At 36.7% G+C, this 259764-nt stretch overlaps 7 protein-coding genes and 1 long non-coding RNA gene across 16 annotated transcripts in view; 3 read left to right on the forward strand and 5 right to left on the reverse strand.

Annotated features, from left to right (window-relative positions):
* The window catches only part of LOC127860184 (uncharacterized), a 6558-nt gene extending 1001 nt beyond the window's left edge, over nucleotides 1–5557 (reverse strand). The window contains exons 1-3 of the mRNA XM_052398074.1: nucleotides 5063–5557; nucleotides 1602–2171; nucleotides 758–930 (exon numbers count right to left, since the gene is read on the reverse strand). Coding sequence (XP_052254034.1) covers nucleotides 758–930; nucleotides 1602–2171; nucleotides 5063–5312 — 993 coding nt within the window. The 5' untranslated portion in view covers nucleotides 5313–5557. The remainder of the gene's footprint in view (nucleotides 1–757; nucleotides 931–1601; nucleotides 2172–5062) is intronic.
* Nucleotides 5558–23530: 17973 nt separating this feature from the next.
* LOC127860327 (uncharacterized) lies at nucleotides 23531–60682 on the reverse strand. 3 transcript variants are annotated; one of them, XR_008039702.1, is made up of 10 exons: nucleotides 60548–60682; nucleotides 58608–59222; nucleotides 58220–58320; nucleotides 57564–57738; nucleotides 57148–57230; nucleotides 55966–56814; nucleotides 50541–52153; nucleotides 39040–39544; nucleotides 38704–38827; nucleotides 23531–27490 (listed from the first exon to the last, which is right to left on the reverse strand). XR_008039702.1 is itself a non-coding variant. In XM_052398335.1 (6 exons), the coding sequence occupies exons 1-6, from the start codon at nucleotides 60595–60597 to the stop codon at nucleotides 56444–56446; spliced, it is 1395 nt and encodes a 464-aa protein (XP_052254295.1). In that variant the 5' UTR covers nucleotides 60598–60682; the 3' UTR covers nucleotides 54917–56443. The 3 variants fall into 3 exon arrangements, 1 of the variants encoding a protein (XP_052254295.1); XR_008039701.1 differs by lacking the exon at nucleotides 39040–39544; XM_052398335.1 differs by lacking the exons at nucleotides 23531–27490; nucleotides 38704–38827; nucleotides 39040–39544; nucleotides 50541–52153 and having other exon boundaries at nucleotides 54917–56814.
* Nucleotides 60683–67212: 6530 nt separating this feature from the next.
* Nucleotides 67213–103175, forward strand: LOC127859416 (uridine phosphorylase 2-like). Its single transcript, XM_052396781.1, has 8 exons — nucleotides 67213–67570; nucleotides 83271–83388; nucleotides 88727–88888; nucleotides 89209–89323; nucleotides 90776–90846; nucleotides 99780–99918; nucleotides 101203–101349; nucleotides 101886–103175. Exons 1-8 carry the CDS (start codon nucleotides 67491–67493, stop codon nucleotides 102023–102025), a joined length of 972 nt encoding a protein of 323 aa, XP_052252741.1. The 5' UTR covers nucleotides 67213–67490; the 3' UTR covers nucleotides 102026–103175.
* Nucleotides 102830–103712, reverse strand: LOC127859417 (uncharacterized). 6 transcript variants are annotated; one of them, XR_008039372.1, is made up of 4 exons: nucleotides 103487–103712; nucleotides 103199–103326; nucleotides 103103–103166; nucleotides 102830–103038 (listed from the first exon to the last, which is right to left on the reverse strand). It is a non-coding gene; the product is annotated as an uncharacterized LOC127859417 (long non-coding RNA). The 6 variants fall into 6 exon arrangements; XR_008039368.1 differs by adding an exon at nucleotides 103423–103454 and having other exon boundaries at nucleotides 103103–103326; XR_008039371.1 differs by adding an exon at nucleotides 103423–103454 and having other exon boundaries at nucleotides 103103–103390.
* A 7359-nt stretch (nucleotides 103713–111071) lies between these two features.
* Nucleotides 111072–142344, reverse strand: LOC127860195 (speckle-type POZ protein-like). The gene is made up of 9 exons (XM_052398116.1): nucleotides 142102–142344; nucleotides 136248–136467; nucleotides 129971–130092; nucleotides 129236–129387; nucleotides 124741–124868; nucleotides 117619–117796; nucleotides 117082–117260; nucleotides 114565–114707; nucleotides 111072–113305 (listed from the first exon to the last, which is right to left on the reverse strand). Exons 2-9 carry the CDS (start codon nucleotides 136317–136319, stop codon nucleotides 113161–113163), a joined length of 1119 nt encoding a protein of 372 aa, XP_052254076.1. The 5' UTR covers nucleotides 136320–136467; nucleotides 142102–142344; the 3' UTR covers nucleotides 111072–113160.
* Nucleotides 142345–197118: 54774 nt separating this feature from the next.
* LOC127860194 (uncharacterized) lies at nucleotides 197119–198567 on the forward strand. The gene is made up of 3 exons (XM_052398115.1): nucleotides 197119–197225; nucleotides 197445–197862; nucleotides 198251–198567. Exons 2-3 carry the CDS (start codon nucleotides 197482–197484, stop codon nucleotides 198299–198301), a joined length of 432 nt encoding a protein of 143 aa, XP_052254075.1. The 5' UTR covers nucleotides 197119–197225; nucleotides 197445–197481; the 3' UTR covers nucleotides 198302–198567.
* A 934-nt stretch (nucleotides 198568–199501) lies between these two features.
* LOC127859699 (uncharacterized protein SPEM3-like) lies at nucleotides 199502–200513 on the reverse strand. The gene is made up of 3 exons (XM_052397206.1): nucleotides 200503–200513; nucleotides 199947–200231; nucleotides 199502–199769 (listed from the first exon to the last, which is right to left on the reverse strand). Exons 1-3 carry the CDS (start codon nucleotides 200511–200513, stop codon nucleotides 199502–199504), a joined length of 564 nt encoding a protein of 187 aa, XP_052253166.1.
* Nucleotides 200514–203121: 2608 nt separating this feature from the next.
* LOC127860511 (serine/arginine-rich splicing factor 1-like) lies at nucleotides 203122–204570 on the forward strand. 2 transcript variants are annotated; one of them, XM_052398620.1, is made up of 3 exons: nucleotides 203122–203283; nucleotides 203682–203929; nucleotides 204275–204570. In XM_052398620.1, exons 1-3 carry the CDS (start codon nucleotides 203221–203223, stop codon nucleotides 204294–204296), a joined length of 333 nt encoding a protein of 110 aa, XP_052254580.1. In that variant the 5' UTR covers nucleotides 203122–203220; the 3' UTR covers nucleotides 204297–204570. The 2 variants fall into 2 exon arrangements, with proteins under 2 accessions (XP_052254580.1, XP_052254581.1); XM_052398621.1 differs by lacking the exon at nucleotides 203122–203283 and having other exon boundaries at nucleotides 203330–203929.
* Nucleotides 204571–259764: the final 55194 nt, after the last annotated feature.

The raw sequence follows: 259764 nt of genomic DNA on the forward strand, positions 1-259764 counted from the left end.
GCAAGTGAAAAAAAAAAAAAAAAACACCTTTGCGCTATCTTGCCCCCTGTCATGAGTTATTTCAGTTTTAATCATGTCGTTTCACCGTTTCGAAAAGCATCGAGACGCTTAAGAAGATAGAATAAAATGTATTTGACGTAACATCCATGTTTTCTGCTTGCTTACAAAGTTAGAGTCAAGTTTGACCACGTTACAGCCATGTTCTCTACTTGCTAACCAAGTTAGAGTCAAGTTTGATCACGTGACAGCCATGTTTTCTGCTTGCCTACATAGTTAGCGTCAAGAACACCATACACTCTATCAAAGTTCGTGCGGATTTGCAAACTATAATAACTGAAGATTTTACCACAATATTGTGCTCTTTGTTAAAATAAAGATTTGCAGTTTCATAAAGAAATTCTCAAAAAATTCCAGACTGTTACCGTATGTTACGTGCACAAATATTCATGGAGCCTACGGATATATGTGATCATAAACGAATAGAGGGTGTGCACAAAAATTCCTATAGCGTACAGTAATTACGGATCATAAACGTGCATACGTATAGACGGTAAAGCTCTTTACTGTCAATTACTATAGCGGCCTTTTGTGGTCTGTAAGCGTTCCAATCGATAATTGAAAGCTCAATGTATTGTATCATGGAAAAAACGCGTTCTTGCTTTCATTGCGGCAGGCACGGAGTTGGTTTCGTCGGGCCGCAATAAATTGCGTCAAAAACGCAGAAACGCGCTCTACAATCTGTGATTAACTAGTCTACCTGTTCACCCCAGGCCCAGTCTGCTCCCCGCACGACCCTGGTCCCGATATCAATGTGCTTGGCAAGATCGCTCCCGTATACCGCCTTTATTCGGAAACCGTTGGGGACAATCGTGGTGCCGAATATAGGGGGCGGCGTCTGCGAAACTCCGGACTGGGAACCTGGCTGCTGCCCTAAAAACAAAACTGTATTATTACATTGAGAATGTGACCTTTTCAACATGTTCATCGCTGTGGATAATTATATTTTAAATAATAAAAAAAACTCGACATATTTTCATTTTGTATTTGTACGCTTCTATATTTGGATGAAATTGACATCGAATTTAGGCTCTGAATTTACATTCAGAATTCAGTTTCTTGTTTTTTCTTAAAATATATAACAGTTGTTATAGAACATGTAAAGAATTTACGCGTACACATGAATTTTAGCAGGTACTGGAGATGCGTGGTTGAGTTGGTTGAATCACCCGACCGATACGAGGTAACCGCACAATGCCTTTATTTAGATTTTTACAGTTTTTACATGGATACTTAGAGCGCCGAACAAAATGAGTTATATGTGCATCTGAATTTGATATTAAACAATGTATTGCATTTTGATTTTCATTGGTATGTCGGTATGTATTTTAACGCGATTAATGAAACAAAGCTTTTCTTACAAATCAGTGTAAATTAACCAGTCAAGCACATACAAAAGTTTCAAAAATTTATAAGAATTTTTTATGCGTTATGTTCGTTGCATTAATTAGGAATTTATTAATTTGATTTTACATTCAGTACGTATAACCATTAAAGTCGTAAGAAATATATTAAACTAGATTGTACTATATTACCCTACTGACCTGTACAGCACGTGTCTGTCTTGGTTTTCAGCTCGTCAATCACTCTGAATAGGCCATCGAGTTTGTTCACTTCAACATCCAATCTTACCATATTCGCCACTGCCTTGTCAATCCTCGAACTCAGTTTGTTTTGTTCAGAGATCACCGACTGGGAAAGATTATTCATTTGATCGAGCACGAGGACACTCACTTCGTTCCGACTTACGGCGTGCGAGTCGAATTTCGATATTCCATTCACGTGCGTTTTCAGGTCCCTATAACCTTTTTTCATAACAGTTACGGTTTGTTCAAAGGACTTTTGTAGCGCATTGACTCTGTCGCCGCATTTCGCTTCAATGTCTGCGTTTAACTGGAGAAGCAGTTCGGCTTTTAAGTTGTTGATTAGTTCGCGTCTTTTTTCTTCGTCTTCCTTCTCACCGACCAGTTTGTCGACTTTTCTTTTGTTTTCGGACGATTCCACTTGAATATTGGTGATTGTAGCAGATAATCTGTCAAGTCGGCTTGTATGCGTATTTAACTTGGTTTTCAGGTCTGTGATCTCTTTTTGACTAACACCTGCCTTTCTCTGTCCTGTCGATAAAAATAATTATCTTTAAGTATTAAGACACTTTATAATTGCATAATGACCTAACTACGAAGTTGATTTTTTTTTATGTTTTCTGATAATAACCTTACTATGATTTAAAATGTATTGCTTAACTCTGTACAATGCTAAGACCTTACCATGAACTGGAACTATTTCAATACTCCGTACTCTGATAATGACCTAACTATGAACTTGATTTTTTTAAATACTACGTTCTCTTATAATAACAAAACATTGCACTTGAATTATAACTTTACTTTTTACTCTGATAATGACCTAATAATAAACGTGAAGTATATCTGTACTCTGAAGACCTAACCATGTACTTGAAATATATCTTAACTCTTAAGACCTAACCATGTACTTGAAGTATATCTGTACTCTGAAGACCTAACAATGTACTTGAAGTATATATTTAATCTTAAGACCTAACCATGTACTTGAAGTGTATCCGTACTCTGAAGACCTAACCATGCACTTGAAGTATATTTGTACTCTGAAGATCTAACCATGTACTTGAAGTATATCTGTACTCTAAAGACCGAACCATGAACTTAAAGTATATCTGTACTCTAAACTCCGAACCATGCACTTGAAGTATATCTGTACTCTGAAGACCTACACATGTACTTGAAATATATCTGCACTTTAAACACCGAACCATGTACTTGAAGTATATAAATGTACTCTGAAGACATAACCATGTATTTGAAGTATATCTGTACTCTGATGACCTAACCATGTACTTAAAGTATATCTGTACTCTGATGACCTAACCATGTACTTTGAGTATATCTGTGCTCTGAAGACATAACCATGTATTCGAAGTATATCTGTACTCTGATGACCTAACAAAGTACTTAGAGTATATCTGTACTCTGATGACCTAACCATGTATTTGAAGTATATCTGTACTCTGATGACGTAACCATGTACTTTGAGTATATCTGTGCTCTGAAGAAATAACCATGTATTTGAAGTATATCTGTACTCTGATGACCTAACAAAGTACTTAGAGTATATCTGTACTCTGAAGACCTAACCATGTACTTAAGAGTATATCTGTACTCTAAAGACCTAACCATGTACTTGAAGTATATCTGTACTCCGAAGACCTAACCATGTACTTAAAGTATATCAGTACTATGATGACCTAACAAAGTACTTACAGTATATCTGTACTATGATGACCTAACAAAGTACTTAGAGTATATCTGTACTCTTTAGACCTAACCATGTACTTGAAGTATATCTGTATCCTGAAGACCTAACCACGTACTTGAAGTATATCTGTACTCCGAAGACCTAACCATGTACTTAAAGTATATCAGTACTATGATGACCTAACAAAGTACTTACAGTATATCTGTACTATGATGACCTAACAAAGTACTTAGAGTATATCTGTACTCTTTAGACCTAACCATGTACTTGAAGTATATCTGTATCCTGAAGACCTAACCACGTACTTGAAGTATATCTGTACTCTGAAGACCTAACCATGTACTTGAAGTATATATGTACTCCGAAGACCTAACCATGTACTTGAAGTATATCTGGACTATGAAGACCTATCCAAGTAATTGAAGTATATCTGGACTATGGAGACCTAACCATGTACTTGAAGAAAATCTGTACTCCGAAGATCTAACCATGTACTTGAAATATATCTGTTCTATGAAAACCGAACCATGTACTTGAAGTATAGCTGTACACTGAAGACCTAACCATGTACTTGAAGTATATCTGTACTCTGACGAGCTAACCATATACTTGACGAATATCTGTTCTATAAAGACCTAACAATGTACTTGAAGTACATATTTGCTCTGAAGACTTAACCACGTTCTTGAAATATATCTGTACTATGAAGACCTAACCATGTACTTGAAGTATATCCGTACTCTGAAGATCTAACAATATACTTGAAGTATATATGCACTCTAAAGACCTATCCATGTACTTGAAGTATATCTGTACTCAGAAACCTAACAATCTAGTTGAAGTTTATCTGTACTCTGAAGACGATCCAACTGTGCCCTAAATGTACTCGTATTAATTCTCCATGTACATCGTTATTTACACTCTTATCAAGCTTTGTTTTTCTTGTGTCGATCTGTGTTGCCGCTTATTGTAACAAAACAATGCCAACTTTTATATTTTTAATTAACGGATTCGATAACATGTTTAGACAATATGGTTATGTTTTTTAATACGGTTAGTCCACAACAAATCGATCAGATGTTCGTCGCATTTCCGCACCTTAAATTCGTTGAATGAAATAACACTTTGTGTTGTTTATTGCACTCGCGTGGCCAATTATGACCCGTATCGCATTTTATAAGCAGGTATATTGTTATTTCCTTTCATTTTGTAAAGCCTATATACTTAACGACATAGATTGTTTATTTTTCTTACAACATTTAACAGAACGAAACGGCATTTAATATGCTGAGCGCGTTTGGTAGAAATGTTCAACAAATAAGTACACAATAACTTTTTTATTTCGCGCCTTGTTTCTAGCGCGCGTTTCAGTTCATGGGCAAAATTCCGTCAAACATCTAATATCTAATATAGAGATTTTGACCATATAAACATGTCCTTGATATCAACCAAACTATATATCCGTCTTAAAAAAAAACTTTAAAAAAAAATCGCAATAATTTCAATATCCGTATAGAAACAATGCTATACTGTATTAATAATACATATGGTATTTAAAAAAATCTTTATTTCTGAATCATCGAGCTAAAATAAATAGATTTAAACCGTAAAATCTAGCTGTCTTTACTGTTTGCTAGAAATCAAGTTAGGGCTTTTGGCCATAATTGGTCTCTAATTTATCCTGCAATTCCATTACCGTATTTGTTCTTACCATAGTCGTAGTCGATCGATGGGTCGACAATAGAAGACCCAACACTGGCGTTGCTGACGATAAGCTGTTCGACGGTCATCTTCAGTTCCACGAACTGGAGCTTCAGGTCGCTGATATCGCGGTCGATGGAACTCTTGATGAGCGTAAGCCTTCTGTTCAGCTGTGCCACGTCATTCGCCTGTCCGGTCACGTGACGTGACGTCATCAGGGCGATGACTAAGCAGGAGACACTGAGGACGTATCCAACCATGACTCTTCTTTATCAAACAGTTTTGTTAAGTAAATCGCGGTCTCAGTTTAAATCACACTAGCAATCCGTCACTAAGTTACTTTCGAAACGATCGATCGGACACTTAATTTGTTTTTGCCTTTATATCATATATACGTCCAAATAACTAAACAATCCGTAGAAAATTATGCATATAGCTCTTGTTGTTATGCTTAACTATTCCAAACAAAAGTTTCGACGTATTCGCGTTATTATAATCAGGATGTTTTCAAGTGTAATAAATTGTCATAGTACACAATCATTGGTGAAAAACATCTCTTATTTCCTTGATATACTTAAAAATTGAAGTGCTCAGCTCACTTAATTAGCATAGGCCGTGCGCCATTAACAGAATGTGAAGCATGAGACTTTGTCCTGAAAACAAAACGACACACTTGAACGTTGGCGACGAAAATTGCATGGACCCGTTTGTAAACAAGTGGACATAATTGTGAGCTCGATAAGTTGGAATCCTTTTTAGATTTTGAGACTACTACTACTACTACTACTACTACTACTACTACTACTACTACTACTACTACTACTACTACTACAACAACAACAACAACTACTACTACTACTACTACTACTACTACTACTACTTCTACTTCTACTACTACTACTACTACTACTACTACTACTACTACTACTACTACTACTACCACTACTACTACTACTACTACTACTACTACTACTACTACTACTACTACTATTACTACTACTACTACTACTTCTACTACTACTACTACTACTACTACTACTACTACTACTACTACTACTACTACTACCGCTACTACCGCTACTACCGCTACTACTACTACTACTACTACTACTACTACTACTACTACTACTACTACTACTACTACTACTACTACTCCATTACCACTGCTATTACTACTACTACTACTACTTCTACTACTACTACTTCTACTACTACTACTACTTGTACTACTACCACTACTACTACTACTACTACTACTACTACTACTACTACTACTACTACTACTACTACTACTACTTCTACTACTATTACTACTACTACTATTAATACTACTACTACTACTACTACTACTACCTATACCTGATATCGGGTATGTTCGTTTACACGGGTCCTGATATTTGGTATGTTCGTTCACAAGTGCCCTGATATTGGGTATGTTCGTTCACGCGGTCCTGATATTAGGATGATCGTTCAAACGGGCCTTGATATTGGGTGTATTGCGAAACTCGCACAAAAGTTAGTTTGTGCGGAACATGCTTCATGCACTGCAAAATTAACGATGTGAATCACTGCCAAAACATTGTTTGTTCAAATCAAAACGTGAAAAATGAAACGTTTAAATGAGTCACACAATTCAGCAATTCCTGTGTATAACTATACTGTTTAGACATTTTTAGTGAACTGTAAACACCACGTATTTACGGTGGCACAGATGTGACATTATAATGCATTACTTTGTTATTAACTCGTTTCCACGACTTTGCAAATATTTCCTGGTACTTATCAAATTGGGGAAACGAGTTAATAAGTTTTGGGTACGATTTAATGATTTATAGTAACATCATAGCTTACTCGTGTAAACAACTTAGTAATTCGTTGGAACGATATAGCATAATCGTGGGCATGAGTTAGGTTACTCGTGGCAACGAGATAATTAACTGGTAGTTGCGATATAAACATCAGTATAAACTCATGTTGTTTAACGCAGGGTCCAAACGGCCAATCTCCACGCAGAGTTGTCGTTCCTTGCTCTCGCATACCACTCTGCGAAAGGCTCAGCCCTCCATTTTGTCTATAAAATAGATAAAACCGAACAAACGCATTCAACGTATATTTGTTTGGATATTTAAGATCGCATGCATTAAATTAAGAAATATGACTTTTAAATGTACGATAAATCGCGCAAAAACTTGCGAGTTTTAATGCAACTCTTTGGAACTAATTTATTGCCCATTTACGCAGATGGAATCATTCCACGCACTTCACAAATGTAAACAATTGAACAAATTTTTTTAAAGTGACGTTAGGAATTGCTTCGACGTGTGTATGTATGTTGGTTTCTAAACATAAAAAAAACATATAAATTTTATAATAATGAATTAATACTGATATAAGATATCATGGTATGAGATGGTTTTCTTTAATGCAGTGAATGCAATGTAACCGTCTTGCAAGAGATTGTTTAGTATTATGTAACCTCAATGATGAACGCTTGGAATGATCATGACATAAATGAGACGCTTACATAACAATAGTCCGTTCTGAGCCCAACACAAAGGTGAATGTAATGTAACCGTCATGCAAGAGATTGCCAAACGGCCTGTTACAAGTAAAACGAACACGATACCGAGGGATATAAAGCGACATATTCGCGCTTTCAAACTCCGTGCTATCTGATGGGGTAATCTTATCGTTGCTCATGTTTAACTCGTTCCTACGAGTACCTTAGTCCTTCCAAAAGGTAAGCGATGATGCATTCACGTACGACCTTAGTCGTTCCCATGACTTAATAAGTCTTTCTCACAACTTACTAACTAGTTTCAACCTGTTAGTTGTCTCGTTCAAACTACTTATGAAGGCGTGAGAACGAGCTACTCAGTCGAGACAACGAGTTACGATTGGTCATGCGTAGTAAAACCTGCTCTTTAACATCTGTGCCACCGTTAATATTCATATGTTGGGTAAGGCATCTTGCACAGCCAATGTTGTATATTACATAGACATTTGACAAACTCTTGACTTTATATTAAAATGGACTCGTATACAAGGATAGTGGAAAAATGGTAGATAAAAAGTCGCAAATGCATGTAAATAATATAATGCATTCGTAAAAACACAATTTCAAAATATTAACACGTACAGTAGTGGTTCGTACCTAATGCCCATGATCAACTCGCACTTCTCAAATATACTCACACACCATCGCGTATAATAAACTAGTTTTCGCACTAGAAGCCATTTTTGGTCGATTAAATCACGGATAACTACGTATACTGTTATCGTCTCATTTAACTTTTGCAAAATGTGCACAAACAAAAATAAATACTACATGCACATATTAGCACCATGGGTTTGGAAAATTCGCTTAGCCTTAAAGACAACTGTCCAAACTCCGGGTTACCTTTGAGTATATTTTCCATATCCTGCGTACTTTGAATTATACTGATATATCCTATAGTTGCATATTTAATCAGCAACATCGCTCGATGCTGATTTATCATATATTGTAATGAAGTTAAGTAGTAGCGTCGTTAAATGCAGATTTATCATGTAGTTGCGTATTTAACGTTTAATGCTGATTTATCATGTAGTTACGTATTTAAGTAACAGCGTCATTCAATGCTAATTAATCATGTACATGCGGATTTCAGTAGCAGCGTCGTTCAATGCTGATTTATCATGTACATGCGTATTTCAGTAGCAGCGTCGTTCAATGCTGATTTATCATGTACATGCGTATTTCAGTAGCAGCGTCTTTCAATTCTGATTTAACATGTTCATGCGTATTTCAGTAGCAGCGTCGTTCAATTCTGATTTAAAGGGACTTTTCACAGATTTTGGCATGCATTGAAGTTTGTCATTAAATGCTTTATATTAATAAATGTAAACATTGGATCTAAAAAGCTCCAGTAAAACAAAAAACAAAAATAAGATTAAAAAAGAAAAAGAGTAACCCCCAACTGGGCTCGAACCACTGACCCCTGGAGTAAAGTCTATCGCTTAAACCACTCGGCCATCCATGCTCATCCATGCTCATTCAATGAGTGATGAATTTTATACTTAATATAAGCAATCCTCGTAGTACCAAAAAATATACCGGCAACAATATAACTCTCCAAATTATTTAATCGTTTCGCGTTGCAACGCTTTATAATTTTCAAGTTTTTAAATCGTCAAAATATGCATATAATGGCTATTTTAGAGCATGGTAAATGTTCAGTATTATTGTTTCCTAACAAATATCAAAACTTCCATGAAAATTCGCGAATCTGACACATTTTGTTTATAATTTTGTCAATTTACAAAAACGTGAAAAGGCCCCTTTAATATGTACATGCGTATTTAAATAGCAGCGTCGTTTAATGCTCATGAAGTTGCGTATTTCAGTAGCAGCCTCGTTCAATGCTGGATAATCATGTAGATGCGTATTTAAGTGGCAGCGTCGTTCAATGCTGATTTATCATGTAGATGCGTATTTAAGTGGCAGCGTCGTTCAATGCTGATTTATCATGTATTTTCGTATTTAAGTAGCAGGGTTCAATGCTGATTTATCATGAAGTTGCCTACTTTAGTAGCAGCGTCGTTAAATACTGATTTATCATGTAGATGCGTATTTTAGAATCAGCGTCGTTCAATGCTGTTTTATCATGTATTTGCGTATTTAAGTAGCAGCTTCGTGTTACTCTGTACTGATTTATTATAAAGTGGTGTAATAAGTAGTAGCGTCACCATGAACTGATTTAGGGGTTTATTTAATCAAAATTTGTATTTGATGTTGGTTTAACACAGAGTAGAGAACTTCAGTAACAGAGTAGTTCAACGCATATAGCTTTATTAAACAGAGTCTTCTGGCCGCCAACCATCTACCTCCAGGCGTTTCTGAGCGATTTTCTCACCAGCTTTCCCCCACATATGCACCCAAGTCTCGGCGCCAGGTGTTTCTATGCGTCCTTCTTTTCATTTTCCCTTTGGGTGCAAGTGAGAAATTGCATTGTCGTGAGGATCTTCCTGAGGCATGTGTTGATGAAGACCTGAAATTTGTTTTACATATCGTATTGGCTTTTTTCAAACTGGTATTGAGTGGGAGACGGATCTTGTAGGAGATGCCTATCTCGCTGATCCCCAGATGTTCTTCAGCTGACTGAAGGCTGCTCGCGCTTACCGATGCGGGCTCTGACGTCTACATCAGTTCCTTCATCGTTACCGAGATATCTTAAGCGTTCCACCTCTTCCAGCGCCTCGCCTTGGATTGTGATGTGTTCCGTTGGATCATCTTGCTCTAGACCTCGTCCGCAACGATGTTGGTCTTCTCCTGCATCTGTTTTTCGGTGTGGTAGGTAATATTCAGATCGTTGTCAAAATCGAGGTCTTTAATTCTGTTTTTTCATTGCTGACTGACTTTCATATTACCGGTAACTATCACGTTTGTATAGTTCGTAGTTTATAAGGTCCTTTCATACCTGAGGCTGCGTTATGTGAGGACCCGGAGTGTATCCCAGCACTCCATCTCATTAAGTTTTAGTCCCACGAAAGTTGGAACTTATTTTGAATATAGCTGATATGTCCAGCTATATTTATATTTAACTGAAAGACATTGAATTTTGTTGTGGTCTCGTGCTCTGAGGAAAAGCCGGAGAACCCGGAGACAATCCCGCTTTTCCGATAAAGTGACCACCGACCAAACACACATGGGGTGGTGGTGATTGAACCCGGGTCGTTTACGTGAGAAGTGCGTTATAAACTCTGATTGGACGGGTTTTGCTTTTTGTCATGAGTTAAATTAATATAAAAAACGACAACATTACTCACTCCTGGTCTTTTCGGTCACCTTCGTCATCGTCGTACCATAAAAACGATCTGAATAAGAACCCTCACGTCAGTGCAATCAAAGCACTTTGAAAATCAAGAGTTAACAACGTTGGGCTCGTTCGCAGATTCGAACACCGAAAACGTGCTTTATTTGGCGCTTTTGTTGTTGTTGTGTGATGTTTCGGCTGCAAACGTCACGCGGCTATCAGTTGCTATTGCTAGGCGCATTATTGATTTGCAAATGAAATCGCCAAGATTAATCAATGCTGACATTGAACGTCAAGCATAAAATGATTAAAATATCGTGTAACGATGTATTTGTTTGAACACGCGTACGAAACAAGTCGTATATTTATGTTGACTGTCGATATTGGTATATGCTGCAAAACATGCCTGGCAAAATATATACACAGAGAATGAGAAAAGAAAGAGGAAACGGAAGGAAATAGCAGCGGAGATTAGATATGTGTAATACAGCGGCTAATAGGGCGACAGAAAATTTGAATGAAAGAATAAATTAGTAGGAAGGACGGTAGATGCATCTTAAACAGCTACAGAGAGATTAAAGAGGAAGAATAGTGTGTGTCAAATAGACATTGTGAGGGGAGGCGAGCGAGTTAGAAATAAGAATGGAGACAGAAATCGGAGAATTGTAGAGGAAGTGAACGGAAGTGAGAGATTGTGTAGACTACGAATAGGGATTAAGAACGGGAGGGTGAAAGATAGTATGAAAAACAGAATAGAATATTTGGAAATACTAAGGCGTCTGGGTGATGAAGAGCGAGAAGAATGATAGAGAGAAGAGGGATAGAGAAAAGGCGATAGTAACGGGGTACCACGACGCACCCGATCGTACTGGGCTCAACGAGCCCGGGTCACCCCGTCCAGTGTCGGACAGGGTGCACGAAAACATGTATGCTATGCAGAACAGACTGCGACGTTTGTAAGTGCTTTTTGCATATGTTTATACAAAAAATGTATACTGATTTAGTATAACCGTGTTGAGTGTGGGTAGAATACGATAATGTTACTAAAAATCAATTTCTTTATTAAGTCTTCTGTTTGTGTAACAGTGCAAAACTGCAAAGAATATATTTCTTTTGTTAAATTTATGTGTTACTGTAATTCATAATGTAAGATTAATACGTACTCGACTATGATCAGAAATAAAAGTGTTTTCACAAATAACATAAAGCACGCTTCCTTTACTATTAATACTCCTTTTTGTGCAATATTGTTCACTAACACATGTAACAATGGCTGGACGGTAACAATGAAAGGTGTGAACCAGACGATTCTTGATTACTCCCAACATTATACTGACCAAACGGTCTAAACTTCAACTTGACATTTTGTGTAATATGCAACATAATATCATTTAAAGTATACATACAAAATGAACTATGTAGACATATTTAGGTTTGCAGATATATCCTAAAACTTTCGCGGTAAATCTCACTAGCAAATTAATCGTTAGATATAATGTTATAAACCTGGATGTTATTTAAATGTATATCTTGATGCCAATCTATTGCAATATGAAATGAAACACTGAAGAAATTTTCCCAATTTAAGGATATGAATTAAATTTATCTTAAGATGTTTCTGGAATACCACCCCAGAAACTGAACATTACTAATAAAAATTGAACACTTACTGAGACGCGTTTAATCGGTTCTTTGATTCCCGTTCGAAGCAGTCACTGCAGGCATCTTTTCTTAATAGTACTATGTATAAGACTAAGTGAAGACTAGTTTTACATATCTGATTGTGGAAATTATATTTTATTATGCATATCTACGTATTAAACTATTCTCTTTATGTCAAGTATTTATTTTACAATAATTTACTAAACTAAACCGTCAAAATGTGTAACCAAGCAGTATTTTGTGTATGCAAAACGGTTCTAACGTTAGGCCGCCGTATCTCAATTTAAAAAGTTCTGTCAGAAAGTTGATAATGAACAAAGCAGTAATGACATGTAAATGATAACTAAAATTAAATACCGATTTAATTGTCAATGTAACCGCGCCTTCTGTTGTGTTTGGTTGTGCTGTTGTTGTTTTTTTTACATTAACATCTCTAATAAACAAAAGATTTATATTCAGCCGAATACTCGAGTATTTGTACACGTGTTTCCCGTGCTCGAAAATAGAAATCGATCCCGCCGTTCGGCTTGACTACCCTACTAATAATGAACTAAAATATGTTGTAAGTTTGGTATTTGCTGGGTCTATTTTGCACTGTCAAGTTAAAGAGAAATCATTCTCGGAAACGCTCAAATATAAACCCCACATCTGCATTTAGTTTTGCTGCAACAAGTAGCATGCATGGACATCACCACTATGTTAAAGAATATATACCATATCAAAAGCTCTCAAAGATGTTATTTTGGTTTAAAGATAGTTAAAACATTTTGTTTTAGCGATATTTTTTGTATAATACGACATATCCCCGCTGAGTAATTTGTATTGCTCCTGTGAAATAAAATGTGTTCTCAATCTTTAAACATGCATAGTAAACGTCCTTAAAATAGTCAATATCTACTGCACAATATAATAAGGCAACATATAGGAGAAATACAAAACTGTACAGTTTGATGTCAACGTTTTATTTAAAGCCGTTTATAGATCTTTAGATGTGTGCATGATGGGCCAATGTCTAGATCTATAATAAAATAGTACAAACTGATTTTTTTTTTAAACGAGCCGACTAATAAATGTACAGGAACGGGAAATCTGACTCGTTCATACGAGAAAGTAAGTAATTGGAACGACTTAGTAAGGCTCGATTGGTCATGTTCGGCTCGGGGACTACTTAAATGTACACCGGGTACTCATGGGTATACTTAAATGTATCCTGAGATCGGTAAATATACTGAAACGTACCCTGGAATTCTAACGCTTAATTGGTAGCTAATATTTTCAAATTAATTATGTCCATATTTATGTCAATCTTCTGTGAAATTGCCTCTATATCTTCGAAACTCCTACACAAAAAGCATTTTAGGCAGGTATTGTTCAAAGTGATTTTGTTCGTATTCCATAGCGCGTTTACGACTTCTTTTTTTTTTGGCAGGAATAAAACTCGGGTACAGTATAATTACCTCGATAATTAATAATTGTATTCGTACAGGAATTTCCCCGATTTGTTAAAACAAGCGTATGTTCTACCAATATATAAAGAATCAGACAGAGAGGACTGTAATAACTATCGTCCGATTTCAATTTTGCCAACCATATCCAAAATATTCGAGAGACAAAAAATGAATTGAAAAATTTCTTTCGAATAACAAATGTGTTGAATAAACATCAGTCAGGCTACAGAGAAAATAGTTTTTGCCAAACAGCACTGATTCGACTTATTGATGAGTGGCTCAAAGATGTAGATAACGGTAATTGTATTGGTTCTGTTTTTATTGACATGAAAAAAGCTTTTGATTTAGTAGATCATGAAATTATGTTATACAAACTAAAACTTCATCACTTTTCGGATGGTACCATGTCCCTTTTTCATTCTTATCTTAGTCAAAGACAACAATGCGTTAAACTAGGAACTAGTTTTTCTACCCCTCTTACTATTAAGAGTGGTGTCCCTCAAGGTTCTATTTTGGGCCTTCTCTTGTTTTTAATTTATATAAATGATATTGGGTTATTACTAAACCAATCAGACATAAACTTGTATGCTGATGACTCGACACTACATGCTACAGTGGCCAATCCTTCAGAAATTCAAACTTACTTACAAAATGATATTTATTCCATACAAAAATGGTGCACCCTCAATAACATGATGATAAACCCTAGTAAATCAAAATGCATGCTTATTGGATCAAAACATAAAATAAGAATATCAACCTTGATCTAAAATAGATAATAATGCTATTGAAAATGTCACTAGCCATAACATTTTAGGACTTTATATTGACAAACATCTGCAATGGAAAATACACATTGATAAAACATGCTCTAAAATAAGCAGTAAAATAACTCCACTAAAAAAGATATCAAATTATCTCACTTTTGATATGAAGAAATTATTTCATAATTCATATATTCTAACATGTTTCGATTACTGTTGTACGATCTGGGGCAACGCTAATAAAACCAATTTTAAAAAAGTGAATATTTTACAAAAACGCGCAGCGAAAGTCATTCTACAAAAGCCAAATAGAACACCATCCAAAGAATTGTTTTTACAGCTTAATTGGCTGTCGTTAAATAATAGATGTAAATAGCACACGGCAATCTTGATATATACATGTGTCAACAAACAGACTCCAGGATATTTAACTAGTTGTATAACTTTTTCTCACAATCAAAAATATAACTTAAGATCTGCCACCCATAGAGATATTGTTAATACCAAAGCAAAAACAGGTTAAAAGAAACGAGCTTTTTCATACCATAGCATGGATATTTGGAACAGTATACCGATTGGAATAAGAATGGCATGCTCTATCTCTGCTTTTAAAAGGCAATATAAAGCACATTTATTTTCGAATCAATTATATGTCATATGTTGTGTTTTTTTTTCTTTCTAGTTAATGATATTTCATGTGTGTCTGTCTAAAAGGCAAAAAGTGTGTTATGTATTGGTGTAAGAAAATATTGTTTAAATGTTTTACTTTTATAGACCTATTTGTGTATGTAAGTGTAAGAAGGCCACATTGTAAAAAAGTATTGATTCATCTGCATAATATGTATAATGCGTCATTGTCTTTATGTGTAACATTCTGTTAATAAAGCTTTTATTATTATTATTATTATAATCAATAATATGTCATGTGTGTCTATCTATGTGTGTTATGTATGGGTGTAAGAAAATATTGTTTGAATATTTTTACTTATAGACCTATTTGTGTATGTTAGTTTAAGAAGGCCACATTGTTAAAAAGTATTGATTCATTTGCATAATATGTATAATGTGTCATTGTCTTTATGTGTAACCTTCTGTAAATAAAGCTTTTATTATTCGAAGTACATCGAAATAGTTCCCGAGCCGACAATGACCAATCGAGCCTAAGAAACTCCGAGAAACGAGATTAGAATTTCGTAGTAACGATGTAATAAACTAATCAAACACATGTGAAAAGAATCATTTGATCGCAAGAATATTTCGTGCTAGAAAATATGTAATTTTATTGGTTGGTGAAGTCGTTTCCATAGCGTATTCTCCCCGAGTTAATCATGTCGATTCCAGGCTTTACTAAATCGTTCAAACGATATGTCGTTTCAACGAATTGCTCAGCCGTTTCAACGGCTTACTCGTTCCCGTGAGTTTCAACAAAACTTACTGCCTTGGTCTAACGAGTAATTGGTCTCGTTCTCACTAATTAAAGTATACATAAAAAACTAACTTGTTCAAACGAGTAAGTCACCTTTCCTGGAAACGAGACACTTAGATTGGTCATTTTCGGCTCGGGTACTACTCACATGTACCCCGGGTACTCTTAAGTATACTTACATGTACCCCGGGTACAGTAAATACAGTAAATATACTAAAATTTACCCGGGAAATTTAACGCTTAATCGGTCGTTGTCGGTTTTTTTTTAAAATTAATTATATTCATTTTTATGTTAATTTTCTGTAAAATGGCCTCCATGTTATCGAAACTCGTACTCAAAAAGCATGTTGATGAAGTTTTTTTTAAAGAGAAGTTTGTTAAAGATAATCGGTAGCGCGTTTTACGACATCGGATTTTGGGCGGAAATACAACTCGGCAACAGTCTAATATTGACCGGGTACGATAAAGTATATTTACCGTACCCGGGGTACATGTAAGTATACTTAAGAGTACCCGGGGTACATGTAAGTAGTACCCGAGCCGACAATGACCAATCGAGCAACTAATGTAGAGCGAGTTTTGCAAGTGCTATTAACTACGCTAGGCGGAGCGTCGTTGTATTGGGCAATCGATGTTGACCAATTGACATGACGCCTTATCAGTGATCGCTCCGCCCACTTAATCACGTGGCTCAGCGGGAAGAAAACCTAGACAAGCTAACACCAAAATGGCTTCTTTGCCTATAGACTGCATATAGATTTACGCGATATTCCGGATGATTTTATGGACTTGTATAACACCGTATTACACTTGTAAAGGGGTTGATGCCATTTAGTTATTCTGCAAATGCAAAAAATATACGATTAAAGAGAACATCAGCTATTTATAACGGGTAAATCGGTACATTAAACACGCTCTCAAACGATTGCGCGCTTACCGAAATCGAACCCGTTATTACGTGTAATAGTGGTATTTGCAATAAATTAACACTTCACCGGTATTTACCCGTGTTATTAACAAAATTATTACCGAAACATTCCCCCCTACCCGTGTATTTGACACGAAATAGCGCTTTATAACTGGGAATTCGGTGAAGTTTTACGCGCTTTCTGACACCGGGTGGGTACCTCAATCCCACATGTTATTGCGTATAAAAGTGATATTAATCATATTTAACATTGCTTATGGAACATTTATCAATCACTATAATTTAAAGCGCAAAAACAACACAGTAAGTTTGGACATTGTCTGATATAAACATTAGCGTTGTACGAAATGGAATACGGTCAGGCTATTATCAATTAATAAGGCTACCAATATCAGACGCTCGCGCAGGTACCGACTTCCCCGAAGTTAACGCATTTATTGGTTAACTAATATCAGTAATAATAACTCTTTTACAATAGCATTTATCGATACGTCTTTATTAAAATAATAACAAAATGGTTTTCACTTGTTTCCGACACACACAGAAACGCGATTTTTAACGGGGATTTCGTAAAGTTACACGAATTGGGTACCAAAATTATTTTACATGCACACGTGACATAATACATACTTAATAATGCTTAGTTATTGGTTATATGACATTTCAAGTTTGTGAAATAAATTAATGTTCTATAAAGGGGATCTCGGTAATTCTTGAAGCTTCCACTCGCTCTTGTCAAGACCGCATTGCCGCGTTGGAAATGGTATAAATTTAATTCATCTAACTTATCTTTCTGGATACCAAATGTCCGAGTTGCATTAACCCTTTTTACACCGTTTTTGCCATATTTCATTTCCGTTTTTAATCCGAACAAAATAAACGAAACTCGTTTAAAAATGAGATCTAGGCATTCGAGCTCCTAGTGTGAATTAAAAGCGTTTATTGGTGACACCACATGAGTGCAAATGTGTAGATACCGTTAATAAGATAATATATCACATGTCACCTTCAAATAACATGTATGATGTCAATTAAATGCATTACTATCAGAGTAATAAAACACAGCATGAATTAGGCTTCATGCTGGGTTTTATTTCTCTTTAAGTAATGCAGATGAACCTCGCTTCTGACCTAGTAACTGATAAAACTATTTAAAAAAAAGACTTTTAAAAGTGAAATATTATGTGATAATCAGATCGATAACATAAACTATTTAAATCTGCTAGTATATCCGATAAAAATATATGTTAATTGTCTTTGACAGTGTTGACGTTCAGTTGTTCGTGGTGACGACCGCATGTATTTATACATCTCTTACACTTCTCAAGATCTCTTTTCGGCTTTGGAAACGATATAAATTAAATGTCACCAACTAATATTTCAGGATATCGATTGTCCCAGTTACATAATCCCTATTGACACCGTTTAACCATTTTAAATCGTTTTTTTAAAGAGGAAAACAAAAGAAACTCGTTGGAATAAAAGTGAACCTAAACATGTAGCTTGTCTAGAAAATGGCGGACAGGTCGTTGCTAACGAGTGCGCCCGATTAATCGATCGCTGATTGGTGGATCAATTCTAGTGGGCGGAGCGATCATAGATAACGCGTCATGTCAATTAGAGCGCACGCTTTGCATGAGCGACAGCACTCGTAGGCCTGCACTACCTGCAGTAAAATTATGCAGACGCTAGGAGCGTCTCCTGTGCTACGTTAGGAACGATAACCAACGCATCTGCCTGTTTATTGTGCACCACTGGTACACTGCTGACACTCGTGTATGTAATCAATAGTGTTTAACAGCTTGTAAGACGACATTGGCCAGTCTAGAGTTTAACAGCTTGTGCGACGACATTGGCCAGTTTATCATTGAAATCTGTAGATATTGGTTGCTTTCAACGTAATACGTTGCTATGTCACATGACCGTCTTATCCCGCATATACCAATCAAATAAACTGTTTTCACGACCAATCAGCGTTCTCCTTTTAAACTATTATTGGAAAGAATGTGTAAGTAGCGGAATACGTAATGCGAAGTACCACGCAGCGAATATTTAAAAGTCGTCAATCCAGATTTTGCTGTTATTATGTTTTTGTTTGAAATACGAGGCGATGGTTCTTTTACAAAATGGTCCAGTTGTTCATTATAATGTGAATCTATTCAAATGAATTATTCGTCACTTGATTTTATTCAAATACCAGCTACATTGAAATCATCATCATCAATTATCTACAGTAAAGGGTTAAAATTTGAACAGCCGTTTAAACCCAAATCAAATAAACTAGTATACAAAAATAATTAGTATTTTATGAATGTTCTCATGGCAGTTTTCCTTCTTAATTCTGCACACACTGATTCATTTCCATAAATGTTGAAGCTTTGTTTCATAAAAAAATACTGAGCTTACCACGTGATTAATACAACTGGATTAATACTCAAACACCAAAAGGCATTCAATGTTACTTACCATAACCCTGTAAATGTGCCAAGATAATCATTATTTTTCAAATGTGTACGGCCGGCTAGCTTAGTTGGTCGAGAAATGGTCTACAAATCCAAAAATCACGGGTTCGATCCCCAGCCTGTGCAGTTTGTAAATAAACTAACCCAGGAAGACTTAGTCTGTTATGGCGAAAACCACCAACAACGAAAAAGAAGTACAATGTCTATTAATATTCTTTGTAGGTGCGGTTATGCCACTAATCACCAAATAAACAATTTGTTATTTCATTACATTTATAGACATGCTACATTTATTACATTTCTTTTACAGCCGGTTTTAGCACATGCATTTTACTGCAATTTTTTCTTTATTTATTCGGAACTATTTTCGAAACATTAAGCTCCGCCCATAATTATTGCAGAATAACCCACACTTGATTTCCATCTTTGTCTATAGAAAACAAGTCGCGCGTAGTGTTAGAATTGTAAATAACACTGTTGATAGTAACTTACTTGTAGATTTTTATTTATTTAAAAAGGAAATACTGAAAAAGTACTTAATATGATACATGTTACAATATTATCATAATAATTCCATAAACAAGAGGGCCATGATGGTCCTGTATCGCTCCACTGCTGAAAAAAGGCTGAAACAAATAGTCTCTGCATGTGCAAATACTTAAATATAGGCCCTATTTAAGCACATGTACACTTTTGTGACCCCCTGGGCTTGGTCAAATTTAACCCCATGCAGGGGAATAATTTGAGCAAACTGTGTAGAGGACTACTATATCTCACTACATGTACATACAAAATATGGTAGCCATAGGTCCTAGATATAAGGACAAGAATATTTTTAAAGTTTTCACAAAATAAGCAAGACATAAGCGTACATAATCTTCAATTTTGTGACCTGCGGGTCAGGCTCAAATTTGACCCAAAGGGCATAATTTGAACAAACTTGGTAGAGGACTATAAGATGTTACTGCATACCAAATTTGGTATCATTAGTCTGAATGGTTTTCAACAAGAAGATTTTTAAAGATTTCACAAAATAGGCGCTTTATAAGCGTTTATTCAATTTTGTGACCCCCCAGGGCAGAGTCAAAGTTGACTCCAGAGGCATTATTTGAACAAATTTGGTAGAGGTTTATTAGATGTCACTACATACCAAATTTGGTAGCCCTATGCCCAATGGTAATGGACACACAGAATTTTAAAGTTTTCACAAAATAGGCCCCATATTAGCGTATGTTCAGTTTTGTGACCCCCCGGGCAGGGTCAAATTTGACCCAAGGGGCATAATTTGAACAAACTTGGTAGAGAACTATTAGATGTCACTACATACCAAATTTGGTAGCCCTATGCCTTATGGTTAAGGACAATAATTTTTTTTAAGTTTTCACAAAATAGGCACTATATAAGCATATAATCGATTTTGTGGCCCCCAGGGCAGGATCGAATTTGACTCCTGGGCATAATTTGAACGAACTAAGTGGAGGACTATACAATATCACTACATACCAAATTGTGTAGCCCTAGGCCAAATGGCTATGGACAAGATTTTTTTTTAAGTTTTCACAAAATAGGCATTATTATAAGCATATGTTCAATTTTGTGACCCCCGGGGCAGGTTCAAATTTAACCCCAGGGATAAAATTTGAACAAATTTGGTAGAGGACTATAAGATGTCACTACATACCAAATTTGATAGCCCTAGGCTGGATGGTTATGGACAAGAAGATTTTGAAAGTTTTCACAAAATAGGCACTATATAAGCATATGTTTAATTTTGTGATCCCCCGGGGCAGGGTCAAATTTGACCCCATGGGCAAATTTTGAACAAACTTGGTAGAGAACTATAAGATGTCACTATATACCAAATTTGGTAGCCCTAGGCCCAATGTTTATGGACAAGAAGGTTTTTGAAAGTTTTCACAAAATAGGCTTTATATAAGCGTATGTTCAATTTTGTGACCCCCAGGGCAGGGTCAAATTTACCCCAGGGGCATAATTTGAACAAACTTGGTAGAGGACTATAAGATGTCACTACATACCAAATTTGCTAGCCCTAGACCCAATGGTTATGGACAAGTAGATTTTAAAGTTTTCACAAAATAAGCCCTTTTTAAGCATATATTCAATTTTGTGACCCCTGGGGCAGTTTCAAATTTGACCCCTGGGGCATAATTTGAACAAACTAAGAAGAGAACTAATACATGTCTCTACATACCAAATTTGGTAGCCCTATACCATACAGTTATGGACAAAAATAGGCCTTATATAAGCATATGTTCAATTTTGTGACCCTCGGGGCAGGATCAAACTTAACCCAGGGGCATAATTTGAAAAACTTGGTAGAGGACTATAAGGTGTCACTACATACCAAATTTGGTAGCCCTAGGCCCAATGGTTATGCACAAAAAGATTTGTACAGTTTTCACAAAATAGACCCTATATAAGCATATGTTCAATTTTGTGACCCCCGAGGCAGGGTCAAATTTGACCCCAGGGGCATAATTTGAAGAAATTGGTAGAGGACTATTAGATGTCTTTACATACCAAATTAATTAGCCCTAGGCCCAATGGTTATGGACGAGAAGATTTTGAAAGTTTTCACAAAATAGGCCTTATATAAGCATATGTTCAATTTTGTGACCCCCGGGGCAGGGTCAAATCTGACCTCAGGGGCATAATTTGAAGAAATTTGGTTAAGGACTATAAGTTGTCTCTACATACCAAATTTGATAGCCCTAGGCCCAATGGTTATGGACGAGAAGATTTTTTAAAGTTTTCACAAAATAGGCCTTATATAAGCATATGTTCAATTTCGTAACCCCCGGGGCAGGGTCAAATTTGACCCCAGGGGCATAATTTGAAGAAATTTGGTAGAGGACTTTTAGATGTCTCTACACACCAAATTTGATAGACCTTGGCCCAATGGTTATGGACGAGAAGATTTTGAAAGTTTTCACAAAATAGGCCTTATATAAGCATATGTTCAATTTTGTGACCCCCGGGGCAGGGTCAAATTTGACCCCAGGGGCATAATTTGTAGAAATTTGGTCGAGGACTATTAGTTGCCTCTACATACCAAATTTGATAGCCCTAGGCCCAATGGTTATGGATGAGAAAATTTTGAAAGTTTTCACAAAATATGCCTTAAATAAGCATATATTCAATTTTGTGACCCCCGGGGCAGGGTCAAATTTGACCCCAGGGACATAATTTGAAGAAATTTGGTAGATGACTATTAGATGTCTCTACATACCAAATTTTATAGACCTAGGCACAATGGTTATGGACGAGAAGATTTTGAAAGTTTTCACAAAATAGGCCTTTTATAAGCATATATTTAATTGTGTGACCCCCGGGGCAGGGTCAAATTTGACCCCAGGGGCATAATTTGAAGAAATTTGGTAGAAGACTATTAGATGTCTCTAAATACCAAATTTGATAGCCCTAGGCCCAATGGTTATGGACGAGAAGATTTTGAAAGTTTTCACAAAATAGGCCTAATATAAGAATATGTTTAATTTTGTGACCCCCAGGGCAGAGTCAAATTTAACCCCAGGGGCATAATTTGAAAAAAATTTGTAGAGGACTATTAGATGTCTCTACATACCAAATTTGATAGCCCTAGGCCAAATGGTTATGGACGAGAAGATTTTTAAAGTGTTCACAAAATAGGCCTTATATAAGCAAATTTTCAATTGTGTGACCCCCGGGGCGGGATCAAATTTGACCCCAGGGGCATAATTTGAACAAATTTGAAAGAGGTTCAACCTAGGAACATTCCTGAGAAATTTCATCAGAATTGGACCAGTACTTTAGGAGAAGAAGATGTTTAAAGAAAAAGTTAACACACGCACGGACGCACGACGGACACAGGACCATGACATAAGCCCCGCTGGCCTCTGGCCAGTGGAGCTAAAAATTGTCGGGACGAAAAAGCAGGACACCTAAAACGATCTATCATTCCACCTTTACTGTAGTCAGTATAGTACTAACAAAAACTTTTGATACTTTTATTCAAGACATAAAACATATGATATGAAGCATGAAATCTAAAACATAACAATAACAGTTTTATTAAATAAGACATTAGCAAACAACGAAGATAATATTCATCTTTTTAGAGTACAAAATCTGGAAAATTACGACAACAATACTCATTATATTACTTTCAATGGCAAACATTAACGCAGGGGAGGCTATCCAGTACACTGAAAGTACGGGTTACAGTAAACTGTCATGCATAGCACCTCGTTGTTTTTATTACAATAACACCCAATTATATAGACTGTTTGTTGCGATTTTGGTATATTGCACATTCGGATGATCCCGCTGTTTTGGAACTAAACATTGAATGTAAAAGACTCATTAATGACGTAGAGTTAATTATACAAAACAATTGTTTTGTAAACCGTTTCAAACAAAGACAAAAACAAACACATTTTCAACATTTATTTCATTATAATACAACTATCGATAGCAATAAGCGACCACTATCTTGAAGACCACCATGGTGTGAATGCCTGATAAAATCAATAATTAGCTGATAAATCGCTGATAAGGTGTCATAAACAACACTGGTACACACGAGAAGAAGAATCGGATTGTTAATTGGGGGCAATAAAGGGATTAGCGGTGATAAGTGTTAGCGAAACAGAGCTTGAATAGCGAATTTTATTGGGAACCTATAGACCTTACATCGTTTTTTACGAATGTCGGGACAAATCGTCTCATATCGGGACGCCGGGACAAAGGGCCCAAAAGCGGGACTGTCCCGCCGAGATCGGGCCGTCTGGCATGTATGTCATAATTGTGCACCACAAAAAAATACATTGAGATGTACATAGTAAATTACATGCAGGGTTAAGAAAATTAATAAAGCTATTTTTTTTATTATAGATTTTCATGTACTACCGGGCAAAGACCTATAGAATACATGTATTTTATAGGTCTTTTCTAGGTACCGGGTAAATAATTTCTAACAAAGTTTTAACACAGTTTTAAAAAAATCCATTTACAATTATATGTGAACAAAATCTAAAACAATATGCATAAAAGATATATTTTATTTATAGTTCATGTCAATTTTTTCTAAGATTTGTAAGAAACTTTCTGTTGATGCTTGGATTGACTAGTTTTATTTTTCATGCTGTTTTTGTATTAATTTTAATTATTAAAATGGTAGAAAAGAACAGACATTTTAAAAAGAAACAATTCCTTTAAAATTATAATTCTAACTTAAGTTGGTCTAAAGATATACACCATATTAAATAAGTAACAGGAAAAAAGACAAAAAATGCCTCAAAATGTTTAAATGTTCTCATTTTTAATTCCATCATTCCAATTGAAAATGGCATTCAATATTTTTAATCTCAACGATGATTACCGATTGAGGACAAAATTTAGAGGAATTTGCTAAAGCTTAATCTTTAAAATGTTGTAAATCACAAATGAAAATTCTCAAATACATGTATTCACAAATGTATTGAGATTATTTTTTTGCAAGGGCCTTTTTATAAAAATGTAATACATCCCAAAGAGTAACTCAATAACAACTGTCTCCAAATCTAAAAAGGCAGCTTTGGGCCTATATCCACAATCCCATGATGGACTTAAGAATAGACTTTGACCTACTTTCAGGCACTTAAGGTTTTGCCTAAATACAGACTGGTAAAAATCTAAATGAACAAGGGCTGTTTGTAAAACATGCATGCCCCCATATGGGCTGTCAGTTGTAGTGGCAGCCATTGTGTGAATAAGTTTTTTGTCACTGTGACCTTGACCTTTGACCTAGTGACCTGAAAATTAATAGGGGTCATCTGCCAGTCATGATCAATGTACCTATGAAGTTTCATGATCCTAGGCCTTATTATTTTTGAGTTATCATCAGAAAACCATTTTACTGTTTTGAGTCACTGTGACCCTGACCTTTGACATAGTGACCTGAAAATCAATAGGGGTCATTTGCCAGTCATGATCAATGTACCTATGAAGTTTCATGATCCTAGGCGTAAGCATTCTTGAGTTATCATCCGGAAACCATTTTAGATATTGCAAAACTTTAACCAAGGTTAAAGTTTTGGACAAACACAATTAATGAATCACTGTGACCTTGACCTTTGACCTAGTGACCTGAAAATCAATAGGGGTCATCTGCCAGTCATGATCACTGTACCTATGAAGTTTCATGATCCTAGGCCTAAGCATTTTTGAGTTATCATCCGGAAACCATTTTACTGTTTCAAGTCACTGTGACCTTTGATCTAGTGACCTGAAAATCAATAGGGGTCATCTGCCAGCAGGGTTGCCACCAACCTGATGAAACAAAATTTTCTGACTTTTCACTGACTTTTCCCTGACCAAATCTTGGTTTTCACTGACTAATTTCGCGACATATTTGGCCTCCTCCTCCTTATACAGCCGACCAAATCCATCCATTTAATGTTTATTTTGTTCTTTAACATAAAATATCTAACAAATAACAAAGCAGTACTACTTGTACACTAAACTTTGCATGATGGAAGGCCATATAGTAATTCCACAAAACCAACGATAAAAAGTTATGCATGTACAACCACCATATAATATGATTATGTCTCAAAACCTATGAACAAAACATATTTCTATAGGTAGATACATGTGATGTTAGTTATGACAATTCAGTAATAGCACAACACATATTACACAAAAAACTGTCCATATACAATATGATATATCCATTACATACTTTGATCATACTTAAACATCTAGACACATGACTCCTTAGAGCTTGTTTTCCCATGTTCCCTAGCGTAAAGGAACCACCACCACATATAAGACAGCGTGCTTTGTTTTCATTTCTAGAGTTTTTGCCAACCCATGATGAAAACTCAGGGTCTTTGAGCCAACAATCATTAAATAATGTATGTTTACTCATGCTGGTAATATGTCTAGCTATGTGTACATTATATTAAATCTGAAATTAGAAGAGAAAATCAATTTGTGATCTGTGATATATGGTAGGTTAATACATGAAAATCATAAACTGAAATAAATATGCGAAGTTAGTATAGCTCTTTCATGCTGTCATCTCTAATGATCCTGCTAAGCATAAAATAAAAAATAAATCAGCTCTGGGGGCAAGGGTTTCAAAGCCTTTCAGCCTTCAAGGATACAAAAAAATTAATCAAAGATAAAAAATAAAAATTTACATTTTTGAACACGCTTTACACATGTTAATGTTTTATGTACATAGAAATAGTAAAAAAAAATCAAATAAAAAATATACTGTTGAAACTACTAAAACAAATGATACGTGAAGACAGCCATAGCCACTAAATAACTTATGCATCGACCCAAAATTTTATTTTTCCCTGACTTTTCTAAAATTTCATTTTTCACTGACCATTTTTTTTAAATTCCCTGATTTTTCACTGACCTTGAAAAAAAAATCAATTTTCCCTGACTTTTCAAGTTAAGTGGCAACCCTGGCACGTCATGATCAATGTACCTATGAAGTTTCATGATCCTAGGCATAAACGGTCTTTAGTTATCATCCATCTTCGAAGGGGGGGCATAAAAATGATAATTAGGGGTCTTTAACAACTTGTAAGTTACAATACATGCAAACACTTCTAGAGAATTATAATTTTAATAGATGTATTAAATGTTAAACTAAGTCATATATCTGAACAGTAATTGGTAAATATTGGCCAAGATTTTAATATTTTTTGGAACACCACAATGTAAAGAATTATTCTAAGACTAAAGTCGTACAATCTGTCTATTTACATCCAGATTTTAAATGCTTAGGCCAGCAGAACTCCACCCTCCACAACTTCTCTTTACATCAGTCAGACGCGTGCTCTGCAGGGAGGTGTAGGAGCTGACGGGCCTGGGACAGTGGAGGGCAGGTATATCGGCCTCAACAAGTCTTTTATGCAGGTTTTGCAGCTGGCAAGCCTTGTCACATCTAAGGACCTGAAATCAGCAATGATCTTGGTAATATTTGTATAACAAGAAAACTGAAATGAAGTGTGTGGTATTTTATTTAGTGAAGCCCAAAATCAGGAATGCTTTCGGTAATATTTGGATTCTAAGTAACCTGAAAAAAGTGAGAATTTTTTAAAGACTTCATAAAGACTACGGTACTGATGAGCAGCAAACAGCATAAAACCTGAACAGACTGCGTGTTATATAGGCATTTTTCCTTTCCTTCTGATTGGGAAAGGGTGAGCTTAGTATAAGATTTTGAGGGTGGCGTGTGAAGCTATGTATTTGATATGAAAACCAACAAATGAAGTCTATATTTATAGGTGGTTTCTTATCCACTTTTGCAACAAATTATTACATTTGAATCCATTTGAGAGATAATAAATAGAAAATGCAACTTTTTGTAGGTTTAGAGCAATTACAATTCCCTCCCAAAAATCTACAAAATGAGACCCATTTTCCATTTGATAATCTCAGTCAATTTCAGTGAGTGATTTTGGGAACACCTCTCGTTGGGAAAATACATTAACCCTCTTGAAAGGTTCAACCATACTTTTAACTTTAAGATTCACAGTTATGAAATTGTTGTATTATGAAAACTAACCCAAGGAGGAGAAATCAGACACTTTATTTCAATGGTAGGCTCATACGTGTATTACCATTTAAAATCCCTTAAAAAAATAAAGATTATTGATACATAAAATCCACATAAACACATAAACTCAAAAGCCACAATCTTCAGCACACTGGGGTCAATCCTTCTGCAGAAGCTCTTCCAGGTGCTCGTTGAGCGGGAAAATGTGCTTCCAGGCAGCACTTGTCAGGATTCCATGAATCATTGAGGTATGGCAGGCCTTTTCCTGGCCATGTTGAGAAAAAATGCAATTTCAGGATTGGGTATTTTTACACGCCATATCCACTAATTTGGGAAAAACTAATTTCATTTTTTTTATAATTATTCAAATTAGAAAACCAAACCATATAAATAACACCAATATACTTTTTGTTAGATGTTTTTGAAATAAAATTGAGATACAATTGTTTAATGATTCTTTGTAAACAAAATTTTGGGAAATTTGGATTTTTTTTCAAATTGGAAAAGATTATACCATTTTGCATTTAGAATGGGTCCATTAAACGGACCTGTCGGTATGGCCGGAAAAGGCCTGTGAGGTTGCTCTCGTCTGAGAACATGTGCACTCTTGATAATTAGATAGCCTTATTTGAACTATGTGTAAGCTTATTTTAAAGGATTACTTTCAATTTATAAAAAATCACAAACATTACCAGCCAAAAAGTGCATTTGCTCTTTCATAAAAAATGGTTAAACTGCTTAACCTGTGATGTCAAAGTGTGATAATTGGAAAAGGCTGTAGATTAGTTGAACTATGATTGTCAATAGCAGAACGGCAAATCTGCAGGATCCCACAACATACCCGAAGGAGCGCTTAAGGCTGACATAGAGATCAGAGGGGAGTTACTATACCTGCTCTTCAGCAAGATATGAGAAGAAGAAATTACAACAGAGTGGAAAGAGGGATAACTCATCCATCTTCCCAAGGAAGGCGACCTCAGTTCCTGCTCCAACTACCAAGGAATCACACTGTTGTCCATCATAGGAAAGGTGTTTAATCACATCTTGCAGAACCGAATGAAAAATGCAGTAGACCCGCATCTCCGTGACCAACAAGCCGGCTTTCGAAAGGAGAGATGCATTGATTAGATGGCAACCCTGTGCATCATTCTGGAACAATCCCTGGATTGGAATTGCCCCTGTATGTCAACTTCATCAACTATGAAAAGGCGTTTAATAGATTTGACCAAGAGTCCATCTGGAGACCTATGAGATACTACGAAGTACCACGAAAGATCACCAACATCATCAGGAAGTCTAACAAAGGGATGACCTGCAGAATGGATGCAGGCTTGCAAAGGGTGTGGCTGATGTTCTAAAGTTTGAACAATTTTAAGTATTTAGTGGAAGCATTGAATATATTTACTACAAAAGATTGAATGACTATTAAGGTTTGAATTTAATAAAACATGATTTTAATCTTGTTTCTTTATTACAGTTTAAATTACTTTTTTACAGTACAATCAGAAGGTTGCATTTTAATAGAAATCAACACCCTATTTCATAAATACCTTCAAGTTCAGGATGTGGTTAGTGACACTTGAATGCTCAAGGAAGCGTGCTTACCTGGTAGAGATGTAGCTTATCTACAACGTATCCTGGTTTGTTTATTTCAACCTGTTTAAAACTTGTTTGGTTGTAAAGCCATTTAAAACAATTTATCGCAAAAGCAACAAATACAACTAAAACAGGAACAAAACAAGAGATGTGTTTGTCAGAAACACAATGTCCCCTACTATGCTGCTTTGAAGCCATAAATTTACCTTTGACCTTGAAGGATGGCCTTGACCTTTCATCACTCAAAATGTGCAGCTCCATGAGATACACATGCATGCCAAATATCAAGTTGCTATCTTCATTATTGCAAAAGTGTATATTAAATGAGCGATTTCGAACCATATATTTGACCTTTGACCTTGAAGGATGATCTTGACCTTGACCTTTCACCACTCAAAATGTGCAGCTCCATGAGATACACATGCATGCCAAATATGAAGTTGCTATCTTCAATATTGCAAAAGTTATAGAAAATGTTAAAGTTTGACGCAAACAAACAAAGCAACAGACAGGGCAAAAACAATACAGTTCAGCTCACGCAAAACAAACATATTCCGCGATCCGCGGAGTCAGACGCCATCTTGTGTTCGCGGAGTCGACTCGGAATCGACCATCTGGTCGCCGAGTAGCCGCGTCTGTCCGCCGAGGCACTCCGCATCTCGCCTCCGCGTCACGCCTCGGCATGATGCCGAGGAATTTGTTGATGATACCGAGTCACTCGGGGGACAATCTTATTAACTATAACTTACAATGTACATGTACCTCGGATAGAAATTGACTCCGAGTTTCGCATCATAATGTTTATTACATGGAGCGTTACTACGTTGCGAAACAATTCACTACATAATACATTGACAATTAGATTTTGCATCATTTGTCCAAATTATCTTTATTAATTGTTTCTTAACCCTTTCCCTGATAGATCATGCGAATTGTTCCGTCTCTATCCATTACCCGATAATCCCGTGTATTCCCAATGTCCATTTTCAAATGCAAATTCTTTTGAATATTGACGACAAAAGTGCTCAAGAAAACTCATTAACACAAACATCCAACAATTTTCTACAGTATCAATGAATTTTGGCATATGTTTCTATTTTAAGATTTGATGAAATAGGTGTTCAATCGGGACAAGGGTAACGTTAACAGTGATTCAAACATGCGTAAATAACTTAATGTGGTGTGCGCGCATCGTGTACAGTTCATGTCCTGTTACAAATTGTAGCCACAAATAAATACATGTATATGCCCATTATATTTTCGTGTCCAGTGTTTGTCTTGACAAAAAGCGCGCGAAAATAGGCGTGGGTGTATATACGTGTATTTATTTATACACAAAAACTGCGTAGCGCAGACAACATTGTAGTGAATTCCATTTGAGTATCGGGGAATCTCGCAAATGATTTTGACATTTTCCTGAATAAAATAAAAGTCAAAAACGCTGTATCATTTTCATATTTTAGTTCGTTCAATATTGCTACAATTATTGTACTGTATCTAATTGCACACAAAGTGCCGTGTAAAGTTCATATTCTTTTACAACGACCAATTAACGGCGTCATCTATAAGATTTTATGCAACATGTATAAGTCATTTTCTGGAAATTGGGAGAAAGAAAAAGCTATGTTTCGAAAATAAACTCACGTTTTTTTGTCCATTTAATTTGTCATAATTATTTATATTTTGTTTTGTCTGTGTATGTTTGTTTAGTTCTCATTTGTTTTAGCAAATCTTATGAAAATAAATATCGTAATGGTAAATGTTTAAAGCAAGTCTCGTTTCCGAGATCATATACGAGAATTACTTCGATATGTTTACTGACATTAACAATCATTGACAGACGACACGTGCTTATTTAAAGTTTGTGCTGTTATACACAGGATAATGGATTATCGGTGCTTGATTGAGCAATAAAACAAAGACGCAGTCGGCGGTTTTCAGAAGGTCTTTTGTACTGGCCAGCATAATAATTAACAGTGCACGTGCTTATCTAACATTTAGGGATAAAACACACGGGAGACTAGACACTTTGTGCTTGTTTGTGCCATCAAACGCAATCCCGGTGGCTATTTTCAGTAGCACACGTGTCCAGAAACTAACGAATCCGGGTAATAAAGCACTGAGATTATGATCTGAAAAGTGCATGGAGTCAGAAATGAAACATAATGCCGACAAATCAAAAGATTAACCGCCTAATGTTTCAGTATAAAATTCGATATTTTAAGGCGGGGTTCTCACTGCATTTATTATTATATTCGCATACGCTTGTATTACTTGTTATATCCTCGTATTATTTGCACAGATTTATTCTGTTACCATGGCTGATTACTTAAATCAGTTATTTGACAGTGATTCTAATGAGTTTGAGTTTTCTGGTTTCTCAGAGTTTGACTCTGATGTTGAAGTCGGTGATTTGTCCGATGATGACATTATTCCCGATGCTGAGGCTGCAGATGATAATTGGACAGATGACTTCAGTTCATTGAGGGTGCGTCTACACAAAATATATGACCTCAAAAAAATCATAACGTAAATCTATTGCAGATTTCAAAATGTCCAAACCATTTTTTTACATTAGTGACTGTTACCACAACATAATATCTATGCCCTAAATAAATTTCCATTATTAAAATTACAATGAAAATGCTCCACGCTTTCCAGGCGGATAACGTGATATTACACAAGTCATCATTATTTTCGCGCAATTTCTAAGAGAACAGCAGTTTTACAAGTGTACTTAATTGTCACAATACTGATACTGTTTTGCGTCACAATATTATATTGGTAGTCACATTTATGCCGCGTTTACTGTTTCTATATATTGCCCGATAATTCCGTTTATTACGACTGCCATTTTAAAAGAAAATTCTGTCAACATTGCTGAACAGTTTGTTAAGACAAACGTTTGCCATTTTCCATCAAACGAATTGTACATGCTTATGTTTTATTTAATGGCAGACTAATCGAGACGGCGATATTCTCGGCGAACAAGCGTATATCACCTGATGCAATGTGTAAATGTATATTCAGATGCAACATGTACATGGCCATTTCTGAAAATCGGGACGAAGTGAAAGTAATCATTTTTAAATGTAACGAACATATGTTTTTTTTGTAAACATTATTTATATTTGTTTTCTATGTGTATAGTTGTTTGGTTCTCATATCGTCGCTGTTCTTCGAAAACCGCGTAAGTCAATTTTTACAACTTTTCAATAGGCACAAACACCATTTTTTAAATATTTTTTGAAGTCGTAAAATAAAATAATTTAGATAGTCTATGTCAAAATGGGCATACTTTTAATTTATGAAAATATAAAGGCCTTTAGTTGTCATTTTAATTATAAAAATGGACTTACGCAGTTTTCTCCTTAATATTTGGTTCCTTTTTTAGAAATACGCTTTCTCCAATAAAATTGAAGTTATGATTGTTCAATGTTCAGTTGTTGAAAAGTTAACCCTTATATACGCGGTTTGTGAATTAATTTTAATAGACGTATCATCAACCATTAACTACAAGTTACGCTTAAATGATAGTGTTTAAGAACAAAATTAATTGCTCAATGCAATACCGATTAAACAAAACAGCAGTTTCACCAGCAACGAGTCATATATAAAAATAATATGGTGTGAAATATTGTAGTTTTCGTATGTGTGTTGGAGATATCTACTCTACATATTAAAAATAACTGTGGCTTTTATAAAATTTATTTGAACACTAAGTTATACACACACACACACACACGCAACCGCCACACAAACACACACGTACACACCAAACACAAACACACACACAAATGCGCACGCTCGCAACAACTACAACTTCGTGCATATTTCTTTGCATGAATATAATTATGACAAACACAATCATTTAAAAAAAACTGCTAGACTTCTAATAAAACAATATAACAGTATAGCACAAACACATTTTTCATCCATTTAAGTACAGAACTATGGATATCGGAAATACGTTGTTCTTACAATATTACTAAGCCACATTACGAAGTAACGTTACTACATGTAAGCTAATTAAATCTGCAACAATATGCTTTACTTTATGTCAGATGGTCAGTAAATTACACATGTTAACTTCAACATACACTATTGTCATATTCTTCATAATTTATGTATGCATACAATGCAAGTAAATGGCAATTACATTTATACTTTACAATGCGCTTATTTAGTACCATTTACTTCACTGAACACTGTGCTCAAGTTTATTATGCATGCAACAATGTGTCATAAAATGCATGGTAGTCCTTTGGGATGACCGTCTTCAACTGTTGTAAGTGATCGTACTTTGTACTCTTGATCTGTTACGGACTTTTTTACAAACTTGGAATTTCTTCATCGCCAGATGGTGCAATTGAATTTCAACGTCTTGGTAAGTCAGCAAAGTCTCCACCAAATACTAGTACACCTTATACTGAATGGCCCCATCAGGTGTGTATTTCAGACATCGTATATCGGTTACAAATGGATCACCAGCCTTGCTTCCCGGACGTATACTATTGTGGTACTTTCAAGACAGAAAGTCTTTAAAAAATGTGTGGTCAAGGTATTTGACTTCGTATGGGTGATGCGGACGCACACTTATCATCAGTTCGACATAGTTAGTGGGTGCATATATCGGTCGCTTATGAAGACGCCTTTCAATAGTACTATGCACTGAGTCCACTTCCATCTGAGTGTGCCCCTTTTCCAAAAACTTTTTTATTATATTGACTTTATTTTTTACCGAAAAATGAAGCAATGCATTCGAAAGAGTTGAGTTACGATTCTGATAGCCGCATCCATCACTGTATATAATTATTTCCTCCAGTCCAGGCTCGAGTATACTGTTAACTCCTTCCCCTTTGTGCCAAAAATAGCACTTAACGTTTCTGCTTCTCATTTCATATACAGTGAAGTTATGGCATGTAAGCTTGGATTTGTAATAAAGTGCACTCGCTTCTATTTTTGGACATAAGAGAACTGACTGAACATCCATAGTCAAAACTTTTACTTTTTCTGACTGTAAAGCTTTTTCTTTATCATTCTCCTTTTCGGCCCGAGCATCCGTCTTCTTTTGTATGTGCCGAGCGTAGTCTTCATCATTGACATTCTCTGTTTCATGCCCAACGCAAATGTCGCATTGGACCTTTTTTGGTTGAAATAACGCCAAATTCATTTTATTTAAAATTTTGCTGAATAATTTTCGCCCGACAGCTTTATTTTCTTTATCACGACATCGCTCAGTGTATTCTCGAAACAGGTCCGCAAATGTTGCAAATACAGGCTCTAAATATGTTTTGGAAGATGTAGATCGGCAGTAATGCGATTCCATTTTCGGAAGAGACTCCAAAAACTCTCTTGCTATTTTTGGTTCGTTGCTTTCTATTTTCGATCTATTTGTATTAGTAGGTCCTTGTTTGCTAGGTAGCCCATGTTAGTCGGTGTCTTTCAACCACTCATACACATTATGCTCACTGATTCCCAGTGTTGATAAAAACATATCCTTGCAAACTAGCACTTTTCCCTCGCCGTTGCCAAAAAAGTATGTATACGTAAAGTTTCTCCTACTACCATTTGTTTTACCCTTAACAGCCACCCTAACAACATGACTAAGGACATACATTTTCTTTTCTTTCCAATCCATTCTATGCCAGAAAGCATCAAATAGTTCTGTTCTCAGCTCGTCGCTCACAGCTAAGCATTGTCTAACCCTAGCACATCGTTTTCCACAGTTCCGACTTTCTTGTATTCTTTCGCTTTTCTCTACACAATACGACTTTTTTCCATTATTCATTTTTACTCCTTTGTAAGCCTGACCTTTCATCCGCAATGTTTTGTTCTCGTTCTTTTTCCAAGTATCAGGGTTACTCATGTCTTTCTTTGTTCGTTTTCTATATACGTCTATATTGTCAGATTGTACACATCCAGCAATAACCACTTCTTGTTCAGAAGCTTTGTTTCCTGTGTTTATATTATCCGTCTGCTGCTGGACAATACCATCATTTTCTGATACTATTTTGGCTTAACGCGATGTTTCACAATCGATGTGGCTTCCGTTCTCGGGTATTGCTACATGGTCTTTTTGAAAAGACTCGTGCATAGTGTGCACAACAACTTTGTGTTGACAATCATTGCCTTTATTTAGATTTGTAGTTGTTTCTGCTACTTTTTTGGTTGCAATCAATGTTGGATGATCAAGTTGTCTTTTGTCGTCACGTCTCTTTAATTTAACAGACGTTTTGCGATTCTTTGTTCTATTCTTCGATGTTTCACAATCGATGTGGCTTCCGTTCTCGGGTATTGATACATGGTCTTTTTGAAAAGACTCGTGCATTGTGTGCACAACAACTTGTTGTTGACAATCATTGCCTCTATTTAGATTTGTGTTTGTTTCTGCTATTATTTTGGTTGCAATCAATGTTTAATGATCAAGTTGCCTTTTGTCGTCATGTCTCTTTAATTTAGCAGACGTTTTGCGATACTTTTTTCTATTCTTCGATTTGGAATATTTCCGATTTTGCTTGTCATAACTCGAATCAGAATCTGACATTGACAGTCGCCGTTTACTGGACTTCGGTTGTTGCCAATCTGGATCGTTAACAGAGTAATCAGAGTTGTACCAATGTTAATTGTCTTCTGGTTCATGATCAATTGAATTGACGTTGATCCCATCTGTTTCATTTGTATCAATGTGCTCATCACAATATAGTTTTTTGTCCATATTAATGATCGATGGTCCTTGAATTTTAAAAATTTGGAAGTTGTTGTTTTTATCTTTGTTTTTTTCATGTTCATTTTTTTTAATGGCCATGTTGACTATAATCTTTCCTCTGGATAACATCTTGCAGCAGTTATCTCGTCGGACCAGGCTTAAAAACAGTATCCGTACTATGAGAGATAATTCTACAGTTATATGTTTGAGCCATCATTATACAAACGATTGTGATTAAACTTATTTTGATTTGGAATTAATTATTTTAATTACAGAAAACAAAAGTGACTCTTGTATTTTTTTTTATATAATTTGATGAATACATGTCTTCAAAATATTGTATGAAAATCATTATGCTGTCTATCTTTATCTGTATGATAATATATTTATGTTTTATTTTTTACCTAAAAAATATTATTAAATTTTTCTGCATAAGTTTACGTCTTCATAAATACATGTAGCAATAGTGTGCTAAAGCTTTTTAACAAGAAAACTGTTTTGTCAAACCTATGGAAAATGTTCAAAACTGAGTCGACTTTATTAATATTCGTTTCATTAATTTGTATTCATTTTGTTAAGGAAAAATACAGAACTTTAATTACTTTTTCTATCCACTCTCAATAGTATTATGAAAAATTCTAAAATATTTCAAACATCATGGAAATAATGACCAGCTAGTGTTATAGTCAGGAACGGATTCAGTATCAGAAAACCACAAACTTCCGAGCAAGATTAATCGTTCATAGACATTTAAAGTTACAGCTTTATAGCGGAGAAAGTATAAAATCATAAATAAGACTTCTCGTTAACTTATTGTGAAATAAAAACAAATACCTTTTTAATATTTTGCCTGATATACCAGACGTATAATCCAAAGCAACCTTCCTCGCTAGTCGGTCAACCGGAAATACGCAGTTTTTGCAGAAACAATTAGTGCACCAATGATTGTTCAGGATTTTCTCACGTGCTCATAATTATGCCTTCCGATTGGATATTATATCCAGTATTTTCGCATAAAATGACCCGTGAAACCGCCGTTCTTATAAAAACAAATAACAATTTGTGCCAAATTTGACTTACGCGGTTTTCGAAGAAAAGCGACGATATGTATTTTCGCAAATCTTATGATAATCAATATTTTGTTTTCGATGTTTAAAGCAAGTCTCGTTTCCGAGATCATGTTCGGGATTAAACTGTGTAAGGTTCATTGATATGGTAAAAATGACCTAAAAAATCATTATGTATGAAGTTCCGTATGCAGAGAAGCTGACGAAAGGTTTACACAATCACGCAGAAGTAAACATAGCAACGTATTATTTGTATCTGTTTCTAATAATCGTTTATTTAAAAATTATTTAACATTTGTTATAGTATAAAATCAATATGTGTGTATTTTTTTCTCGGTGAACTGCCGCGTGTAAAGACGCGGCGTGATGCCGCGAATCGATGCCGAGGCAGGAACAGACGCGGCGTAACTCAGCGAATTATCGCAGAGTGCCTCGGCATGATGCCGAGGGAATACTCGTTGTGGATGCGGAGTAACTTCGAAAACAAAAGAATGTGTCCGATTTTGTTGGTTTTGCGTGAGCTGTACTGCCTATGTCCGCCACTCTAGTGGTGGGGGACATAACAAGTTTCAGTTACGCATGGAAAATGTCAATAATTTAATCTGAGGTGAACATTCACGCACAGAACTGCAACATTTGCCTACAAACAGATAAGGAAAACTAAGGTGCCTTACACTTATAAAAGCATCTTCTTGAAAAATCTACCACATAATGTAATGTTTCTACAATATGCACTATTTAGCACCAATATACTAAATATTGTTTCCTACAAAACATACATTAACTACATTATTACCCAAATATTTCATACTGAGTGTACAATTAATGTGTTTAAACTCTAAATCAAATCTTAATGCTGTGTAACTTTTGAAAGAGAAAACACATAACAAGAGTATAAAGAAAAGTGTATCAAATTAAGTAGAAATACTTGAAACATGTTCAAGGTCTGGTCAATGGAATAATTATAATTATACATGCAAATAAATGATTTAGGATCCATGACAAATACACAGTGTATTGGTCTTTGTAAAATTTGTGAAAGTAACCAGTTTTTTAAACACTAAAAACATCAGGCTTTCAAGATACTTTACTCTACTATAGTTTATGGAGGACAAACAAATCCAAAGGAAATGAAATCAGTATAAATTTTAGAAACTCTGGTCCATTGCAATAATTATTGGCGATAAAAGGGCAGCAGCAGTTTACATCACTACCGGGAATAGCATAATTTTACCTTATGCCAAGGCTGTCTTGCAGCTCTGCTCTCCCCCTCTGCTTTTCCAAGGGCTTGAGACCTTGGCAGCATTAGGAGGCTTTACTTGATGGCCTGGATGGAAGATACTCAGGACACATGAAAACTGAAATAGATCAGGACTGGAGAAGAAAATATGTGCCTTTTGTTTTTTTTTGTTTTTATAAACAAGCATTTTATAGAATTGTAAAGCCTCATTACCAGATATCAAAATAGTGGCCATCTCTCAATCAACTGACATTTGTTATTTTTAAAATATTACAGTAATGGAAACCTAATGTTCTTCATGATCAATGAGCAAAAACAAAACATATTTACCAGGGCAAAAATGGCTCTTATAGTGATGACTGCATTATGTTGGAGACCTGTAGTCATAACTGCATTGCAACAATTCCTGGTGTGACTGCATAGTGATTGAGTCCTGTTGTGGTGACTGCATAGTGATGGAGTCCTATTGTGATCACTGCATAGTGATGGAGTCCTGTTGTGATGACTGCATAGTGATGGAGTCATGTTGTGATGACTGCATAGTGATGGAGTCCTGTTGTGATGACTACATGGTGATGGAGTCCTGTTGTGGTGACTGAATGGCGATGCAGTCCTATTGTGATGACTGCATGGTGATGGAGTCCTGTTGTGATGACTGCATAGTGATGGAGTCCTGTTGTGATGACTGCATGGTGATGGAGTCCTGTTGTGGTGACTGCATAGTGATGAAGTCATGTTGTGATGACTGAGAGGTGATGGAGTCCTGTTGTGATGACTGCATGGTGATGGAGTCATGTTGTGGTGACTGCATGTTGATGGAGTCCTGTTGTGATGACTGCATAGTGATGGAGTCCTATTGTGATCACTGCATAGTGATGGAGTCCTGTTGTGATGACTGCATAGTAATAGAGTTCTATTTTGATCACTGCATAGTGATGGAGTCCTGTTGTGATGACTACATAGTGATGGAGTCATGTTGTGGTGACTGCATGGTGATGGCATCCTGTTGTGATGACTGCATAGTGATGGAGTCCTGTTGTGATGACTGTATAGTGATGGAGTCCTGTTGTGATGACTGCATGGTGATGGAGTCCTGTTGTGGTGACTGCATAGTGATGAAGTCATGTTGTGATGACTGAGAGGTGATGGAGTCCTGTTGTGATGACTGCATGGTGATGGAGTCATGTTGTGGTGATTGCATGGTGATGGAGTCATGTTGTGGTGACTGCATGGTGATGGAGTCCTGTTGTGGTGACTGCATGGTGATGGAGTCCTGTTGTGAAGACTGCATGGTGATGGAGTCCTGTTGTGATGACTGCATAGTGATGGAGTCCTGTTGTTGTGACTGCATGGTGATGGAGTCCTGTTGTGGTGACTACATAGTGATGGAGTCCTGTTATGGTGACTGCATGGTGATTGAGTCCTGTTGTGGTTACTGCATGGTGATGGAGTCCAGTTGTGATAACTGCATGAAGATGGAGTCCTGTTGTGATCACTGCATAGTGATGGAGTCATGTTGTGATCACTGCATAGTGATGGAGTCATGTGGTGACTGCATGGTGATGGAGTCCTGTTATGGTGACTGAATGGTGATGAAGTCATGTTGTGATGACTGAATGGTGATGGGAGTCCTGTTGTGATGACTGCATATTGATGGAGTCCTGTTATGATGACTGCATGGTGATCCAGTCCTATTGTGATCACTGCATATTGATGGTCAGTCCTGTTGTGGTGAATGCATGGTGATTGAGTCCTATTGGGATCACTGCAGGGTGATGGAGCCCTGTTTTGATAACAGCATGGTGATGGAGTCCTGTTGTGGTGACTGCATGGCGATGGAGTCTAGTTGTGGTGACTGAATGGTGACGGAGTCCTGTTGTGATGACTGCATGGTGATGGAGTCCTGTTGTGATGACTGCATGGTGATGGGAGTCCTGTTGTGATGACTGCATGGTGATGGGAGTCCTTTTGTGATGACTGCATGGTGATTGAGTCCTATTGTGATGATTACATGGTGATGGAGTCCTGTTGTGATGACTGATTGGTGATGGAGTCCTGTTGTGATGACTGCATGGTGATGGAGTCCTGTTGTGGTGAATAAATGGTGATGGAGTCCAGTTGTGGTGACTGCATGGTGATGGAGTCCTGTTGTGGTGACTTCATGGTGATGGAGTCCTGTTGTGGTGACTGCATGGTGATGGAGTCCTGTTGTGATGACTGCATGGTGATGGAGTCCTGTTGTGGTGAATAAATGGTGATGGAGTCCAGTTGTGGTGACTGCATGGTGATGGAGTCCTGTTGTGGTGACTGCATGGTGATGGAGTCCTGTTGTGGTGACTGCATGGTGATGGAGTCCTGTTGTGATGACTGCTAAGTGATGAAGTCCTGTTGTGATGACTGCATGGTGATTGAGTCCTATTGTGATGACTGCATGGTGATGGAGTCATGTTGTGATGACTGCATGGTGATGGAGTCCTATTGTGATGACTGCATGGTGATGGAGTCCTTTTGTGATGACTGCATGGTGATTGAGTCCTATTGTGATGACTACATGGTGATTGCGTCCTATTGTGATGGCTGCATGGGGATGGAGTCCTTTTGTGATGACTGCATGGTGATGGAGTCCTATTGTGATGACTGCATGGTGATTGAGTCCTATTGTGATGACTGCATGGTGATGGAGTCCTATTGTGATGACTGCATGGTGATGGAGTCCTACTGTGATGCCTGCATAGTGATACAGTCATATTGTGATGACTGCATGATGATGAAGTCAAGTTGTGATGCTTTTATGCTGATTGAGTCCTGTTTTGATGACTACATGGTAATGGAGTCATAGTTGTGATGACTGCATTGGGATAGATTCCTTTTGTGATGACTTCATGGTGATGGAGTTATGTTGTGATTAATGCATGGTGATGGTGTCCTGATGTGATGACAGTAGGTTGATTGAGTTCTGTTGTGATGACTTTATGGTGATTGCATCCTGTTTTGATGACTGCATGGTAATGGAGTCCTGTTGTGATGACTGCATGGTTATAGATTCCTGTTGTGATGACTGCATGGTTATGGAGTCCTATTGTGAGGAGTGCTTGGTGATGAAGTCTTGTTGTGATGACAGCATGGTGATGGAGTCCTAATGTGATGAAAGTAGGGTGATAGTTCTGTTGTGATGATTTCATGATGTAGTGTTTTTCCCAGGTGGGCAGAGGCGCATGGCACATTACTTTCATTAAGGGCATTTTAATGCGCAGTTTAGGAAAAAAAAATAGCAAAAACGTTTCATGAATACCTGGTTTTGGGAGAAACATGTAATCAGAGGCAGTTGTGGGGAAAACATTTAAATATAAACAAGCACATTTAATGGTATTGATGTATTTAACTTTCTTTAATTAATATTAATATTTACCTTGCAATATCCATTTAAGTTCTATGATGTTTCAGTAAAATTGTACAGCAAGACAAACATAATAAAGCAATATATGCACATGGATCTGATTATACACAGATCCACTAACATATAAGTGAAACCATGTTCGTCTTCTCCGGTTTTCTAACGATAATCTTGTTAGATGTTTTAACTTTGCGAGTAAACTGAACGCTAACAATTTGCAAACACTCCTTTCCTTGAGGCTTTACATACATCCACCAAGTAGATTACTAATAAATATGTTGTTGGTATCAAAAACGTTGTATGCTTCGGTGATTATCACAGGCATTTCATTAATCCCTTCTAAATGTATGATTTCAATCGTAATTTTGATTGTTATTTGTCATTTTTGCAGAGAGTAACAATTTATTATCTGTATAGTCCGCCATCTTGTTAAAATGATGTAAGCGACAGTTGAGCATAGCAACGAAAAATCGTATAATATATTCGCATTTTGTTTAATTAGTAAATGTTACAGTAATTGTTTCAATAATTAATTATCTTACAGATAATAATGATAAAGATACAACTTGTTTGTGATTTTTTAAATTTAATTACGCGTAAAAATATATGTTTTGGTAATACTGAATTATGCATAAAATGCACAATTTTCACAAAGGGTCAAGGTTTGCATCAAAAGTCTCCGAAGTAACTGTCCACTATTTTATTGCGGAGAAGAACACATTACAGACCAATTAGTGTGCTTGGTATAACAAAGCCCCTGAAATTATCGATTGATATTAACACAGGGTTATTCACGCATGACTAATTCACAACCACACAAATCTTCGCTGCCTTGGGGCCATTCTCAGATACAGTCAGCTAAGATAAAGGGGCAATAAAGATGTTATCAATAAGGGCCCGTGGCAGCTTTTGCCTTTGAAAAGGGAAAAGTGGCGCTTAAGAAAGACGGCGTGGCGCAGCGCCTATCAAAAAGGGCAAGGGAAAAACACTAATGATGATTGCGTCCAGTTGAGATGACTGCATGATGATGGAGTCCTTTTGTGATGAATGAATGATGATACAAACATATTGTAATGACTGCATGGCGATGAATATTTATTGTGATTACTGCATGGAGATGAAGTCCTGTTGTAATGACAGCATAATTATGGAGTTCTGTTGTGATTACTGCATGGTAATGGAGTTCTTTTGTGCTTACAGTAGGCTGATGAAGTCCTATTCTGATGACTGCATGGTGATGGAGTCCTTTTATGAGGACTGCATGGTGATGGAGTCCTTTTATGATGACTGCATGGTGATGGTGTCCTGTTCTAATGGCTGCATTATGATGGAGTCCTATTGTGATGACTTCATGGTAATGGAGTCCTGTTGTGATGACTGCATGGTGATGGAGTCCAGTTGTTACGACTGAATGGTGATAGAGTCCCATTGTGATGACTGCATAGTGATGAAGTCCTATTGTGATTACTGCATGATGATAGAGTCCTGTTGTGATGACTGCATGGTGATGCAGTCCTATTGTGAAGACTGCATGAAGATGGAGTCCTAATCCAATGACTGTGTGGTGATAGCGTCCAGTTCTGTTGAATGCATGGTAATGGAACCTTTTATGATTACTGCATGGTGATGGAGTCCTATTGTGATTACTGCATGGTGATGGAGTCCTATTGTGATGACTGCACATTGATGGAGTCCTATTGTGATGACTGCATGGTGATGAAGTCCTATTGTTATGACTGCATGGTGATACAGTCCTATTGTGATGACTGCATGGTGATACAGTCCTATTGTGATGACTGCATGGTGATGAAGTCCTTTTGTGATGACTGCATGGTGATATAGTCCTATTGTGGTGACTGCATGGTGATGAAGTCCTATTTTTATGACTGCATGGTGATACAGTCATATTGTGATGACTGCATGGTGATGAAGTCCAGTTGTGATGACTGCATTGTGATTGAGAAATATTGTGACGCCTGCATGGTGATGTCTTGTTGTGATGACTGCATGGTGATAGAGTCCTATCGTGATGAATGCATGGTGATTAAGTCCTATTTTGATGATTGCCTGGTGATGGAGTCCATTTGTAATGACTGCAAGAAGATTGAGTCATATTCTGATGACTGCATGGTGATGAAGTCCTATTGTGATGATTGCATGACAATGGAGTTCTGTTGTGATGACTTCATGGTGATGGAGTCCAGTTGTGATGACTGCATGGTTATAGAGTCCTGTTGTGATGACTGCATTGTGATGGAGTTCCATTGTGATGACTGCAATAAATGAAGTAATGTTCTGATGACTGCATGGTGATAGCATCCAATTCTGTTGGCTGCTTGATAATGGAGACCTTTTGTGATAACTGCATGATGATGAAGTACTATTATCACGGCTGTATGGTGACTTATTGTTCTTATTGCATGGTTCTTTAGGATGACTGCATGGTGATAGAAACCTATTATGATGATTGCATAGTAATGGAAACCTGTTGTGATGACTGCATGGTGATGAAGTCCTGTTGTGATGACTGCATGGTGATGAAGTCCTGTCGTCAAAACTACATGTAAATGGAGTCCTGTGGTGATGCCTGCCTAGTGATGAAGTCATGTTGTGATGACAGAGAGGTGATGGAGTCCATTTGTGATGACTGCATGGTGATAGATTTTAGTTGTGATGACTACATGGTAATGGAATCCTGTTATGGTTACTGCATGGTGATGGAGTCCTGCTGTGATGACTGCATGGTGATGAAGTTCTGTTGTCATGACTAGATGTTGATGGAGTCCTGTTGTGATGACTGCATAGTGATGAAGTCATGTTGTTATGACTGAGAGGTGACGGAGTCCATTTGTGATCACTGCATGGTGATGGAGTCCTGTTATGATGACTGCATGGTGATATAGCCCCATTGTGATGACTGCATGGTGATGGAGTTCTGTTATGATGACTGCATGGTGATGGAGTCCTGTTGTTATGACTACAAGATGGATTTCTATTATGATGACTGCATGGTGATGGATACCTATTGTGATGACTACATGGTGATGAACTCCTATTGTGATGACTGATAGTGTTGTAGCCCTGTTGTGATAACTGCATGGTGATAAAGTCCTGTTATGATGACCGCATGGAAATGAAGTCCTGTTGCCATCACTGCATGGCGATGGAGTCCATTTATGATGACTGCATAGTAATGGAGTCCTGTTCTGATGACTACATGGTGATGGAGTCCAATTGTGATGACTACATGAAGATGAATTCATGTTTTGATGACTGCATGGTGATTGAGTCCTTTTGAGATGACTACATGTTTATGGAGTTCTATTGTGATGACTGCACATTGATGGGTTTCTATTGTGATGGCTGCTTGGTGATGGAGTCCTATTGTGATGACTACATTGTGATGGAGCCCTATTGTGATGACTGATGGTGATGAAGCCCTGTTGTGATGACTGCATGGTGATAAAGTCCTGTTATGATGACTGCATGGAAATATAGTCCTGTTGGGGTGACTGCATGGTGATGGAGTCCTATTTTTATTACTGTATTGTGTTGGAGCCCTGTTGTGATGACTGCATAGCGATGGAGTCCTGTTCTAAAAACTGCATGGTGATGAAGTCATATTGTGATGACTGCATGATAATGGAGTCCTGTTGTGACGACTGCATGGCAATGGAGTCCAGTTGTGATGACTGCATAGTGATGGAGTCCTGTTCTGTGATGGAGTCCTACTTTGATGACAACACGAAAATGAAGTCCAGCTCTGATGACTGCATGATGATGGAGTCCTATTGTGATGACTGCATGGTGATGAAGCCCTGTTATTATGACTGCATGGTGATGGAGTCTTACTGTGATGACTGAATGATAATGGAGTCCTGATCTGATTACTTCTTTGTGATAGCGTCCATTTCTGTTGACTGCATGGTCATTGAGACCTTTTGTGATAACTGCATGATGATGAAAATATATAGAAATGACTGTTTGTTATTTGAGTTCTATATAATAACTTTATGTTGAAGGTGTCCTGTTGTGATGACAGCATGTTGATGGTGACCTATTGTGATGACTGCATGGTGATGGAGTCCAATTGTGATGACTGCATGTTGATGGTGACCTATTGTAATGACTGCATGGTGCCTATTGTGATAACTTCATGGTGACGGAGTCCTATGAGGATAACTTCATGGCTATGGAGTCCTATTGTGATGACTGCATGTTGATGGGGTCCTATAATATAGTGATGAATGTATGGTGATTGAGTCCTATTTTTATGACTGCCTGTTTGATTGAATCCTATTGTGATGAGTGCATGAAGATGGAGTCCCGTTATGATGACTGCATGGTGATGGAATACAGTTGTGATGACTGCATGGTGATGAATTCCTTTTGTGATGATTGAATGGGGATGGAGTCCTATTGTGATTACAGCATAGTGATGGAGTCATATTGTGATGACGTCATGGTGATTGAGTCCTGTTGTGATAACTGCATGGTGATGGTGTCCTGTTGTGCTGACTTCATGATGATTAAGTCCTATTTTAATGGCTGTATGGTGATGGAGTTTTATTGAGCTGACTGCATGGTTATTGAGTCCTGTTATAATGACTGCATGGTGATGAAGTACTATTGTGATGACTGCAATAGATGGAGTGCTATTATGATGACTGCATGGTGAAGAAGTCCTGTTCTGATGCCTGCATAGTGATGAAGTCCTGTTGTCATGACTACATCTTGATGGAGTCCTGTTGTGATGACTGCATGGTGATAGCATCCAGTTTTGTTGACTGCATGGTAATTGAGACTTATTGTGATTATTACATGATGATGAATTCGTATCATCATGGCCGTATGTTGATGAAGTTCTATTGTGCTAACTGCATTGTGATGGAGTCCTTTTTTGATGACTGCATGCTGATCGAGTCCTTTTGTGATGTATGGTGATGCAGTCCTTTTGTAAAGACTGCAGGAAGATGGATTCCTGTTTATATAATCCTATTGTGATGACTGCATGGTTATAGAGTCCTGTTGTGATGACTGCATGGTGTTGGATTCCCATTGTGATGACTGCATGAAGATGAAGTCCTGTTCTGATGACTGCCAGGTGATAGCATCCAGTTGTAGTGACTGAATGGTATTCGATACCTTTTGTGATAACTGGATGACATTGAAGTCCTATTGTCATTGCTTAATGATGGTGGAGTTCTATTTTGATGACTTATGGTAATGAAGTCCATTTGAGATGACTGCATGGTGACGGAGACCTATTGTGATGACTACATGGTGATGGAGTCTTATTGTGATGACTGCATTGTGATAAAGTCCTGTTGTGATGACTGCTTGGTGATGGAGACCTATTGTGATAACTGCATGATGATGAAGTCCTAGTGTAATGGCTGCGTGGAGATCGAGTTACATTGTGATGACAGCATGATGATGGAGTCCTTTTGTGATGACTGCATGGTGATGGTAACCTATTGTGGTTACTGCATGGTAATGGAGTCCTATTGTGATGACTGCACATTGATGGAGTCCTATTGTGATGACTTCATGGTGATGGAGTCCTATTGTAATGACTGCATGTTGATACAGTTCTTTTGTCATGACTGTATGGTGATTAAGTCCAATTGTAATGAATGCATGGTGATTGAGACCTATTGTGATGACTGTATGGTGACGGAGTCCTGTTTTCATGACAATGTGGTGATTGAATCTTTTTGTGATGATGCATGGTGATGGAGTCTTATTTTGATTACTGCATGGTAATGGAGTCCAGTAATGACTGAAAAAAGATGGTCTCCTGTTCTGATGACTGCATTATGATGGAGTCCTATTGTGATGACTGCATGGTAATGGAGTCCAGTTGTAATGACTGCATGGTGATGACGTCCTGTTGTGATGATTGCATGGTGATGGGAGTCCTATTGTGATGACTACATGGTGATGAATTTTTGTTGTGTTGACTGTATTGTGATGGTGTTCTATTAATTTGTAATGACTGCATACTAATGGAGTCATACTGTGATGATTGCATGGTGATGGAGTCCAGTTGTGATGACTGCATGTTGATGGAGTCCAGTTGTGACAACTGATAGGTGATGAAGTCCTATTGTGATGAATGCATACTAATGGAGTCCTACTGTGATGACTGCATGGTAATGGAGACCTATTGTGATAACTAAATGATGACAAAGTCCTATTTTCATGTTACTATGGTGATGGAGTTCTATTGTGCTGATTGCATGGTGATGGAGACCTGTTGAGATGACTGTATGGGTATGAAGTCCTGTTGTGATTACTGCATGGTGATAAAGTCATGTTGTCATGACTACATGTTGATTGAGTCCTGTTGTTATGACTGTATAGTGATGACTGAAAGGTGATAGAGTCCATTTGTGATAACTGCATGGTGATGGAATTCTGTTGTGATGACTGCATGGTGATGGAATTACTGCATGGTGATGGAGTCCAGTTGTGATGACTGCATGTTTATGAAGTCCTGTTGTGATGACAACATGGTGATGGAGTCCTACGTAGATGACTGCATATTGATGTATTTTTATTGTGATGACTGCATGGTGATGGAGTCCTATTGCGATGACTGATGGTGATGAAGCCCTGTTGTGATGACTGCATGGTGATAAAGTCCTGTTATGATGGAGTCTTATTGTGATGACTGCATGGTTATTGAGTCCTATTTTGATGACTGCATAGTGATGAAGTCCTATTCTGATCAATGCATGGTGATAGCATACAGTTTTGTTGACTGCATGGTTGACTGCATGTTGATAAAGTCCTGTTGTGATGACTGCATGGTGACGAAGTCCTGTTCTGATGACCACATGGTGATGGAATCCTGTTTCAATTCCTACATATTGATGGAGTACTGTTGTGATGACTGCATTGTGATGAAGTCATGTTGCTATGAGTGCATGGTGATGTAGTCTGGTTGTGATGACTGCATAGTGATGGAGTCCTATTTTGATGTATGCATGGTGATGGAGTCATATTATGACTGCATAATGATGGAGTTCAATGGTGATGACTGCATGTTGACGGAGTTCTTTTGTATTGATTGCATGGTAATACAGTCCTGTTGTGATAACTGCATGGTGATGGAGTCTGATTATGATGACTGCATGGTGATGGAGTCTGATTGTGATAACTGCATGGTGATTGAGTACTGTTGTGTTGACTGCATTGTGCGAAGGAGACATATTGTGATGACTTCATGGTGATGGAGTCCTATTGTGATGACTGCATGGTGAGATGAAGACCTGTTTTCATGACTGCATGGTGATGGAGTCCTGTTTTTAGGACTGCATAATGATGGAATCCTGTTTTGATGACTGCATGGTGAGATGAAGACCTGTTGTGATGACTGCATGGTGATTGAGTCCTTTTGTCATGGCCGTATGGTGATAGAGTCCTGTTATTATGACTGCATGGTGATGGAGTCCAACAGTAATGACTTTATGGTGATGGAGTCCTGTTATGATGACTGCATGGTGATGGAGTCCTGTTGTGATGACTGCAATTGTGATGGAGTTTTATTGTCATGCCGGCATGATGATGGATACCTGTCATGATGACTGCATGGTGATTGAGTCCTATTGTGATGACTGCATGGTAATGGAGTCCTATTCATGGTGATTTAGTTAAGTTGTGATGGCTGCTTGTCGATTTGGTACTGTTGTGATGACATGGTGATGTAGTCATGTTGTGATGACTGCATGGTGATGGAGTCCTATCGGGAAGACTGCATGGTGATGGAGTACTATTTTGATGACTGCATAATGATGGAGTCCTATTGTCATGCGTGCATGGTGATGAAGACCTGTTATGATGACTGCATTGTGATTAGGTCCTTTTGTGATGACTGCATGGTAAAAAAGTCCTATTTTGATGACTGCTTGGTTAGAGACCTGATGTTGTGACTGCAAGGTGATTGAGTCCTATTGTGATGACTGCATGGCTTTGGAGTCCTAATGAGATGACTGCAAGTGTGATGGAGTCTTATTGGCATGCCTGCATGATGATGGAGACCTGTCATGATCACTGCAAGGTGAATGAGTCAGACCTATTGTGATGACTGCATGGTGAGATGGAGACCTATTGTGATGACTGCATGGTGAGATGGAGACCTATTGTGATGACTGCATGGTGAGATGGAGACTTGTTGTGATGACTGCATAGTGATAGAGTCCTTTTGTCATGGCTGTATGGTAATGGCCTCATGTTGTTATGACTGAATGGTGAAAGATTTCTGTTGTGATGACTGCATGGTCATAACAACATTGCGATAGATAGGGTTTCAACTGTTATCTTTTATAGGTTTACCTGTAGGCTTATAATGTCCAAATCACAAAAAATATATAAAAATACAGGCTAAGGAAAAATTATTCACATCTACAATCATGCAACAAGCATCACATACTTAACATAGTTCCATTGTGGATGTCATCTTAATTGCATCCTCTCTCCCCCCTCTGCTTTTCTAAGGGCTTGGGACCTTCAAGCTTGACTTAGTACTCGCTGCTACAGGAGCGGGCGTACTTGTCCAGCTTGGCAGCATTAGGAGGCTTTACTGGATGGCCTGGATGGAAGTTACTCAGCACACATGAAAACAATTAATAGATCTCAACTTTGGAAGAAAATGATTCCTTTCATTTTAATGTCATTTTTTTATAATAAGAAAAACATTTTATAGACTTGTAAAGCCTCATTGCCAAATATCAAAATAGTGGCCATCTCTCTTAGTCAATTTGACTGACATTCTTTATTTTAACAATATAATAGAGATAGCAACTGTGATCATCAGACTGTTCTTTGTGATTAACAATTAAAACAAAAACACATTTCATAAGCATACATAAAATAAAAACATGTGCATTTTTTGCCTTTTTACTTGTAATTCCCAAACAGGATACTGCTATTTTACATTATAAGTTTTCATTGAGTAACAACTTATCTAAAACCTTTAAAACCACTTTAAAGTTACATTCACTTATTCTAATTATTACCTTTTCTGAAGTAAGTGATGATACCAAAATGTCCGAAAACCAAACCAAATGAATAATTTGAACCAAATGAACAATAAATAATGCAAACTTACAATCAGCAACAGGGCCAAGCTAATAAAGTGTATTTTAAGTATTTGACACAGAGGGTGTGACCAGATTTGCACTGAATAACACAATTTGATCATAGCTTTAAGAGGACCCCTTTAAGATGGTACATGCCAAACATTACACTTATCAAGATTTTGTGTATCTAAAATAAAAATGGGACCCTGGGGAATGACAAGTTTTGAAACCAGCATGATTTGACCTTACTTTGTTGAGGACCACTTCCTGAATGCCAAATAACAATGCTATTGGCCTTGTGGTTTCAGAAAATATTATAAGTTTTTTTAGTACAAAAGTCTTTACATGAATAAACTAGAGATGTGTTTGTCAGAAACACAATTCCCCTTCTGCGCCACTTTGAAGCCATATATATGACCTTTGACCATGAAGGATGACCTTGACCTTGACCTTTCACAACTCAAAATGTGCAGCTCCATGAGATACACATGCATGCCAAATATCAAGTTGCTATCTTCAATATTGCAAAGTTATGGGCAATGTTAAATTTTCCAGACGGACAGACAGACTGACTGACGGACGGACGGACAGACAGTTCAAAAACTATATGCCATCCTTCGGGACATAAAAATGTGACTGCAAGTGCCTTTATAAAATCCTAAGCCTGGTCTGCATGTAAGATACCAGCATACAACATACAAAATATAAGAACAATATCATACAAATCAAGCTAGTGAGCGAAAACAGTTAATCTATTTTAAAACAAACAGTGACCTAGCATTATACCTTAGTGGTCCCAGGTGGAATCCCAAGTTATTGAGCAGAAACAGTACTATATTTGGGTTACAATGACCTTCTCCTTTATGTCACTGGCCCTTAATTAACTTCCATGCTAGGTCTGCATATGAATAATCTTCACACACCGTCATCCATTGTTTTTATTTTTAGTATCACTGACCTTGATCTAAACCAGACAAAACCTATAAACATTAATAAGACGGGAGGCGGAAAACTACAACGGGCGAGGCATGGTCAGGGTATATAACCCCAAAAAAAGGTTAGGGTAAGGGTTAGGCTTAGGGGTCGGGTTAGGGTTAGGGCTGGGTTAAGGCTAACCCAAACCCGAACCCGACCCATAACACTAACCCAAACCCTAACCCTAACCCTCTAACCCCCCCTTGCGCAAAACCATACCATGCCTCGCCCGTTGTAGTTTTCCGCCTCCCTAATAAGACAGGTCCACATGCAGACTTGTAATATCCTCAAGATTATTCATCAAGATTGTTCTATGCAAACGTATGTTATTGACTGGAAACCACCTCTTTGATGTTTTCTATTGTAAGTAACAGTGACCTTCACCCAACTAGCCTCAAAAGCTATCTCAATATCGATGGTCCCAATTTAAAATGTCGAACCTACAAAAACACAAGTTTTCAGGAGACGTATTTTTGTTAAACATTTCTTGCACAAAGTCAAATAAAGATTATTTTAAACATTTTTAAAAATGTCGCATGATGAACCATGTTCGTATGGAACTAATTTGACGTTAAGTTAATAAATCTGCTGTAAAATGTATCTTCGTCATTTAGACTTGCATTTATGTGATGTTTCGGCAAATTGGACAGCTTATTGTAAGAGATTTTGTTTCAATAGAATAAATTTGTCCATTTTTTCCGTAAGATATAGCAAAGCAATGCGTGTTTTTCTGTTTTACACGGTGGAACAGAGGTGACAACCGCAATTATTTATTTATAGTGTGGCCTCAACTTAGTAACTTGTGGGAACAATTTTTAAAATAACTTGTGGAAACAACTAAGTACGTTGTCCCCACAACTGTTTAAGTTGAGACCTCAGCTTAGTAACTTGTGGCCACAACTTCATAACTTGCTCCCAAAACTTCAACCTAGTAATTTGTTCATTTAACTTATTAAGTTATTCCTTCAACTAAATAACTTGTGGGAACAACTTATTTATTAAGTTGAGGCCTCAGCTCAGAAACTTGTGGCGACAACTTCATAACTTGTTCCCACAACTTATTAGTTGTTGTCTCAACTTAATAACTTGTGGGACCAACTAACTATGTTGAGGCCACTAATTTAAGTTTAACCAATAAGATCGGGCGTTTCATCTTTACCGTTTTATCACAATTAGTACCCCTTATTTTACTAGATGCTCGGGTTCGAGCACTATCCCTGTTAGCTATGGATCCCCCGTTCGAGCCCTATCTGAGCACTTGCCATGTAAGCCATGGATTTCAGATTTGAGCCCCTATCTGAGAGATCGCCAAGTTAGCGACTTGGTTCAGGGTTTGAACCCTGGTGTGAATACTAGGCACATAAGCGACGGATTCCGGTTGGGAATCCAGGTCTGATACCCCCCTTTTTAAACGATGGGTCTTTGGGTTTTAGCCCCAGTCTAAGGACTTTCCCTGTAAGCGACTTGGATCCCAGTCTGAGCATTCGCTCCCTACGTAACGGATCCTGGTTTGGATGCCCTGCTTGAGCACTCACCCTGTATGCTATGGGCCCCGGGCTCAAATCCCGGTTTAAGTACTTGCCATTTAAGCGAACGGACCCTGATCAAAGTCCTAGTCTTAGCGCCGGACCCGAAAAATGCGGGATTTATAGCTTACAGGGCTAGTGCTCAGACCGGCGCTAGAACCAGAACACCCATAGCTTGCGAGGCTAGCTCTCATTTCGGGACTCGAACGCGGGAAATGTTGCTTACGAAGCTTGTGCTCATTTTGGCAGCCGGTCGCTTAGAAGGCGAGTGCTCAGTATGGTATGTTAGCGACGGCTGTTTGGTTCAAGTCCCTGTGTGAACCTTTAGCTTTCGGTGCGAACGCTCAGACTGAGGGTCGCAACCGGGATCCTTCCCTTACTGGGCAAGTGGTAAGACACAGGCTTGAACCCGGGATCCATAGCTTTCAGGGCTAGTACTCAGACTGGGGCTCGAACCCGGGACCGGTCACTGTTGGTGCAAATTCTCACATCGGAATTCGAGCCGTTGCTTATAGGGTAAATCCTTAAACCGAGGATTGATCTAGAGACCCAAAGCTTTCAGGGCTAGTGCTCGTACTATGATTCGAAACCCGGGGCCGTCGATAACTCCTAATTAGATTTTCAGACCGTCGAAAACTTAGGCATCTTGCACTCGCCTCGTAAACGATGGTTCCCGGGATCGAGCTCCGGTCAGATGAATCGCCCTTTACAAGAAGGGTCCCGGGTTCAAATCCAAAAAACATGGGACTCGAAACCGGGATCCGACGCGTACGTTGCTAGTGCTCAGACCGGGGATGGAACCCTGAACCCAGTCGCAAACAAGGCAAGTGCTCAGACAGGGACTCAATCCCGGGATCCATAGCTTACAGGGATAGTGCTCAAATCGGCGCACAATATTACGCGTATACAGGTACTAAACGTGATAAAACGGTAAAGATGAAACGGCCTATCTGATTGCTTAAACTATGTTGTGGTCGAAGCTTAATAAGTTGTTCCCACAACACATTAAGTTGTGGTTATAACATAGTAACTTGCGGCCAGAAGTTATTAACTTGAAGGAACAACTTACTATGTTGAAACCTCAACTTAATAAGTTGTAGGAACAAGCTATTAGTTGCGGCCACAAGTTACTAAGTTAATACCTCAACATTTTATATTATTTTGATATCTTTTTGCGTTTATCAATGCTATAAAATGTACATCATTTAATTTTTTTATAAGCGAACGTTTACGTTTCGTCAATTTGCCTTAACATACATGGCTATATTGATACTTTAATATATTAATAAGCGCGCAAAATGCCGACGTAACAATTTTTTTCAGCTTCGTTATTTTGACTTCAAGCAATTGCGGTTCGTCATTACATCACGTGACTTTATGGAGCTGTTGCGATTGGTTAACTATTTTGTTGTTTTGGGGGTATATGTGCATTGATTTCACGCTTTGCACAGTATCAAAATCGCGAAATGCCAAAAATGTAGGTTCGTCATTTTAAATTGGGACCATCGATATATTACACCTCAGAGATATTGGTTCTTCTATATCTATATGACTGGTTTCAGTCTGTAAAATGCGATAAAGAAACTTAAGAGTATATGGACCGGTCACTATTTTTATGATATGGACCGTCTGGAGTTACACACCACTAAATGGGCACTGTGTTGAAGCGTTTATTGAACAGCATTGACACTATTTCAGCTTTTACAAGACGAAGAGTAAAAAAACAACTTAATTTAGATTAACGACACGCTTACCTCAGTGCCAACGTTTATCCAATGTTTATAACAATAAAGTCGAAACGCTTTACTTCCATTTTCTATTATTCCATACCTTTATTGGAACTTATTTTAAATCACACTATTTTATTGCATTCCTATCGGAAGTTTACATTATGTATGATAAACACCTACGGCTTCGGTCTATATACGGTTTGTGGCTGCCTCAGGCTGGTCACTATAATGCCATAGGGACCTCCGTGGGGTTAACTATTTCTTAAATAAGTCTCCATTGCAAGCTTGCTATATCCAAAGTTCATCAAGATTGGTCAATCCTAACTAAAGTTTTTGACCCAATACTATGTGTTTGATGCCAATACCCCCCCTTTCAGACTGCTTATTAAACCATCAAATAACCACAATTTTCAACTGTTTTGAAAACCTGGATACAAGTGTGAAAAACATGGGATATGGCTTGTTTTTACCCCAAATAAATGCTTCAACCTACTTCATTAATGATCAAAGTACAATATTACAAACATAATAATAAAACTCTGTACCTTGTAGATGTAGGGCAGATTTGTTTCTTCAAAAATCTATTGTTGCTCTGGTTATCATAATATAACATTGATTGGAACTCATTGAACATTTCCCACCAAGCACCATCCCTCTGAAGTTATATCAAATTTGCAGTTAAAGAGAAAAAGATGGGAAACAAAATATGGATACATTGATGTAACAGCATACAGAAATCACGGTATCCCAAATGCTAACCATGAACATGTTCTGCATGGTTGAACAAAGAAGAAAAATGAAACAAACAGTAAACTACTCTACAAAACAGTTTTAACTGGATAACTACACTACAAAACCTACCCTAAATCTTTTTTTGGTATTTTTGTGTTGTTTTTTTCGTACTTTTTTTGTCGAAGCGTTGCTTCATATATATTTTTGTACTTTTTTTGGTGAAGCATATGCTTCATTATTCTTTTTTTTTGTAAATAATAAAAACCATACTTATCCTCCACCCACACTTGTTTACTGGAACAAGTGTCTGAACCTTGGGTGGTTCTTGTTAATGTGAATCTTGGCTGAGGGAGCAGCCTCATTCTCATTTTCCTCCAGTGGCCGTTTCCTAGCAACTGAACACCTCACAAAGCATTGTGGGTAAGAGCTGGGGCCCCATCTGGTAGCCGGTGAAGGGCCAGGTATAATCCTTTGGAAAGGGGTGGTGGAGGCACCCACGGCTGACTGCAGTGCAGGCTGAGTAGGCATGACAACTGACATAGCAACCACACTAGACTGGAGGCAGGGCTTGGGAGCACACCAAGTGACTTGCTGCTTAGCAACCACACTGGACTGCATCAATGGATTAGATGCAGACCCAGGTTTTGTCAAAGGTCTCTGACCTGAAAAGTGCAATTTTCATATTCATAAAAAGAAAAAAATTACTTTGTGTTTCTAAAAAGGAAAAAATATGGCAGGCAAATATCAAATATTGAATAAAAGATAGACTAGTTTTTTCAAGTATTTTACAGTATAAGTTGTGAATATGCTCCTTTAAAAAGAAATCTAGCTTGCACACTAGTAGTGTTTTTTCTTTTTCTTTGCAACAGAATCTTAGGAACAGTCATTGTTAAAGAACTGATTATGAAAAAATTCACAAAGATTTCACATTATACAAGTTATTAGTTCAGTTTTGTATTAAACCTGTAATAGAATAATTTAATATGAATTCTTACCGGTGCTGGTTGGAGCCTTGGTGTTCAGGCTACTAGCCTCTCTCCCCCACTGGTCCATCTGCCTCTGCATTGCAGCACTCACACTTAAAGGGGAGTAAGCATTGGATTCACATCATTTAACATATGTAAGGGAAATAATCATGAATAATACAGCAGCAGGCACACTGAAAGGGGAGGCAATCATTTGATTCACACAACGTATACCAGGGTGGAAATTATGTTATATATACTAGAACTCACTTTGGAAGGGTAGGTAATTATTTGATTTAAAATCATAAACCCAAAATTATATTACAGATTCATTAAAATGGATGCTGTAATTCATCCGATCAAGCAAGACGCACATCGTATTGGAGTAAATGATTGTTCTGATGGTGGTAGCCTTCATAAAATAAGTAACCTTTAAGACCACTTACTAGCATCCCCACAGCTCTGGCAGTTCAGCTGGGACATGGTTCTCCAACTGTGCAAGTTTCACATGACCACTGAAACTTGGTTTGGGAGTGGCCACTGGAGTGGACAGTCTGTCAGCTGTAACCATGGAAACATGCTGGGGCTTCTTGATGAAGCTCAGAGTGACCTGTTCAAGACCTGGAAAAGTATGACAAATTATGAGGTTTTACCTGCAAAATATTTACTCTCTGGAAAAAAGTCAAACTGAAAAATGGGAATTAATAGTTCTCAATGTAAATAAAAACATCACAAGTTATAGTCCCCGAATAATCAGTGTCACATGCGAGTTCACAAAATTAGAACTAGTGAGCTGGCCCGGCATGAAAGGTAGTTATGGAGTGTTTCTCTACTTATCAAATAAATACTCAAGTTCAAGCTTGTAAAAATCTTCTGTGGATGACAAAATGTAAGTATTCAGTATCAAGTTAACCATGGGATTAGCAAGGACAATTAAGCGCAAAGTAAAGATAGTTCTAATAATTGAAGTGATGTATGTGAATGTATGCTAAGGTGGGACTTGAAAGGTAAACACTGCCAGAATTACTTTTGTAATTGTACAAATAAGGCTTTACACTATTACAGTCCAATTACATCATGAACAACTTATATTTACAGCTACCTTTGTCACTGTTTCCCCTGAGTTTTGGGGTCACAGGAACAAAGTCCTCAGGTTTCTCTGAAGCCCAGGACTCAAGTTGTCTTTCCATATCATCACTCAGACTAAGAAGGGAACAAAGGGAGACAGAGGATACAGAGAGTGAATACAAGAATGTTAAATGAATAGAAATATTAGTAGCAGATAATTAAATGTTCAGAGAAAAGACAAGGTACATCTGACAATGGTAGTTAATGTAGCTTTCAAAACAATCAAACATCATAACACAGTTTGAAGCCACAAAATGGATTCTGCAAATGCCAATTGTTTATTTAAAACAAGGCAAACAGTGCACAGAGTGAATATGTACTTTTACTGACTGATATTTCTCAACATAAAAACAGAAACTTACTAAGTTCCCCACAGCTCTGGTGTCTCTTTGGGCTCATGGCCCCCTGCCTCCACAGCTGGTTTAGCCACACTGCAGTCACTTTCATCATCTAGGGATGATTCACTGTACAGGACAGTGCTACTGCTTGAGGAAATCTCACTCAGTGATGTGTTACTCCCAGAGCCACAGCTGCTGGCTAGAGAAGATCCACTGACAGAGCTGGTTGCCAGGGAGGTATCACTTGCACTGCTGTACTCATCCAGCACAATGAAATCTCCCCTGAATCTCTTGGGAGGAGGAGACCGTTCCTTGGATCTTATGGCTTGGGATCTCTCTCTGTATATATGAGACTCACTCGACCTCTCAGATCTGTCTGCAAGCTGAAGGAGTGCCGGGTCTGCTGACCTGTATCTCTTTATTGGACTGGCTCTATCTGCAGTCCTACCACTGTAAGTTGTGGAATAACTAGGTCCTGGTCTTGGCTCAGACCTGACAAGCTGAAGATCAGCCTTGTACTGGTTAGAGCCGGACCTCAGACGGGGGTTGACCCACTTATAGGGGTTAGTTCTGTAGCTAGACGGAGCAGTCCAGTTTGAGACAGGTCTACGAACAGGCTGCCTTGGCCTGTACAAGTAACTGAAACAATTTTATACTAATTCAAATAGGTTAACAAAAACAAAAAACCCATGTATTTTTATAAAGACTGACAATAAACATATAAAAATGTACAACATTCACAGACAAATGTTTCTATATCAAATAAAATGCATTTTTCACAGACAAATGTTTCTATATCAAATAAAATGCATTTTGAAACTAACAAACGTATAACCCATTTGTTTATTCAGTTGGTCCCTCAACAACAACAGAATAATATTAATAATAATTTAAAATAGAAGTTTGTGGCGGTGCCTATTTGTTAAGAAGTGTAAACTGTTCATAAAGTTCTCAGTTGGGTGTTAAATATGTTTTAAACTTGAGGGGGACAACAACAGACAAAGGTGCTAATTAAGTTGCTAGTTAATTTAAGAGAAAGGGTTTTGAAAATCTCTACTGAGGCTGCCTAATGTACATTGTAAATTCCACCGAATGACTGTTCCCGGGTAAATTGAAAATTTATATGACTCTTTTGAGGTTTGTATGTGTTTACATTGATAATCGGACATTCATTATGTTTTACAATTTGTCAACCAGTTCCGGATAATAAGCAATTCTGATTAATTTGTATTTAATTTTCCATAATGCCCCAATAAAAACAAAATAATAAGTGCCTAAGGTGAAATTAGGGAAAGGAATAAATTAACAAATTTTTAGCAAGAAAGCTTTTGTATTATGCTTACAGGGGAGATACATGCAGCAAAAAGTTAACCGGAACTGATTGAATGAGTTATGTTTTGAAATGTGCATATGGATATAGAAGGTTTTATTATTTTCAAATAAACTTTTTGCTGATTGAAAACAAATGCCATGACAATGTTTTGAATTACTAATTCTAAGTTGAATGATTTTTAATAATTTTCCAAAGGGTGAACTTTAATTGGCTATTTTTGACAAAAAACTGAATATGCCGTCTGGCCTAACCTGTTAACATACAACATAAATGTTACCCTTTACCTTTACATCTTCTCACATTGACACTAAATCCCGAAAGAAATTATTGTGGTCAAAAGAATTAACGTTTTTTGCCGGATGATTCTAAACTGGTTGACTGACTATATTTTGTGCGCATATATGTAAAAATCTTTAAACTTTTTAAACGCTAGTATTGTAGTTTTGTTGTTGTCTTTCCTTTTGTACAGAATTTCGGGTCGTTATCGGCTTTGCATCTTACGATTAATTTTTTTAGAACATTAGGGGTGATTACCCCACCCACTTGTTAAACAATAAAAAGAGCTAAATTTCTTTAAAATTCGACGAAATAATTTCTAAAAAGCTATTAGTTTTGAAAAGGGTATACTCACGAAGCTTTGGACACATTTCCATAACTATTAAACACTTGTCTGTAATCCATTATTTTCGATAAATCTTAACGGTCGTTAAATGTACGCTTCACAATAGTTGCAGCTCGTTGCTACTGAAGCTGTTGCTATGTCACGTGATCATAATATGATGCCAACAAATCATTTTGAGTGTTACTTTTCGCGACCAATCAGAATGCACCTTACAATACCATTTAGGCGACGCTACAATGCGGCTCGTAATGGGCAACAACTAGTTTCCGGCGCGCGAATAGGTTTAATTAAAAAAAAAATGAAAAGACTTAACAACAGAGTAGTTATGTATACAAAGGACGCCGGTGTTTAAGTGAAGTTTTGTGTATATAACTGACAATGTGTGTCATGTTCGTTGTTATTTTTGTTCGCCCCTTCATATATTTTTTTTAATGAACATACATTTGACTCTACGGAATTCGTGCTTGATAATTCAAATATTTAAATGAAACTTGATAAACATAAAGCATAGTCACATATTCGGAAATGGGTAATAGGTGTGAGATGTTGTTACAATATGAAAGGTCAGGCAATAAAATGTGCTAAAAAGTCGGGTAACAAAATGTGGGATAAAAACATAATGTTTTCGGCAATGAATTATTCTTTTAACAAAATAAATATATTTTGGGAAAAAAGTATCGGGATTTTTTTCATATTTTACTCATGCAAAAATACTATGTATTATGAGACACTGACAAAATGATATTTGAACATCTAATTTCTCGAAGGTCACGTGAGTAAACAAAACAGTTGTGGAAGGTTTTCCGTTAATATCTGTTTTATTCCGACTTGTACGATCATGAAACATACAATACAAGGAAAGGACAAGCATCATAGAGCCGAATGAGCGTATGCATTTAACATAAATATAAAGTGGAAAGTAAAAACGCCAACAATTCAGTCAGTTGCAAATAACATCATTTAAATACTATCTAAAATTGTCTTACTTTAATTTTTATATTCTTGTTATTACTAAAACGATTACTGCCATAAGTATCTTTCCTGGACTGAACAATGAAATAAATAAAATCAACTTGATGGGAAATACTCGTGTTTAATTAAAGCAAAATCTAAGCAACTGATAAATTCGATCAACTTGATTATTAGATTTTGACTTATTCTAACGTAGTTTCCTTTGAAAATTTTTTAATCTATGCCGACGTGTTTATTGCATAAAGTTAATACATGGGTATGTATCAACCCATTTAAATTTGTCTGTTGAACCGTAAATCAACTAATATTAGCATACATTAACATAGAAGAACAAAATAATAATCATAATAATAACAAAATAATAATAATGATAATAATAATAATAATAAAAGCATGATCGAGAAAGGTATTTTAAGATGTATTTGTTTCGTAAGTTAAGCAGATTTACTTATCATGGACATGGACATTAGCATTTATTATAACTATGCGTTATATGCGCGTAATCAACTGCAATTTACAAACAAAAAATGAATTTGGATATTTATTAGAAATTCATCGTGTTACCATCACCCCACCCGCTTATACGTATGAATATATTTTTTTCAATATCTGATATAAAATAAATGACGATGTTGAAAATATTTCATAGATAGTGTACTTACGAAACTATTTTAACATCATTTTTGATAAATGTCTTTCCGTAACTCATTTTTGTGACGAAAATAATGCTCTGTTAAAATTGCTTTGCATACAGATTTGCAGTTTGTTGCTACTGAACACGTTGCTATGTCACATGACCGTCTTATCCCTCATCTACCAATCAAATAAACTGTTACTTTTTCACGACCAATCAGCGTTCTCCTCTCAAACTATTATTGAAAAGAAGTTGCGGCATACGTAATAAGTATTACCACGGCGCGAATATTTGAAAGTCATCAATCCAAATTTTGCTGTAATTATGTTTTTGTATAAAATACGAGGTGGTGGTTCTTGTATAAATGGTCCAGTTGTACATAAGAATGTGAATGTATTCAAATGAATTCTCCTTCAACAGATTTTATGCAAATACCAGCTACATTGAAATCATCATCCATTATCTACAGTACAGGGTTAAAATGTGAACAGCTGTTTAAAAACAGATCAAATAAACTTACATACACTAGTATACAAACATCATTAGTATTTTGTTAATGTTCTCATGGCAGTTTTCTTTCTGCATTCTTTCTTCATTTTGCACACACTGATTCACATTTTTCCCCTAAATGTTGAAGCTTTGTTTCACAAAAAATACTGAGCTAAACACCTGATACAAAACTTGAAATAAGCTTTAATTTTATGTTATTTATGCATTTGCTGGATCGTTAAAAATAGTCATCAACTGGATTAATACTCAAACACCAAAAGGCATTTAATTTTACTTACCATAAGTTGTATCAACGACCAACCAATTGTTATTTTTACTTTTCTTTTAATTAAGGTATTTCATTGTAATGAAAAATTGAACAAAAAATCCTTCCAGATCTGGAAAGGTTTTCTTGTGATGGCAGTGGTTATCGCTAGTAGCCGTGTGGAGTTTGCCTTGGATCAGTAAACACTCGCTGGTAAGGAACTTGAGTTGCAACGATTATGTTCTGGTAGTGTACAAGCAAATAAAGGGCAATAGTCCGGAAACTCTCGGTTGCTCCTTTTGGCCACTTAACATGGTCGCTACTTGTACGTTAAAACCCCAATGAAAACGTTAAATTATATTAATGATCATATAGACGTGACGAGTCAAATGGCGTGAGCTTATATCAGCTTTATAGGTGTTTGTGTTCTCTTCAAGTACTTGATCATCCATAGACCGGGAAATCTCTTAATTGGGACTTGGGGTTGTACAATTTGGTCGCTGTACGTTACAATATAAATACTTGCGCTGTACGCAAATTGGCTTAATGGTCTGTCACGTACACTAACTTTACAGGGACCTGTGTTAGTCTTTAGTCCAGGATCTCTCAGACAAATGGGCAATCACTATCAGTGTGGTGGTTGTTGTGTTCTCTACAAGAAACTGAGAAAAATCTTGATTTGAACTTTTGGCTGCTGAACTATGGGCGCAGGACATTGAACAAAATTATACAAGCGACAAAGTGAATGTTTGGCCACATACATTTGGATGTGTGACCTGTATCTAAATATTTAAAAGTGGTATTTTAGCAAAATATGGTGAATCGGCCGAATCAGTTGAACGTTTTTTTTTTAATTTAAAGAGGCATGCTTCAATAACGGTATATAACCTCAATCGGATACATTGGTAACTTCACTTACATACAAGCGTCACGCTTCCATACCAAGCTGATTTGCATTAATGTGTGTGGCGCTCTAGAAAGCGAAAGGTACATGAAAATCCACCTATCAAACAAAATATAAGACAACGTCTAAGTGCAGCGCCATTTAAAACACAATACAATCAAATTGACGTGCAATAAAAGTGGAATGAAAATAAAATAAAATGGTAAAGCCTGTTCAATACTATTACAAGGTTTATGATACAAAATACTACCATTATTGCGATTCGGAATAAGTGACGTGATTCGGAAATACCTGACGCGACCTGAGAGGCATATTACTACATAGGCTAACGTTTAGTGTTTAGTTATTGAATTTCTTTGAAAACTAGTATTGTGCGTTCTTAAAAAATCGGATTTTGTCAATTAATTGGTTAATATTTTTATAAATAGCGCATGGTAACGATTTTATAATACGTGTATTATTACCCATGCGTTTTTTACGCCTAAATACTCGAATAAAAAGCATAGACTTTATATCTATATATAAAGTACAACATTGGGAGTAATTTTCTTTATTTTATTTAGCAAAATATATTGTATGCAAGTTTTTATACATTTAAAAAAAATCTGATCCTGGTAAGCTAAATATTGCGACTTGCTTTCAAGATTTAATTTTGTGAAAACTCATAACAATAATATATTCCCTCAAGATATAAAGATAATTTTCCAAAACCACTTTAAATAGTGGTTAAATAACTAAACGCCAATCCACGGGCAACCCTGAATATTAAAATGACATTACAGTTTATTAAAATACTAACTAAACATTGACCATTGTGATGGAAGTCGGCCCAAAGAGCCTCGTTGGTTAATCTAGATCTAACCTTAAAGTTTTATTCATTTTTACTTCATCTTTTCATTTTTAACATGACTTACCAAGGTTTTTCGACATTTTACGTTAATGTTGCGACCTTTATCGTCAGTAGGCTTTCCAACATTTATTTTTCCTTGCGACATTTATCGTCAAGGTTGCGACAAATCTCGTAGCCTGCGACATATAACGGCGATGCGACATTTAGCGGCGCTACACGCACCGAAAGGCACATCTAATTTGGATGATTACAACAAGGAATGGTAGCACACCATATGTAAATTATTAGATTATTCAAACAAAGATCTATTTACAGGTAATTCTAAAGTGTATATCAAAATGAGTACGTTTTATTGTTATAATGATTTGCTAAAATATTAACGAAAACAATAGTTTAATCAAATAATCATCGAAAAATGGTAATTAATATTATTTGGGGTATTTTCAGACCTGCAACTTCCGCTCAAAAACTTAAGAGCTTTATTCCGCTTTCGTACACTGGTCTCCGTGGTTGCACTAACGACGATTGAACCTTCGAATACTCGATAGGTTTAGAAAGTCTTCGTTACGTCACGCAAACAGGAGAGGTATGTTGAACGCGAAATATTGTTCGTTAAATTATCAAAATCCAAAACACTCTTTATAGTGACTTTACATATCGAAAGCAGGGAAAAAAGCACCCCACATTTTCAAGACGGTGGTTGTGTGTTTAATTCAGTATCAACGCAACTTGCCGGGGATGAATCTCGTTAAACATAACTCAGAAATCGTTGCTAATTGAAAATGGGACTGAACAAAAAATCTCATATCACGTGCCTTTCACAATGTAAGAGCTCCGGCGTAATATGTCCCATATACGACTTGGACTTATCAGATGCGCCAAGTGTGAATCCTTCTCATCCATGAACATGTTCATAGCACTGTCAAAACTTCTGAAAATTCCCATCAAAGAAATGTTTTTCATGGTGAACGGTACTTAAGAATCTTACAATTGGCAGTTACGATGAAAAAAGCGGACCAAAGCTGATGATTCAATATGATTTGAAGTGCAAGTTCTTTGAATTGAAATACTCAGAAATTTCAACAAAGTAACCTTATTTAAGAAAAGTTTAAATCTTATCTGCAAGAAAAGGTCAATAAGCCCGCCGGGAAGGGCAACGTAAAATTTGAAAAGATGAAACAACACCTACCGCACGTGCAAAAGCGCCCCATGGTCACGAATGAATGATTTTATCATTATCTTGCACAGAATATAGTCAAATGAGCACATGTGCAATTTTAAATCAAAATCTTAACTCATTACTCAGCTATTCAAGTTTGAAAAGTGTTGCGGTAAAAAAGTCTCCATGTGTATGTTTGAATGATTCATGTTCAGTAATTTAAAGTCCACAATAAGTTAAAAATTATTTAATATGACATTCTTAAATTTTGACAAAGTAAAGGGACTGGGCTATGCGTGTTTATTAATAATAAAATAGCACGTTTACTATTTATTAAAACTTTATTTTCAAAGACATGTAAAATAATTTATAGATGTATGTATGATTAGTTAACATGTTGTATATAAGTTATAAATAATACTATTAATATATAATTTATTTGAAATAGTGTGACTATATATTAGCTTGTATATCGATGCACATTCGTGCACATGTCCTATTCTTGATTTAGTATCTATATTAAAGAATACAATTAATAAACATAATTCTTTTATACCTAATGATAAAATATGACATTTCTGCTGTGAAATAACAGCAGTGAAAATAAACAAACTGTTATTCTCACCGGGGAAGATAACAAATTATCTGAACTACTTTTTATATTTCAAGTTTATTTTAGTTTAAACCTATTTATTTTAGCTCGATTGCATCGAAAGCCTTAGGCTTATATAAACGCTCTCGAGTCCGTTTCCTGGGCCTAGAACCAGATTATTTTTAGATTATCATATTTAGATTATCATATTTTTTTATGCTCACGAGTGAATTAAAATCGGTATTCCACCGAATCCAACAAATTTTCTTTTTATTTTATGCTTTTTTAATCGTTTATTTACATTGTAAAAGAGTTTTACTGGAGAATTTCGCTGGAATTATGACGTCATTTTGTGTATTGAAATTAATGTATTGAGGCACGCCACGGGAGAAAGGGTAACTTTTCAGCGAAAGGGAACAGCTGTTAATTATTTTTTCGAAAAAGGGGCATAAAAGAAACAGAAAATTTGTTCATGTCAGTGTAAGATCGTTTGTTATTTCCCTCGTTATCATAGAAATTAATATTTTCACTCGTTGCGGCGCCACTCATGAACATATAGTTCCTATAATCACTTGTGAAATAACCAAAGACCTATAGAATACAGGTATTCTTTGCAAAGATCTAGGTCTTTGGTCTTTGAAATAACAAACGATCTTACACTGACAGAAACAAATATCCTCTATTTATGCAGGGACCTATACAAACAAACAAACAGGGACCTATACAAACAAATTTGTTTTGTTTTTTAGAATTGATTCCGGTAGATTCCCGTAGATCCTGTGTTTCCATTCGCGCTAAAATCACCCATCAATGGTTGTCTTTTTTTCGGCGAATAGCAGGCCTGAAGGGCGTTATCGACTGACTCGCCTGACTGGCTGACAGTTTGTTCACTGAAGTTAAGAAATCGAATCCTCCCGAAGTACTACTATTGGCCATTTAAAAGCGCGACGTTACATTCATACTCATTACTGTACATAGTCACATCCGTGTTGACACTTAAAATATTCGCAAAGGCAAATCGAAAGTATCTGGCTAGAAATTAAGTGTTGCCGAAGTCTGCATAAATTAACGTGTTAGTGCATTGAACATGTCGACATCTCAGACTAAATACCCCAAATTTCTGGATGCAGATTTTGAAAAAGATATCAGTGGGAGAATAACACCCAGGTAAGTGTTTATCAAATGTACTGTATACTACTATTCGCTATTAAAAATCATAATTTGACAAAAATCACCCCAAACAATCTCCCATCTATTCGCCCCCTTAACAGTTCGACCCTGAAGGATTCGATCCTGACGATTCGCTCTGATTTGCTTTTTTTAGGCATTTTAATTGAAATAAATATTGTTTTTCACAGCACTTCCAACTGTAATGAGTCTACCGAATTGCGTTCCTTTTAAGACGAAGGTGTTACCAATTAGAATTCATGCAGTAAGCGAAATTCGGATTCTAAAGTTATAGCCCAAATTCTTATACATATATATATAAAGTAAAATTTCTTACTAGGCCGACTATATAAATTATTTAATTCCCACTAGTCCGAATGGATGTTCACTACTAGTGACACTAGCCAAAACCCTTCGGGCTATTGCGAATTTCGCACACTGTTCATGTATGCAAAAGCTTCTAATTTTATCTATAAAAACATTCTTTATTAGTAATTTAGTTAAGCTTTACAAATGTGTATTACCGGTATTTATATTATAAAAATATATAAATTATTAACTATCATTAATGCTTGATTGGTGATAGTCGGCTTAGGTACTACTTACATGTACCCCGGGTATTCTTGAGTATATTTACATGTTCCCCGGGTACAGTTAATATACTTAAACATACCCGGTCGATATTAGACTGTACCCGAGTTATTCCTGCCCAAATTGCGATACAGTTAAACGATATTGTTTATCTTACACAATCTTCTCTTTTAAAAAACTGCATCAACATGCTTTTTGAGTATGAGTTTCGATAATATAGAGGCCATTTAACAAAAAATTGACATACATGTGAACATAATTAATTTAAAAAAAAATAGCCAACAACGACTGATTCAGCGTTTGGAAATGATGGAACTTTTGAAATTTTACTTGTACAAAAACATGGCCACCAGGGGGTGGGGCATGTTTCCTTATATGGTTATATATTGCTATTGTAAAACCTTGTTAACACTCTAGAGGTAACATTTATTTCCCATCTTCATGAAACTTAGTCAGAAAATTGGTCTCATTTATATCTTGGATGAGTTCCAAAATGGATCTGATTGGTTGAACAACATTGCCGCCATATGGGGTGTGGTATTTTTCCTTATATGGCTATTGTAAGAACTTGTTAACATTCTAAAACTCACATTTATTGTCCTATCTTGTTAACACTTGGTCAGAACATTTGTTTTAATGATATCTTGGATCAATTCGAAAAATAGTTCCGGTCGGTTAAAAAACATTGCCACCAGGGGTGGGGAATTTATCCTTATATGGCTATACATGTGTAGTAAAACCTTGTTAGCACTCTAAAAGTAACATTTATTGTTCACTCTTCCTGAAACTTGGTCAGAACATTTTGTTCTTGGGGCTGCACTTAGCAGGTCAGTTCCTTTGTATCTCAGGTGAGCGACTTTGGGCCTTACAGGCCCTCTCGTTTGTAATGTTGATGTTGAGAATAAAAAAATAATGCTGAATTGAAAAACAATTGTCCTTTGTTGACTATATATCATTAGATTAGTCTATGTCCAAACATGTTTTGTGGGGGACTCAGCGTTCGACATAAATGGGAGTCCGGGAGTCCGAGACTCTTTAAAATGAGACTGGGACTCATTGTTTTTGCGTCAGAGGAGTCCAACGGACTCCTTTGAAATCATCTTTGAAATTTAGAAAAATCAGTTGATTTCCTTATTTGTTTCGCAAGATCAGAATGTCCGAACTTTTGTGGATCCGAAAAATGTGCAACAAATCATTCTGCTTGAACACATGGACAAAAGCAAACGGACCTGAAATTATTTATTTTGGTTCCCTGTCACTGTCCGTGCATGTAGTAATAGGAGAACATGCAAACTATGAAACGATCGTGGCCGTTTTTTTCACAAATATTTTTGCTGTAGTAAACTAGCTTTGCCCCACAGTTTCTCATTACTATAAAAATCATCACAGTGAGTAACGGATTTTTTTTTTCACATTGTACATTTTATGGCCCCAAGGTACTGAAGATCTGTGAATCATTTGAGCGTGAATGACCCTTGTCACTATCAATCGATGATTTCAGTGGTTTAATTCAGTTTGTAGGCATTGTCATACCAACCACACTAATCGGTTCCTACCGTATACTCCTCCACGATAAAATCGTGGCAAGTTAAGAGACTGATGAAGGCAACAGGGTGTAATCCTCGTGGAAATTGTGCTTTGCATGCAAAATATTGTCCTAACATGTTTTCATGGTGTAAAATCCCAATGATGAAATAAAATTAGAATTACCGGTATATTACGTTTCCCAATTTCCACATTCTAAATATTATAAAGAATATATATAAAGCAATGAGAAATATATGGTTTTTAACTAATGTTACACCCTTACGATGTGATTTATTAACTATGACACAAACAAAACAGAAGGCTCCAAGAATGTTTTTTAAACCTAACGTCGAGGTTAAACAAGCAATTGTAATGCATAATAGAAAATAGTATATGTTGAAATCTTACAATAATTAAGTAAATGATCAACTTAAATATTACTGGAATGCGTCAAATATTTTGCAATGTGATATAACAAATATTGAACAACAGTCACTTACAACTTCGATCTTAAAAAACAAACATGCAATAAAAATTTAACATGTCATGGATTGACATGTGTTTTTAGCCGAAAATGATATAAAAAAGAGTTTTAATTGTTGGACTCCTTGAAATCTGTCGGGACTCCTAAATTTCAAAAGTTAGGAGTTCTTGGACTCCTTACTCAGATTAGTGTCCAACACTGCCGAATCAGTGTCATTGATACATTTCTACTTTTCTTAGAAAAGGCAACATAATGCAATTTAGATATTTATAGATTATGTTTAGTTTATAAGAATTTATACATAGACCTCAGGCTTTTTTTTCCTGTTTTTGTGAAGTGGCCTTGGCACCCCCCCCCCCCCATATTGTGAAAAAACCAGTCCCAAACTTTCTAAAATTGTGAAAAATTGAGTTGGGAACTTCTTGAAATTGTGAAAAATTGAGTCGCAAACTTCTTGATATTGTGAAAATTTTGAGTTGCAAATTTCCCGGCCATTCTAACAGAAGGAAAAAAAGCCCTGGACCTGCCAACATTGAAATATGTAAAGCTAATTTAATCTACCTATTATGTGTCATCTTTCAAAAATATAGAATTAACTACCTTGATCTAATCTATAATGTGTCACTCATGCATATTTCATGGAGTACAAGTAATGCATTTAAATGCACAGAGTAAAGAGTGGAGACTTGAAAACAGAATACGTACAGATATTAAGCTTGTTATCATCTTTATATGTTCTTCAGCTTTTTATGTGTTATAAATTAAAACTTGTTGTTGCCAATTGTATGTTGACTTTAAATAAGTGTTTGATATGTGTGCTTTTTTCTGTTTGTGTGACTTTGAGATAATACTAGTTTGGCTGAATTTTATGTTACATTTTTGTCAGAAAGCACTTAATTCTTTTCGAAAAATCACATTGCATTCAGCACAGTATATTATATTTTAAAACCTTTTGTGTACACATTTTTATACAAAAATAATGTAGGGTAATATGGAAATGTTTTTGATGACTATGAATTATTCTGTACACATTTCACACTTGGTTATAAACTGTTGTTGTTAATGTTGTGTTGATACAGGCAATTAGTCATTATTGACAGGTTGTTCACATGACCGTTGTTGTGTGACAGTGACCATGGTTGTGTGACTGTGGTTGTGTGACAGTGCCTGTGGGAACTTGGTTGTATGACTGTGCCTGTTTGACAGTCCTGTTCGAGTGCCTGTGTGACTGTGGATGTGTGACCGTGCCTGTGTGCCCATGGTTGTGTGACCGTGCCTGTGTGACTGTGCCTGTGTTACTATGGTTGTGTGACTATGGCTGTGTGACTGTGGTTGTGTGACCGTGCCTGAGTGACCATGGTTGTGTGACTGTGCTTGTGTGACCATGCCTGAGTGACCATGGTTGTGTGACCGTGGTTGTGTGACCATGCCTGTGTGGCTGTGGTTGTGTGAATGTGCCTGTGTGACCATGCCTGAGTGACCATGGTTGTGTGACCATGGTTGTGTGACAGTGCTTGTAAGTGAATGTGTGTGCTCTACCAACTGAGCAGTGAAGCTTCTATAGACCGGTCTTCTACCAACTGAGCTAATGAGGCTTCTGTAGAGTGTTGTTCGAAACATTTACTTATCTTTAACATTTTATCATAGGAATATACAATTTAAAAATATGTTGAGAACAGTATTTGAACCCATACCTGAAATTTCCTAAGCCTCTCAAGTTTACTGCACTTACCACTGTGCTGTAGAGGCTTCTGCAATTAGCTGCTCAAAACATTTATTTATCCTTACAAAACAATATAACAGTAAACAATCACATGGCTAATTTCTTAATTTATATCTTATTCAATATTATGGTAATTCCATAATCCCAATTTAATCCCCTTACAACCACCAATAACTGTGGTGCAGTGGATAGACTAGTGGTTAACAAAGCTGATAGGCATGAGTTCAAATGTAGATTGAATGAACTTAAACTTTTCATAATTTTTTAATGAAGTTTTTTTACAAATTTTCCGTTTTCATTTTAATAAGGGTGAGACCAGTGTTTGGTAGGTGGATCATTTCTTATTTGATATTCAATGCCTAATTACTCCTCCAGCCTCTGGTAGATATGTATAGTGATGTCCAAAAAGCGCTTCATACACACCTGATTGGTGTATACTGTTTGGGCTGTCCAGTTTGGATGCTGGATCTTACTTTCTACACCCATTATAAACGTGATACATTAATTACTATATTTGAGTGTTAAATACTATGTTTTGTGTTCATGAACCTCTTTTTAAATGATGTGTAAATTGTTTGTGTTTATTTATGCCAGAAAATAGTTTATGTTGCTAATATGACCGATTAAAATACCGCCTGGATTCGGGGCGGCAAAAATCTTGTTACCAGTTGCAACTCCCAGTGACACAGAGGGTCAATGGCTGTGAGTTGGATGATTGCAACTAGTACTACCTCTAGTCAATATAAACGGACTCCCAGAGCCTTTGATAATTTGTGCCATGATGGCTCTGGGAGTCCATAATTATGTACCCCTTCATAAAGACAACCGCAGTTCTGTGCAGCTGATCATTGCGCATTCCTAATCAGACGTCTTTGGTGAAAAATTAAGGAAAGCGATGAATAAACTTCAAAAACAAATTAAATTTACCTGAATGACACCTTGACGGAGGTTATCCTTTTCAAGCAACTAAAAAAACATGACAAAGTTTCAACACACTATTCCTGTTGACATTTTTATACTGAAATTTGGAACAGAGAAAATATTCAAAATTTTTTGTCGGTCAATGACTTCTTCTCATGAGAACTCCTATTTTAAAATCCTATTTTGAATAAATTTGGGCAATAAGTTCATGTTCAGTTTTTTGTTAAAAAATATTGTAAATTTGGAAAAAAATTCAGGGGTCTAGCTAGGCTCAAAATTTAGGGAGAAGTCACTTCTCCCTAAAGCCAAATAGGGAGAATTTTGGTAACATCTTTAGGAGAAATGGTACATTTGCGTCATAGATCTTAGTTGTACGTATATTTTGCAGCAACTTAAAGGATAAGTGGTTTCTGTTCAGCGTTCAATCAACTCTTCACTTGTTTTATACAATAAGACATGTTAAGCGTATAAATCCTACATCTTTCTTATTTCTCGTTGATTGTTGATAATGATGGTACTTTTATTTTTTTTCCTGAACATGTGTATCAAATAAACTTCAATTGTATCAAACCAGTAATATTTCGGAATCTTTTTACTTCCTTGTAAATTTTAAGCGATTCAACATTAAATCAAATTCATATTTTGTTACAGATATTTGTTTTAAATAAAAAATCATTTAAAATCTCATTTTACAGCAGCAAGTGAACAACTGAAAACTGTGTTTTGTGTTATCACACTTATTATTATTAATTGAGATTTTGAAATTATGAAATGACAGGTGTTTATGCATATTGAACATTCAACAATGTTGCATTTACATTAGCATGATATCTGCAGAATAATATCAATCCCCATAAAAGTGGGATTGCAACGCATTACGAGTTTATATGTTTCAGTAGTTTTATATTAACAGTTTTATACACATTATATTTAGAGCTTATGTAACATGTACAAGCTGTGCAGTGTTTGAATGTATAGAAACAGTGTAGACTTACAAGTATTCATATTTAGTTTTGTACTTACACTATAGGCATGCAGATAAAGTTTCAGTACTTCAATTAAAAATACAGAGATCTGTATACTACAACAAAATGCTAAAAATATGAGAAACATTTAAATAGTTTACCTGGTAAGACCAAAAATCGCCCGACCGTGTCTCTCGAATTGGCGCCGACACTCAACTTTTTATTGGGGTCGCAAAAAAAAAAAAAAAAAAAGAAAAAATTGTGTTCATTTTCGTTCATTTAAGATGTAATATCAAGCAAACTAAGCATACATATAAAAAATGTATTTCTTATTACAGTCCGCTCTCGTTATCTCGAAGTTGGCGGGAACAAGAAAAAATATCGAGATAACAAGAGTTCGAGATATCCGATTAGGCGTTTTCAAAGAAAAAAGGAGACGAAAATTTTCATTGTTTTTAACATCTTAATACCTGCTAAGTGGTCTAACTAAAACTGTCACCGTGTGGCCTAATACTATCTACCTGATATATACGCGTTTTTACGAAGCACGATTTATTTTGCCATTTAAATGCTTAAAATGACGTTTTACGTATTACAGAGATTGCATGAGTACATGTACATTTTGTAGTTTGAAATGCAAAGTTCAATCGACCGACAACTCAAAACATTCTTTCAAGTTAGCCATGATAATGGCTGTTGGAGTTCAATGATAGAACAACATTCTGCAAATTTGCGACGGTTTATATACGCAAAAATATAACTCAATGCAGTTTGGAATGTTGCTTGTAAAAACAATTAGTCGTTCGGCCTTTCAGCAGGCTGTGTATTAATTGCAGTTTATTGATGTTAAAGTGACAGGCCTTACTCAAGTGTTAATGGCTAACGACATTACACACGTGTGATCATTGATGCAATTAACGGATCAATTTCCTACCGCACAGTATCGGGAGCAGCCGGGCAAAGCGGGACAGTGAAGTATCAAAAAAAAAAGTTCTCACCTTTTGCCGACACTGGAACAGTTATTTGCACTTCGAGATAAACCACAGTAAATACATGTAAAATCGGGACTCGGGACCAAATTTTATATTGAGATGTCGAATTGTTCGACATAACGAAAATCGAGATATGCGATGTTTATTTATATAGATAAAGAAGGCAAAAAGTTGGGACATCGAGATTACTTCGGCATATCGAGAATATCGAGATATCCGATGTCGAGATAACGAGAGTGGACTGTAGTTGTAAGGGGGGGGGGGAATTGGGATTTTTTTTACAATTTCAGTTTTGGATCAGGTCCGGTTGCTTTCGGATCGGGTCCGTTTTACAGCCATTTTTACATATCAGGAAAACCCCTGCTAGACAATATACTATAAATAGTAAATAAAAAATGCCTCTTCCCTGTGATATGGATTTCTTATATGATCACAAATCAAGGTCAAAGGTCATACAAAGTCTTGAGCTAATTAAGGACTCTATATAATTATATATCAATTCCCTTGGTTCACGCCAGGTATGCGGATACTTTGATAACAGATGGCACTTCTATACCAGATAACAACAAAAGCCAGGCGCGAGAGTTGAGTTCTTCAGCTTTTTAGCTCACCTGAGCACAACATGCTCATGGTGAGCTTTTGTGATCGCCTTTTGTCTGTCGCCCGTTGTCCGTCATGTGACGTCAACATTTGCCTTGTTCACTCTCTAGAGGCCACATTTATTGTCCAATCTTTATGAAATTTGGTCAGAAGATTGATTTCAATGATATCTTGGATGAGTTCGAAAATGGTTATGTTTGCTTGAAAAACATGGCTGCCAAGGGGCGGGTCATTTTTCCTTATATGGCTATATATGGCTATAGCAAAATCTTGTTAACACTCTAGAGGCCACATTTATTGTCCGATCGTCATGAAACTTGGTCAGAAGAGTCATCCAAATATTATCTTGAAGGAGTTCGAAAATGATGTCGGTTGCTTGAAAAATATGGCCGCCAGGGGGCGGGGCATTTTTCCTTATATGGCTATAGTAAAACCTTGTTAACACTCTAGAGGCCACATTTATTTTCTGATCTTCATGAAACTTGCTCAGAAGATTTGTCCCAATGATATCTTGGATGAGTTAAAAAATGGCAACCTTTGCTTGAAAAACATGGCTGCCAAGGGGCGGGGTATTATTCCTTATATGGCTTTATATGGCTATAGTAAAATCTTGTTAACACTCTAGAGGCCACATTTATTGTCCAATCGTAATGAAACTTGCTCAGAAGATTCATCACAATAATATCTTGGAGGAGTTAAAAAAAAAATGATGTCAGTTGGTTGAAAAACATGGTCGCCAGGGGCGGGGCATTTTTCCTTATATGGCTATAGTAAAACCTTGTTAACACTCTAGAGGTCACATTTATTGTCCAATCTTGGTTAAATTTGGTCAGAAGATTTGTCTTATTTGGATATGACAGTTGAGTTCGAAAATGGTTCGGATCGGTAAAAAAGCATGGCCGCTGGGGGGGTCATTTTCCTTATATTTGTATAGTAATAACAGCTTTTTAACACTATATAGTTTATCATGTCAAGGGAAGTAACTGCAAATGAAAAATTATGTTGAATTGACAGAGTTGTCTCCCTTTTTAAAATATTTGTTTTAAGCACAAGAAGATTAAGTGGAATTAATTATAAATGATAGTTTCACATTCTGGAAGATAGCAAACTTTTGAATATGTTTTGTATTGTTTGATGATTCTGTACAATATGGCATTCTTTTGTCAAACAATTAAAGCGAGACTATACGATTTTTTTTATGTGTTAAATTGTAATATATTGATAAATACATGTTACAATAACACAAAATAGGCAAGATATTGAAGACGAATTTCATAAAATGCAGCAAAGACAAATTAGCGCCCCGAGCCGATGGTGACGAAGATATTTCCAGCGCCCTCACACTACTTTGGGGGAAGGGGTCCGCAGCCCTTAGGAGGGGGAATTTTTTTGGAAATGGGGGAATTTTTATAAAAAAACAACAACTGTGTTTTACTCTTATAAATATATATTTCTATATATGTGACTGTCTATAAACAGAAAGGTGGACTTTTACTCAATCTACATAACAGTAATCTAATTTAAATGTGGGTCAGAGGTAGGCTTTTTTTCTTACCACAACACTTAATTGAATATTTAACTCCTTGAGAATGTCATTATTTTCAGGTATCAGCAGTGTGAAATGCATGACGACATAGTACTAACTTTCAGATATAGTTCTTAACAAGATGTTTGATCCAGATTGTCTTTATCTGTAAATTACTGTACAAATAAATATTCTTTGAAAACTAAAGACTGCATTTTGAATAAAGCATTTATTGACTAGAATAAATGTAAATGAAACAAAACATTTACACAAATAACAGTTCTGAACGATTCAGACGCTTTCCGCAGTTGCGTAAATTTCGGACATTAAATTTGGATGTGGATTTTATAACAGAAAAAAGTTTTTTGTGATTTTTTTTTACATTTTCTGAGGGAGAAAAAATTTGTTTTGGGGGGAAAAAAATAAACTTTTCAGGTGGGGGACTACAGCCGAAATTCGGCGGCAGATTTGATAGATTGAGGGCCCTGATTTCGTACATATTTTCCTACAATAACCAAAGAATTCGTCTTTTTATTAGGATCGGAGTTAGTGTTCGTGTGTAGTATGAATGGACATCGCTGCAGGAATTTAAAAACAACCATTAAACTAAATTAAGATTCACATCGTATATGCATGATATACATTCTGGCGAATTTGACTGTACAGACATTTTCGATTTCAGAATTAAATATCTCACTTATTTCGCATTTTTCGACACATGTTCTTCTAACACTGTTTTATGTGAATTGGGAATAAGACATCAATTTGGGAATAAATTGTGTTTATTCAAAAGTGCATAATATGCAGTTTTATATGTTGTATTTATCTAGTTTTACAAATTATAATTAAAACATATACTTGCATATAGAATAGCATCATTTAAATTGATTTTACTTTAAAACTGGATTTTTTTATTAATTTAAAAAAAATTCCTCATGAAATAAAACTGTGTCCATGCCGCGCATAAACACGGTTTAAAAATACACTTTAAATGATAAAAATTCAATCACTGTTAATGAAAAAGTCATGGAAAATTTCTTATTAAGCTTAAATTATAGATAATATATTACACAAATTTATGTAGATCATGAAATGAATAGTTTTGTTTGAGAAAATCATAAAAATGATGTCCATTCCCAGTTTGATGTCTTTTTCCCAATTCACATAATACAGTGTTTTCTTAAGTTTTATTTTAAGTTATATTGAAATGTATGACCTTGTTAACACTCTAGAGGTCACATTTATTTTCTGATCATCATGAAACTTGGTCTGAAGATTTGTCCCAATGATATCTTGGATGAGTTCGAAAATGGTTTTTGTTGCTTTAAAAACATGACCACCAGGGGCGGGGAATTTTTCCTTATATGGCTATATATGGCTTTAGTAAAACCTTGTTAACACTCTAGAGGCCACATTTATTGTCCAATCTTCATGAAATTTGGTCAGAAGATTTGTCTCAATGATATCTTGGATGAGTTCAAAAATAATTATGTTTGCTTGAAAAACATGGCTTCCAATGGGGCGGGGCATTTTTCCTTATATGGCTATAGTAAAACCTTGTTAACACTCTAGTTTTATTTAATTCAGTTGCCCAATCGTCATGAAATTTGGTCAGAACATTTGTGTCTTGTGTAGTAAAGTTTGGTTTTATTATGTCAGTATTATGTGCCATTAACTGTTTTATTTAATTTTTCATAACACAGAATTTTTATAATTAACAACTGTTTTAGTCATTATTACTTATGGTAAGCCTATCAACTAAGAGAAAGCTGAAATGAAGACAACATGTACACAATTTTGCTGTATCTATCTCCATTGTTTAACCTGCTGAGACATATTTCCCAATCTATTTTTATGTCCCCCACTATAGTAGTGGGGGACATATTGTTTTTGCCCTGTCTGTTGGTCTGTTGGTTGGTCTGTTGGTTTGCGCCAACTTTAACATTTGCAATAACTTTTGCAATATTGAAGATAGCAACTTGATATTTGGCATGATATGTATCTAATTGAGCTGCACATTTTGAGTGGTGAAAGGTCAAGGTCAAGGTCATCCTTCAAGATCAAAGGTCAAATATATGGGTCAAAATCGCTCATTTAATGTACACTTTTGCAGTATTTCAATATTCAAGATAGAAACTTGATATTTGGCATGCATGTGTATCTCATGGAGCTGCACATTTTGAGCGGTGAAAGATCAAGGTCAAGGTCATCCTTCAAGGTCAGATGTCAAATATATGTGGCCAAAGTCGCTCATTTTATGAGTACTTTGCAATATTGAAGATAGCAACTTGATATTTGGCATGCATGTGTATCTCATGGAGCTGCACATTTTGAGTGGTGAAAGGTCAAGGTCAAGGTCATCCTTCAAGGTCAGAGGTCAAATATATGTGGCCCAAATCGCTAATTTTATTACTACTTTTGCAATATTGAAGATAGCAACTTGATATTTGGCATGCATGTGTATTTCATGGAGCTGCACATTTTGAGTGGTGAAAGGTCAAGGTCATCCTTCAAGGTCAAATATATGTGTCAAAATTGCTCATGTAATGTCACTTCTGCAATATTGAAGCTAGCAATGTTATATTTGAAATGCATGTGTATCTCATGGAGCTGCACATTTCGAGTGGTGAAGGGTCAAGGTCATCCTACAAGGTCAAAGGTCATATAGGGGGACATTGTGTTTCACAAACACATCTTGTTAGTTCTGCTTTAGAATTTGTTAGACCCCAGATATTTGCAGTGTGTAACTATTTACCATTCAGCTTACTGACCCTCTCACTGTGCTCACTCACTGTATGCCAGATGTAAATATCAGTGGTCAGTAATCAAAGCTGGTTGAACTGTTTGATATATTTTATTTCACAGTGGGAGTATTTAATGCATGTTTTTAACAATTAACAAAAAAATATGTAATTCAAATGGGAACTTCATATCAAAACAAGATTCCATAATGATTCACTCTATATAATCATATTAAAGATATGTTAGCAAATATCAAATGGATAGTCTATGGAAATAATAAGGAAATAATTTTAATTATAAGTTTATGGAGCTAAAAAAACAAATTCAGAATAATCTTCAAAATCAAGATTAACCTTTCTTATTTGCGGAGTTCATTTATCAAGATTAATCATTTTCAGGCTTAATGTATTAAAACGATGTCAGAAAAATGAAAATAAAACAGTAATGAATGATACACAATATTAATGAAATGAAATATAAAATTGATACATTTTCATATTTCTAAATTGTTTAGTGTAAAACAGCCTACTGTTGAATAAAATGTTTATAAAATGATTCAAGTAAACGGCAATAGCTTTTCTTAATTGAATTACAACCAGTCAGCAGTGTCAACCTGACCGGAAATAAGCGATTGTGGAATAAATATTTCCGCATTACATAAGTGCTCACAAAGTTACATAACTCGTAACCATCCTGTGACTAAGGGTATCACGTTTAAACGTTTAAACGATGGCGTTTCAGGTTTTGTTCAAAAACTTTTACAAAAACAGTAAACATTTAAACGACAGTCGATGTCAACAGAATCCAATTTTAGTTCATTACATTACGATGTTGCAAAACTCATTAAAAGCTGCTGAAAAAGACTCGTATTTGTATCACGTGCGCCAGATGGCCCTTATTCACAGTACCGTAGACCTAACAATACACCTGTAAGACCTAGACGTCTTGAATATTTAACCCGCATCGGCACGAAGTGCTCGGGAAAAGTTTCCCGCGATTTCTTGCATGATCATGCCCCTAATCGTCTTGAACATTCAACGTGCGTCGGCATGAAGTGCATGAGGAAAATTTCCCACCGTTTATTCATCGGCATTCATTTTTAATTTAATGAACAGATACTCGTTTTGATGTACATCTTGTTAAGTAAAACAATAAAAAAAATTAACACCGGTGTACTCTTATTGAAGAAATGTGGGTTAAATATTAATTCATCTTTGTTACAAAATATAACGGCATGTAAGTAGAAAACGCGTAACCCAATGGTTAGGCAACGACGAGAACAGTTGGTTTTAATATGACGTCATTTCACCGTTCCAGATACGCAAATAAACAAAGTTCATTTGTGATTCTGGGTCATGGACCGATCATCTCAAAGACAATGGCACTTCGATTCCAGATGACTCGACACTTTTTACCAGATATAACACACTCTATTTAGTGAATCAGAAATGCAGAATTCGCTGTGGAATACTGCTATTAAGCAGGAAATAAATAAAAATGTATGTACTGACGTAAATTAAAAACGAATTACCGAAACATGTTCTTATCCCTTTGGAATATGATAATAAAAGGGAAAGGTAAGTGTAAAGCTCAATATAAAGGGAGTTTTCCAATCTCTTTTAAATTTTGTGGCTACGCATTAGTGCGTAAGGTCTTCATGATGCGATATAATGAGCACCAATGACAAAGGATTTTATGAGGTGTATTGGCCGCTTTAAGTCCCCTTGCTTCCCTTATCTAGAGTCCTGCTATAAGTTCAATTGAACACAGTCGTGTTGAGCCACATGATCCGTTGTATTTTCATTTCTCTTAATCTCAATTTACCACTTAAAAACAAGTTTATTATTTAGACATTTATTCGGTCATCACTTGAAATATATTACTTCAGAAATAAGCATTTGAATCTTATTTAAAATTTGCACTTATTATATTAATGATATAAATTAATAGTAATAAGATTTTTGAAAACGATCAACGCCATTGGTTATATTTTACATGTTTATGTAATTACGTTATGCATAGATTCCCAATGTGTCTGGCTTGACAATGCAAATTGATTCGTACTTCAAAATGTTTGGTAAGAATAGCCATAATATACATAAATGCATTTCAGGTAGAAGATAAAACTCGGTTATCAGAGTGCCCAATTTATTGAAAGTCTCTGTTTTCCGAAGTGTCCTATATCAGGAATCAAAGTATCCGCAACTTCATGAATACCACCTATTAAAACATGCTCTTTCTTCGTTTATATTTCATTGAATACTATCAAAATTTCAGTATTTGAAGCACAGTGATTACTCTACATACTGGAAAATCAAAAAAAATCTTGCAATATTTCTAAGTAGTTTTATTTTGTTGAAATGTTTACTGTTCATCCAGTTTATGCTGTTTTCCGACCGAATTTTCTATTTTTTGGACAAAAATCTACCATTCTTCCGTGATGTTTTTCTTTGCAATAGAAAAGGATACACCATTTATAAACTCGACCATGCGCCTTGTCTAAAAAACTAATCTTTATGATATAACTTTTAAAAAACCTGATGAACTTACCTCTCCGGTGTGGCTTTTGTTGTTATCTGGTATCGAAGTGCCATCTGTTATCAAAGTATCCGCATACCCAGCGTGTGGTTGAAGATCAAAATAAATATTTAAGATCAAAGGATAAATGAGAGCAATCAGTTGAGATTTTTTTCCAATCTTTACTTAAACAGGTTTTTACTTACATATTTTTGTGATATGACACTCTTAGTGAAATAGAATTAGTAACTAAAATGATGAATACCTGCATGGTGTTGTGAAGTTATTGCATGTTTCTTATTTCTCTCTTTTCTAGGGATGGTCAAGTTGTACTCTGTTACTCCCCCTGCAGGGTTTTACATTCATGTCAAATTTAAGGGGTCCCTAGGACTCTAGTTTATAATTTCCTGTCAATAAAAATGGGGATCCTAATATAACTTAGTTTGATAGAATGCTCGTAGGTCACCTTGTTTTGACATTTTTGCAGACGAAAAAGGGAATATTTAAATGCGTGCCATTTGATTTACAAGCAGGGAATGTATGCTAAATATGCTGGCTGTGTCAAGTCAATTGGTTAAAAGTATTGTAATGGATTAATTATGGAAACAATAGCCAAGATTTAACACACACCTATAAAATAAAAGATTGCATTTATTTTTATAGTTAAATCTTGCTTGCCAGATAATAAGCTATCGTTACCTCAGTAAGCTTTTCTTTCATAGCGACATAAATAGCTCACATTTACGCAATGTAATCTCAATTCGTGACTTTGCACCTAGCAACAGTTGGTGCGTGATAACAGGATTGGTCGATAAATCAACAAGCGAGACAACTCGTACATCCTTCTAAAAAATTACGTACTGCAGTTGTCTTTCAGAGTTTCTTGTTGATATTACGAGAACCTATACATCAAAATGATTGTGTGTCCCATGGGACGCAAATTAACAAATATTATAGGCCCTGACTTGCATTTTATGCGTATTTGACGCGTCCCGTAAAACCCTGCCCTGTCTGCACTCTCTCTGGAAATGGTCCCATTATGCTGCATAACCTTCTCTGTTTGTTTGACTTTTTTAAGAGATGTCCCTTCACAGTTTGTTTCTCTTTTTCCAGGGATGGTCCCATAGTGCTCCGTAACCCGCACATAGACGACCTTGCAGAGGACGTGCTGTACCATCTGGACCTCAGTGACAAGAAGAATGATCTGCCCGCAATGTTCGGGGATGTCAAGGTGAGGTTTCCATGGTACCATGGTTCTAAAAAGGTCCATAAACATTGTTAGCTTAACAAGCTCAACTAAACTTGAAGTTCTCAAATCTTATAAACACACACACACACATTAGTTGCCACCTTTTTTACTTTATCTTGATGAAACACTGTAAGAATTTTTTTCTTGAAAATGTTTAATATGATTCTGGTTCATGGACAACCATGAACAAGATCATCTAGTCAAATCTTTGAAATCTTTCCACCCTAGCTGCCTCATTAAAGACTCAATCTTCATGAAACTTGGTAAGAATTTATTACAAAATCCAGGTTTTTCCCAGGAATTGTCCCTTACTGAGCGGCAAGGCAGGGCGGAAGGGGTTGGGCGAAAGGGGACGCCCACTTGTGCTTGTCAATTTAAAAATAAAATTCTACATGTTCTAAAATTAAAATCTGCTCTGCTTCAGATCTTTTACATAGCTACACTGATGTTGTCATGGTAACACTCACTAAGGCCTCTAACTCTGACCTGCAATTTAACAGAGTTATCAGTGCCCCAGATAAGCTGCATATCTGCGTCTTTCACCCTATTAAAATATTTAAAAACGCAAAGAAATCCAATACCTTACATATTGAAAACGCAACCAATTGGACTTTTACGCAAATTCTTTAGAATTGTTATCGTAACGCGGAGACACTTTCGTTCAGCAAGCACCTTGATGACAGAGCAGGAAAACAGTCAAAGTAATTCAAACGCTCTGCGGACTAGATTTCATAGTTAAATAAAGCGTCTGACCAAATAATTAACGACGACGTAACATGCATTTTCAATCTGACTTAATCTGTCGCTTATTGTGCATGTATTTGTAAAGTGTCTGTACTTACAGTTTCTATTATGATGCGTAATAAAAATGTCTAAGAGAGGTGGAAAGACGTCCGTGATTGTTGCGCCAAAATATATGTCAAACACAAACAGTTTAAAGGATTAAAGATGTTATGAAACATCAGTTTATTAAAGTTAATTATGATAGTTAACAGTTTTATTGAATCAATACAAGTGTGCAGCTTCAACAGAAGTATAGCAGCAATGTTTTTAAGGTATGCATTTTTATAACTCATTTCACCCTATTTCAAGAATGAAATCACCCTATTTTTTCAAAATCAATGGGTGAAAACCCTATTTCCCAAATAATTATCTGGGGCACTGGAGTTATGCCAGATATTTATATTTGTGTACAAGTGTACTTAGGTTATCCTAGGTTATCCGTGTAAGGTTTTGTGTACAGCAACTATCTTTAACTGACATGCAGAAATAGCATGGGGTTGCATTTCAGGACATTTGTTTGAAGGTCAAGTTCGCTAATGCTAAAAATAGATAATAATTTTGCGCTGAAAAACGTCAATTAGGTTGGCTATATTGTGCTGAAATTGTGTGTGTACGTTACTGTTGATCTTGTGGGGCAGGCATTTGGGGCCAATGGGCTCAAGGCTCTGCTACTGAAAGTAACAATAGTTTTCTGCTTATTTAGTTTAGATGGAGGTATTGTACTGTTAGTTTGTTAGTAAACATTCAGACCTAGCATGGGATTGCATTTGGGGCCAGTTTGATCAAGGTTATTGTTATTTAAAATAGAAAAACTATTTCCGCTCAATAACTTGAAATTGGAAAAAAGGTATGATGCTATAATTTTTAGCTGGACTTTTCGCAGAAAAATGAGTTACACTACTCGCCCCGGCGTCGGCGTTGGTTAAAGTTTTTTATAAAGTCAAATTACTTTAACACTATCAAAGATAATTAACTCAAACTTGGAATACTTCTTTATGGCAACAAGACAAGGTGCTTAACTCTGTCAGCATTATTATGCCCCCCTTCGAAAAAGTGGGGGTACAGTGAAAACTCGCTATTAAGACCACTTGTGGGACTTTTCAAAAGTGGTCTTAATAGCGAGGTGGTCTTAATTCTGAGTTTTCATGAATTTGATGGACATATAATTACAACAACGTAAATATTCACTGAACTTTTATCTGTTTGCATACAATATAACAGTCATCCGTTTATACATTGTATTTATACATTGTACAAAGATAGTATTTCAAGTTGTTCATTAAAGAAGTGTAAATACATGTATATGTACTTTTCATCAAGATCCTTGATGTTTACTTAACGAATGAGTCAATTGTCGTCTGCTTAGCATTTTGTCGAATAAAAGTCGAGATTTTCTTTTTAGAATAGCTTGAACCCGAGTCTTTCCAATGCCGAATAAATCGTCGTTGAGATTTCCCATCACTTGCGTCGATCAAATCAATCTTTTCTTTTAAACACAACTCTTTCCGTTTTCGCTTATCCATTTTGAATAACGATATGGTATAAAAGTCGGTTTTTATATCCATCACGAACAAAACCGTGTTACTCAAATATCCTAACTGTTAAATTATTCGCCGTAATAAATCTTTAAAGTGTGTACCAAACAACTAACAATTTACCCATCAAAGACTCAATAATAATAATAGCTAATTGTCAATCAAGGGTTAAAAATTATAACAAGTGCCGAAAATCTAACACCTGTGTCGCAAATCGATGCCAAAAACCGTTGTCGTTAATTGTGGTTAATTGGGTCAGAATGGCTTCGTACACAAGCCCGATAGTACCACAACATCAGATCAAGTAAGGTGTGAAAATTACTGGTCGTTTGGCGGGTGTCAATTAAGAACAATATCGATAATTGGTACTGATTAAAGTGGTCGTAATAGCGGATTAGCGGGTTGGTCGGATTAGTGAGTGTAACGACCATTGAAATATAGAAGGAACAAATCGGGACTGAAAAATGGTGGTCGACTTAGCGAGTTGGTCGGAATACCGAGGTGGTCGTAAAGAGAGTTTTCACTGTATATTGTTTTGCTCATGTCGGTCCGTATGTCCGTCCACAAGATGGTTTCCGGATGATAATTCAAGAACGCTTAGGCCTAGGATCATGAAACTTCATAGGTTCATTGATCATGACTCGCAGATGACCCCTATTGTTTTTGAGGTCACTAGGTCAAAGGTCAAGGTCACGGTGACACGAAATAGTAAAATGGTTTCCGGATGATAACTCAAGAACGCTTATGCCTAGGATCATGAGACTTAATAGGTAGATTGATCAGGACTTGCAGATGACCCCTATTGATTTTCAGGTCACTAGGTCAAAGGTCAAGGTCACGGTGACCCAAAATAGTAAAATGGTTTCCGGATGATAACTGAAGAACGCTTATGCCTAGGATCATGAAACCTGATAGGTAGACTGATAATGACTGGCAGATGACCCCTATTGATTTTCAGGTCACTAGGTCAAATGTCAAGGTGACACGAAATAGTAAAATATTTTCCGGATGGTAACTCAAGAATGCTTAAGGCTAGGATCATGAAACTTCATAGGTACATTGATCATGACTTGCAGATGACCCCTATTGATTTTCAGGTCACTAGGTCAAAGGTCAAGGTCACAGTGACAAAAAACATATTCACACAATGGCTGTCACTACAACGAAGAGCCCATATGGGGACATGCATGTTTTACAAACAGCCCTTGTTTTAAGAGTTATGCCCCTTTTTATACTTAGAAAATTGAAAACTGAGTTTAGTTTTGTGGCTAAGTCCACTTTATTCCTATAGTATCAAAGCAATTGCTTTCATACTTGCAACACTTACTAACTATCATAAGGGGACTGTGCAGGCAAAGTTATGTAACTCTGACTGGCATTTTGACAGAATTATGGCCCGTTTTATACTTAGAAAATTTGGTTAAGTTTTGTGTTTTGGTCCATTTTACTCCTAATGTATAATAGCTATTGCTTTCAGACTTGGAACATAAGTAACTATCATAAGGGGACTGTACAGGACAAGTTGCATAACTCTGGTTGTCATTTTGACGGAATAATGGCCCTTTTTTGACTAAGTAACTTTGAATATTTTGTTAAATTTTGTGTGTAGATGCACTCTACTTCTAAAGTATCAAGGCTATTGCTTTCTGACTTCAAATACTTTCTTACTATCATGAGGGTAATGTACCTGGAAAGTTGAATTTGACCTTGACCTTTGAATTACCTTGAATCTGAAGGTCAGATAAATAAATTTGCTTAAATTGGCATAACTTCTTTATTTAGAATCAGATTTGATTCATACTTTGACAAAACAACACTTACCTGACATACCACAATGGACTCCACCCGAACCATCCCCCATGCCCTATCCCAGAACCCCCCCCCCCCCAAAAAAAAAAAAAAAGAATTAAAAATATTTTGTTTCCCTTATATTTTTTTTTTGAAACATGGTAAAAAAACCAATTATTTATTTTTGTTATTTTATTTTTGAAAGACCGTCCCACCAAGCAATTGCTATCAAACTTGAAATATATATCTTATTAGTTTGTTTTATGTCTTTACAAATGTTCAATAGATTGTGGAAAATATACCTGAACTCAGAATCGTCCATAATGTACCACTTCTTTTAAACATAAGCAATCAATATTTTTCAATTATGGTCCTCTTCCAATTAGAATATGACTATTGACCGTATTGAATATGAACAATTTCCACATGATGGCTTACGTTATACTGTCAAGAACTCAAAAAGTCGGGTGCTCTGTCTTCTGACAGCTCTTGTTTGTGTAAAAGCAACATGCAGTTGCTTTAAACTTAATTAAATTCATTGAAATTAATTGGTAATTATTTGAAAATCTAGTTTCTTGGAATGGTCACAATTCTTGTTTTAATTTTTCCATTTTCAGCTTTGAGTTTATATATACTTTTTATCCTGTTTCCCATGTAATACAACCATTACATATTTTTTTATATTGCACATGTGTAATACAACATTTTTAAGCGTTTTCAATGGCTTAGTTTTCGTTTATTTATTGACCAATCGCATTTTGGTATTTTGCTGAAACTACTTTGCAACGTCAAATGTCGTCACAGAGGTAAACAACATTCGGGATTAATCATTATGTTTGGGTAAATATTTATTTAATTTAATCATTTAAAAGCACGTGATAACAAAGATCTGACACTCGTCATATCATACCATATTTTATTAAACTCGTCCAGAAAATTTGTTAGTAAGCTCGCCAAAGGCTCGCTTACTGACAAAATTCCTGAACTCGTTTAATAAAATATGGTATGATATATGACAACCTGTGCCAGATCCTATATATATCAACTACTACAGATATCTAACAACAATGATCTTCATTATCAGGTGACTGACAGAAAGTGTATATTGTTCTATCAAAAGTGAAGAATAGATAAGCACGCTCCCTTGGGACAGCTTGTTGTAATAATATATGGCAGTAACATACAAAACATTTGCCATTTTGTTGTACATGCAGTTCGTGTGTTTCGGTGGCTCTCCTAAACGAATGGAGAAGTTTGCCCACTTCATGGTGAAGGAGCTGAATATCAACATCCAGGCTGGCATGACCCTGTCTAACATCTCCCACGGCTCGGACAGATACGTCCTCTACAAAGTGGGACCGGTCTTGTCTGTCAGTGTATGTAGCAATTGTGTGGTAGCTGCTGTGTATGTAGCCCTTGTCTGGGATACCTTAGAATTTGAAAGCCATTCTACTGTTACATGCAGTTAAAAAACTATGCATAGTTTGAAGTTAGGCAAATATCAAATTAATTATTATAGCGTAAAATGATATGAAATTGAGCCTCTATATTTATAGCTCTGTAGTAAAGAGGGTTTCCCCTTGTGTTGTATTGATTCTTAAGGTTCTGTATATTAATTGTTATAATACATTTGATGACTTACTGGTGTACATACAGTTTACCTTAGAGTGAATAATGTATGCTCCTATAATTGCAGCACGGGATGGGTATACCCAGCATGTCGATAGTGTTCCATGAAGTGCTCAAACTGCTGTACCATGCATGCTGCAAAGATGTGAAGCTGTTTCGTTTAGGCACAAGTGGGGGTCTAGGTACGTACAGTGTAGTGATCTTGGCAGCAGTTGGAAGGATTGGATACATATGGTATAGTGTCATGGCATGAGTGTGGCCTGTTTGTATGTCCAGTGACATTTAGAAGAGACCTATGGACACAACTAGAGCTGATCTTTCAGTTAGTACTATTAAAAAGGTATTTTAATTGTGTTTAAAAACATGATTTAGTGATGATTCAGTGTTGAGTGCTGTTGATGATTGTTTCAGGTCTGGAGTGTTGAGTGCTGTTGATGATTGTTACAGGTCTGGAGTGTTGGGTGCTGTTGATGATTGTTACAGGTCTGGAAGTTGAGTGCTGTTGATGATTGTTACAGGTCTGGGGTGTTGAGTGCTGTTGATGATTGTTACAGGTCTGGGGTGTTGAGTGCTGTTGATGATTGTTACAGGTCTGCAGTGTTGAGTGCTATTGATGATTGTTACAGGTCTGGGGTGTTGAGTGCTGTTGATGATTGTTACAGGTCTGGAGTGTTGAGTGCTGTTGATGATTGTTACAGGTCTGCAGTGTTGAGTGCTGTTGATGATTGTTACAGGTCTGGAGTGTTGAGTGCTGTTGATGATTGTTACAGGTCTGGAGTGTTGAGTGCTGTTGATGATTGTTTCAGGTCTGGGGTGTTGAGTGCTGTTGATGATTGTTACAGGTCTGCAGTGTTGAGTGCTGTTGATGATTGTTACAGGTCTGGGGTGTTAAGTGCTGTTGATGATTGTTACAGGTCTGCAGTGTTGAGTGCTGTGGATGATTGTTACAGGTCTGGGGTTTTGAGTGCTGTTGATGATTGTTACAGGTCTGCAGTGTTGAGTGCTGTTGATGATTGTTTCAGGTCTGGAGTGTTGAGTGCTGTTGATGATTGTTACAGGTCTGGAGTGTTGAGTGCTGTTGATGATTGTTTCAGGTCTGGAGTGTTGAGTGCTGTTGATGATTGTTACAGGTCTGGGGTGTTGAGTGCTGTTGATGATTGTTACAGGTCTGGGGTGTTGAGTGCTGTTGATGATTGTTACAGGTCTGGAGTGTTGAGTGCTGTTGATGATTGTTACAGGTCTGGAGTGTTGAGTGCTGTTGATGATTGTTACAGGTCTGGAGTGTTGAGTGCTGTTGATGATTGTTTCAGGTCTGGAGTGTTGAGTGCTGTTGATGATTGTTACAGGTCTGGAGTGTTGAGTGCTGTTGATGATTGTTTCAGGTCTGGAGTGTTGAGTGCTGTTGATGATTGTTACAGGTCTGGAGTGTTGAGTGCTGTTGATGATTGTTACAGGTCTGGGGTGTTGAGTGCTGTTTATGATTGTGACAGGTCTGGAGTGTCGAGTGCTGTTGATGATTGTTACAGGTCTGGAGTGTTGAGTGCTGTTGATGATTGTTACAGGTCTGGAGTGTTGAGTGTTGTTGATGATTGTTACAGCACGGGGATGTTGAGTGCTGTTTATGATTGTTACAGGTCTGGAGCCGGGCACGGTGGTTATCACAGATGCTGCAGTGGATGGCTTACTGAGGCCATACATGGAAGTGGTCAGTTTACATTGTAGTACTTACAGCAACTAGTCATAGAGTAGTTTGGATAATTTAAAGTATATGCTGTTAGTATCCTGGCAATGACTCTAGGTAAACTGTCTCTCTGCTACTTGTTTAATTGCCACGCTGACTATGACATCATGCATTTAAAATATTTCTTTAAGGGACTTGTTTAAAGTGTTTATTATGGACAGATACCTTGACCTGACTGGTATCAAATCCAATTCCAAGCTGGGTCTGCATGTTAAAAAAGAGGCATTTTTGCATGAATGATGTCTTGTATATTTGTGAGAGGTTTAAGTTTTGTTCCTTAACTATTATTTACCTCTTTTAAATGCAGCATGCTATTGAAACAATCTAGTCTTTGCATGTGTGGAAAACGTAGACATGATTTGGGGGAAGAAGGGCAGGAAGAGGCTGGGCAGATTTCCTTATAAAGCTATAGTGAAATCTTCTTTGAACATTGTTATCTTGGCTAAGTTTGAAAACAGTTTTGTTCCATTGAAGCAAATGGCCATTGTTGGGTGGGGTAGTTTTCCTTACTTGTCTTCTGTGAAACCCTTTAAATAAAAAAAGGTCACAAAATGTGGGAAAGTTTGAAAATTATGTAAGTAGCTTAACAAATCGGGGCTCAGGTACTCAAGTGCAAGTTCAATATCACGATTCAATAAAATAGGTGATAAGTAAAGAAACCAGTTGTAAACACTTTCTCTTGGGCATAACTTTATCAAGCATGCATTTTCAAATAACTTTCAAAACTGATCATCATGATAACACAGCATAATGCACACAATAATCATGTCACTAGGTCATATGCATTTCCAAATCATCATGAAACTAGCGCAGATGTTATATCATGTAACTATGCCTTATTCTGTCCTCAGTCCATCTTACTGTGCTGTATCCTTTTGTCGTACTGTGCCAACTGCCAACTGTGCCATGTCTTTTTAGATCACCTGAGCACAACGTGCTTCATGAAATTTGGTCAGAAGATTGGTCTCAATGATATCTTGGATGAGTTCGAAAATGGTTATGTTTGCTTGAAAAACGTGGCTGCCAAGGGGCGGGGCATTTTTCCTTATATGGCTAAAGTAAAATCTTGTTAACACTTTAGAGGCCACATTTATTGTCTCATTTTCATGAAACTTGGTCAGAAGATTCATCCCAATAATATCTTGGACGAGTTCGAAAATGATGCCGGTTGGTTAGAAACATGGCCACCAGGGGGCGGGGCATTTTTCCTTATATGGCTATAGTAAAACCTTGTTACGCTCTAGAGGCCACATTTATTTTCAGATCTTCATGAAACTTGCTCAGAAGATTGGTCTCAATGATATCTTGAATGTGTTTGAAAATGGTAACGTTTGCTTGAAAAACATGGCTGCCAAGGGGCGGGGCATTTTTCCTTATATGGCTATAGTAAAATCTTGTTAACACTTTAGAGGCCACATTTATTGTCTGATCTTCATGAAACTTGGTCAGAAGATTCATCCCAATAATATCTTGGACGAGTTCGAAAGTGATGCCGGTTGGTTGAAAAACATGACCGACAGGGGGCGGGGCATTTTTCCTTATATGGCTATAGTAAAACCTTGTTAACACTCTAGAGGCCACATTTATTTTCAGATCTTCATGAAACTTGCTCAAAAGATTTGTCCCAATGATATCTTGGATGAGTTAAAAAATGGTAACCTTTGCTTGAAAAACATGGCTGGCGAGGGGTGGGGCATTTTTCCTTATATGGCTTTAGTAAAATCTTGTTAACACTCTAGTTTGCCCAATCTTCATGAAATTTGTAGTAAAGTTTGGTTTTAACTGTTTTAGCCATTAGCACTTATGATAAGCCTATCAACTAAGAGATAGCTGAAAGAAAGACAACATGTACATGATTTTGCAGTATTTATTTAGGGCTGTAACGAATACACTGGGTGACGAATATTATACGTATCACGAATACAGGGTGGCCAATATAAATATTTATTCACGAGTATGAATTTCAATGAACAGAAGTAATATTGACAAATGACACGACATTATGTAGTATGAAACAATAAGTATTTGTCAATTTGATTGAGTATCATTGCATACTGAAAATATGAAATATAACACTTTGAAATAACAAAACACTGACTAGAAATTCTTTAACTTTGGGCACAGGTTTTAAAACATGACTAGTACCAATAAAATCCTTGAGTAGAACAATTATGCAACTTGAGGCTCCATGTTTGTTGATAAGTTGCACAATCATTGTCGTAAAGATAAACAAAAAAGAAATTCCATCTGCTAATCCTTTGTGTGTATGTTTGAGCATCAAATCACTCATATTTACCTAAATAAACATTAAACAATCATCGAAAGATTTTTCAATTCAATGTTGTAAATATTCAACTGGTGCCTGCCATTTTTGTTGATAATCTCACTGTGTAAAATAGTGGATCGGGTAAACATGATGAAAAACGCTGGAATAAGGAGAACAACATTTAAATATAGGGGTTTAAGATGATTAAACTTTTAAACTAGTTGTTTGTATTTGTCAAATATTTGGTTCTGTAGGTGGCGAATAACGAATACGATTCGTCCACAGCCGTATTCGAGTAATTTGCATATTCGAATGTATCGTTACAGCCCTAGTATTTATCTCCCTTGTTTAACCTGGTTCAGTAATCTATTTTTAGTTCTGCTCTGGAATTTGAGAAGATATTGATCATTGATAAATGGACTGTTCTGAGGAAAAATATACTGCTCTGCCAGTGATCTCTTCTGAACTGTATAAACTAAGCTGTTTTGGCTGATTCAATCACATCTTGATGCTTTCTTGAAAAGGTAACAGCTCTTGAAAAAGGTTGGAATTTTGAAATAATTTAACTCTAAATTATTTTTAACACCAGCATCAAGAAATTTTGGCATTATTTTCTAAATTATTCTTATTATTTAGATTATTTTTATTTGGTATTTTCTAAATTAGAAAGACTCTATTTTATTTCAATAACTTTAGTAAATTCTTCTTATTATGCCCCCCTTTGAAGAAGAGGGGGTATATTGCTTTGCTCATGTCGGTCGGTCGGTCTGTCGGTCCGTCCACCAGGTGGTTTCCGGATGATAACTCAAGAACGCTTGGGCCTAGGATCATGAAACTTAATAGGAACATTGATCATGACTCGCAGATGACCCCTATTGATTTTGAGGTCACTAGGTCAAAGGTCAAGGTCACGGTGACCCGAAATAGTAAAATGGTTTTTGTATGATAACTCAAGAACGCATACGCGGCCAACAGGGCGAACTCTGAACAATATAACTGAAGCAACTGGTCTGTAATCCTAAATCTATAATTATCAGTCCAATGAAACATCATCCTTTGAGTAAAATAAAGTGGATCAGTAAAAATATTATCAGAATATGAGATTTTTTGTATATTTTGTATATTAAATATTGTGTTAATGTTTAATTTTGTTGATTAATATAAATATAAGCAGGACAGGGGAGGTAATACACTATTATATCTTTCTTATATACAGGGGAAACAAATGCAATAAGTTTAAATTTCATGTTAAATAATTAGAGGATATTTGTTCATGTCAGTGTGAGATCATTTGTTATTTTTTATGATCACATTTTATTATTACTTTGACAAAACAACATTTACCTGAATACCACAATGGATTCCACCCAAACACTACCCCACGCCCCTACCAGAATCCCTTCCCCCCCCCCCCTCAACCTCAACCCCCCCCCCCCCCCAATTTTTTTATGCCCCCATTTCGAAGAAAAAGGGGTATATAGTTTTCGCACTGTCAGTCGGTCGGTCAGTCAGTCTGTCGGTCGGTCACACTTTGTGTCCGCTCTCTAATTCAAATAGTTTTCATCTGATCTTTATCAAACTTGGTCAGAAGTTGTATCCAGACAATATCTAGGTCAAGTTCGAATATGGGTCATGCCGGGTCAAAAACTAGGTCACGGGGTCACTTAGTGCATTTCAAGGATTTAGCATGGTGTCCGCTCTCTAATTGAAGTAGTTTTCATCTGATCTTTACTAAACTTGGTCAGAAGTTGTATCAAGACAATATCTAGGTCAAGTTCGAATATGGGTCATGCCGGGTCAAAAACTAGGTCACTGGGTCACTTAGTGCATTTCAAGGATTTCGCATGGTGTCCGCTCTCTAATTGAAGTAGTTTTCATCTGATCTTTAATAAACTTGGTAAGAAGTTGTATTAAGACAATATCTAGGTCAAGTTTGAATATGGGTCATGCCGGGTCAAAAACTTGGTCACGGGGTTACTTAGTGCATTTCAAGGATTAAGCATGTTGTCCGCTCTCTAGTTTATGTGGCGTTCTGACATATTTTGATATTCTAAGACATATTTATGCCCCCGAAGGAGGGCATATAGTGATCGGACGGTCCGTTCGTCTGTCACTCCTCGTCCGTCACACTTTGCGTTTAGATTTCGAAAAATGCTCATAACTTCTATGTCGCTTCAGATAGCAATTTCATATTTGGCATGCATGTGTATATGGACAAGGCCTTTCCATACGCACACAAATTTTGACCCCTGTGACCTTGACCTTGAACTTAGGGTCCGCGTTTAGGTTCGAAATCTGCGTTTAGGATTTGAAAAAAGCTAATAACTTCTACCAAGCGTTTACACAGTTATACTTTTATGTAGTGACAAAGTTACAGTTGGGGGCATCCGTGTCATGTGGACACATTTCTTGTTTTTTTAAACATCATCTAATAAATTACCACACCCCACATTATACCCCCCCTCTCACCCCCACCCCTCTACCCCCCCACCCCCCAATTTTTTTTTAACATCTAATAAATTACCCCACCCCACATTATACCCCCTCTCACTCCCGCCTACACCCCCCTTACCCCCCCCCATTTATTTTAAACATCTAATAAATTACCACACCCCACATTATACCCCCCTCTCACTCCCCCATACCCCCCTACTCCCCCCAACACACCCCACCCCCCTCCCCCCACCCAATTTTTTTTTTAAAACATCAAATAAATTACCACATCCCACATTATACCCCCTCTCACCTCCATCCCCCTACCCCCGCACCCCCACCCCCCCCCCCAAAAAAAAAAAAAAAAAAAATTTTTTTTAAACATCTAATAAATTACCACACCCCACATTATACCCCCCTCTCACCCCCCACCCCCCCCCCCCCAAAAAAAAAAAAATTTTTTTTATACATCCCCCCCCCCCCCCCCCAAAAAAAAAAAAAAAAAAAATTTTTTTTTAAACATCTTATAAATTGCCACACCCCACATTATACCCCCCTCTCACCTCCCACCCCCTACCCCCCCCACCCCCATTTTTTTTTAAACATTTAATAAATTACCACACACACCACATTATACCACCCCCCTCTCAATACCCCCTACCCCCCCTATCCCCCTACCCCCCCTTATCCCCCTACCCCCCGCCCCGAAATTTTTTTTTTTTTTTGTTTAACATCTAATTTATTACCCCACCCCACATTATACCCCCCTCTCACCCCCCACCCCCCACCCCACCCCCCAAAAAAAAATTCTTTTTTTTAGACATCTTATAAATAACCTCACCCCACATTATATCCCCCTCTCATCCCCCACCCCCTACCCCCCATCCCCCCCCAAACAAAAAATAAAATAAAAAAATAATTTTTTAAACATCTTATAAATTACCACACCCCCACATTGTACCCACCCTCTCACCCCCCCACCCCCCCTACCCCCCCCTACCCCCCCCCCCAAAAAAAAATTTTTTTTTTTTTAAACATCTAATAAATTACCACACCCCACATTATACCCCCCTCTCACTCCCACCTACCCCCCCCAATTTTTTTTTTTTTTTAAACATCTAATAAATTACCCCACCCCACATTATACCCCCCTCTCACTCCTCCTTGATCATGACTGGCAGATGACCCCTATTGATTTTCAGGTCACTTGGTCAAAGGTCAAGGTCACAGTGACTCAAAATAGAACAATGGTTTCTGGATGATAACTTACATTAGCAGTCTTCACGATAGTTCATTTTATCCACTAGCCATTCGGGCTACTTGAATGGTGAAGACAAGTAGCCCGGCAGCAAAATTACTAGCCCAAAGTAAATTTGTTAAAATATACACCCTGCTAAAGGGTTTCATCTTTCAATAGAAGATAATCTATTAAAAAGTAAAATTGTATCCAGGGTATGTTAACTGTAAAGCCTATTGCAAAAACAATTGCAACACAATATAACAAGTCAAGGTAATTATGTCCTTTATTAATCATAAGTCTTTAACATGTGATAAACAACTTCTTCGTTCATCTCATCATCACTGCCATCCCAGAGATCCTCTTTGTCAGAAACCATATCCTGTAAAACAAGAAACCTGATAGTTATTTTCCAGAAGTTTACTTGACAAGTGAAGGCATAGATCATAAGATGGCATACTTTTATCATACATGTTGACTTTTTTCTTATGCTGTGTTTTTAAGCATAGCTTATTAAACTCTGTCTTACAGAAGTAGCTTCTCCTTCATCACTGATTTTTAACCACTTTTCTTGAAATTCACGTTTCCGTGATTTTTCAGTCATTTGTTGACTAACGATCAGTAGTGGGCAGTTTCTTGCCAGGCTTCGCTTTAGCTACGTATTTAAGCATTATGCAGACTTATGCGCGTAGGGACTTACAACTTTGGAAATAAACACACACACAAGGTTACAAAGTAAAACGATGTTTATTCCGGAAATGCAAGCCGCGGACGTCAATTGGTTTCCTTCAGCAGTTAACACATCAGCATGACGTATGCCAATAGTAAATAACCGGTTTAAATTGTTCACCACCTGGCCTGGTTTACGACTCGAAAATGACCGTTGAATGTATGGACCAATCGGAACGCATTTAAATCTCGTATTTTAGGCGAAGTTGAACTAAGTTCTGTCGGAAATCTTTGGAAAGTACTCACAAAATAATGACGTTTATCACACTAAAAAATGTAAACAATATTAATACACGGAATTTCTACTGGCCCGACGGGCGTACAATATGGCAATTTAAATAGGCCCGAGCTATAATTTACACGCCCAGGCCACCGGGCGTGCGCTTATTTTGCAGACTGCATTAGGTCAAAGGTCAAGGTCACAGTGACAAAAAACGTATTCACACAATGACTGCCACTACAACTGACAGCCCATATGGGGGGCATGCATGTTTTACAAACAGCCATTGTTTTTACTTTTGATTCACTGAAGTTTCCTAATCTCCATAAATATTGTTCTTTAGATTAAGTTAGACCTATTTTGTAAACTAGATTTTTGAAGCACTTTCTAGACTTACAGTAACTAATATTTATATCAGTTTTTTGACGGATTGTAAACTTCTTTTTACATTCATTAAGGTATTTGCTGTATGCTGTTCATTTTTGTAACGATACTAAGATTCCTTAGACTTGGCTTGGACCTGTTTTTAATTCTCTGTCATTGTTCTTCATTTTCCGAGTTCTTGGAATAAAAGTAAGTTATTTTTGTTAAAGCTGCTTTGGTTTTCACTTATAAATAAATTCTTCGAGTGTATTCAGGCGTCTCTGGCTGGATGCCTTTAGTTAATTGAATTACAACCAGTCAGTGCTGTCATCCTGACCGGAAATAAGCGTTCGTCAAATATATATTTCCGCATTACATAAGTGCTCACAAAGTTACATAGCTTGTAACCGTCCTGTGACCGGTTCATTTGCGTAAGCGAAGAAGACCGCACTACCACACCTGGATACGACAGTTGAGTTTGATTATGGTTTGGATCGGTAGAAAGACATGGCCGCCAGGGGGGTCGTCTTTTTTGCTTATATTTATATGATAAAAAAGCTTGTGAACACTCTAGAAGTCATATTTTTTGCCTAATCATCATGAAATTTTGTCAAAACATTAGTTATGTGGATGTCTCGGACGAGTTTGAAAATGGTCGTGATCAGTGAAAAAACATGGCCGCCAGGGAGTGGGGCAGTTTTCTTTATATGTATATAGTGAAAACATGTGAACAGTCTAGAAGACACATTTTTTGCCCAATCTTCATGAAATTTGGACATATCTTGGAAGAGTTAAAAAATGGTTCAGGTCTGTTAAAAAAACATGGCAGCCAAGGGGCCATTTGTTGTTCATTTTTCATGAAACTTGGTTAGAACATTTGTTCCATTGATATTTTGGGCTGCAAAGAGCAGGTCATTTCTTTTTATCTCAGGTGAGCGACTTTGGGCCTTTCAGGCCCTCTTGTTTGTTAGGTCATCTTACTGTGCCATATTCTTTTGATTGGTCATCTAACTGTGAAGTGTTCTTTTGTAAGGCCATCTTACTGCCCCATGTTCTTTTGTCAGGCTGTTTGACTGTGCCATGTTCTTTTTTAAGGCTGTCTTACTTTGCCATGTTCTTATTTATGGCTGTCTAACTGTGCAATGTTCTTTTGTTAGTCTGCTTACTGTTCCATATACTTTTGTAAGGCCCTCTAACTGTGCTCTGTTGTTTTGTTAGGCCTTCTTACTGTGTCATTGTTTCTTGTTAGGCAACTTATTGTGTCATGTACTTTTGTTTAGAAATATAATTGTGCCATGTTCTTTTATTAGGACATTTCACTGTGTGATGTTCTTTTGTTTAGCTGTCTTAATGTGCCATGTTTTTTTGTAAAGCCATGTTTCTGTGCTGCGTTCTTTCATTTGGCCGTTCAACTGTGTCATGTTCTTTTGTTTGGCCGTTGTACTGTGCCATGTTCTTTCATTTGGCTGTCTTACTGTGCCATGTTTTGTCAGTCCTTCTTTCTGTATGATGTTCTGTTGGTTTTCCATCTAACTGTTCTATGTTCTGTTTTCAGGCCATCTAACTGTGCAATTGTTCTGTTTCACCGTGCTAAGGTATTGTTGTCAGGTCATCAATCTGATTTTTACTGCAGCATGTTATTGTTGCAGGCGACCCTGGGTATGCTGCTGCAGCACCCTGCCTTTCTGGACCGGGACCTGTGTGAGGAGCTGCAGGCTATAGGCAGTGCAGACACTTCATACAATACTGTCATTGGCAAAACGATGTGTACATATGACTTCTACGAAGGTACATCTGTTAACAGTCTATTTTATTGCAATATTATTGGTTGTCATTCCATTTTAGCGTCTGTAGTCATGTTGGTTGTGTTGCTATTGGATTGCTATATTGATCTGTCAATTTTGTCGCTATGGCATAACCAAGCTACTGGTATGAAAGGGCATGCTAGATGACATGGCATAACCAAGCTACTGGTATGAAAGGGCATGCTAGATGACATGGCATAACCAAGCTACTGGTATGAAAGGGCATGCTAGATGACATGGCATAACCAAGCTACTGGTATGAAAGGGCATTCTAGATGACATGGCATAACCAAGCTACTGGTATGAAAGGGCATGCTAGATGACATGGCATAACCAAGCTACTGGTATGAAAGGGCATGCTAGATGACATGGCATAACCAAGCTACTGGTATGAAAGGGTATGCTAGATGACATGGCATAACCAAGCTATTGGTATGAAAGGACATGCTAGATGACCTGGCATAACCAAGCTACTGGTATGAAAGGGCATGCTAGATGACATGGCATAACCAAGCTACTGGTATGAAAGGGTATGCTAGATGACATGGCATAACCAAGCTACTGGTATGAAAGGGCATGCTAGATGGCATGGCATAACCAAGCTACTGGTATGAAAGGGCATGCTAGATGACATGGCATAACCAAGCTACTGGTATGAAAGGGCATGCTAGATGACAAGGCATGACCAAGCTACTGGTATGAAAGGGCATGCTAGATGACATGGCATAACCAAGCTACTGGTATGAAAGGGCATGCTAGATGACATGGCATAACCAAGCTACTGGTATGAAAGGGCATGCTAGATGACATGGCATAACCAAGCTACTGGTATGAAAGGGCATGCTAGATGACATGGCATAACCAAGCTACTGGTATGAAAGGGCATGCTAGATGACATGGCATAACCAAGCTACTGGTATGAAAGGGCATTCTAGATGACATGGCATAACCAAGCTACTGGTATGAAAGGGCATGCTAGATGACATGGCATAACCAAGCTACTGGTATGAAAGGGCATGCAGATGACATGGCATAACCAAGCTACTGGTATGAAAGGGTATGCTAGATGACATGGCATAACCAAGCTACTGGTATGAAAGGGCATGCTAGATGACGTGGCATAACCAAGCTACTGGTATGAAAGGGCATGCTAGATAACATGGCATAACCAAGCTACTGGTATGAAAGGCTATGCTAGATGACATGGCATAACCAAGCTACTGGTATGAAAGGGTATGCTAGATGACCATGTGTGTTGCTATGGCAGGTCAGGCACGCCTGGACGGAGCCTTCTGTGACTTCACTGTGGAGGACAAGTTGGCATTTCTGAAGCGCATCCATGACCGTGGTGTCCTCAACATTGAGATGGAGTCCCTCTGCTTCGCTGCCATGGCACACAGGGCTGCCGTGAAAAGTGAGTGGAAATAATTGTGTGTACTTGACATAATCAACACATTTTGATGCCCATAAGTTTTAATTAGTTGTTAATAAATATAGGATCTGGCATGAGTTGTCATATCATACCATATTTTATTAAACAAGTTCAGGAATTTTATTAGTAAGTGAGCCTTTGTTGAGCTTACTTACAAATTTCCTGGACGAGTTTAACAATATATGGTATGAAAGGACAACGAGTGTCAGATCTTTTTTATCACATGCTTTTAAATGAGCAAATAAAACAATTATTTACACAAACAAAATGATAAATCCTGAATGTTGTTTACATTTCGTGACGTCATTTGACGTTGCAACGTCATTTCAGCAAAATAACAAAATGCGATTGGTCAATCAAACAAAAACTCAGCCAATGAAAATGCTTAAAAAGTATATAACACATGTGTAAGATAAAAATATTTGTAATGGTTATATTTCATTGCATGTGATAAAAATGGTTTGTTATCATTATGAATGTGCAAGTGCCTGTCCCACAGATATCATGTCCATGTTCAGGTGCCATCATCTGCTGTACGATTGTGGACCGGCTGCAGAGTGACCAGATCTCGGCCTCCCACGAGATGCTCGAGGACTGGCAGGGTCGCTGTCAGCAGATTGTAGCCAAGTACATACGCAGGCACCTCAACATACAATAGATCATCGTAGCCAAGTACATACGCAGGCACCTCAACATACAATAGATCTACCCTGGCATCATCATAGCGTTTAATCAAAGAAGAACATAACTGCTGTCAGTTATAAACAAGCTTGCATTGTACTGAATGCAATTCAATATTCTGCAAGCCTTGCACACATTTTATTTATTAAGAATTTGATGTTTAATCTTTCTTTGAAAGGACATATCTTATCACATGTAAATTTTGCTTTTGTGATCATCCTTTGTTCATATTTATGTTATTTTTGGTTTCTCGTTCAAAGTGCATAGTCAACATTTACCTTTTAAAAACTCTTGAAGCCACATTTATTCCACAAATTTCTTGAAACTTGGTAAGACAGTTGTACAAATACTATCTTTTCAAAGTTTGAAACCAGGTCACATGGTGTCAAAATCAAGGTGACTGAAAAAACTTGTGAAATCTCCATTGATGTCATTTTTATCCATGGCTCATGAAACTTGTTCAGCATATTTGTTGTAATGATATCTTGCCAAAGTTAAAAATGGTACTGGTCCATTAAATTACATTACCGGCATAGGGGGACTGGTCAATTTTCCTTATATGGCTATAGTAAAGCCTTGTGAAAACCTTATATGGCTATGGTAAAGCCTTGTGAAAACTATAAGTCACTTTAATCCTCATGAAACTTGCTCCTTTCTTCTAATGATATATTGGCTTAGTTTGAAATGGTTGCAGTTCACACAGGTGGGCAGGGCAGTTTTCCTAATATGGCTATACAGAACCTTGTGACCACTTAAAAAGTCATTTGTTTTGGCCCCAGTCAGCATGAAACTTTATCAAAACATTTGTTCTGATGATATCTGAGAAAAGGGTTCCAGTTACAAAGATACTACATGTAGTATGTGTTTAGACACAGTTACTATATGTACTGCACAAAAGCTACTTAGAACTGAACAGTTCAGATACTTAGGTTTTAAGAGGAGCAACCTAGGGCGCTTGGCTGACTTGTTTGAGGTTCTAAGAGGAGCAACCTAGGGCCCTTGACTGACTTGTTTGGTGCAACCTAGGGCCCTTGACTGACTTGTTTGGTGCAACCTAGGGCCCTTGACTGACTTGTTTGGTGCAACCTAGGGCCCTTGGCTGACTTGTTTGGTGCAACCTAGGGCCCTTGACTGACTTGTTTGGTGCAACCTAGGGCCCTTGGCTGACTTGTTTGGTGCAACCTAGGGCCCTTGACTGACTTGTTTGGTGCAACCTAGGGCCCTTGGCTGACTTGTTTGGTGCAACCTAGGGCCCTTGACTGACTTGTTTGGTGCAACCTAGGGCCCTTGACTGACTTGTTTGGTGCAACCTAGGGCCCTTGGCTGACTTGTTTGGTGCAACCTAGGGCCCTTCACTGACTTGTTTGGTGCAACCTAGGGCCCTTGGCTGACTTGTTTGGTGCAACCTAGGGCCCTTCACTGACTTGTTTGGTGCAACCTAGGGCCCTTGGCTGACTTGTTTGGTGCAACCTAGGGCCCTTGACTGACTTGTTTGGTGCAACCTAGGGCCCTTGGCTGACTTGTTTGGTGCAACCTAGGGCCCTTGGCTGACTTGTTTGGTGCTTTTCTTAACTTGCTCAGAGAAACGTAATTATATAACACAATAAGCCTATTCAATTTTCTTCTCTGGAGCATATCCCAGTAACAATTTTCCGTAATAAAGTAAAACTAATTGGGAATCTTTATGTTTAAGAGGAATGTGCACTGAACGAGATGCTGTGCTAAAATGACATTGTTAATAGTTATTACATTCTTTCATGTTACATGTTAGTGTTGTTTTCTGTAAATGAACATTCTTTGTTGGTGTATGAAATTGGAATACTTTTTGCATTTCTTGTTAAGGCCATGTCTACACTCAATATCCTATGTCCAGGTCAATCATAAGAAAATCAACACATAATGTCCAGCATGGATCAAATCTATTATATCCTGGTGGAAACGACAATAATGTATAAACATCTCTTTAGGCTGATAGACAAAGGTCCCAAGTTACGGACAAATATGGGGACAATCCCTTAACCAGTTTGAGAGCATTAATTTGTCAAGCAAGTTTGGATTTAAAAACAAACTTGGCAGGAAACCTGGTTCCAAGGGAAAAGTAAAGGTCACAGTTCAATGTCAACACTTCTTTGTGAGCATTCATTTGTCAAAGTGTATTTAGTCCATCATTAGTTGTCCGTCATTTGTATAATCTGTCAATATTTTCACTGTGAACAACGTAGAGGCGTCTTTTATTGTCCAATCTTGATTAGGCTTGATTAGAACATTTGTCCCAAGTTCAAAACTGGGTCAAAAACTAGGTCCCTTGTTTGAACACATATAGAAATAGCTTATGAACACTATAATGGCCTCATTTAATGTCCAATATTCATGAAACTTGATCAGACCATTCGTCCCTATAATATCTCAGGCAATTAGGAAACTGGGTCATTAGGGTTCTAAAACTAGGTCACTTGGTCAAATTAAAGAAAAAGCTTGTAAACACTTGTGGCCATCCTTATTGCCCGATTTCCAAGAAACTTTGTGAACACATTTTGTCTTAATAATTTCAGATTAGTTGGAAATGGGTCATGTAGAGTCAAAACTATGTAGCTAGGTCACAGCTTCAGGCAAAGTCTTGTGAACACTCTAGAAATCACATGTGTTTGTGCAATCATCATGACACCTGCACTAAACATTTATTGCAATGATTCCTGCAAGTGAGATACATTCTTCGTTATTGAAAAACAAAGCCACCATGAGGAAGGACAGATTTCTTTATTCCGGTGAACCTATATCTAGGCAAAGTTTGAATCTGGTTAATGTATGTCCCAAAACTCGGTTACTTGGTTATATCTTATGAAAACATTGTTACCGTCCTGGAGGTTATATTTATGGCCCAATCAAAATACAATTTGGTCGGAATGTTTATCTTGACAATATCAAGGCCATCTTTGAATATGGGTCACGTGCGACGAAAATTTCATTTGAATGTAAAATATTGTTACAACTCTAGTCCTTAACAACCGGTGTTTTGTGATGATAGGGGATCATCCATCATCTTTTATTTGATGTTTAGATTTTGTATACAAATTTGAGAACAAATTGCATATTCTTACAGCCATAGGTCTGTGTTTTTATTGTAGTATAGCCGTATTATAGTGTCATACTTAGGAAAAAATTTCATGTTTGCCATTGTACTATATTTAAGTTTTTATTCAGTACATTTTATACTGCCATGTTTTATATGATCTGTTACTCAATGTATTATGTATTGAAATGTGCTATTGAATCATGTGTTGTTTCCTTATCATCAGTTATGTTTTACAATAGTTACTGTTTTGGCATTTTGTTGTTTATATATGTTAGTGTGTGTTTACCCTAAAAATAATAAGTTTTGTTTTGTTTAATAAAATTTATTTCAAAATATACATGTAGAAAAAATGTACAGGAATGAAGGACAAAATCCATCATTCAAGACGATTTATACACAGAATACAAGTTGCCAGTATCCATGAATTTAATAATCAAGCAACAATCAAGCGACCAAGATGTAAACGCAACAAGCAAGAAGAGGAATGCGAGCGATGGCACACATACACTTACGTTCTTGATTTAATCTAGCAAAATAATTTTCTCATATACAGCGACTAATAAGAAAATGATATGTTTTACAGTAAAACAAATTAAGGGTATTGTTATTGAACAAATATGTAAGCTCAAATTATGTATGTCACCATGTAAATATTACATATCTTTATACCGAAAAAGTGTCACTGCTATCTAATTTAAAGCTTTTAATTGTATTTTGTGAAAAAGAAATGCTTTTTACCCATAATCATTAATACTGCTTAGTGTTATAATAGTTTCTTGCGTCTTGAGTGTTTGTCTTAACATTTTACATTTTGCTTATTTGTATGTATAACTGCATAATAAATACATAGTTTATAACAATTTTGTTCTTGTCAGTATAACAAAGAAAAACAACTCAAACAATTGAAATAAAATGTTGGAGGAATATGTTCAGTAATATGTGTTGAATATTGTATTGAATTCATTCATATCTGCAGACAATTTGCTTATATGCTCAATAGTTTCATTCTTACTCTGGCAGTAAGTAGATGTTGAGTTGTTTTTCATTTTGAAAAGAATGTTATTTTTTCTCAATATTATGTAAATTATATTGTAATTAAACCATTGTGCTTAAACATCTAACTGTCCTCTCTCATTTTACATAACCCCCCCATTGTTTGTTATTATTTTTAGCTCACCTGAGCTTTTGTGATCACCTTTTGTCAGTGGTTTGTGGTAGGTCATCAACATGTTCCTAGTTAATACTCAAAGGGACTCATTTATTGTCAAATCTTCATGAACCTTGGTTAAAACATTTCCCAATTAATATCTTTGCAGAGTTCAAAACTGGGTCACTTGAGTTCAAAAAGTGGGTCACTAAGTAAAATTAAAGAAAACGCTCGCATTTATAGTCTAATCTGCATGAAACTTAGTCATAACATTTGTTCATATGATATCTCAGCTGAGTTTGAAAATTGCTCCGCTGTTAAAAAACATGGATGCCATGGGGCCCGAGCAGTTTTCAAAATATGGCTATAGGAAAACTATGTTTACACTATTGAAGTTTTATATAAAACTTTGTCAGTATGTTTGTTTTAATGACGTCCAGAGTGAGGAAATGGTTCTTGTTTGTTGAAAAACTTGGCCACCAGAGGGCAGGGCAGTTTTCTTTACATGGATATAGGCAAACCTTGGTAACACTGTACTAGAAACTTTAAGTCCAATCTTCATCAAATATGTTAAAAATATTTTTTTCTAATGATATCTAAGCCGAGTTCGGAAATGGTTCAAGTTCATCTCGTGTGAGATACACACTGCTTTTGTGGTCGCTTTGTGTCCGTCATGCATTGTGTGTTGTGCAGCAATAGCCTTATAAATATTCCAGAGGCCACATTTTTCCTCTCTTCAAGAAATCAAGGAAGATGATTTTTGCAAATGATATCTTTGACAAGTTTGACAATGGTTGCAGTTGATTGAAAAACATGGCTGTCGGCGGGCAGGCACTTCTCTTTATATGGCTATAGTAAAACCTTGTTTACACTCTTAAAGTTACATTTATAGTCCAATCTTCCTGAAACTTGGCCAGAACATGTGTTCTAATGATATATTTACCTAGTAACAAAAATAAGGGTCGCAGGCGAGTGCAGTAGGGCCCAAGGCCCTCTTGTTATGTTATATTCATTGACTTTTTATATTAAAACAGAAGGTGGTTTTAGTGTTTAAGTATTCATGGATATGTACTCTTTGATACTGGTACACTAGGCTGTTTTATGTACAAACTAGCATGCTGTTTTGCATAATAAAATAATTTAAACAAGGGCTGTTTGTAAAACATGCATGCCCCCCATATGGGCTGTCCATTGTAGTGGCAGCCATTGTGTGAATACGTTTTTTGTCACTGTGACCTTGACCTTTGACCTAGTGATCTGAAAATCAATAGGGGTCATCTGTGAGTCACGATCAATGCACCTATGAAGTGTCATGATCCTAGGCAAAAGCGTTTTTGAGTTATCATCCGAAAATCATTTTACTATTTCGGGTCACCGTGACCTTGACCTTGTGACCTCAAAATCAATAGGGGTCATCTGCGAGTCATGATAAATCTACCTGTGAAGTTTCATGATCCTAGGCATATGTGTTCTTGAGTCATCATCCGAAAACCATTTTACTATTTCGGGTCACCGTGACCTTGACCTTTGACCTAGTGACCTCAAAATCAATAGGGGTCATCTGCGAGTCATGATCAATCTACCCATGAAGTTTCATGATCCTAGGCGTATGCATTCTTGAGTTATCATCCGGAAACCATTTTACTATTTCGGGTCACCGTGACCTTGACCTTTGACCTACTGACCTCAAAATCAATAGGGGTCATCTGCGAGTCGTGATCAATCTACCCATGAAGTTTCATGATCCTAGGCGTATGCGTTCTTGAGTTATTCAAAAACCATTTAACTATTTCGGGTCACCTTGACCTTTGACCTAGTGACCTCAAAATCAATAGGGGTCATCTGCGAGTCATGATCAATGTACCTATGAAGTTTCATGATCCTAGGCCCAAGCGTTCTTGAGTTATCGTCTGACAACCACCTGGTGGACGGACCGACAGACTGACCGACAGACCGACCGACATGAGCAAAGCAATATACCCCCTCTTCTTCGAAGGGGGGCATAATAAAATAATCAAACTAAAACAAATGATTGATACAATCACTTAATCAAGTATCTATGTCGCCTTTAGACACACAAGCACAACAAAATGTTTGCCTTAGGTATGCAATTGAAATTAAGGTCATTAATATAAAACACTAAAATAAGCATATATTGTATGTTGTATATGGTCACTTACAAAAAAGATGTCAAACTCTGACTTAAACATTACTAGAGCACTACAATCTTGCCAAAATCTGTGATAAATTGGACGTTACAACGTCATTACAATGGTGAAGAACTACGATGTATTGGAAGCTATACCCAAAATTTGAAAGCTAGATGTTGTTTGGTAACATCTAAGATTTAACAAGATACAAAATGCTCATTTTTTTTTTTTTTGTACAACAATATACATGCATTCCATGTTAATTTCCCACCACAATATCCAAACAGTTACCAGTGAATGCCAGACTGGCTTCAGGAAGCTTCAGAAGAATGACATATTAATGAGAACTACGTCCTGCGTCCGAAGTGTGTGAAGCCAATCTCACGTTTGCTGGTAAATGTTCAAATATTGTAGCCAGAAATTCACATGAAATATATTGTGACACAAAAAAATAAAAACAAGCATTCTTATGCGTTATGATTATTTCTCAAAATATTGTACTAAATGTTAGTTGATTTTGAGTGTTAATGGGCTTTTAATTGTATCTAGTTACATTGAATTTGAATCCAAACACCTAGTTTTGTTAATCATTTGTAGAAATGTTCTGAGCTTCAAACATGAGAGCTACATGCTCATGTGAGCTAAGAGAGTGTAATTCTGCTAACCTGGTGCGTCATCTTACAAAATGACCCCAAACACATGTGAGCTAAGAGGGAGTGTAATTCTGCTAACCTGGTACGTCATCTTACAAAATGACACCAAACACGTGAGCTAAGAGAGTGTAATTCTGCTAACCTGGTACATGATCTTACAAAATGACCCCAAACACATGTGAGCTAAGAGGGAGTGTAATTCTGCTAACCTGGTGCGTCATCTTACAAAATGACACCAAACACGTGAGCTAAGAGAGTGTAATTCTGCTAACCTGGTACGTCATCTTACACAATGACCCAATAAACACGTGAGCTAAGAGAGTGTAATTCTGCTAACCTGGTGCATCATCTTACAAAATGACACCAAACACGTGAGCTAAGAGAGTGTAATTCTGCTAACCTGGTACATGATCTTACACAATGACCCCAAACACATGTGAGCTAAGAGGGAGAGTAATTCTGCTAACCTGGTACATGATCTTACACAATGACCCCAAACACATGTGAGCTAAGAGGGAGTGTAATTCTGTTAACCTGGTACGTGATCTTACACAATGACCCCATAAACATGTGAGCTAAGAGGGAGTGTAATTCTGCTAACCTGCTACGTGATCTTACACAATGACCCCAAACACATGTAGGCTAAGACAGAGCGTAATTCTGCTAACCTGGTACGGGATCTTGCACAATAACCCAATACACATGTGAGCTAAGAGGAAGTGTAATTCTGCTAACCTGGTACATAATCTTACACAATGACCCCAAATACATGTAAGCTAAGAGGGAGTGTAATTTTGCTAACCTGGTACATGATCTTACACAATGACCCCAAACACATGTGAGCTAAGACGGAGCATAATTCTGCTAACCTGGTATGTGATCTTACACAATGACCCCATACACATGTGTTCAGTTTCAATCGAATACTTGTAGAAGAGACGTTGCACGCAATCTTTAACCAGAGCCTTACACAGAAGCCATGACTTCAGCTGTACCACTATTTCTTGAAATCCACTCAACAGGAGTTGAAACACAAACCTTTGGGAATATATGAGTCGTATTGTGAGAAAACGGGGCTTAATGCATGTGCGTAAAGTGTCTTCTAAGATTAGCCTGTGCAGTCCGCACAGGCTAATCAGGAACCACACTTTCCGCTTTTACGACATTTTTAGTTTAAATGAAGTATCTTCTTAGCAAAAATCCAATTTAGGCGGAAAGTGTCATCCCTGATTAGCCTGTGCAGACTGCACAGGCTAATCTGGGATGACACTTAAGGCACATGCATTATGCCCAGTTTTCTCAGAACACTACTCATATATTCTATAGTGAAATATAGATGTAAAGATATACAATGGACCATAATGCCCGAACTGGTGGTAAGTAAATTCCGTCCTTTACCATGATGCGTTATGGCTATTCAACTGAGAAAATAGGAGCCAAATATACCCAGCATTTCAAATGGCTGAGTCAACACGTTTTGGGACGTATCAGGCAAGTGCAAGGCTTCCCACTGTGAGGGGCATACAAAATACAAACAAATGTTAATAATTTCATAAACACATGTAAAAGTTAGTAAAAAGTGTAATTGGCATTTTATATTTACATAATCTCTATTGTTATAAATTCCTTTTAAACCAAATGTTTGGAATTCTAAGTAGCACAAATGCTGACAATTCATCAAAAGGAAGTTGACATATATAAGATATTTTCACATTACCAACAATTGGGCTAAGCAGTACAGAAATCAAACAACACCCTCTAAATGATGTGCTTATTGTGACCCTAAATTGGAACATAAACATTTCTACTATTTATACAAGCCCTCAATCCATTCTTGTGAAGCTTGCAACCAAAGCCTTACACCTAGCCTCGATGCCTCCCATGAAAAATGACAATACCATATTATGAATACACTTTCCACACCAACCATTATACATTTTTAATGAAAAGGTTTTTCTGGGGAATAAATTTGGAGGCAGACGTAGAACTATAACTGCATATTTTGCTGTAAATTTTTAATGACTTCATCAAAATTAGAACAAAAAATATAATGACATTCTGATCTGTACATACTATATGGAAATGATGATATCAACATATATTTGATCAAAACATTGTATTGTATAACATATATAATACAATGTATGCAGAGTGTCAAGCTAATTGTAATAATTTATATTTTATGAAGAAAAGTTGTTTAAGACTGTTAATAACATTTACATATACAGTGTACTGCGCCTCAACTATAAAACACATTCAATCACTTATCAAAAACAAGACTGTAGAAATACTTTTATCACTTATTAACAAATTTGGAAATTTAGGATTGAAATATTGTTATCTATACATGTACTTAATGATAAAGAAAAAAATAATCCAAAGATTTGAATACAACAACAATTATGCTAAACAACAATAGGGCAGAAAGTTAACAAATGACTTAGTTTCCAGCCAACTGATACATGTATTGTCAATTGTGATGCCATATGAGACAAGACGTGCAATGTCCACTTAACAAAACTGTGATACAATTGGTACAGAGTTCATATCTAGAAACCAATAGATGCACAACAATAACTGTTTTAATGGCTTATAAATAACGTATAAAACATGAAATGGTTTCACAGAGTTTGCATTACAACAACAAATAACATCACTTAAACACTGAAGCTGTACATTGCAAGATAAATCTTTCAATGTAAAGGAAATAAAGATCAATCTACAGGGTCCTTTGAATACTGGCTGTCTATGTACCAACTACCAAATGCTACATTAAACACAGTGTGTGTGTGTGTATATATATATATATATATATATATATATATATATATATATACAAATATACACACAATGTGTTTAATCTTCGCCATTGATTGTTAGAGCTAACTAGTTGAAAATGAACAAGAAATATTTGTAACAATCGCCATTATTACAGCATCATTATCATATTACAAGTTTCATTTGAACAGTGAACTTTGAAAGAGGTAACTACAAAACTATTGCAGCAATAGCACATCTGAACTGGCAAACTACAAGACTGTATTGCAGCAATAACACATCTGAACTGGCATCATATGTGCCAGATCATGAAGACTACACCTGGGTCCAACTGCATCACCTTGCATATACAACAGGTATGCTCACTGATCTCACACTTGCTTCATAAGCACTTTTTATTATCTTTCAGTTTGCTAATATTGAAAGAACAACAAAATAAGTATGCAGTATGGAACATGAGTTGTGCACGAGTTTGTTAACATTGAAAGTCAGAATCAAGCCTCTTCTTTCAATGCTTCATGAAACTTAAGTCATGTCAGTTGAAAATTAATCCATACAGTTTGTAATGCAAGTCTGAAATCAAGATGTATAAAAGTTTACTAAATTATAAGTATTATATCAATCCACTCATTTATTAAATCTATCAAACATCATATTGTCTGAAACTGCACATAGGCTGCTTGAAAGTGCTGAGGCTGCGTTGACATCATCAAGAAGTCATCCCCCTGCCTGCCCCGCAGCCCCACCTGTCAGAACAGACCCACAAACAGGCCGTCTATCTGATGATCAATCAGCTTCTTAAAAAGGGGAGGGGCATAGTGTTCAAACCCTCAGACAACAGATCTCTGTAAGATACTGGTCAGTTCTTTCTTAAAGCTAACACTGGAAACGTAGAAGAGTTACAACATATTCAAGATGTCTTACAAAACAAACCATCAATAACACAACTAATGTACACAGTACTTGTTGGTCTAAATGAACAATAAGTCCACAGAAGTCAAAAGCTTTGGAAATTAATGTACAGTCTTAAAAAAACTCAATATTTCCTTTGGTTGTAAAATCCCTTACTGCACAAGCAGGAGACGGTCAGCTGTACACATGATTTCTAGTTATTGACTAAATGCATTATCAAGACAAGCAATCATCAAGTTGTTCACTGTTGCCTACCCCCTGCATACATCAGTCATCAATACATTAGTACAAACACAGCTGTTGAGTTGCTTGAAGGATGTGATGGGCTGTTGACAGGTTGAGCACACATGTGTGAGCCCCAGTATCAGATCTGCCTACTCCCTGCAGGTCACAGGCTCCCTAGGACTGCTTGATACGCTTTCTGGGCGGCCCCAGGGGCGGACTCTGCTGGGAGGCGAGGGCACGGAAGGCATCAGCTATCAGGTGGGGATGGGAGGTGATCAGAGTCTTCCAGCCCTGGGTCTCCATCACGTCTGTAGCATGGCTGAAACAGAGACACTCAATATACAACACAGGACAACTATCTACACATGAAGGTCATCCATACAGTTGTGAACCAGGAACATTCCAATATCAGAAACTTGTTTCTACAAATTTTACCTCATTATTTATGTGTATCTAAAACGCTAGCATCGTATAACAGCTGCATGTAGTTACACCAGCATACAAAGACAAGTTGTATTGTGCAGGCGCTGTCCTTACCTGTTGATGAAGTCTATAGCTTACCTGTTGATGAAGTCTATAGCTTACCTGTTGATGAAGTCTATAGCTTACCTGTTGATGAAGTCAAAGCGTGGGGCTTGTCCTTACCTGATGATGAATTCTATAGCGTGGGGCTGTCCTTACTTGTTGATAAAGTCTATAGCGTGGGGCTGTCCTTACCTGTTGATGAAGTCTATAGTGTGGGGCTGTCCTTACCTGATGATGAAGTCTATAGTGTGGGGCTGTCCTTACCTGTTGATAAAGTCTATAGCGTGGGTTTTCCTTACCTGTTGATGAAGTCTATAACGTGGGGCTGTCCTTACCTGTTGATAAAGTCTATAGCGTGGGGCTGTCCTTACCTGTTGATGAAGTCTATAGCGTGGGGCTGTCCTTCCCTGTTGATAAAGTCTATTACGTGGGGCTGTCCTTACCTGTTGATAAAGTCTATAGCGTGGGGCTGTCCGTACCTGTTGATGAAGTCTATAGCATGGGTTTTCCTTACCTGTTGATGAAGTCTTTAACGTGGGGCTGTCCTTACCTGTTGATGAAGTCTATAGCATGGGGCTGTCCTTACCTGTTGATGAAGTCTATAGCGTGGCGTTTTCCTTACCTGTTGATGAAGTCTATAGCGTGGCGTTTTCCTTACCTGTTGATGAAGTCTATAGCGTGGGGCTGTCCTTACCTGTTGATGAAGTCTATAGCGTGGGGCTGTCCTTACCTGTTGATGAAGTCTATAGCGTGGGGCTGTCCTTACCTGTTGATGAAGTCTATAGCGTGGGGCTGTCCTTACCTGTTGATGAAGTCTATAGCGTGGGGCTGTCCTTACCTGTTGATGAAGTCTATAGCGTGGGGCTGTCCTTACCTGTTGATGAAGTCTATAGCGTGGGGCTGTCCTTACCTGTTGATGAAGTCTATAGCGTGGGGCTGTCCTTACCTGTTGATGAAGTCTATAGCGTGGGGCTGTCCTTACCTGTTGATGAAGTCTATAGCGTGGGTTTTCCTTACCTGTTGATGAAGTCTATAAAGTGGGGCTGTCCTTACCTGTTGATGAAGTCTATAGCGTGGGTTTTCAGTTGGTCAGCACTGTGCAGGTCAGCCAACACCAAGATTTCACAGACATTGTCTATTGTAAGATTGGAACATAACGCTTCTTCACACATCACTTTCAATCTATCTAATGCATACTGAAAGAGAAAAACGTCGAATATTTAATAACAATTGATGTGTTTGTAAGAAACACAATGCCCCCTATTGGGCCGCTTTGAAATAAAAATTCAATATATCATTTGGCAGGTTTATAAATTATTTCCCTTTTAAAGCTTATTACTTCCCTTGGATTGTATTTTTTGATATTTGAGCTTGAAGGATAACCTTGACCTTTCACCACTCAAAATGTGCAGCTCCATGAGATACATATGCATGCCAAATATCAAGTTGTTATCTTCAATATTGCAAAAATTATGGCCAATGTTAAAGTTTTCGGACGGACTGACGGTTAAAATGCTATATGCAACCCTACTGGGAGCATAATAAAAACTGGTGCATTAAAAATGTTAAAAATTGTATTATTTCATTGTAACCAGTGATTAAGTTTACAATACAATAGCCGCTCTCATCTGATCACAGATTGCACCAACAATCAATCTAACTAGGGAAGACAATGTATACACAAGATTAAATAAGCAAGAATAATTATGTTTTAATACTTTACCTTGTAAAAGTAACACGGCCTTTCCTAATATATGCAAACTTTTATTAACTTGTGAAGTAAACAGGCATTATAAGAATTCAGGGATGGTTTTTAAATATGATTTTGATACATATTAGAAAATTTTCTTCATAAATAAAGTAATACGTTTTAAACAAGAGCCCAATATGTCACAAACAGTTGAAGGTCATGCTTTAAGTCATTTTGAACAATCTTTAAATGTAAAATTACAAAAAAATTGGCACCAAAAATAATCCCAAACAATTGAATACTTTCATCAAAACTCGAGCGACTGAGTAACTGAGTGGAAACCCTGATCAGACTGGCTTCAAAGTTCAATAACATGCTAGGATGCTTATAACTTATCAAAAGAGAACATTTTAGTGCAATACTTCCATCATCACCTCAGTGATTTAGCAAAACCATATTTCATTAGTAATAGTTACAGACGTGAGCCCACTGGCCCAAAATGCAATCACATGCTAGGTATCCATGTAAGCTACCTAAACACAAAATTTGAAGCAATCTTTCTATCAAAACTAAGTTGTTGAGCAGAAACCACTTTTCTATTTTTAGCAAACGTGACATTCAACAAAATCAAAAGCTAGGTTTCCAATACAAGTTTGCTATATCCTAGGTTTCATAAAGATTGGTCCATGCAAACTAAGGTAATCCAACGGAAAAAAAATTCTTTATGACCCCCCCCCCTCCCTGCCTACCAAAGGTGTTCCCAGATATTTAATATTTTTATATTTGTTAAGTCATAAAAAGAGCTATGTTCAAGGGCACATAATTCAGTATAGAGTAGATCACTGGGCATAAACAACAGCACCGCATAACGGGTGCCACGCTTGGCTGCGGGTACAGTTTTGAATAAATGAAAGCTTTTCAGAATTATTTTTAAGGTCAACGTGACCTTGACCTTTGACCTAGTGACCCAAAAATGGGTGTGGCGTGTAGAACTAATCAAGGTGCAGCTACATATACGAAGTTTCAAAGTTGTAGGCTGAAGCACTTTGATTTTAGAGCCAATGTTCAAAACCTTGACAAAATGTTAGGGTTTTAGCACAAAGCGGACGACACGACGACGACGAGCTGGCTATGACAATACCTCGGGTTTTCTCCGAAAACAGCCGAGCTAAAAAGAAGTCTTGCACATCTACACTTTATTGTGGTGACACATTTCCAGTTTCAATTAAATGGCTTTGGCAATTTAGAAGAAGTTTGCTCAATAAGCTTATAACATTTTCTGCATTAAAATGCCTAAGGGCACATAACTAAACATTGTGTGGAAAACTGAGCATGAAATATTCACGTCTACACTTTATGGTGATCCACCTAAAGATTAAGTTTAATAGCTTGAGACCAGAAGAAGAAGATCGATCCACAAACTTATGAAATTGTATGCATAACAAGAATGGAGTCCATAAGACACAAATGCTTCCATATAATACTTTAGTCTCAAACTTTACCAATGTAAAAACAAGCTCTTTGATGGCCAATTTCGACCTTTAACCTCTACGATCTCTGAAGAAATGAGATGGGTGATACACGCAATACTCTGCCTTGTCAAAGTGGTTACCTGTGGTAAGTTATCAAAAAATTTCATGATGAATGACAAAGTTGCAGTCCCAATATGGTGTTTTATGGCCAAATGTGACGTTTGAGGTAAGGATATGAGTGACAGGTTTCTATAATGGTTAACGTTATTTCAAAGTCTATAAATATAAGTTCTCACTAAGCCAAGAATGTTAATGCTGTTTTATAGCTGTTTTATAGCTCAATTTGACCTGTAACCTCTTATTGTCACCTTGACCTTTGAGACATAGAGGTGGGTGAAGCTATCGTACCTTGTCTGCAGCTGCCAATAAGTCATCTGCCATTTTCTCCAAGTAGGGAGCTTTCCCTGTATAGATAAAGCGTAGCATCTCCCGCATCACTTCATGGTCCACGTCAGCGATGTCCACACGGTTCTGTTTCTTTTCTTCCATCTCATGTGCAAACATTGCATTGAACACCATTGATCGAGCTGAAAATCAAACACTACATTGAAAACCATCGATCAAGATGGAAATAAATGAACATGATTAGTTTAACTTAAAACCTATTTATTTTAGCTGGATTGCATCGAAAGCCTGGGGCTTATATAAACGCTCATGAGTCCGTTTCCTGGGCCTAGAACCAGTACTTGGTGTCTTTGGGGGAGATCTAAAGAACGCTTCCACGATAGGGATCGAACCCGTGACCTCCCGGTTGCTAGGTGGACACCATATCGATTATACCATGGCGACCCATGAACAGAATTGAACACCATTAATTGAACGTCAAATATTGCACTTAACACCGATAATAAAACTCCTCAGGGACCTGTATGTAAAACTGTGTACCTGCTAGGACAGCTTTGTGTGCCTGGAACTCCCGGCCTCCCACACAGAGGGTCACATCAGAGAAGAGCGTGCGCTCATAGAGGCTGCCCATGTCGTCACTGAGTCTACACTCAGGCACCTTCACCGGGGTACAATTGGACTGGCCTGACACATTCACTGTGTCCCCTACCACGCTCACCTGCAGACAAAGACATACACACAGTAGACACATGGCCATTGAGAGAATGTTAATAAGACAAGAAACATGGCAATGCCACTGAAGGTTTTCAACGTGTAGGATATTAATTTAGGATTTATAATTTTGATTCAAAAGTAGGTCCCTGTGAAGGTCAAAATAAGGTTATGGTAATGTGTAAGTGTTGATAATGTTAACAGGAATCATTCATGCATGTGTTACTGCTTTGTTGGAACCATTATTAATGTTAAACAAAACATATAACTTTTGCTTAACCAAGAGTTATTAACTCTCTTATTTGTCCATGTCTAAAAGTAGGTAGATGGAAAGGTAACAAGGGCTGTTTGTAAAACATGCATGCCCCCAATATGGGCTGTCAGTTGTAGTGGCAGCCATTGTGTGAATACGTTTTTTTGTCACTGTGACCTTGAACTTTGACCTAGTGACCTGAAAATCAATAGGGGTCATCTGCCAGTCATGATCAATGTACCTATGAAGTTTCATGATCGTAGGCCTAATTATTCTTGAGTTATCATCAGGAAACCATTTTACTGTTTCGAGTCACAGTGACCTTGACCTTTGTCCTAGTGACCTGAAAATTAATTGCGGTCATCTGCCAGTCATGATCGATGTACCTATGAAGTTTCATGATCCTGGGCGTACGCATTCTTGAGTTATCATCCGGAAACCATTTTACTATTTTGAGTCACTGTGACCTTGACCTTTGATCTAGTCACCTCAAAATCAATAGGGGTCATCTGCCAGTCATGATCCATGTACCTATGAAGTTTCATGATCCTAGGCCTAAGCATTCTTGAGTCATCATCAAGACCATTTAACTATTTAGAGTCCCTGTGACCTTGACCTTTGACCTAGTGACCTGAAAATCAATAGGGGTCAACTGCCAGTCATGACCAATGTACCTATGAAGTTTCATGATCCTTGGCCTAAGTGTTCTTGAGTTATCATCCGGAAACCATCTGGTGAGAACAGACCTTCGAAGGGGGGCATAAAAATATGACAGGGATGTCATGGGAGAGATGAGATGCTCACAGATAATATCAAGGCATGTACCAAAGCTATGTACCAAGAATTTGGACCTTCTGAAACAGTTGAAAGTCGAATAGTAGATAAATGTCAAGATGAAAATGAGGTCTGCCAATTCTGGTGTGTTGTCTTGAGTGTGTTCAAAAAAAAATATTAGCATGTGTGCTATAATGAGGGCTTACTAGCAATTGGTATTGATTTTAAACAAAATACGGAAAAAACAACTATATCTCAACTATTAGTAGACTCAAAAAACAACTATATCTCAACTATTAGTAGACTCAAAAAACAACTATATCTCAACTATTAGTGGCTCAAAAAACAACTATATCTCAACTATTAGTAGACTCAAAAAACAACTATATCTCAACTATTAGTGGACTCACATATTCTTGCTAAACCTCAGAGTAGGGTCCACATCAATAGTTTAAAAGTTAAAGCAACAACTTTTGTATAACCAAGTTATAACAACATCTTATATTTGTATGTAAAATATTCCATTTAAGTTTTAAAATGTTAAGAAATAAAAATATTTTATGTCAAACTAAATAAGTATAAAAATTAACAATTGCTGTCTCCATAGGATGACATATGATCCCGATAAAGGCTTGGATAAAAGTTATAAGCATTTTCGAAACCTAAATGCAAAGTGTGACGGACAGACGGCCGGACAGTGCGATCACTATATGCCCTCTTTCAGGGGCATAAAAGTTGAAAATACCTATGTATTTATACACTATTTTTACAAGGTGACACATTGAGTAAAGAATTTGCGCTCTTAACATAGAACCTAAATTAAATACACTTAATACAGAAAAGGATAGTCATTTTGACAAAATGTGATCAAAAGATCAGTGGTCTAATTCTAATAATGCTAAACAAATATCAAAAATTGGAGACATAGAGTCCATTCCAGTACCAATCTATGAACGCGTTGATTGCAATAAACAAGCTGTCATACATGTACGGGAGCACACAGGCGTCTTGCATTATCAAGGGCTGCATCAAGACTTGTGTGCAGGTAAAATTACATATCTGAGAATGTGGAATTGCAATGTTATCGCATATTGTTCACAAATATTGCAAAATAACTGGCCTAGATGTGATTTATGTTGCACACAAAATGTGTCAGGGGAATCGTCAATAATGCATAAAAACAAAACACACGAATAGCAATATTCTCTAAGATTACCGAGTACGAATAAAATTTCAGTTTCAGATCTGCTTTGGTAAAATCAAATATGGTGCTTCCATCTTAGCCAATCGATAAAATAATGCAGTCGTGATAATTCTTCTTAGCATTCTAATTGTTTTCCAAGATGGCATTTTTTATACACAGAGATTGCAAATTTATATTAATCAAGGATATCTCCTCGCAAAAGGACAAACCTTAAAAACACAATTGGTTAATGATAGAAATTAGTTAGTCAAATGCTGTCTGATCCCATCTTTATAAACTTGGTGATGATTTAGTGGACAGAACATAAACAAGAAAAGCCTAAAGTCGCTCACCTGACATACAAAACAACTTACCTGTTTTGTGCAGCCCAAGAAATCATTAGAATAAATGTGGCCTCTAGAGAAGAGTGCTAACAAGGTTTTACTATAGCGGTATAAGGATTCTCCGCCCCCTGGCAGTTATGTTTTTCAACAGACCAGAACCATTTTCCAACTGATTCAGAACAAATATTTTGGACCAAGTTTCATGAAGGTTGGACAATATATGTGACTTTTAGAGTGATAACAAGTTTTTACTATAGCCATATTAGGAAAAATACCCTGCCCCCTGGTGGCCATGTTTTTAAACCAACAGGAACCATTTTCTAACTCCTCCCTGATATCATTCGGATAATTGTTCTCATCAAGTTTTTTGAAGATTATAGCCATATTATTAATATTATAGCCATATACACTGCAACTCCAATATATCGCGGTTGAAGGGGTCCAAAGATATATCCGGCGGGCGATATAAATTGTAAGGTTATGTATGCATGGATATGTATGCATTAGCATCGTTATGCAATCTCAAAACACGCTTTTTACGTACCTTATTCAATTATGTGTTATATCCATATGTTATTCATTGGTATAACACTAAACATTATTCCTTGTGAGTATTTTCAAATGCATATAATTAAATTGGTAATCCGAAAAACATTGCCGAGTTGTATTGTTCAAGGAAGCATGCACAAATTAGACCCATTCATTCTCATGAAAAGCATGGGTTTTAATAGTAGTGCATTTTGACAAACTGAAGGATCTTTACCTCTAAATTAAAAGCCAGTAGTTTACACTGTATCTAACGCACACCGATTGTTGAGATAGGTATTGACTTGTGACATTTACAGTTATAATTGTGTACACCTTCATGTGTGCACTGGCAGTTTAAGCAAATTCAATACAGAATGGTAACACCCGAAATGACCTGTGATGTGTGACAAAAGGGGCTATTGTTTATCGCAGTACACAGGTGTAAAAGTGATGTACAATGTAAGCAAACAATCTGGTCAAAACTGGATTATGAATGTTGGATTAAAGTTGGTGAAAAAAGGGAAAAATACAAGCTTAAAACAGATTTTAATTCATCAAATTCTCAGATTAAAACATTTAATTTGGGGATTATGCTCGTCAGATTTTTGGGAGCCATAGCCAATTCGCGATATATTGGACAACACCATATAACGGACCATGATATATTGGAGTTGCAGTGTATAAACATTAAAGTAAAAGACCGTAAATTTGTAGGAAGGCTTACTAGAGAGGCAGTGCCTTTCTTACAGAAGATGGTGATTTTGTAGGAAGGTATACTAGAGAGACAGTGTGTACCTCACAGAAGATGGTGAGTTTGTAGGAAGGTATACTAGAGAGGTAGTGCATACCTCACAGAAGATGGTGAGTTTGTAGGAAGGTTCACTAGAGAGGCAGTGCCTACCTCACAGGAGATGGTGAGTTTGTAGGAAGGTATACTAGAGAGGTAGTGCCTACCTCACAGAAGATGGTGAGTTTGTTGGAAAGTATACTAGAGAGACAGCGCCTACCTTACAGAAGATGGTGAGTTTGTAGGAAGGTTCACTAGAGAGACAGTGTGTACCTCACAGAAGATGGTGAGTTTGTAGGAAGGTATACTAGAGAGACAGTGTGTACCTCACAGAAGATGGTGAGTTTGTAGGAAGGTATACTAGAGAGGCAGTGCCTACCTCACAGAAGATGGTGAGTTTGTAGAAAGGTATACTAGAGAGGTAGTGCCTACCTCACAGAAGATGGTGAGTTTGTAGGAAGGTATACTAGAGAGGTAGTGCATACCTCACAGAAGATGGTGAGTTTGTAGGAAGGTTCACTAGAGAGACAGTGCCTACCTCACAGGAGATGGTGAGTTTGTAGGAAGGTATACTAGAGAGACAGTGCCTACCTCACAGAAGATGGTGAGTTTGTAGGAAGGTATACTAGAGAGGCAGTGCCTACCTCACAGAAGATGGTGAGTTTGTAGGAAGGTATACTAGAGAGACAGTGCCTACCTCACAGGAGATGGTGAGTTTGTAGGAAGGTATACTAGAGAGGTAGTGCCTACCTCACAGAAGATGGTGAGTTTGTAGGAAGGTATACTAGAGAGGCAGTGCCTACCTCACAGAAGATGGTGAGTTTGTAGGAAGGTATACTAGAGAGGTAGTGCATACCTCACAGAAGATGGTGAGTTTGTAGGAAGGTATACTAGAGAGGCAGTGCCTACCTCACAGAAGATGGTGAGTTTGTAGGAAGGTATACTAGAGAGGCAGTGCCTACCTCACAGAAGATGGTGAGTTTGTAGGAAGGTATACTAGAGAGGCAGTGCCTACCTCACAGAAGATGGTGAGTTTGTAGGAAGGTATACTAGAGAGGCAGTGCCTACCTCACAGAAGATGGTGAGTTTGTAGGAAGGTATACTAGAGAGACAGTGCCTACCTCACAGAAGATGGTGAGTTTGTAGGAAGGTATACTAGAGAGGCAGTGCCTACCTCACAGAAGATGGTGAGTTTGTAGGAAGGTATACTAGAGAGGTAGTGCATACCTCACAGAAGATGGTGAGTTTGTAGGAAGGTTCACTAGAGAGACAGTGCCTACCTCACAGGAGATGGTGAGTTTGTAGGAAGGTATACTAGAGAGGCAGTGCCTACCTCACAGAAGATGGTGAGTTTGTAGGAAGGTATACTAGAGAGGTAGTGCCTACCTCACAGAAGATGGTGAGTTTGTAGAAAGGTTCACTAGAGAGACAGTGCCTACCTCACAGAAGATGGTGAGTTTGTTGGAAAGTATACTAGAGAGACAGCGCCTACCTTACAGACGATGGTGAGTTTGTAGGAAGGTATACTAGAGAGGCAGTGCCTACCTCACAGAAGATGGTGAGTTTGTAGAAAGGTATACTAGAGAGGTAGTGCCTACCTCACAGAAGATGGTGAGTTTGTAGGAAGGTATACTAGAGAGACAGCGCCTACCTTACAGAAGATGGTGAGTTTGTAGAAAGGTATACTAGAGAGGTAGTGCCTACCTCACAGAAGATGGTGAGTTTGTAGGAAGGTATACTAGAATGGTAGTGCCTACCTCACAGAAGATGGTGAGTTTGTTGGAAAGTATACTAGAGAGACAGCGCCTACCTTACAGAAGATGGTGAGTTTGTAGAAAGGTATACTAGAGAGGCAGTGCTTACCTTACAGAAGATGATGAGTTTGTAGAAAGGTATACTAGAGAGACAGTGCCTACCTTACAGACGATGGTGAGTTTGTAGGAAGGTATACTAGAGAGACAATATCTACCTCACAGAAGATGGTGAGTTTGTTGGAAAGTATACTAGAGAGACAGCGCCTACCTTACAGAAGATGGTGAGTTTGTAGAAAGGTATACTAGAGAGGTAGTGCCTACCTCACAGAAGATGGTGAGTTTGTAGGAAGGTATACTAGAGAGGTAGTGCCTACCTCACAGAAGATGGTGAGTTTGTAGGAAGGTATACTAGAGAGACAGCGCCTACCTTACAGAAGATGGTGAGTTTGTAGAAAGGTATACTAGAGAGGTAGTGCCTACCTCACAGAAGATGGTGAGTTTGTAGGAAGGTATACTAGAGAGGTAGTGCCTACCTCACAGAAGATGGTGAGTTTGTTGGAAAGTATACTAGAGAGACAGCGCCTACCTTACAGAAGATGGTGAGTTTGTAGAAAGGTATACTAGAGAGGTAGTGCCTACCTCACAGAAGATGGTGAGTTTGTAGGAAGGTATACTAGAGAGGTAGTGCCTACCTCACAGAAGATGGTGAGTTTGTTGGAAAGTATACTAGAGAGACAGCGCCTACCTTACAGAAGATGGTGAGTTTGTAGGAAGGTATACTAGAGAGGTAGTGCATACCTCACAGAAGATGGTTAGTTTGTAGGAAGGTTCACTAGAGAGACAGTGCCTACCTCACAGGAGATGGTGAGTTTGTAGGAAGGTATACTAGAGAGGCAGTGCCTACCTCACAGAAGATGGTGAGTTTGTAGGAAGGTATACTAGAGAGGCAGTGCCTACCTCACAGAAGATGGTGAGTTTGTAGGAAGGTATACTAGAGAGGTAGTGCCTACCTCACAGAAGATGGTGAGTTTGTTGGAAAGTATACTAGAGAGACAGCGCCTACCTTACAGAAGATGGTGAGTTTGTAGAAAGGTATACTAGAGAGGCAGTGCTTACCTTACAGAAGATGATGAGTTTGTAGAAAGGTATACTAGAGAGACAGTGCCTACCTTACAGACGATGGTGAGTTTGTAGGAAGGTATACTAGAGAGACAATATCTACCTCACAGAAGATGGTGAGTTTGTAGGAAGGTATAATAGAGAGGTAGTGCCTACCTCACAGAAGATGGTGAGTTTGTAGGAAGGTATACTAGAGAGGCATTGCGTACCTCACAGAAGATGGTGAGTTTGTCATCGGGCAGCAAGCCATTCACCTCGTCCATGAGGAAATCTCTCCTGATGAACTTCTTGAAGCCCCAGTCCTTCCCTTGCACAAACCGATATGCTCGCTGAGACTCTGCAAACAAAACCAACACAGGGACTCCACAGTGAATGCACACCTGAAACCTGTGTGCAGTAAAATGAAACAGGCCTACACATTTGTGTTTAAGCAAGTTAAGGAAGGGTAAGAGGGTAAAAAATAGTTGTTTTATTTTTTAAATGCTGTTTGCCACATGATGTCTGTTTTTAAAGAAATTTTATAGAAGCGATACAACAGGTTCTAGAAAATACAGGCATTCTTAGGTTCATCCAAATAACCACTTACTTCAATGAAAAGACAAGAGTAAATAAAGTTAAGTAAATTTGCAAAAAAAAGTCACCAAATTGATCCAGCTTTCTGGTTTGCCTTTCATGGTGATCATAATCCTAGCTTCATTTAGTAATTACCAATTGCCATAAAATCAACCACATGCTCTCATGTAGTCAACGCTTGAGTAATATTTGGTATATTAAAGTATTAAAAATATCACATTAAATACTTTGGTGTAAATCCCTCTGCATTCCTATTGGCTCATCAGAATTCAAATTAAACTAGATCAATTTTATAAATGTGACAAACCCAAAGAAAATGGTACATGCATTGATTTTGTGAAGAATGAATAGACTTTTCAGAGGAAAATCATACATAGACTTTCAAAAGGGCTTTTATTCTTTGTCAATGTTATGGCAAACAGGTGGTACTAAAAAAGAGGGCATGAAGGGCCCAATGTCGCTCACCTGAGATACAAATGGAACTCTCCTTTTCTGTGCAGCCCAAGATATCATTAGAAACAATGTTTTGACCAAGTTTCATGAAGAGTGAACTATAAATGTAACTTTAAGAGTGCTAACAAGGTTTTAATATTGCCATACAAGGAAAAATGCCATGCCCTCTGGCGGCCATGTTTTTCAACCAACCAGAACCATTTTCGAACACAACTCGTCAAAGATATCATTGGGACAAATCTTCTGACAAAGTTTCATTAAGATTGGAGAATAAACGTGGCCTTTAGAGTGTTTACAAAGTTTTACTATAGTCATATATAGCCATATACGGAAAAATGGACTGGAACCATTTTTGAACTCGTCCAAGAAACCATTGGAGCACATCTTCTGACTACAACAATTTTCAAACTCATCCAATATATCATTAGAACAAATGTTGTGACTAAGTTTCATGAAAATTGGACTATAAATGTAACTTTTAGTGTGTTTTTACCAAAGCCACATAAGAAAAAATGCCATGCCCCTGCTGGCCATGTTTTTCAACAAACCGGAACCATTTTCAAATTCATCAAGGATATCATTTGGATAAATCTTCTGACCAAGTTTCATGAAGATCCGACAATAAATGTGGCCTCTATAGTATTACCAAAGTTTAACTATAGCCATATATGGAAAAATGCCATGCCCTTTCAAGGCCATGTTTTTTCAACAAACCGGAACCATTTTCGATCTTGTCCAATTTATCATTTGGACAAATCTTCTGATGAAGTTTCATTAAGATCGGAGAATAAATGTGGCCTTTAGAGTGTTTACATGGTTTTACCATGGCCATATACTGAAAAATGGCCTGCCCCCTGGTTGCCATGTTTTTTAAAGCAACTGGAACCATTTTTTAACACGTCCAAGATACCATTGGAACAAATCTTCTGACCACAACCATTTTTAAACTCGTCCAAGATATCATTAGAACAAATGCTGTGACTAAGTTTCATGAAGATTGGACTATAAATGCAACTTTTGGAGTGTTTTTACCAAAGCCACATAAGGACAAGAAACCGTCGAGACAGGTGATGCTCCCCAAAGGCTTTTTTTGTCACAATATTGCACTATATATTCAGATAAAAGGAAACGTCTTGAGGGGCATAACTTTGGACAAAATAATACGATGGATGGTTTAGCAACTTAAAAATTCCAAAGGGCCATAACTCTCTAAATAAATCATCTAACCAGAACCCACTAATAACATGCACTTCTCCTCAAGGTAGTTAAACTTCAAATAAAGCTTCATTGAAGTCCAGTCAGTAGTTGGGGAGAAATAGCCCGGACAAGAATTGCACTATATGTACAGTTTATAGAAATTTTCAAAGGGCCATAACTCTGTGAAAATCATCAGACCATAACCGGCTGATAATATGCACATCTCCTGTTGGTAGTGAAGCTTCCCATAAAGTTTCATTGAATTCTCGTGATAAGTTGCTGAGCAAAAGCTCGGACAAGAATTGCACTATATGTACAATGGGAAATTTCAAAGGGTCATAACTCTGTGAAAAATCAACTGACCATAACAGGCTGATAATATGCACATCTCCTGTTGGTATTGAAGCTTCCCATAAAGTTTCATTGAAGTCCGGTCATGAGTTGCTGAGAAATAGCCTGGACAAGAATTGCACTATATGTACAGTTAATGGAAAATTTCAAAGGGCCATAACTCTGTGAAAAATGATCATACCAGAACCAGGGGTGTGATTGAGGCAAAGTCAGAGGGGAGGAAACTTCTGTTGACTGATTTTGACTACGCGAATGGCGCGCATAATGAAATGACAAACATAAAAACAGACATTAAAATAAACAACTTTTTGAACTTCATAACAATATTTCTTTATAAAAACCTGTTAAACTTCACATTAATCATACTTAGGATGCAAAGTAAACAGTTAAGTAAGTATTTATTGTGATCAATAGCAGCAGTTTTTCAATGTATTGAATGACAGTTAATTGACTAAATATAAACAAACACACTTGAGTGTTCTTCTGGTGTTAATGATGTATTAACTGAGTTAAATTAATATATTTAATTTGTTTACCTTTCAATATCTTGCATTTCACATCTTCACTCAGTTAAAAGCTATTTCAGTAAACTGAACAGCGTGACAAACATAATAAAGCAGAATATGCATATGAATCCTATTATACACAGACCCACAGACATATACAAATCAAATCATGTTTGTCTATTTCCATGTTCGAACGATACTCTCTAAATTGTTTTACTTCGCGAGTAGACTACACTCCAATTTGCAAACACTGGTTTCCGTGACACAAATTCAGTGGGCGCATTTCTTAACAAAATATGTGTTGCTTGCATCTAAAACGTAGTCTTTTTTTTTACAATCACATTTCATTATTCCTATCAGACTAGGTGATGTCAGTCGTTTATTCGATTGCTATTTGTTATTTCAATGATCTTAATTTTCTCTTCACAACAGCGCCATTTGCAAACAAATCACAGAGCGCATTTTAAGAACACGTTTTTAATTGGAAGATTGGAAAACGACAGCCAATTATATGGCTCGTTTTAAAAATGCTTAGGCAGAATCTACCAGTGTAAAATGCGGAGAGATTTCGCGTGCCGCGGATATTTCGGGCCGCTTTTATTACGTCCGCGGAATTGGTGGTAGCCCCTCTCCCCCACATTTTTTAAAACGAATTTACGCAAATCTCAGAAGTGACATCCGGGACAACCCGATCCGCGGAAATCCGCGGATCCGCGGAAAAATCACACCCCTGAGAACTGGCTGATAATATGCACATCTCCTCTTGGTAGTGAAGCTTCCCATAAAGTTTAATTGAATTCCGGTCATTAGTTGCTGAGAAATAGCCCGGACAAAAATTGTACACGGACGGACACATGGACACAAAGACAGACAGACGAAGCGGCGACTATATGCTACCCCCAAAAATGTTTTGGGGGGATCATAAAAAATGCCCTGCCCCTGGCGGCCATGTTTTTCAACAAACCAGAACCATTTTAAGACTCGTCAATGATATGATTGGGATAAATCTTTTGACCAAGTTTCATGAATATCAGATAATAAATGTGGCCTCTAGTGTTACCAAGGTTTAACTATAGCCATATAAAGCCATATTAGGAAAAATGCCCAGCACACTGGTGGCCATCTGGACCATTTTCGAACTCGTCCAAGATATAATTGGGACAAATCTTCTGCAAAGTTTCATGATGATCTGACAATAAATGTTGCCTCTAGAGTGTTAACAAGGTTTTACTATAACCATATCAGGAAAAATGCCCCACTGCCTGTGGGCCATGTTTTTCAACCAACCAGAATCAGTTTCGAACTCATCAAAGATAACATTGACACAAATTTTCTGGCCAAATTTTATGAAGATTGGACAATAAATGTGGCCTCAAGAGTGTTAACAAGGCAAATGTTGACCCCCACAATGCACAACGCACAAAAGGCAATCACAAAGGCTCAGGTGAGCTAAAAATTTCATTTTAAATCAAACAATAATCTACTATTTAACTACAAATGATAAAAGATAATGCCCAGGAAAATTGCTGGGATTTTGCACACAAGTTATGTTTCTCAGTAAACATTTTATGGAGATTTCCAAACAAAACAAATATCTGATAAATGTGCCTCAAACTAAACTTACCCATTGCTTTTGTTTCTTCTCGCTTTGCGTTGAGTATGGAAAACTTAAACTTGGCTCTTACTTCACTTTTATTACATGAGACTAGCAGTAAGTACAGTGAGAGATAATCTTTACTTTCTTCATCGAGGCCCTTTGGGTTTACACGCAGACACCTGTCAAAGAAACAAGCAGTGGTGTTAATCTGAAGTTTTTAAAGACATTCTAAATACTCTTTATCAGTTATTCACACATTAACATTTCATTGCAATAAAAAATTCTCTTTTTAAATGCAAAATGTAAATAGTAAAAGAAATATATTTGGATACTAGTAAATGAAAGATGTTTGGGGTTGTTTTCAAGTTTCCGGTAATATGTAATATGGAAGGATGAACACTGTACTTCATTCTCAAAAATGAAACATTACAACGCCACAAAACCAGGTTTTCAAAATTAAAGTCTAGCAAGGTCGGGTCCCCTAACATGTGGGTATTAACAAAAAGTGTTGTAATGGCCTAGCAAATAGAATGTATAGGTTAAGATTTTATTTCATGATCCTGGCCTTATTATAATATTTTATTGATATTGATATTATATACCTTCTATCGCACAGTGACATTTCGATAAGGCCCTTTTATTGACAATTTTGTTAACATTAAGAACGAGACTTTTGTGATGACGTCACAGACTTGCACCCTGAGTATTTTTGTTGTTGTTGTTTGCTGCAACAAGACATTAAACCAGCATGCAAACTCTCACCATTTCAATTTGTCATTAGCCCCTGCTGAGAATGTGGAGCTCTTCAACACTTCCCCCATCTCCTCTCTACAGAAGCTAAAGTTGTTGATCGTCCAGATGTAAGAAAACTTTACTACTTTCACCTAAAATATATTCAAACAGACATTATCCTTACTTTTACCCAACACAAATATCAGTGAAACTGTCAGATGCTCCTAGATGATGTGCTTTGTCAATGTTTGTGTAAATTGTGTGGAAACAACTGTTTATTCAAGGGGAAATAACCTCCAGAAAAGTCCTGGACCAGAATGACATGGCAACATGCCTTAATCCACCCTTTAGTGAAACTGCAGTTATTTGCAGTTTTAAATGTTTTTTTAATTATAAATCTATCTATAGCTGATATTATAAAGAAAATAAGTTATGTTTACCAACCATTTGCTGTTATGTAACATAAAAATACATAACCCATGATTGAGGACACTGATTGATGGATATACTATTGACATTTAATAATTTAATGATTTTGATTTTACACAAAGGCATAAGAAGTGATATATTGATTATATTACCAAATATACACTATATACATTATACAAAGGAACGAATTAATACAATAATGTACATGATTTCTGGCACTTCATCAAAACATTTGGGAACAAGGGCAAAAACTATTAAAGAATTAAAGGTTTGGATCAAATGACATTTAAAAAACAAGAGCACCGCCTTGCGGGTGCAGACCGCTCATCTATTTTCTTTTTAAAGGTGAAGGGACTCTCATTTTCAATCACAAAGGAGGGAGGAGTGGAGTGAAGAGGGGTGTATAGTGTGGGGTTGTGGACATTTATTACATTATCTTCCAAAAAAGCGAAAAAAAAAAAAAAAAAAAAAAAAAATCGGGGGGGGGGGGGTATAGTGTGAGGGTGTGGTGATAATTTGTGAGATGATCTTAAAAAAAAAAAAAAAAAAAAAAAAAAAAAAAATCAAAAAAAAAATTTGGGGGGGGGGGTGGGGGGGTGGGGTGGGGGTATAGTGTGAGGGTGGTGGTGGTCATTTGTGAGATGATCTTATAAAAAAAAAAAAAAAAAAAAAAAAATTAGGGGGGGGGGGGGGGGGGGGGGAGGGGGGGGGAGGGGGGGGGAGGGCACGGGGGGATGGTTTGGGTGAAGTCTATTGTGGTATGTCAGGTAAGAGTAGTTTCATCAAAAGGTATCAATCAAATCTAATCATAAATAAAGAAGTTATGGCAATTTTAGCAAAATTTAATAATTTGACCTTGAGAGTCAAGGTCATTCAAAGGTCAAAGTAAAATTCAAGTTGCCAGGTACAGTAACCTCATGATAGCATGTAAGTATTTGAAGTTTGAAAGCAATAGCCTTGATACTTCGAGTGGATCGAAACACAAAATTTAACCATATATTAAAAGTTACTAAGTCAAAAAAGGGCCATAATTCCGTAACAATGACAACCAGAGTTATGCAACTTGTCCTTTTACTGTACCCTTATGATAGTTTGTGAGTGTTCCAAGTATGAAAGCAATATCTATGATACTTTAGGGGTAAAGTGACCAAAACATAAATCTTAACCAAATTTTCAATTTTCTAAGTATAAAGGGCCCATAATTCCGTCCAAATGCCAGTCAGAGTTACATAACTTTGCCTGCACCGTCCCCTTATGATAGTTCATAAATCTTGCAAGTATGAAAGCAATAGCTTTGATACTGTAGGAATAAAGTGGACCTAAACACAAAACTTAATCAAATTTTCAATTTTCTAAGTATAAAAAGGGCACATAATTCTGTCAAAATGCCAGTCAGAGTTACATTACTTTGCCTGCACAGTCCCCTTATGATAGTTAGTAAGTGTTGCAAGTATGAAAGCAATAGCTTTGATGCTTAAGGAATAAAATGGACCTAAACACAAAACTTAACCAAAATTGTCAATTTTCTAAGTATAAAAAGGGCACATAATTCTGTCAAAATGCATGCCAGAGTTATCTAACTTTGCCTGCCCAGTCCCCTCATGATAGTAAGTAAGTGTACCAAGTTTGAATGCAATAGCATTGATACTTACTGAGAAAAGTGGAACTAAACGCAAAACTTAACCAAAATTTGCAATTTTTTAAGTACAAAAAGGGCACATAATTCTGTCAAAATGCACGCCAGAGTTATCTAACTTTGCCTGCCTAGTCCCCTCATGATAGTAAGTAAGTGTACCAAGTTTGAATGCAATAGCATTGATACTTTCTGAGAAAAGTGGACCTAAACGCAAAACTTAACCGGACGCCGACGCCAACGCCAACGCCAACGCCAACGCCAACGCCGACGCCAAGGTGATGACAATAGCTCATAATTTTTTTCAAAAAATAGATGAGCTAAAAAAGGGCCTAAAAGGCCCAAAATCGCTCAGATAACAAGATATTATTGGGACAAATCTTCTGACCAAGTTTCATGAAGATTGGAAAATAAATGTGGCCTCTAAATTGTTAACAAGGTTTTACTATAGCCATATAAGGAAAAATGCCCCGCCCCCTGACAGCCATGTTTTTCAACCAACCGACATCATTTTTTAACTCATCCAAGATATTATCAGGATGAATCTTCTGACCAAGTTTCATGAAGATCGGACAGTAAATGTGGCCTCTAGAGTGTAAACAAGATTTTACTATAACCATATACCGTATTTTCCCTTGTATAGCGCGCTACCTTGTATAGCGCGCAGGCTGTTTTATTAATGCGAAAATGGAGACAAAAATATTAAAAGACAATAAAACCGCAAAATCGGACCTAAAATGGCCGCCATTTTACTATTGTGCAATCCAATAATCCGGGGTATTGGAAAGCTTAATTAAGCATTCAAAATAGGAAGATTCATTATGATTAGGAGCATGGGTTGCATAGCACTATACTTTTCTGACAATTTTGTAATTTTCTAGCAACAGATTAACACTCACTGTCCACGTGCATTTCATGCAAAACGTGAGAAAATAAGAATTCATGTACATCATGTCATTCTTCCTCGTGTAAAGCATGGGCTTTAAATTATTTATTTTTTCAAGCAAAGGTTGCCATTTTTGAACTCATCCAAGATATCATTCGGACAAACCTTCTGAGCAAGTTTCATGAAGATCGGAAAATAAATGTGACCTCTACAGTGTTAACAAGGTTTTACTATAGCCATATAAGGAAAATGCCTCGCCCCCTGGCGACCATGTTTTTCAACCAACTGGCATCATTTTCGAACTCATCCAAGATATTATTGGGATAAATCTTCTGACCAAGTTTTATGAAGATCAAACAATAAATGTGGCCTCTAGAGTGTTAACAAGATTTTACTAAAGCCATATATAACCATATTAGGAAAGATGCCCCGCCCCTTGGCAGCCATGTTTTTCAAGCAAACGTAATCATTTTCAAACTCATTCAAGATATCATTGAGACCAATCTTTTGACCAAACAGGGGTTGAAGAATTTTTCCAGAGCCACTCGCCCTACAGGGTGAGTAGGCCTGATAATCCACTCGCCCTTCACTTTAATCTACTCGCCCTGCATTTAAAAAATAGATATCTATATTTATAGTTATGATCAACCAGAACCTTTTAAACCTACTTAACATAGTGACACTAAACTTCAAACAAATTAACTACATTATCTGATGGATTATATTTGCTTTCCATACGTTTTATGCACCTCTTTCCTTTTCTCAATTCTTTCCGCTTCTCGTTTTGACAACCTTTCTAATTCTTTCTGTTCCCCGTCGCCACCACCTTGCAGATATTTTAAAATAGAACCCTTTTCCATTTTAATATTTCAGACAAACTTTTACTGAAAGACACGCTTGATTGACAGACGGTTACAATATGGTAAATTTTGCCTAAGGCTTCTGATCACGAAATTCGGAATTATTGTTTATTAACAATTATTTTTTCTGTTTATTTTTAATTAAATATAAGAAGTGGTATAATTAACCAGGGATGTATTATTGTTTTATTGATATTTACATTAAAATTCACGGGATGACCAATTTATTTAACAGTTTTATTCACTTTTAATCAATTAGCTAAGAGCACTGACAACGACGAAAAGAGCGCAGCCGATTTCGATAATTATTTTTACTGTGCCCGTGACGTCATTTTTCAGTGTCAAAACGATAGTGCAGTTTCTTTGTGTACTAAACGTATTTTTTGTTCGTTCGAAAAATTGTTCGCAATTTGTATCGATGTGGAAGGAGTTCTGGAACTGAATTTATATGTCTCAATTTGAAAAACAGCACTCACCCGGTCGGTCGAGTAATTAACAAATTTTACTCGCCAGACCGTCAACTTCACTCGCATATGCGAGCAGTCGAGTGGATTCTTCAACCCCTGCCAAATTTCATGAACATTGGACCATAAATGTGGCCCTTAGAGAGTTAACAAGTCAAATGTTGACGCCGAAAGACGGACAAAAGGTGATCACAAAAGCTCACCATGAGCACGTTGTGCTCAGGTGAGCTAAAAAGTATCTGTGAACAACTCTTTTAAAACTCATTGAAAGCTACAACATGGAATATAAAAGAACTTGTTCAACAATTACAGTTACTCCAAACTATATTCAAAATATTCTGATAACTAGAAATGGCGCGGCAGAGGCCGACGCGTATCCCCACGCCGAATGTTTGACCTAGGTGTGCCCCAGGGTTGGTAATGGGGCCATGCATAGCTGAGATTGACCGTATTGTCATAAGAGAAGTTCATCATCAATTAGAAGTGAATTGGTGTAGAAATGAAGAAGTTATAGTAAAAGGCAATTTTGGGTGGGTGTGACATATGTGGGCAGGGCGCCCCAGGGTTGGTAATTGTGCCATGCATAGTTGAGATTGACCCAATGTCATAAGAGAAGTTCAGTATCAATTTGAAGTGAATCGGTGTAGAAATGAAGAAATTATAGTAAAAGGCAATTTTGGGCGGGTGTGGTCTATGTGGGCGGGGCCCCAGGGTTGGTAATGGGGCCATGCATAGTTGAGATTGACCGTATTGTCATAAGAGAGGTTCAGTATCAATTTGAAGTGAATCGGTGTAGAAATGAAGAAATTATAGTAAAAGGCAATTTTGGGTGGGTGTGGTCTATGTGGGCGGGGCGCCTCAGGGTTGGTAATGGGGCCATGCATAGTTGAGATTGACTGTATTGTCATAAGAGAAGTTCAATATCAATTTGAAGTGAATCGGTGTAGAAATGAAGAAATTATAGTAAAGGCAATTTTGGGTGGGTGTGGTCTATGTGGGCGGGGCCCCAGGGTTGGTTATGGGGCCATGCATAGTTGAGATTGACCCTAATGTCATAAGAGAAGTTCAGTATCAATTTGAAGTGAATCCGTGTAGAAATGAAAAAATTATAGTAAATGGAATTTTTTGGTGGGTGTGGCCTATGTGGGCGGGCGCCCCAGGGTTGGGATTGGGGCCATGCATAGTTAAGATTGACCCTAATGTCATAACAAAAGTTCAGTATCAATTTGAAGTGAATCCGTGTAGAAATGAAAAAATTATAGTAAATGGAAATTTTTGGTGGGTGTGGCCTATGTGGGCGAGGCGCCCCAGGGTTGGGAATGGGGCCATGCATGGTTGAGATTGACCGTATTGTCATAAGAGAGGTCCAGTATCAATTTTAAGTGAATCGGTGTAGAAATAAAGAAGTAAATGTAAAATAACCTAAAAAAATGAGTGATAATTTCTGACGCGGCCCCACCCCAACCACTATAACTTTTGACCCAGGGGTCAGATCAAAATTCCAAATAGTGCAGGGTCGCACATATGCTCATAGCTACCATGTGTGTAAGTTTCAAGGTTCTAGTGCTTTTAGTGTAGGAGGAGATAGTGGCCAGGACGGACGGACAGACAGACGGACGGCGGAGATAACCACAATATCCCCACCTTTTTTTCAAAAAGCGTGGGGATAATAACCCAAGTTTAATTATTATAAAAATGAAACTTACAAATACTATGATGCCTATGTCAGCTCTGTTATACCTTATACTTTGGGCATTGGAAAATTGCGAATGTGTCAATCGTTGACCACATGTGCGTGCTGTGGTGTACCTGTGTATAGCACCAGTACCTGTGTATAGCACCAGTACCTGTGTATAGCACTAGTACCTGTGTATAGCACCATTACCTGTGTATAGCACCAGTACCTGTGTATAGCACTAGTACCTGTCTATAGCAATGTACCTGTGTATAGCACCAGTACCTGTGTATAGCACCAGTACCTGTGTATAGCACCAGTACCTGTGTATAGCACTAGTACCTGTGTATAGCAATGTACCTGTGTATAGCACCAGTTCTCCGCCACAGGACAGGACATGTCTGGCGGGGGAGGCGTGGACACCCGGGACATGGAGAGGCGTCCATGCTCGAGAGTCGTTGAGGACGACTCGCGCTCAGCCGCTTCTGACGACAGTTTGGCAGTTGAAGATGTGCACCTGTGGAAACTGCTTTATTCCCCTGCAGCCAATTCTTGTGCAGTGTTTTGAAAACGACAAAATCTGGAAAATATATTTGTGTAAGCTAATTTTAAATCTTTTCAACGCCATTTTTGTTTGATCTCATTTTGATACATACGCGACATCTGTTTACGTCATACATTTACTGATTGTATCCTATGCACAATTTACTACAGTTGTTGTTACTTAATTTGTGGAAAATAGCTGGTTCGAAGGTAAGATATGGTTGATTGATTTTCAATTGATGTATTTTTATGTTTTTTACATAAAGCAAAACTTTTGAACACTTTACGCCCAATTTTCTTTGCAAATAAGACCGTTGGAAAATAAATTGGTTTTGGCGACAAAATCTCACTATTTTCATTCATACAAAGCTTATGAAAAGGTGTTGCTGACAGGAACCCTTATTCAAATCACTGCCAGAGAGTATGACATACCAGAGGATGGTATATTCATCGCATACAGGAAAATATGAATATGAACAAAATATTAACAGAACAAAACGACAAAGTCCAAGAAATTGAGCAAAACTGAATAGCCTGAACCTTCCGGAACTATTAAAGCATTACATGTATAACCTGTCCCTGGTATTGATAAGTCTTCAGAGGATGAGACTGACGTAGACAATTGCTTTGTGTGTGCAACCAATTCATGCTCAGTGCTGTTCATCTTACACGTACATGTAGTTCTTAACAGGTGTTATTGTAGTGGGTACAATTTTCTTGGTGTGGTCATTGGGTACATTTTATATATTGTACCCCAAATAGAGTTTATAGGAGGGTGATGTGATTATGTGTCCTTACTGTATTGGTGAGTAGTAAAACAAGATACAAAATGTATCTAAGCAACTTGTTGAAAACTTGTTAATGATTGACAAGAATAAAATTCAAAACCTCATTTGATAACATTTATTTAACCTCCATATTGCTTTAAGAGTGATACAAATGTAAGTACAACAACCATGAGTTAATGTTCCTTGCATTCAGTCTCCACAGGAGTGATGTTTGCATTGAAAGCAGGTAACCAATCAGAGGCGTCATTTTAGGGCACTCTCAACAAAATGGCCGCCATTACAATAGCATAAGATCATTTTGTTTTTCAACAAATTTTGGTTGACAACACAATCGGCTCTAAAATCAGGCCCCCCAAAAAACTGATGTCCAGACTTCCTAAAACTAAACAGCCTTCAGTCAGACATTTGGTTATTCTTTCACACCATAGAAAATACTTGAAATTTTAAACAAAACTGAGAAAAACGAAAATAATTAGAAATACGGAAATATTGATTTATCATTTTATTTTTCTATCATAGATGGTCAAACATTGAGGCACGCATGCAGAAAAAGATTGCCTTGCATTTACAAATAATATTTTCTAAAGAAATATGGAAATATTGATTTATCATTTTATTTTTTTATCATAGATGGTCAATGTTTGAGGCATGCATGCAGAAAAAGATTGCCTTGCATTTACAAATAACAATAACAATAACAAAATTCTAAAGTATATAACATTTGTATATGTAACTTTCCTTGTCAGAGAAGAGTATAGTTTCCAAAAACATGTTAACCAGTGTTTCAATACCGTCCAAATAGATTTTTAATACACATAGAAACAAGGGCTGTTTGTAAAACATGCATGCCCCCATATGGGCTCTCCGATGTTGTGACAGCCATCGTGTGAATATGTTTTTTGTCACTGTGACCTTGACCTTTGACCTAGTGACCTGAAAATCAATAGGGGTCATCTGCCAGTCATGATCAATGTACCTATGAAGTTTCATGATCCTAGCAATAAGCGTTCTTGAGTTATCATCCAGAAACCATTTTACTATTTCGGGTCACCGTGACCTTGACCTTTGACCTAGTGACCTGAAAATCAATAGAGGTCATCTGCCAGTCATGATCAATGTACCTATGAAGTTTCATGATCCTAGCCATAAGCGTTCTTGAGTTATCATCTGGAAACCATTTTACTATTTCGGGTCACCGTGACCTTGACCTTTGACCTTGTGACCTGAAAATCAATAAGTCATCTGCAAGTCATGATCAATCTACCTATTAAGTTTCATGATCCTAGGAATAAGCGTTCTTCAGTTATCATCTGGAAACCATTTTACTATTTCGGGTCACTGTGAACTTGACCTTTGACCTAGTGACCTGAAAATCAATAGGGGTCATCTGCGAGTCATGATCAATGTACCTATGAAGTTTCATGATCTTAGGCATAATCGTTCTTGAGTTATCATCCGGAAACCATTTTACTATTTCGGGTCACCATGACCTTGACCTTTGACCTAGTGACCTGAAAATCAATAGGGGTCATCTGCGAGTCATGATCAATGTACCTATGAAGTTTCATGATCGTAGCCATTAATACACATAGAAACAAAGAAACATAGGCATAAGCGTTCTTGAGTTATCATCCGGAAAACCATTACTTACATGTAAATGTTCTGCAAGATGTTTGCCGAATATAAACTTCAAACTGTTGTTTTTGTTTAACTTTCACTTTTGTTTAAACTAAAAGTCGATCTAATGAAGGTCAAATGTACCAATCCCGGCTTGAAGCATGCACTTATTTACTCGTCGACAATATGCAGGGAACCAAATCATGTATTTCTAGAACATTTTTCACCAAACACGAACAGATTATTTCCTATTTTTTACAAGAAGACTTTGGACCAATCACAAGCAGGTTAACTGACCGGCGAATACACTGGTATTTCACAAAATCAGCAAAGTGCGTATTCCACCGTATTTCGCAGTCGTTCTATAAAAACATTTAATTTCTTGGGAAAACCCGAACATATTTATGTCGGACATTTTGGGCCAACGAGTAAAGAATTTCGAATGGCCCTTGACTGTTCAAGTCGACATGTTCGTAGGTCCGACAGAGTTTCGGGAAGTCTGGATGTCAAAATAAAATGTCTCAAGCTTGTCTATAAGTTCGAATTCAATCAACCTAAAACAGCGTAACAAACACAATACCAGTTACCATTGATATGTGCGTGTTGTTTGTGGAAAAATGCTCAAAACAAAAAGTTAATAAAAAAACATTATCAAGCCAAAAGTCGAAGTTTTAAATTGATGATTCGATCTATCTGACGGAGGTTCCGTAGAAAGTCGGTGTACATGTATTACCAATTTAAGTACCGCCCAGATTTCAGGCGGGAGACTTGACATGGAATATGACGTAACCAACTGCAACTCAATAGCTGGGAGTTGGATTATTGCAACTACATGAAAGTTAAAAGTTAAAGGAGTGAAACTCAAACCAATCTTGCCCAGAAGACTTAACTTTAAAAAAATATTTATTGTCTAATATGCAAACAGAACAAAGAGCATAACAAGTCATTTATAATGCAAATGAATTAATATTTAAGAAGCAAATATCAGGGTTGTCATTATTAACTGATTGCCGATCTAATTCATCGGTTAAAATCGCCAGAAAATCGGTTGTTTTTCCCGAATCTTTAACATTGAGATCGGAAGTTTTGATCACGCAAACCGACAATAATTGACGAGAATTAACCGTAGTATAGTAGAGCAACACCTGGTCATTCAGTCAGTCCTTTAACTCCGCCTAAGAGCTACTGTTTTCAATGAATTTCTCAGCGAGTGGCCAATATTGATTTTTCCAGCTGTCAATCAAATTCTTCTTGGTAAGCATGTCAACCAATCAGCACTCAGGCAGCCGAATACACACCCACCCCACGTAAAACTGTATCAAAAAGCTGTACATCTCACAGATTATTACTGACCGTATCTCAACGAATGAAGCACTGTAGAGCGTAATTAACTAGTTTTTTTAGTTAGAGAAAAGGTTTCCACATATTAAAAAATGCTCTTCGATTTTCTACCAAAATAAAAGATAATAGCGGCCTCTGCGCTACGAAGTTGTTATTCAGCATCTAAATATTAAAGTTCACGCTTTCCCCGAGGAAGAATGACGTGATGTTATACATGAAGTCTAATTTTGGCATGATTTTCATCTGTACATGAAAAACACGATAAATGTGTCTCTGTTGCTAGAATTTTCTTAATTTTCCGTGAATAATGAAATCTGAAAATGATTTCGGATAACACATTTAATTATACGCATTTGAAAATACTTCAATTGAATAATGCATTTTGTAATACAAATGGTCATAAAACATAATGTAATAAGTAGGTAAATAGCGTGCTTTGAGATTGCCAAACTATGCATACATATAGGTCTACCGGTACATGCATGATTCCATGAATGACCTGACAAGTTATTTCACGATCCGGAATGAAAAGTTCCCCATAAAATTTAAAGAAAGACGCATTTTTATTCTCAGAAATTGACTTTCACTTTCGCAAACTTTTCAGAAAGGAGGTACATGTAACAGTTTAGATTGAGTCGTTGATTTGTCGTAATTACTAAATATAAACGGTTCTCAATGCTCTCAAAGTCAAATTGAGTCGTGTGATTTATGCATGTTCAATGGGAATTCCCCAATCCCACAATTCAATTTGTATATGCACTTGCGTTAAATGGCGGACGACATTCATCGTCAATATTGGCGGTAATTTGGTTTTGAAAAAAGAAATCGTAATAATACTGGATTATCGGGTAATGGATAGAATTGGAACATGCAAAGCAGTGTTTTTTTATGGCAATTTCGGGGCCGATATTCGGCCCCATACCCCTCAAAAAAGAGTATATATTTTTTCCCATTTTGTAAAAAAAATCCCCTCCAGAAGTAAAAAAAAAGTTTTTTTTGTTTTTTTTTGTGAAAGAACTGTTTCATAATCATGACAAATATATCTCAAATTTATTTCATAAATAACTAACAATGTATTTAACTATAATTTATATGATTTTTAATTATTATAAAGTGTTATATTAAATTAGATTAGTTTTTTCCAAATCAGTGGACTTTTCACATGCATTGCATTTTTCTCCAAAAATGGCCAGGAAAAGGCCTGATGTATCTATTTTGTGTCAATATTTGTTGATAAAAACATTCCAATTTGGTCCATTTTATTGATAAAAAATGCTCAAATTCGCCATTTTATCGATTTAAAAAAACTCAATTCGACTCAAAAAGGCTAAGAAAACTAAGACTGTGCATGAAGGCTGAACTGTCTGAAACTAACGTTGAAAAAATCATTGATATATATTTCAGAAAAAGGACAGAGACATTCTGCTGTGAATATTATATTCATACAAACATGTGTATTCATATAATTAATATCATTACATATAAAAGAGTGAATTTTTAATTTTCCCCTTTTCCTAAAAAACAACGCATTTTTTCCACTTTGGACAGGCCCGCGGCCATTCCCCTATAAGTGAAAAAAAACACTGCAAAGATCTATCAATATAATATGTTTTTACTTAGTACAGTATACTAAATATGTGAAAATCTGAAAATTTTGTATTCTTTTTAAACCTCATTTTAACTTTTTATGCTCTGAGAATGGCAGTATTTTGTCCCTAAAATGTCTAGAATTCGTTTTGAATTTCGGTCGGGGGGCTTCGCCCCCTGGCCCCCCTACCAGGGTCTTGCCCTGGACCTACAAGGGAGCCGCCTAGGCCCCTTGTCCCCCGGCCGAATCGGTTACTACTCCAAAATAATCCTTTGTTTACAATCATAATGACAACCCTGAAATATATTTAATAATAGTTAGAGTATCATGAAAATACTTGCACTAAAGCGACCCAGAAGTCCAGATGTGGGTCATATCAACGCACTCAATAAATCTTCAGTCGGCCGTATAACTACCTGTTGTTGAATTAATGTTTTCCTCATTTATTTCATGTGATATTTATCATTCAACTATCGAAAGTTTAACTATTCATATAAAAAAAAACATGTATCACACAACTTTTTTCGATTGACCGACTTTTGCTAAAAGTATATATTGTTATTGTTTCCGCTACGCATGCGCACATGAATATATAAAAATACGATACCCTATGACTCTTTCCAAACGGCGTATTAACACTATATTTAAAATTTAAGGGGTCAGTGATTCGAGTACAGTTGAGGATGACTTAATTTTTTTTTAAATTTTATTCTTGTTTTCTTACTTGAGCTTTTTAGATCCAATGTTTACATTCATATTTTTGGTCTGCGAATTTAAGGCGAGACAGCTGCCTCGTCGTGCCTCATCGAGATTACGACGCAGCCATTGACCAGAATTCAATGTGTTGTAAACGTACTATCGTTCGTGTAAGTACTGACTTCAATAACTTTAATTCTCGTTTTTTTCGTCCTTAAGCCAAACAAGTAAGTACTATAAACTTTCTCGATAGTTTCTTTACCTACGTTCTTAAAGGGATCTTTTCACGGTTTGGTAAATTGACAAAACTGAAAAAAGTTGCTTCAGATTCGCAAATTTTCGTTTTAGTTATGATATTTGTGAGGAAACAGTATTACTGAAGATTTACCATAGTCCAATATAGCCATTATATGTATCTTTTGACGATTTGAAAACCTAAAAATTATAAAGCGTTACAACGCGAAACGATTGAATAATTTGGAGAGCTCTGTTGTTGTCGTTTAAATTTACGAAACTACAAAGATTGCTTATATAATGTATTACTCCGGGGGTCACTGGTTCGAGCCCTGGTGGTACCGGCTACTTTTTTTCCTTTTTTTAAATTTTATTCTTGATTTTTGACTGGAGCTTTTAAGATCCAATATTTACATTTATCAATATAAAGCATTTAATGACAGACTTCAAAACATGCCAAAATCTGTGAAAAGGTCCCTTTAATACCTTAAGAATATTCACAAACGAACGCGTAAAATGTTACTCAATGTTTAACCACCAGAAAATGTATTTTTAAGAAATAAATATCATGATATAAACAATCACGAGTGCTAATACTCGTAAATATACTACAGTGTAGAATAACTGCAGAGATATAGGGCACCGCTACTCACAAAGGCTGCATTTGCGTCGATTTCATTGGCGTCGCACTGAAGTGCGGCGACTTGTATGTAATACGTTTTTTTTTCGCTTATGGGAGGAGAAGTTATTTTACGGATAAATGTATATATTTTTGTTTTAAGAATATCTTGCATAGTGGTGATTTTTTTGTATAAATTAGTGTAAATAAGTTCTGCATTTGTGCCTATTACATTAACTACAACATTTAAAGTATAATCAAATTATTTTATTTGTGTTCTATGTTAACCTTTTGTTTTGATGTAGACATTTTAGTTTAAATAAATCTGCTGCTTTTTTGTCACCATTTTTTGTTTTTATTATGCCTATGAAATATATGTGTGAAAGGGTGGGGGGTTCGTAAACACATTAAAACTTTTACAGTGTTTTCATATCAATGAGCACTCAACCCCTATCGTAAATGAGCAACGTAAGAATAAGTTCAGAATCATCTCCCCTTGAAGTTGAGAAAATATGAAATTACGCTTACAAGATGAAGCAGATTTTTTAAAACCTACACAGTTCTGTTCCATTAATGAAAACTGCACACGGATGCCAGTAAAAAAGGAAACCAATGTAAATAAAATGAACAATGAAATATTTGGGGGTTACAACACAAAATCATAGATAATGGTTATTTGGGGGTTATAACACAACATCATAGATAATGGTTATTTGGGGGGGGGGGGGGTTATATCACAAAATCATAGATAATGGTTATACCAGTATCTTTTTCTATTTCGTTTAAATTAATCGGCAAATATAATAATATTTACAGTAGAAAAAAATGGTTCCATGTAATTTCATTGAGTGCCTTTAACACTGAAATTCCCGACGCCCTTTGATGCTTTGCATTAATAGTTATCTTGTATACCTACCTATATTTTCCACTGATGTGCTCCTTCGACAACTTATTGTAAGACACCTGTTATGCGTGTAATTCCATTTTTAATATCTTTTTGTTAATATGGCATTATCATGAATCAGAATTTTTTGTTTATAATTTGTGACTGTTCTACAATGCAATACATTTATTTGATAAATTTGTATGTACTGACTATAACTCCTCCTTCTCACATTTGGATTCTACTAAACAGCATAATAATTTTTGTTTTGAGGTTTTATAAGCGTACCTCGCTCTATGGAATAATGCATGTGTGTAAAGTGTCGTTCCTGAGTGTACCTCGCTCTGTGGAATAATGCATGTGTGTAAAGTGTCGTTCCTGAGTGTACCTCGCTCTATGGAATAATGCATGTGTGTAAAGTGTCGTTCCTGAGTGTACCTCGCTCTATGGAATAATGCATGTGTGTAAAGTGTCGTTCCTGATCGTACCTCGCTCTATGGAATAATGCATGCGTGTAAAGTGTCGTTCCTGATTTGCCTTTGGCGTACCTCGCTCTATGGAATAATGCATGTGTGTAAAGTGTCGTTCCTGATTTGCCTTTGGCGTACCTCGCTCTATGGAATAATGCATGTGTGTAAAGTGTCGTTCCTGATTTGTGTACCTCGCTCTATGGAATAATGCATATGTGTAAAGTGTCGTTCCTGAGTGTACCTCGCTCTATGGAATAATGCATGTGTGTAAAGTGTCGTTCCTGAGTGTACCTCGCTCTATGGAATAATGCATGTGTGTAAAGTGTCGTTCCTGAGTGTACCTCGCTCTATGGAATAATGCATGTGTGTAAAGTGTCGTTCCTGAGTGTACCTCGCTCTATGGAATAATGCATGTGTGTAAAGTGTCGTTCCTGATTTGCCTTTGCAGTGCAAGCAGGCTAATCTCGAACGACGCTTTTCGCTTTTATAGTAAGTCTCATTTTAAGGAAGTCTCTTCTCGGCGAAAACCCCGTAAATGTGTGTGCAATGCACACGTCGACGCCCCGGGGTGGTAACTTCCTATATACAGGTATATAGGCGTGTGCCGATTTTATGGGGTGTGTTTTTCGACTAAAATCATAGATATGGGTATGGTTTTGAGCATCTAAGGATAGATATGGGTATTGAAATCAGAAATTTGCTTGTATATAAATGCATATAGATTTGAAAGTATCAGTATCAAAATGTGTATGATAAACTTTATTCTTGTATATAAATGGGTATCAAAGAGTAAATTTCAGTAGCGGGAAAGATATACTAGCAAATTCAATAAGTATACTGTATTGATATGAAATAGATTAAAATTCTAGTATGAAATGTGTCCACTTTATCAAATTCTAGTATTTAAATGGGTTCAGTTTATCAAACTTTTTGTATTGAAATGGGTCCACTTTCTCAATGGTAGGCCTATCGTATACAAATGGGTATGCTTTAAAAAAAATCTTGTATCAAAATGGGTCTACTTTATCAGAGTTCCGGTATAAAAATGGGTCATATTTCGGAAGTCTCAGCGGGTAAACCCTACCCTAAAATTTGAGAAGTTACCCCCCCCCCCCCCCCCGGGCTTAACGCACATGCATAAAGCCCAGTTTCCCCAATGTGCGGTTCAGTCATCAAATCAAGCATAGACCAAGTCAACACCATTACAACAACGTATTGAGTAAACTAACCAAAATGTACACTTAATTTATTTTAAAACCATACATAAGCATAAACCTCGTATTGAAGTTCAAATGAATCAATAATCACGCCCAGCGTACTGCTGTCTTAATTTCGTGTGCGTCACGTGCAGAAAATGTGCACACACATGTTATAACAGAAAGAGATTTAAGAGAGGGAAAGCGGAGAAACAATGATAAGAGTTGGAAGGATTGAGAGTCAGTGAAAGATGGAGAAAGATATGGGCAAGGAGGGATTGACATAAGAAGAAACACGTGCGAGTTGATAGAAAAGAGAGAGTAAGAGGGGGAGAGGAAATGGGTGCGCCATTTGTAAGGTGCAGGGCAAAGCTCTGCTAGGGGCTCCAGGGGGCGATGCCCACCGTAAGCTTCACGATTTTAGTGATTTTGAAGGCTTTGACAACCACTTCTCGAGCATGTCACGCCTTATATATTTTCATCAACGTACCTTCTTATAATGCCCAAAAAGTGCATAGTTTATAGTTTTGGTGGTCCAGGGGGGGCGAAGCCCCCCGGAAGCTCCACGATTTTAGTGATTTTGAAGGCTTTGACAAGTTTAAATAGGTAATTTAGATCTAGTTAAGTGTAAAACATCAAATGAATTTACTTTACTTTGGAGATTTTAGGGGGGAGGGGGGGGGGGGGGGCGTACGCCACATCCGCGCTTCCTTAACTATAAATAACACGTTACAATCTATATTGTTCACTTACGCATGTAACAATAGCTGGACGGTAGTCCCATGAAAGGTGTGAACCAGACGATTGTTGAATATTCATAGCGTATATACCGAACCAGCGGTCTTAACGTCCAATTGATATTTTGTTAAATATGCAAAAATGTAATATGACGTAATACAAAGTGTACACCTTTATAAGAGTTAATGTTTGCGCATATTTTCTAAATTTTCTTTAGTTAATCGAACGAGTAAATCCATATGTTTTACAGGTCGCTGTGGCGAAGTGGATATGGTGTCCGCCCTGCGGATGTCATGGGTTTGATCCCCATTGTGGGAGCGTAGACACCAAGTACTGGTTATAGTCCCTGAAATGGACTCGAGAGTGTTTCAAATAAGCCTTAGGCTTTCGATGCAATCGAGCTGAAATAAAAAGGTTTAAACTAAGTCAATTAATCGTAACGAATAACGTTATTACGATCATACGGAATCCGGATAGTGCCACCTATAATCTCGCCCTTCTTTTATCAAGAGCGACACACGACACTTGAAGCGATGCACGATATTTTGAGCGACACACGATATTTTGCGCGATGCACAAAGCGACGCGCGAGAATGTACCACGAAATATCGCCCTTGTGTAGGTAGCCCAAAAGGCGATATATCGTGATAAATATCGCGTTTCGCTTCGTGTATCGCGCAAAATAGCGTGTGTCGCTTCGTGTATTGCGCAAAATATCGTGTCCCGCGTTCAAAGGGCGACACACGATATATTGTGAAACACGAAGCGATACACGATATTTTATTTTTTCAAATATCGTCCATATTATCCGAATCTTGTGTGTCGTGATCTAATTAATTTCAGAGCGCAACTCACGACACACGAAGCGTTACTCGATATTTTACGCGATACCCGAAGCGACTCGCGATATTTGTACTGTTCAAATATCGCTGTAATAATATCGCCTGTCGACTCTCGCGTTTTTTAAACGGTGTTACAGTAATTTTTAAACCATTTATTATCAATATGGCTGCGTCCATGCTTGATGTACATGCTTGATGAAGTAAAAATATCCCCCTTTTGTCTCCCCTGATTTTTTGAAAACGCGAGAGTCGACAGGGATTGCTTGAATCATAACTTTAGAATAATTCTTATAATAAAACGTACATAAAAAGAACAGAAGCTAAACACAAAGCAATCAAATAAAGGGATATTAAACCTTGGAAATCTTAGCAGCTTTATCTGTAAGCATCTAACATTCAAACCTTCAATTTAACATTTAGAGACTGGATTTGGAAAAAAACAACTTTGGGCCTATGGAAATATGATCGAATAATAATAAGAAAAGCCCAGACTTGGATAGTGAGAAGTGAAAGCATACCAGCACATTGAAAGCATGAGTTTGTAATTACCGGGTGGATACCAGAGCTTTAGCTTATGCTCACCAAGTGGAAAGCAGTCCAGTGAAGCATAAGTCAGTGCTTACCAGATGAATATCTGAGCATGAGTCATTAGCTAACAAGATGCTTGCCTATACTTACCAGTTGGACACCAGTCATGTGAAGCATGGACCTATGCTTACCAGGTGGATACAACTCCAGTGAAGCATGGGACTTTGCTTACCAGGTGGTTACAAGTCTAGTGTAGCATGAGCCTATGTTTATCAGGTAGAAACCAGTTCAGTGAAGATCGAGCCTATGTTTACCAGGTGGAAACCAGTCCAGTGAAGCATGAGCCTATGTTTACCAGGTGGATACCAGAGCATGAGCCATAAGCTTACAAGGTGGATTGCAGTCATGAGCAGCATGAGCATATGCCTACCCGGTGGATACCAGTCCAGTGAAGCATGTGACTATGCTTACGAGGTGGATACCATTCCGGTAAAGCAATTGACTATGCTTACGAGGTGGATACCGTTCCGGTGAAGCATGTGACTTTGCTTACCAGGTGTATACCAGTCCAATGAAGCATGAACCTATGCATACCAGGTGGATACCAGTCCAGTGAAGCATGGGCCTATGCATACCCGGCGGATACCAGTCCAGTGAAGCATGAGACTATGCATACCAGGTTGATACCAGTCCAGAAAAGCATCAGACTATGCTTACCAGGTGGATACCAGTCTAGTGAAGCATGGGCCTATGCATACCAGGTGGATACCAGTCCAGTGAAGCATGAGACTATGCATACCAGGTGGATACCAGTCTAGTGAAGCATGGGCCTATGCATATCAGGTGGATACCAGTCCAGTGAAGCATGAGACTATGCATACCAGGTGGATACCAGTCCAGTGAAGCATGGGCCTTTGCATACCAGGTGGATACCAGTCCAGTGAAGCATGAGACTATGCATACCAGGTGGATACCAGTCCAGTGAAGCATGGGCCTATGCATACCCGGTGGATACCAGTCTAGTGAAGCATGAGACTATGCATACCAGGTGGATACCAGTCCAGCGAAGCATGAGACTATGCATACCCGGTGGATACCAGTCCAGTGAAGCATGAGCCTATGCATACCCGGTGGATACCATTTAAGTGAAGCATTAGACTATGCATACCAGGTGGATAACAGTCCAGTTAAGCAGGAGCACATGCATACCAGGTGGATACCAGTCCAGTGAAGCATGAGACTTTGCATACCATGTGGATACCAGTCCAGTTAAGCATGGGCCTATGCATACCCGGTGGATACCAGTCCAGTGAAGCACGAGACTATGCATACCAGGTGGATACCAGTCCAGTGAAGCATGAACCTATGCATACCAGGTGGATACCAGTCCAGTGAAGCATGAGACTATGCATACCCGGTGGATACCAGTCCAGTGAAGCATGAGACTATGCATACCCGGTGGATACCAGTCCAGTGAAGCATGGGCCTATGCATACCAGGTGGATACCAGTCCAGTGAAGCATGAGACTATGCATACCCGGTGGATACCAGTCCAGTGAAGCATGAGACTATGCATACCAGGCGGATACCAGTCCAGTGAAGCATGAGACTATGCATACCAGGCGGATACCAATCCAGTGAATCATTAGACTATGCATACCAGGTGGATAACAGTCCAGTTAAGCAGGAGCACATGCATACCCGGTGGATACCAGTCCAGTGAAGCATAAGACTATGCATACCAGGTGGATACCAGTCCAGTGAAGCATGAAACTATGCTTACCAGGTGGATACATGTCCAGTGAAGCATGGGCCTATGCATACCCAGTGAATACCACTCGAGTGAAACATGAGACTATGCTTACCAGGCGGATACCAGTCCAGTGAAACATGAGACTATGTTTACCAGGTGGATACATGTCCTTTAAAGCATGGGACTATGCATACCCGGCGGATACCAGTCCAGTGAAGCAGAGACTATGCATACCCGGTGGATACTAGTCCAGTGAAGCATGAGCCTATGCATACCAGGTGGATACGAGTATTTAAGCATGGACCTATGCATACCAGGTGGATACGAGTCCAGTGAAGAATGAGCCTATGCATACCAGGTGGATACGAGTCCATTGAAGCATGGACCTATGCATACCAGGTGGATACGAGTCCAGTGAAGAATGAGCCTATGCATACAAGGTGGATACCAGTCCATTGAAGCATGGACCTATGCATACCAGGTGGATACTAGTCCAGTGAAGCATGAGCCTATGCATACCAGGTGGATACGAGTCCAGTGAAGCATGGACCTATGCATACCAGGTGGATACGAGTCCAGTGAAGAATGAGCCTATGCATACCAGGTGGATACCAGTCCATTGAAGCATGAGACTATGCATACCAGGTGGATACCAGTCCAGAGAAGCATGGGCCTATGCATACCCGGCGGATACCAGTCCAGTGAAGCATGAGACTATGCATACCAGGTGAATACGAGTCCAGTGAAGCATGAGACTATGCTTACCAGGTGGATACCAGTCCAGTAAAGCATGGGCCTATGCATACCCGGCGGATACCAGTCAAGTGAAGCATGTGCCTATGCATACCAGGTGGATACCAGTCCAGTGAAGCATGAGACTATGTTTACCAGGTGGATACATGTCCTTTAAAGGATGGGACTATGCATACCCGGCGGATACCAGTCCAGTGAAGCAGAGACTATGCATACCCGGTGGATACTAGTCCAGTGAAGCATGGACCTATGCATACCAGGTGGATACGAGTCCAGTGAAGAATGAGCCTATGCATACCAGGTGGATACCAGTCCAGTGAAGAATGAGACTATGCATACCAGGTGGATACCAGTCCAGAGAAGCATGGCCCTATGCATACCCGGCGGATACCAGTCCAGTGAAGCACGAGACTATGCATACCAGGTGAATACGAGTCCAGTGAAGCATGAGACTATGCTTACCAGGTGGATACCAGTCCAGTGAAGCATGGGCCTATGCATACCCGGCGGATACCAATGAAGTGAAGCATGTGCCTATGCATACCAGGTGGATACCAGTCCAGTGAAGCATGGGCCTATGCATACCCGGTGGATACCAGTCCAGTGAAGCATGAGACTATGCTTACCAGATGGATACATGTCCAGTGAAGCATGGGCCTATGCATACCCGGCGGATACGAGTCCAGTGAAGCATGGGCCTGTGCATACCCGGTGGATACCAGTCCAGTGAAGCATGAGACTATGCTTACCAGGTGGATACATGTCCAGTGAAGCTTGGGCCTATGCATACCCGGCGGATACCAGTCCAGTGAAGCATGAGACTATGCTTACCAGGTGGATACCAGTCAAGTGAAGCATGGGCCTATGCATACCCGGCGGATACCAATGAAGTGAAGCATGTGCCTATGCATACCAGGTGGATACCAGTCCAGTGAAGCATGGGCCTATGCATACCCGGTGGATACCAGTCCAGTGAAGCATGAGACTATGCATACCAGGTGGATACCAGTCCAGTGAAGCATGGGCCTATGCATACCCGGCGGATACCAGTCCAGTGAAGCATGGGCCTATGCATACCCGGCGGATACCAGTCCAGTGAAGCATGGGCCTATGCATACCCGGTGGATACCAGTCCAGTGAAGCATGAGTCTATGCTTACCAGGTGGATACATGTCCAGTGAAGCATGGGCCTATGCATACCCGGCGGATACCAGTCCAGTGAAGCATGAGACTATGCTTACCAGGCGGATACATGTCCAGTGAAGCATGGGCCTATGCATACCCGGCGGATACCAGTCCAGTGAAGCATGAGACTTTGCATACCAGGTGGATACGAGTCGAGTGAAGCATGAGACTATGCTAACCAGGCGGATACCAGTCCAGTGAAGCATTAGACTATGCATACCAGGTGGTTTCCAGTCCAGTGAAGCATGGGCCTATGCATACCAGGTGGATACCAGTCCAGTGAAGCATGAGACTATGCATACCCGGCGGATACCAGTCTAGTGAAACATGATACTATACATACCATGTGGATACCAGTCCAGTGAAGCATGGGACTATGCATACCAGGTGAATACCAGTCCAGTGAAGCATGAGACTATGCATACCCGGTGGATACCAGTCCAGTGAAGCATAAGACTATGCATACCCGGCGGATACCAGTCCAGTGAAGCATGGGACTATGCATACCCGGTGGATACCAGTCCAGTGAAGCATGAGACTATGCATACCAGGTGGATACCAGTCCAGTGAAGCATGAGACTATGCATACCCGGTGGATACCAGTCCAGTGAAGCATGAGACTATGCATACCCGGTGGATACCAGTCCAGTGAAGCATAAGACTATGCATACCAGGCGGATACCAGTCCAGTGAAGCATTAGACTATGCATACCCGGCGGAAACCAGTCCAGTGAAGCATGAGACTATGCTTACCAAGTGGATACTTGTCCAGTAAAGCATGAGCAATGCTTACCAAATGAAAACCAGTCCAGTGCAGAATGAGCCTGTGCTTACCAGGTGGATACCAGTCCAGTTTATTACGAGCCTATGCTAACCAGGTGGATACATGAAGCATTGGCATATGTTAGCCAGGTGAATACCAGTCAACTGAAGAATGAGCCAATTCTTACCATGTGGATAGCAGTCCAGTGAAACATGAGCCTATACTAACCAGGTGGATACTAGTCCAGTGAACCGAAGGTCTATGTTAGCCAGGTGGATACCAGTCCAGTGAAGAATGAGCCTTTGCTAACCAGGTGAATACCAGTCCAGTCAAATGATTTTTTCAAGGATTAACTGCGTTATAATGCAGACTGTCTTATGAGTTTTCATCGGTCGTGATAGAATTTATTATAATGTGTTAACAAATCCTTTCAATAACTTCTTTAAATAACGACAATCTTTTATGAACAACCAAAAACACTATTAAATATCAATAAGCATCAATTATCACTGTTATGAACGCCTATTTAAAGGTGTTCTTAAAATAAGGCAAATTTTATTGAAGATAGTTATGTGGCGAATTCTATTAATGACGATTCACTATGTCCTAACCGGATTCCATAGTTTAACCATCTCATAATCAATTAAGCTTGCTAAACGAACATTAATTAATCCAAACAGTGTTGAGCGAGGTTTTTTTTTAATTTCTCGAATACAATTTGTTTTTTTTACGTATATAAACATATTGGCAGAATGAAGTTTCATTTTCAATTATCAGCAATTCTGAGCTACAACATATTTAGTGATTAGGTAGATTATTGATTAAAATTCACGAGTGAAATTATTTTTAAAATTTCGATGATCACGGATTTATAAAAAATAATAAGCTTTTTTAAGTCGTCACATGTTAAAAAAAGACGACCTTTCACAGCGAAACAGTAACATTTATCGATACATTTCAATGTTATTTTCAATTGTTTGAAACATTGAAAACATCGTTTTCCAATAACTTATATGTGACTATTCACCACTGAAAAGTATTGAAAAGATAAAGTGTGTACGTGATGAAATGGAACAAATACTCTATGCTTGTAAAATGGACTTCAGCATGACTCATAATGACTCATTATGCTTATTTAATGCATTTTACAGGACTTACATAGCCCATGCAGTTATACAATATTGCTGCTGTATGTGTATCTAATAAAATATAACACAAACACGCTTGCACGCACGCAAATAACCTACATTAAATAGTGTTTGTCAATATTGTTTTTTTATTTGTTTGATATGATGGTTGGGAGAACTGATGTTCGTATTCATCGAAAACGATTTTAGTTAGATAACTTATTACAGGGAGATAACTACTCAGACAATTGCACATAATTCAAGCAGTGTTATCAGTCTTACATCTACTAACTCATCACACACAACGTTTAGTTAAAGTTCAGTTAAAAACGATTATAACAATTCCTTTGACTGAGATAAAAGAGTAAGTCGACGAAATTAGGATTACTATTTTCAAAAATAGTATACTCTTATGATAGGTATATTTGCATTAAATGGTATTTTAATGTAGAAGTTGTTTTTTTTATCCGAAGTAAAATCAGTTTTTAATAGAAGACTATAAAAACATAACAAGATATAAAGAAATGAACACGAAATACCGTTGTTGAACGTATATTTCATAACGTAAGTCTGGAGTTGTAAAATTCTCATTACTGTGCCATTGACAATGTATGCTGTGTATGTGTTTTATCAATTTATTAGTGTTACAAGACAAAGATATGCGTCAAACGAGGGTTTATGATCTGTTTTCATATAGATCTATGTTAAGTGGAAATGCCATCGACATGCCCATTTATTCTTTATTTTCTATTGACTGACAAACAGACGAACAAAGCAGTTCACAACATTTGTGCTACGATTTAGATAAATGAATACCAATTATTTGACGCATTTATATACATAATATTATGTTCATAAAGAGATCCGTATGTGAGTTTTACTGACACGGTATGTTCTTCCTGGACTTGTTTTTATGCCCCCGGATCGAATGATCGGGGGTATATTGTTTTTGGTCTGTCTGTCTGTCTGTCTGTCTGTCTGTCTGTCTGTCTGTCTGTCTGTCTGTCTGTCTGTCTGTCTGTCTGTCTGTCTGTCTGTCTGTCTGTCTGTCTGTCTGTTTGTTAGTCATTGTATGTGTCCGTCTGTCATTGTATGTGTGTGTCTGTCCCAAAACTTTAACATTGATCATAACTTTTGCAATATTGATGATAGCAACTTGATATTTGGCATGCATGTGTATCTCATGGAGCTGTACATTTTGAGTGGTGAAAGGTCAAGGTTAAGGCTATCCTTCAAGGTCAAAAGTCAAATATATGGCTTCAAAGCGGTGCAGTAGTGGGGAATTGTGTTTCACAAACACATCTCTTGTTTGTTTTAAAATTGCTCGATGGCAGGTAATTGATCAAAACTTATCTCTTTTCGCGAATAATTCAACATGTGACATCAGCTGCCCCGGTCTCAATTCTGTGATCACGCTATGCGCGATAAAATATCATTTTTCTCGCTATTAATTTTTAATGAAACCCAGCTGAAAAAGAGTTCTGCGGTATGAATCGAAGCTAACGAAGACAAATTATGTGAACAATTTCCCCTGATTACGACAATACGTGGGCTTCCAGATGCGATGATTTCACATTTCATAGCACGTTGTACAACGCAAGTGACAGTCATGAACAGGAAACTTTAATTTAGTGCATGGCTTTATTAAATCAGAATAACATTACAATTGTTAACAAATGTCAAACAATGAAGCTAGCAAGGCAGGGTGTGACAGCCAACAGGACCGAGAAGTTAAGGCTTACACACTTCACCTCCTGTACGTCGATAAACCAAATTGACTCTGCAGTTGGTAGGTAGACGGATATTTGTGTATTTTCGTCCATTGTCATTTGTATATTTATATAATTAGTGTACACATCTATGAAGTCATATCTGACACTATTATGTATTAAGTATTATGTATTAAGTGATCTGCAATAAAACCTCGTTTTGACGGTAGAAGAAAACTTGACTTTTAACAGTAAGACCCTTGAGTTCAATCATCATCAATTATAAATAATTTCTGTTCCGGAGAAGACGTGTTAGTTATAGAAGCCAGAGACGACGTAGATTATCTACGTCTCTGTAGAAGCAAACGCATAAACATTAACAATAGCATAATAATCTGTCTCTGTTATGGAAGATATAGCAAGTTGCCATTTTGTTTATGAGAATGCATATATAAACTGTATTGTGAAATACACACAAATTCGTTGTTATTATTTAATTTTGGACATCTATATTGTCAAATATTTAAGGAAATATTTAGATTTAAAACATAATAGATAGAGGATATTTGTTGGATTCGATGGAATATCGATTTAATTTTACGAGTGATCATATAAAAAAAATATTTTTTTATGATCACGAGTGAATTAAAATGGATATTCCATCGAATCCAACAAATTTTCTTTTTTTAAATATGCTTTTTTTCACCGTTTATTTACATTGTAAAACATGTTCACTGGATATGACGTCGTTTCTTTGAAAACATGACGCCATTTCACAGTAAAACACTGAAAAATATCGATATTTTTCACTGTTATTTTTTAATTCACTGATATTTCTCTATAAACCACCGGAAAGCGTTAATTAGATAATACGATTTATCTCAATGGTCGTTAATTATTCTATATCGTATACGTATGTATGTTAAAATAAATTATTTCTTTGCATGGTGTGCTAATTGATGAGTAAATAAAAAACTGTCTAAAATGATGTATTATATTGTTCAAACTAAAAACTAAAAATCCAAACTAAGCGAGAAATAAAAAAGCTATGCAACTGAACTTTTTTATTTTTAGGGTGTGTTATAAACAACGTTCAATCATTTTAAATAAAGATTTATTGTTTTCGTCCATTCACAAGTTGTTGAATAACACTGATATTCATTCATATACAAATTTATAGAATAACAGACGCATGTGTTTATTCTTTGCTTTTATTAAATTAAAATATTGAACATATTTGATATATAATATATAATATTACAACAATTTATTAAACTTGCTACTATAATGATGCTAACGTATTTTTTTTGCAAAATGTATGTTTCACAAAGATTTTGAAAATATTTTTTCTTAAAAAAACATGTTTTTTTTAAAGATCAATTAATATATACATCAAGATCAATTAATATAAAATAGTGTCAGTTATAACTCAACACACGTTGGCAATAAATAAGCAAATATACTCATTAAAGTCGGAGAAAATGGAACAAATATGAACCTTCCAGTCAGTTGCAGATTTCATTTTTTGTCAGCAGTTTTGTTCGTTTGCAGCAGTTGGTTTATTGACTTTGAGCGGGTGTAATTTTTTGCACCTGACAACACTCGCGACTGCAAAGCGATTGCCTGGGGGAGACGCGAAGGAAATGTCATATTAAAAAGCACCAGATTGGGTTCATTATTACACAAGGGCTTCATTTAATGCTTCATAGAAGAATCTATTCTCTTCAATGTTCCACTGCGAAATATGACATTAGTTCTAAAGCCATTAATATTTGTTATCCAGTTTGACATTTTTCAGTATGATCCGTCTTTATGATGGATGAGGCCATGTATAAGAAAATAAATTAAAACGCATAGGAATGCTGTCTCGTTTTACAGTTCTGTGATATCGTTGTTTGAGGATGTCTCTAAATATACATGACTTGTAGTGACTTATACTTATACTAGACAATTCCAAATAGTATAATTTTGCAAATAATTACGATAATGACTTTACAGATGTTTTTAATTCCAAGGTTTTGTTGAGTTATTCCTGCCTGATCTGTTTCGGTACCATGTACACAAGTTGTTTGTTAAACTGATGAGGTGATTTTAAACTGTCCATCATGTTCACATATTTAAACGTACGTTTGCCCAATTGAATTATTCTGGAAATGACGTTTTTTTTTCTGAATATAAAACATAGTAACGCAATTAAACTGATAAAATTGAACTATTTCGGGAAAGATTGAACTCGTTTACAAATGATATAATACACGTTATAAAGATAGGTAAGCAGTTTATGATAAATGCACATATATAAGATATGCTTAATAAATATATGCATCACATACACTTCGCAATTGTAGCATGGTTATGGCAAATTAATTTGTGCAAACGTGGGAACCGCTGCACACGATGCTGGTACTTAACATTTGTGTGGTGAAAGTAAAAAAATAATATATATTTTATGAAGAATACATCAGAGAATAGTTTTTTGCTCACACTTGTATTTTCCTTCTGTCGTTTTTTAGAAATTATAATTAAAACAACTTACAACTAGAGATCATAAATATGTTCTATATTCAACACGCTACATCTTATTTGTTATCATGAATGCATATACAACGCATTTATATATAAAATGTGCAAAATAAATATTACTTTATTAATATTTAAGTTGATAAGAATGAGGTGCGAAATCAAATGTCTATGCAAAAAATGGGGGGGGGGGAAAGATTAAGGGTTTACAACGTCAAATGTCCGATAATCCTTATTTATTCGATAATTTTTACAGCAACTTGAGTTTGGATGGCAATACGATATAAACAAGGAAAGTACGTATATTTAAAATGTCGTTTTAGAGTGCTAACATTTAAAGTCGGTCAATGCACCAGTAAATGCCAGAGTATTGCGTAACACTATGATCAGCTATAGCTGGCTAGAAATAACGTTGATTCTGTATTATCTATGATCCATATTTTGTGGCACACGGTAACTTGTATTCTTGGAATTAATATACTTTTCTTGAAAAGCAAGACAAAGTGAAATGTAATGAACTTTAACAGATAGGATGCGCTTTCAACGAGGAAAGTGGAAATAATTAACATGAAATACAGAATCTGATTTGTGATCACATTATCAATATTATGTTATTGTATAATCGAATAAAAAAATAATAAAAAACAATATTCTGCATCGAAAGCGAAACCTTATCAAAATAATTTGAACTTAATGAAAAGATGGATTGTTCGTACTAACATATAGCTGTCCCTGATCATTCATGCAGGCTCATAGCCACTTATATTATTAGTTAGGTCTTAGTCTGCTGCTTATTTACTGCAAGACCTACGTCTATGCTGAGTTTAATCAAGCAGTTTAACATTGTCATTTCATCGCATACATAATAAATACTATAATGATTGCTGAAAAATAATGCAGTGTCCATAACTAATGCTGATGAAGTCTATTAGGAGAAAAGAACGTGTTGAAGGGTTCTGGTTTAATATACACGGAGCTAGTGAATATGGGTATGTGCCTATTTACTACACAGTCTAATGTATTACATTTAATTAGACAACATATTATGTGATTCTTACTCAAAGGACGTAATTTTTATTTAAGTTAAAGAAATTGATTGTGATTTTACAATGTACTTAAGGATTAAACTGAACCATGTAAAATACGTCGTTTGCGTTCTTAGAACTCTTAAACTCAAATAGATAAACGTGGAGGGGCGGTGCCCAAAATATATAGAGAATAACAGGTTACTGTCCCATCGTTTTGTAATATATCAGGCGAGCCTTAGAATAATATAACGGCGAGGCTTGCCGAGCCTGATATATTACCAAACGATGGCACAGTAACCTGTTTTTCTGTTTATCATACCACGTTTTCCTAAAAATCTGCAAAACAATCCATTTCTTTATATTCAAATTGTACGGATCCCGGCTGATTTTGCTGATACGGCTTTTACACGTTGACATACATGTAGAAACGGCGTTCGAAAAGACAACACGAATAATCGCTTATTTTAAGGTTCATGTAGAGGCTTCAGTTTGAAAAATGTGGGACCCCTAGCATTGAACTCAAATTTGACTAAACGAAGGGTGCAACATTAAAAATATTTACATATTTGCTTAAAAGGGTGGTTTTCCTTTAAACTGCTACCAATTTTGTGCAGCAAAATCTCATACCATCGACAAAATCAATCAAAATACAAAGCGATTTTAACACAAAAATAGACATTATTTTAAAAAATCTGAATGATGTTTATTCAACGTATTTCGGCGGAAAATTATATAACAAGTTAATTATATCGACATTGATGAGGCAAGTTACGCTTAAAAAGTAAAACAAAAAATACATATCTAGAAATATCAAAACTCGAACCCATGTCATTTCATGACGATGGGGGCAGCCATTTTTAGATTAATAAAATTGAAAGAAACATGCTAAAAAATCACTCATCGCCTAATTCACATTCCAAATGGTTGACGATGACAAATGCATTGGATTGTTATCTTTCCGTTGATGTGTGCAAACTGCATGATCAGACCCCATAAACACTCCAAAAAATAACTTTGTAAGAAGCATTTCGCCAATGTTTACAATTGTTGTCGAATCAAATGTACTTGTATTATTGCGCACAAAATGGTACGCTTACAGACTGACAGAAAGATCGATACGAAACTTCGTTCAATTCATCACGGTACCGGTATACTATTTTATTGATAATATATAATAATAATTCGCTTCAACAACCTAGATGTAAAAATAATTCTTTCAAACGAAGTTTTTAATAACGAAAGTGAAAACAACGGCAGTCGGATGGATATTATGTGAGATGCACTTCGGCTCCAGAAAAAACAATACAAATAAACTAAAAAAAGACGTGTGTGTGAAAATTTTCAGCTGGAAAATAATTGAAATGGGGTAAGTGATTATATCTCTGTGTGATCATTTCTGTTATTAAGCGCGATCTCTTCCTAATTAATGTTAACAGTTTTTTTACTAGTCGCGGCCAACTGTCAAAATAATGATGTGATTTCTCAGGTATGTGTATACACATACCAGGTTTTCTTACTACTTCACGTGATTTCGACCGATTTGTAATGCACGTTTTTTCTACGTAGCACAGCGAGTGCCACGCTTTCAAAATGGGTAGAAGGAATCGATATACAAATGTATAAAAAAGATTCGGTTTGCCAAAAGGAACACATTATTCAAAACGGTACAAGGACAGTAGTTGTTCAGGAAGGAAGAAAGAAAAAACTATGATACTTAGCGGTGTATTTCTATGTAAAACTATGATTTCTAGAGTCGTCTGCACAAAACTCATAAAATCTTGTTATTGATGAGCAATATCTCCTTTTATCACAATGATTTCTACCCAGCCAAACCTCTTTCTTTATATTTATTTACAATTTTATATGTCGTCTGCAATTTCTTTCAATTTGAGATGGTTTAAAGTTTTCCATTTGGTTAAAGCAAAATTGTTAAGCCCTTGAAATAGAATGATGACTCATATTATCCACCATACCTGGATTTTAAAAAAGTAGTTCAGTTTAGTTATTTTTAGAAAATTGTTTAGGAAAATAATCCAAAAAATGCAGTTGAATAATAACTCATTTGTTGTTTTCTGACAATAATTTTCTGTGAAATGTTGCTAACTTGACCTTGTATATGTATATAGCTTTGTATTTATTCAACTTACGGTAGTGCATATCCTTCCTAACTTTAGATTGAGATTTTGTAAATCAGTGTACAAATGTATTGGGTTTAAACAAAAATATGAATAAAGCAAAAAATATTGAATGTCGAAATTGTGTTTATGTTATTCTATCCGTCTTTACCTTTAAAATGATATATAGTTTGACCATATTGTACCACATTGAATGAAGAAAAACCAAATCAAAGTTTTAATGAATTTTATCCCTCCCATGAACCTTAAACGTCGTATAGAGAGAAAAAAGTTGTTTGCACTACGAATGGGAAGAGTACAACCGCTTTAATTATAAACGTCTTGAATTGGAGATCAGGAATGGACTGCAGCGACAAATTTAATCGAACAACACATTTCACCGAATAGTTTGGAGACGCCATTTTGGAGATGTGTATTGTAATTGACATTTTGACGATGGTGTCAATAATGACATAAGTGTGTTAAATAGTTTGTTTAAATAGTTGAGGATTAGCATACATTTATCATTTGTCTTGACTTTCTATGCAACACTTGCGAGTGCAATTTAAGATTAATTGCCCCATTGATGACGTCATTTAACTTCTGCAGTGCGGGCTGTTGTGTTGTTTTTTTTAATAAACGTTTTTGTGATTTTTTACTTTAAACTAGAATAAAATATGTACGTTCTTGGTATCAAATTGTTTTTTTTAATGAACCTGATTCATGTAAATACAAATTGTTGACTTAATTGCCAATCCTACGTAGCTCCAAACATTGACTGATATAAGAACTTCCTGTTGACCATGATATAAAAAATATATCAGGCAACGTTATATCAGGCAGATATCAATGGGATGGTATGATAAATACACGTATCAGACTAACGCTCTCGAGATGTTATGTCTACCAACATAGATAGACGTATCAGGCTAATGCTCTCGAAATGTTATGTCTACCAACATAGATAGACGTATCAGACTAACGCTCTCTAGATGTTATGTCTACCAACATAGATAGACGTATCAGGCTAATGCTCTCGAAATGTTATGTCTACCAACATAGATAGACGTATCGGACTAACGCTCTCGAGATGTAATGTCTACCAACATAGATAGACGTATCAGACTAATGCTCTGGAGATGTAATGTCTACGAACATAGATAGACGTATCAGACTAACGCTCTGGAGATGTTATGTCTACCAACATAGATAGACGTATCAGACTAACGCTATCGAGATGTTATGTCTACCAACGTAGATAGACGTATCAGACTAACGCTCTCGAGATGTTATGTCTACCAACGTAGATAGACGTATCAGACTAATGCTCTCGAGATGTAATGTCTACCAACACAGATAGGCGTATCAGACTAACGCTCTCGAGATGTAATGTCTACCAACATAGATAGACGTATCAGACTAACGCTCTCGAGATGTTATGTCTACCAACATAGATAGACGTATCAGACTAACGCTATCGAGATGTAATGTCTACCAACATAGATAGACGTATCAGACTAACGCTCTCGAGATGTTATGTCTACCAACATAGATAGACGTATCAGACTAACGCTATCGAGATGTAATGTCTACCAACATAGATAGACGTATCAAACTAACGCTCTCGAAATGTAATGTCTACCAACATAGATAGACGTATACGACTAACGCTATCGAGATGTTATGTCTACCAACATAGGTAGACGTATCAGACTAACGCTATCGAGATGTTATGTCTACCAACAAAGGTAGACGTATCAGACTAACGCTCTCGAGATGTAATGTCTACCAACATAGATAGACGTATCAGACTAACGCTCTCGAAATGTAATGTCTACCAACATAGATAGACGTATCAGACTAACGCTCTCGAGATGTAATGTCTACCAACATATGTAGACGTATCAGACTAACGCTCTCGAAATGTAATGTCTACCAACGTAGATAGACGTATCAGACTAACGCTCTCGAGATGTAATGTCTACCAGCATAGATAGACGTATCAGACTAACGCTCTCGAGATGTTATGTCTACCAAAATAGATAGACGTATGAGACTAACGCTCTCGAGATGTAATGTATACCAACATAGATAGACGTATCAGACAAACGCTCTCGAGATGTTATGTCTACCAACATAGATAGACGTATCAGACTAACGCTCTCGAGATGTTATGTCTACCAACATAGATAGACGTATCAGACTAACGCTTTCGAGATGTTATGTCTACCAACGTAGATAGACGTATCAAACTAACGCTCTCGAGATGTAATGTCTACCAACATAGATAGACGTGTGAGACTAACGCTCTCGAGATGTTATGTCTACCAACATAGATAGACGTATCAGACTAACGCTTTCGAGATGTTTTGTCTACCAACATAGATAGACGGTTCAGACTAACGCTCTCGAGATGTAATGTCTACCAACATAGATAGACGTATCAGACTAACGCTCTCGAGATGTAATGTCTACCAACATAGATAGACGTATCAGACTAACGCTATCGAGATGTAATGTCTACCAACATAGATAGACGTATCAGACTAATGCTCTCGAGATGTTTTGTCTACCAACATAGATAGACGTATCAGACTAACGCTCTCGAGATGTTTTGTCTACCAACATAGATAGACGTATCAGACTAACGCTTTCGAGATGTTATGTCTACCAACGTAGATAGACGTATCAGACTTACACTCTCGAGATGTTATGTGTACCAACATAGATAGACGTATCAGACTAACGCTCTCGAGATGCAATGTCTACCAACATAGATAGACGTATCAGACTAACGCTCTCGAGATGCAATGTCTACCAACATAGATAGACGTATCAGACTAACGCTCTCGAGATGCAATGTCTACCAACATAGATAGACGTATCAGACTAACGCTCTCGAGATGTTATGTCTACCAACATAGATAGACGTATCAGACTAACGCTCTCGAGATGTTATGTCTACCAACATAGATAGACGTATCAGACTAACGCTCTTGAGATGTAATGTCTACCAACAAAGATAGACGTATCAGACTAACGCTCTCGAGATGTTATGTCTACCAACATAGATAGACGGTTCAGACTAACGCTCTCGAGATGTTATGTCTACCAACATAGATAGACGTATCAGACTAACGCTCTCGAGATGTTATGTCTACAAACATAGATAGACGTATCAGACTAACGCTCTCGAGATGTAATGTCTACCAACATAGATAGACGTATCAGACTAACGCTCTCGAGATGTTATGTCTACCAACATAGATAGACGTTTCAGACTTACGCTCTCGAGATGTTATGTCTACCAACATAGATAGACGTATCAGACTAACGCTCTCGAGATGTTATGTCTACCAACATAGATAGACGTATCAGACTAACGCTCTCGTGATGTTATGTCTACCAACATAGATAGGAGTATCAGACTAACGCTCTCGAGATGTAATGTCTACCAAAATAGATAGACGTATCAGACTAACGCTCTCGAGATGTAATGTCTACCAACACAGATTGACGTATCAGACAAACGCTCTCGAGATGTTATGTCTACCAACATAGATTGACGTATCAGACTAACTCTCTCGAGATGTTATGTCTACCAACATAGATAGACGTATCAGACTAACGCTACCGAGATGTCATGTCTACCAACATAGATAGACGTATGAGACTAACGCTCTCGAGATGTTTTGTCTACCAACATAGATAGAAGTATCAGACTAACGCTCTCGAGATGTAATGTCTACCAACATAGATAGACGTATCAGACTAATGCTCTCAAGATGCTATGTCTACCAACATAGATAGACGTATCAGACTAACGCTCTCGAGATGTTATGTCTACCAACATAGATAGACGTATCAAACTAACGCTCTCGAGATGTTATGTCTACCAACATAGATAGACGTATCAAACTAACGCTCTCGAGATGTTATGTCTACCAACATAGATAGACGTATCAGACTAATGCTCTCAAGATGCTATGTCTACCAACATAGATAGACGTATCAGACTAACGCTCTCGAGATGTTATGTCTACCAACATAGATAGACGTATCAGACTAACGCTCTCGTGATGTTATGTCTACCAACATAGATAGACGTATCAAACTAACGCTCTCGAGATGTAATGTCTACCAACATGGATAGACGTATCAGACTAACGCTATCGAGATGTAATGTCTACCAACATAGATAGACGTATCCGACTAACGCTCTCGAGATGTTATGTCTACCAACAAAGATAGACGTATGAGACAAACGCTCTCGAGATGTAATGTCTACCAACATAGATAGACGTATCAAACTAACGCTCTCGAGATGTAATGTCTACCAACATAGATAGACGTATCAGACTAATGCTCTCAAGATGCTATGTCTACCAACATAGATAGACGTATCAGACTAACGCTCTCGAGATGTTATGTCTACCAACATAGATAGACGTATCAAACTAACGCTCTCGAGATGTAATGTCTACCAACATGGATAGACGTATCAGACTAACGCTATCGAGATGTAATGTCTACCAACATAGATAGACGTATCCGACTAACGCTCTCGAGATGTTATGTCTACCAACATAGATAGACGTATGAAACTAACGCTCTCGAGATGTTATGTCTACCAACATAGATAGACGTATCAGACTAACGCTATCGAGATGTAATGTCTACCAACATAGATAGACGTATCAGACTAACGCTCTCGAGCTGTTATGTCTACCAACATAGATAGACGTATCAGACTAACGCTCTCGAGATGTTATGTCTACCAACATAGATAGACGTATCAGACTAACGCTCTCGAGATGAAATGTCTACCAACATAGATAGACGTATGAGACTAACGCTCTCGAGATGTAATGTATACCAACATAGATAGACGTATCAGACTAACGCTCTCGAGATGTTATGTCTACCAACATAAATAGACGTATCAGACTAACGCTCTCGAGATGAAATGTCTACCAACATAGATAGACGTATGAGACTAACGCTCTCGAGATGTAATGTATACCAACATAGATAGACGTATCAGACTAACGCTCTCGAGATGTTATGTCTACCAACATAGATAGACGTATCAGACTAACGCTCTCGAGATGAAATGTCTACCAACATAGATAGACGTATGAGACTAACGCTCTCGAGATGTAATGTATACCAACATAGATAGACGTATCAGACTAACGCTCTCGAGATGTTATGTCTACCAACATAGATAGACGTATCAGACTAACGCTCTCGAGATGTAATGTCTACCAACATAGATAGACGTATCAGACTAACGCTCTCGTGATGTAATGTCTACCAACATATATAGACGTATCAAACTAACGCTTTCGAGATGTTATGTCTACCAACATATTAGACGTATCAGACTAACGCTCTCGAGATGAAATGTCTACCAACATCGTTAGACGTAACAGACTAATGCTCTCGAGATGTTGATAGACGTATCAGACTAACGCTCTCGTGATGTAATGTCTACCAACATAGATAGACGTATCAGACTTACGCTCTCGAAATGTTATGTCTACCAACATAGATATACGTATCAGACTAACGCTCTCGTGATGTAATGTCTACCAACATAGATAGACGTATCAGACTAACGCTCTCGTGATGTAATGTCTACCAACATAGATAGACGTATCAGACTAACGCTCTCGAGATGTAATATCTACCAACATAGATAGACGTATCAGACTAACGCTCTCGAGATGTAATGTGCACCAACATAGATAGACGTATCAGACTAATGCTCTCGAGATGTTATGTCTACCAACATAGATAGACGTATCAGACTAACGCCCTCGAGATGTAATGTCTACCAACATAGATAGACGTATCAGACTAACGCTCTCGAGCTGTTATGTCTACCAACATAGATAGACGTATCAGACTAACGCTCTCGAGATGTTATGTCTACCAACATAGATAGACGTATCAGACTAACGCTCTCGAGATGTAATGTCTACCAACATAGATAGACGTATCAGACTAACGCTCTCGAGATGTTATGTCTACCAACATAGATTGACGTATCGGACTAACGCTCTCGAGATGTAATGTGCACCAACATAGATAGACGTATCAAACTAACGCTCTCGAGATGTTATGTCTACCAACATAGATAGACGTATCAGACTAACGCTCTCGAGATGTTATGTCTACCAACATAGATCGACATATGAGACTAACGCTCTCGAGATGTTATGTCTACCAACATAGATAGACGTATCAGACTTACGCTCTCGAGATGTTATGTCTACCAACATAGATAGACGTATCAGACTAACGCTCTTGAGATGTAATGTCTACCAACATTGATAGACGTATCAGACTAACGCTATCGAGATGTAATGTCTACCAACATAGATAGACGTATGAGACTAACGCTATCGAGATGTAATGTCTACCAACATAGATAGACGTATCCGAAAAACGCCCTCGAGATGTCATGTCTACCAACATAGATTGACGTATCAGACTAACGCTCTCGAGATGTTATGTCTACCAACATAGATAGACGTATCAGACTAACGCTCTCGAGATGTAATGTCTACCAACGTAGATAGACGTATCAGACTAACGCTCTCGAGATGTTATTTCTACCAACGTAGATAGACGTATGAGACTAACGCTCTCGAGATGTTATGTCTACCAACATAGAACGACGTATGAGACTAACGCTCTCGAGATGTTATGTCTAGCAACATAGATAGACGTATCAGACTAACGCTCTCGAGATGTTATGTCTACCAACATAGATAGACGTATCAGACTAACGCTCTCGAGATGTAATGTCTACCAACATAGATAAACGTACCAGACTAACGCTCTCGAGATGTTATGTCTACCAACATAGATAGACGTATCAGACTAACGCTCTCGAGATGTTATGTCTACCAACATAGATAGACGTATGGACTAACGCTCTCGAGATGCTGTGTCTACCAACATAGATTGACGTATCAGACTTTCGCTCTCGAGACGTTATATCTACCAACGTAGATAGACGTATTAGACTAACGCTCTCGAGATGTTATCACTACCAACATAGATAGACGTATCAGACTAACGCTCTCGAGATGTTATGTCTACTAACATAAATAGACGTATCAGACTTACGCTCTCGAGATGTTATGTCAACCAACGTAGATAGACGTATTAGACTAACGCTCTCGTGATGTTATGTCTACCAACATAGATAGACGTTTCAGACTAACGCTCTCGAGATGTAATGTCTACCAACATAGATAGACGTATCAGACTAACGCTCTCGAGATGTTATATCTACCAACATAGGTAGACGTATCAGACTAACGCTCTCGAGATGTAATGACTACCAACATAGATAGACGTATCAGACTAACGCTCTCGAGATGTAATGTCTACCAACGTAGACAGACGTATCAGACTAACGCTCTCGAGATGTTATGTCTACCAACATAGATAGACGTGTGAGACTAACGCTCTCGAGATGTTATGTCTACCAACATAGATAGACCTATCAGACTAACGCTCTCGAAATGTTATGTCTACCAACATAGATAGACGTAAAAGACTAACGCTCTCGAGATGTAATGTCTACCAACATAGATAGACGTATCAGACTAACGCTCTCGAGATGTAATGTGTACCAACATAGATAGACGTATCAGACTAACGCTCTCGAAATGTAATGTCTACCAACATAGATAGACGTATCAGACTAACGCTCTCGAGATGTAATGTCTATCAACATAGATAGACGTATCAGACTAACGCTCTCGAGATGTTATGTCTACCAACATAGATAGACGTATCAGACAAACGCTATCGAGATGTAATGTCTACCAACATAGATTGACGTATCAGACTAACGCTCTCGAGATGTAATGTCTACCAACGTAGATAGACGTATCAGACTAATGCTCTCAAGATGCTATGTCTACCAGCATAGATAGACGTATCAGACTAACGCTCTCGAGATGTTATGTCTACCAACATAGGTAGACGTATCAGACTAACGCTCTCGAGATGTTATGTCTACCAACATAGATAGACGTTTCAGACTAACGCTCTCGTGATGTAATGTCTACCAACATAGATAGACGTATCAGACTAATGCTCTCGAGATGTTATGTCTACCAACATAGATAGACGTATCAGACTAACGCTCTCGAGATGTAATGTCTACCAACATAGATTGACGTATCAGACTAACGCTCTCGAGATGTAATGTCTACCAACGTAGATAGACGTATCAGACTAATGCTCTCAAGATGCTATGTCTACCAGCATAGATAGACGTATCAGACTAACGCTCTCGAGATGTTATGTCTACCAACATAGGTAGACGTATCAGACTAACGCTCTCGAGATGTTATGTCTACCAACATAGATAGACGTATCAGACTAACGCTCTCGTGATGTAATGTCTACCAACATAGATAGACGTATCAGACTAACGCTCTCGAGATGTTATGTCTACCAACATAGATAGACGTATCAGACTAATGCTCTCAAGATGCTATGTCTACCAGCATAGATAGACGTATCAGACTAACGCTCTCGAGATGTTATGTCTACCAACATAGATAGACGTATCAGACTAACGCTCTCGAGATGTAATGTCTACCAACGTAGATAGACGTTACAGACTAACGCTCTCGAGATGTTATGTCTACCAACATAGATAGACGTATCAGACTAACGCTATTGAGATGTAATGTCTATCAACATAGACAGACGTATCAGACTAATGCTCTCGAGATGTTATGTCTACCAACATAGGTAGACGTGTGAGACTAACGCTCTCGAGATGTAATGACTACCAACATTGGTAGATGTATCAGACTAACGCTCTCGTGATGTTATGTCTACCAACATAGATAGACGTATGAGACTAACGCTCTCGAGATGTAATGTCTACCAACATAGATAGACGTATCAGACTAACGCTCTCGAGATGTTATGTGTACCAACATAGATAGACGTATCAGACTAACGCTCTCGAGATGTTATGTCTACCATCATAGATTGACGTATCAGACTAACGCTCTCGAGATGTTATGTCTACCAACATAGATAGACGTATCCGAAAAACGCCCTCGAGATGTAATGTCTACCAACATAGATAGACGTATCAGACTAACGCTCTCGAGATGTTATGTCTACCAACATAGATAGACGTATCAGACTAACGCTCTCGTGATGTAATGTCTACCAACATGGATAGACGTATCAGACTAACGCTATCGAGATGTAATGTCTACCAACATAGATAGACGTATCCGACTAACGCTCTCGAGATGTTATGTCTACCAACATAGATAGACGTATCAGACTAACGCTCTCGTGATGTAATGTCTACCAACATAGATAGACGTATCAGACTAACGCTATCGTGATGTAATGTCTACCAACATAGATAGACGTATCAGACTAACGCTATCGAGATGTAATGTCTCCCAACATAGATAGACGTATCAGACTAACGCTATTGAGATGTAATGTCTACCAACATAGATAGACGTATCAGACTAACGCTCTCGGGATGTTTTGTCTACCAACATAGAAAGACGTATCAGACTAACGCTCTCAAGATGTAATGTCTACCAACATAGATAGACGTATCCGACAAACGCCCTCGAGATGTTATGTCTACCATCATAGATTGACGTATCAGACTAACGCTCTCGAGATGTTATGTCTACCAACATAGATAGACGTATCAGACTAACGCTCTCGAGATGTTATGTCTACCAACATAGATAGACGTATCAGACTAACGCTACCGAGATGTAATGTCTACCGACATAGATAGACGTATCAGACTAACGCTCTCGAGATGTTATGTCTACCAACATAGATAGACGTATCAGACTAACGCTCTCGAGATGTTATGTCTACCAACATAAATAGACGTATCAGACTAACGCTCTCGTGATGTCATGTCTACCAACATAGATAGACGTATGAGACTAACGCTCTCGAGATGTTTTGTCTACCAACATAGAAAGACTTATCAGACTAACGCTCTCAAGATGTAATGTCTACCAACATAGATAAACGTATCCGACAAACGCCCTCGAGATGTTATGTCTACCATCATAGATTGACGTACCAGACTAACGCTATCGAGATGTAATGTCTATCAACGTAGATAGACGTATCAGACTAACGCGCTCGAGATGTTATGTGTACCAACATAGATAGACGTATCAGACTAACGCTCTCGAGATGTCATGTCTACCAACATAGATAGACGTATCAGACTAACGCTCTCGAGATGTCATGTCTACCAACATAGATAGACGTATCAGGCTAATGCTCTCGAGATGTTATATCTACCGACATAGATAGACGTATCAGACCAACGCTCTCGAGATGTAATGTCTACCAACATAAATGGACATCAAAGACTAACGCTTTCGAGGCTCACGAGATGTTATGTCTACCAACATAGAATGACGTATCAGACTAACGCTCTCGTGATGTAATGTCTACCAACATAGAAAGACGTATCAGACTAACGCTCTCGAGATGTAATGTCTACCAACATAGATAGACGTATCAGACTAACGCTCTCGAGATGTAATGTCTACCAACATAGATAGACGTATCAGACTAACGCTCTCGAGATGTAATGTCTACCAAAATAGATAGACTTATGAGACTAACGCTATCGTGATGTAATGTCTACCAACATAGATAGACGTATCAGACTAACGCTATCGAGATGTAATGTCTATCAACATAGATAGACGTATCAGACTAACGCTCTCGAGATGTAAAGTCTACGGACATAGAACGACGTATCAGACTAACGCTCTCGTGATGTAATGTCTACCAACATAGAAAGACGTATCAGACTAACGCTCTCGAGATGTAATGTCTACCAACATAGATAGACGTATGAGACTAACGCTCTCGATATGTAATGTCTACCAACATAGATAGACGTATCAGACTAACGCTCTCGAGATGTAATGTCTACCAACATAGATAGACGTATCAGACTAACGCTCTCGAGATGTAATGTCTACCAACATAGATAGACGTATCAGACTAACGCTCTCGAGATGTAATGTCTACAAACATAGATAGACGTATCAGACTAACGCTCTCGAGATGTAATGTCTACCAACATAGATAGACGTATCAGACTAACGCTCTCGAGATGTTATGTCTACCAACATAGATAGACGTATCAGACTAACGCTCTCGTGATGTAATGTCTACCAACGTACATAGACGTATCAGACTAACGCTCTCGAGATGTAATATCTACCAACATAGATAGACGTATCAGACTAACGCTCTCGAGATGTAATGTGCACCAACAAAGATAGACGTATCAGACTTATGCTCTCGAGATGTTATGTCTACCAACATAGATAGACGTATCAGACTAACGCTCTCGAGATGTTATGTCTACCAACATAGATAGACGTATCAGACTAACGCTCTCGAGATGTTATGTCTACCAACATAGATAGACGTATCAGACTAACGCTCTCGTGATGTAATGTCTACCAACATAGATAGACGTATCAGACTAACGCTATCGAGATGTAATGTCTACCAACATAGATAGACGTATCCGACAAAAGCCCTCGAGATGTTATGTCTACCAACATTGATAGACGTATCAGACTAACGCTCTCGAGATGTTATGTCTACCAACATAGATTGACGTATCAGACTAACGCTCTCGAGATGTTATGTCTACCAACAAAGATAGACGTATCAGACTAACGCTCTCGAGATGTAATGTCTACCAACATAGATAGACGTATCAGACTAACGCTCTCGTGATGTTATGTCTACCAACATAGATAGACGTATCAGACTAACGCTCTCGAGATGTAATGTCTACCAACATTGATAGACGTATCAGACTAACGCTATCGAGATGTAATGTCTACCAACCTAGATAGACGTATGAGACTAACGCTATCGAGATGTTTTGTCTACCAACATAGATAGACGTATCCGACAAACGCCCTCGAGATGTTATGTCTACCAACATAGATAGACGTATCAGACTAACGCTCTCGAGATGTTATGTCTACCAACATAGATAGACGTATCCGACAAACGCCCTCGAGATGTTATGTCTACCAACATAGATTGACGTATCATACTAACGCTCTCGAGATGTTATGTCTACCAACATAGATAGACGTATCAGACTAACGCTCTCGAGATGTAATGTCTACCAACATAGATAGACGTATGAGACTAACGCTCTCAAGATGTTATGTCTACCAACATAAATGGATATCCAAGACTAACGCCCTCGAGATGTTTTGTCTGACATTATAGATAGACGTATCAGACTAACGCTCTCGAGATATAATTTCTACCAACATAGATAGACGTATCAGACTAACGCTCTCGAGATGTTATGTCTACCAACATAGATAGATGTATGATACTAACGCTCTCGAGATGTTATGTCTACCAACATAGATAGACGTATCAGACCAACGCTCTCGAGATGTAATGTCTACCAACATAGATAGACGTATCAGACTAACGCTCTCGTGATGTAATGTCTACCAACATAGATAGACGTATCAGACTAACGCTCTCGAGATGTTATGTCTACCAACATAGATAGACGTATCAGACTAACGCTCTCGAGATGTAATGTCTACCAACATAGATAGAAGCATTAGACTAACGCTCTCGAGATGTAATGTCTACCAACATAGATAGACGTATCAGACTAACGCTCTCGAGATGTTATGTCTACCAACATAGATAGAAGCATTAGACTAACGCTCTCGAGATGTTATGTCTACCAACATAGATAGACGTATCAGACTAACGCTCTCGAGATGTAATGTCTACCAACATAGATAGACGTATGAGACTAACGCTCTCGAGATGTAATGTCTACCAACATAGATAGACGTATCAGACTAACGCTCTCGAGATGTAATGTCTACCAACATAGATAGACGTATGAGACTAACGCTCTCGAGATGTAATGTCTTCCAACATAGATAGACGTATGAGACTAACGCTCTCGAGATGTTATGTCTACCAACATAGATAGACGTATCAGACTAACGCTCTCGAGATGTTATGTCTACCAACATAGATAGACGTATCAGACTAACGCTCTCGAGATGTTATGTCTACCAACATAGATAGACGTATCAGACTAACGCTATCGAGATGTTATGTCTACCAACGTAGATAGACGTATCAGACTAACGCTCTCGAGATGTTATGTCTACCAACGTAGATAGACGTATCAGACTAACGCTGCCGTAATGTAATGTCTACCAACATAGATAGACGTATCAGACTAACGCTCTCGAGATGTAATGTCTACCAACATAGATAGACGTATCAGACTAACGCTCTCGTAATGTAATGTCTACCAACATAGATAGACGTATCAGACTAACGCTCTCGAGATGTTATGTCTACCAAAATAGATAGACGTATGAGACTAACGCTCTCGAGATGTTTTGTCTACCAACATAGATAGACGTATCAGACTAACGCTCTCAAGATGTAATGTCTACCAACATAGATAGACGTATCAGACTAACGCTTTCGAGGCTCACGAGATGTTATGTCTACCAACATAGATAGACGTATCAGACTAACGCTCTCGAGATGTAATGTCTACCAACATAGATAGACGTATCAGACTAACGCTTTCGAGGCTCACGAGATGTTATGTCTACCAACATAGATAGACGTATCAGACTAACGCTCTCGAGATGTTATGTCTACCAACATAGATAGACGTATCAGACTAACGCTCTCGAGATGTAATGTCTACCAACATAGATAGACGTATCAGACTAACGCTCACGAGATGTTATGTCTACCAACATAGATAGACGTATCAGACTAACGCTCTCGAGATGTAATGTCTACCAACATAGATAGACGTATCAGACCAACGCTCTCGAGAAGTATTTCCTAACAACATAAATGGACATCCAAGACTAACGCGCTCGTGATTTTCAACATATTTCGGATAAGTTTTAAAATCGGGTCAAAAAGTGTGACAAAATAACACACAATTACAGCTCATTATAAGACGTGAGGATCTCTATAAGTTATGTCGTGATGGATTTTTTTTAAAGCAAAACGTCGTTTTTGCCTCTGGGACGTATCAATTGGTACCCAATGAAATCACTAACGACATCGAACGATTTCTTTCAAGATACATATACAAATTAAAGCATTAACACGACTACTGGCTTCTTGTCGATCTTATAGATGTTTTGTGCATTCTTCTAGTAGAGATGGAGCCCATACCAAGGCGGTGGCTCTTAGAGCAGGAAGTAGCACCAACGCACGATCCATGCTTTGATAGTTGTAGCACAATACTATCATCACATGCAAATTAAAAAAAGCTGAAAAACAAACGAGAAAACGACATCATGGCCATTTTGATCGATCGAGTATTTTAATCTGTCAATACTTTGTTATCACTTTTCAATTGGCTGAAACAAGTAAAATTAATATAGAAATGGTATACCAACACAAGCCTTCTTCGTGCGTTAACATTTTGAGCATACGTAATTTACCCTCGTGAAAACTAGCTATGGACTTGTATCAGCAAATGTATTTCAGCTTTAAATATCATTATAACACCACTACCGACTTTGTGTTGGTCCCGATAAAGTCCCTTTCTGTTTCCTACCCATGCAGTGAGTGACTACGAAATGATCACCTATGTGGGTTGGTTTGTGACGATCAAAACCATGTGGTTATCTTGAAGGTTTTCACAATGACTGGCTTAAACAGCCTCGTGTTTTTTCCTGCTCCTGTCGCATAGTCGATTTAATGGGGATCAGATTAATCCTTTCTAGGAGGGGAGGTGTGTGTGTGTGTATGTGGGAGGGGTGCGTATACGGGAGCTAACTGGGTTTTCACCCGGTGAGCCACTTTATATTTATATGTCTTCTCCATTAATACCCTTACGGCTCTGGGATGTTTGAGCTCCCGTCGTTTTTTTGTTTCAAGATCGTTGACGTCGGCATAAAAAGTTATTGAAGGAAAACCGTCCATAAATGTGTTGTGTAATTACCTGATTTTCGAGTTATTTGATGAACTTAAATCATGTTTTCTGATAATACATAGAATTTGCGCAGGTTTATTGTAACACAAATATAAAAACTCACAATTATTGTATGTTCCCGATGCGGTTTTATCTCTAAAAATTAATATATTGCCGAACCATATTTGTTTAACACCCCTTTCTGGAAATGACTTTCTTTTAAGCACATTTTGGGACCTTACTTTCAAATGACAAACAGCTCCTACAGGATGTGACACGAAATACCTACCCATTTTTTTTCTTATGCAGATTTGTGTGCGGTCTCTGGGCAGGGTACACAGTCCAATTCGAAATGTCAACGTCTTGATGCTGAAATACCTTAGTATTGAGATCACACTGCTTTTCTAGAACGAGGAATGGCATACTGCAGCGGAGGAACGAATGGCAGCTTGTGCTGTTTGCTATTTATTTGTTTAAGAACGTTGACGGCGTGCTTAGCGTTGTTAGCTTCGTGATGTCTTCACAAGTTCCAAACTCAACGCGAAATTGGCTCGTATCAACTTTGTTTTCATTGGTCATGAATCAATATGAACAAATACGCGTGTATAGCATATAAACACCACTTCATGCTTATATATTCGGTTTCGCTATTCTCCCGACTATTGGTCGGATTCCGGAGGAATTAAAAATCCAGAACGCAAAGCGTAGAAATGGCTGTTTAAAATAAGCAAAAGCTTCACACAGCGAAAACGACATTTGCAACTACGAAACACTATTTTTTTTCTCACCCTTTCACAACGTGATCAATGCCATTAGGTCTGTTCCCAGAGAGGATAACGAGGTATTCATTAGTTATCAACCTAATTGAACAAAGCAAAGAAATCGTTCTCTAATCAGAATAAGGCGGTTTCATGAAGAACTAGATGACAATGGTTCAAATTTGATTTATTTTTTAGATTACTTGATAGATATTCTATACATACACACGTAGATAAACGTAGATTGGTAATGATGTAGAGCAACACGCAGAATAGCGATGATTATATGCAGATATGCATTTAAATTATCAAAGAAACATTAAAAACAAGTCACTTTATCACATTATTTGTTAATCGTTATTGTTATCATGGTTGCGTTGTTATGGGAGATATTTATTTGAGGAAGTCTTAATACTAAACATACTAAATTATACTAAAATACCATAACAAATAAAACAATTTTCTATGATCAGGGGTGGATCATCTAAAATATGCATTTTTGCTTTGCAAACGTTTGTTCTCAGTATTAAGGTCTAAATGTGGAGAATTCTGCTAGAGTAATAACGCCATGCCGGCAGCCGTCCATGCGGTAGTCCCAGAACGATACTAGATGCTTCAGAACTGGTATGACTCTGTCAACCCTTCATTGTATAGAGCATCAGAATAGACAAGTGCTTATGAGTATATCAATTTAGTGCGCATTAAGTAGTCTGGATGAGGAGGTAAACACAACAACGGCATATATGGTATAAACACACACGAAGACGTACAGATGAAGGATAAAACATCATTCTTGAGGTAATCAATTTAACGAAATGACATACACATGTACGGAAATTGTAAAAGTAATTGTAAATTAAGCGTCGGCTCTTTTAAGTTGGTTAGTATTTTAATAGCAATTTTTCAATGTTTATAAATAAATTATGTTGACACTATCAAGACCAGAAAGTATTTTAGTGCGCAAGTACAGCACCATGGAGATTACATATTGATTTATTCCGCATTAACCAGAACTGAATACTTAATGTAAAAAAGTCCATTTCATAAATACATGTTAACAGGTTAAACATGTAACATGTTAAACATGTCGCGGAAAGGTAAATACGTAAAGAAACTAACATAAAGGTCTTAAACGATGATTTTAAGAGTTTCATACTTAAATTGTTTAATTTCAGATCAGAAAGAAACCAACATCAGCACACCAGACGAAGACACTTCGTTGTGAAGCACTGTTATGTTTAGAGGCAAAATGTCCATTTGCATGCTTCACGTTTCTTTAACTTTTGCATTTTGATTACTCCCTTTAGTTCTACACAGCTAACTAAACAATAAGGAAGGGCGTTATTCTTGATCGTAGTGATTTATTAAGAATTTGTAAAGCATTTGTTATGTCATGGATATGTTTCACATAATTGTTGTAATGGTCGGCTGATCTCTGCGCCAGTAAATAATGAAATATTGGATCACGAGATAAACCTCTGACTCGGGATATTAGATCTTTGTCTGTCAATGTATGGATGTAATTTACAATAGGACCCCTGGGGTCAATGCTGATATGTTGATGTAAATTGCAAGGCACACATTTGGTGCAATGGGATGTTGGCGTGAGTGATTGTTCGGTTTAATGTGTTGATGCTGGTATAGTTGGTATCTAGACTATATGTGGAGATCAATAACAAGTTTATACGGAAATACATTTTATTTTGTTTCAGTTTTAGTGTTGTACCTGCATTTGGAACAATATTATGTATATACTATTATATCTACAGTCACAGAAGGTACCAGACATGGCCTGGGCAACAGGGTCAGAGTACTCGCACATTCTGTAATGCTTTTGTCCATTTTTTTTAAAATATTTTCCAAAGAAGTTACAGCGTCTATATTTACGAAATGGAAACAAAAGACTTATGTTCAATCCACCATTATTGTACATACATTATATTCTAAAGTTTATAATCAAAACAATCCATTTTGTTGGTATAAGGCGATTTATAAATAAATATGTTGCAGGTTTGTTCTTGAAGTCAGATTTTTGTTATTATGTTTCGACGTGATTCGGATTGTTTGCATGTGTTCGATTCACAAAATTCTTTGGTATTAACAATATCTCTATGGGTGGCAGATCTTAAGTTATATTTTTGATTTTGAGGAAAGTTATAATATTATTTAAATATTCTGGAATCTGAGTGTTGACACATTTATATATCAAGATTGCCGTGTGGTATTTACATCTATTATTAAACGAGAGCCAATTAAGCTGTAAAAACAAATCTTTGGATGGTGTTCTATTTGGCTTTTGTAGAATGACTTTCGCTGCGCGTTTTTGTAAAATATTCACTTTTTTAAATTGGTTTTATTAGCGTTGCCCCAGATCGTACAACAGTAATCGAAACATGTTAGAATGTATGAATTATGAAATAATTTCTTCATATCAAAAGTGAGATAATTTGATATATTAGGACATAATGTATATTATAATAAACTTTTTAAGCAATGAATTGAAGCGTATTACTTCTTACAACGTTATATTGTTAATTGCATTGAACATAGTGCGTATCTTGTAAAAAACATATGATAGGTACACACAAACAAGTTTGCAGTTTGCATTTTTATGTGCTTTGTAACTCATTAAAAATTAACATATTATATGAAAACAAATCGATAGATTGTCCGGTATTGGCAAGATTATGTAAAAAACAACACTATGATGGTACAGTTAGACAGCACATTTAAAATCCTCTCAAAACCACATAACTATCAACCCTTATTACTCGAACGTAGTTATCATTTGTGAACAAGTTGAGGTAGTTTTTGTAACTTTTTATTTTATCGGGATTTCTAAAATTTTCTAGATCCGAATAACACCTATACGAACATGCTACTACATGAACAAGACCATCGTCATCATCTACGGTGTTTAATATAACTGTAGCTTGTCACTAAAGTGTAGAATGTATTGAAAATCCATGCCGTTCTTCAGATATGTTTCTTAAAATAATACTTTTGCAAAGGAATAGAAAATGATCGTTTAAAATCGGTCCGTGAAATTTGAACGCGCCTGCACGGAGAATTTCTGTCTTCTTCATTTATTTTTATATTGTCAAATAGCGAATACTGATTTGAACATCATGGTCCACTCTTAGTACGTTTTGAAATTTACAGATTTTAAATCCGTTTTAAAACAATTTTCAACTTATTTATTTTGTGTATAGTAAATGGCACATATAATACGTATAATCATTGACAAATTACGACGTGCGCACGTCATAGTTATCTCGTGCGCACGTCAAAGCTATCGCGTGCGCACGTCATAGCTACAGCGTGCGCACGTAGAAGAGACCGCCTAATAACATAGAGTGCGTTTCACTAACATAGCGTATATTTACGCAACTTTAGGTTTACGCACAGAATTTACGCCGAACGTAAATTAATGCATACGCCGTTTCACTAAAATGTGCGCAAAATTTACGCTGCGTGTAAGTGTTGTTTAGCCTGTCAGATGCGCGCGGACGCGTAAGAAAGTAATCGTCTGCAACAGTATCTATTATTACCTGATGTCTTATATAAATGATGATTAATTATTTTTTGCTATTTCCTCGTCGAAAAAGAAATTTGCAATGTTTTAAACTGTTACCGGTGAATATCGAACTGTTGACCGGTCAACAGTTTGAATTATTATACCTCACTTTTATTGACAATGCTAAACTCCCATAGGCCATCGTGACATAGAAAAACTGTCAGACCCAGCGGGAATAAATTTACTGTCCAAAATATACTGTATCCCGCTGCCATAGCAATCACGTGCCACCAGCGGGAAAAAATTTACTGTACAAAAAATACTGTATCCCGCTGCCTTAGCAACCACGTGCGGACTGTTCGAAAATTATACTGTCCCATTCGCGCATGCGCAGTACGCAGTTTTGCCTTTCCGCTGTAAACATACGATAAAATGGCAAGTAAACGTTTTTCAACGATAAGCGAGAAAGTTTTGAAGGCATTGGATCGTGACAAGGACTCTAAAAACACTTAAAGTGTAGTTAAACATGGTATGAACTTGTACGACGAATATCTTCGTTCAAATTACATGGATCTTAGTGATCTCGTGGAAAATCCAGCGGAACTTAACAACCAGTTATTGGGTTACGCTTTTTCTATGCATCTGTACGTCAGAAAAACGGCGAGGAACTAAAGAATAAAACTTTGGACAGTCTGAAGTAGGGAATATCCAAGCATCTCTTAAGCACGTATAACATTAATTTGAAAGACCAGCAATTTTCATCAAGTAATGAAGCCTACATGTCAAAAGTTAAGCAGCTTAAGCGAAGTGGACATGGGAGTGTCGACCACAAACCTGTAATATCTGACAGCGATCTGGAAAAATTAAGTGGCAACAGTGTACCGTTTAATATTAACATATTAACACTCAATGTGGTTTTCAAAACAGGGTGTGGTTTAACTTAATGCACTTTCTTCTGAGGAGAGGTTAGAGAATTTAGGGTCGATGACAATTCAACCGGGAGAAAGTTTATACACCAGGTCATCGAAGAATCAACAAAAAATCACGGGTAGGTTCAATTAAAAAAATATATATTATGCCAACCTTTCAAATGGTTGTAATTTTACTAAAAGCTGGCAGTTACTGCAAAGAATTATAACTATAAAAGATGGCTGTTAATTTGTTTGACAGAGGAAAAAAAACACATGAATTACATGGAATTTTAGTGGTGAAACCACCTGGGTGAAACCGCATAATCTTTAAGCAAAAATATCTATTTTCGGTTTCAGGCAATTTTAAATGTCAGACCAGTGTTTTCAATTAAATGAATTCATCTTTTTAGGATTGACGATACCCCTGATGATACCACAGGAGAAGGAAAGATCTACGAGCAGCCTGGCAGTACGTTTTGTCCAGTCCGATATTTGAGAAGTACCTATCTAAACTGAACCCTAAACTCGAAGCATTATGGCAAAGACGGTTAGAATCATTTCAAGAGACCAGTGACATTTGGTATTGTGCTGCATCATTAGGAAAGAATACTTTGACTGTGTTAGCCAGTGAACTTTTATTTTTTTGTTATCAAAATATAAATAGTTATTCATTGCTGAAATTAACTTTATTTATTGAATCTTAAAATTGTTCATGGTTCTTATAAATTGTTCATGTTTGAAAAATTTGTTCGTTATAATAAAATAAATATTACATGTCTGACAGGGTAACCCCTGTCAGACATGTAATATTTATTTTATTATACCGAACAAGTGATAAGAAATTGACTGTGTTAACCTTCAAATCCTCCTCGTTTATCGTTGAAAAACGTTTGCTGGCAATATTGCTTGCCATTTTGTTGTCTGTTAACAACGTCATAAATTGCGTAATCAAGTGATAAGAAATTGACTGTGTTAACCAGTGTACTTTTATTTTTGTTATTAAAATATAAATGGTTATTCGTTGCTGTATTTAAATACAATTATTGAATATTAAAATTGTTCATGGTTCTTATAAATTGTTCATGTTTAAAAAGTTTGTTCGGTATAATAAAATAAATATTACATGTCTGACAGGGTGACAGTAAATTTGTCAACTTTCGGAAAAATACTGTCAACCTCGGCTTCGCCTTGGTTGACAGTATTTCCTCAAGTTGACAAATTTACTGTCACGCTATCAGCCATGTAATATTTATATATTATTATACCTCACTTTTATTTACAATGCTCAACTCCCATAGGCCATCATGACATAGAAATACTGTCAGACCCAGCGGGAATAAATTTACTGTCCAAAATATACTGTATCCCGCTGTATCCCGCTGCCATAGCAATCACGTGCCACCAGCGGGAAAAAATTTACTGGCAAAAAAATACTGTATCCCGCTGCCTTAGCAATCACGTGCGGAATGTTCGAAAATTATACTGTCCCATTCGCGCATGCGCAGTACGCAGTTTTGTGTGTCCGTTGTATTTGGATAATTAAAATATCGATTGCAGCTGAAACTGTGCTGTAGAATAGATTAATGCCATTATTTAAGCTTTGACAGGAATCAAAAAGAAAATCAATTTAGTATAAACGACACGCTTACCTCAAAGGCAACTTCAATCCAATGCTAATAACAATAAAGTAACAACGATATTCACTTCCAGTGTCTGTTCTTAAGGTGTTATGCATGACAAACACACAATCCGAAATACGTTTTGGATTCGTTCGATGCTTTAAACAAATATTTTACTGTTAAAAAAAAACACCACGTCCATATTGTTGTCCCCAAATGTTTCGTCACCGAAATGACGTCACACAAGTACGTCATAAATTGCGTAATCAAGTGATGACAATAAAATACGGAAAGCTGGTCCTGTTATATATTTTTAAAGAAATAATTGACGACTAAGAAAATTGATGGGATAAATTGATTACTAGGTCGGTGCCGAATAAAGCGTAGTTCATTTTGCTCTGCCCGTAAATCTGAACCACTCAACATATTAATGGTTGTTCATTGCTGAAATTAAATTCAATTATTGAATATTTAAATTGTTCATGGTTCATATAAATTGTTAATGTTTGAATAGTTTATTCGGTATAATAAAATAAATATTACATGTCTGACAGGGTGACAGTAAATTTGTCAACTTTCGGAAAAATACTGTCAACCTTGGCTTAGCCTCGGTTGATAGTATTTCCTCAAGTTGACAAATTTACTGTCACCCTGTCAGCCATGTAATATTTATATACTGTTGCCCGCTGGAATAATGACGTCATTTCGTCGAAAAAATGACGTAATTTTACAGTTAAACAGTCAAAATTATTTATTTTATCGATTAATGTTGTGTGTAAATAAAAAATTTAGTTTGCTGTTATTTCTATGTTGGAAATTTGATCAGGTAATAAAACACTTATTTCATGGATGCTTGGTGAACAGTCAAAACTGTTGTCCCTCGGTATCACGGCTGACATTTGGAACTGTTGCCCTCGGCCTGCAACAGTACCAAAGTCATCCCTGATACCTTGGGAAACAGTTTTGACTGTTCAACGCGCATCCATGAAATAAGTGTATACTGTAAAGCGAGATTATACGATTTTTGCATGTGCTAAATTGTAATATATTGATAAAATATGTTACAATAACACAAAAACAAAAATTATACATTGAAGACGAATTTCATAACATGCAGCAAAGACAAATTAGCGCTCCGAGCCGATTGTGACGAATGTATTTCGTACATATTTTCCTACAATAACCGAAGCAATCGTCTTTTTAGTTAGTGTCCGTGTGTCGTATGATGAGATATCGTTGCAGGAATTTAAAATAAACCATTAAAATAAATTTAGACTCACATCGTACATGCATGATTTACATGCTGGCGAATTCGACTGCACAGCCTTTTTCGATTTCAGAATTAAATATCTGGGTTATTTAGCATTTTTGGGCATATGTTCTTCTTAATTTGTATTTTATTTTATATAAAAATATATGTTTAATAAGTTTTTTACACATTTTATATTAATTAATAAATATTTGACAAGATCATATATATACTCGCTGTAAACAATCGTTACAATGGACGTGAAAACGAAGCAAAAGAAAACGAATTGGTCAAAAAACGAGTTTGAAACGCTCGTTTCCGAGTATGAAAACAAGTTTGACGTGCTCGAGGGTGATCTGTCCGTTTCCCTCACTGGTTTGGACAAACGAAAAGCCTGGGAAAGCGTTATGGAATGGACGCGTAAGTGGTTGAACATGCAAAGCCCCAGATTAATCATATCAATACAAAAAATCAAGAAACAAAAGAAAATTCAGACAAAAATTTAGATATAAACTTTTTAGTAACTGATGATCAATAAATTTTTTTTGTAGTGTCATTGCTAAATTTAAGTTACAGTGTTAAATCTGAAAACATGTATTTATTCTTTATTGTTTGTATTTTTTCATTTTTGGAGCTTATAACTGGTGCTGGTGGTAAAAGTATAACATGTGATGAGCTTTTGGTAGACTGAAATTGCATTTTTTAGTGAACATATATTTGCAACTCAAAAATCTGCGTATCAATACAATTCTGTATACTGCAGTTTTGAAACACCATCATGAAAACAAGCAATCACGTTTGATCATAATAGGGATATAAAAATACTTGCGTAAAATAAATTAAATGTATATATTTATGGTATCATAAAATACTAGATTTGTATCGATCAGTATCACTAGTAAAGAGTTTTCAATATTCATGTACATGCAAAGACAGTTCAATTTGCAAAATATGCAGGTCCCGGATGCACGTTTTTTTTATTTGAATATTGAAATTTGTTAATATTTTCATTCAATGTAAACGAAACGAAAATTCATTCAATGTAAAATAAAAAAAAATATATTTGAAGATTGTTATGTATTGCGATTTTTTAGGGCTTTGTTTTATAACTGATTCAATGAACCTTTTACACTTAATTTCGATCGCTGATAAAAAAAATAACACTATCGCATCCCCACCACTTATAATTATAATCAAAATGTTTTATAATTGTTGAAATATCATTTATTAAAGTCTTACTTTAAGAAAGAAAACGGGTATTTATAGTTTTGTTTTGTGACATTGTCAGTATTTAGTCTACCGACGACCTTTACTCTAATAATATGTAAATGGCCGCGATCGAGAGGTGTGACGGCCGATCTATTTTAGTAACGGAAAACCCCTCTTGTGACGTCACGCCAAAACCTCCTATATAATACCCTCCGGCGACAGACGATACTTTTTTTGTAGCGGATCCGTGGTCTAGTGGTAACACACTGGCTTCACAATCCAGAGATCGCTGGTTCGATCCCCCGCTGCACCAAACATACTAACTCGTCTTTCGCATGAGACGTTAAACCGAGGTGCAGTGTACTAGGTGCTATACACCGGGCACTAAAAGACCCAGGGTCACCTCTGGAACGGGGTGTCTCCTGTATCTTGCACTATCCCCCGTAACCAACTGACACGTCTTTCTGGGGGCGATGGCCATATGGGAGACAATCCCGGTGCACTCGATAAAAAATAATGAAGAAGAAGACGATACTTTTCAACAATTTCCTTTTCGCTTATACCTCAGTCACAAATAGACACCGATCACCGTCCGATCGGCGGCCGACGTATTTTTCCGCTCATCGTGCTGGCGACCGGCCGATGATCGCACGGAAACCGGGCCAATTTGTAGCATCGGGCGGCGTCCGGATTAATTTTAAGTTTCACTTAAAATTTTACCCGACGACGGGCCCGGTAAGGAATCGAGTTGAGATCGAAACTAGATCGGACGATCAACGCACGGGTAGTGCCAGGCGAAGCGCCCGACATCGGATTCATTGAACGTGTTTCGGCAACAGTAAAGGTATTTCCCAGAGGCATATACATCGGCCGGCGACCGTCTGATTGCCGGAGGGCCTCCGCACGATGCCCGACGGACGCCGGACGATGCTCGTTATGATACACGTACAATGAATCCGATGTCGGGCGCACGCAGGGCGATAACCGTTCGTTGATCGTCCGATCTTTTTTCGATCTCAACTCGATTCATTCCCGGGCCCGATGTCGGGTAAAACAAACTGTCATCCAAGACAGATCGGCGTTACGCCAATGTTTCTGATTTACGCGAAGTACATATCTGGCGTAAATTTACGACAGAATTTACGCACTGCGTAAATTTACGCTGTTTAGTGAAACGCGTTTTTGAGAACAAGATTTGCGTAAATTATATGCGTACGCAGCTTAGTGAAACGCACCCATATTTCCTATGTCACCTTTATGCATACGAAGTTATGCCTTTTTATATCTTAGTCAACCATTAACTTCATTTTGTAAACCCTAGCTACATATTCACAGAAACACTTTTTTTTTAAAAATCCATTTGACTTACTGGAATTTATGGAATAGAATTGTTAATACAATTTTAATACAATATTAATAGACAAAGCTAGATGAGCCGCGTTATTCGAAAATTATTTATTTGTCATAGTATACCTGCGTAGCTTCGGCTAGCCTGTAGATCCGCACAGTGTAGTAAGGAGGTACAACGTCCGATCATGAAACCAAAAACATGGCCTGACTTAATAGCGGACAGTGTTGCTCCTGATTAGCTATGACGGAGCTATGCTTGCCGTATATGACGTAAGACACATTTTCGCATTACGTGGGCCATTGGATCTTAATAATGTATACATGACTTAAAATGATATATATAAAAAACAGAATATTATGGTCAGGCTGTTGTACATCGTCTTTAATATTATAAATGACATAGGCCCTTTGATATCAAGATTATTTTACATTTGTGTGCACAGTATGACAGCGTTGTCTATACAAAAGCGATGCAATATACTGGTCCATCGGCCTAAACGAACTTTATCAGTTGCATAAACGTAAAAATGTATCATATTGAGCACCATTATTCATGAATCTGCAAGGTTTTATGACCTTAATCCCATTGTAAAAATCCACAATCGAGGTGTCACAAGATAAGCGAAAATAGGACCTAAGCCTGTAGAAAAGCACGGTAAAATATACTGTCCTTTTTGACGATGCTGGAACAGCATCGTCTAAGGTATCATAACCATCAATTTTTTTTTTTCACAATGGCGACCTGTGTAAAAGACCGAGCCAGTCCGATTGAGATAACTCGATTTTTCAGTTACTTCCCTTTTGCATTCGCCACTGCGAAGGATATTGCTCGTCATTGATAACATTTTTCTAGCAGAGTTGTCGTTCGTGTTTTAACATTCAACAATGCCGGCCCCATGAGAGTCTCGATTCAAAACTTTCTTACTGCATAAATTGGCTTGTTTCGCTATTTAGAAGCTGTCATTTAAGATATATGAATTATTTATTCACTAAATCTCCGCTTATGACAACAATAGTTGGAATTCGAAGGATATATACTCGATGTGAATGAAGGACTTTCTGGATCGTAACAGCTTGACACGGCAAAACTGGCATACTGGTATTTTTAGTTATCAATATAAGTCACGTTGTGCTTTATAAATTGTATTCGAGCATTTTGCGACTTATTGAATGACTATGATACCCGATATCAACATTTCATCGGGGATTTGCAGATCACCAAGCTGTCCTGAAATTCAACATTGATTTTAAACTCTTTACTGTATCGTACTCTTTCCTAGTGTTAGTACTATTTATCATTTTAAAGTTAAATGAACTGTGTCACAGTAAAAGAGACCTTAAGGCGATTGTGGCCAGTTTGGATCTAGATCAGCCTGAAGTCGCTTGAAAGCTGTTTGCTTAAAAGCATTTTTCTGACAATAACAAATAATTTAATTGGATACTGATTTGACTGCGCTTTTCCTGTGACCTGGCTCAAATAATAGAATTGTCATTGATCAAATTATTTATTTCAAACATTAATCAATTGTTTTTCTTGTCCCTCGGGATCAATGACTCCAGCACTGTCCTGTTGAGAATTGAATACTGCTAAAGGCGATGCTAGGGGGCATGAGAGATGTTGCACCTTCCATTATCGCTCGATTGTTCATTGTCGGCTCGGGTACTACGTACATGTACCCCGGGTACTCTTAAATATACTTACATGTATCCCAGGTACGGTAAATATACTAAAATGTACCCGGGAAATTTAACCCTAAATCAGTCGTTGTCGACTATTTTTTGTAATTATACATTTATGTCAATTTTCTGTAGAATGGCCTCTATTTTATCGGAACACATACTCAAAAAGCATGTTGATGCAGTGTTTTTTGAAGAGAAGTGTGTTTAAGATAATCGGGTGCGCGTTTTACGACATCGGATTTTGGGCGCGAATACAACTCGGGTACAGTCTAATATGGACCGAGTACAATTACGTTTATTTACCGTACCTGGGGTGCATGTAAGTATACTTAGAGTACCCAGGGTACATGTAAGTATACTTAAGAGTACCCGGGGTACATGTAAGTAGTACCAGAGCCGACAATGACCAATCAAACTCCATTATCCCTCATGAACCGACTCAAAAAAACCGAGTCGGCAATATTTGACTTAATTTTTGGTTTGGTTGCTCTCGAGGGATCGAGAATTTCAGAATCTTCCTAAAAGCCCTACGGGTTTGATCCCCAGAAGCCACATTGAAAACTAGCATACTTTGTTATCTAAAAGGCTGCTAAACCTGATATACAATTATAATGTGAATTTTCTCTCACATGATGTTCATCAGTCATATTATATAAAAACTTACAGCAGTAGTAAACAACAGGACAATAATTAATGAACGCATCTTTCATTTGTCTTTGACACTTTGATTTTGACATGGCCTAGATTTAAATATGTGACTGGACTTTACCAGCACTCTTGTAACAGAGCTAAAGTTTAAATGTACCATTGAAGATCACCTTAATCCAGATTTGCTATTATAGACGTGTGAAAAGTTTTAAGAGTGTGACAAGTAAGCAAAAATTGGTCATTACCCAGAGGCCACAACTGATCTATGACTGTATTAAAACAAGAAAAATCAGTGCCTGATTTAGATTTCCTTAGATAGTTCAATAAAAACTAATTTCATAAGCCTGGTAACAGTTTAACGGTAATGCTACCAATGTGTCACACCAGGGCCTTGAATTTGAAATCTAGGACATGCATGGTCATTTCTTCATGAAATCAGGACACAAATTGTATTTTAAGTCCTTAATTGACCTGGCTATAGTTCTCAGATTATTATAAGCTCAACCAGTATATTTATATCATTATTTATGCTTTGTGTATTGTAAACATATACACAATCATGCAGTTACATGATAGCAATAAATAATATCAAAGCTACCCATACTATTAAGGTCATTGACAAAGCCTATTGTCAAAATGTGAACACATTGAGTGTAATCGCCCTCTCGTGCCAGCAAAAACAACACGTTGACAGGTTGTCATTTTTGACAGTTCTACTTTCGCTTTCATTTTGTGATATCAAACTATTAACAATTATGTGGCTGAGAAAAATATCGCCATTGCTTTTTATGCCCCCGGTAGGGTGGCCTATATCAGTTGAACTGTCAGTCAGTCAGTCAGTGTGTCAGTCTGTCCGTCCGTCCGAAAACTTTAATGGCCATAACTTTTTTAATATTGAACATAGCAACTTGATATTTGGCATAAATGTGCATCTCATGGAGCTGCACATTTTCAGTTGTGAAAGGTGAAGGTCATCCTTCACGGTCAAATGTCAAATATAAAGCGTCTGTCTGTCCGAAAACTTTAACATTGGCCATAACTTTTTCAATACTGGCGTGCATGCGTATCTCATAGAGCTGCACATATTGATTGGTGAAAGGTCAAGGTCACCCTTTAAGGTCAAGGTCAAAGGTCAAATTTTGCAATATTGAAGAAAGCAACTCCATATTCGGCATGCATGTGTATGTCATGGAGCTGCACATTTTGAGTGGTGAAAGGTCAAGGTCATCCTTCAAGGTCAAAGGTAAAATATATGGCTTCAAAGCTGCGCAGCATGGGGCATTGTGTTTCACAAACACAGCTCTTGTTTAATATATTTTCTGCACATTCCTTCAAAAAACTTACATTAATACATGTTTTTCTTTGTTAATTCAATCATTCCTGACAGACTTGTGTACATATTTCGCTTACATTTTGACGCGCGTAGGTAGGACCGCATTACCGCTTCCGAAATGTGTATTCATACTATTGTCTTCGAGGAACTTATCTGATGTTTGACTGAAAGGGCCGAAAATGTGCGAGTGTGGGTCAAGTTCCCCACAGGTACTACTTTCCCGTTTTCCAAATTTTTTTTTCCGTACCTAAATTTTTTCGTACCCAATTTTTTTTTCATACCCAATTTTTTGTTCGTACCTAATTTTTTTTTCATCCCCAATTTTTTTGTTCGTACCCAAATTTTTTTCGGTCACAATTTTTTTGTTCCCAAATATTTTTTTCGTACCCAAATTTGTTTTCATACCCAAATTTTTTTTACAATGTTTGTACCAAATTTTTTTTTCGTACCAACATACACAATTGTGGTGATTGTGGTGATGTAGATAAACTTAACTTGATGCTTTTATATCCATCCTCTCAAAAGCATCGTTACACCAGTACTGTCAGTACTTTGTGGATTAAGAGCGTTTACTGGTGTGCCTGTGAAACCATGTGTCTGCACATGTGTATATAAGATAATCACAAAAAGTCTCGCTTGACTGAAATCTTGATTGCGGCGAGAATTGACCGGAACTCGCGATGACATGAATTTTTGTTTATTGATATATATCTGGTCTAAACATTCTATTTAAGGAGATCTTAAGAAACCAATGTATAAACAATATTGAAAGGACATGATGACAAAAGGCAAACAAAAGAAAAAAAAACATATATTCAAATATAAACACATACAAATAAACACATACACACTACCACTCACACATTTCCATACAATCTACAGCACTCGTTTAACAATTCAATGGTTCTGAATCGTCTGTCATTACCAGTTCCAAGCCACCCATCACCGATTCAAAGAACAAGAGAGGTAGAAGGGCAGTCTCCATTTTTGGTCCTGCAGTTTATGCGGTTATTTATAATTGTTCGTACGTAAACATCCACTGTACATACAGGGCTTTTTTCTTAGAGAATGGCTGCTTTTCACTAATTTGAGAGTTTCCTGTCTCAAATTTTCAGAATTAAAAAAAGACATTTTTTCACAATTGTGAACAATGTGCGACTCATTTTTTAATAATTTTGAACAGTTGGCGTTTTCACTAAATGAGGGGGCTAAGGCAACTCCACAAAGATGTGAAAAAGTTCTTGCATACCTACCATTTTACGACAGTCAAGCTGGTGTTCATCATCCACATGTTGATTATACGTTAAATATGAGTCTAGTTGCTCGCTTGTCCCTTTCCCGGATTGTTTAAATGCAGATTGGATGTATTCTGGTGGGAGTAGTGGGGACGTGAAGGTTTAACGCAGCAGCTTGTACACATGGTCCTGACTCTCGTACGCTGTCCTTAGACCCAGACTCCGCACACTTTCTATACAATGCTTAGCCCGTGCTTCTGCAAAACCTGAAATGATAACAATAATAACAATTATTATTATTATTTAACAAAACATAATTCTAACAGCATTACTTTCACAATATGAACACAATAAGGTGACCTTTTGTCTGTTGTGCGTCCTCAACATGTGTTGGGTGAGTCAAAAAATGGTTCCGGGTGGGTGAAAACCATGGCCTCCAAGGGGCTGGGCATTTTTCCTTATTAGCTCACTTGAGCACAACATGCTCATGGTGAGCTTTAGTGATCGCCTTTTGTATGTTGTGCGTTGTGCATCATAAACATTTACCTTGTTAACACTCTAGAGGCCACATTTATTGTCTAATCTTCATGAAACATGGTCAGAACATGTGTCCCAATTAGATCTTGGACACAAGTTCTAAAATGGTTCGGTTTGGCTGAAAAACCTGACTACCAGGGAGTGTGGCAGTATTCCTTTTTATGGCTATAGTAAAACCTTGTTAACACTATAGAAGTCACATTTTTGTCCAATCTTCATGAAACTTAGTCAGAACGTTAGCTCTTATATTTTCTTTGATGAGTTCGAAAATGGTTCCGGTCTGTTAAAGGGGCCTTTTCACAGATTTTGGCATTTTTTTAACTTATTCATTAAATGCTTTATATCGATAAATGTAATCATTGGATCGTAAAAGCTCCAGTAAAAAATCAAGAATAAAATTAAAAAAAGGAAAAGAACATTGCCCGGACCAGGTTTCGAACCAGTGACCCCTGGAGTCCTGCCAGAGTCCTGAAGTAAAAACGCTTTAGCCTACTGAGCTATTCCGCCGAGTACACATATTAGACGTATTTTATACGTTATATAAGCAATCTTCGTAGTTTCACAAAATTTAACGACAAAAACAGAACTCTCCAAATTATTCAATCGTTTCGCGTTGCAACGCTTTATAATTTTTAGGTTTTAAAGGGGCCTTTTCACAGATTTTGGCATTTTTTAACTTATTCATTAAATGCTTTATATTGATAAATGTAAACATTGGATCGTAAAAGCTCCGGTAAAAAATCAAGAATAAAATTAAAAAAAGGAAAAGAACATTGCCCGGAGCAGGTTTCGAACCAGTGACCCCTGGAGTCCTGCCAGAGTCCTGAAGAAAAAAAAACGCTTTAGCCTACTGAGCTATTCCGCCGAGTACACATACTTGACGTATTTTATACCTTATATAAGCAATCTTCGTAGTTTCACAAAATTTAACGACAAAAACAGAACTCTCCAAATTATTCAATCGTTTCGCGTTGCAACGCTTTATAATTTTTAGGTTTTAAAATCGTCAAAAGATGCATATAATGGCTATATTAGACCATGGTAAATGTTCAGTATTACTGTTTCCTCACAAATATCATAACTAGAACGAAAATTTGCGAATCTGAAACAACTTTTTTCAATTTTGTCAATTTACCAAAGCGTGAAAAGATCCCTTTAAAATCGTCAAAAGATGCATATAATGGCTATATTAGACCATGGTAAATGTTCAGTATTACTGTTTCCTCACAAATATCATAACTAAAACGAAAATTTGCAAATCTGAAACAACTTTTTTCAATTTTGTCAATTTACCAAAGCGTGAAAAGATCCTTTTAAAAAACACGGCCGACAGGATGAAGGACAGTTTTCCCTGTATGGCTATTGTAAAACCTTAAAGTCACATTTTTATGCCCCCGTTGAAGAAGATGGGTATATTGTTTTGCTGGATGTCGGTAGGTCCGTCAGTCTGTCGGTATACCAGTTCATTTCCGATAAATAACTCGTCAAAGGATTGATCCATTGGCTTGATACTTTCCATGCGCATTGGCCTTTGACAGTAGATGACCCGTATCGAATTTGGAATAACTAGGTCAAAGGTCAAGGTCACTGTCACAATAAGTGTGACAATCGTTTCCGATCAAAAATTGTCAACGCATTGACGGATTGGCTTGATACTTCACATGTGCATTGGCCTTGGACAGTAGATGACCCGTGTTGAAATTTTGGTCACTATTTCAAAGTTCTGTTTGGCGGGGGGTGCGGTGACATATATCTCCGACCGCGCAACTCTTCATGAAACTTGGTCAGAACATGTGTTCCAACGATATCTTGGATGAGTTTGCAAATGGTTTCGGTTGTTTGTAAAACATGGTCACCAAGGGGCGGGGCAGTTTTCCTTATATGGCTATAGTCAACCCTTTTTAACACTTTAGTTACATTAATTGTCCAATGTTCATGAAACTTAGAAGATTTGTCTTATGATATCTTGGATGAGTTCGAAAATGGTTCCGGTCTGTTGACATGGCCACCAAGGGGGGCGTGGCATTTTTCCTTTTATGGCTATAGTAAAAACCTTGTTAACACTCATTTTTTGTCCAATCTTCATGAAACTTGATCAGAACATTTGTTCTAACGATATCTGGGCTGAATTCCAAAGTTGTTTCATTCCGTTGAAAAACATGTTTTTTTTATTATTTAGATTGTCTTCTTTATTTATAAGTTTATTCTCGAACATTTTAACACGAATGCTATTTATATAGTCTAATATATATTCCACTTTTACTTTTCTTTTGTTTATAGCCAAACCTTTTAACACAAATGCTATTTAAAGATTAAATCAGAAGTGCACTTTTACTTTTCAACAGTTTACCTCCAAACATTTTAACACGAATGCTGTTTATAAATTAGGATAAGTCAATTACTTAATTAATCACCTTGACAGCGATTCCTATTTATAGAAATAAATCGCCCACTTGTTCAAGTTTTCAAGAACTTAAAAAAGCGATTGCCTTAACTGTGTAGGATAAAAATGTTAACTTATAACTTTTCTGGACTGTCTATTCTAGCTTGGCATTAACGTCCACCGGTACATGTATTTTAGGGAACCTACGCAAATGGCTTATGAAACACTAAGGTCTAAAGCGGCGATTTTGTGTGTTCTTCACATAAAGATGATCATTCCGCGATAGATAAATACAAAATTAATTAAACAGTTTTTAGTAATAATGCAAACTATCATTGGACAATGTGTCACGAAAACGATCCACGACAGATCTTTCAAGGTCAATATCACACCAGACGGTAAAACGACCAGAATATGTTCTATTTTTACGTGTCCGATAAATTATCGAATGGATTTGGAAATACAGAATAAAATGTATTACAAGACCGTATGACAGCTGCGGATGCACGTTTTATTTATTTATAATGTGTGTAGCTCTATATCAAATATATACAAAACAATGCGTTTCATGCGGGATATATTTTATTTAACAAATCATAACTATAGGTTGTAATAAATTAATATGTTTTATTATTTAAAAACAAATGAAGCGTGGAATCGTCTGGTGGTTCGCACAGTCGCGAGCGACAAGAGGGTGGATGTGGATGCTACCTCCATTACTGCGACCATCTAGAGATGCTGGGTGTACGGGTTGGCCTGCAAAGGGTCGATCGGGATGAGGTTCTTTGCTGGGAAGATGTTTGGGTACTGCCAATAGGTAAATGAAACCACATATATGAATATACTGACCGACGACGCACGATGACTAATTAACATCCTACCTAACTGCCAAGTGGTACACACACTATAAGTACAAAAACCATCATGCTAAATATAAATGCATGGGATTGTATAATTGTTTTACCAAATTTGCTTAAAATTATTTCGGAATTAATTGTTTAATATAAAAGCACGGCTCATTTGCTTTCCAATATCTAAGTACGCCATCGTACAAGCCACAGATAACATTACTAAGTACGCCATCGTACAAGCCACAGATAACATTACTAAGTACGCCATCGTACAAGCCACAGATAACATTACTCCAATATCTAAGTACGCCATCGTACAAGCCACAGAAAACATTACTCCAATATCTTAGTACGCCATCGTTCAAGCCACAGATAACATTACTCCAATATCTAAGTACGTCATCGTACAAGCCACAGATAACATTACTCCAATATCTAAGTACGCCATCGTACAAGCCACAGATAACATTACTCCAATAGCTAAGTACGCCATCGTATAAGTCACAGATAACATTACTCCAATATCTAAGTACGCCATCGTACAAGCCACAGATAACATTACTCCAATATCTAAGTACGCCATCGTACAAGCCACAGATAACATTACTCCAATATCTAAGTACGCCATCGTACAAGCCACAGATAACATTGCCTAAGTACGCCATCGTACAAGCCACAGATAACATTACTCTTATATTTAAGTACGCCATCGTACAAGCCACAGATAACATTACTCCACTATCTAAGTACGCCATCGTACAAGCCACAGATAACATTACTCCAATATCTAAGTACGCCATCGTACAAGCCACAGATAACATTACCTAAGTACGCCATCGTACAAGCCACAGATAACATTACTCCAATATCTAAGTACGCCATCGTACAAGCCACAGATAACATTACTCCAATATCTAAGTACGCCATCGTACAAGCCACAGATAACATTACCTAAGTACGCCATCGTACAAGCCACAGATAACATTACTCCAATATCTAAGTACGCCATCGTTCAAGCCACAGATAACATTACTCCAATATCTAAGTACGCCATCGTACAAGCCACAGATAACATTACTAAGTACGCCATCGTACAAGCCACAGATAACATTACTAAGTACGCCATCGTACAAGCCACAGATAACATTACTAAGTACGCCATCGTACAAGCCAGAGATAACATTACTAAGTACGCCATCTTACAAGCCACAGATAACATTACTAAGTACGCCATCGTACAAGCCACAGATAACATGACTAAGTACGCCATCGTACAAGCCACAGATAACATTACTCTCATAATGCAGCTTTTGTTGCGGAATGATTTAATACTGGGAAAGACAATATGATTAGTTTTTACATTTTGTATTGATGAAGTTTAAAGACTAGCTCAACTATGAAGAAAGGTATAAATATTACAGGCATGATTTGTATTTTTCAAATAATGGAAATTCTATATTTTAAAACATATACTTATTCAGTTGACAGCACGTTATTTTGTGTAAAGAGTCTTATCATTCTTATGTTTGTCAGGAACAACAACATCAACAAGTTAGAATTATATATCGTCGGAAAACAGGTTTGCTCACATACGCCATGATTTTAAATGTTATACTTTTTAAATTAAAAATAACGAAACAAAGACAGATGTAATAAAGTTGGTATTTGAATAACGTTGAATTTATCATTTTTTCACGAAAAATTATGATAACGCATTGCAATTTCTTATTCCCGATATCTCGACAAAGTTTGGAGCATTCCCACATTTGTGAGCATCGTTATTCGACGGTGTCTCATCATTTTCCTAGAAGCAACGAGTTTTATATTCGTTTTGAGAAGTGATGCATGATATAATATATTTAGCAAAACAATGGGAAACCGAGTAAGAAATTTAGCTATCGTAAAGGTTAAGCATGCTGTTGTTATACACACCGCACTTGTTCACCAGAAGTTGAGTATTGTAACGGACGGGATATCTTAAATACTGAAGTAAGTTTATCCAAGTTTATCCATTCAAATTAAAAGTAGAGTGAATCATGTAAAGCTTATATTATGACTATGAGGACTTTTGAATTAATTATCATCATAATAAAGATTATCATTATCTTTCTCGTCGTCGTCGTCGTCGTCGTCATCATCATCATGTGTCTCATAAAAGAAGTGCAGACGTAATACTTATACTGTTCTTCAGGTTTTTTTTTGTTTTAGCATTTATACAAAGTGAAAAAAATTGGTAACGGCCAATATGGAGGCGTCAACGGTGGTGGAGGTGGCGGTGATGGAGGCATACTTGGAAGAGGCGGTGGCGGCGGACGAAGCGGTGGTGGTGGCGCCGGTGGCGGTGGTGGACATTGGGGTCAAGGAGGCGGAGGCGCCAGCTTCGGTGCCTATCACCAAAACTGTTACGGAGGCCGTGACGCTGTTCGTGAGGCCTGGAGCGTCAGCGAAAATGCGCCCGGTGGCGCCGGGAGTTCTGGAGGATTGGACGGCGTTTGGGGAAGCGGAGGGTCCACTGCGTCGTCGGTGGGCAAAGGCGGGAGGGGAGGAGCCGGTTTCTTCGGATGGTTCCGAGGTCAGGATGGCGAAGACGGAAAGCCAGGAGTTAACGGACATGGGGGAAGAGGCGGTAAGGGATGGCTGTGACCCACACAGGGATTAATATTTTATATATATTCTTAGGAATATGCGTTTTTAGTATTTTATTTGGTGCACTGTTTTTTTAGAAATAAGTTAAAAACGTATTTTATTATTTGTAATTTAATTTCCATGTGGAAGCGAGCTTAAGCGTATCTGATTAAAACCAGCGTAAGAACTTTTGATAAATCAGGACTTGGAAAAAAATTAAAAGTCCAAATCTGTAAAATGTAGGTATATAGCTGTTACTTTTCTATTGTATACTGTTTTTTTTACCGGATCATATAGGGTTAAGTATGTATTTCTTTCAAATATATCAAATCCCTCTACGCAGTTTCAGTGAATGTATTGCTATTGTATGCTGTTATATTACTTTATAGGAGACTTGTTCACAGATTTGGGCAATTTTGAAGTGTGTATGTAATAACTAGAGTTTCACCATGGAACTGCAGAGATCGATTATGATGACAAAAATAGAATTTAAGAACGAGAACATGAAAAAATTTGTTCCAAGGTGTGCTCGAAACAGTGTCCGTTTGTTTAAATTTATGTTGCTTAACCACTTAGCTTTCCGGACGGTTATAAATTGTCAGGCTTTTTTACTTGGTTATATAAGTTATCCACATGTTGTAACTAAATTTAACCAAAACAACAGAATCATTCCACATTCTTCAGATAATAATAAATTATAACCCAGGCTGTTTTGTTGTTCATTGTGACTGCATTTCATTGGCGGTGTGTCGCTCAATAAGTAAGATTATTCTTTTATTATCTTTTGAATGTTACAAAACAATCGGAAAATTGTCATTGCGACAATCTGCTTATAAGTCCCCTTTAATATCAGTGATTAATTACTTAAATAGCACATATACAGTGCATTTTTGGAAAGGACTTCTTCAATAAAACAGGCTTGTAAACTAGATTAAGCCAGGTATTTTACGACAATAAATGTAGGCATATTGATTATATCATATGTAAACAAAATCAAGAATGATGTTGTTTTGTAAAAAAAAAAACGCGCCTTTGTGTATATGTATTTTTATATTTGTAAAACAGTTAAATAAAGCGATAAGAGCAAGTATTCTATAAATCTATGGACCGAAGAAAGCTAATTTCTACTTTTAACAACTAAAGCGATATCTGCCATCAGTTCTTGGTATGACTTCTCAGTGTATGTTCGATTCCCACTTTGGTTTTTACTTTTTACGACATTTTGCTCTTTTCTATCTAATCTATCATGGTTGTTTTGTTTTATTTGATTTCCTAATATGGTTAACACAAGTGCATTTATGTAAAAAAAAACATTGTAGTACGAATTCAGATTATCGTGAGTGAGTGAGTGAGTGAGAGAGACAGAGAGAGATTTAGCAGGTTTAAATACTTGCACTTTCAACGTTGCACTTTTTTCAAAGGCCAGAGTGTAGCCCGATTAAGACGTTAATTCATGAGGTCTATCACAATAAACGTTCCACTGTAGATCATCAGTCGATTTATTGATTAAAATAATCAACATTCCGCAGATAGTTGATGATTGTAAACGCTATTTGAATCATAGAGTCAGATCGCATAACTTCATCGTAGGAATCCGCGGACTTGTGTTCGTTGTCATTACAGCACGAAGCTTTGCTATTTTAAGTGAATGTGTGCCTCACTGACGATAGGTGAGTGAATGTGTGCCTCACTGACGGTAGGGTTATGTGTGCCTCACTGACGATAGGAATGTGTGCCTCACTGACGATAGGAATGTGTGCCTCACTGACGATAGGAATGTGTGCCTCAATGACGATAGGAATGTGTGCCTCACTGACGATAGGAATGTGTGCCTCACTGACGATAGGAATGTGTGCCTCACTGACGATAGGAATGTGTGCCTCACTGACGATAGGAATGTGTGCCTCACTGACGATAGGAATGTGTGCCTCAATGACGATATGGTAATGTGTGCCTCACTGACGATAGGAATGTGTGCCTCACTGACGATAGGAATGTGTGCCTCACTGACGATAGGGTAATGTGTGCCTCACTGACGATAGGAATGTGTGCCTCACTGACGATAGGAATGTGTGCCTCACTGACGATAGGGTAATGTGTGCCTCACTGACGATAGGAATGTGTGCCTCACTGACGATAGGAATGTGTGCCTCACTGACGATAGGAATGTGTGCCTCACTGACGATAGGAATATGTGCCTCACTGACGATAGGAATGTGTGCCTCACTGACGATAGGAATGTGTGCCTCACTGACGATAGGAATGTGTGCCTCACTGACGATAGGAATATGTGCCTCACTGACGATAGGAATGTGTGCCTCACTGACGATAGGAATGTGTGCCTCACTGACGATAGGAATGTGTGCCTCACTGACGATAGGGTAATGTGTGCCTCACTGACGATAGGAATGTGTGCCTCACTGACGATAGGTTAATTTTTAGTTTGATCTCGGAATGCATAAACTATGTTCTTATTATACATAGAGGATTTCATTCGCTATTATATGCAATTATCGACTTTTCAAACTCTGATTTTTAGTTACTTATGTTTCCCCCTTTTTACCGTTTTAAAAGACATAGTCCCTTAAAGAGGTTCACTCTAAAACAATATTCAAATATAGCTAACACACGTTCCTGATACCAAATCACCATTTTGTCAGGTATTTTCAAAGGCCCGTAGCACAGGAATCTATGGATTATTATCTTGAACAGATACCCTTCATCGTGGTGACATATTTGAAGTTATTATTTAATTGTTTGATGAACATTAAAGTAGTTGTCTCTACAAACGTAACATTTTCTGTGAACTGACCGATTGACAAATTTAATGACAAAGTGACTCCAAAATATGCCACCTTCAAATATAAAACACACATGTAGACATCATTATGTCATTATACGACCGCTGTAAATTACTGTGTGGCATTTATAGTTATAGGTATTTATACTACTTTCGTAAAACAAACAATATTATAAATTGGATTAAATTTATCCTTTCTTTTTTTCAATTTTCTGTCTGTTTTATTAACATATAAAATACATAAAGAAAATCGCTGAAAAAACAAGTATGCCAAAACAAAAATGACGTCACTCAAACACAAATACTGCACGTGTTGAAACTATAGGTCAGTTTATATCATGGGCGGTTATTTCGTCCAAAAAAGAGTGAAAGTTCAATTAAATTTAATTGCATATTCATAGTACACAGATATATGTATCATATAATACATATTAAACCGAAACCAAGTTCGTATCAGAACTTAAGTAGCGGCACTTTTTTTAAGTTTTTCAAAATGTCTCAGAAATGTGCATTATATCATTAAAGTCAGTAACTTTATGCAATGTACACAAACGTCAGTGCGGTCAAAGTTCATGGGTCAGTGTCCATTCTTCCCATCCTCGCCGTTAGCGCCGAAAATGCCCCCGCGTCCTCCTCTTCCGCCACGTCCCCCGCCGGCACCCCCGCCTCCCCCTCCGCCCCCAGCTCCAAACAAAAACCCATCCTCTCCATCCTGGCCGTTTCGACCGTAGCTCCCTCCTCTGCCACCGCTTCCGGCTCCCAACCCACCGCCGCCACCACCACCACCGCCGCCTCCTTTTCCGTAGCCGCCATAACCGCCACCACCGCCGTTACCCATGCTCTGTGGACCAGATGTATTGAATATTACGTTACAAAATAAATACAGTAGCACAAAAGAAGGAAATTTATTATTCCGATTACTTCCTCGATTGAAACTTTGTCAAAAAACAACAACAGACTTTTATTGTAATATTGAACTTTTAAGTAATATAGAAAAATATTTTTAAAAAAATTAACGCATATTTCGGCTTACCTTTTTCTTTTGCCAAATAGGTTACTATTTTAATATATTGAATTCAAATATGGAACAAAATATAAAGATGAAGCGCGAAACTATTTCGTGGACTTTTTTTTTGCCGCTGCAACTACGCAAAAAGAAAGTAAAAGTCTATGATTACTTAACCATTTGTATATTTTAGTTGCAAATCGAATAATTGTAACGTTACATTTATAGCAGATGGGAAAAACGACCTTGTATCGCATTCTTTGTGTTGATAGTAAAACCAGTCATTTTGTGGAATCCCATTGAATATTTATTGCGCAATTTCCCAGGAAACGCCCAATTTACTTAGTTATTTGACCGATGTTCTAGTTCGTGTGAGAATCTTTTTCTGAAAATGCAAAACGAAACGTTTCTGAATGGAAGACTTTGTTCTCGTGTTCTTTTTGCTTCTGTGCACATGTTAACAACGAATACATATGTATAGAACACCTTTGAACATACTATTAAAATATCGTTTTTATAGCACATACCTAAGATACCACTGCATTGTGTTGTGAGTTGCGTTACTACATTCAAAAATATGAATATAAGCCGTAGCTGTGAAAACGGGTCTTAATGCATGTTCGAAAAGTGTCGTCCCATATTAATCGTAGCAGTCCGCGCAGGCTTAACATGGACGAAAGTTTTAGCCTAAACTGGATTTTCGTTTAGAAGAGACTTTCTATAAGTGTCGACCCTTATGAAACTGTGCGGATTGCACAGGCTAATCTGGGACGGCACTTGACGCACGTGCATTCACTCCCGTTTTTCCAGAGCGCGGCTCACTTATGATATAAATCAGTTAACAATAACTGGATAAATCTTTTTACAATGACCGGACTCAAATTAAGTGTATGTTGACTATTCTCCAACTGAATAATATTTCAATCAGAAACGTCAATGCTCTCTCGTCATCTGATAGTAAAACATTTACAGCGCTAATAATTTACCTAGATGTCTGTATTTTGAACGTCGGTAGCTTCGTAAGTATATTTAAATTCAAATCGTTATTTACTTGTTCCTTTTTTACTGTGAATGATATGCATGCATAAAGTGGCAATTTATTCATATACTTGCACTTTTTTTCTTACAGTTAGAAAAATAGATAAATAAAAAGATCATCCTTCCAGATCTTTAATGATTTTCCTCTTGTTGACTGGTTGCCGTTATACAGGGAGGTAACCAATGCAACGAATTTAGCCACCGGATTGAAACATAGCAATTCTGTTAAGTTTAAAAAGACCCCACCACTTTGCTTTTCATAAATGAAATGAATGATCAGTGTTTGACGGTATTAAACGTCGTTTATTTTCATAGATTTCAGATCTAAGACAAGCTCGAACGAGGTCAAGTTCCTCAGTGACATCGTTAAGATGGATTTCCACCATTTTCGGAAAACAGTGACTTATCTTGTTTTACTTTCACAGCGGTTTTGGGAAAACCGGGTGGAAAAATCGCGCTGATGTTACGCGAGATGGCGTTTTTTTCAGCGCTATATTAACGCGCGTTTAGCTCGCATGTTCAATCTGAATAGACAACCATTTGTATTTGCCAGACTTTTTGTTTCTTTTTTATATCAGGTATGTTTTACGTTGTTTCGTAAATTCGCAAATAGGAGGCTTTGCACTTTAATAAAAGCTGCGAAAATAAGTTCGCGAAATAACACTTTATGACTGAAGTATTGACATTTAAAGAAGGTAGTTATTTAATTCAACAGCTAGAAAAATGAAGGTCATGTACGTGTACAAACAGTTAGTCGTTTTTTCCTGCGTAGAACACATTTTGCATTTCGCGTGCGAGTTAATCAAGCTTATTTAACTTACCTCACTTCTGCTACAGCGTATCAGAAATACGATTGCATTTTTAATAAGCAAATCTCTTGATTATCTTTGAAGGTTATGCTTTACTCTTGTTTAGAATCTGTTCATTTTCTAAAAAATGAAGTAAGTAGTTCTGAATTATGAATAATAAAACTTAGGGGTTTACTATGGGCAACGGCGGAAGTGGCGGTAGCGGTGGCGGCGGTGGAGGCGGTGGAGGCGGCGGTGTTGGAATGTTTGGAGGAGGATCCGGTGGGGGCGGCGGCAGTGGGGCGTGGCCGACGGACCGGCAGCGTCCCGACTCACTCCCGGTTACGTCATTTTCGGTGACGTCTGTTGGAGTTAGGGAGTCTGACTGTACTACGCTAGGTGCGAACGCAGATTGTATGTGTTTTGCGTATACAATGTGAGTAAACCTATTAATTGCTTTACATAGTTAACACTGATTAACTGGCATGGATTACCTTCTTTTAACACCAGGAAGTTTCTAGCTGTATTACAAACCGTGAACATTACACATTATAGCCTAACCGACGTTTTATTTAAAATAATATATGCTGAGCTCTTCTTTATTGTTTTGATTACTATCTGTGCAATTTAAGAGACAATTATAGTTGTCTATGCACCGGTTCGGAACATACTTTTTAAGTTTGAAATGAGTTGTTTTATAAAGCTTTTTTCTGCATCTATATGAAAATCAGCTGGTATCATATGTAAGAAAACACTTGCAATATGCCTCGCTTTTTTCCAGGGTTTCCCCTGGCAACCGTTGAAAAAAACTATCCTACATAGCAACGGTGTTTTGCAGATGTCATGGTTACTTCCACGCGTGAATGAATTGTATGCATTCGTTTTTTTTTGTTTGAATGTGTGCCTGGTTATTCCGAACTGTATGTTGTATATACGATCAGATTTGCATCGATCTGAAAAAATATTTGTGTTAAATACAATTATTATTAAACGCTTACTTACTTTGTTTAAATTATCATCATTTATCAGCATCATTTTACTATCATCATTTTGTCATTAAATAAAAATGAAACAAGATATGAGTTTTTCAGAAACAATATGTCCCCTTCTGCGCCGCTTTGAAGCTATAATTTGACCTTTGACCTTGAAGGATGACCTTGACCTGTTACCACTCAAAATGTGCAGCTCCATGAGATACACATGCATGCCAAATATGAAGTTGCTATCTTCAATATAGCAAAAGTTATGGCAAAATGTTAAAGTTTGGGCAAACAAACAAACCAACCAACTAACCAACCAACAGACAGGGCAAAAACAATATGGCCCCCACTATAGTTGTGGGGGACATAAAAAAGGGGTGTTGTTCGAAGTCAGTGTAAAGTATCATTTTATCAGATATTAAATAGCGTTAAAATACTCTAGCTTACGTTAACAAACTGCTGGCAACTGATTTGACTTGTATATTGTGTGAATTAAAACACTAAATATTGGGAAACCAAAAGATATTTTCCAAAATTTAAAGATTTTTTTAAGATATTGGGACACCCACAATCGCCTGCAGCTGTAATTATTATTTGACCCTCGTTCTGGGGAAACTGGGCCAAGTGAATTTACGTAAAGTGTCATCCCAGATTAGCATGTGCAGATTGCACTGGCTAATCAGGGGCGAATCTCCGCATGAAATGGATTTTCGTTCAGAAGAGACCGCCTCTAAACGAAATAGTCCATAAAAGCGGAAAATGTTGTCCGTGATTAAACTGTACGGACTGCACAGGCTTATCTGGGATGACATTTAACGCAAATGCATTTAGCCCACTGTTCGCAGAACTAGTCTCAAAGTCAGATTGCCTGCCACCATTTTAAACCGGTTTAACGCCGAGTTATTGATCACATGACATCAGCTATTCAGTGATTCGTTAGCTAACTATTCCAAGAACTAGTCTCAAAGTCAGATTGCCTGCCTCGAGTTTAAACCGGTTTAACGCGAATTATCGATCACGTGACATCAGCTATTCAGTGATTCGTTAGCCCACTATTCCCAGAACTAGTACAGAAGTCAGATTGCCTGCCACGAGTTTAAACCGGTTTAACGCCGAGTTATCGATCAAACGACATTAGCTCTGCAAAAAAAACTCAAGATGATTACTTTTTAAGATGTTGTCTTTCTTGAAAATTTTTGAAAATTATCCTTTTAATCAATAAGATTCGATTATGATAAGAGTTGATGCATTTTGCATCGAAACAAAAGCACTTCTGCTCAAATAATCATTTATTTACTTAACATATATATTCATACATTGAACGCATTAAAGGGATTCATAACAACAACAGGTGACAAGGATCAACCGAATGTAAATAGAAGTTTAAGCTGTATTCATATATTAAACATATCTAAATTCATGACTGTGTTATTTTACATCCAGTGATTCACAACAAATATCGTGGCAACAATTATGTCTTTAATTTGGAAAAAGTCGGCGCTTTTCCAATATTAGCTAAGAACCAGCAATAGGGTAACAAATAATATATATATATATATATATATATATATATATATATATATATATATATATATATATATACCAGTAGAAACTAACACGGCAAGCTTGTATTCATTCCATATTGCCCAAATATGCCCAGTCAGATACAGACTAAAGATGAAAATATTAGACCCAGTATAAAAATTCAGACACATTAAGGAAATATAAACAATAGTTTGTGGTTCCTTTATCGATTTAATAAAAATGTAATTATAACATGACCTACGCTCCAGGAGTGAAATAACGTAATGCTCAATTTTGTTTATTACGCGGGTGTTATTACACTAGTCATCTAACTGTGAAATGTCGTCATTTTTTTACGAAATTACGTCATTTTCTTTTACAAATGCAAATAAACGGTGAAAAGAGCATAAAATAAAAAGAAAATTTGTTGGTCATGTTATAAAAAGAATCTTAAATTCGTGGTCATTTCGTATTGAATTTGTTAAACTCGTCATCTAAATAAAGATAAAAACTCGGCAAGCCTCGATTTTACCTTTGTTTAGATGAATTGTTTAATAAATTCAATACACAACGACCACTCATGCAAGATCATATATGTGTATATGTATATTCAACGTTCATGTTGTATGCTTGAAATACTTCAGTGACAATATGTTGGCAGTATTAATTTTTAGAAAATTTTGTTGGAACGAAATACAAATAAGATAGACCTGTACGAAAGAAACATCTATGAAAACAATAACTTATTCTGACGATATATTAACCGTCACGACCAGTAAATTCCAAAATAATTCTTCATTTCTCACTTTGCGCGGCTGCACTTCAACTTTGCATTAATCCACTGTTTAAACACATTTTAAATCGAACACTGCATAGCCGAAGGTAAAGCCTCGTCATTTCTGATGATGACCGAGTGAGGCATATGTAAAACACAACATTGAACTGTATGACGTCATATGAAATAATCGAATTATTTTTTCGATGTCGAATGAACAGGAATTGAACAATTGCGGGAGTCCAGTGCAAGTGTTCAGGACATTATTTGTTTGTTTTCTACGTAAGAGTATCATTTACTCCATAATTATTTCAAACAGTTACCAAATAGTAAGTATGAAAAGTCTCAGTGCAAGGAACAAGCAGGCAAAGCGCCTAAATCAGCTGTAATAGTGAGCTTTCAAGATTATAAATGAACTGCACTCCTGTCATATCTTGACATCTTTGGCACTGCATCGGGTCATATCATTTTTTCATCAACATGTTGAATGTTAAGTCGAATTTCTCCACCAATACGATTTTTTTAAACCCTGGTGGATATGTTACTCGGGGGACATTGGTTTATATAATTTTCGGTGCAAAAACTATGTCACTGGCATACCGTTAAAGAAATTTGTAAATAAAGAGCTAAATAGGGGACCAATCCCTGCATCGTCGACTTCAAATAGCCATATTTCAATAAATCCTGAATGATAATAACCATGATTTTTCTAACATACATGATAGTACCTCCTTTGCAAATACCAACAGATATTTGAATTCAACAATGCCTTTAAACAATTATAGAATTTGATTTACTTACCCTACCGAAATTCAGCAAAATTTATCGGAAACTATTCCAAGTAGGTCGAACTTTTAACATCAGATCGGGTTTCCGGAGGTGAATAAACTAACACAAAACTTGAATAAAGAAAATATTTGAATTAAATTATTAAAGGCACTTCCTAGCAGAAGAACGTGAAGTTCATAAAGACTGGTATAAAAAAAATAGCAAATGAACTTTTAATTATTATGTTTATCAGCAATTAAACAACAAACGGGCCATATTAAAGGGTTTCGTGTGACATGGTTACCTTGCTTAGGAAAATTTTACAAAGAACTACATTTAATTGAAATTTTGTTATGGCTCTCGTTTAATAATAGATGTAAATACCACACGGCAATCTTGATATATAAATGTGTCAACAATCAGACTCCAGAATATTTAAATAATATTATAACATTTTCTCAAAATCAAAAATAGAACTTAAGATCTGCCACCCATAGCGATATTGTTAATACCAAAGCAAATACAGGTTATAAGAAACGAGCTTTTTCATACGATAGCATGGATATTTAGAACAGTATACCGATTGGAATAAGAATGGCATGCTCTATCTCTGCTTTTAAAAGACAATATAAAGCACATTTATTTTCTAATCAATAATATGTCATATGTTGTGGGTTTTTTTTCTAATCAATGATATTTCATGTGTGTCTGTCTAAAAGGCAAAATGTTTGTTATGTATTGGTGTAAGAAAATATTGTTTAAATGTTTTACTTGTTATAGACCTATTTGTGAATGTTAGTTTAAGAAGGCCACATTGTACAAAAGTATTGATTCATCTGCATAATATGTATAATGCGTCATTGTCTTAATGTGTAACCTTCTGTAAATAAAGCTTTTATTATTATTATTATTATTATCATTATTATTATTATTATTATTATTAAGAAAAGTTAACAGTATTAATTGTCAGTTCAAAAGCTCACATGAGGTAATGTTTGAAAATCCCACAGAAGCTTCTGTTTGTAAAATGGCGCTAATTCGCCGACTGTGTAGTTTAGATAAAATCACCTTATTTTGCACAAATCAGGTAGAAATATATATGGTTCGAATACCAACTGCGGATAAGAGCAACAGAACAGTCCTTGTAACTAAATAACTTCAATATTTTTTATTATTAATTATCTAAACCATAAAGTGACCTATACTTCAATAATTATGTATACCGGAAGAGAAGATATATAGGTGAAAGTTGATTTAATGCATGAAGCTATAAACAAATTGTGCAGCAAACAAAGATTGGTATATACCAAGGACATAGATCTTAATCTATTATGTTTGTCCTTGACATTACCTCCTTAAAACACTAAACAATCAACTATCAAATACAAAATTTATAACATTCAACTGTTGCTACCTTCTCAATTATAATTTTCAGGTGCACATCATTGTCACTGGTATCAGCAACGATTTCTCCATGTTGCATACTGTACTTAGATTTCACAAGGGCCAGGCGGCAATTTTTTTTTATTTTCCTTTTTGAGCATTTAAAGTCAAAGTAATTTCAAATTACCATAATTTAGGAATTAATGCAAGGTAGGACAGCGACAATTGTGTCACCCACCAAAACATGTTATTTAATACCTTTGATATAAAACTTTGACAATTTTTCAATTTTAGGTATATATATTTATAAGTACCAAAATACTACAATTAAATAAATTATTTTTATATTCTTAATTATTGTTTAAAAGTCATTCTGGTTAGCGACTGATACGTCATCCACCGTACTAAAGGTAGCGACTGTCACGTCACCCACCGTACTAAAGTTAGCGACTGTCACGTCACCGCCTTAAAGTTATTTATATCTTATTTGAATGTGTGTTTTAAATATGGTTAATTACATTTGATCACGTCTTTTGATTGCTTTAATCAATCACATTTTAAATTATCTATATACATTGCACTATTTGTGGTAATTATCAAATAATTAATTTAGAATGTTCTTTACCAGAAAGGTAAGCTCAGATGTCAATAAAGGCAGTGAAAGAAACAGTTGCCATCTGGTGGTACATCTTGTACCAAATAGAGAACATTGTCTATTCTCTCAAATTAAGTAAATGACATTTTCTGTCAAATGAAATGTGGTCTTTTTGTTGACTGTCAACATATTTAAAAATTTCAACGATCGGATTTGTGTATTAAATGAAACGCAGACTGTATCAGTTTAAAGACAGTTTAAGCTTTAATTGTAATGCAAAATTGTTGTTATTAAATAAAGTTGATCTAATGTATTTTGCGTGAAAGAATTGAGAATGACACAATTTTGGTAGTGAAAGACAGACGACAGAATTACGTCACAGCCTAAAATACATAGCCAACGAGTTCATTTACTTTTTTTGTTGAGATAATGCAATAAATTGGCATACTATTTATATTTTATCAAATAGAAAAACAACGTGAAATGATGATTTTAAAAACGAAAAAAAAACACCTTTTTTGTTAAAAACAAGGGACTTCCAGTGCTTAATTTGGTGATGACGTCATCGAAAGAAGAACTATCGAAATGAAGACAACAGTTTTACACGAAGAATGCTGATGCGTTATTCGAAATATAGTCACAAGAAATTCAGAAAAGAATTTTAGAATATTTAAAAGCCGTAAATTTGATCATTTTTATATATTTCATCATTATGATCAATTAGGAGACGCCGGTTATTTACTTCGAAAATTTCCGGTTCCGGATATTGTGCGCGCAGGTACCAAACTTTTCAAAACAACGACCTGCACAGTCAAGTACTCATATTACCGTATTGCGGCGTACTTTTCGAGCTCGCTATTAAGTTGCAATACAAATTGAGTAAATTTGACTTACACTTAAATTATGAACCAAATTTAATTTTTTAAATTCCGGTAACTGATCTTAATAAATAATTAAATTGGTCGAGCATTGGTATAAAAACTGAAGCACACAATGTGAAATTGAAATGAGCAATAAAACAAGAAAACGTTCTGTCTTGAAGGACTGTATTTTTTATCAATACTACATTCGGAAGTGAACACGCTTTTTAAGACCATTCTTTTGATTAAACCGTCTGCTTGCAATATTCTCCGACATGTTGCCGCTCACTGCTGCAGGGGTTTTACCAGCTGAAATCATTGTAATACAATAAAATCGAACAAAGAATGACAAACCAAGAGTGGTTTCACTGTAAGACGAATCATCTGTATTATTAAACATTGTTAGAGCTTCTTATTCACACTTAATTGCATCTATTTCTCCACTCGAATCAACAGAAAACACTTGCAAAAATTTAAGTTTGGGCAACATAATATGTATTTGAAGAGAAATCGTGTTTATATACATTTATTTATACCTGGTAATCCAACTGACACTTATTAATGTGAACTAAAAATAAATGAGATCGAATACTTCAACAGTTAGCAAACAGCATGAACATATAGTGGCATACAGAAATGACATTATATGTATCCTTGGTATCGCGCGACTCTACTTATGTTATACATTGCATTACAGTACTAATGTCAGATATCGCTTGACATGACTGACAACACATTCCGCGCGACTGTACTTATGTATGATACCGCGTTACTGTACTAATAACCGATCTTGCAATTGTACTGGTGTATGATATCGCGCGTCTGTACTTACCCCGGGTATATCTGATATCGCGCGGTTGTGATTATATGTGATATGTCATTACTGTGCTGATGTGTGACAAGTCACGACTTACAGATATGTTATATATATAGTGACTGTACCGATATCTTATACATCGCGGCTGAATTAATTGTGTTATCCTTGGGACTGAGCTATTTTGTGATATTTCGGGATTGTACCGGTCTGTGATATCTCGTTACCATATCGATCGTTGTAATATCGCGTGATTGTACTGGTATGTGGCATCGCGTGATTGTACTGGTATGTGACATCGCGTGATTGTACTGGAATGTGTCATCGCGTGATTGTACTGGTATGTGGCATCGCGTGATTGTACTGGTATGTGGCATCGCGTGATTGTACTGGTATGTGGCATCGCGTGATTGTACTGGTATGTGGCATCGCGTGATTGTACTCATTTGTGATATCGCTTGACTTTATTAACGTGTGTACCTCTCGACATCACTGATCTGTGACGGCGTGTGACTGTACATATCTATGATGGCGAGCGACTCTACATGAGAGAGATATCGCTTTCCTGTACTAAAGTGCGATAACTCGCGATTGTACTGGCTTGTGATACGGCATTACTGTACTGGTATAGCTTCGTGTGACTTTACTGTTGTGTGATATGTGGTTACCGTACTGTTGTGTGATATGTGGTTACCGTACTGCTGTGTGATATGTGGTAACCGTACTGCTGTGTGATATGTGGTTACCGTACTGTTCTGTGATATGTGGTTACCGTACTGCTGTGTGATATGTGGTTACCGTACTGTTCTGTGATATGTGGTTATCGTACTGTTGTGTGATATGTGGTTATCGTACTGTTGTGTGATATGTGGTTACCGTACTGTTGTGTGATATGTGGTTACCCCGTACTGTTCTGTGATATGTGGTTACCGTACTGTTCTGTGATATGTGGTTACCGTACTGTTCTGTGATATATGGTTACAGTACTGTTGTGTGATATGTGGTTACCGTACTGTTGTGTGATATGTGGTTACCCCGTACTGTTCTGTGATATGTGGTTACCGTACTGTTGTGTGATAAGTGGTTACCCCGTACTGTTCTGTGATATGTGGTTACCCTTTACTGTTCTGTGATATGTGGTTACCGTACTGTTGTGTGATATGTGGTTACCGTACTGCTGTGTGATATGTTGTTTCCGTACTGTTCTGTGATATCTCGTGACTTTACTGAATTATCTGTGTTTTAGCGCGATTTTACCGATCTTCGATATCGCATGGCTGTTCTGATATTTGGTTTCTCATAACTTTATTGGCTACTCTATGTCGTGACTGTAGTGATGTAAGATATGTCGTTACTCGATGTGTGATATAGCATTACTGTAAGTGTATATGACGCGAGTGTACTTATATGTTATATCGCGTAACAGTACTAATTTGTGCTATCGCTTGACCGAAAAGATGTATGTTATCGCGCGACTGTACCGAGATGTGAAATTGCCTGTCCGTCCACTTGTGTGAAATCGTGTGGAAATCGAGAAATCGTGTGGCTGTAGTAATATCAGTTACAATGTTAGTAACTGATGGTGAATGGGATATACAACCTCAGTAATTTCATACCATACGTTCCGCTCTCGTATGGTATCAAAATTACTCATGGTGTATATCTAACTAATTGTGTAACGATTATATCTCAACCGATTACTCGATTACTCGGGTTGTATGGAAATTACTTGGGTTGTATGGAAAATACACTATGGGCACGTGATAGCTCTAAGCCAATCCGATTAGGTCCTTTTTTTAGGAGGCGAGATATTGTGTGATATTACTCAACTGTACTTTTGTTTGATGTTTCGCAACTCTACTTTTTCTATTATTTGATCTGTTTAATTTATCGTTGACATCGCGCGACTGTACTTATGTTATATATTGTATTACAGAACTGGTGATTGATATCGCGACTCTACTTGTGTTATATTGCATTACATAACTGGTGATTGGTATCGCGATTCTACTTGTGTTATATATTGCATTACAGAACAGGTGATTGATATCGCGACTCTACTTGTGTTATATATTGCATTACAGAACTGGTGATTGATATCGCTACTCTACCTATGTTATATATTGCAATACCCGGTTATTGATATCGCGTCTCTACTTGTGTTATATATTGCATTATAGAACTGGTGACTGATAGCGGGATTCTACTTATGTTATATATTGCATTACAGAACTGGTGACTGATACCGCGACTCTACTTGTGTTATATATTGCATTACAGAACTGGTGATTGATATCGCGACTCTACCTATGTTATACATGTATATTGCAATACAGAACCGGTTATTGATATCGCGACTCTACTTGTGTTATATATTGCAATACAGAACTGGTGATTGATATCGGGATTCTACTTATGTTATATATTGCATTACAGAACTGGTGATTGATACCGCGACTCTACTTGCGCTATACATTGCAATACAGAACTGGTGATTGATATCGCGAGCCTGTACTTATATCTGATATCGCTCGATTGTAATTATATGTGATTTCTCGTTATTCAACGAGGTTGACAGTTTTGCACGTAATTCAGACGCCCTCTTAAGTTTAAATCCCATGTCAAACAAAACAGTATGTATTGACTTCAAAATGCCTTTTTGGGGACTAACACACTAAGTTATGGGTGAACCGAAGAAGGAAGTGACAGCCAGACAAAAGGGCATGTTTGTATACTACATTTGCTTGTCTAATATGCTGCATCTGTTGAGAAATACCAGTACAAAGGTTTGCTCTTTTTTATCATTGACCTGACCATTAATCACTGGTGGAAACTGAAAGGCATCGCCTAGTCCCCACTGTGCATGTGCGGTTATATGTAAGCGTCAGCATGATGATGTCTTCGAGATTGTACAGAGCTATAAACCCATTTATGCCTACCGTCTAGAAAAAAAGGCCTTGGCAAACAGCGTAGACCCAGATGAGACGCCGCATGATGCGGCGTCTCATCAGGGTCTGCGCTGTTTGCTGAAAGGAATTTCTGTAAGAAATATTCTAAATATAGAAATAAATATGCTAGACATCTCTAATTTTGGAAATAAATTGATCCAATTTAGAAGGATGGGAGTATCAACTATGCATATGGGTTAATTAACGGCTTTTCAGAGTTTGTAAGGCCTGATACAGCTTACGACATTTGGTATTTTAGATGTGTTGTATTTGTTTGGAGGTGTCATTTGTTTGAGGAATGTGTTGATTTTAACTCATTTATGCTTAGTGGACTCTCCTATCCTTCTAAATTGGATCAATTTATTTCCAAAATTAGGGATGTCTCGTATATTTATTTCTATATTTAGAATACTTCTTACAGCATGTCCTTTCAGAAAACAGCGCAGACCCAGACGAGACGACGCATGATGCTGTTTGCCAAGGCATTGTTTTCTAGACGCTAGGCATAAACGGGTTAAATAGCAAACAATAAAACTCTATCAGGACAGCAATTCTTGTTCTTACTCTTTATTATTAGAGATCACCAACTAAAAAAATAAAATGAGGAGAACTGGAATCGACGCCTTAAAACTGTAAATTCAAAGCATTAATGGATTAAACCGGTTTTAGTAAACAATTAGTTATATTGTTAACTTATATGTTCTACACACGATATTTATCGCAATTCTCTTTGTGAGTCAGATAGTAAGCATAAACTGTCTGCTATTTATTTAATGATATACAATTATAGATAAGATGTAATTATTGGTCTAGACAAAATACTAGATAGCCAATAGAACCGATGATGACCATTCATGGAATATTTAGGAAGCTTCATCAAAACTGGCCAAGGAGTTTCAAAATATGAACGATTGCAAAAGGCTTTACAGTACTTTAGGTACTTTAAACTTTAGCGGCTATTATGTGCAGTTTAGTAGAAACATTTGAATACTTTTGCATGGTGTAAATGCCCATTTTACAAATATTTATTTGACATTATTATAAAATCTTGCCATTTTTAGAAGAAACTGATTTAGACATATGCAATAAGCTTCAGAGCCGTCTTCTGCACTCAAGAAAGATAATTGCCATCGATTTTAAACATATACGTAAACAAGACCTCAACCAGGAGAGAATCAGCATGCTATATTTGTAATACTAGAAAATGCATCTGCGACACGGGATTAGCACAGCGTTATGCTGTACGATACAATAGCGCCAACATGTAAAGTACAATAGAATAGCATAGGAAGTGCGTAGATATAGAATATCAAAACATTGCATAAAGAATATCAAATAAAGTGCATTTAGGTTATCAAAGAAAGTGCATAAAGAATATCAAAATCAGTGTATATATATATATATATATATATATATATATATATATATATATATATATATATATATATATATATATATATATATATATATATATAGTATCACATAAATTTCGTTTAAAATATTAAAGAAAGTTCATTCAGAATATTTAACAAAGTGCATATAGGATGGCAAAGAAAGTGTATAAAGAATATCAAAGAAAGGTGCTTATGGAATATCAAACAAAACGCATAAAGATTATTACAATGCATATAGAATATCAACGTGTATATATATATCATTTGAAAGTGAGTTTAGAATATGAGAGTGCATGTTTCTAGTGCACTGGAGTAAAATTATAACCAGTAAGCAGTGTTCACATTGCACTCATAACACCCATTCGTGTTCGTTACATTCATTTGTATCATGTTATTCTGACACGCCATTTCATTTTATGACAAGAAAATTCTTTTTCAATATACATTTTATCCTATAGAGATTTGTGACTTATTTTATGCGTCATCACGACAAGAAAATTGTTCATCAAGGAATTCAAGCATGGGGTTTGACGGCTCACAATAACGTGGTCTGATTTGTTTGCATACACTCGCCATTATGGTTAGACACTGCACTGGAACACACAAATCTATGTCAAATCTGAATGGCTTTGAATGATCATACCATATTTGTATTCTACACAGTGTCCGCTGTGAACGATGCTGAATGACATCTGACATGAGTCCTTTGTCAATTAGGCGAGTGTAATCTGGTGGAAAGCGGTCTGGCTTTTCATAGCAAACATGTTTTTTGAGAACGTTTACGAATTCAAATAAGTCGTGCTGACTATATAAAGACGAACACAGTCAATGAAGAAGGTAATATTTATAAATAAACATACAGCGCGTATAGTATGTAGTTTAAACGTATCTATAGCTATAATGTGGTCTTCAAAACATGTAACATTGAATATAAAAAATGTAAATCTTAATTTTCTTTATTTAGATCAACACATCCTGTTGTTGTCTTTTCTTCGAAAGACGTCTGAAATATACTGTCATGCTATGCAATCTTGTAATATTACGGTACAATTGCTACTATGGGCGTTACCAGCGTGATCAAGGGAGGTTTGAATGCGGCGGCATAAGTTGCCATGAAGAAGTCTCTACTAACGTCCATCAGTGTGCGGCTCTGCGAGTTATGTCTCCCAATCCTCCCATTTTCTCCTCCGCTCCCTACATAACTGCCTCTGCCCGGCCGAGAAATCATTGATAATCTGATTGTATAGGCTCCATTTCGTTCGCAATTAAATTGCGTCTTCGAACAGAGGGAAATGGTTTTTTGGCTATTCTTTTTAGGTTATTAAATAAGGAGTACCAATAAAATCGTAGGGCGGTTTCAAGTATCACTAAATGGATTCGATTACAGAAGAAATAGGTCGGTCGTAAAAATTATTAAAATTAAAAGCAGTCCGACTTGCATTAGAAAATCAATATCAAAATAATTTAGAATTTACCTCTTAGTCGTCTTCTGGTGTAAAACCACGCACACAGATCTGGAAAAAATGGATACACATGTTGCACAACGCAAACAAGTTAACTTGTGTTTGTTTGTGTGTTAGATTGTGTTGTCATTCATGTGTTTGTGAGTGATTCTGTTGGTTTCTGTCTTTATAGTATTTTAGACAGTGTACAGTAATGAAGTACGGTTTGTTGCAGATTTTGTTCAGTCGACAATGGAAGTTATTGTAAATTAAACTCCGATAACCATTGCGGTAAATGATTTTACGACTACATGTATATCAGTTGATAGAAATGTTGCATGTAGTCTTCGTTTTTTGATCATCATCACCATCTTAAAACAATGAATTCATTGATCAGACACCAGCTGTCGTCCCATTCTGAAATGTTCTGAATAATTTTTCTCCAAATTATTGTAATTCTGGAGTTAAACAAATACTGTGTGCATATGTTTGAAAGATGCCATTTTGTTTGAGCTCAATCCCTTTAAGATATCATTATAATTATAATCCCTATGCTATGTAATTGCGATCATTATAATTATAATCCCTATAAGATATCATTGCGATCATTATAATTATAATCCCTATAAGATATCATTGCGATTATTATAATTATATTCTCTATAAGATATAATTGCGATCATTAGAATTATAATCCCTATAAAATATCATTATTTTATGCGATCAATAGAATTATAATCCCTATACAATATTATTGCGATAATTAGAATCCCTATAAGCTATCATTGCGATCCTTATAATTATAATCCCTATAACATATCATTGCGATCATTGTAATTATAATCCCTATACGATATCATTGCGATCATTATAATTTTTATCCCTTTAAGATATAATTGCGATCATTATAATTATAATTATAATCCCTATAACATATCATTGCGATCATTATAAGTTTAATCCATATAAGATATTAATGCGATCATAATAATTATAATCCCTATAGTATATCATTGCGATCATTATAATTATAATCCCTATAAGATATCATTGTGATCATTATAATTATAATCCCTATAAGATATGATTGCGATCATTATAATTATAATCCCTATAAGATATATTTGCGATCATTATAATTATAATCCCTATAAGATATAATTGCGCTCATTATAATTATAATCCCTATAAGATATAATTGCTATCATTATAATTATAATCCCTATAAGATATAATTGCGATCATTATAATTATAATCCCTATAAGATATAATTGCGATCATTATAATTATAATCCCTATAAGATATCAATTCGATCGTTATAATTATAATCTGTATAAGATATCATTGCGATTATCTTAATTATAATCCCTATACGTTATCATTGCGATTATCTTAATTATGATCCCTATAAGATATAATTGCGATTATCTTAATTATAATCCCAATAAGATATCATTGCGATTATCTTAATTATAATCCCAATAAGATATCATTGCGATTATCTTAATAATAATCCATATAAGATAGTATTGCGATTATCTTAATAATGACAACGCATCACAACATGTAAGATGTATAGCATTTCTTAACTTACATGCATTTTTGTTGAATAATACAAACGTCTGCATTATGAAGAATATATGGTCTTGTTCAACTACATAGATAGATACGAGTACTCATTATGAAGAATATATGGTCTTGTTCAGCTACATAGATAGATACGAGTACTTATTATGAAGAATATTATGGTCTTGTTCAGCTACATAGATAGATACGAGTACTCATAATAAAGAATATTATGGTCTTGTTCAGCTACATAGATAGATACGAGTACTCATTATGAAGAATATATGGTCTTGTTCAGCTACATAGATAGATACGAGTACTTATTATAAAGAATATTATGGTCTTGTTCAGCTACATAGATAGATACGAGTACTCATTATAAAGAATATTATGGTCTTGTTCAGCTACATAGATAGATACGAGTACTCATAATAAAGAATATTATGGTCTTGTTCAGCTACATAGATAGATACGAGTACTCATAATAAAGAATATTATGGTCTTGTTCAGCTACATAGATAGATACGAGTACTCATAATAAAGAATATTATGGTCTTGTTCAGCTACATAGATAGATACGAGTACTCATAATAAAGAATATTATGGTCTTGTTCAGCTACATAGATAGATACGAGTACTTATTATAAAGAATATTATGGTCTTGTTCAGCTACATAGATAGATACGAGTACTCATTATAAAGAATATTATGGTCTTGTTCAGCTACATAGATAGATACGAGTACTCATTATGAAGAATATATGGTCTTGTTCAGCTACATAGATAGATACGAGTACTCATTATAAAGAATATTATGGTCTTGTTCAGCTACATAGATAGATACGAGTACTCATAATAAAGAATATTATGGTCTTGTTCAGCTACATAGATAGATACGAGTACTCATAATAAAGAATATATGGTCTTGTTCAGCTACATAGATAGATACGAGTACTCATAATAAAGAATATTATGGTCTTGTTCAGCTACATAGATAGATACGAGTACTTATTATAAAGAATATTATGGTCTTGTTCAGCTACATAGATAGATACGAGTACTCATAATAAAGAATATTATGGTCTTGTTCAGCTACATAGATAGATACGAGTACTTATTATAAAGAATATTATGGTCTTGTTCAGCTACATAGATAGATACGAGTACTCATTATAAAGAATATTATGGTCTTGTTCAGCTACATAGATAGATACGAGTACTCATTATGAAGAATATATGGCCTTGTTCAGCTACATAGATAGATACGAGTACTCATAATAAAGAATATATGGTCTTGTTCAACTACATAGATAGATACGAGTACTCATTATGAAGAATATATGGTCTTGTTCAGCTACATAGATAGATACGAGTACTCATTATGAAGAATATATGGTCTTGTTCAGCTACATAGATAGATACGAGTACTCATAATAAAGAATATTATGGCCTTGTTCAGCTACATAGATAGATACGAGTACTCATAATAAAGAAAATATGGTCTTGTTCAGCTACATAGATAGATACGAGTACTCATTATGAAGAATATTATGGTCTTGTTCAGCTACATAGATAGATACGAGTACTTATTATGAAGAATATTATGGTCTTGTTCAGCTACATAGATAGATACGAGTACTCATAATAAAGAATATTATGGCCTTGTTCAGCTACATAGATAGATACGAGTACTTATTATGAAGAATATTATGGTCTTGTTCAGCTACATAGATAGATACGAGTACTCATAATAAAGAATATTATGGCCATGTTCAGCTACATAGATAGATACGAGTACTTATTATGAAGAATATTATGGTCTTGTTCAGCTACATAGATAGATACGAGTACTCATTATAAAGAATATATGGTCTTGTTCAGCTACATAGATAGATACGAGTACTCATAATAAAGAATAGTATGGCCTTGTTCAGCTACATAGATAGATACGAGTACTCATAATAAAGAATATTATGGCCTTGTTCAGCTACATAGATAGATACGAGTACTCATTATAAAGAATATATGGTCTTGTTCAGCTACATAGATAGATACGAGTACTCATTATAAAGAATATATGGTCTTGTTCAGCTACATAGATAGATACGAGTACTCATAATAAAGAATATATGGTCTTGTTCAGCTACATAGATAGATACGAGTACTCATAATAAAGAATATTATGGCCTTGTTCAGCTACATAGATAGATACGAGTACTCATTATAAAGAATATATGGTCTTGTTCAGCTACATAGATAGATACGAGTACTCATTATAAAGAATATATGGTCTTGTTGAGCTACATAGATAGATACGAGTACTCATTATAAAGAATATATGGTCTTGTTGAGCTACATAGATAGATACGAGTACTCATTATAAAGAATATATGGTCTTGTTCAGCTACATAGATAGATACGAGTACTCATTATGAAGAATATATGGTCTTGTTCAGCTACATAGATAGATACGAGTACTCATAATAAAGAATATTATGGCCTTGTTCAGCTACATAGATAGATACGAGTACTCATTATAAAGAATATATGGTCTTGTTCAGCTACATAGATAGATACGAGTACTCATTATAAAGAATATATGGTCTTGTTGAGCTACATAGATAGATACGAGTACTCATTATAAAGAATATATGGTCTTGTTGAGCTACATAGATAGATACGAGTACTCATTATAAAGAATATATGGTCTTGTTCAGCTACATAGATAGATACGAGTACTCATTATAAAGAATATATGGTCTTGTTCAGCTACATAGATAGAGTACTCATAATAAAGAATATATGGTCTTGTTGAGCTACATAGATAGATACGAGTACTCATTATAAAGAATATATGGTCTTGTTCAGCTACATAGATAGATACGAGTACTCATTATAAAGAATATATGGTCTTGTTCAGCTACATAGATAGATACGAGTACTCATTATAAAGAATATATGGTCTTGTTCAGCTACATAGATAGATACGAGTACTCATTATAAAGAATATATGGTCTTGTTCAGCTACATAGATAGATACGAGTACTCATTATAAAGAATATATGGTCTTGTTCAGCTACATAGATAGATACGAGTACTCATTAAGACGAATATATGGTCTTGTTCAGCTACATAGATAGATACGAGTACTCATTTTATCAAGGCTGACCACAGTTTTTTCATTTCATGATATGATTCTGAATTCCATTTAATTTATGTTTATGATAAAATAAGCTATATAATTGTACAACATGATTAACAAACACACTATTAAATTCAGCTTTTTGTGACGTTAAGTCTATCTTGCAAACTGATTTGATCCCAGAAGTTATCGACGTTGTTATGACTGCCAAATGAACGCCATACATGACGAATATGTTTAAACATACGTTTACTTTACTAAACGCCGTTTAACGTTTAAGTCTTGTCTAGCAATTTTCATTCAAATGAATTATTTAAATACAAACAAAGATTTATATATTTGCTTTTGGCTAACGTTATTGTAAGCATTGTACTAAACAATATTTGAAGATATGACAGTTTAAGTGCTTTATAAAAGATTGTGTAACATTCTGAATTAAAACTTAACATAACATAAGCCATATTAATTTAAAACCTGAATTGATATCGTTTAAAACTAGCGTTGATATCATTTTCTTTTCAACTAACACAGTAACAGTTTGGTAAACAACATTTCCGCAAAACAAACACAATTCGTCAACTTGATTGTCATGTCCAGAATACACTTCCCTTGCGACCTCTTCTATTTAATCCCAAACCGGTAATGTCCAGACTACACGTCCCTTGCGACCTCCTCTATTTAAGCATACGCCGGTCGCCCGTTCCAAATGAGCTTCGTTACGTACAATTTTCGGATAATTTCATTAAGAAGGGCTTTCATTCATTAATGATCGCCTGTTTTGTCGAAATGCCTTGCTTAGGAAAACAACATTATCTTGGATTGAGTCACGCGTACTTTCTTATTACAAGCTGAATACCATGCACTGTGTTTCCCTGAAAAGAAAGTGAACCATTTTAATGCATTCAAAGCATAATCGAAGAGTTGTTAACTGTATACTATACATTAGCCTTTTAGTTTAATGCATACGCTACATATATATGTATGTACGTATATCTTTGGTATTATGCGGTTCAATAATAACATAAGAAAACAAATCAAATTCCTCATAAGATTTATATTACAAAACGACAATAAACAAATGTTATAGCAGGTTATCAGGCGATATCGATCGTTTTACGCAGAGTTGTAATGTTGTCGTTTTCTTAAAATTTCATTTTACGGATTATGCGTCAATCATTTAGTGTATAGCAGTAAAGAATTAAGGATAAAGAATAAGGCACAAAGAATAAGGAATAAATAATTAAGCGTAAATAATTAAGCATACATAATTAGGCATAAAGAGTTAAGCAACAAGAATAACGCAAACAGATTAAGCATTAATAATTAAGCTTAAAGAATTAATAATAAAGAATTAACCATCAAGAAGTAAGCATACCTAATAAAGCATACATAATTAAGCATACATAATTTAAAATTAAGAATAACGAATAAAGAATAAATAATTTAGCAGAACGAATTAAGCATACAAAATAAAGCATAAAGAATTAGGAATTGACCCAAAGCGATCTTAATCTAAAAGTAAAGAATACACATCGAAGCTATCAATAACATATTTTTTTTAAATGAATGACAATATAATGAATAAGCTTCAGAAGTAAACTGTATGTTAATGGTGTAAATGTACGCACGAAGTATGTAAAATTGTAATAAGAATTTGACCAGAATACCACTACGACCTCACATACTTCAAACTTATATTATTTATTCGTTGGACGGCGGGTAGGGACATTTTAACGAGCTGCAAAAAACTGGTGCTACTTTCACATAAAATATATTTCGTTTTTGATAGCTTCAGATTTCTTATAGAGGAAACTAGGATAAGACATTTATAAACATAAACAATATTTAAATATTCAAAAAGATATCATACAATGTAATGCAATTCACATATAAACTTAAAAATATATAAACTTCAAATCATCCAAACTTTTATTGACATATATTTTTACAATTCGTATAATATGCATGTTATCGGAGTAGGTTCCCACTGGATTATCTGTCATATCTCAACAGGTGAATTACTAGTGGGTTTACTACATGATTACCTGTCATATCTCAACAGGTGAATTACTAGTGGGTTTAGTACATGATTATCTGTCATATCTCAACAGGTGAATTACTAGTGGGTTTAGTACATGATTATCTGTCATGATCTCAACAGGTGAATTACTAGTGGGTTTAGTACATGATTATCTGTCATGATCTCAACAGGTGAATTACTAGTGGGTTTAGTACATCAACGATTGTTACGATCGCGCTATATCGTTCCAATGCATATGTGAACGTCTTAATATTCTGATTGTATGACTATCGAAAGCATACAAATGATTTCACACTACGCTTCTCAGAAATTATGTCCTAATAAGTACATACTAAATGTACATGGTTAAATCCATTTATCAAATGAGTTTCGTATTTTCCATCTCCAATACAAGCATTGGTTTCGGCGCTATGAAGGAAGACAGACTGTATTCTGATGGTTTATTATACCATATTTTCATGATTGATATATATATATATATATATATATATATATATATATATATATATATATATATATATATATATATATATCTCTTTATTATGTATGATAAGCAAATTTTTGTAAACACAAGGATTCTTCATCGTTTTGTATAACATGTTAAATACCTTTTATGCATTATATCAAGAGATATAGTAACAATACAAAATGTGATAAACAATAAAAAATACAAGTATAACACTGGACATATATTTTTTTTAATTCCGTGTTGGTTTTTGAATGTCAGAGTTTTACAAGTAAAAGTTTAATGTATTATTAAGTAACAGTTATATTCAAATACCCTTCTGTGCGTGTTAAAGTCATTAGCATTGTGACAAATCTATAAACATATAATATGATATATGATGAAGAAAACATACTGTTTCTTTTGGTATTTGATTTGTATCTAATCAAGTTATAAACGGAAATATTAACATCTTTTTTGCGCGTTATTTGTAAAAATAGAGTCTATTGGTTTCTGTCTTGATTCACCATCACCATGGTTATGCCGTTACAGGGTAAAACTTCTAAACTGTGCTGATTTACAGGTTTATATTAATATCTCAAAAGTAGCGACGTTGTGTAAAAAATGTCTGCAATTGAACATCATTCAACTATTTTTAGCGAAATTTATGTAATAATTAAGGATTTTGTTAATTTTTCACCAACAGTTTTCCTACGCTATTAAGGGTTTGATACTGAACGCGTATTGATTCCTTTATTCCTTAGATATAAAGTTAAAAAATAGCATTTGTATATGTATTGATTTTTTTAAGTTATTAAGTAACGATGAAATAAGAAAGAACATTCAATTCTTAGTATAGTCTTCGTTATTGCTATGAACAGCCACTAGAGAGGTAGCGATGTCTCCTAACTCTGGGCGGCATCTGTATCGACACAGAGGCTGGAGACAGTCAGCGCAGTGGCAGGAGGATATAGTCGTTGACACAACTTCGCTGTCATATCAGCCAAATAGAGGCGCAAAGTGCTGGCTTCACCAATAAGGATTCAAGCGCGTTATTAATGTTGTCAGTCTATTAGTTAGAATGGTTTTCATAGTGATAATTTATCTACTAATGCATTTGATCAAGTGTGTACAATGTGGCTGACTTGGTATAATTTTGAATAACGCCAGGTGACTATTCTACTGAATCGCTGGATATACGTTACAGCAAAGCAGGTGTGTTGTTATGATAATTTTCTTATGTGTAACAGCAGGATTTACGTCGCCACGCCATATTAACAGAGTATAATTCATAAAATGATATATTTTTTATTGAAATTATTCTCAATCGATGACGGTTGTCATGACGATGACGGTTGAAATTCTTTCAAGCTTAATGCATTGATTCGACAAATAAAAATAATCATATAATAATATACTTATTAATTTATACATAAAAACGGATAATTATTATGTTTATTTTCCAAATTTAGCTCGATAAAACTTCAAATATATTATACTATAAACAGTAATACAACGGCTATCTTATTTTCAACGAGTACCGGTACTTAACACGCCAACATGCTATATAATGTAAATATATATAAAGTGTTTGCGTGTACGCAGTTCACGTATCTAATTACGCGAAGATTTTGCCATGGACGCAACAAAACATGGCCTATTGCGTCGAATGGAACGCAGTGGAAATTTCAATTTCAATCAAAACATGGCGGCTTCAAATAACAATTTTTTTCTGTCTAATTAAAAGAAATGGACAGATGCCGGTGATTTAATAATATCATATTTAACACTATGATATTTTAGGTTGAAATAGTAGTTTTAGTGGAGATATTGTATCAGTTTGTTTAACACAATAAACGTTTTTTTGTAGACTTTTTTGAAAGGAAGACAACGAATTCAGTCAAGAGTTGTGTAACTTGAAATACAACTATCATATATAATTATACAACAATCGACAAGTGTCCGTAAACAAAGAAAAAGTGTGATAAGAATAACGTGTGTATCAAATGTGTAAATTAAATATATTGAACTTACTTTTTATTATGAGTTTTTATACAAAACATAGCCCATTAGAGAAAAGCTAGTTAATAATTTTAGTTTTCTTCATACGAAATAGCCAATTTAATTATTAAAACAAATCACTAAATAGATACCAATAAAGTACAAAGATATGAAACGAACACTTTATTTATTTTCGTTTTATCATAAAGACTTTTAATGTAGAAACGATGTAATTACTATTTGTAAAGGACATATCATCCGTTTCATAGACTTGCCAGAACAATTCCACGACGGTTAGCTAAAACGGATACTACTAGAAACATGTGTGCGTTCCCAGCTCTAGACACGTGCAGGAAATTACCAGAAACTGTGTTCTCTTTTAACCCATTTATGCCTAGTGGAATCTCCCATCCTTCTAAATTGGATCCATTTATTTCCAAATTAGGGATGTTATGTATATTTATTTCTTTATTTAGAATATTTCTTACAGAAATTCATTTAAGCAAACAGCGAAGACCTCATCTGGGTCTACGCTGTTTGCCAAGGCCTTTTTTTCTAGACGCTAGGCATAAATGGGTTAAAGTAAGTGATTTCTTGTAGTTTCAAAATTTCTGACATGTTCACAAAACCGATATTCGAAGGAACAAGAAATACATGCCTTTGATAAAATGAATGCTCATGCTCTGTAACAAAGATCGTTGATTCGCGGTGGGAACCTACACCGCCCAACATTTTACGCACAAAACATGTGGATATGCTAGTAAAATGCCGATATTGGTCCATAATGCAAAGAGTATCCATAATTCTGAGTCCGAATTCAGTTAAAGCAGAAAAATGCATGACAGTGAAAACGGTTATCACCCGAAAGCACTGACATTTAGTATATTACGGTTAAAAGTATATATCCGCTGCTATTTTATGTTCTATGTGAAACATGGCATTCTTCTAGTGGACATATAAAATTGGAAGGTTTTGATCATTTCGAATGTGCTAGGCCCAAATTTAACAAAAAAGCTAAACGTAATAGTGGTGGTCTTGTTGTTTACTATAACAATATTTATTTAGCTAACGTCGAGGTGATAGAACATAATACATGTGGTTTTTTATGTATAAAACTGCTTAAAAACAAATTTGGCTGTGATAATGATATATATTTGTTACACTGCTACATCCCACCAGAAGACTCTTTAGTTTATAAGTATAACAATTCGCCTTTATTTGAATTTGACTTTTTAAATTTCATTTCTGAACGCTTATCATATTATAAAACGCTTGGTGATGTTGTCCTCATGGGCGATTTAAACTCGCGCGTGGGCGAAAAGAGTGACTTATCAGAAAATACTAATTTGAACCGTTATGTAAACATGCCCGCCGATGATTTTGATTATAACGATCTACCAATTCGCAAATCACATGATGTTATTACAAACCGGTTTGGTAATAGGTTGCTAACTCTATGCAAAGAATGCAGTGTTTGTATTCTTAACGGGCGCCTTGAGCCAGGATTATTCACTTGTTATAATTTAAGCAGAAATACTGTACGAGCGAGTGTTGTTGACTATGTTATTTCTAACTATGAATTTTATGACAAATTTGTTAACATGAAGATTCATGAACTAAGTGAATTTTCGGATCACTGTGCAATTGAATTTTCATTAAAGTTATTTAATAACGATGCATCTTTAAACAATACATATGCTCGTATCAATTGGAACACAGCGAGTAGTAGTCAATATATCTTATTAAATCTATTACAAAATTAATCTCACAATTTTGACATACTTACACAGTCGTTGATTAACGGTTCTCTCGATTTGGATTCGTATATTAATAACCTGTCGTCTATAATTTATCGGATATCATTTAAGTGTCCACGGTAAACGACGCTGTAGTCTGAATAAAGATAACTACGTGATTAATTCGGATAGACCGCAATTGGTTTAACGCTGATTGTAAACAAGCTGAAGATATATTTTATAGATCGAAACAATTATTTTATAACCAGCCAAATGATACAACGCGTTAAAATTTTTGAGAAGCTAGGTGGGCATACTGTGTTTGTAAGAGAAAAGCTAAATATAATTACAATAACAAAGAGCAACATCGTCTTAAAGATATGAGTAGATCCGATTCACGAAAATTTTGGAAATATATAAAGAAATTCAAAGGCGGTAATAAAAATCAAGCCAATATAAATGTAAATGATTTTTAAAATCACTTTAAACAAATGTCTGCAACGCCAATCGAAAATTGTTTTAGTAATTGCAATTATTCAGATTCAGCTGACGGCATAAATATTGACTCGCTCGATGATGCATTTACGACCGATGAAATTATTAAAACGATATCTTCGATGTCCCGAAATAAAAGCGCTGATTTGGACGGTAACGTTGCGGACTTTTTCATTGATTGTAAAGAATTTATCGCCCCATTCCTAGCTAAAATATTCAATTACTTATTTGATAACTGTGTATATCCTGAGTCCTGGACTAAAGGCTCAATTGTCCCATTGTTCAAAAAGGGTGATAAATCTAATCCGGCAAATTATAGAGGGATAACTTTAGTAAATATTCTGGCTAAAATATTTTCTTTAACGCTGCGCAACCGTCTAAATAATTGGTGCGAGAACGAATCAATTTTAAATGAATGTCAATTTGGTTTTAGAAATAATCGTAGTACGTCTGACTGTATTTTTATTCTACATAGTATTATTCAGAAGGTTTCAGCAAATAATTTAAAACTATAGTGTGCCTTTGTAGACTATGAAAAGGCATTTGATACAGTCATTCATGATGCCTAGTGGATTAAACTTGTGAACTCAGGTATCAGCTGTAAAATGCTTAATATGTTGAACTCCATATATGCAAATGTGAAATCGTGTATAAAGTGTCCAAGCTTAATGTCATACTCAGAATTCTTTGATGTATCATTAGGAGTCATGCAAGGTGAGCCTTTGTCACCTCTTTTGTTTATTATGTTTATTAATGACATTGGTGAGCATTTGAGTTCTACAAACCTATGTACAAATGATGTTGATATGTTATCTATTTTTATGTTAATGTTTGCCGATGACATTGCAATTTTTTCAACTGATCCCCATAGTCTACAACACCAATTAAAGTGTATAAATGAATATTCTAAGAAATGGGGTCTCAAGGTAAATGTAGGGAAAACTAAGGTATGCATTTTTCAAAAGTATAAATATAGAAATATTCACACATGGGAACTCCACGGCGACAACATTGAAATAGTAGATTTTTTTACGTACTTAGGTGTTAAATTTTTCTATAACGGCTCACTTAAACGTGCAGTTGAATCACTTAATGAGCAGGCTCTCAAAGCATATAATCACCTTATTTCAATATTCAGTAGAATCAAATTAGATATTAAAACTAAGTTGTTACTGTTTGACTCAATGGTAGCACCAATAATCACGTATGGCTGCGAAGTCTGGGGAATTTACGATATGCCTGAGGTTGATAAACTGCATTTAAAATTCTGTAAACAAATACTTGGGGTTCGTCAACAAACATCTAATGCTGCTGTACTAGGTGAACTTGGTCGCTTCCCATTGTCCGTCATTTGTAAAGAACGAGCTCTTAACTATTGGTGTAAAATCATGAGATCACAGAATACTTTGATAAATAGAGTTTTTAATACATAAACCTCCGACGATGCATGTATGAATATTGATAGAAAACTGTGTTGGCCAAATGCTGTTAAAACTACACTTGATGATCTTGGTTATAGTAATGTATGGTTGCACCAGTATCACGAAATTGAGTATATTTGTATGCTAATACAAAGAGTCCGTGATGTTTACATTCAAACTTGGTTTGAATGTATACAGTCTCAAAGTAAGCTTAAATACTATATCATATTTAAAAAAGAATTTAGTTTTGAAACCTACTTGAATTGTATAGATAATGAAAAGCATAGAATTGCAATGAGTATATTCCGATTGTGTTCACATCATTGAGAAATAGAAAGAGGAAGATTTAATAATATTAACGTTAACGATCGTAAGTGTAAAGTGTGTACATCTGATATGATTGAATCTAAATTTCATTTTCTATGTATTTGTCCAATTTATAGAGAGTTAAGGTTAAAATACAACATAAGGCTGTCATTTAACACATTGAAATATTTCGAAACAATTATGTCAACAAAGTCTGTAAAACGTATCCGTAAAGTATCGAAATGTATATATTTTGCAATGTAAAAACGAAAAGAAATCACTGATTAGTCTGTTGCTTCCTAGTTGTCTAAATTCCTTCATATAATAAACATTGTGTTTTTTTGTGCTACATTTTCCTGTTTCTTTTGTGTGTTTTTGTGTGTGTGTGTGTGTGTTGTTTTTATAAATATTATCTATCGAGATTATTTGTATGCTATGATTTAGCCAATCTTCATCTCACTGTGTATATGTATTTATCATATGATTTATTTTGCCAAAAGCATGTAATGCTGATTATGCGAATAAATAAACCGATCATGTTAAGAAATAAAATACTCATATATTTTTTATTAAGCAAAATTCGCATTTAGGGTGCCCTTTCGTCCACTTTTACCCGCCGAAATACTTTGCACGCTCGTCAAATGCCGTCATAATGTTTGTAAGATACATTGGCCTTTTTCCTGTCCCTAAGCCCTGAGCGCCCTGTCTAAACGTTTAAAACTGTGTGACCCGACCTTAATAAGGAGTATTGAAACTGGTACACAATCATTAGTTCTCTTATAACATGATGTAGAAAGCGTGTTGTTGTAGCACGACTTACTTATCAATAATATTGATAACAATCCTATGATAAAACTGCATTAAGGATTTGATAGTTGAATGTTATCCGTCAACGAACTCGACGCGTGAAGTATCACCAAACAGTACTAGCACTAGCACTATACCAGTGAGGGTTGGATTTTGTGGTATTAAAAAACTATTATCATTATTTTGAAAGTACTGGGTGCAGGAAAACGTTGCAGTCCATACACGTAAAATTGGTTTATCACCAAATTTGACCTTTGATGTCTAAGTTTGGTGTTGACGTTTTAGGTACAGAGACGAGTGTTACAGTGTTATAGTGTTTTAAGACAAAAATACCTTAAACGTTATGTATATGTTTATCAAAAGTGTTTGCGTTTCATCCGAATGACTTCATCCGAAAAAAACGAACTTGTCAAGTTGTGTAAAAGAAGTATTTGTAATTCCCAATTTATTGATCAGTTATAACATATAACCAGTATCACTTACACAATCTTTTTGTCATTTAAAGTGTTTTTTTTTAAGTTCACAATAATGCATATTTTTATTTGTATTAAACTTAAATGTATTGGACACGTGACAAACTTATCTATTTATTATATGTATTGGGCTCGTGACATACTTACTCTATACTGTATGTATTGGACATGTGACATACTTACCTCTATACTGTATGTATTGGGTACGTGACATACTTACCTCTATACTGTATGTATTGGTTGTGACATACTTACCTCTATACTGTATGTATTGGGTACGTGACATACTTACCTCTATACTGTATGTATTGGACAAGTGACATACTGACCTCTATACTGTATGTATTGGGTACGTGACATACTTACCTCTATACTGTATGTATTGGTTGTGACATACTTACCTCTATACTGTATGTATTGGGTACGTGACATACTTACCTCTATACTGTATGTATTGGACACGTGACATACTTACCTCTATACTGTATGTATTGGGTACGTGACATACTTACCTCTATACTGTATGTATTGGGTACGTGACATACTTACCTCTATACTGTATGTATTGGGTACGTGACATACTTACCTCTATACTGTATGTATTGGGTACGTGACATACTGACCTCTATACTGTATGTATTGGACACGTGACATACTTACCTCTATACTGTATGTATTGGGTACGTGACATACTTACCACTATACTGTATGTATTGGACAAGTGACATACTTACCTCTATACTGTATGTATTGGGTACGTGACATACTTACCTCTATACTGTATGTATTGGGTACGTGACATACTTACCTCTATACTGTATGTATTGGGTACGTGACATACTTACCTCTATACTGTATGTATTGGGTACGTGACATACTTACCTCTATACTGTATGTATTGGACAAGTGACATACTTACCTCTATACTGTATGTATTGGGTACGTGACATACTTACCTCTATACTGTATGTATTGGGTACGTGACATACTTACCTCTATACTGTATGTATTGGGTACGTGACATACTTACCTCTATACTGTATGTATTGGACAAGTGACATACTGACCTCTATACTGTATGTATTGGACAAGTGACATACTTACCTCTATACTGTATGTATTGGACAAGTGACATACTGACCTCTATACTGTATGTATTGGACAAGTGACATACTGACCTCTATACTGTATGTATTGGGTACGTGACATACTTACCTCTATATTGTATGTATTGGACAAGTGACATACTTACCTCTATATTGTATGTATTGGGTACGTGACATACTTACCTCTATACTGTATGTATTGGGTACGTGACATACTGACCTCTATACTGTATGTATTGGGTACGTGACATACTTACCTCTATACTGTATGTATTGGGTACGTGACATACTGACCTCTATACTGTATGTATTGGACAAGTGACATACTTACCTCTATACTGTATGTATTGGACAAGTGACATACTTACCTCTATACTGTATGTATTGGGTACGTGACATACTTACCTCTATACTGTATGTATTGGGTACGTGACATACTTACCTCTATACTGTATGTATTGGACAAGTGACATACTTACCTCTATACTGTATGTATTGGGTACGTGACATACTTACCTCTATACTGTATGTATTGGACAAGTGACATACTTACCTCTATATTGTATGTATTGGGTACGTGACATACTGACCTCTATACTGTATGTATTGGGTACGTGACATACTTACCTCTATACTGTATGTATTGGGTACGTGACATACTGACCTCTATACTGTATGTATTGGGTACGTGACATACTTACCTCTATACTGTATGTATTGGGTACGTGACATACTGACCTCTATACTGTATGTATTGGTTGTGACATACTTACCTCTATACTGTATGTATTGGACAAGTGACATACTTACCTCTATACTGTATGTATTGGGTACGTGACATACTTACCTCTATACTGTATGTATTGGACAAGTGACATACTTACCTCTATATTGTATGTATTGGGTACGTGACATACTTACCTCTATACTGTATGTATTGGACAAGTGACATACTTACCTCTATATTGTATGTATTGGGTACGTGACATACTTACCTCTATACTGTATGTATTGGACAAGTGACATACTGACCTCTATATTGTATGTATTGGGTACGTGACATACTTACCTCTATACTGTATGTATTGGGTACGTGACATACTGACCTCTATACTGTATGTATTGGGTACGTGACATACTTACCTCTATACTGTATGTATTGGACAAGTGACATACTTACCTCTATACTGTATGTATTGGGTACGTGACATACTTACCTCTATACTGTATGTATTGGACAAGTGACATACTTACCTCTATACTGTATGTATTGGGTACGTGACATACTTACCTCTATACTGTATGTATTGGACACGTGACATACTTACCTCTATACTGTATGTATTGGACAAGTGACATACTGACCTCTATATTGTATGTATTGGGTACGTGACATACTTACCTCTATACTGTATGTATTGGGTACGTGACATACTGACCTCTATACTGTATGTATTGGGTACGTGACATACTTACCTCTATACTGTATGTATTGGACAAGTGACATACTTACCTCTATACTGTATGTATTGGGTACGTGACATACTTACCTCTATACTGTATGTATTGGACAAGTGACATACTTACCTCTATACTGTATGTATTGGACAAGTGACATACTTACCTCTATACTGTATGTATTGGGTACGTGACATACTGACCTCTATATTGTATGTATTGGGTACGTGACATACTTACCTCTATACTGTATGTATTGGGTACGTGACATACTTACCTCTATACTGTATGTATTGGGTACGTGACATACTTACCTCTATACTGTATGTATTGGGTACGTGACATACTTACCTCTATACTGTATGTATTGGACAAGTGACATACTGACCTCTATACTGTATGTATTGGACAAGTGACATACTTACCTCTATACTGTATGTATTGGACAAGTGACATACTTACCCTCTATACTGTATGTATTGGACAAGTGACATACTTACCTCTATACTGTATGTATTGGGTACGTGACATACTTACCTCTATACTGTATGTATTGGACAAGTGACATACTTACCTCTATACTGTATGTATTGGACACGTGACATACTGACCTCTATACTGTATGTATTGGACACGTGACATACTTACCTCTATACTGTATGTATTGGACAAGTGACATACTTACCTCTATACTGTATGTATTGGACAAGTGACATACTTACCTCTATACTGTATGTATTGGGTACGTGACATACTTACCTCTATACTGTATGTATTGGGTACGTGACATACTTACCTCTATACTGTATGTATTGGGTACGTGACATACTTACCTCTATACTGTATGTATTGGGTACGTGACATACTGACCTCTATACTGTATGTATTGGACAAGTGACATACTTACCTCTATACTGTATGTATTGGACACGTGACATACTGACCTCTATACTGTATGTATTGGACACGTGACATACTTACCTCTATACTGTATGTATTGGACAAGTGACATACTTACCTCTATACTGTATGTATTGGACAAGTGACATACTTACCTCTATACTGTATGTATTGGGTACGTGACATACTTACCTCTATACTGTATGTATTGGGTACGTGACATACTTACCTCTATACTGTATGTATTGGGTACGTGACATACTTACCTCTATACTGTATGTATTGGACAAGTGACATACTGACCTCTATACTGTATGTATTGGACACGTGACATACTTACCTCTATACTGTATGTATTGGGTACGTGACATACTTACCTCTATACTGTATGTATTGGGTACGTGACATACTTACCTCTATACTGTATGTATTGGACAAGTGACATACTGACCTCTATACTGTATGTATTGGTACAGTGACATACTTACCTCTATACTGTATGTATTGGGACAAGTGACATACTTACCTCTATACTGTATGTATTGGGGTACAGTGACATACTTACCTCTATACTGTATGTATTGGACAAGTGACATACTTACCTCTATACTGTATGTATTGGGTACGTGACATACTGACCTCTATACTGTATGTATTGGGTACAAGTGACATACTGACCTCTATACTGTATGTATTGGTACAAGTGACATACTTACCTCTATACTGTATGTATTGGACAAGTGACATACTTACCTCTATACTGTATGTATTGGGTACAAGTGACATACTTACCTCTATACTGTATGTATTGGACAAGTGACATACTTACCTCTATACTGTATGTATTGGTACAGTGACATACTGACCTCTATACTGTATGTATTGGACAGTGACATACTTACCTCTATACTGTATGTATTTGGGTACAGTGACATCTTACCTCTATACTGTATGTATTGGGTACGGTGACATACTGACCTCTATACTGTATGTAATGTGGACAAGTGACATACTTACCTCTATACTGTATGTATTGGACAAGTGACATACTTACCTCTATACTGTATGTATTGGGTACGTGACATACTTACCTCTATACTGTATGTATTGGGTACGTGACATACTTACCTCTATACTGTATGTATTGGACAAGTGACATACTTACCTCTATACTGTATGTATTGGACAAGTGACATACTTACCTCTATACTGTATGTATTGGGTACGTGACATACTTACCTCTATACTGTATGTATTGGGTACGTGACATACTTACCTCTATACTGTATGTATTGGACACGTGACATACTTACCTCTATACTGTATGTATTGGACAAGTGACATACTTACCTCTATACTGTATGTATTGGGTACGTGACATACTTACCTCTATACTGTATGTATTGGACAAGTGACATACTTACCTCTATACTGTATGTATTGGGTACGTGACATACTTACCTCTATACTGTATGTATTGGGTACGTGACATACTTACCTCTATACTGTATGTATTGGACAAGTGACATACTTACCTCTATACTGTATGTATTGGGTACGTGACATACTTACCTCTATACTGTATGTATTGGACAAGTGACATACTTACCTCTATACTGTATGTATTGGGTACGTGACATACTTACCTCTATACTGTATGTATTGGACACGTGACATACTTACCTCTATACTGTATGTATTGGGTACGTGACATACTTACCTCTATACTGTATGTATTGGACAAGTGACATACTTACCTCTATACTGTATGTATTGGGTACGTGACATACTTACCTCTATACTGTATGTATTGGACAAGTGACATACTTACCTCTATACTGTATGTATTGGGTACGTGACATACTTACCTCTATACTGTATGTATTGGGTACGTGACATACTGACCTCTATACTGTATGTATTGGGTACGTGACATACTTACCTCTATACTGTATGTATTGGGTACGTGACATACTTACCTCTATACTGTATGTATTGGACAAGTGACATACTTACCTCTATACTGTATGTATTGGTTGTGACATACTGACCTCTATACTGTATGTATTGGGTACGTGACATACTTACCTCTATACTGTATGTATTGGGTACGTGACATACTTACCTCTATACTGTATGTATTGGACACGTGACATACTTACCTCTATACTGTATGTATTGGGTACGTGACATACTTACCTCTATACTGTATGTATTGGGTACGTGACATACTTACCTCTATACTGTATGTATTGGACACGTGACATACTTACCTCTATACTGTATGTATTGGGTACGTGACATACTTACCTCTATACTGTATGTATTGGGTACGTGACATACTTACCTCTATACTGTATGTATTGGGTACGTGACATACTGACCTCTATACTGTATGTATTGGGTACGTGACATACTTACCTCTATACTGTATGTATTGGACAAGTGACATACTTACCTCTATACTGTATGTATTGGGTACGTGACATACTTACCTCTATACTGTATGTATTGGACAAGTGACATACTTACCTCTATACTGTATGTATTGGGTACGTGACATACTTACCTCTATACTGTATGTATTGGGTACGTGACATACTTACCTCTATACTGTATGTATTGGACAAGTGACATACTTACCTCTATACTGTATGTATTGGACAAGTGACATACTTACCTCTATACTGTATGTATTGGGTACGTGACATACTTACCTCTATACTGTATGTATTGGACACGTGACATACTTACCTCTATACTGTATGTATTGGACACGTGACATACTTACCTCTATACTGTATGTATTGGACACGTGACATACTTACCTCTATACTGTATGTATTGGGTACGTGACATACTTACCTCTATACTGTATGTATTGGACACGTGACATACTTACCTCTATACTGTATGTATTGGGTACGTGACATACTTACCTCTATACTGTATGTATTGGACAAGTGACATACTTACCTCTATACTGTATGTATTGGGTACGTGACATACTTACCTCTATACTGTATGTATTGGACAAGTGACATACTTACCTCTATACTGTATGTATTGGGTACGTGACATACTTACCTCTATACTGTATGTATTGGGTACGTGACATACTTACCTCTATACTGTATGTATTGGACACGTGACATACTTACCTCTATACTGTATGTATTGGACAAGTGACATACTTACCTCTATACTGTATGTATTGGACACGTGACATACTTACCTCTATACTGTATGTATTGGACACGTGACATACTTACCTCTATACTGTATGTATTGGACACGTGACATACTTACCTCTATACTGTATGTATTGGACACGTGACATACTTACCTCTATACTGTATGTATTGGACAAGTGACATACTTACCTCTATACTGTATGTATTGGGTACGTGACATACTTACCTCTATACTGTATGTATTGGACAAGTGACATACTTACCTCTATACTGTATGTATTGGGTACGTGACATACTTACCTCTATACTGTATGTAATTGGACAAGTGACATACTTACCTCTATACTGTATGTATTGGGTACGTGACATAACTTACCTCTATACTGTATGTATTGGGTACAAGTGACATACTTACCTCTAATACTGTATGTATGGGTACAAGTGACATACTTACCTGCCTAGACTGTATGTATTGGGGTACAAGTGACATACTGACCCTCTATACTGGTATGTAAATTGACAAGTTGACATACTGACCTCATATATACATGTATGTTATTGGGTACGTGACATACGTTACCTCTATACTGTATGTATTGGGACAAGTGACCATACGTTACCTAGCTCTATACTGTATGTATTGGGTACGTTGACATACTTACCTCTATACTGTATGTATTGGGGTACAAGTGACATACTGACCTCTATACTGTATGTGATTGGACAAGTGACGGATACTGACCTCTATCACTGTAATGTAATTGTGGTACAGTGACTACTTACCTCTATACTGGGAATGTATTGGACACTTGACATACTTACCTCTATAAACGGTATGTTATTGGAGCAAGTGACATACTGTACCTCTATACTGTTGATGTATTGGAAACCTGGACATACTTACCTCGATACTGTATGTATGGACAAGTGACATACTTACCTATATACTGTATGGTATTGGGTACAAGTGACATACTTACCTACCTATTACTGTATGTATTGGACAAGTGACATACTTACCTCTATACTGTATGTATTGGACGTGACATACTTACCTCTATACTGTATGTATTGGACAAGTGACATACTTACCTCTATACTGTATGTATTGGACAAGTGACATACTTACCTCTATACTGTATGTATTGGGTACGTGACATACTTACCTCTATACTGTATGTATTGGGTACGTGACATACTTACCTCTATACTGTATGTATTGGGTACGTGACATACTTACCTCTATACTGTATGTATTGGGTACGTGACATACTTACCTCTATACTGTATGTATTGGACACGTGACATACTTACCTCTATACTGTATGTATTGGGTACGTGACATACTTACCTCTATACTGTATGTATTGGGTACGTGACATACTTACCTCTATACTGTATGTATTGGACACGTGACATACTTACCTCTATACTGTATGTATTGGGTACGTGACATACTTACCTCTATACTGTATGTATTGGACAAGTGACATACTTACCTCTATACTGTATGTATTGGCAGTACTTACCTCTATACTGTATTATGGGACAGTGACTCTGACCTCTATACTGTATGTATTGGGTACGTGACATACTTACCTCTATACTGTATGTATTGGTACGTGACATACTGACCTCTATACTGTATGTATTGGACAAGTGACATACTGACCTCTATACTGTATGTATTGGGTACGTGACATACTTACCTCTATACTGTATGTATTGGACAAGTGACATACTGACCTCTATACTGTATGTATTGGGTACGTGACATACTTACCTCTATACTGTATGTATTGGACAAGTGACATACTTACCTCTATACTGTTATGTATTGGGTAACGTGACATACTTACCTCTATACTGTATGTATTGGACAAGTGACATACTTACCTCTATACTGTATGTATTGGGTACGTGACATACTGACCTCTATACTGTATGTATTGGGTACGTGACATACTGACCTCTATACTGTATGTATTGGGTACGTGACATACTTACCTCTTACTGTATGTATTGGACAAGTGACATACTTGACCTCTATACTGTATGTATTGGGTACGTGACATACTTACCTCTATACTGTATGTATTGGACAAGTGACATACTTACCTCTATACTGTAGGTATTGGGTACGTGACATACTTACCTCTATACTGTATGTATGGGACAGTGACATACTGACCTCTATACTGTATGTATTGGGTACGTGACAGTACTTACCTCTATACTGTATGTATTGGACAAGTGACATACTTACCTCTATACTGTATGTATTGGGTACAGTGACAATACTTACCTCTATACTGTATGTATTGGGTACAGTGACATACTTACCTCTATACTGTATGTATTGGGACAGTGACATACTTACCTCTATACTGTATGTAATGGACAAGTACATACTTGACCCTCTATAACTGTAAGGTATTGGACAAGGTGACATACTGACTCTATACTGTATGTATTGGGGACAGTGACAATACTTACCGGTCTATACTGGATTAGTGGGTACGTGGACATACTTACCTCTATACTGTATGTATTGGACAAGTGACATACTGACCTCTATACTGTATGTATTGGTACTTGACATACTTACCTCTATACTGTAATGTATTGGTACAGTGACATACTTACCTCTATACTGTAGTATTGGGACGTGACATACTTACCTCTATACTGTAATGTATTGGGTACGTGACATACTTACCTCTATACTGGGAATGTATTGGGTACGTGACATACTTACCTCTATACTGTATGTATTGGACAAGTGACATACTTACCTCTATACTGTATGTATTGGGTACGTGACATACTTACCTCTATACTGTATGTATTGGGTACGTGACATACTTACCTCTATACTGTATGTATTGGGTACGTGACATACTTACCTCTATACTGTATGTATTGGACACGTGACATACTTACCTCTATACTGTATGTATTGGACACGTGACATACTTACCTCTATACTGTATGTATTGGACAAGTGACATACTTACCTCTATACTGTATGTATTGGGTACGTGACATACTTACCTCTATACTGTATGTATTGGACAAGTGACATACTTACCTCTATACTGTATGTATTGGGTACGTGACATACTTACCTCTATACTGTATGTATTGGGTACGTGACATACTTACCTCTATACTGTATGTATTGGGTACGTGACATACTTACCTCTATACTGTATGTATTGGGTACGTGACATACTTACCTCTATACTGTATGTATTGGACAAGTGACATAACTTACCTCTATACCTGTATGTATTGGGTACGTGACATACTTACCTCTATACTGTATGTATTGGACAAGTGACATACTTACCTCTAGACTGTATGTATTGGGTACGTGACATACTTACCTCTATACTGTATGTATTGGTTACGTGACATACTTACCTCTATACTGTATGTATTGGGTACGTGACATACTTACCGTCTATACTGTAGGTATTGTACACGTGACATACTTACCTCTATACTGTATGTATTGGACACGTGGACATACTTACCTCTATACTGTATGTATTGGGTACGTGAACATACTTACCTCTATAATGTATGTATTGGGTACAGTGACATACTTACCTCTATACTGTAGTGTATTGGACAAGTGACATACTTACCTCTATACTGTATGTATTGTACGTACATACTTACCTCTATACTGTATGTATTGGGTTACGTGACATACTTACCTCTATCTGTAATGGTATTGGGGTACAGTGACATACTTACCTCTATACTGTATGTATTGGGTACGTGACATACTTACCTCTATACTGTATGTATTGGGTACGTGACATACTTACCTCTATACTGTATGTATTGGACACGTGACATACTTACCTCTATACTGTATGTATTGGGTACGTGACATACTTACCTCTATACTGTATGTATTGGGTACGTGACATACTTACCTCTATACTGTATGTATTGGACAAGTGACATACTTACCTCTATACTGTATGTATTGGGTACGTGACATACTTACCTCTATACTGTATGTATTGGGTACGTGACATACTTACCTCTATACTGTATGTATTGGGTACGTGACATACTTACCTCTATACTGTATGTATTGGGTACGTGACATACTTACCTCTATACTGTATGTATTGGGTACGTGACATACTTACCTCTATACTGTATGTATTGGGTACGTGACATACTTACCTCTATACTGTATGTATTGGACAAGTGACATACTTACCTCTATACTGTATGTATTGGACAAGTGACATACTTACCTCTATACTGTATGTATTGGGTACGTGACATACTTACCTCTATACTGTATGTATTGGGTACGTGACATACTTACCTCTATAACTGTATGTATTGGGTACGTGACATACTTACCTCTATACTGTATGTATTGGACAAGTGACATACTTACCTCTATACTGTAATGTATTGGGTACGTGACATACTGACCTCTATACTGTATGTATTGGGTACGTGACATACTTACCTCTATACTGTATGTATTGGGTACGTGACATACTGACCTCTATACTGTATGTATTGGACAAGTTGACATACTTACCTCTATACTGTATGTATTGGGTACGTGACATACTTACCTCTATACTGTATGTATTGGGTACAGTGACATACTACCTATACTGTAGTGCATTGTGACATACTTACCTCTATACTGTATGTAATTGGGTACGTGACATACTTACCTCTATACTGTATGTATTGGGTACGTGACATACTTACCTCTATACTGTATGTATTGGACAAGTGACATACTGACCTCTATACTGTATGTATTGGGTACGTGACCATACTTACCTCTATACTGTATGTATTGGACAGTGACATACTTACCTCTATACTGTATGTATTGGGGTACGTGACATACTGACCTCTATACTGTATGTATTGGGTACGTGACATACTTACCTCTATACTGTATGTATTGGGTACGTGACATACTTACCCTCTAATACTGTATGTATTGGGTACGTGACATACTTACCTCTATACTGTATGTATTGGACAAGTGACATACTGACCTCTATACTGTATGTATTGGGTACGTGACATACTTACCTCTATACTGTATGTATTGGGTACGTGACATACTTACCTCTATACTGTATGTATTGGGTACGTGACATACTTACCTCTATACTGTATGTATTGGTTGTGACATACTTACCTCTATAACTGTATGTATTGGACAAGTGACATACTTACCTCTATACTGTATGTATTGGGTACGTGACATACTTACCTCTATACTGTATGTATTGGGGTACGTGGACATACTGACCTCTATACTGTATGTATTGGACAAGTGACATACTTACCTCTATACTGTATGTATTGGGTACGTGACATACTTACCTCTAATACTGTATGTATTGGGTACGTGACATACTTACCTCTATACTGTATGGTATTGGGTACGTGACATACTGACCTCTATACTGTATGTATTGGACAGTGACATACTTACCTCTATACTGTATGTATTGGGGTACGTGACATACTTACCACCTCTATACTGTATGTATTGGACAGTGACATACTTACCTCTATAACTGTATGTATTGGGTACGTGACATACTTGACCTCTATACTGTATGTATTGGGTACGTGACATACTGACCTCTATACTGTATGTATTGGGACAGTGACATACTTACCTCTATACTGTATGTATTGGGTACGTGACATACTGACCTCTTATACTGTATGTATTGGTACAAGTGACATACTTACCTCTATACTGTATGTATTGGACAAGTGACATACTTACCTCTATACTGTATGTATTGGGTACGTGACATACTGACCTCTATACTGTATGTATTGGACAAGTGACATACTTACCTCTATACTGTATGTATGGGTACGTGACATACTTACCTCTATACTGTATGTATTGGGTACGTGACATACTGACCTCTATACTGTATGTATTGGGTACGTGACATACTTACCTCTATACTGTATGTATTGGGTACGTGACATACTGACCTCTATACTGTATGTATTGGACAAGTGACATACTGACCTCTATACTGTATGTATTGGTTGTGACATACTGACCTCTATACTGTATGTATTGGGTACGTGACGTACTTACCTCTATACTGTATGTATTGGACACGTGACATACTTACCTCTATACTGTATGTATTGGACACGTGACATACTTACCTCTATACTGTATGTATTGGGTACGTGACATACTTACCTCTATACTGTATGTATTGGGTACGTGACATACTTACCTCTATACTGTATGTATTGGGTACGTGACATACTTACCTCTATACTGTATGTATTGGACAAGTGACATACTTACCTCTATACTGTATGTATTGGGTACGTGACATACTTACCTCTATACTGTATGTATTGGACAAGTGACATACTGACCTCTATACTGTATGTATTGGGTACGTGACATACTTACCTCTATACTGTATGTATTGGGTACGTGACATACTGACCTCTATACTGTATGTATTGGGTACGTGACATACTGACCTCTATACTGTATGTATTGGACAAGTGACATACTTACCTCTATACTGTATGTATTGGGTACGTGACATACTGACCTCTATACTGTATGTATTGGGTACGTGACATACTTACCTCTATACTGTATGTATTGGACACGTGACATACTTACCTCTATACTGTATGTATTGGACAAGTGACATACTGACCTCTATACTGTATGTATTGGGTACGTGACATACTTACCTCTATACTGTATGTATTGGACAAGTGACATACTTACCTCTATACTGTATGTATTGGGTACGTGACATACTTACCTCTATACTGTATGTATTGGACACGTGACATACTTACCTCTATACTGTATGTATTGGGTACGTGACATACTGACCTCTATACTGTATGTATTGGACAAGTGACATACTTACCTCTATACTGTATGTATTGGACAAGTGACATACTTACCTCTATACTGTATGTATTGGGTACGTGACATACTTACCTCTATACTGTATGTATTGGGTACGTGACATACTGACCTCTATACTGTATGTATTGGACAAGTGACATACTGACCTCTATACTGTATGTATTGGGTACGTGACATACTTACCTCTATACTGTATGTATTGGACAAGTGACATACTGACCTCTATACTGTATGTATTGGGTACGTGACATACTTACCTCTATACTGTATGTATTGGACAAGTGACATACTTACCTCTATACTGTATGTATTGGGGTACGTGACATACTTACCTCTATACTGTAGTATTGGACAAGTGACATACTTACCTCTATACTGTAATGTATTGGGTACGTGACATACTTACCTCTATACTGTATGTATTGGGTACGTGACATACTGACCTCTATACTGTATGTATTGGGTACGTGACATACTTACCTCTATACTGTAATGGTATTGGACAAGTGACATACTTACCTCTATACTGTATGTATTGGGTACGTGACATACTTACCTCTATACTGTAAATTGTATTGGACAAGTGACATACTTACCCTCTATACTGTATGTATTGGACAAGTAACATACTTACCTCTATACTGTATGTATTGGGTACGTGACATACTTACCTCTATACTGTATGTATTGGGTACGTGACATACTTACCTCTATACTGTATGTATTGGACAAGTGACATACTTACCTCTATACTGTATGTATTGGGTACGTGACATACTTACCTCTATACTGTATGTATTGGACAAGTGACATACTTACCTCTATATTGTATGTATTGGACAAGTGACATACTTACCTCTATACTGTATGTATTGGGTACGTGACATACTTACCTCTATACTGTATGTATTGGACAAGTGACATACTTACCTCTATACTGTATGTATTGGGTACGTGACATACTTACCTCTATACTGTATGTATTGGGTACGTGACATACTTACCTCTATACTGTATGTATTGGACAAGTGACATACTTACCTCTATACTGGTATGTATTGGGTACGTGACATACTTACCTCTATACTGTATGTATTGGGTACGTGACATACTTACCTCTATACTGTATGTATTGGACACGTGACGTACTTACCTCTATACTGTATGTATTGGGTACGTGACATACTTACCTCTATACTGTATGTATTGGGTACGTGACATACTGACCTCTATACTGTATGTATTGGGTACGTGACATACTTACCTCTATACTGTATGTATTGGACACGTGACATACTTACTCTATACTGTATGTATTGGACAAGTGACATACTTACCTCTATACTGTATGTATTGGGTACGTGACATACTGACCTCTATACTGTATGTATTGGGTACGTGACATACTTACCTCTATACTGTATGTATTGGACACGTGACATACTTACTCTATACTGTATGTATTGGACAAGTGACATACTTACCTCTATACTGTATGTATTGGGTACGTGACATACTGACCTCTATACTGTATGTATTGGGTACGTGACATACTTACCTCTATACTGTATGTATTGGGTACGTGACATACTTACCTCTATTCTGTATGTATTGGACAAGTGACATACTTACCTCTATACTGTATGTATTGGGTACGTGACATACTTACCTCTATACTGTATGTATTGGACAAGTGACATACTTACCTCTATACTGTATGTATTGGGTACGTGACATACTTACCTCTATACTGTATGTATTGGACAAGTGACATACTTACCTCTATACTGTATGTATTGGGTACGTGACATACTTACCTCTATACTGTATGTATTGGTTGTGACATACTTACCTCTATACTGTATGTATTGGGTACGTGACATACTGACCTCTATACTGTATGTATTGGGTACGTGACATACTTACCTCTATACTGTATGTATTGGGTACGTGACATACTTACCTCTATACTGTATGTATTGGACAAGTGACATACTTACCTCTATACTGTATGTATTGGGTACGTGACATACTTACCTCTATACTGTATGTATTGGGTACGTGACATACTTACCTCTATACTGTATGTATTGGGTACGTGACATACTTACCTCTATATTGTATGTATTGGGTACGTGACATACTTACCTCTATACTGTATGTATTGGACAAGTGACATACTTACCTCTATACTGTATGTATTGGGTACGTGACATACTTACCTCTATACTGTATGTATTGGGTACGTGACATACTTACCTCTATATTGTATGTATTGGGTACGTGACATACTTACCTCTATACTGTATGTATTGGGTACGTGACATACTTACCTCTATACTGTATGTATTGGACAAGTGACATACTTACCTCTATACTGTATGTATTGGGTACGTGACATACTTACCTCTATACTGTATGTATTGGGTACGTGACATACTTACCTCTATACTGTATGTATTGGGTACGTGACATACTTACCTCTATATTGTATGCATTGGGTACGTGACATACTTACCTCTATACTGTATGTATTGGACAAGTGACATACTTACCTCTATACTGTATGTATTGGGTACGTGACATACTTACCTCTATACTGTATGTATTGGACACGTGACATACTGACCTCTATACTGTATGTATTGGGTACGTGACATACTTACCTCTATACTGTATGTATTGGGTACGTGACATACTTACCTCTATACTGTATGTATTGGGTACGTGACGTACTTACCTCTATACTGTATGTATTGGGTACGTGACATACTTACCTCTATATTGTATGTATTGGGTACGTGACATACTTACCTCTATACTGTATGTATTGGACAAGTGACATACTGACCTCTATACTGTATGTATTGGGTACGTGACATACTTACCTCTATACTGTATGTATTGGGTACGTGACATACTTACCTCTATACTGTATGTATTGGACAAGTGACATACTTACCTCTATACTGTATGTATTGGGTACGTGACATACTTACCTCTATACTGTATGTATTGGACAAGTGACATACTTACCTCTATACTGTATGTATTGGGTACGTGACATACTTACCTCTATACTGTATGTATTGGACAAGTGACATACTTACCTCTATACTGTATGTATTGGGTACGTGACATACTTACCTCTATACTGTATGTATTGGACAAGTGACATACTTACCTCTATACTGTATGTATTGGGTACGTGACATACTTACCTCTATACTGTATGTATTGGACAAGTGACATACTCACCTCTATACTGTATGTATTGGGTACGTGACATACTTACCTCTATACTGTATGTATTGGACAAGTGACATACTTACCTCTATACTGTATGTATTGGGTACGTGACATACTTACCTCTATACTGTATGTATTGGACAAGTGACATACTTACCTCTATACTGTATGTATTGGGTACGTGACATACTTACCTCTATACTGTATGTATTGGTTGTGACATACTTACCTCTATACTGTATGTATTGGGTACGTGACATACTGACCTCTATACTGTATGTATTGGGTACGTGACATACTTACCTCTATACTGTATGTATTGGGTACGTGACATACTTACCTCTATACTGTATGTATTGGACAAGTGACATACTTACCTCTATACTGTATGTATTGGGTACGTGACATACTTACCTCTATACTGTATGTATTGGGACAAGTGACATACTTACCTCTATACTGTATGTATTGGGTACGTGACATACTTACCTCTATACTGTATGTATTGGACAAGTGACATACTTACCTCTATACTGTATGTATTGGGTACGTGACATACTTACCTCTATACTGTATGTATTGGTTGTGACATACTTACCTCTATACTGTATGTATTGGGTACGTGACATACTGACCCTCTATACTGTATGTATTGGACAAGTGACATACTTACCTCTATACTGTATGTATTGGGTACGTGACATACTTACCTCTATACTGTATGTATTGGACAAGTGACATACTTACCTCTATACTGTATGTATTGGGTACGTGACATACTTACCTCTATACTGTATGTATTGGGTACGTGACATACTGACCCTCTATACTGTATGTATTGGGTACGTGACATACTTACCTCTATACTGTATGTATTGGGTACGTGACATACTGACCTCTATACTGTATGTATTGGACAAGTGACATACTTACCTCTATACTGTATGTATTGGACAAGTGACATACTGACCTCTATACTGTATGTATTGGGTACGTGACATACTTACCTCTATACTGTATGTATTGGACAAGTGACATACTGACCTCTATACTGTATGTATTGGGTACGTGACATACTTACCTCTATACTGTATGTATTGGGTACGTGACATACTTACCTCTATACTGTATGTATTGGGTACGTGACATACTTACCTCTATACTGTATGTATTGGGTACGTGACATACTTACCTCTATACTGTATGTATTGTACAAGTGACATATTGACCTCTATACTGTATGTATTGGGTACGTGACATACTTACCTCTATACTGTATGTATTGGGTACGTGACATACTGACCTCTATACTGTATGTATTGGGTACGTGACATACTTACCTCTATACTGTATGTATTGGGTACGTGACATACTTACCTCTATACTGTATGTATTGGACAAGTGACATACTTACCTCTATACTGTATGTATTGGGTACGTGACATACTGACCTCTATACTGTATGTATTGGGTACGTGACATACTTACCTCTATACTGTATGTATTGGACAAGTGACATACTTACCTCTATACTGTATGTATTGGGTACGTGACATACTTACCTCTATACTGTATGTATTGGACAAGTGACATACTTACCTCTATACTGTATGTATTGGACAAGTAACATACTTACCTCTATACTGTATGTATTGGGTACGTGACATACTTACCTCTATACTGTATGTATTGGGTACGTGACATACTTACCCTCTATACTGTATGTATTGGACAAGTGACATACTTACCTCTATACTGTATGTATTGGGTACGTGACATACTTACCTCTATACTGTATGTATTGGACAAGTGACATACTTACCTCTATATTGTATGTATTGGACAAGTGACATACTGACCTCTATACTGTATGTATTGGGTACGTGACATACTTACCTCTATACTGTATGTATTGGGTACGTGACATACTGACCTCTATACTGTATGTATTGGACAAGTGACATACTTACCTCTATACTGTATGTATTGGACAAGTGACATACTTACCTCTATACTGTATGTATTGGGTACGTGACATACTTACCTCTATACTGTATGTATTGGGTACGTGACATACTTACCTCTATACTGTATGTATTGGGTACGTGACATACTTACCTCTATACTGTATGTATTGGACAAGTGACATACTGACCTCTATACTGTATGTATTGGACAAGTGACATACTGACCTCTATATTGTATGTATTGGGTACGTGACATACTTACCTCTATACTGTATGTATTGGGTACGTGACATACTGACCTCTATACTGTATGTATTGGGTACGTGACATACTTACCTCTATACTGTATGTATTGGACAAGTGACATACTTACCTCTATATTGTATGTATTGGGTACGTGACATACTTACCTCTATACTGTATGTATTGGGTACGTGACATACTGACCTCTATACTGTATGTATTGGACACGTGACATACTTACCTCTATACTGTATGTATTGGACAAGTGACATACTGACCTCTATACTGTATGTATTGGGTACGTGACATACTGACCTCTATACTGTATGTATTGGACAAGTGACATACTTACCTCTATACTGTATGTATTGGGTACGTGACATACTTACCTCTATACTGTATGTATTGGACACGTGACGTACTTACCTCTATACTGTATGTATTGGACAAGTGACATACTTACCTCTATACTGTATGTATTGGGTACGTGACATACTGACCTCTATACTGTATGTATTGGGTACGTGACATACTTACCTCTATACTGTATGTATTGGACACGTGACATACTTACTCTATACTGTATGTATTGGACAAGTGACATACTTACCTCTATACTGTATGTATTGGGTACGTGACATACTGACCTCTATACTGTATGTATTGGGTACGTGACATACTTACCTCTATACTGTATGTATTGGACACGTGACATACTTACTCTATACTGTATGTATTGGACAAGTGACATACTTACCTCTATACTGTATGTATTGGGTACGTGACATACTGACCTCTATACTGTATGTATTGGGTACGTGACATACTTACCTCTATACTGTATGTATTGGACAAGTGACATACTTACCTCTATACTGTATGTATTGGGTACGTGACATACTTACCTCTATACTGTATGTATTGGTTGTGACATACTTACCTCTATACTGTATGTATTGGGTACGTGACATACTGACCTCTATACTGTATGTATTGGACAAGTGACATACTTACCTCTATACTGTATGTATTGGGTACGTGACATACTTACCTCTATACTGTATGTATTGGACAAGTGACATACTTACCTCTATACTGTATGTATTGGGTACGTGACATACTTACCTCTATACTGTATGTATTGGGTACGTGACATACTGACCTCTATACTGTATGTATTGGGTACGTGACATACTTACCTCTATACTGTATGTATTGGGTACGTGACATACTGACCTCTATACTGTATGTATTGGACAAGTGACATACTTACCTCTATACTGTATGTATTGGACAAGTGACATACTGATCTCTATACTGTATGTATTGGGTACGTGACATACTTACCTCTATACTGTATGTATTGGACAAGTGACATACTGACCTCTATACTGTATGTATTGGGTACGTGACATACTTACCTCTATACTGTATGTATTGGGTACGTGACATACTTACCTCTATACTGTATGTATTGGGTACGTGACATACTTACCTCTATACTGTATGTATTGGGTACGTGACATACTTACCTCTATACTGTATGTATTGGACAAGTGACATACTTACCTCTATACTGTATGTATTGGGTACGTGACATACTTACCTCTATACTGTATGTATTGGGTACGTGACATACTTACCTCTATACTGTATGTATTGGGTACGTGACATACTTATCTCTATACTGTATGTATTGGACAAGTGACATACTGACCTCTATACTGTATGTATTGGACAAGTGACATACTGACCTCTATACTGTATGTATTGGGTACGTGACATACTTACCTCTATACTGTATGTATTGGACAAGTGACATACTGACCTCTATACTGTATGTATTGGGTACGTGACATACTTACCTCTATACTGTATGTATTGGACAAGTGACATACTTACCTCTATACTGTATGTATTGGGTACGTGACATACTTACCTCTATACTGTATGTATTGGTCACGTGACATACTTACCTCTATACTGTATGTATTGGACAAGTGACATACTTACCTCTATACTGTATGTATTGGGTACGTGACATACTTACCTCTATACTGTATGTATTGGGTACGTGACATACTTACCTCTATACTGTATGTATTGGGTACGTGACATACTTACCTCTATACTGTATGTATTGGACACGTGACATACTTACCTCTATACTGTATGTATTGGACAAGTGACATACTTACCTCTATACTGTATGTATTGGGTACGTGACATACTGACCTCTATACTGTATGTATTGGGTACGTGACATACTTACCTCTATACTGTATGTATTGGGTACGTGACATACTTACCTCTATACTGTATGTATTGGTCACGTGACATACTTACCTCTATACTGTATGTATTGGACAAGTGACATACTTACCTCTATACTGTATGTATTGGGTACGTGACATACTTACCTCTATACTGTATGTATTGGGTACGTGACATACTTACCTCTATACTGTATGTATTGGGTACGTGACATACTTACCTCTATACTGTATGTATTGGACACGTGACATACTTACCTCTATACTGTATGTATTGGACAAGTGACATACTTACCTCTATACTGTATGTATTGGGTACGTGACATACTGACCTCTATACTGTATGTATTGGGTACGTGACATACTTACCTCTATACTGTATGTATTGGGTACGTGACATACTTACCTCTATATTGTATGTATTGGACAAGTGACATACTGACCTCTATACTGTATGTATTGGGTACGTGACATACTTACCTCTATACTGTATGTATTGGGTACGTGACATACTTACCTCTATACTGTATGTATTGGACAAGTGACATACTTACCTCTATACTGTATGTATTGGGTACGTGACATACTGACCTCTATACTGTATGTATTGGGTACGTGACATACTTACCTCTATACTGTATGTATTGGGTACGTGACATACTTACCTCTATACTGTATGTATTGGACAAGTGACATACTGACCTCTATACTGTATGTATTGGGTACGTGACATACTTTCCTCTATACTGTATGTATTGGGTACGTGACATACTTACCTCTATACTGTATGTATTGGGTACGTGACATACTGACCTCTATACTGTATGTATTGGGTACGTGACATACTTACCTCTATATTGTATGTATTGGGTACGTGACATACTGACCTCTATACTGTATGTATTGGACAAGTGACATACTTACCTCTATACTGTATGTATTGGGTACGTGACATACTTACCTCTATATTGTATGTATTGGGTACGTGACATACTTACCTCTATACTGTATGTATTGGGTACGTGACATACTTACCTCTATACTGTATGTATTGGGTACGTGACATACTTACCTCTATATTGTATGTATTGGACACGTGACATACTTACCTCTATACTGTATGTATTGGGTACGTGACATACTTACCTCTATACTGTATGTATTGGACAAGTGACATACTTACCTCTATACTGTATGTATTGGGTACGTGACATACTTACCTCTATATTGTATGTATTGGACAAGTGACATACTGACCTCTATACTGTATGTATTGGGTACGTGACATACTTACCTCTATACTGTATGTATTGGACAAGTGACATACTGACCTCTATACTGTATGTATTGGGTACGTGACATACTTACCTCTATACTGTATGTATTGGACAAGTGACATACTTACCTCTATACTGTATGTATTGGACAAGTGACATACTTACCTCTATACTGTATGTATTGGGTACGTGACATACTGACCTCTATACTGTATGTATTGGGTACGTGACATACTTACCTCTATACTGTATGTATTGGACAAGTGACATACTTACCTCTATACTGTATGTATTGGGTACGTGACATACTTACCTCTATACTGTATGTATTGGGTACGTGACATACTTACCTCTATACTGTATGTATTGGACACGTGACATACTGACCTCTATACTGTATGTATTGGACAAGTGACATACTGACCTCTATACTGTATGTATTGGGTACGTGACATACTGACCTCTATACTGTATGTATTGGGTACGTGACATACTTACCTCTATACTGTATGTATTGGGTACGTGACATACTTACCTCTATACTGTATGTATTGGACACGTGACATACTGACCTCTATACTGTATGTATTGGACACGTGACATACTGACCTCTATACTGTATGTATTGGACAAGTGACATACTGACCTCTATACTGTATGTATTGGGTACGTGACATACTGACCTCTATACTGTATGTATTGGGTACGTGACATTCTTACCTCTATACTGTATGTATTGGACACGTGACATACTTACCTCTATACTGTATGTATTGGACAAGTGACATACTGACCTCTATACTGTATGTATTGGGTACGTGACATACTGACCTCTATACTGTATGTATTGGGTACGTGACATACTTACCTCTATACTGTATGTATTGGGTACGTGACATACTCACCTCTATACTGTATGTATTGGGTACGTGACATACTTACCTCTATACTGTATGTATTGGGTACGTGACATACTGACCTCTATACTGTATGTATTGGGTACGTGACATACTTACCTCTATACTGTATGTGTTGGGTACGTGACATACTTACCTCTATACTGTATGTATTGGACACGTGACATACTTACCTCTATACTGTATGTATTGGGTACGTGACATACTGACCTCTATACTGTATGTATTGGACACTTGACATACTTACCTCTATACTGTATGTATTGGACACGTGACATACTGACCTCTATACTGTATGTATTGGGTACGTGACATACTTACCTCTATACTGTATGTATTGGGTACGTGACATACTTACCTCTATATTGTATGTATTGGGTACGTGACATACTTACCTCTATACTGTATGTATTGGACAAGTGACATACTTACCTCTATACTGTATGTATTGGACAAGTGACATACTTACCTCTATACTGTATGTATTGGACAAGTGACATACTGACCTCTATACTGTATGTATTGGGTACGTGACATACTTACCTCTATACTGTATGTATTGGACACGTGACATACTTACCTCTATACTGTATGTATTGGACAAGTGACATACTTACCTCTATACTGTATGTATTGGGTACGTGACATACTTACCTCTATACTGTATGTATTGGGTACGTGACATACTTACCTCTATACTGTATGTATTGGACAAGTGACATACTTACCTCTATACTGTATGTATTGGGTACGTGACATACTTACCTCTATACTGTATGTATTGGGTACGTGACATACTTACCTCTATACTGTATGTATTGGACAAGTGACATACTGACCTCTATACTGTATGTATTGGACAAGTGACATACTTACCTCTATACTGTATGTATTGGACAAGTGACATACTGACCTCTATACTGTATGTATTGGGTACGTGACATACTTACCTCTATACTGTATGTATTGGACACGTGACATACTTACCTCTATACTGTATGTATTGGACAAGTGACATACTTACCTCTATACTGTATGTATTGGACAAGTGACATACTGACCTCTATACTGTATGTATTGGACAAGTGACATACTTACCTCTATACTGTATGTATTGGGTACGTGACATACTTACCTCTATACTGTATGTATTGGGTACGTGACATACTTACCTCTATACTGTATGTATTGGGTACGTGACATACTTACCTCTATACTGTATGTATTGGGTACGTGACATACTTACCTCTATACTGTATGTATTGGACAAGTGACAAACTTACCTCTATACTGTATGTATTGGGTACGTGACATACTTACCTCTATACTGTATGTATTGGGTACGTGACATACTTACCTCTATACTGTATGTATTGGACAAGTGACATACTGACCTCTATACTGTATGTATTGGGTACGTGACATACTTACCTCTATACTGTATGTATTGGACAAGTGACATACTTACCTCTATACTGTATGTATTGGGTACGTGACATACTTACCTCTATATTGTATGTATTGGACAAGTGACATACTGACCTCTATACTGTATGTATTGGGTACGTGACATACTTACCTCTATACTGTATGTATTGGACAAGTGACATACTGACCTCTATACTGTATGTATTGGGTACGTGACATACTTACCTCTATACTGTATGTATTGGACAAGTGACATACTTACCTCTATACTGTATGTATTGGGTACGTGACATACTTACCTCTATACTGTATGTATTGGACAAGTGACATACTTACCTCTATACTGTATGTATTGGGTACGTGACATACTGACCTCTATACTGTATGTATTGGGTACGTGACATACTTACCTCTATACTGTATGTATTGGACAAGTGACATACTTACCTCTATACTGTATGTATTGGGTACGTGACATACTTACCTCTATACTGTATGTATTGGACAAGTGACATACTGACCTCTATACTGTATGTATTGGACAAGTGACATACTTACCTCTATACTGTATGTATTGGACAAGTGACATACTTACCTCTATATTGTATGTATTGGACAAGTGACATACTTACCTCTATACTGTATGTATTGGGTACGTGACATACTTACCTCTATACTGTATGTATTGGACAAGTGACATACTTACCTCTATACTGTATGTATTGGACAAGTGACATACTTACCTCTATACTGTATGTATTGGACAAGTGACATACTTACCTCTATACTGTATGTATTGGACAAGTGACATACTTACCTCTATTCTGTATGTATTGGGTACGTGACATACTTACCTCTATACTGTATGTATTGGACAAGTGACATACTTACCTCTATACTGTATGTATTGGGTACGTGACATACTTACCTCTATACTGTATGTATTGGACAAGTGACATACTTACCTCTATACTGTATGTATTGGGTACGTGACATACTTACCTCTATACTGTATGTATTGGACAAGTGACATACTTACCTCTATACTGTATGTATTGGACAAGTGACATACTTACCTCTATACTGTATGTATTGGGTACGTGACATACTTACCTCTATACTGTATGTATTGGACAAGTGACATACTTACCTCTATACTGTATGTATTGGACAAGTGACATACTGACCTCTATACTGTATGTATTGGGTACGTGACATACTTACCTCTATACTGTATGTATTGGACAAGTGACATACTTACCTCTATACTGTATGTATTGGGTACGTGACATACTTACCTCTATACTGTATGTATTGGACACGTGACATACTTACCTCTATACTGTATGTATTGGGTACGTGACATACTGACCTCTATACTGTATGTATTGGTTGTGACATACTTACCTCTATACTGTATGTATTGGGTACGTGACATACTTACCTCTATACTGTATGTATTGGGTACGTGACATACTGACCTCTATATTGTATGTATTGGTTGTGACATACTTACCTCTATACTGTATTTATTGGACAAGTGACATACTGACCTCTATATTGTATGTATTGGACAAGTGACATACTTACCTCTATACTGTATGTATTGGGTACGTGACATACTGACCTCTATATTGTATGTATTGGTTGTGACATACTTACCTCTATACTGTATGTATTGGACAAGTGACATACTTACCTCTATACTGTATGTATTGGTTGTGACATACTTACCTTTATACTGTATGTATTGGACAAGTGACATACTTACCTCTATACTGTATGTATTGGACAAGTGACATACTGACCTCTATACTGTATGTATTGGACAAGTGACATACTTACCTCTATACTGTATGTATTGGACAAGTGACATACTTACCTCTATACTGTATGCATTGGACACGTGACGTACTTGCCTCTATACTGTATGTATTGGACACGTGCAATACTTACTTCTATACTGTATGTATTAAGACCATGTACTTTGTATAAATCTACATACAAAGTATGTTCTGTTCTGTTACATGTGACACGTCGTCGTATGATGGTGGCTACTTGTGATTAACTATTTTTAATTGCATGATGAAAGATGCACTCCGGACAAACTCAGACGCATGCACGCATGCACCACAACTCGTAAAATGTTACTAATATTATTTCCAGTATTATCAGTTTTTGTTAAGCGCCGTGAATACATGAGTTGATATCTTTCCGTTTACGTTATATTGTTTAATTTGTTTTGAGTACACTCATTTAAAATAAAACGTTTGATGTGACTGTTTTATTGGTTTCATTTTATTATATACTTTCATTTGATTTTCATGTAGATCGACTATTATTGACGGGTCAACTACGGCGAAATATTGTGTAAAGCTTGTTTCAATTGTTTGTCAATCTATTCAAAATGACGTTATTATGCGAGCATTGTTCTGAGAAAACAGGACTTAATGCATGTGCGTAAAGTGTCATCCCGGATTAGCCTGTGCAGTTCGCACAGGCTAATCAGGGACGACACTTTCCGCCTAAACTTGATTTTCGGTGAGGATGGACTAAGCCTGTGCGCACTGCACAGGCTAATCTGGGACGACACTTTACGCACATACATTAAACCCAATTTTCTCAGAACGCGTCTCATGTCATGGTCTGATTAGGCTGTTTCTCATTGCGTCTATACCACATACACAGATGAAGCATATGTTTATAATTTTGATGCAACACATAAGGGAAAAATATTAAATATTCTGAGTGTATAGTCATGTATTACTTTATCATCGAACATCGTGTTCTATTAATTGGATTTCCATCTTTAACAGACAGTTCAAATTATATGTCGACATATTAAGACGTGCTTAAATATTATGATAGCGATAATTTCAAAGTATTACACATGACTTCAACAGTAATGTGTTGGTTGCAGTACAATATCGTATTAAATTCACAAGTGATCACATGCATTTTTATTTTCGCGAGTGGCTAAGGAAATAATAATCTGCGGAAAATTTAATTTCAAGTGTTTAACTACACAATTGCGCGGAATAAGAACGTAATTACGCCATTAAACGTCATTAAAACACGTGTTAGTATTGCGCCATTGACGATTCGTTTCATTAACTGTATTAATTCGGGAACCAGGAATAAGAAACAGTGAACAATATCGACAATAAGCACCGCCTTATACTAATTGTTATTCTCTTTTCGATTCAATAATTTGTGGAATCCAATGGTCTTGAAAAGCCTCTGACCTTGAAATGAAATACATGTTAATCGATGCAATTTGAAAGTGTGCAAAATTGTCATTAAATCTATAGCCTAGTTAGCAAGTAATTTATTATTTTTCAATCGGTACCGCTTTTAAAACCGAAAATAGGATATCTATACGTATAC

Source organism: Dreissena polymorpha, chromosome 15, assembly GCF_020536995.1.
Source record: "Dreissena polymorpha isolate Duluth1 chromosome 15, UMN_Dpol_1.0, whole genome shotgun sequence".
In the NCBI taxonomy this organism is placed as follows: domain Eukaryota; kingdom Metazoa; phylum Mollusca; class Bivalvia; order Myida; family Dreissenidae; genus Dreissena; species Dreissena polymorpha.

Coding starts and splice junctions, on each gene's coding strand:
- LOC127860327 (XM_052398335.1), bottom strand. CDS start 60,597: ATGGATTACAGACAAGTGTTTAATAGTTATGGAAATGTGTCCAAAGCT. Junction 59,223..60,547: donor GGAAATGTGTCCAAAGCTTC/GTGAGTATACCC, acceptor AAATTGTTTCAG/TTACTTGTACAGGCCAAGGC. Junction 58,321..58,607: donor CCAGAGCTGTGGGGAACTTA/GTAAGTTTCTGT, acceptor TTCCCTTCTTAG/TCTGAGTGATGATATGGAAA.
- LOC127860511 (XM_052398620.1), top strand. CDS start 203,221: ATGTTCAATCTGAATAGACAACCATTTGTATTTGCCAGACTTTTTGTT. Junction 203,284..203,681: donor TTGTTTCTTTTTTATATCAG/GTATGTTTTACG, acceptor AATAAAACTTAG/GGGTTTACTATGGGCAACGG. Junction 203,930..204,274: donor ATGTGTTTTGCGTATACAAT/GTGAGTAAACCT, acceptor GCTTTTTTCCAG/GGTTTCCCCTGGCAACCGTT.
- LOC127859416 (XM_052396781.1), top strand. CDS start 67,491: ATGTCGACATCTCAGACTAAATACCCCAAATTTCTGGATGCAGATTTT. Junction 67,571..83,270: donor AGTGGGAGAATAACACCCAG/GTAAGTGTTTAT, acceptor CTCTTTTTCCAG/GGATGGTCCCATAGTGCTCC. Junction 101,350..101,885: donor ACACAGGGCTGCCGTGAAAA/GTGAGTGGAAAT, acceptor GTCCATGTTCAG/GTGCCATCATCTGCTGTACG.
- LOC127859699 (XM_052397206.1), bottom strand. Junction 199,770..199,946: donor GAGGCACACATTACCCTATC/GTCAGTGAGGCA, acceptor TCCTATCGTCAG/TGAGGCACACATTCCTATCG.
- LOC127860194 (XM_052398115.1), top strand. CDS start 197,482: ATGGAGGCGTCAACGGTGGTGGAGGTGGCGGTGATGGAGGCATACTTG. Junction 197,863..198,250: donor CGGACATGGGGGAAGAGGCG/GTAAGGGATGGC, acceptor ATTACTTTATAG/GAGACTTGTTCACAGATTTG.
- LOC127860195 (XM_052398116.1), bottom strand. CDS start 136,319: ATGTCCCGGGTGTCCACGCCTCCCCCGCCAGACATGTCCTGTCCTGTG. Junction 117,797..124,740: donor AACTCACCATCTTCTGTGAG/GTACGCAATGCC, acceptor CTTTGTCTGCAG/GTGAGCGTGGTAGGGGACAC. Junction 113,306..114,564: donor GCTATAGACTTCATCAACAG/GTAAGGACAGCC, acceptor TCTCTGTTTCAG/CCATGCTACAGACGTGATGG.